We start from the raw sequence: 288,358 nt of genomic DNA, 5'->3' as shown, positions 1-288,358 counted from the left end.
CTTTTCTGTAATCTGTCCATATCCATTGAAGTTTCTTGCTCCATCTAACTCTCATCTTATCTTTAATGCTACAGTCTGTTGTTATGTATGTTGAAAAGCAGAGGGCTGAGTGCAAACTCTCAGGGAAGACTTCCAATCAGAAATGTTCCTTTTATCCCTTTATGCCTGCCAAACAATTTATTTTGGCAAATAGTCTCTGAAATATTTGGTTATCAATCGAGACAATGACTACCATATTCATAGCAGTTCAAACAGACTGATGAACTAGACAGCACCTATCCAACCATGTGATCAGCATTTTTGCATAGATATTAATGTCTAACATTACAAGATTCTTGAGTCATGCAGTCTAATAAATTAAATAAACTTAAGAATCAATGCCAGATATTAGAAAGTAAAGGATTTCTGATAAAATGGCAAAGTGCATAAAATTACTCATCTAGATGACCTCTGCACATTAAAAGCAACCTTGTGTATTTTGTACCTTAAGGAATCTGGCAACCTCTGGGTTAAACATTGGTGTTTTGATATACTGAAGAAAGAGTGTTGATATTCTCTGCCTGAGTCCATCCAGGTAAGTTTCCTTGACTTGTCTCATGAGCAGATCTGCTTCTCGGTCAATCAAATTCACAATTTCCTGTGTTAACTTACAGTCGTGTTCCTGTTAGAAAAGTAATTACAATTCTAAATAATTTTTTAAATGACCAGAAATACAGGAGCTTTTACAGGCATGGAAAATAAATACTTTGTGGTTTTATTTAATCTATGCCATGGGAATCTTTGTTCAAGAAGATGAGAATAAAGCAGAAATACACTTAGAATCAATGAATTGAAACATAATGCATTTTAAACAGCTGTTGAAATGCTGATGAAGTTAGACCACTTTTTTCATGTAAGAAACAGATTCCAATTCTTTGAATTTGCTTGCCTCAAAGAATCAATCTCCATGTTTCCTCCATTACAAAATTGGTGTACATGGCAACATTTTAAAAAGATGTTTTAATGCATCATTTTGGAAGACAAATGATATGACGGCCTTTTTATGGTCATTGAAATTTAGGACACAAGTGGTGGTGTCCTCCTCCATTTACAGATGGCCATGATAAGCTCACATTTGGAAAATGTGCAGGTCGGCTCTTCATCCCCAAGGAACAATAATAACATTTATTTTATATAATAAACTTTTAAATACTTGTGATAGATAAAAGTTTTACCCAAGAGATGCCGAGGATTGCAAAGTTATAACTGGAGTTCTAACTGGGCCAAGACTCTTTATGTTCAAAGAAAAAGATGTGATCTCATTGGAGACCTTGTGGATTTGACAGGGTGGATGTAGAGATGACATTTCTCCTAGATATAATGTCTAAAATCAGGGGTCAGAGTTTCAGAACAAGAAGTCAGCCATTCTGAACAGAGATGAGAAGCAATTTCTTCATCTCAAGACATGAAAGTTTTTAGAAATATATAAACAATATAATTTTGGAGTCTCAACCTTTGAATAGATCCAAAACACAATTTTGATTGATTTCAGATACTAAAGGAATGAAGGGATATGGAGTTACTAAAAGTCTAGTGGTGCTAAGAGACACTTTCTCTGAATACCATTAAGATGATGCTCATTGACTTCAGAAGAAGGGGTAAAGTCGACATCCTGTCCACATTAATGGCACTGAAGCCAAAAGACTAGATAGCTTCACTTTCTGAGGAATAAACATCTCCAATTACCTGTCCTGGGATAAACAGATTGACCCAACGGTCAAGGTTGTGCACGAACACCTCTACTTTCTTCAAAGAAAAATGACCCCTTGACCCTCAACAACTTCTACAGAATCCAACAATGGAAAGCACACTCGCTGGATGCAGCAGAACATGGTATGGCCACTACCCTGCTTGAGATTAAAAGACACTTCCGAAGGTAGTGAATACAGCTCAGAACATAACACCAACTTCCCTCCCATCCATGGACTCCCATTTCTCACTGCACAGGAAAGGCAGTTAACATACTGAAAAACCTACCACACCCCGGACACAGTCTCTTCTTCCTCATCCCATCAAGGTAAAGGCTTTTAAGTGTGTGAATGCACACACCAACTGCCTTAAAGACAGTTTCTTCCCCGCAGCCAGTAGTTTTCTGAAGGAACCCCTTAATAGTGCTGCCCTTGCTTTATGGTAATTGACTCTATTTTTAATTGCAATCCTATACTTTAACTGTGCTCTTCACATTGCTGTAAGTATGTTTGAGGTAACCTGTCTGCTTGCAAAAGAACTAAATATTACTCGGTATTTTGTGACAAATAAACAAACTTGAAACTTAAAGCTGGTTCATGGTCAGCAATTAAGAAGTGCCTAGATGAACCCTTGAATCACTTGGGTATAGAGAACTATAGAGCAAGTACTGGGTGATAGGTTAGTACTGAAGAATGTCCACTGATTGGCATAGACATTTGGGCCTAATATCCTGTTTTCATGCTGTATAATTCAATGATTCTATGAATAGATACACGGCTCTGATTGACACATTCTTGCTCCTATTTCTTTTGTTTTCATCATCATCGATGAACCGCAAGTCATGCGTGATAAAAAATAAGCAACTTCTGAAAAGTTCATGAACTGGATTGATAAAGGAGGTACAAGGTATGTATATTTTTTAAAAAGTCAATAGATAACTCACAAAAATGTCATTATTAAAAATATATACTGCAGTTGTCTGGTCTGAGATCATTTTAAAAAGATGTGTCCCCATGGTCAGCTTTGACCCACTTTTATTTTAATTTATTTAATTTGTATTTGTGTAAAACATCTTTTAATTTGCTTGTGTCAAAAAAGCAGGGAAGATGGCAATCAACAAAAAGACATCAAATATTTTGTGACTCCAATAGTGTACGAAACAACAATGAAAATGCACTTTGGCTGTGCCAGGTAGAATATATTTAGAAGGAAAACCAGTAGAAGAACAGGCAGATTTAAGTATATAAGTTCTTAGAAAATAAATTTATTTGAAAAGTGGATTGTAATATCAATGCTGATCAATTGAAATTAAGGGGATCCTTGGGAAGAATTCCTCTATCATCTGTAGTCCAATTACTGATCATAATTTCCCCCCCCCCCCCCCCCCACCAAAGAACAAGGCAGTAATACAGGTAGGACCTTGGGAGCTATGCAGCCACAGAAACCCAATAGGCAACTGCAAGGCTGAGACTGGGTTGGACAAAACTTGATAGTGTTCCTGTCTGTCCAAAAATTAATTTCTTATAAGCAATAGCTGGCTGGGAAGAAGGGGAAAAGGGTTTTGTTTTTATGGAGCAAATAGGTTTGAAGGAGGCATTAGCAATTTAGGCATTAATGTACCGAGAACTTAAGCATTTCGGTGTGTTTTTACTACAATCACAGCATCTGCAGACTTTTGCATTTCACTTAAACACTTTCATACCTTGACTGTGTGTTTTAATGTTAACAAAGCATCCAGTCTCTCATCTGTGGTCAGGTATTTCATATTAATACTGTTGTAAATATCACGCAGCTCTCTGGCCCGAATAGTATACTGTGTATCCATTTCAGTGACTCTCCCATCGAATGCTTTCCATCTAATGGGGTCTGCACACTACAATAATTAAAATGCAAGTTATTTCCGTTGCTGAAACTCAAAAAAAACCAAAAATATACAAATACACCTATAAATAGAATTTCACCATTGTAAAGAGTCCATTTGGTGACACCCAGTGGTCATTAAAATGCATGCAATTACATTGGAATGAACTGAAGCTTGCCAAGACTTCAGCTGTTACACATGGAACTGCGGCCATCGTTTCATCCATTAGGTAGTGGTGATGATGAAGAGGTCACTGCAGCCCTGTGAGGTACTGAGATCAATGATAGAATTGTGAAGTGGTAGTTCGATATGAGGTGGCGGGGAGGGGGGAGGGTTGCACTCATCATAAGGGAATCACAAAATCGGGTGAGATTTCAGAGAATGATGGTTCAAATAACCATTTTGGCTTCCTTTCAAGACCTGGAAATTTCAGCTGCATCAAAAACTGGGGACTACATTTGTTTGGTGTTCAAAGTTCAAATATAATGTCACATCCAACCATGAGATTCTTTTTCCCGAGGGGCAGGCAGAATTTCTGATTACTGGTAACTGTAAACTGGACTCAAGAAGAAGCAAATGTATACAAACAGAAGTGAAAATACAGAAAATAAATCTTCATTCATTTAAAAGTGAGCAAAGTAAGTCCTTAAATGAGTCTCCGAATTAGTCTATTGCTCAGGAGTCTGATGGTTGAGGGGGTAGCAGCTATTCCTGAATGCAGAGGTACAAGTCTTGATGGCAGCAGTGAGAACAGAGTACGTCCTGGGCAGTGTAGATCCTTGATAATTGCTGCTGCTCTCTGACAGCAGAGTTCTGTGTGTATGTTTATGGTGGTGGGGAGAGTTTTGCCTGTGATGTTCTGGCCTGTGACCACTACCTTTTGCAAGGCTTTCAGGTCAGAGATATTGGTGCCTCCATACCAGGCCATGATGCAGCAGGCCAGCACACTTTTTACTCTACATTGGCAGAAGTCTCCCAAGGTTTCAGGTGACATACAGAACTTTCACAAATGCCTGAGAAAGTAGAGGTCCAAACGTGCTTTCTTCAAGATGGCATTAGTATGATGAGTCCAGGAAGGTCCACTGAGATGGTGTTTCCCAGGAATTTAAATGTGCTCACCCTCTCCATCTCTGATCCCCCAATGACCACTGGGTCATTCACCTCTAGTTTTCCTTTCCCAAAGTCTACAATCAGCTCCTTGTTCTTGGCAAGATTAAGTGTGAAGTTGCATCTCCTTCCTGGATGCTGCCTCGTCGCATCTTTTACACAGCTTACTACAGTAGAATCAACAGCAAATTTGTATATGGTGTTGTTGTCGTATTGAGTCACCCAGTCACAGGTGTAGAGCGAGTAGGACATGGGATAAAGAACACAACCCAGTGGTTCTCCGGTGCTGACGGAAATTATGTTCTTGCTAACTTGCACTAATTAAGGTCTGGAGGTGAAGAAATCCAGGATGTAATTGCACAATGGGGTAATGGAGTTTGCTGAGGAGTTTTGAGGAAATGGATGGCGCTGAATGCCAAACTGTAAACAATAAAGAGCATCCTGATATACTGTATACACCTTTGCTGTCAGGTATTGTAAGGATTTGTGTAGAGCCAGTCAGATGGCATCTGCTATAAATCTATTGCTGTGGTAAACAAAATGGAATGGATCCATAATCGCTGCTCTGACAGGAACAGCTGATGTGCTTCAACACTGACTTCTCAAATCTGTGGATGTGTTACTGTTTGATAGTTATTTTTGGGGCATTGGTACATTTGCAACAGGTGAGTACCCTGCCCTGTCAGAGTGAGATGTTGAAGTTATCTGTGAATACACGGGCCAGTGGTTGGCACAGGTTTTCAGTACTTGGCTGGTACACCATCTGAACTGAATGCTTACCTTGGATTTATTCTCCTGAAGGTAGCCCGCATCGTAGTTGGATGCTGACAGTAGAGAGTCATCAGGGGTCATGGGTGTTAATGTGAAAATAATCCCAGCAATGGGAAGACCAAGTTGTTGCTAGAGTAACAATCATCATTTATTCCAGAGATAGCATGGTCAATATTTGTTTGCAATAATCCAAAAGAAGCATACTAAAAATAATAGTTATTCCTTGCTTCCTTGGCGCAGAACTTTAATCACTCACAAGCATGACTTGCAGCTAGAAATCCTGATATTGATTTTCTAAGCACTCATGTTTAATAAACTGTTGAAACATGGATATTCAGTATTATTTCAATGCAATAATTTTTGCTGGAAAGGGGACTATCTTCTCAACCCCATCTATATGGGGTTAGCTCATAAGAATTTGTGTAATATTTGGCTTGATGTAAAATTATAGAGCTTTATATATCCTTTGACATATTTTGTGAAAATGTGATTGCTTTCAAAATTATTTTGTGTATAAAGATGAAGTAAAATTGTCCTATAACTAGCATCCAATCTTACTTCAAATTGGGAAGAATTGTGCAACTTGTTCAGTAATTTCAAACTAGATAAGATGTGACACTCAAAACCAGAGAATGTGTTGCGGGAAATTTAGAAGTAATTATAGAATAAACAGTGCCTGAAGGTGAAAATGCAGAAAAATTTGCAGGCCCTGTACTGGGAAGCCAATGAGAAAAAAATTGGCCTGCCCCTCCCTGAGAAATGCCAGCAGTTCCATGTCATAAATCTTACATTTCCTGAGAGGTCTTTGGCTTTGTCCTTCCAAATGCTTACATAATAGTCTCCTTGTGGAATGCTGAGGCTAAATAACAGAGCCCTGAAATTTCAGCAGCTACTCTGGGAAATCTATCCATTGAATCAAAAATGATCCATTCTTTTCCATGAAAAAGAATGGCAGTGAAGGGGCAAGGTTACAGATAGTTCACTTTTTTTCTACTTAAAGTTAATTTACCAGGTGTTTTGCGAATTGGTGTTTGTTTTTTAAATGCACATTACTGTATATACATGCTGTTGTTGAAACAACTCCCCCCCCCCCCCCATTTTTGATCCCAGCCACTCACCCACCAGAGCTTCCGATGCCCCGAGGGAGAACTCTCACCTAGACCCTGGCTACCTGCCCATCTGAGCTTCTGACACCCTGAACACGAACTTGCCATCTAATCCCGGCTGCTCACCCACCCATCTGAGCTCTTGACGTTCCAAACATGGACAACACCCAGTCCCGGCCACCCACCCGTGCTCCCAACACCTCGAATGACACAGGCATTTATCACGGTCACAAGTAGTATGCGTGTAATCAACTCCCTAAATTTTACCCTAAAGCTCACAATATTCAACTATTTCATGCAATATATACAGTACTTTATTAAAACTGTGACAGATTATGTTATATTTTATATTATGTATAGATATGCTTTTGGAAGATGAATTGTGGGGTTTGTTTTAGTGTATGTCACAAACAAACACAAACATTTCACAACACAAATCTCATTTAAAATGTCCGTGCTTCCAGTGACTTCGTAAAGACAATGGAAACTGCCTTGCTGAAGGACTTTACAAGTAGGTGTTAATTGGACATGCTGTGGAGTAATGGATTATTGATTTGGAAAGCAACGGATGAATGGACTCAGAAGATTGGGTCTGGTGCCACAATCTGTCTGAAGGCAGTTTGCTTTTCTAGGAAGGCCATGTGGTTTTGCAAGCAGTCTGAGTCAAACAGGTTTTTTTCTCGAAGTGTGACAGAGAGAGAAAGAGAGAGAGAACTGGTTTTTGTGGCATGGCAAGCTGGCAGCTTGTTTGAAACCCCATTTTGAAGATGGGTTCTGAGTTCAACCTGTTCAAAGCCCTTGTGGTCCATACAAGTGGAGATGGCTGGCTGTTCATGTTTCACTTGAGATAAGGGAAACAGAAAAGGAACTCTGTGATGACCTGAAAGAAAGAGATTATCATCTGGAAAAGCCTGATGAGGTGCAAGTTTCTTTGGCAATACACTGAAGTGGCAGATCGGAAGGAATCAGTTTGTGTGCCCAACAAGCAACAAATCTCTCTCTGAAAACCGACAAGAACCTACCTGAGCAGTCACTATTTACCTTTCAAGCACCAAAGCCTGATGAAGATTCATAAATGTTAAATTCTGTGCACAGTATATGAATTGCCTGATACCAGGGAACTTGGAGGAGTGAGAATGGACTGTAAATCAAAGAACTTTTCTGAACTTATGCACACATTACATACATGTGCACTTAGAATGAGAAGGGGGGTTATGTTAATAGTAATAAGTTAAAGTTTGATCCTGTTTTTATGTTTAAAGAAAAGTAACCATTTGTTTTGGTGAAATCTATTGCTGCTGTGTTTTGGGGTCCTCTAGGCCCATGACAAAACAAATAACAGAGAAATGTTTAAAATTTCAAATTGTTTGGTACTTTAAAGAGCTAGGGGAGCCTGGGGCAAGGCTCAACCAGCTATCAATGCATTTCAATGCATTGATGCATTGGACAAAGCCTTATCAACCCATTCAGACTTTGGGGGTTTGTGGTCTAGAAGTTCTGGGTGTATGCTGCCTTGGTGGGTATGAGAGCACCAAGCCTTTCCACAGCCAGAAAATTCCAGGTCAGAGTTTTTTCATTGTTTTGTTGTGAGTTTTAGTAGTATTAGACTCATTAGTGTAATTATTTTGATTCATCAACCTACAATAAACTCTAAATTGAAACTCCTACAAAAATGCACATTCTCAAAGCATCATCCACTGAGTTGACTTTTTAATCCAGTTAGCCAAATTTCTCATATCTCTGCAAATGCAATTTTGCACAATTATTTTAGCACTAAAATATATTATTTCATTGACCTTGTTCAAAAGATTCTGAATCAACTTTGGTCCAGTTTCCTTAGCAGCATCAATTCTGTGCCGACCAATAGATGCAATGAGCTTTGCTTCTTGTTCCAGGAGAGTGTAAAGAGCTGCCTTTCGCTCTGGTCCAGTTAGAGTATGGTTTATGTTGCTCAGCTCCTCCTGCTTCCATTCTAAATATTCATGGTAGGAAGAAAAGATCATTATTTATTTTAATTGAAACTTAGCATGTTTCTCCTACTAGCACCAGGAATTATTGTTCAAATAAAAAAAGTATTGTACTCTGTATTTCAAAATATAGGACAACACTCCGAAACTTTAAAATTTCACCTTAAAAATCGGCATCATCCCATACGTCAGGTCTAAAATCCATGCCACGACAGCAGTCTCAACACCGCCGCCATCTTCCCACCGGCTCTAATACAATCTTGTGCATTCCCTGAGAGTTATTCGACAAGTCTCAGCACTCCTCTGAAGGGTCCGTGACCCCAGTCCGACTGCTGTCAGCTCTGTACAGGCTTTAAACGGCCTGTTACAGGAGCCAACAGTGGTTTATTTTAAAATATTCAAATAAAATTTAAACCTTTAAATGATCATGTTATTAAAATATTGTTATTGGCTTTTAACAGCATTCACTGGTTCCAGATTTGGGTTTGTCTTATACAAAAAGTATTGCTCAAAACTAACATTTTAGGTGGAAATTCTGGGGTCATCCTCTACACACGTCTGCCTATATGATGGCATATACGGTTTTTGATGGCATTCTTGCTTGAAAATAAAATGTCATCAGAACCTTTAACTGAATATGAAGTTCCCACCCAACTGGAGAAAATTCCCATTTTAAGCATTTATTACACAAATACCAGAAGTGAAAAAAATTCAAGGAAAAGCTGCTGTGATACCTTCCAGTGCATGAAAGAGTATGTCAAAATCTTCTTTTATCTTTGGATTCATTCTCCTTTCATATTGTTTACTAATATAATCAGATTTTTCTTTTTTAAATTTCAGTTCTTGCTCTTGCTCCCATTGGAGCCTTTTATTCCTTTGCATTCTCAGTTGTTGAACATAATTCCTAGCAGACCACTGTCTAAAGTAGGTCTGTATCACAATTACCTGAAATATGAAAAACAGATATTGTAGCTAAATGCCAAAACAAAGTCACAAGGCAGCAGTTGTTTTCCATTAATGTTGATATTTTTGCAAAATAAGAATTTGTGAATAGTTGATTTTTTTTGTTCATTGACCTTATCGGTTACCACAATTATGTTATGATAAAATTATAATGTGGCGGCTCACCACTAGGCAGGCGAACCGGCCCCACTTGTAAGCCACGTGGCGGGGCAGCCAGCCAAAATGGTGCCATCAGGTGTTTTCCCTTCCTCCTAGCACAGGGCTCAGAGTGTCGTCAACGCCCTCCAGCATGGTTCTCAGCTAGGTCCCAGCAGCCTGCAATAAACTAGTCTGCTCACTGAGCTCAACCGTCTGGTTGTGTGTGCTATTGCAGGAGCAGAGTAGCTGCCACTACAATAGAATATTTTCACAAAATGAACTTTCTTATGTACACATGATAATAAACAAATTTGATAGATGGACAATTAAAAATTATCTTAAGCTTTACACATTTTAATACAATTCCAAGAAAATTTGATAATTTTGGAGAGAAACATTTTAAGCAATAATTTTTACAATCGATCTAATGTATATTTCAAATTTTACATAATAGCACATAATTTTATTTCTCTTTCAGAACATTCAAATACATATTTACAACAGAATGAACCCCAACCCATTAAAGTGGTGCTTTACAATTAATGTTCTCATTATCCATTGTAAGGGACACAGAAGCTTTTGATAAAGTACTGGCCACAGAACTGAAAGATTACACTCATCGGGAAAGGTTGAATAGGTTGGGACTTCATTTTTCCAAACAGGCGAGGAGGGAGCTTCAAGGATTTTAAAATTATGAATGGGTCAACCCAGGTCAATGTAAAGAGAATGTGTCCTTTTGATGCTTTATAATATTAGAAATGCGGTCTTTAGAAGACCGCAGAGCCCACCTCACTGACAAAAGGCAAAGGAGGAAAAACCCAACACCCAACCCCAACCAACCAATTTTCCCTTGCAACCGCTGCAATCGTGTCTGCCTGTCCCGCATCGGACTGGTCAGCCACAAACGAGCCTGCAGCTGACGTGGACTTTTTACCCCCTCCATAAATCTTCGTCCGCGAAGCCAAGCCAAAGAAAGAAAGAAGAATATTAGAAATAAGATAGATACCAAGAAATCAATTTGAAAGAAGACATTTCTTTACAAAATGAATGGTTTGAATGTGAATAATGGCATCCACAATTAAACCAGCAAGTAAATCAGGAAATAAAAAGGGAGAAAAAAAAAATGACTGGCCAGAGGTGAATCAAGCACAATGGTGATGATTTTACACTGGGACAGAATTAGGGTTATGTTAAACCCAAGATGAACCCTGCTTAAGATGCACTGTGAATATTTCCAAAAGGGCAGCACTCTTTTTTAGATATTATAAAATTAGACATTTTATTCATTCTAAATTTTTGGAATTTTCTGGATCTGAATCTCAGATCAGGGGTGTCAAACTCAAATTCACAGAGGGCCAAAATTAAAAACTTGGACTAAGTCGTGGGCCAAACTAAATATTTATTGAAAATTTTCAACAACATCTGCATGTTTTCTGTTCTTTCAACATATGTAATGTTAAACTTTTTCTTATTAAAATAAATGTTTAATAATAGTTTTGGTTAAACTCTTTCCAGAAGAAGCATTAACAAATGAGAAATAAAATATTCAATAAATAATATTTCTCTATAGCCTTTAAGCTCCTTTTAAATGTTTTTTTTTCACAAGCCAACAAGTCAAAAAATAACAACTTGCTTCAATGACAAACAGGTTTGTCTTTTAAAATGATGAACATTTCGTCTGCCTCCCACCTGTCTTGAAAGGTCCTGTTTTCTGTCTTTCGTTTGGCCATTTTCCGTAAGGGGTTTATTACATGTGAGTTGGGCGACAGGTCGCAGATGCTAATAAAAGTAAAAAGAGGAGGTGGGGGCGATTAACGGGCTGATGGGCCGGCGCCAACGCATTTGCAAAGCGTTGTCACAAGGTGGTTACCACAGAATAGGACAAGAAGGATAATAGAAATAGCAAATAAACATTTTATTTCTGGGATTTGTAGTATTAGCTGGGATTTGTAGTATTAGCTGTGCATGTGCTATACTGGCGTGGCGGCCAGCGGGCCAGCTCTAATACATATTTGATATGATCTTGCGGGCCAAATATAATTATATCAAGGGCCAAATTTGGCCCGCAGGCCTGAGTTTGACATGTGTGTCATAGATGAACTTTATTGAACTACAATTTGTACATAAAAGCTATAATATCTACCTTATAATTATAAAATATTGAATTTTAAAACAGTCGCTTTAATTAGGATCAAAACTGAATGGGAGAATGATCTTAATATGTCTATTTCAAAAGAAGATTGGATTTCAATTTTGGCTCTTATCCATGATCCATCTCTGTGCACTAGGCCCCAGTTTGATTCCATTTAAAGTGGTGCATAGAGTACACTTTTCTAAAGTTAAGCTCGCTTAAATCTACCCAGATATCAACTCATTTTGTGTGAGAGGTGTAAAAGATTTGAAACCGCTTTGATACATGTTTTGGTTTTGTCCCAATTTAGCAGAATATTGGACAGCTATTTTTCAGAACATTTTTGGCCATTTTTGAAAGAGGACTTTCCACCCACCCATAGACAATGGTAAATGGATATTATGTCCTTTCTAAGTTTGGGTAAAAAAAAAATCAGACATAATGTTAAGAAGATTAAGATTTCTTTTAATAAGACTTGGGCTTCATTTATAGCTTACTTTCATAATTGGAATGATCAAGGTGGGGGAAGCAGTAAATGAGCATGTTTGTTGGATTTCCGAAGGCTGTTGCTCGATTTCAAGTCTAGTTGGTGGATGGGATTAGATCTTTATAATCAACCTCTTTCTTTTCTTTTTCCTTTCTTTTTCTTTTTTTATTATTCACTATATGTTTAGATTGGAATATGAGTCCACGTATTATTATTTCTAAATTATATGATACCAATCCAAATGTATATCATATTTATATGGACTTATAATATATCTTTCTTTCTTTGCTCTTTGGCTTGGCTTCGCAGACGAATATTTATGGAGGGGTAAATGTCCACGTCAGCTGCAGGCTCGTTTGTGGCTGACAAGTCCGATGTGGGACAGGCAGACACGGTTGCAGCGGAAAATTGGTTGGTTGGGGTTGGGTGTTGGGTTTTTCCTCCTTTGCCTTTTGTCAGTGAGGTGGGCTCTGCGGTCTTCTTCAAAGGAGGTTGCTGCCCGCTCAACTGTGAGGCGCCAAGATGCACGGTTTGAGGCGATATCAGCCCACTGGCGGTGGTCAATGTGGCAGGCACCAAGAGATTTCTTTAGGCAGTCCTTGTACCTCTTCTTTGGTGCACCTCTGTCACCGTGGCCAGTGGAGAGCTCACCATATAACACGATCTTGGGAAGGCGATGGTCCTCCATTCTGGAGACGTGACCTACCCTGCGCAGTTGGATCTTCAGCATCGTGGATTCGATGCTGTCGGCCTCTGCCATCTCGAGTACTTCGATGTTAGGGATGAAGTCGCTCCAATGAATGTTGAGGATGGAGCGGAGACAACGCTGGTGGAAGAGTTCTAGGAGCCGTAGGTGATGCCGGTAGAGGACCCATGATTCGGAGCCGAACAGGAGTGTGGGTATGACCATGGCTCTGTATACGCTAATCTTTGTGAGGTTTTTCAGTTGGTTGTTTTTCCAGACTCTTTTGTGTAGTCTTCCAAAGGTGCTATTTGCCTTGGCGAGTCTGTTGTCTATCTCGTTGTCAATCCTTTAATCCGATGAAATGGTGCAGCCGAGATAGGTAAACTGATTAACCGTTTTGAGTTTTATGTGCCCGATGGAGATGTGGGGGGGCTGGTAGTTATGGTGGGGAGCTGGCTGATGGAGGACCTCAGTTTTCTTCAGGCTGACTTCCAGGCCAAACATTTTGGGAGTTTCTGCAAAACAGGACGTCAAGCGCTGAAGAGCTGGCTCTGAATGGGCAACTAAAGCGGCATCGTCTGCAAAGAGTAGTTCACGGACAAGTTACTCTTGTGTCTTGGTGTGAGCTTGCAGGCGCCTCAGATTGAAGAGACTGCCAACCGTGCGGTACCGGATGTAAACAGCGTCTTCATTGTTGAGGTCTTTCATGGCTTGGTTCAGATATGATAAAACTCAATAAAAGTAATTTTAAAAGAAACAGAAGGACAGCAGTTTACTGGAAAAGGTGCAAAAACAATTTAACACAATGATACCAGAATTTCACATTGCTATGATTTAAGAAAAATGGAAAGAGCAGCAACCCTTCTTCTAGAAAAATAAAGACAAAGAGGTGAAATAATGGATAGCTTCAAGATAATGAAAGAGGTGGTGTAGACATAAAAAATGATTCTACTCTCAGTGGAACTTGGGTAAAAAATACAAGTCAGAGTTGCTAAACCATAAAATCCTTTTATTATGCAAATATTACAAACAAGTGTATTTTGTACAAATAAATTAAAATGACATTTGACTCAACATCCATAGGACAAGCAAGTCAGAACTACACAGGCATATTACTGGTTTGACAATCATATGTCCTGTTCACAAAGTAATTTAAAGTAAAACCAGTATACTTACCGCATTCAACCTACAAGCATGATATTCTTCAGCAGTGAAATACTGTCCTGGGGTAAGCAACTTATCTGTGATATTGGACACATAACAGCCAATTTTGGTCATCTGTGTTGAGGTGTCACTTGTTGTTTGTTGATACCGATTTTTTTCAGAAATTGTCTACAGAAATATGTGAGTTAATTAAATTTTCCAAAAATGGTAACATTTGTTTAAGTAAAATTTAGTGGAGATGGAACAAACATTAGAAAAACTGTTTTTAATATTTATAATAATTTGTTTTTAATCGTTTACTGTACTTGTAATTGTAGTCCATGGCCTTAAGGGCCATGGTCTGCTAAGAGTGTTAAACATCTAGCCAAAAGAACACCAAATTTGCAGTGCTATTTCCTTTCAGTTCTCCTGCAGGAAGTTGGTTCATTGGCCTTGGATGAAAATAACATTAAAACTGAATATTAAATTACTATGTAATAAGATTACTAACGAGGGAGGTTTGGAGTTGTATTCACCAATAAAGGTGTTGAGCAAACCACATGTGTGGCTCGAGTGACATCTAAATTTAAACCTTAAATTTAGACATTCAGCATGGTAACAGGCCATTTTGGCCCAGGTGTCCATGCTGCCCAATTTACATCCAATTAACACACCAGTGGCACCTGGGAAAACCCACACAGACACAGGGAGAACATACAAACCCCTTACACACAGCGCAGGATTCCAACCCAGGTTCCGATCACTGGCGCTGTAAAGGCCTTGCCCTAACTGCTATGCCAACCGTGCCGCCCATTAGTTATATCTCCTATTTCTAACTCCAGACTAGTAGATATTTCTAACTCCAACTCTAATTTGGTTTACTTTCAAGAAATAAGACAAAATAAAAGCTTCCCACACTTTAAATACTTCTGGTTTGTCAGTTATTAATCAGGGATATGCGTGTTTACTTGTATAGAAATGAATTATTAATTGTCAATTTTATATTTATGTTATATGTTAAACTCAATAAAAATATATTTTTTTAAAAGTTAGTAATCAGGGATGGACAATAAATGTTAGTCATGCCAGATATGCCAAGATGCTGAAAATAAGTTAAAATAATAGAGCACATTATCTTCTTAACATTTTATTAGTTGGAATGTTTCAAATATTACTGCATTATGTCCAGGGAAAGGAAATTTAACAATAATGTCCCGCCATTGGCCAATTTACTGTTTCTGCAACTATTCCTAACAGATGTGGTGAAATTGATAGTGAAAGTGCAATTGCTTAAAATAGTTTGATATAAAGTTGAAATGTTGCAAAATTTTTATATGTACTAATAACATCATACAAGAGAATATCAGTTAAAGATTTATTCATGTATTCTACTCTACCTGTGTCTCACGGCAGAATCTCTCCACACAACTATAACTTCTTTTTGATGGGGTTTGTGTTCCTGCATGATGGAATTCTGTTCCTGTACATTTATGTTTATAGCCGCCCAAATAGGGTTTGTGATATGCAGGTCTCTCAATTTCCACCACCACAGAGCAACAAGTCTTGTCATCTACAAGAAATTAGTGTTTGCTAAAAAATATTTTCAGTTCATTTATTTTTTTGTAGGAGCAAAGATTAGAAATAAAGACAAAAAATACTGGACATTCTAAATAGGTCCATCAGCATCTGTGATGAGATAAACAAAGTTGTTTTTCAGGTTGTTTTAAATTAATCTTTGCATTCATTTGATTTGCCATAATAATTTAATTACATTTGTACATTGTACATATAAATAAAATTATAAATGTCAAGCTAACTATTATAAATGCAATAATAAAGAATGCAATTGTGATCCCAATTAAATTTGTAAAACCCCTTGTAACTCAAGCAGTCTAAGATTTGAGGCAGTAGGTCAATTCAATTTGCTCTCAACTATAATGTACTTCTCAATGAAAATAACTTTAAAGATGCTCACTCTACTATAGGAAATATAATCAAGAAGTTATTCTATTTAAATTTGCATTGTCATCTGACTGTCACACCATCCTCCACTCCACCCCTATATGTGGCACTGTAGCGGGCTGAGTGGGTGCTCAGCGCAGTAATGCGAACCGCCATCGTCAGTGCAGTGCACAGACTTACCTAAGGGCTGGCATGCTAGCGGTACTGAGTGCTGAGAGACAGGACGTTGATCAGCTGGGTCCCCTGCTGAAAGGCACGAGACATTAACAAGTCTCAATTTAAACCTGCTAGTCCCGCAGACCAGCAGCCATCCCTTAACAAGGTCCCACCTTGTCTCGTGGAGCCTGGGACAGGCAGGGAATCAAAGCCGCTTGTAAAGCTTCAATAAACCAGTCCTGAGTTGACTACTCTGGCGTGAGTTTGTATTTCTTTAGTAGCTCTACCTTAGTAGCTGCTACAGCACCATAATATTCAGTATATATTTAATTTCTCTAAAGTAGGTCCAATATTTTGTATCATATCAATTGCAGGTTTGTAATGATTGTGTTTCTCAAAAACATAATGCCCAATATGCTTAAGCAGGAACACGTCGATCATCTGTTAAATGTTGCTTCAGTAATGAATTCTGGTTCATTTTACCCAAAACTAACAAAATTTTTTTAAATGAAAAAAATAAAGAGGAAAAAGGTGTGCTATATGACCTGCAGAGGTTCTCCAGCATTGTGTTTTTATTATAAGATTATTTGTCTTACCTTAAATATACGTCGAATTGCACAGTTCACATTATCACATTTTAAATGAGATGCTCTTAAAAGATCAAAAATAAATTTGTTGAAATGGAAAATATTGATTAGGGTGCAAGTTTTCACTACCTTTCTGAACTTTAACAGTTATCACATCAGATGTGGTGGCTTCCTGCTGTGGTCGGATAGGTTTGATTGGACTCTTTTCAGGATCAGTGGATGCCAGTTCCAGTTGGATAGCACCATGTGGTCTGACTCCTAAATCTACCAATGTTTCAGAATCCTTTGCCATTCTACCTACAATGCAAGAGGAGACTGTTAGCTCATCAGGACTAACATTTTCACTGCAAGTCAAAGGTCCATGTATAATTTTTGATATTACGTTCATTCATTTATTTAATGTAAGTATCATACAGCTAAAACCATAATGCAACTATAAAAAAATCCTAATTTACCTGAACATTAAAAAAAAATAAAAACACTACTTTGGATGCAGGTCCACTTTATTTACAAATAACTTATTGTCAAAATGGTAAAGTTATCCCTGGCAGCACCTGCAGTTTAAAATTGCCATTCTCAGTATTCCCAAGCATACAAACTTCAGCTGAATTCAATTTTTGCATTTTTTAATCAAGCAACAAGAACAGAGTCATGTGTGCTACATCTGGAAGATTCCAATCCCAAAACATCTCTGCCTGGAAGATGGCAGAGCTGAGAGTAGACTTTTATATTCCATCACATCTTTTAACAGCTTCTGTTTTTAATGTTGAGGCATTTATAATGAAAACCAAAGTACGGTAATTACTTTTACAAAAAAGAAAAATAATTAGAAATAAATTAAAAGGTTTGAAATAATTAAAAACATCAAACTAAAGCAAAATTATTTTCAAAATCTTACTGTACCTTTTCTATTGAATCTACAGACCTAGAATCCCCACTGAAGTCAATAGGTTCTTAGATCCTGCACTAGGATGGTATTTGAGAGGTGTTTTCCCAGTGCAATTCATAGGAAACCCAGCAAGAGTAGGGTGTCCTGGAGTAAAGTGGCAACAGATTGACAGCCACTTGATCGCCAACTAGCTCCCCTCCCACATGAAAACCTGTCAGCAAATCTCAGACATGCAGGAATGTAATGGAAGATTCTAACTGTGTTTTTTTTTTAAACTTTGCTTCTACAAGGCTGAGAACCTGTTTGTTTTTTAGAATCAGCAGACATAAGCTAAATTCCACCGAGGGGCCAGAGATGCAGTTATCTGATGAAAGGACATCTGTGTACCAAGAACATTTAATCTTCCTGCTTGTTTTGGTCACAAACTGTCAGAGGCCTAGCCTTGATGCAAAATAAACCATTGTATTCAAAGTGATAAGCTGAAAATTATGTTATTCGATAGAAGCCTAGCATGCTAGCTTGCTCGCTTATATTTCTTGCTGTGCTGGGAATAGGTGCTTGGGTAAGCAGCTTTTGGGTAATATAAGTCATGGTCCCGCTGCTGAAGTTTGAGACTCTCAGAGAGGTGGCAACATCTCTCAGCAAGAAGAAGAACTTCTGGAGTCCAGCCAACGTCCCAGTCAGGGGAGGTGGAGAAGCTGCTACCAGCGCCCTGACAACCTACTACAAGTGTGCAGTCATTGCCTCACTTTGGCAGTTGGGACCAGTCCAGGCGTTGATAAGTATAGTTGGGAAGGGCTTGCATATTGTAGTTTGAAATCAGCTTTTGAATTTGTAATAAACATTTGTATAAACTGAACTGCTCTCGGAGTGTGTGTCTATTTTCTTTCGGTAGCTTAAACACTGTGACCAATCTAAAACGAACAAAATGAGAGGTATAAGTTTACCCAAGACAAGGACATGCACATAATTTTTGAGAATCACTTTACCTGGAGCAGCTGAACCACTAGCAAGATTCAGTTCAAAATTAAGCTCTACAAAGAACTTGATGTTTCCTTGGTATTAAACATTGGGTATTAAGACCGGTGTAGGTGCAGTGCAATTGCTCAGCAAAAGAAGATGTAATGCACTCCTTCCATCCGATAGCCTACAGGTCACCCTTGGGAAAGGTGTAGTACATGTTTAGTCTACTAATCATGGTCACATGAAGCCATGGATTGCAGATGATGGATGGATTTTTTACAAGCAGATTCTACAAATTGGAATTGATGGTTGTAAAACTGAAAACGCTAGGCAAATGAATCTGCTGATCAATGGTCAGGGTTATCCATCCAGTCTGGACACTGCAACTGAAGAAAGCAATGGAAACCACTTCAGTATTTTTCCCTTGTGTAATCATGAACTCAATGTTGACTACAGTCTTAGCTCAAATATGGAGCCATCACCGAAGGAGAATGGGGAAGCAACAACTACAATTTGGAGGGTCAAAAATCATGTCAGATGGAGAGTCATGATCGCCCACGCTATATGGCAAGGCACCTGAATGATGATGATTAAAACAAATATTAATATTTGGAGATGCAAGAGACTGCAGATGCTGGAATTTGGAGCAAAAAACAAACTGCTGGAGAAACTCAGCCAGTCAGACAGTACGTGGATTTGAAGGGATGGGTCAGTAAGTTTGTAGATAACATGAAGGTTAGAAGTACAGTGAAACCCCATTATAATGCAATTGTTGAGGTCCATAAAATCTCATCATAAATCATTCATTTTATAGTTGAAATTAAAACAAAATAATTTTAAGTCAATCAGAAATGGCAATTTCGCTGGCAGGAAAAAAAATAAAGTGTGTGACGCTGAATGTTCTCAGCTTAACTCTGCTTGTTTAAACAAGTTTTGAAATACCAAGAATTACATTAATGGAGAAAACACTTTCAATTCTTCCCCATAGTCGGTCAGAGTAAAAGTGGTAGATTGGTGAACTCAACCCTCGCTAGGTTGAGACACCTCTGTATCGTAATGTTTGGAAGCTCTCTACTATGTGAGGACACACTTACCTGACTCTGCTGGGAGCAGGATGTCAATACTCCTGCCAGGAGCCTGATGCCAGAATCCAATGACTTATCACGTTATATCCGAATTCGTGTTAAATCGGAGCGCATAAAATCAAAGTTTCAGTGAATTGCGGATAGTGTGAAGATTATCATAGGTTATAAGAGGATTAGAGACAGGATGCAGATTTGGGTAGAAAAGTGGTAGGTGGAATTCAATCTGGATAAGTGTGATGCATTGCATTTTGAAAGGTCAAAAGGTGAAATACATGATAAATGGTAGGAACAGAGAGATCTATGGATTCCTAGTCCAAAGATACCTCAAGGTTGCCACAGAGTTGATAGGGTGGTTAAGAATGCACATGTTGTGCTGGCCTTCATTAGTCAGAGGATTAAGCTCATGGTAATATTCCAGTTCTATAAAACTCTGGTTAGACTACATTGGGAGTATTATGTTCAGTTCTGGTTGCCTCATTACGGGGTGAAGAAGTTTTAGAAAGGATACAAAGGAGATTTATCAGGATGTTGCCTGGATTAGAAAACATGTCTTGTAAAGTAAGGTTGGCTGAGGGATGAGAGGTGACTCAATAGAGGAACATCAGATTATGAGAGGCATGGATAGGGTCGACAGTCAGCACCTTCTTCCTAAGACAACAAGAGTAAACCAGAGGGCATCGGTTTAGGAGTAAGTTGAGGTGGACATCAAAAGTAAGTTTTTACACAGAGTATGGTGGGTGCTTGGAATAATGGTGGAGACTGGTACAATAGGGACATTTAAAGGACTCTTCGATTGGCTCAAGGATGTACGAAAAGGGTGTGAGGTAGGGGAAGGATTAGATTGTTGTGCTGTAGATTTATATAGGTCAGCATCACAACATGGGCCGAAGAACATTACAGCACAGTAAAGCTGTCTAAGTTCTATCTGTAGATGGAAAGAGATGGTTGAGACACATATGGGTTGAAGCAGCAAAGACCATCAAGAAACTTATTGCTCAGCCTTCAAGTGACATTGTAATGAGAAAGCATGAATTCAGGGCAATTTAAATAGAGAGGCTATAATTTTTTTAAAAATAGAATCTTATTACAGCAAAGCCCATGAAATTCCTCAACAGATAAGTGCCTGCAAATGATAATTAATAACAGTATTTAGGGACCAGGCAGGAGTAGGATTAGACCAGGTAAGATGATAATAATGCCATCAACAGACAGGCAAAATACATAAAATTCTATGTTATACCACAATTTTATAGTAATTTGGCAAGCAGGCATCATTTTTATGTTATACAAGAGTATGTTATTGATTCAGGCTTACCATCACATGTTATTTGCAACGCCTGTGTGGGTAATTTCAATTGTCGTCCAAATCGTGATTTTAGCTTCCCTACTGTAAGGCAGATGGGGAGTGCCACTGTCATAACATCACCAGAAGGAAGGAGGGCAACTTTAACTGAATTAAAAAGCATTTCAATTAGTTCGTTTTCTCAATTGAATGACAAAATTTTCAATAATGGATATAGTCTTGCACTACTTAAAGGGAAAGACATATCAGCTACTACTTAAAGTTAAACAAAATTAGCATGACTTAAAAGGAAAAAAAATCATCTGGAACTTATCATTAAACAAAATTAGTCCAAGAACACATCTTCCAGAAAAATGCTTTGTGCCAGAATTAAAATAAACTGGAAGGATGTGTTTTGGAATCCAACATTCTTTGTATTTTTAACTACCACAAAAATACCTTGCTGGTGTGTGGAAGAATAGCCAATTTATAAATATCCAGAAGCAATGTGCACATTTCAAACCATGACATATCATACAACTGCCATATATAATGATCAAAATTCTGAAATAAAATTAAAATTCTTCCCATCTCATCAATTAGACCTCACACAATAGCAAAGAATTATTAGAAAATAATTAAATTTTAAAAACTTACCTGTAGCTGTACTACTGGCAATGTCTGGTGATGGGGCCTTTGGTGGAGCCGGATATGACCTTAATACAGATCTCTTTTTTAGGTCTCTATCAGTAGTAATCCCAGGTGCTTGTAAAAACAAACATTCAGCCGCTAAATGGCATGAGGAAGAAAATAAACATGGAGAAAAACATTACATTTCCAATTTACTGATTTCTTTTTGAAAGACATGTTTAGTTGGTTAATTGATCACGAGTGTGAATGGGCAATGGAGGGGCCTATTGCTGTGGTGTATCACTAAATTTAAAAGAATCTTATTAACAAATAACTTCTGATGAGTGATACCTTATCATTAATACTTAGTCATTTACAGAATGAGCAAGATCAGAATCTGTTTCCTATTCTCATCTGTTTCTGAGATGGTACTGGTGAGGTCTATTCTTGAATCATAGCAGTTCTTCCAATGGTGTTGCTGAGTAAGGTATTCCAGGCTTTATATCTGGTGATGTTGGAGGAATGGAAATCTACAGCATTTCCCCATCAAGATGGTGTGTGACTTGTACAGGATCCTGTTGTCACAGATTTAGAAGCTGCTATTAGTCTTGCTCATAATTGCTGAGCATTTTGTAGATTATGTACTCTACAACCACAGTGGGAAGAATGATGAAGGGCTCAAGCCCGAAACACTGGCGATGTATCTTCACCTTTGCTACATAAAGGCACTGTTTGACCTGCTGAGTTTCTCCAGCATTTGTGCATTTTTTCATTTAACCACGGTGTCAACAGCATCCTGGACTTTACCCACTGAGAATTAAATCAGTACTATTAAATTGATTTTTCCATGGCAACTGTGATGAACTGCAGCAGCAGTAAGCAGACACAAACTTGAAGACTGCACAACAGGCTTTATTTGGCTAAAAGTGGGTGTGATGGTGGCTCCCGAGTGACTGGTGATTGACAGCCAGCTGGGTGGAGTTATCCCCCTAGGGGTCGATTCAGATCGGCTGATTGACAGCTGGCCAGGTGTAGTCTGTCCTCCGGTGGTCTTCCTGCAGGTACAGAGATCGCCCCCTGCAGTAGGATAGTGGAATATCACCACAGCACCACATAGGCTGTCTTAAAATAGGGTGTGTTGGAGGCGTGAAAATTAAACAGAAGAAAGTATATTGGGATGGGAAAGGGATCAACTATGCAGTTATGGTATCCACCACTCCTTCCTTCAATGTTATGGAACAACCTGACCAGTCACTACTTCATCAGAACTAAGTCTGGAGCTGAGGGGAAGAATGTTTTAATATGGAGACCTTCCTAAAAGCATGGAACAGGTTAGGCATGCCCTTTGGCAGAGAGGCCCAAGTCATCTTACACAAAGGTAGCACTGGCACCTCACGTCAAACCAAGAAATGTGCAGATGCCTCAATTATGTTCAAGGCTCTGCAAAGACATTTTTTTAAAACATGCTGTCGTGTGGATTGTGGAGGGTCACAATCCACCTGCCAATCAAGATGGGACTCTGCCCAACCATTAATGGACACCTGAGCCTTGACCCCTTTAAATCACTCACTGATGACCATTGGCCCCTTTAAATCACTTACTGATTACCTTGGTCAGACTCTCCAGCATACTGCACTTTAAAAACCTTCCACAAGGCACAGCACAGTCTCCCTGCTCCTTGATCCTTACACACCAGGTTGTGAACTGTGGACATCACTCTACACTTAGAGTGGGACTGTACCATTGTGTGGGAATACTGAGATACTCAATGGTACCGGCTGAAGTCCCTGTCTTGTAAGTGTTAGTAACCATATATTACTGCACGTGTGTAACGATGAGGGAGGGAGAGAGAGCAAGTGAGAGTAGGCGGCCACTGGTATCAGAGATTGCTGTGAATGCCTCTGTAGTTTTTAGTATCATGTTGTTTTGAGTCTTCCCCATTATGATTTTTCCATGTGTACAATAAAGATTACTTCTTGTTCATCGGCTTGTATATGGACTCGCCTCTCTATGAAACCACTGGCTTAAATCTCACATAACATACAAAAGAATTTTTCATGCTTTATGTTCTATTTTCAATGTTTCAGTGATGTCCGCTTAAATCATGTGCTATCACTTAAATCACATGGTTTATCACTTTCACCGTGATTTTGCCTTGAACAACTTGTGCAGTTATAATGTAGGCCATATGCTGTGGCCTTTACACCCAATTTTATTATGTAGGCCATATGCTGTGCCCTTTACACCCAATTTTATAATGTAGGCCATATGCTGTGGCCTTTACACCCAATTTTATTATGTAGGCCATATGCTGTGGCCTTTACACCCAATTTTATTATGTAGGCCATATGCTGTGCCCTTTACACCCAATTTTATAATGTAGGCCATATGCTGTGGCCTTTACACCCAATTTTATTATGTAGGCCATATGCTGTGGCCTTTACACCCAATTTTTGATGATGTGTAATAAAAAGATGGCATGCATATTTATGAAATCAATGATATTATCATATCTACAAAATATAAAGAGGAAGTGACTTTAGAATTAGGATGAATCAGGTCGGAATTACCTGCTTTAATTTCCTGATAGGCAGAAATACTAGAAAATGGGCACAAGCACTTCAAAACTTGCTGAAAAATCACTTCTTTGATTTATAAATTAAACAAAGGTACAAATAGAGCCAATTTCGTGGCACTTTACCTTCGTTAGGGATACTCCCAATCTGGCAAATGATGACTTTTCCATCACTCCTTATATGATCTTTGTATGTGATCAACAGCTTTTGTAAGGTTTGGCAATACGACAGCCACCCTCCATGAGGCTGAAGTAATTGTAATTGATCCAGTCAGATTTCTGGTTAATGATGATGGTAAAGTAGGTAATGAATGTCAAGGGTAGTTATCCTCGAGCTCTGTAGATGTTTAAGTCAAGTCCAGTGTACTGCCATCCCCTCCACAGACTCCATCCACATCTCTTCACTGCCTGGGAAAGGCAGCTAACATTTCCTCAGGAGTTTTCGGAGGAGCTAGTGGAGTTGTTCAAGTGAACCGGTACGGACTTGAAGGGCCGACATGGCCTGTTTCCGTGCTGTAAATGGTTATATTGTTTTATATGGTAGATGGTTAGACATTCGTTTACTGGACATGGTTATTGTCTTGCACTTGTGTAAGTGTTCAGTTAATTATTATGATTGGAATGTACTTATCAGGGTTAATCCCCATTTTTAACCTCACGTTAGGACCATTGATAAAGCAGCTGATAGTATTTAGTCCCAGAAATTATCCTGAAAAGGCCCTGCAGCAAGATTGACAAACAGCAATGATCTTTTGACAAACCTATATTTTGGTCTGGAGCCAAATGACCGGGTGAAACCTAAACCATGCATTAGCAACATGTTTATGGTGAATAAGCACCACTTGATATTATTGCTTATGACCCCTTTCATCAGTCTGTTGATAATTGAGTGCAGATTGATTAGGTAGTAATTGGGTGGATTGGATTTTTCCCATTTTTGTGGCTCGGACATGGCTCTGGATTTTATTTTGCACAGGTGATAATGCTGTAATTGTACTGGAAATGTTTGGCTAGGGGTACAGGTGGTTCTGCAGCACAGCACTCCAACAATATATTGACAATACTTTACAAGAAATAGTACCATCCATGATCTTTTCTTCACCAGATTTGTAATAAAACAATCACTAGAAATCTTTATAGAAGTAGAAACCTTGACCAAGTTTCTCAATCTTTAAAGTTTGTTTCATGGTCAAATTTGAGAGGCCTTGTAATTGGCTGGTTTGCGACAAATGAATTCAGTGACAATATGAACCAAACATGGGTCCACAGATTTGTAAAGATCTATAAACTGATGAAGCATACAAACCTAATTGGACAACCTGAACATTATCAAAATTAACTTCTTTCACAAATGATAAAGCGCAACCAGTTTCTGATAAATGTTTAGATTTACAACAGCTGAATAGATTGCACACTATCACTGTCAGATTTCAAACTAGTTAGTTTGATTTAATTTTAGACTCCAACCCCAATTAAACTGAAGAATTTAAAATATTTTTTAAAAAATAAATTTGAGAGACCATTTCACAGATCACTTTATCCTGATGGCTGTTTGCTACAAGAATAAGTTGTTAAATCTACAATATTTTTCAGAAATTAGGTTCATTAACACCATTAATTTCTTAGTCATAGCCTGAGACTTGAGCACCACTCCAAGACACAAGCCACCATCTGAATTTAATACAGACAAAAGCAGTTCACCTACATTCACTAGAGAACAATAGATTCCATGGATATTCTGAAAATGAATTGATTTATGTCCACTAATTTTGATTGTATCAATAATGTTTTCTAATAGATGGACTGTAAATTCAAACCTTCAGTTGACAACTTTACCTTTTGTTTTGGAAAATGGAGACTCACTCTTTGCTGGTTCAATTTTACTGTCCACTTCCTCTATAGCATACATCTCTGCTTCTAATTTTTCTTTCAATTCCTCACAAGTCATAGAATGTTCAATTATTGGACTTTCTGCATGATAAAGTGGGTGAGAAAATGAATAAAGACAAACTTCATTGTTGTGGTTATTTTGGAATTATGAACAAATGCACTAAACCAAAAACAAAGTGGTTCTGCACTCATACCAACAAATGGATTCATAAATTCAAAGATTAAATTATTCATCATCAGGGTTCATCAAATCTTACCCATTCAGGTATCAGCGCTGCCTCGACAATAAGGATAACCTTGAATGCTATGGTGTTTCCACTTCTGTTTCCGTGAGTTTCCTTCCATGTAGCAGACACAGGCTGGTATGTTAAATAGGAACTGCAAATTACTCCTAGTGTATATGGGTGGCCAAGATAACAAGGTGTTGATGTGCATGTGAGAAAAAATTAGGTTACATGATAATGAATGGGGTAATAAGACTGATTGTAATCCATTGAGTTCCAGAATAAACACAGTAAGTCAAATGGCTTTCCTCCATATCGTATAGAAATATGCCTATGTATAAAACTAGATAAGGTCCATTCTGTCCAGCATTTTAAAAACTTAAAACCATACTTGTACTGATGATGTTCCTCTAAGTAGATCTATTCCTTCAAAGTGCTTTTTCAAACAAATACCAAGATTCAGTCTCATCATATGCTCTATATTTTCTCCAACTCTTCAATTTCCACAAATCATTTGGGTACAGTTATGTTTTTAGCACATATAAAGGGCCAATAATTGAGAACACATCCTGGAAATTTTGTTGAACAATGTGAAAATTATATTCTCACTAAGCCTCTAAAGACCTCTCGTAAAATTTCCAGTGAAAACTTGCATGATAGAACAGAATCTCAGGCAAAATTATATACATTTACCCTCCAAGCAAGATAATTTCTCATTACTATCTTATCTTCAATTACTAAAGCTACCACACCTTCTTTTCCTTTCTGCTTGTCCTTCTAATATGTCAAGTACATCAGAATATTTAATTCTCAGCATTGCTCACCATGCAATCACACCTCTGGAAAGGCTATGAAAATAATGCCATTTATTTTATCTGTGCCATCGATTCAGTTATTTTGCTGAGAATGTTGTGAATGTTCAAAATACATCTTTATTCTTCTTACCATTTTCCCTTACTGTGTGTGACCCTTTTTGCAGCTGTGTTTTTCCTGTCATTTCCTGGTTATCAATGGTCTCTACACTGAGATTTTTATTTTTATTTTAGACATACAGCACAGTAGCAGGGCCTTCTGCCCTCGAGCCCATGCCACCCAAATATGCCTTGTACATTTTTTAAAGAGTGGGAGAAAACCCACACAAACTCAGGAAGAACACACAAACTCCTTAGTCAGTGCTACATTCAAACCTGAGTTGCTAACCACCACACTAACCATGCTTCTGTGTGGTAATGGTATTTTTTTCTTGTGGTGGTGGAGATGAGAAAGAATTATTAGAATCACAGTTTTCAATTCTAGATTTGAAAAACTCAAGTCAAAAAGTAGCAGTCAAAGAAGAAAATAAGTGTGAAAAATATATTTAAGTAACTTTTCTGTTAAATGTGAGGAAAATGTTAAATAATTGCATATTTACAACTCAGATGCTCATGTTTACAACTTTAGTTTACAAACCTCAGCTAATATTTTGAACTACTTTAAAGCATCTGAAAAGTACTTAGCTGATCATTAAAATTATATATTACCTTCTTGTTGCTCATTTAATTGATCAGGGAGAAGTGGAGAAGTATATTTAGTGGAGTCCAAACTTGCAGTACCTTCTTTCACACCATTATTGCTGCTATCTATAATTGTAGGTCCTTCTGCAATCGAGTCATTTGCATTTATCAGTTTGAGAGAATCAAAAGAAAAGTGAAAATGTTTATTTAAAATATTTTAAACAGCTACAATGCTGTTTGAATGGAATGGATATTGAGAGGAAGCTTTTCATATTGAAGTTCACAGATAACTCTGTAACAATGCTGCCAATTGCTTATACATACATTCCTGTGTCTGCTTATTATTTCAACACATACTTCAAGCTCCTACGGCCATTTAAAAACTAAAAACAGAAATATTAAATATTGAACTCAATTGGTGCAGAATAAGAGCTATTATAATGCAGAATGTAGAAACAGCTGAAGCTTTTAACAAATGGCAGTGCTTTGTTTAAATTCACTTTGGAAGACACTACAAGTATAGCATAGTGTGGAGCTTGGGGTATAATGGTTTAGAGCAGGGGTGGTCAACCTCTTAATTTTTAATTTAGATATATAGCATGGTAACAGGCCATTTCAGCTCATGAGTACGTTCCAGGGATGTAGGTTAAATGGTGGCATGGACTCTTGGGTAGAAATAGCCTGTTACTGAGCTGTATGCCTAAATTAAAAATTTAAAGGTTGACCATCCCTAGAGGAATTTAAAATACTTCATGTTATTAAAGATGATGAACTAGACTAAAAACTAAGTAAATATAAAGACTGATCATTTGCAATTTGTTGCTAAAAGATGACTGCTGAGATGGCGAATGCAATAACAAGATGATTTTTTTTTAAATTCACAATTTCCGATATGGTCCCAGAAGAATGAAAGGTAGTAAATCTAACACCACTGCTCTGCAAGATAAAGTAATTATTTATGTCAATGCATTGAGAAGAAATGTAATATGTTCAGACTGAGTTAACAAGGCTTTCTGAAAAGGCAAAAGAGTATGACAAATCTAAATTAATGTTTTGAGCATGGGATTAGCATAGTGGGCAGGGAAAAACAAATGCATGTGTTATTTTGCATTTTCTGGAGGGAGTGTACAAATAATGGTTTGGGGGGGGTTGGGAATAATGCATTGACATTAAAAGAGGATTGATTTAAATAACATAATTTCTTTAATAAACAAGTCATTTTCAGTCCAGCTGGTGGGCATCAATAATACTCTTAATTATATCAAATAATGACAATTACTCTCTTCTATTCATATGGACCCTGAGTGACCCCTAGTCTGGAGTCACGAGTTAACTATATTGCACATGATTAGAACCCTTGCTTAGAAATTATTCTATTTCCAAGCAACCTTATCTTCACATTGCAGCACTGATTCTCTAGATTCAGCCTTGGAAGAGTGGTTTATGGTCAAGAAGAGACTTGTATTCAACAAGGATATTGGGAGAACATTTCTTCTGGCTAGAGAGTCTATTTTGAGAGTAGGCATAACCTTCGGATAAAGAAAATTTTTGATTGATCAATACAAAGAGAAATGTCATTATTCAAAGGATTGTGAATCTGGTCCCCTAACTCAGAGGCCTGAAGTGAAATCCTTAGACATTTGTGCACTCAGAAAATTGCACAAAGTGAATCATCATGAAAAGGCCATTTAGTCCCTCACACTGCTTTCAGATAAAGAAAGAATAGCCAATTCCTGTACTAATCCTGTATCCCTTGATTTCCCCCCAAGTTCAAACATTGTCTCTGACTTGAAAATAATTAGTTACTGAGTCTCCACAGTCCTCAAGGATAGTGAAATATGAAGATTCACTACACTCCAGATGAAGAAATGTTACCTTATCTCAGCTCTAAATGGGCAAATCCAAAAAAAATGAGAATATGGCTCCCAGTTCTAGGTCCTCAACCTGATTCTACCCTTTAAAAAATTACTCATTTAATGACTTTTCATTCTATAAACCCACACTACCTCACCTCTCCTCATGTTTCATCCCCTATCCACTCCGTAAATGGTTATATGGTTAATACGATGACTCTTCCTTGGCCCATTTTACATAATGCTCAAATCCATGAGTGAATATTCCATTTGACTTTCTGATTTCTTGCTTATCCTGCTTAGTAATTTTCAGAGCTTCATGAAGAAAAACGCATCAATCACCTGAAAATCAACATTCTCTTATTATTCAAAAAATATTCTACTTCATTTTTTCTCCCAAAATAATTAACATTATATTTTTCTACTTTATATTCTTTTGTCATTTCTTCGCTCATTCATTCATGTCTATTTCAACCTGTCCCTGCTTCAGTGTCTCTCTGCATTGTTCTTTTAATTCCTATTGCCACTCCAATTTGTATAATTAGCAAACTTGCCCTCATCCAACTCACTGGTATACATTATGAGCACTGAGGCCCCAGTACCAAATGCTGGGTAAATCCCATTTGTCACAGCCTCCCTCTGTGAAACATCACTGGTTCATTAATATTGCTTCCTTTCTATCACCAAACCTTAATCCACACTAGAACATTATCCATAATCATCTGTGCTTTAATTTTATTGAATAACTATCTCTTAGGTACTTTTTTTATTGGCCTTCTGAAAGCCCACCATATCAATATTAAATTCAGTTTAGAGTCTCACCTATTCTAATGCAGATAGATCATGCATTATATCCTTCCATTGATCCATGTTGACTCTGCCTAACCCCTCCATTATTACTTTCTCAATGCCTTGTGACCACTTTTTAAAAAAATTCAGCACTTCCCCCTTAGTGATGTCATATTAACTAATCTGGAATTCCTCATTGTCTAAACCACTCCTGTCTTAAATAGTGCCCTACATTAGGTTCCTCTTGATTTGTGATATTAATTTATGGATATCCTATTCAATTTAATAGGAGGACCCCATACAAGTTTTTGAATGATAGCACATTTGGTTCCAATACTTAAATAACAGGATTGCTTCTAAAAACCAGGTTAATCATCCACAAACCAATCTGCCTCCATTGACAGACAGTTCACTTTGAGAAGAAACAAAACAATCTGGAGATGCTGAAGTGTTATATATAGAGAATTTAGGTTAAAATGGCTTAAGTTAAAATGTGATGATTAATCATAAAAAGGGAAGCCAGAACGGACAGGGAGCTTACTAGCAGCCAAGGACAAAAGGTTCAGCTGGATATGTTTTTTTAAACCTATCTTTCCATGGTCATAGTGAGAGACATGCAGGAGACAAAAGATTGATAAGAAGGGTGAGAAACAGAATTTAGTGTATGTAGAGTTCGCAGCGTACGTAACGAACGTGATAATTAAAAATGCAGTTGTACTTAGAATGCTTTTGCAATACTAACCAATTAAAACAGTATTAATAAGTAGGGGAAGGGCAAACAACAAGGGTATAAAAATCAATGCACTGTATGTATCGGGGCTTAACTGGTGAGAAGCCAGTTGAGTCCAACTCTGCAGACTTGTAAATAAAGCTTGTCGTGTCATCAATTTTAAAGAGACTCATGTGTGAGAAGTTTTATTTCTGACAAATGGGGGCTCGTCCGGGATCTACACTCCGGCCGTGAGGGGAGGCGAGAAGAGGGACATCGGAGGCGGTGCACCCCGCTGACTTCAGCGGCTCCTAGTCCCTTGCTCGTCGCTTCGGGCGGCTTGAGCGAGTGGTATCCGGACAAGGTGACACGACAAGACAGAGAGGAGAAGGGTGACGGTTCAATCCCCGAGAAGACACCGGTAAGTGACGACTTACGATTGTGGTGTGGGGATTGGGTAACAGGTGTAACGGGATACACCTGTTAGGATAAAAAAACCTAACGTAATAGATCAGGTATAGAGCTTTTGTCGTGGCGTGAGGACCCTGTCGTGGGACTCTAGGATAGACCCCAGGGAAACCTCGGCGGTAACCGAAGGAGGGACAGCACCTCCGACGAAGTGCCAAGAAGAGAGGGGTCGACCCCAGGGAAACCTCAGCGGTAACCGAAGGAGGGACAGTACCTCCGACGAGGCGTCTGAGAAGAAGGGAGTAGGGTCCAGAATGAGAGGGTCCTCAGCAACGATAAACAGATCTAGGTGGGAAAATGGGAGGATCAAAATCTAAGAGCTCGTCTGAAAATTCAGGACAATTCCTGGGAGTTCCCCTTGACAGCCCTTTGGGGAGAATGTTTGAAAATTGGGATAGTAAAAGATATCGAGACAAAAACAAGAAAAAGATGGTTCAATATTGTCTCCTTTGGTCGAAACAACCTATTAAAGGTTCCTCGGTCTGGTGGCCGAAATTTGGATCTGATGAGGATTGGGTTAGACAAGCATTAAACATATATGTAAATTCGAGACCAAAGGTGAATCAAGAAGAGTCAGCATATGCATTTTGTTGGGTTCCCTGGCCAGGATCCTTAACAAAATGTTTTAAATTGAGGGTAGCGGGAGAAAAGAAATGGGAACCTCTGGACAACCTTCCCCCTCCTTATATTCCCCCGGTGCCTACTGCGCCCGAGGAAAGCTCATTACCGGAGGGGAAAGGTGATGAATCTGATTGCCCCGAAAGGGGCCGGGAAAAAAAGGATGAATTAAGGGAGTCGGACCCTAAACTTCCACCGGTAAACCGACCCTGGACAAGATCCCAGACTGGTCCAGGACCATCAAAATTTTCAATAAGCCTAAATCCCCTGAGGGAAGTACCTATGGGAGGACCGGGAGGGGGAACGGGATATGTGAATGTTCCCCTAACTAGTACAGAGGTGCGGGGATTTAAGAAAGAAATGAAAAAGTTATTAGAAGATCCTATAGGACTGGCTGAACAGCTTGACCAATTCCTGGGACCAAACACATATACGTGGGAAGAGATGCAGGCAATAATGGGAACATTATTCTCACCCCAGGAGAGGCAGATGATTCGATGGGCTGCCCTCCTCATGTGGGAATATGAACAACCTGGGGACCCCAGACCCCATGAACAAAAATATCCCTTAAATGAACCCAGGTGGGACAAACGAACACCCGAGGGATTGGCAAGTATGAGACAATATAGAGAGTGGACAATTAAAGGGATACGAGAGGCTGTGCCAAAGGGTCACAATTTCACCAAGGCATTTGGGAACCACCAGGGGAAAGACGAGTCCCCTACTGATTTTTTGGAGAGGGTGAGAAAGAATGTCCAACAGTATGCGGGCGTGGACCCTAGTACACCAATGGGTGAACAGCTTATTCGAATTGAATTTGTTTCCAAATCATGGCAGGACATTAGAAAGAAACTAGAAAAGGAGGAGGACTGGAGCGAAAAACCCCTAAGTGACCTGTTAAAAAAGGCGCAAAAAGTATATGTGCAGAGAGAAGAAGAAGATCAAAAGAGGGCGACAAAGGTTATGGTACAGACTATCTGACAGATGAATGCTGAATCCAGAGGGGAAAGAAAACAAAACCTTCCTCTAAACAATCCAAGATATCCAAAAGAGGGAAGACCCCGGAGGTTCGTTAAGTGCTATTACTGCAATGAGGAAGGACATCCTCGAGGGAATGCCCCCGATACAAGAGGGAATTGCGTGCCCTCGAACTTATGGAAGAAGATTAGGGGTGTCAGGGGTTCCAAATGTTAGGGACCAAGTATAAGAGGGAACCCCTGGTAAAACTAAAAATTGGTCCCAAGGGAGAAGAGGTAGTGTTTATGGTGGACACAGGAGCGGAACGAAGTAGTGTAATAACTGTGCCAATCGGAACTGAGCCTGTAAAAAGTAATTTGACAATTTCTGGGATAGAAGGGGCTCCCAGAATGGTATCAATAATTCCCCAAGTAACAGTGAAACTGGAAGAAAGAGAAGGGGTACAAGACCTCTTGTTATTACCGTCGGCTGGATTTAACCTCCTAGGAAGGGACTTACAGGCTCTCCTAGGTTTGGGTGCTCTCCCTGTGGACGGAGAAGTGCGAGTCCACCTCTGCGCTTTAAAGGAAGAGGATGAACGGCAGATTGACGAGAGAGTCTGGTATAAGGAGGGAAATCGAGGAGGTCTGGACATCCCACCTTTACATGTCACATTAATACCAGGTCATCAGCCGGTAAGGAAACGTCAGTATCCTATTTCTTTGGAAGGGAGAAAAGGGCTACAGCCGGTAATTGAGACTCTAATACGAGACGGACTATTAGAAGAATGCATGTCACCTTATAACACCCCTATACTCCCAGTGAAAAAGTCAGATGGATCCTATCGCCTAGTTCAGGATCTAAGAAGTTTGAATGCTATTGTTCAGACCCGCCACCCAGTGGTGCCTAATCCCTATACTATTATGAGTCGGATTCCCCCAGACCATGAGTGGTTTAGTGTTATCGACTTGAAGGATGCCTTCTGGACGTGTCCATTAGAAGAGGAAAGTAGAGATATGTTCGCGTTTGAATGGGAAAATCCATGGACAGGTAGACGGAGACAGCTTCGGTGGACTGTATTGCCCCAAGGGTTCACTGAATCTCCGAACCTGTTTGGACAAATGCTAGAACAAATCCTGGCGGACTATCCACAATCTGATGATTCCCAACTAATGCAGTATGTGGACGATTTACTATTATCAGGACCCAAGGAACAAGAAATGAGGGGAGATACAATTAGACTCTTGAATTATCTGGGGAAAAAGGGTCTACAGGTGTCCAGGAACAAGTTACAGTTTGTTGAGAGAACTGTGGTATATCTGGGACACCAGATAAGTAAAGGACAGAAACGGATTACCCCTGAATGGATTGCGGGAATCACTAGAATGCCGTTACCCCGTAATAAGAAGGAAATAAGACAATTCCTGGGACTCTTAGGTTACTGTAGGTTATGGATAGAGGACTACTCAGCTTTGGTGAAGTTTATGTATGAAAAACTGACAAACGAAAATGAATATCCATTGAAATGGACCCAGGAGGAGGAGGGATGGTTCGAGGACTTGAAGCATCGCCTGACACGAGCCCCAGTACTCACTCTGCCCTCTTTAAAACAGCCCTTCCAGCTATTTGTCACTCATAACCAAGGAACAGCTGTGGGAGTTTTAACACAGGAAAAAGGCGGTCAGCGACACCCAGTGGCTTTCCTTTCCAAAATGATGGACCCAGTGTCTCGCGGATGGCCGACGTGTATCCAGGGAGTAGCGGCTGCTGCTCTGTTGGTAGAGGAAGCACGTAAACTTACTTTTGGAGGAAAGATGACTGTGTACACCTCCCATTCTGTGAGTGTTTTATTAACACAAACTGCCCATCGATGGCTGACTGATTCTCGCATATTAAAGTATGAAACCATTTTAATGGTCGGAGAAGATCTACAGTTTGCAAAGATTAATAGCTGCAACCCAGCTCAGTTTTTATACGGCAGTGAAACAGAGAGAGAGGTGGAGCACGACTGTGTCGAGTTGACAGATCTTCAGACCAAGACCCGAGAAGACCTTTGCGATACTCCACTGGGAGAAGGATATGAATTCTACATTGACGGCTCCGCCAGATGTGTTGACAGAATGAGAAGTGGATATGCTATAATAGAAGGAAATACTTGGAAAGTAGTAGAATCCACGAGACTACCCGGAAGCTGGTCAGCACAATCCTGTGAACTATATGCCTTGCAAAGAGCCCTCAGAATACTGGCAAAGAAAATTGGAACGATTTACACTGATTCCAAATACGCATACGGGGTAGTGCATACCTTTGGAAAGATCTGGAAGGAGCGTGGTCTAATTACATCAAGAGGAAAGGAATTGGCACACGAACAGATGATTACTCTGACTTTAGAAGCCTTGACATTACCCCAGGAAATAGCAGTGGTCTACATACCAAGCCATCAGAGGGGAGATACCCCGACAGCAATTGGAAACAGACTGGCTGATGAAGAAGCCAAAAGGGCAACCATGCAACAAGAAGTCCGTTTGCTGACCTTAATCCCAATAAGACAAGGCATAAAGAAGGCTCCCATTTTCACTGCTAAGGAAGAAAAGGACATGGCTCAGCTGGGCGCAAGCCAGCTGCCTGATGGAACATGGAAGACACCAGATGGAAGAATGGTTCTAAATAAAGAAATAACTCGCAATATTTTAAAACACCTGCATCATCAGAGCCACTGGGGCACCCATGCCTTATGTGACACAGTGCTTCGAGAATATGTGTGTAAGGGAATCTACACCTTGGCCCAACAGGAGGTGCAGAATTGTCACCTATGCACAAAAATTAATAAGAAGGTAATGAGGACAGGGACCATGGGAGGTCAACCATTAGCCATACGCCCTTTTCAATGTATCCAGATCGACTTCACAGAGTTACCTCAAGTCCAAAGATGGAAATATCTGTTGGTGATAATAGATCACTTTACCCAATGGGTGGAAGCCTTCCCAACAGTAAATACTACAGCCTCTACAGTAGCTCGCCTCCTCCTAGAGCAGATAATCCCCAGATATGGTATAATGGATTCTATAGACTCAGACAGGGGTCCACATTTTTCTTCAAAAATCCAGCAATTGATTTGTAATGCATTACAGGTCTCTTGGAAATTACATACCCCTTGGCATCCACAAAGCTCAGGGAGGGTTGAACGTATGAATGGAACCCTAAAAATGCAATTGACAAAATTAATGGTGGAAACTAAAATACCTTGGATAAAGTGTCTGCCCCTGGCTTTATTAAGAATTCGTACTGCCCCACGAAAAGATGTAGGGTTGTCCCCTTATGAAATGATGTTTGGGCTTCCCTTCTGGAGTATAGTTGAGGGGTGTCCCACCTTGGGGGAAGGGGATATATTTGTTAGGAACTATTTACAGGCACTGTCACGCTCTCTTACAGATTTACGAAAGAGAGGACTATTGGCACAAACACCGCCTCTAGACTTTTCTTTACACAAAGTGGAACCACGAGACTGGATTCTCATCAAGACCTGGAAAACTGAAAAACTCCAGCCCCAGTGGGAAGGTCCATACCAAGTTCTCTTAACTACAGAGGCTGCAGCACGAACAAGAGAGAAGGGGTGGACGCACGCATCCAGATTTAAGGGACCTGTAGAGGTGCCTCAGGACCCTGATACGAACTCAGATTGGACTTGTGTTCCTGGAGAAAAACCTCTTACCTTGCGATTTCGCAGAAAGACTTGATTCACAATGTTATTGTTATGTTCTTTGATTTTTCTTAGTTTGCCTATGTCTTTATCAGGTGTGAAATGTAAGAAATGCAGAGACACAGTGGTCCTGTTTCAGGACCACATTTGGGGAAGAAAGGAGGGTAATTTTATTTCCCATACCTCAGTTCCTGAGAAATGCTGGGCAGAAAATACCACCCAACATCCATATACCCCTTGTGTGGAAAAAGAAGGAAATAATATGGGTCATTATATACAGATTCCTAATACCACTCCTTTCCCTCTTAACGGTTGGAAGGGTGACTCTGTTTTGCATACACACATTTTAAAGAGAGAAAGGGGTGGATTGTTATATATAGAGAATTTAGGTTAAAATGGCTTAAGTTAAAATGTGATGATTAATCATAAAAAGGGAAGCCAGAACGGACAGGGAGCTTACTAGCAGCCAAGGACAAAAGGTTCAGCTGGATATGTTTTTTTAAACATATCTTTCCATGGTCATAGTGAGAGACATGCAGGAGACAAAAGATTGATAAGAAGGGTGAGAAACAGAATTTAGTGTATGTAGAGTTCGCAGCGTACGTAACGAACGTGATAATTAAAAATGCAGTTGTACTTAGAATGCTTTTGCAATACTAACCAATTAAAACAGTATTAATAAGTAGGGGAAGGGCAAACAACAAGGGTATAAAAATCAATGCACTGTATGTATCGGGGCTTAACTGGTGAGAAGCCAGTTGAGTCCAACTCTGCAGACTTGTAAATAAAGCTTGTCGTGTCATCAGTTTTAAAGAGACTCATGTGTGAGAAGTTTTATTTCTGACAGAAGGAACTCAGCAAGTCATGTAGGAGGTAAAGTTATGTAACCAACAGGTCGGGCCTGAGCCCTGCTTCAAGGTGTGAGCAAAAAGCAGGCAGGTGCCTGACTAAAAAAGCTGCTGGAATAAAGGGAAGGGGAAGAGCACAAGCCAAAAGGCCATAATTGGACATGGATGGGAGGCCAGGAGAAGAAAACTGACCATTTAACAGGGGAGGGGTGGCTCTGAGAATGCAGAGCTAGACAAAAAGAGACAGAGAGAAAGGGAAGAGGAATAAGAGAAAGGCTTGGATCTTAAGAGCAGCAGAGAGGGAACAGTGAAAGAGATTCTCACAGAACTTCCTTCAAAAACAGGAAGAAAAACCTCATCAGGGTAGGCATCCTACGGAGAGATTTCACAGTGGGGCAACTGAGCGGAATGATGCACAAAAGTCTGCAGATGCTGTGATTGTAGCAAAAACACAAAAATATTGGAGAACTCAGCAGGTCTTGCAGCATCCAGAGGAGGTGAAGGTACTGTATATATCCAACATTTCAGGCCTGAGCTCTTCTTCAAGGTATGAGCAAAAAGCAGACAGGTGCAGGAATAAAAAGGCTGGTGAAGAGGGAAAGGTCTCTGTTTTGAATTTTGAACCCATTTCCACTTTCACCAATGTTTTAGCCATTTTGCATACAGCTGAATGATCAAAAAGCAAAAAACTACAGATGATGAAAATCTGAAATAAAACAATAAACTGTTGGAAACATTTGGCATATGTGTATCTGTTAGCTTGTCATTTTGTTTATTTAGTTTAAGGGAGGAATGCTGGCCAGGTCACTGAAAACTCAATAGGCTTTCAAAGAGCACAATAGTTGAAGAAAAGGATAAGCAGATCATTATTTTAAGAGCTCAATAAATCAATAAATAAATAAATCATAAAGCTCACAATCATATCTTAAATATATCAGCTAGCAATTTGCATGGAGTAAACCCAAACAATTCCAAGTTGACTGAAATGGTTCTGAATCAAGGCAAGTACAAAACATTATTTTCATGTGAAATCTGAAATTCATCTCCACCTAAAATGCCACGTTTGAGTGTAACATGACCAGCAACATTATCATATTGAAAAAAAGTGTACTGTAACTTTTTGATCAAAACACACCATCGTAAGTGGAGACTAAAAGCCTGCCATTGTTTGTTGTTGTTTTACAGCTGATACAGGAATTCTGCTGACACGACTGTGCTGCTTAGTTGCCCTAAACACAATATTCCAAAATCTGAAGCACTTCTGGTCCCATGCATTTCGGATAAGGAGTACTCGACCTGTAATACCTTGAATTTGATTTGATTTTCTGTTGTTCAGCCACTTACTCAGATCATGGATGGCATGTACTTGAACATTTTAAAAATTTCCTTTGTTCCATAATTCTAAACTGAATTTAATTTAAAAAATCTATTAACCTGTCATTTCTGCCACCTACTACATGATTCTACCATCACACATCTTCACCTTTCTGCCTTCCCCAGGGACAGCTCCTCTGTGACTCCTTTGCCCAATCCTCCACTCCCATCAATCAGCCCCTTGGTTTCTAACCCTGTGACCGCAGGAGGTGTTCCACTTGCATCCACACCTCCTCCCTCACCATCATTTGGGGCCCCAAACAGTCCTTCCACGTGAAACAACACTTCACTTGCAGATCTGAAAGAACCATCTACTGCATCTGGTGCAACCAATGCGGTCTTCTCTACATCAGAGAGACTGGACGCAGACTGGGATCACTCCATAAAGCATCTTGGGTCTGACTACCACAATAGTGGGGATCTCACATTGGCCACCCATTTAAATACCTGCCCAATTTCCTTGTGGACATGTCTCGGGCACTGCCAGACTGAGACCCCCCACAAATTGGAGGAACATCTCATATTCCATCTGTGTACCCTGCAACTGATATAATTATCATCGACCTCCAGTTTCCATTAGCCCCCCCATCTATCCCTATGTATCCTCTCCTCTCTCTCTCTTTCCCCTTCCACTTCTCTTTTCCCCCACCTGCACACTCAGAGAGCCAAAATTCGCCACCCTCCCATCAATTCTCACCTTTCTTCTCTCCATTCTTCTCATCCATAACCAATTAACTCCTCTTGTCTGTTGATCCATGCTTCTCCCCTTACCTTTCTTTACTTCTTCCCAGTCTTTTAATTCAGGTGCCTGCCTGTTTTTTTAACTCAAAGGTCTCAGGTCCGAAATGCTACATGTCAAGACCTGCTGTTTCTCCAGCATTTCTGTGTTTCTGCAGACTTTCATGTTCCACTTAATAGAAAATCTCTCTACCTTAACATGCACAATCTCTTGTGAGAGGGAGCTGCAGATTTCCACTATAACATAGCTCTCTGATTTTTCTCCTACCTCATAACTTAAGTTCTAAGCATATGCCTTGTTTCAAATTAGATTGTACTATTGGGCGATTAATATGTGATTTACTTTTATTATTAAATTTGGATGTCAATGAATTGCCCCGCTTGGGTAGAAATGGAATTGCAGTTCTCCAAAAAAAGTCTATGTTGGCAATTTTAGGATTTTTTTACCATTTACATTTTCCAAATTAACACATAATCCATTAATGAGAAATATGGGCTCAATTTTGGAAATTCTTCGGAATTAATGGTTTTTCACAGGCTAGTCCAATTATACATAACCATCTCTATCAACTGTCTTTGTTGGACACTGGTTTCAAGGAACTGTGGCATCGTGAGCAGTGGAAGAAACAGCCACCACGTTGAGGGTCGTTAACGACAGTTTTTATTCAAATTCAGCACGCCCCTATAAGGTCACCTGGTGCATTGTGATGTCATAATCGCTGCCCAGGGTGCGCGCTGGAAGGGATGGTGGAGTCAAAGAGAAACCTCTGATGACGCCATTTCCCCATGGCTGCCCCGCCACGTGGCGATACAAGCGGGGCCGGTTCGCCATGAGGATGTGCGCCATGACAGAAATAGTATAGAATAGGTATTCAAAGTTTTAATGATCTCTATATTCAAGATAATTTTGTCTTTCAAACAATTATCAGCTAAATTTAATTTTTCCAATAGACACTTTTTAAAATATTTACAAATTAGACATTTTGTTCAGTCTAAGCTTTTGGATTTTCTGTGAATTTCCAATACTAATATTCTTGATCAGTTTTTTAATTTAAGGTTTTTGTTTCATGGTGGATTAACATCGTGTATTTATAGTAATTTATTGGATTTAAATTCAGTTTCCATGGCTGTGATCAAAAGTGATTGGGAACGGGGGGCGTGGCCACGTGAAAGACTTAGACAGACGTGTTTTGATCAACCTCTCCGTGAAGAGTATAAAAAAGACAGTTAAAATCTTAAAATTAAGATTTTTCCACTAAAAAATGGACAACATAAGTACTAAGAAACCTAGGCAGCTAAGAACAAGAATTGAGGAACTTTCTACTCAGCCAGGAACATCAACCAAAAGCCCAAAAGGAAGCAGCGTAAGGGTGGCCTCGAGACCAGCAGACCCTGGCAGAGCTGAGGAGTTGGAACAAGAACTAAATATTATCCTGGAGAAAATGGAAAACTTGAGCAATTGATTTGCAGGTGTCGAAACTGTAATGAGACACATGACTGAAAGGATGACTGAAATTAAAGATATCATTGAAGACTTAATGGAAAGAATGAACAAGCAGAAATAGACTTGGTTAAAACACAAGATAAAAGCTTTGGAAAAATGTGAAGAAATGGGAATCAGACAGACAAGGTCTGCTGAACAAGATCGACCACATGGAGAATTTTAGCAGACAAAATAATGCTTGAATTATCAGACTGAAAGAAGGAATCGAGGGAAGAGGTCCAGTGATCTTTTTTGAAAGATGAATCCCATGAGTGCTGCAAGACAAATTTAGAGAAAAATTGCACATTGAAAGGGCTCACCAGACCCTCAGACCCAGGAGAGCCAGTGATCAGTGGCCACGACTGGTCCTGGTAAGATTTTTTAGTTATTGGGAGACAATTCTGAGAGCAGCATATGAATACGCTAAGCAAAATAATGGCCCGTCCGATATTGACCATGAAAAGGGCTTTTTTTTTCAGGATTTTAGTCCTACTTTGATTAAGCAAAGGAAGGAGTTTGACAATGTTAAAAGACAAATATGTTCCAAATATTTGATGATATACCCCGCAACTCTGAAGGTGAAAGTAGCAGAAAGTAATCAACAATTTTTCAAGACTAAGAATGAGGTGGAAGACTTCCTGCGAGGTTTATGAAAATACTAAGGTTGCCAAAGAAAGACTGTGAAGAATGTTTACAATAGGACTAAGTAATTTTTTTAAATAAATGGTCTTGTATTTACTGTTGAAAAGTAAATTTTATTGAAATGTTCATGGAGAGCTCAGAAGAGTGAAAACTTGGGAAAAGTAATATCAGAGTGGAGACTCTGGTCTAAGGGGGAGAATGGCACCCGAAGAGGAGTATCTATAAAAGATGGCGTTAAAGGAAGGGTTCTTCATCCTCAAAGGTTTCCGCGAGATTTTTTTCACAGGCTTTCCTGTTTACATCACCATCAGGGCAGGGACATTGTATGTGTTTTTTTAAAGGGGAAGATCTCTATTATTTAAACAATCAAAAAGGTTTTTATTGTTAGACAACATTTGTTTAAAAATTGACATGGATAGAATGCTAAAATTTATTAATCTTATGTTAATGGGATAAACAGTGAAAAGGAAACACACCTAAAAAAAAATTAAAGGCAGATATAGTCTTTCAATAAGAAACCCATCTTATTAAATCTGAACATGCTAAATTAAAGTGAGGATGGGTGGGACAAGTAATATCATCTTCATTAGGCTCAAAAGCAAGAGGAGTAGCAATTTTAATTAATAAAAATATACCAATAATAATAGAAGAGACATTGACTGACCAAGCTGGAAAATTTGTAATGGCACAGTATAAAATTTATGCAAAACCATGAACTTTTGTGAATATGTATATATAAATAAATAAATAAATAAATAGATAAATAAATTTTTATATATATATATATATATACATACACACACACTAAATTATGATGATGAAGCCTTTATGAAGAATATCATTTTAAAACAGCAGACGGAAGACAAAATACACTGGTTGGAGGAGATTTCAATTTCTGACTAGATCCAATACTGGATAAATCATCCAGAACAGTAACAAGAGCAAAAGCTGCAAAAATGGCACTTTAATTTATGAAGGATTTAAATTTGATTGATATAGGGAGGCATCTTAATCCCATAAAAAAGAGACTATTTGTTCTACTCAAGAGTATATGATTCACATACAAGGATTGATTTTTTTTAATGTATCCCCAGTTAAAAAGTAGAGTTGTAAAAACAGGATATTTGGCGAAACTTTTTATCAAATCATTTGCCATTAACTTTATCGCGATAATGGAAAAGCAAAAAAGTGTGTAGAGGTGACATATCAATGCCATACTGTTGAAAAGTAAGGAATTTTGAAAGTTTATCAAGAGAGAGATAGAATTATTTTATGAAACTAATCTTTCTTCTACTGATAATAGCTTTTTAATATGGGATATATTTAAAGCTTATCTAAGAGGACAAATTATTTCTAATACAAAAAATCTAAAGAGAGAATATGTTACAGAGATGGATGGTTTAGAGAAAGACAATGAAATTAGAAAAAAGAACATTAGAGAACAGGGTTACAAGAAAAATATAAATTATTAGAGAATAAAAAACAAACATTACAAATGTATAGAATGGAAAAAACAATATTAAAAGCCAAACAAAAATATTATGAATTAGGAGAATGGGCATATAAAGTTTTATCTTGGCAGGTAAAGGCAGAGGAGTCACCTAGAATGATTAAAAACAGAGGCCGATATTATAACATATAATAAAAAATAAATAATATTTTAGACAATATTATATGAAACTATGTACATCAGAATTATAAGGAGATAAAATGAGATGGATTAATTTTTAACAAATGTTGAACTTCCAAAATTAGAAGATAGAGCACAAGTTGATTTAGATGCCCCTTTTACAAGAGAAGAAATCAAGAAAGCTTTGGGTACTTTACAAGCTAATGAATCTCCAGGGGGCGGATGGGTTTCCTCCTGAGTTCTATAGACAATTTAAATATTTATTGATGCCTCTTATGAATGCATTGGACTGGGCAGTGGAGACCCAGACCCTCCCAGAATCTTTCTCAACTGCTAATAATTACTGCTACCAAAGAAAAGTAGAGACCCATTAAAAATGTCATCATATAGACCTACATCACCTCTGAATGTTGATTATAAAGTATTAGCAAAGGCATTAGCTAATAGATTGGGACAATATTTACCAAAATTAATACATACAAACCAGGTGGGATTTGTCAAAGGAAGACATTCTTCAAATAGTCTGGGTAGACTATTTAATATAATATATATGGCAAAATCAAAGTTGAATCCAAGTATAACTATCTCCATTGATGTAGAAAAAGCATTTGATTGATTAGAATGGTCTTTCTTATTTAAAAGATTGGAAAATTTTGATTTAGACAGAAAATTTATAAATTGGATAAGTCATAAACCACAAGCTAAAATTATAACTAATAATCAGATGGTTTTTTTTCCTTGAGCAGATCAAGTAGACAGGTGTCCTCTGTCCCTGGTGCTTTTTATCCAAGCTATTGCTTGGGATTAGGCTTTTTGCATCAGTGGCTTGCCAAACATACACTGTAATGAAATTCAGCAAACCAATGTTAATATCAGGGGTCACAATATGATTAGGGGTTTGAACACAGACATCATTACCAAACAGCAAAACAATTCCTGAGGCCAAAGGTTATGAAGGGAATGCAGAGGAAGAGAAAAATAGAAAGACAAATCGCAGTACGACAAAGCAACTACAAGAACTGTAAGAGGGAGAAGCTGTCAGAGTGCAGAGTGCAGGTTTTCAAAATTCATGATAAAGGTAATTCTAAATGGCAGTTTGGGGTGTGAAAAAAAAAGTGTCCCCTCAGTCGTATTTGGTAAAAGTCAATTTTGAACCCATTTCCACTTTCATCAATGTTTTAGCCATTTTGCACACAGCTGAATGATCAAAAAGCAAAAAAACTGCAGATGGTGAAAATCTGAAATAAAACAATAAACTGTTGGAAACATTTGGCATATGTGTATCTGTTCGCTTGTCATTTTGTTTATTTAGTTTAAGGGAGGAATGGGCAACTGTATCACTGCAATTGAAAGCACATCAGATCGACATATGAAGCAGCTCCAAAGGATCTAGACAGAACAGATAGCCACGTTGATAGAGATGTGCATACACAGGGAACTCCAACATCAGGTGCAACATTAGTAACTCCAGCAACAGTGCCTACAACTGCTGCCACACAGAATCAATATACACATTGTCGTCGCAACTCGTTGCGTGTACAGTGACCACATCAGCAGCAGCAATTTTCTCAACAGTAACAAAAACCACAAGTTGCAGCAAGGGACCAGTGAACATTAACACTACCATGACCAGTTACAACATGCATGAGAACCATCAAACCACCAGTGCGATTCAAGGATTTTGTAAAATACTGAGAATTGACATTTTTCAATGGAATTCACTGTCAGACGTTGAACTCATAAAAAACAATAATAACAACTCAACAGCAAAATTATTTGTTTTTACGGACCTGGAGACTTAAAGACTGTTGAAAAAAATAATGATAATACATGCTTATGTATTAGATGCAAGCCAATTAGCAAATCACTTTTAGATTTGAAAATAAAATGAAGGGGGGGGGGGTTTGGGATTAGGCTTTTTGTACAAAGTGGCTTGCCAATACATACACTATAATGAGATGCAGCAGAGACCAGGACTGACCACAGGGGTTACAATATGATAATAAAGGTTTGTCATGGTTACACCGCACAAACAGCTGTTGAGCCATTGGCGGAGATTATAAGGAGAGATCCAGATGTTAAGGGCTTCAAAGTTGGACAGGAAGAACATAAAATTAGCTTATTGCAGATGTGCTATTATATGTCTGACCCAGCTAAATCACTGATAAAATTACAAACAATATTAGAAAATATGGAAGAGTATCAAGTTATAAAATAAATATGGATAAGAGTGAAATAATGCCATTTAAGAATTTTGATTATGAATGATATAAAAAAAGGTAGCAGATTTAAATGGAAGACAGATGGAATCAAATATTTAGGAATAATGAAAGATAATAATTGACAGAACTTATATAAATTTAATTATACTCTTTTAGAAAAAAAAGATTTACAGAAATGGAAACACTTGCCAGTTACTAGTGGGAAGAGTAAATTGTATTAAAATGAATGTGATGCCAAGATTACAGTATCTTTTTCAATTATTGCCTATTACACTAGCTAAAAATTTCTTTAAATTATTAAATAATTACATAAGGAAATTCCTATGGAATAACAAAGTGCTGAGAATTTCATTGGAAAAGCTAACGTGGGACTATAAACTGGGAGGATTTAGACTTCCAGATTTTAAGAATATCAGCACAAGCAAGATTTTTATCATTCTTCTTTGAAGAAGACAGTCCCCCTTCTTGGATCCAAATGGGATTGAATTCAATAAAAGAGACAGCAAAGAATTTGATTTACAAGTGGAATGTTAGGTTAATAACAAAAAAGACTGATAACTCTATATTAATATATATGAATAGAATATGGCAAGAAATAAATGAGTGTATTGGAAGAAAAAGCAGGTCTATCATTAAGAACACATTATGTAAAAATGTGTGGCTACCTATGAAACTGGGTAACAAAACATTGAAGTCATAGTATGACAAATGATATACTGATTATTGTTATGTGAGGGATCTCTCATGTCTTTTGATCAATTAAGAAATAAATACGGAGTAGCTAAATGGGACTTTTGTTCTCTCTAGTTAAGATCATTCCTAAGAGAAAGGCAGGGTCCCACATGAAATTTGGCTGGGGAATTCACCTAAATTTATAACTAAGATGTACAATGCTCTCCAGAATGAAAGAACAAAACCAGGTTTACATAGACCGAAAGAGAGATGGGTGTCAGATTTAGTGTTGCAATTATGGAAAGATGTTGGTCTGATTTGAAGTTCAGACATGTATACCACCTTAAATTATAACAAGCAATGTCTTGTACAAGATGAAGAATCATTAAACAAAATAAGAGTACAATCTTCATCTGAAAGTCTTATGTTCCAATCGCATTCTCAATCGTTCTTAATCCCAGCCATTGTCTAATATTAAATCCAATAAATCGTTATAAGATATTAATCCAGCATGAAAAAAAAAGTTAAAAAATGAATCAAGAATATTAGTATGTGAAGGGAGTCACTTGATGGAGTAGTGGCCGGTCGGGAAAACCAGCCCTCTCCAGAAAAATAGGAAAAAAGTTAGGAAAATACAAAGCACAACAAAAATAAAATATAAGAAATCGAAGATAAAATTACAGAGAAGAGAAAGAAGGTGGCACCCAAGAAGGAGAAAGTAAAAACCTAAAAAAAGTAGAAAAGTCGCCGGAGAAGAAAGAAGAAGGTTTTACCTGCAGGAAGGAACAGGGAGCTGTGGTGGCGAGGAGTGCCTGATCCCCGAGGTTAGTGCCTGCCCTACGGAGTCATGACCTCCCGATCAGTGGACTTCAAAAATGGCTCTTGGAGCCAAGCAAAAGTGCGCAACTGCGCAATCAAAGGAATCAAAGAAAAAAGAGGACACCAACAGGAGGGGGGCTCAGCAGAGGAGCGGGCTGCCACAGCACGAACAGCTGAGGGATGCCTGACACCAGGGCGCTAAGCTGGAGGACAAGAAAGGCGGCAGAGGAGGGAGTGAGGAAATAGACGAGGGAGAAAGACAGAGGGGTGACCGACAAGAGGATCAATGACAGGAGGCCCGACTGATGAGCAGCCCAGGAGGGGAGGATCAACAGCAAGAGGAGGCCCAACAAAGAAATACAAGCAGCTCATCAGGAAAAACAGAAAAGACACAGACATAAAGAAGAGAAGACACAATCACAAGTACAGACACAGAAGAAAAGGAAGAAGACGACCAAGATCATCACAGAGAAACAGAAGGTAAAACAGATGGACAGAATATAGATAAAGTTTTTTTTGAGGAACAAATGAGATCATTAAGAGAATGGTTATCATTAGAATTTAGTGCAATTAAAATGAAAATGAAAAGGGCAGAAGATAAAATGCAAAGGTTAGAACTGGTCATGACAGAAATAGGGAAAAGAGTAGAGAATGTGGAAGAGTGGGAAATGGCTGTAGAAATGGAAGTAAATGATTTGTGAAAAATTAGAAGAAAGTGACAAAAAAATTAAAGCGACACAAGAGTTGTTATCTCAGAAAATTGATATGTTGGAAAATTATAGTAGGTGAAACAACATAAAAATAATGGGCCTGAATGAGGGTGAAGAAGACATAGATATGAAGGAATTTATAAAAGGATGGATCCCGAAGGTCCTGGGAACGACAGAAATGCAGGAAGAAATGGAAATAGAAAGGGCAAACAGAGCATTAGCTCCAAAACCACAGGCACATCAAAAACCAAGATACATCTTAGTGAATTTTTTGAGATATATGACAAGAGAAACTATTCTGGAGCGGGCAAGGAATAAAGTTAGAGAAGATAATAAGCCATTGGAATACAAGGGTCAAAAATATTTTTTACCCAAACATTAGTTTTGAACTTTTAAAGAGAAGGAAGGAGTTTAATACAGCGAAAATGATTTTATGGAAAAAAGGTTACAAATTCATGTTAAGACATCCAGCCCTGTTTAAAATATTTATATCCGGGGTGCAAAACAGACTGTTCTCGGATCCAGAGGAAGTACAAGAATTTGCAGAACGTTTGCAGGACCGAAGAAGAGATGAAAAGATGCAACAAGAATGAAGAATTGCGATAAAGTAAATATAAAGATGTAAAGACGGGGGGGGGGGGGGGGCGTGGCAAGATGGCATAGGGAACAGACATGCCTTCCAGACCTCTCCTGACTCTGATTTATTGTTTTGTCTTTAAGTGTTTATAAGTTTATAAAGTTTATAAATAATAAGGTGTTGGATTAGTGCCTAATGGTTTATATGCAAAAAAAGGTAAAAGAAAATATCAACAGACTGTTAAAAAACTACATTTTCCGAAATTGTCTGAGCCTACTTGTTTACAAGAAGCCAGGTCTCAACGTAGAATGAACGTAGTTCGGCATTGAAGCTTTGTTTTAAGCCGGTGAGGCTCTCTGAAGGTTGCACTCAACAGCTTTCAGAACAAGGGGCTGGACGGGTGCCAGTGTTTCGCACGGTGGCCACTGCAGGTGTTGTTGCTGAGGCTTTGACAGTTGAAACATCTGGGGCGCCACCAGCTGGAGAGTTAAAGAGTTGTCATTCGACTGCTATAGTGGTGGCGCTGCAAAATGCATCTTCAATTACAACGGTTTTTCCAGACATCGATTCAGTGAAGATGATTAAAGAGATTTGGCTTAAAGATAACCCTGATCTTCAGTCTCCTGGCATTGCTGGGGGGACTTTGAGAGGGATTTTTATATGAAGTCAAACTGCTAGAAAAGATACTAAATTAAGGGAAGGGACAGAAGATCCCGTGGTCTCTAAGGAACAGCAAGACCCCATTATGCCTGAATCTACTTCTGTTGAAATGTTTGTTAAGGATCTTGAAGATAAGATATATTCTGTATCGAGTCACTTAGCTAATTTTGTGAACCTGTTTATTTCCAAGATTAATGCGATGGCGGAGTCATTAATGGAGCTTTTAAGCTTGAAACCATTGAAAGATTTGAAATGTGTGATCAAGGTTTAGGTGATGCACAGGATCAACTGCAAGATGAAAATAGAATAATTGAAACATTGCAGATCCAAAATAAAAATTTAGCAAAAAAGGTTGATTATTTGGAGAATCAATCTAGACGGAACAACGTGAAAATTGTTGGTTTGCCAGAAGGCATAGAAGGACCAGATCCAAGAAAATTTTTTACTGAATGGATTCCACGAGTGTTAGGACAGGATAAATTCCCTGAAGGTTGAATACTGGAACGTGCTTATAGAGTTTTAAGAAGAAAATCTTTTTCAGGACAGAATCCAAGATCTGTTTTGATCCGTTGTTTAAACTATTGTGACAGAGAGACAATTTTACGTACGGCTATTAGAAATGCCCAGCAAAATAGATCTCCTTTGATGGTTCAGAATAATCCTGTTTTCTTCTATCAAGATTTGAGTCAAGAAATTATGTTTCAACGACGCGAATTTAATTCTGTGAAAGAACGGTTGTGGAAAAAAAGACATAAGGGAACTTTCTGCAGTACTGAAGATTTTTTAGGATGGAAATTAGCCAAAATTCTTTGACAATCCTAAAGAGGTTATGGACTTTGCTCAGTCTCTACCAATCATGCAGTTTCAGGAACGATGTAGTCCTTCAAGGTCTCCAAAGAGAGTAGAGATGTAAGGTGGGATCCAGTTTTTTTAAAAGAAATGGAAGCAATGGTGACCGAAGTGGTAACGTTGATTTAAAAAAATAAATCTTTTATCTTTTTTTTGAGAAGAGTTTAAATAGTTTAAATAATGATGATAGTTTAATGAAATGGGAGTTGGGAGAGGGAACTGGGTGGGCACTTGTTTCCAGAAGTCATCAGCTACCTGTGAGTTATCTCACACCCAATATTTTGTGGGAGTTACCGCTTTGGGCGGTTTAAACAGGAGGAGGTAGTTGTGACCTCTGACCTGTTTTTTTTTCTTTTTAATTTTTGGGTTAAGAAGTGAAGGTTTTTTTATTATTATTTTTTTTTAAATAAATAATTTTTTTTAACTCTTTTTGTTTTCTGATTGTAATTGAGAGGGAATTAGGAGGTTTTTATTCTCTCCTTTTTTTCGGGGTTTTTTTTCTCTTTTTTTTTCTTTTTTAAGAGGATGATGTCACAGAAGATAATAAGTCAAAAATTGAGGATGTTGAATTAGATGAAGAGGAAGATGAGGGGAAAGGTGATAAGAAGAAAAAGAAGAAAATTAAGTACAAATACATTGAGGGAGAAGAGTTTAATAAAATTAAGTTAATTTCGATAGAGAATTTTGAAGATGTTATAAATGAAGAATATGAAGAATTTGATAAGAGTTTGAACTTTTTTCTTTCTTTTTCTTTTTTTATATAAGGGGAGGGGAAGGGAATAAAAAGTTTATCTGACTGTTTTTCTAAGGGATGTTTTTGTTCTCTCGATGAATTATAAAGGAAACTTGGTATTAATGGAAATTCTGTATTTATGTATTATTAATTATGATTTTTTTTGAATAACAGATATGTGGTTTATATATGATTTTAATATTTGAACTTAGTTTTAAAGTGGATTTCATTTGTTAAATGCATGTATTATGTTTGATTTAAATATATGTTTAAGGGTATTATTTTAGTATTGATATTTTTTTTGTTGTTAGTAATTTTTTTTGTTGTTAAGTTTTATCCTTTTTTTGTAAGTGGGGTTTTTTCTATTTTATTTACAACATTGTTAATTAATTCTTCACTCTTTATTTTGGGGGGGAGGGTTGGACTAATTTTATATTAGATGATTAATGTTGTGTTATAATTATTGGGGGGTTAATTTGTGTAGTTTAATGATGTAGTATTCTAATTTTTATTATCTTATTTTTTATTTCTTTAAATGTAATTTTTATTTTATTCATGTCATAAAATTTTAAATAAAGTTTAAAAAATATATATAAAGATGTAAAAACAATGAATATGTAAAGAACTAAAAAGGGAAAAGAGAAGGGAAGGAAGGAAGTAAGGGGGGGAGAAAGAGAGAGCTTTGTTATATGTGTAAAAAAAAAGTGTTTTTTTGGGAGAGCTGGGGTGGGGGTGATTGGGAATAACCGTCACTGCAAAATCAATTGATGCTTGTGAGCAAGATCGCAATCCAAATGGAAAGGGGAGTTGTGGTTGCCCAGCAAGGGATAGGGGGGGAGCATTTGGGGTTTTGGTATTATTGGGTGTGGGAACTGTTGGGGTATTTTATGTTTTAAATGTGTTGTCGTACATTGATGAAAATGGGGAAAAGGGGAATGGAGGTGGCAAGGAGGTGGAAAATAGGTGTAAGCAAGATATAAGATGGCCACGTTGAACTATATGACAATAAACATTAATGGAATACATAACCAAATTAAAAGGAAGAGGCTACTAAATTTATTGAAGAAGGAAAAAATAGATATAGCATTTATTCAGGAAATGCATCTAACTGAAGTGGACCATAACAAATTAAAGAGAGACTGGGTAGGACACGTAGCGGCAGCATCCTATAATTCAAGAGCTAGAGGTGTAGCCATATTAGTTAACAAAAATGTACCAATCAAAATAGAGGAGGAAATAATAGATCCAGCAGGGAGATATGTAATGATAAAGTGTCAGATATACTCAGAATTTGCTCAATATATATGCGCCTAATGAGAAGGATTAAAAGTTAATGCAGGATAATTTTTTGAAGATTGCAGACACACAAGGAAATATATTGATAGGAGGGGGTTTTAACCTCAATTTGGATCCAATGTTGGATAAAACTGGGCAAAAGATAAGCAAAAAGAATAAAAGCCAAATTTATGGTTAAAACAGTGCAGGAAATGAAACTTATAGATATATGAAGGAGGCAACACGCAAGAGAGAAGGAATATTCATATTATTCGAGTAGGCACAAAACATACTCAAGGATTGATATGTTTTTGTTGTCAGCCCATATTCAAGGGAGAGTTGGGAAAACTGAGTATAAAGCTAGATTACTATCAGATCATTCACCCTGTTATTAGCAATAGAACTGGAGGACATCCCACCAAGAACATATAGATGGAGGTTAAACTCCATGCTACTTAAAAGGCAGGAATTTAGAGAGTTTATTGAATGCCAAATTAAAACATATTTTGAAATAAGCACAGAATCAGTGAAAGACAAATTTATATTATGGGACACAATTAAAGCCTTCATTAAAGGTCAGATACGAAGTTATGTAACTAAAATGAAAAAAGGATTACAATCGAGGAATAGAGCAGTTGGAAAGGGAGATAGTAACTACAGAAAAGGAACAAGTAAAAAGGGATGATATAACGAAAAGGAGAGAATTGGCAGACCAAAAATTAAAATATGAAACATTACAAACATACAAGGTGGAGAAGAACATAATGAAAACAAAGTAAAAGTTATTACGAACTGGGAGAAAAAACATAAAATATTAGCCTGACAACTTAAAATAGAACAAGCTAAAAGAACTGTATTGGCAGCAAGGAAAAAGGACAAGCAAATTACATATAACCCAACAGAGATGAATGAAAACTTTAAGGAATTTTATGAACAATTATACCAAACTGAGAATGAGGGGAAAGATGATAAAATTGAGGAATTTTTAGCTAAAATTGAACTGCCGAAATTGCAAGAAGAGAAACAAAGCAAACTAATAAAACCATTTGAAATAGAAGTAGTACAGGATATATTAAAAAAACTGCCGAACAATAAAACACCAGGAAAGGATGGATTTCCAATAGAATTCTATAAAACATTTAAAGAGTTATTAATTCCTCCTCTCCTGGAAGTAATGAACCAGGTAGAAGAAACACAAAACTTGCGAGATTCATGTAAGACAGCAATAATTACAGTAATACCAAAGATGGGGAAGGATCCATTAACACCAGCATTATATAGACCAATATCTCTACTTAACTCAGATTATAAGATAACAGCGAAATTATTAGCAAACAGATTGGCTGATGGTGTACCAAAAATAGTAAAACAAGATCAAATTGGATTTATTAAGAAAAGACAAACAGCGGATAATGTCTGTAAACTTATTAATCTAATTCATGCAGTTCAAGGAAATAAGAAACCAACAGTGGCTATTGCTTTAGACGCAGAAAAAGCCTTTGACAGAGTAGAGTGGAACTACGTATTTAAAGTATTACAGAAGTTTAATCTACCAGAAAAATATATAAATTGGATTAGAGCATTGTATAATGGACCGTTGGCGAAGGTAGCAGTAAATGGATATGTATCGAATCAGTTTAAATTAAGTAGGTCAACTAGACAAGGATGTCCATTATCCCCCTCATTGTTCGCCTTAGCAATAGAACCTTTGGCAGAACTGATAAGAATAGAAAATAAAATAAAAGGGATAAAAATAAAGGAGGAGTATAAAATCAGCTTATTTGCAGATGACATCATAGTATATCTAACAGAGCCAGAGATATCAATAAAAAAATTACATAAGAAATTGAAGGAATATGGAGAAATATCGGGGTACAAGATCAATGCAAATAAAAGTGAAGTGATACCAATGAGTAACGTGGATTATACAGAATTTAAAAAAGAATCACCATTTAAATGGCAAGCACAAGCAGTATGATACCTCGGTATCAGGTTCGATAATAACTTAAGCCACTTCTACAAACTAAATTATCAGCCACTAATAAAATTGCAGGAAGACTTAGAACATTGGAAAGAATTACCGCTAACGTTGATAAACTGCATTAAAATGAATGTGTTCCCAAGGATACAATACTTATTTCAAACATTACCAATTCCCTTAACAGAAATTTTTTTTAATGAACTAAAGAGAATAATAAGGAAATTCTTGTGGAAAGGGAGGAAACCAAAAGTAGCTTTAGATAAATTAACAGAGATGTATAACCAAGGTGGTTTGCAGTTACCAAACTTTAGAAATTATTATAGAGCTGCACAATTAAGGTATTTATCAGATTTTTACCAGACAAGAGAAAAACCAGACTGGATTAAGGTGGAACTCGATAAAATAGGGGAGAAGATACTGGAACATATACTTTATAAGTGGGATGAAAAGTTGGTGCAATATAAAAGCTCACCAGTACTGCATCATTTACTTAATACATGGAAGAAGATCCACTTAGAAAGGAAAAAAAAACAAATTACCAAATACCAAAATTATTATTGACGGAAAATCCACTAATCCCTTTTACAATAGATAACCTTTCCTTTAGAGAATGGGAGAGAAAAAGAATCAAAAGAATATTGGTTTTTTTGGAAATAATTGATTAACATTTGAACAGTTGAAGCACAAATATGGAATAACTCATGGCACAATATTTGCATATCATTAATTGAAAGCTTATTTAAAGGATAAATTGGGAAACAGATTGAGATTTCATGAAGGAAGCAGCTTTGAATATGTGATTACAGATGCAATGATAATTAAAAGATTTATAACGAATATATACATTAAGCTGCAAGATAAGGAATATGATGAAATAAACTATAAACCTAAACAGAAGTGGGAAAAGGATTTAAACATAAAGATAAAAAATGAAATATCGGAAAAGTTTTGTTCTGGAACTATGAAAAAAACAATAAACATAAGGTTATGCATGATACAGTATAATTGGTTACACAGGGTATACATTACTCCTGAAAAATTAAAAGAATAGGATTCAACATTATCAGATAGATGTTTTCGCTGTAAGAAGGAAATGGGAACAACAGTACATCCAATTTGGGCATGTATGAAAGTGAAAACGTTTTGGGAAGAACTAAAATTACAACTAAATTACAAAAAATAACATACCAAAAAATCCAGAGATCTTTCTTCTAAGTAACATAAGAAGTAAAGAATTAGGCCTCAAATTGGATAAAGTGCAAAAAAAAATCATTATGATAGGTCTAGCAGTAGCAAAAAAATGTATAATGTCAACTTGGAAAATGGAAGAGAGTCTGAGAGTACAGCAATGGTACATGGAAATGAATAAATGTATTCTATTGGGAAAAAAAACACATAATTTAAAAAATAAAGTCACATTGTTTGAACAAATTTGGGAACCATACATGGAACATAAGAGAGAGAGCTTGCCTAGGACCTCCACCCCCTAAAATGAAAATGATAAGAAGACAAAACGACTAGATTCAGTGTGACGCATTTTTCTTGTTTATTTTCCTTTGTGTGAAGATATTGTTTTATGGTTTAACTGTATTGTATATGTTGAATATTTATGGGTTTTGGAGGGGGGTGGGAAGAGGGGAGGGAGGGAAAGGGGGAAAAAAGGGAGAAAATGCCACTGTGTAAATTTAATGAGAAACATTTGTACATATTTTGGTTGATATGGTTAACAGTGTGAAAAATAAAAAAATATTTTAGAAAAGAATATTAGTATTTGAAATTCAAGGACATAAAATGTCTGTTAGCAAGATTAAATTTGGCTGATTATTGTCCAAAAGAGGCAAAGTTATCTTGAATTAAAAGATCGTTATAACTTTGAATACATTCCTTGAAACCTACGTCCAACAGAGACAGATGAAAAAGTATATTATCTATAATTGGACTACCCAGAGAAAAACTATTAAACCCAAAGATTTTTTTTTAATTGAGCCCATATTCTCAGCTTATTTCTCATGAATGGACTATGTATCAATTTAGAAAAGGAAAATGGTAAAAAAATACTAAATTTGCCAACATAGAAGTTTTTATTTTGAAAACTTCAGTTCCATTTCTACCCAAAAGGAGCAATTTATTGGTACTTAAATCTAATTCTAGAATTGTTGCAACAGTATACTGCAATTGTTGTCTCCCATCACTAAATGATTTTAATAACATCATTGTGGTTATTTTTAAACAAGCATATTATCAATGAAAAGTGCAAACAACTAATGTTCATTGTTGTGATTTATGCTCATGAGTTTCTTTGCTTGCTCTGGGGTTCAAACAAAATTAGGAATCTACATCCACAACCAAAAGTGTAATTTTAAAAGCCATGTAATTCAGGTGAGATCCAGATGTGAATGTTAAGTTAAATATTTTTAAATGTCAACATTACCGGTTTTGGTGAAATCAGCTAAAATGGCCTCTTCTGTTGAAACATGCTTTCTTCTCAGTGTTTCATCCATTACAACTTCGCCAGTTGGACCCTCATCCACATCATGGCTTGTGATTACAGAATTTTCTACTCAATGGAGTGAATGAACAAAAATTAGTTTGTAGTAGATGCAGAATAAGTGCCTAGCTTTTGAAAATTATTGCTGAACATAATCTAACTATATAATCTAACCACCAGGATTAATTGTGAAGCTGGTTACTGTCACAGAAACTAACAAATTATATGCAATATGATTGATTGCCATGTTGTTCAGTCCACTGTTAAAAAGTTGAAAGTTTAGATTTTTTTTTTCCAAATGATGTGGCTATAATTTTTTGGTGCTAATTGTCTGATATCAGCAGGACTATTGAAGAAAGACAAATAGATTAAACTTTTCCAAAAACAACAATTGATCTACAGTTGCAATTGTTTTCCTGGCAACTGTGAAAAGGGAGAAAATCCATTTCTTTCCTTTTCATTTGTGAGATGGGTGAATACCCCATGCACCTTCTTCCAAGTCACAACTAATTTGGTTTTCCCTCTAATCTTATTCATCCCTAAACAAAATGACATTTATCTTGGCATGGGTGTAAGGATCAACATCAAAATAAAATAAACTTATTAAACTAAATTTTATATTAAATTTAAATTTATATTTAAATTAAATTTTAGACATACAGCATGGTAACAGGCCACTTCGGCTCTCGTGTTAGTGCTGCCCAATTTACACCCCATTAACCTACACCCCTGGTATGTTTTGAAAGGTGGGAGGAAACCGGAGCCTCCGGAGAAAACCCACACGGACAAGGGGAGAATGTACAAACTCTTTACAGACAGTGCAGGATTAAAACCCCGATCCCAATCACTGGCATTATAAAGGTATTGCGTTAACCACTACGCCAACTGTGCCGCTATTAGTCAATAGGCATAAGCACACCATCTCAATTCTTCAACAGCAATCCTCACTAACCTTCCATATTCTTCATAAGCTTCACATAAATATTGACTCACCAGTAATCAAAAAGCAAAAAAAAACTACAGATATTTAAGATGTTGAAATAATAACAGAAAATTCTGGTAATAATCAGTAAGATTATTTTGGGTAAAAACTCAATGCTGGAGAAACTCAGCAGGTCAAAAGTGTACTTTATTTGGAAAGATAAATACTTTAATTCTCTGTTCCACTTTCAGCCTTTCCAATTAAACCCGATTCAAGCCTGAGAAACCTCATCTTTTATCTGGGATCTAATTGGATTCAATGATTCTGGAACACAACTTTTATTGTTTGTCACAGAACTGGCAATGTGTAACACCAATGCAGTTTTCCTTCTCTTCGGATGCTGCTTGATTGACTGAGTTGTTTCTCTTTCATTTTAGATATTCAATAAATGCTTCATTATTTTTGTTAATATTATTGCATTGTAAGTTTTTTCATCCCTGCTGTTTTTGTTCATCTTCTTTCTCCAGGCAGAACAAGCCGTCACTGCCATCCTTTAGCTGGCATCAGCCTCTCTTAATCTTCATCCTGTCACTGAGAACCTCATTGCTTTCTCCACCATTGACTAGTTACTGCAATGTAAAAAAATGCTTGTTTTTATTTAAAACTTTACCTGGCTCTGATAAAAGATCATTGACCAAAAAGATCAGCACTGTTTCTGTTCCCATGGAGAAAGAAGATGAACAAGAACAGCAGGGATGAAAAAACTTATAATGCAATAATATTAACAAAAATAATAAAGCATTTATTGAAAATCTAAAATGAACGAGAAAAAACTCAGTTAATCAAGCAGCATCCGAAGAGAAGGAAAACTGCATTGGTGTTACACATTGCCAGTTCTGTGACAAACAATAAAAGTTGTGTTCCAGAATCATTGAATTCAATTAGATCCCAGATAGAAGATGAGGTTTCTCAGGCTTGAATCGGGTTTAATTGGAAAGGCTGAAAGTGGAACAGAGAATTAAAGTATTTATCTTTCCAAATAAAGTACACTTTTGATCTGCTGAGTTTCTCCAGCATTGAGTTTTTACCTAAAGTAAAAGGCAATAGGATCCTTTGAGCCTTCCTTATAAACTAAATGGAGGTCTTTTGTAAAGTGTTCACTAGATGCTTTCTACTATTCATGATGCTATATGTACTTCAATAAAACATTATTTTTATTTTTAGATAGGAATCAAGTTACATTAAGTAAAAATATCAACATTACCTGGTTTGGAACCCCCAGGCTGAGTTGATGTTACATGCTTTTCTTGCATTGTTTCCTCTTTTGTGATTTCCTCTTGTGTTGTGACCTCTTCAGTGGTACCATTGTTAACATAGCCTGAACTTTCAAAATTCTCTACTCCACTGCCTTAATTCATACAAGATTAGTTTATAGTAAAAATAGCATAGATATACATTGTTTGAAAGACAGAACCATATATTCTTATCACTCAAAATCAAAATTATTGAATCCATTGCAAGATGTTGTCTACATCAGCACAGAGATAATACCTTCCTATTAAGTTTCTGGACCCAATATGCAAATCTGTATCTTTTCACAATGATTTGCCAATTACCAGTTGAAGAAAAACAAACAACGCTTCCACAAATAGTCTATTTCTGTGCACATTTTACCAGATAATAAAATGGAACAAGTCAACTTAAATTTCATCTTTGCCAATATCTCATAACACAGCTTTTTCACTCCTGACAACTGTGCAATTCTTGCTACCTTACCATTCATGAGATGTCATGTATCCCAATTTCCTATCCTCTGACCCCCCCAACTATCATCTCCTGGTCAAATCAAATTCCTCACTGTTCTGCTTCTATAATTCCTTGTTTGGCATGTGTGAAAGTGAGGGATCCTCTCACCACTGTATATATTTGTATATAGTGATTGGCTGAGAGTCATAGCCACACCTACTGGCTAGGTCATAAAGGGCTGCACCTAACCAGATCCAGGACAGTCTGGACTGGTCATCTTCGATGTACTATGCTCCAGTCTTTTGTTAACAAAAGCCTTAGTTTGAGTCAACAAATCTTTGAGTCATTCGACAGCATGCTACTTATTTTGTGGAGGGTAAACAAGACCATGGTAGAATATGCTGATGTGTAGTAGAGGCAAACAACTGAGGAGGGCATGATTACCAATTCTTACAGATGCCAAAACAGAAAGCAGGAAAACAAAATATTTCCTTCATGTGGTTTGAGTCAAAGAACACAACCTTGAAGTTCATGCTAGAAATATGTACAAGACCAGGCCAACTAGAGTTTCCAGTTTTTAAATCGGCAGAATTTGACTGAATGAGACAAGTTTCAATGGAGAATTATATAAATGCTGTCATAGTGGGAAAACTGAGTTATGAGACCGTGGCTAAGTTAAGATTTACATTAATTTCATTGGAACAGAATCAGTTGAGGGGTGATTTAATCAAACTATATAAAATCAGGTCTAGGGATAATGGTTCCTCTTAGCAGAGGAATCAATAATTAGGGGAAATATGTTATACAACAAGCAGAATGATTAAAAGGAAGGTGATGAAATAAAATACATCCACAGAATAACGTGACATAAAATACATTGCCTGAAAGGATGGGAAAGGTAGAAATCCTCATCATATTTAAACCCTAACAAGTCAGGCTACAAATTAAGAGACAAAAAGATGGGTTTTTTTTGGCTTGCATGAGCTTGTGAGCTTCTGTGGTATAAATTTCTATAATTACTTTGTAATACTAGTAGTTTATTAAATTCTTCTTGATAGGGATTTTTTGAGAAGTCAGTAATTTGGTGCACAAGTAACCTAGAGTTCCTTCCAGTAGGGGAGAATTCTTATTTCAGGTGGATTTAAAATAAGTTTTCATATTATGGGTGAGACTATATTTTCTGCAGTTAGCAATTTTATTCAGCATTTTTCTTCCTAAGTCCTAAAAAGGGCAATATGCAACAACCCAATGTGGCTCTTGTACTGCAATAATGTAAAACTATTATTTTCTTCAGGAAATTATTCATTACAAAGGCTGAAAGAAAGTTGAGAAATTACTTGAAAAAGAGAACTGAAGGTGCATATTTATTTAAGGCAAATCTAAATAAATTGTCAATGCATTATTTATCATTGAGCTACAAATATTTTCAAAATTCTATTATACCAAATGGTTAAAAGATACCACGCAAAATCCTGAAAAAAATCAGACTAAATTTGGACCTGGAATATGTGTGGAAAGGTTGGAAAAACTTGTATATCTTCTGAAGTTTAAAAGAGTGAGGTGCCTTGAATGAAAATAATCTTCAGGCAGATTTGATTCATCTTGTGGGAGAATCTATAACTAGGGAATGCAGTTTAAAAATAAAGTCTCATTCATCTATGAGGTAAAATTCCTTTTCTCTGTCTCAGAAAATTTCCTAAAGGCAATGGAAGCAGAGACTTTGAATAATTTAAGGCCGAATTTGTCATATTCTGATAAGCAATGGGGTGAGAAATTACCTCAGATGGACAGGAATGCCATGTTCTTTAGCTATGATCTCATTGAATGCTTCTGTTTACAGGTGCAACATGGAATCAAGAAGCCAAATGGGATGTGTAGTGTCAATCAACCACATTAGACTGAGAATTGTGATTAATAGGCTTTATTCACCATAAGACATCACCACATTTCACATGTTGCAGGAAATGAGGGAGGAGTTTGGGCATAACAGCCTTTATGGGGATTCTGAGGGGAGGAATCACAGGTGCAGGGGGTGGGCCAGCCCATACAGCACAGTCATACAGGCAGTGCTAATAGCTGCAGTGGTTCCACCACAGGATGTTTGCTTTCATTGCTAGAAGGAATGAATTTAAGAGAGTGTGTGTGTGTGTGTGTGTTTGGGGGGGGGGGGGGGGGGGGGTGGGTGGGTGGGTGGTTCTATTGCAACTCTACAAGGTATAGATGAGGCTGTACCTTGCAGTTCTGGTTTCCTTTCTTGAAAAAGATTATACTGGTTTTGTAAATGATGCAGAGAAGATTCATCAGGTTTATTCTAGATATAAAGGGATGGGGGATAGCTTATGAAAGATAGAGTAGATCATTGAAGACAGTGCTCATTGGAGTTCATAAGTACGACAGGGACTCATATGGAAGAATATAAATTGAAATAATAGATAAAACAGGAGGGAGGTTGTTTCCACCCAAAGACTAGAACTAGGAGATACAAGCTCAAGATCTGAGAGAGAAGATTTAAGACATCGAAGAGGAGGAACTCCTTCTCCCAGATATTGATGGATTTGTGGAATTCTGTGAAGCAGTAGATGCTGCCACATTAAATGCATTTAGGACAGAAAAGTATGTTTCAATAATAGGGGTATTAAAGGTTATGGACAGCAAATAGCTAATTGGAACTAAATCCATGGCCAAATCAGCCACGATCTTCCTGAATGGCCTACCCCTGATCTGGCTTCTTACGTTGTTGCTCTTAACTGACATATTCATATTTTTTTTTGCTCAACATGGAATCAAATTCCTCCTGCCATCTTTGCAGTGGGAAGGCATACATGTATTTATTGAGCATTGATAACAAGGCTATCAAGGAGAAACATGTAAATAATATTCTTCCCCATTAGTCCACCAAAAAAAAAGAAATAGTATCAGAATAGCAAGAGCAAAAGAGACACAAATATGGAAAATTATCTTCAGGTTGAATATTTCAGAAACGAAGGGATAGAAGTAGGCAAGCTTGTTATGTAATTTTCAAATTCCTTCTTTATATTCTTCAAGACATTTTCCACGTAACTATCTCAATTTTATCAAATTAATTAATTTTAAACAATAATAATTTAACATAGAGAAATATAGGTACAAATTTATTCTAATGATAAGTAAAAATAAAACTTTTAAAGGTTGATTCACCTGAAGGAGATTCAGCAGTACTAGAGATTTTTGTTGATGCATCAACCATTCTATGCACTGGTTCTTCAGAGAGGCTCTCTTCTGACACTTCATTGATGTTTATGGGCTGACCAGAAGGGCCTTGCACTTTTTCAGGTTCATCACTTTGTTCTTGTGTTGTGTGGTCTGATGTACCACTTTGCTCCGGAGTTTCCAACATATAATTTTCATTTTCTGCCATTTCTCTGTACAAAATAGAAAGGTAAAGTCCTTCTGACAACTATTCCAAGAAATGAGAGCAGCCCAGTTTCTTAAATCTATGTCCAGCACTTGCAGTAAGTTTGTTCATTCTTGCAATAGTGTATTTTACGGATTTTGGGCTGCTGATCACAAAAATCGCCTTCAAGATTTCCTGGCACACACCATTTTTAGATACAACTTCTTTTCGTGATTTCCTGTCATATTTTAACCATGAAGTGCAACGTCTCACTGAGAATTCATTTTCTGCATTCACACTTGGACTTCTTCCCTGGCTTCACTAAGACATTGCGACCATGAAAAAGCAGTATGAGGGCAAATGGAATCCATCAATGCTGGCACATACTGTTGGACGCTAACATGAGAGAAATTTGATGCTGAGTACAAACGAAAATCAATGGCAAAACATTTTCAGGTCAGTTGAACTAATATAATGTGTCAACATCATTATACGATTAAACCTGCTAAGTTCAATAAAAGTGAATTTAACGTTTTTCCATTGTCCAATATGATACACCAAATCTGAAGCTATCTTTGTGTTCAGCTTGAAGTTGTCTATCCTGATTCCCTTTTTTTCAGGAAACAAATCTGAAAAAATCTGTTCACCAGTGTAATGGGGACAGAGGAGGAATGAGGTGGAGAATTAAAAGAACATGCTATTGAAGCTCAGTATCACCCATGCACACTGAACAGATGTATTCTACAAAACGGTCACCTAATCTCTTCTTACATTTCCCAATATCACGAGCTCATCACGAGTACTAAATCCAGAACACCAAAGTACAAAAATATCTATCACCCTTTAACCTTAGAAAGACAGTTTAAGACCCTGGATACATAGGAAAAGATATATAGGGGCTTTTGCATTTGCACCAGTTGCAAGAGAAAGGATGCTGAAGACCTTCTCTCCCCTCCCTCCCACCTTTTCCTTCCCTCTTCTCTCCTTCCCCTCCCATCTCCCCCCTCATGCCCCTCAGATCCTTGTCCTCTCCCTCCACCTAACATCCTCCTCCTTCCTCCCCTTCCCCCTCCACTACTACCCTCCTTTCCCACTCCACCCCCACATCCCCCTGCCCTTCCCTTCCCCTCTTCTCACACTTACCCCTTGCTCTCCCTTCCTCCTCCCTCCCCAATTTCCTCCCCTTACCCTCCCTACCCCCTCCCCAATTCCACCTCATTAAATCCCCCCCGGCTCTCCTGACCTTTTCATTCACCCTCCTTCCTTCCTTCTGAACCCCTCCCCTCCATCCTCCTACCATATCCCATCCCCCTCACTCTCCCTACCCCTCCCCAATTCCCTGCACCTCACTAACCCCCTCCCCTCACCAGCTCTCCTGCCCTTCTCATTTCCCCCACCCCCTTTTACATTCACCCTCCTTACTTCTCGCCTCCCTTCCATCCCCTTCTCCCTCTCCCTTACCCCTCCCCTCTCCCTCCTCCCCCCAACCCGCCCTCATCATTTCTTTTCCCCTCCCCCCCCCTTCACCTTCCTCCCTCCCCTCCATTCCAACGCTCACCGAAGCAGCTCAAACAATACACAAGCGCTGTGAATTGAGACAAGTTTGCAGAGGCTTTAATAAGCCAGATAATGGGACCATTTCCATCACCGAAATTCATCCCCAGAACCCCCGGCTCGGGCGTTTCTTCACCCCGATAGGCTCGGCTCGGCTCCTACCTGGGGAGCTCGGGGTCCCAAACCTTCAGCGGGGTGTTGTCAGTAGCGTCATGGCAACCGGCAACGCATGGGCATGCGCTGTGTGCACCTGTGTCACGTGGTGCGGAACGGGTTCCGACGAGGACTCGGGGCTTGGTGCGGGGCTGTCGTGTTGGTCAGATTATGAGCAAGGTCTTGATGTTGTTTGTGATTCATCTCTTTTTTTCTCTCTCTCTCCATTCAACTCAAATATTTACTAACGAGATGGATGAAAAAGTACGTGGGTAGTTAGTAAGGAGGCCGAGAAAGAAAAACAATTGCAGATACTGGAATTCCAAGTGTGGCTTACCCACAGTTGTATATAGCTGCAATGGGACTTCCTTTCGCAATAAATGCGCCCCCTTCTTTGAACTCAAGCTGGTCACTTGAGTGGCCACTTTCAATGAGCTATGGACGCAGACCCCTCCACATACCAAAGCTTTTCAGAACCCTACCATTTCAGTGTCTAGTCCTCCTAATGAAACTCCTGCCATTTCTCTGCCACTGACCTGTTAGAAATAGAAGTACCTTTAAAGAAATTGCTCGAGACAAAAATTGAGAACAAAGAACATTTATTTTACAACAATGCAAAGTTGGGTGCTTCCCCTTACCCTGGGAATACACACATACACTGGGGCTCACCCAACTTTTATACAGTTGATTTCAGTATAGGAATAGCCTCCCCCTTACATTCTTCTGCCTCCTGCTGGAGAGGTTTGGCATTAGGCAATCCTTCCTGCCTACGTGCAATTTCAGTATACTTGGAGGACCAGGGGGTATCCTGTCGGTGTCCCTTCATGTTATTGTCCTTATTCACACCTTCCTGATTCTCGGGGCTACAGTCTCTTGGTATGCAGAGTTGGCTCATCCTGTCAAGGGTTGGCTAATTTAATATGTATTAATCTGTGTAAGGTTAGCTAATTAGATATGTAGGACTTGGTACTTCTGTCCAGGGCTAGGAGACCCTTATCCAGACTACCTCAACTTTCTACATTCTATTGTTCCTTACCATTCCTTATCTTAGTCTTTTGGTGGCTCTTGACACAAAGAGTAGAAGATTCTTATGTTAATCGTGCTGACTCTGCTTTCCTGCATCCTAATCCCCAAGCTCATCCTGTTTGTACTGGTTACAGCCATTAACTGATGTATGAATTTTAGTTTCCTTCATGTTCATAATTTTAGATCAGTTTTCCCATCTCTCACAGACCTATATCCTGATATACTCTTTGATATCCATTTCTTCTCTCTCTTTCTTCTTTGGCTTGGCTTCGCGGACGAAGATTTATGGAGGGGGTAAAAGTCCATGTCAGCTGCAGGCTCGTTTGTGGCTAACAAGTCCGATGCGGGACAGGCAGACACGGTTGCAGCGGCTGCAGGGGAAAATTGGTTGGTTGGGGTTGGGTTTTTCCTCCTTTGCCTTTTGTCAGTGAGGTGGGCTCTGCGGTCTTCTTCAAAGGAGGTTGCTGCCCGCCAAACTGTGAGGCGCCAAGATGCACGGTTTGAGGCGCTATCAGCCCACTGGCGGTGGTCAATGTGGCAGGCACCAAGAGATTTCTTTAGGCAGTCCTTGTACCTTTACATCCACCATAACTCCACCAACCTTTGTATCATCTGCAAACTTATTAGCCTACCCTTTATTTCTGGTTTCTCCCCTCTCCTGCCAACCCTGAATCGCCGATATCAGAGTACATCAGGATATAGGTCAGTCGCAGAGAAATGGTAGGAGTTTCATAAAGAGGACTGGACACTGAAATGGTAGGGTTCTGAAAAGCTTTGGTATGTGGAGAGGTCTGGGTCCATAGCTCATTGAAAGTGGCCACTCAAGTAGATAGAGTGACAAAGAAGCCATATGGCATGCTTGACTTCAAAGAAGGGGGAGCATTTATTGCGTAAGGAAGTCCCATTGCAGCTATATACAACTGTGGATAAGCCACACATGGAATACTGTACGCAATTCTCATCACCCTATTGCAGAAAGCATGTGGAGGCTTTGGAAAGGGTACAGAAGAGATTTGCCAGGCTTGTTGCCTGGTTTACAGGGCATGAGCTATGGGGAGAGATTGCACAAACTTGGATAGTTTTCCCTGGAGCAAAGGAGGCTGATTAAGTTTATAAAATCATGAGAAGCATTGATAGGGTGGACAGTCAATCATTACCCCAGAGTAAAGGCATCACCCTCTAGAAGACATGCATTCAAGGAAAGGGGAAGGAAGTTTAAGGGAGATGTGCAGGGCAAATATTTTACACAGATTCCTGGAAAGGCTGTGAGTAATAGTGAAAGCAGATACAATTGTAGCATTTAGGAAACTGCTAGATAGACCTCTTTATAGTCATAATTCTATCAAGGGAAAGCAGCAGTGTTTTAATTTGAATTGAACATAGTGTTTCCCAGTTCCTGTGCTGCACTATTTTGTATTCTAAAAGGAAAATTGCAGTGGGTGTACCCCAAGGATGCATGCTTAGCCCACTGCTCTGCTCATTATACACCCATGACTGTGGCCAGGCACCATTCCAATACCATCTACAAGTTTCCACAGTTGTCAGTAGAATCACAAATGGCAATGAGGAAGGATGTGCTCAATGGCAGCAAAACCAAGATGATCGTGGACTTCAGGAAGAAGTCAGGGGAACATGACCCAGACCTCATCAAGGGCTCAGTAGTGAAGAAAGTCAAATATTTTGAATTCCTGGGCGTCAACCTCTCTGAGGATCTGTCCTGGGGCCTCCATATTTTTTTTTAAATATTTTATTTTTCGCACTATGAACCATACTAACCAAAATACACACAAACATTTCCCTCTTGAATATACACACTGTCATTTTCTCCCCTTTTCCCCCTGCCTTCCCTCCCTCCTTCAACCCCCCCCCCACCCACTCAACATTAAACCTATATGATAAATTAAACCCATTAAACAATGTCATCACACAATGAAAATAAACAAGAAATTTGTGTCTTCTACTTTTACATACTGGGTCAGTTCATTTCGTCTTCTTCTCCTTCTGTGGAGGTCTGCGGTAGGACTTCTCTGTTGTGTTCCATGTAAGGTTCTCAAATTTGTTTGAATACTGTGATGTTATTTCTTAAATTATATGTTATTTTTTCCAATGGAATACATTTATTCATTTCTATGTACCATTGCTGTATTCTCAGGCTATCTTCTAATTTCCAGGTTGACATAATACATTTTTTTTTGCTACAGCTAAGGCTATCATAATAAATCTTTTTTGTGCTCCATCCAAATCGAGTCCAAGTTCTTTACTTCTTATATTACTTAGAAGAAAGATCTCTGGATTTTTTGGTATGCTGGTTTTTGTGATTTTATTTAATACCTGGTAGATCTTCCCAAAACTTTTCCACTTTCTCACATGCCCAAATTGCATGTACCTTTGTTCCCATTTCCTTCTTACAATGAAAATATAAAATATAAAAGTAATATAAAATCAGTCTATTTGCAGATGACATCATAGTATACTTACAGAACCAGAAATATCAATAAAAGAATTACATAAGAAATTGAAGGAATATGGAGAAGTATCAGGGTACAAGATCAAAGCAAATAAAAATGAAGCAATGCCAATGAATAATGCGGATTTCACAAAGTTTAAGAAAGAATCACCATTTAGATGGCAAACAAAAGCAATTCGATACCTAGGTATACAACTAGATAATAATCTAGGCCATCTATACAAACTAAATTATCAGCCATTAATGAAGAAATTACAAGACGACTTAGAACATTGGAAAGACTTACCACTAACACTGATAGGAAGACATTAAAATAAATATCTTCCCAAGGATACAATACCTATTTCAATCGTTACCAATTCACCTAACAGAGAAATTCTTCAAGGAGCTAAAGAAAATGATAAGGAAATTCTTATGAAAAGGGGGAAACCGAGGATAGCGCTAGATAAATTAACAGAATGGTACAAACAAGGGGGCTTACAGCTACCAAACTTTAAGAATTATTATAGAGCAGCACAATTAAGATACCTATCAGATTTTTATCAAACAAGGGAAAAACCATATTGGACCAGATTAGAGCTAGATAAAATAGGGGAGAAGGTACCTGAACATATATTATACAAGTGGGATGAAAAGCTGGTGCAACATAGGAATTCACCAGTGCTGCACCATCTGCTCAACATTTGGAAGAAGATTCACGTAGAGAGGAATAGAACAAATTATCAACTACCAAAATTAATATTGATGCAAAAATCAACTAATCCCTTTCACAATAGATGACCTTTCCTTGAGAGAATGGGAGAGAAAAGGGATCAAAAGAATAGAAAATTGTTTTTCGGGAAATAAATTATTATCTTTTGAACAAATGAAGTACAAATATGGTATAACTCACGGTACAATGTTTGCATACCACCAACTGAAAACCTACTTGAAGCACAAATTGGGAAGCAGACTGAGGTTACCAGAAAGAAGCAATTTTGAATATGTGATTACAGAGACAATGATAATTAAATGATTTATAACAAATATGTACATCAAACTGCAAGAGAAAGAGAACGAGGAAACAAGCTGTAAACCCAAACAAAAATGGGAACAAGATCTAAACATAAAGAATGAAATATGGGAAAAGCTATACTCCGGAACTATGAGAAATACAATAAACACGAGGTTACGCATGATACAATATAATTGGTTACACAGGCTATACACCACGCCCCAAAAGTTAAATAAATGGGACCCAACAGAGCCTCCATGTTGATGCAATCACAAAGAAGGCTCACCAGTGGCTATACTTTGTGAGGTGTCTGAGGAGATTCGGTCTGTCACTGAACACTCTTGTAAATTTCTACAAGTGTACCATGGAGAGCATTCTGGCTGGTTGCATCACTGCCTGGTATGGAGGCAGCAGCTCTCAGGACAAGAATAAACTCCAAAGGGTTGTTAACTTGGCCTACATCACAGGCACCAGAACTTCACTCCATCGAGAACATCTACGAGGCCATCTTAAAAAAAAACCTCTATCCTTAAAGACCCCCACCACTCAGGCCACGCCATCTTCACTCTGCTACCATCGGGAAAAAGGTACAGGAGTCTAAAGACAAGCACAAGGACAGCTTCTTCCCCATTGCCATCAGATTTCTGAATAATCAATGAGCCAAAGACACTGCCTTACTTTTCGCACACTATTATTATTTTATTTTTATAGTAATGCCTTCAGGTGGTTAAATGTACGTTTGCACCATGATACTGTAGCAAACACTGAATTTCATAATTTGTTCCTGACAATAAATCCTGATTCTAACTTTTTTTACATTCTTAGTGGCACATTACCACAAACATTTCATTACTGTACATTTATAATGTTGGCTACTTATATGGCCCTTTAGGGTTACATCTCCTTCAGCTGTTTGAGGGGGTTCCCCTTGATCTTGGACATTCAATTCCCAATAGCAGAAAAACACGAGATGGTGGTCCTTCCTCACAAAGCTCTTGCACTGGCTGCACCAAGCTCCTGTGTGTCCCTCCGCATGCACTTTTGCAGTGTAGAATGTGCCAATGAGCAGCATTCCTTCTGATAGCTCACTGTGCTGGAAGATCAACAAATTTCAGGCAGACCAGAGCCACTTTCAGAGTTGATGATTTTTATATCTCTCTTTGTGAATCCCAGGGAAGATCCAAGTAAATCAAATACTGTGGCTTGGGATGAACTATGACAAGTGCCCTTGCAGCCTTCTCCATACAAATCTAGTGTTCTCAATGTGTGGACCCCTTTACCAGTCATGTGAATTCTTTGGACACACTTTTCAGAGAAGGTGCCTCTCAGAATCCTCAGATGGCCGACTGATTCTGCAGGATGCCACACTTGCTCCTCATATTTACAAGAGTTCCGTTATTGAAAGGTCTAGGATCTGAAACATATACTGTTTCCCTCCACTGCTATTGTCAGTTCTTCTCAGTGTTTCTGGCACTTCCTGTTTCTACCTCACAAAACTGTCCAGTTTCATGCTTCAGTTCATGACTGCCATTTTAGCCCTGTTCACATCAATATCCATCTACTTTTGGAATAGTTCCTTATGTAAAAAAATAACAATTCTCCAAGTTTATTTGCTGATTATTATTAAAAACGTACTCTCTGGTTATTAACCAATAAAAAGTAACAGAAATTATAATCTGAGCAAATTATTAAACAATGTCAGGGTTTCAGGGAACTATTTTAATAACATTTATACAGCACAAAATTAACAAGAAATATTATAATTTACATAACCAAGTTTAAATTGGCCATTTCCATTGGTTGTGAGGGGCATCTTCTATTAATGGCTCCCAAGGTTTCCACTTGGCCATTTTCTTTGCAAGAGAAAGTTCATTCTCAGCCTGTAATTCAAATATAAAAAGTACAGATCACATTTGCATACTAAAAAATGTTATCAATTAAGAATGACTGTGAGCCACTACTTTCTCAGAGTATATCGAGGTAATAATTACTAATGAGTGCCACTAAACTGGGATTAGGTTGGAAATCTTGGCTATCAATCCTTAAACCAAGGTACTAGCACCCTTATCCTTAAAAAAAGTTCAAATTTATTGTCAGAGGGCATATATGACAATATATCACATAAAATACATCACATAAAACTCCAGAATTCTTTTGTCTATTTAGTAATGACTGTAAACTGTACTCAAGAAAAAGATTTTTATACAAAGAGAAATGTAAACAAAAAAAATAAACAAAATGACTGCAATTCAGAGAAAAACATTCAGTATTAAATAATTTGCAAAGAATCCTTAAATGAGTTTGTTGTCCAGGAATCTGATGGTGCAGGGTAGTGACTGTTCCTGAACCTAGTACATCTTGTGGCACCTATACCTCTTTCCTGATGGCAGCAGTGAGAACAAAGCTTGGGTCAGCTAGATGAGCACTATTTAGGAATTTGGCTCAAACTCAAATTGTTCCTTGAATTGGAGGTACAAATTAAATACATACTGTTGTTAAATGTGTTTTATGCAACAAAACATAAGACAAACAGAAATTGATGCAATGAAACATACAAGACAAGGTCAAAAGAAATTACAGCTTTTAAATACTGTACTGAAAGTCTGGAATAAACATAATCAGTGGATATTCCAGTGAAGCTTTATATAGTCCAACAGTGACATACCTGTGAAATAATTTCTTCTATCTGACCACAGTTGATTTTGTCTTCTATTTTTTGAACATCCCGCTCCTGCAATACGTGATACAGGTGAGGAGATTTGAAGTGGTTATGTGTGCAAGGTTTTCCCCACTATCACCAAATCTCAAGGTTCAGATGGAGTGAAACCAGATGCATCTGACACACATTTCAAAATATAACTGAAGAAAATCTTGGTTAAGAAATTCCAGTTGGCTCGACAATTCTTGTAATTTTGTCAATCCTAGGTCATGTTTTTTAAGCAGAGACTTTAGTGAAAATAGTGAAAATACATACATCTTAAAACATAGATTTTAGAGATAAAAATTGCAGAGATCAGTGACAATAGGTAACTCAAGTAAGCAGAATTCAAATACAGTATTACCTAAGCTCAACCCCATGAAGTTTAAAACTTTCTAAAGCAAGAAATAGAGAATTGATAGTCAACTTACAGTTTTGATCATGTTGAATCTTTCATTGATAATCTGCTCAGTGTATTTCCTATATGCTGCTTCCGGAGGGATGGACTCAAGTACAATGAGGAGTCGAGAGTATAATATGTTCAGTTTCTGAAAGGAATCCATAATATTTGAAAAATGAATTGTCGTGATTTATTTCAATCACCCAATATCTCCTAATGCAAATATTTCACAAATATCACTTCCTATCAGTCTCATAATATACTTTAATAACTTAAGCGCATGCAGGGTTCAAAGCCCTTCAAGTTTTCTGCTGCAAAGAAACATTCATCTTCTTCTACCTGGTGTCTCTCAATGGCAGAGTCAATTTGAAATTTCGAAGCAAAAATTACAATGCTTCAGCTTTAAAGAGCACCTATTGCTGATAGTTTAAATATCAACATAAATGGTAGTTTAACAATAAAATATTAAGAGAGGAAATATTTATTTTGACAAAGTCATCAATTTCCAAAATATGTGTCAAATGTGGGAGCTATTTGAAAAAGGAACTGGATAAAATGTTAACAGCTGAACAAATACGGTATTATAAAGTGGGGATGTGATCATTTATAAAAAACTTCTAAATCTCTAACAATCCCAAAAATTTGAAAGTCTTGTTTTTAAATTTACTACCTGGTGGCATCTCTATTTCTCCCAGGGCAGGGAAGAATTGAACTTGCAACTCCATTTTTTTTAAACCTGATGGTGTTTTGCAGCTCTATTAAAATGAATCTATTTACAATGTTACCTGAGTGCTGCTTCAGAAGATTCTTGGTTCAAGTCCAACATTAGTTACAGAAACGTAGCTAATATCCCAGGGCATGGGGTCAATGTTCCTCTGGAATGGTTTTCAGGCAAAACATTTACTTGAAACCCTAAGTGCTCCCCAAATTGGTTGAAAAAAATCATATTTTGAAGAGGAAGGAGTTTCCCTTTGGTAAAAACACAATGCAGGAAAAACTCAGCTGGTCAAACAATGTCCTTTATATAGTAAAGATAAAAATAAATAAGTGATATTTTGGGCTTGAGCCCTTCATCAAGGTATGGAAAAATGTCAGCAGGTATCTGAATAAAAAAGAGAAGGTGGGGAGGGGCGTGGTGTCTACTAAAATGATAACCTGATTTTTATTACATTGAAGCTTATGAAAATTATGGCTGTCTTAAGTTCTTTAATTTTTCTTAAATTTAGACATACAGCACAATAAAAGTTTGGCCCATGTGCCCGTGCCGCCTAATTACACCCAACTAACCTAGACCCCCGTACATTTTGAACGGTGGGAGAAAACTGGAGCTCCTGAGGAAAATTCACACAGACACAGGGAGAAGGCAAAAACTCCTTACAGACAGCACGGTGTTCAAACCCCAGTCCCAAACACTGGCGCTGTAAAGGGATTGCACTAACCACTACACCAACCATGCTGCCCCATATTTTTGCATTTCTAGAATCTGTACTTCACTAGGTTAAACACTTTGAGATATCTTGAACAAATACTACATCAACTCAAGTTTTCATTTCAAGTGCACCAAGAGCTGCTTTGAATTAAATCTCAGTCAGTACTTTAAAATTATACCACCATTGTGATTTGTTTTCTTCATTCTCCAGAGAATTCTCTGCACACACAATTTCCTGTCAAGGAAAATCTGGTCTACAATTTTTGACACCAACATTTTTTGGAGCAGAGAATGGGCCTATACTGCATTCCATTTCTTATAGAGTTATAACTCTTTAAAAAAAAAATTAGAACATACCATTTTGTGAGAATCACAGATATCCAGCTGTTGAGAATCATTAAAGTAATAATAATTTTCTTTAACTGAAAAAGGGCTCTTTTCTGATATTATGTTTAAATAAAACTAAAAATCAGTGCTTGGTTTTAGAAATAAAAAAAATTTACTAAAATATTTCCTCTTGGCTTCTTCAGATGAGTTAAATGGAACAACAGGGATTCTCTCTCACTGCTTCCCATCTGTAACCTCTGCTGCACCTGAGCTCTATGACCACGTACAATCAACTTCCACCCTGATCTCAAACTCACCTGGCCCATCTCCAATAACACTCTCCCCTTCCTGGATCTCTCGGTCTCCATCTTGGGAGACAAGCTTTCCACTGGCATACACTACAAACCTTCCAACTCTCACAACTACCTGGAATAACTTCCTCACACCCTGTCCCCTGCAAGGATTCCATCCCCTTCTCTCAATTTCTCCATCTCCACCACATCTTTTCCTAAGATAAGGTCTTCCAGTCCACATCTTCCAAAACATTTGCCTTCTTCCACAAACATGGCTTCCCCTTCACCACTATCAACTCAGCCCTCACCCACATCTCCTCTATTTCCTGCTCATCTGCCCTGGTCCCCTCTGGCCCTAGATGCAACAAACATAGAATCCCCCTCTTCCTCACCTACCAAGCCACCAGCCTTCACATCAACTGGAATTTCTTACTACAGGATCCCACCACCAGATACATTTTTCATTCTCCTCCCCTCCCTGCCTTCAGCAGGGACAGCTCCCTCTGTGATTCCCTTGAACTCATCCCTCCCCACCCAGCCTTCAGCAGGGACTGCATCCTCCGCGATTCCCTCATGAATTCATCCCTCCCTACCCATCACATCCCTCCAGTTCCTTCCCCTGTGCCTGCAGGAGGTATAACACTTGAGCCCACACCTCCTCCCTCACCATGGTCCAGGGCACCAAACAGGTCTTTCAAGTGAAACAACACTTTCCTTGTACATCCCGAGGACTTATTTACTGCATCTGGTATTCCCTTTGTGGCATTCCCTACATTGGAGAGACCGATCACAGAATGGGAGATCGGTCCGCACAGGATCTCCTCCCTGTTTGCAACTACAGCGGACAACCATTTTAATTCTGAGTCACACTTCCCCACTCACGTGGCTGTCCATAGCCTTGTGCACTATCCCAATTGACTACCCACAAATTGGAGGAACAATGCCTTATTTTCCATCTGGGCACTCTCCAGCCCCATGGCATTAACATGGACTTTACTGCTTTCCATTAAACTTGCTCACCTTTTCTTTCCCCTCCCCTTTTCCTGTCTTTCCAGTTCTTCCATCCCTCCTCCCCCTCTTTGCTGCTGTCCCCTCCCTCCTTTCTCCACCTATCATCCCCTGCCTTTGCCACAACCCCCTACTCTTTATCCAGATGCCTATCGGCATTTTCTCATACTCTGAAGGGCTCAAGCCCGAAACATCGGTCACATATCTTTACCTTTGCTACATTAAGGACATTATTTAACCTGCTGAGCTTCTCCAGGATTTTGTGTTCTCACTTCAGTGTCGACTGATTTTTGAGAAAAAAAGTTTTATTAGAAAATACTGACATTTTGTATCTCAATAAATATTACGATCTCAACAAACACAATAAACAATTACCTCAAGAGGATTCTGGGCCACAGCGAGACCCACCAATCCAGTGGTCTGTTGGAAAGATAGTGGATTAGTACATGCTCTGTTTCTTCAAAAATATTGCACCCACACCTTGTTCCCCATTTTTTGTTCAAATCCTATATTCATTAATTGGGTATCTTCTCCCCATCCCCTTCATGTTTTTTTAAAATATAATTTTCTCTACATCTCAACAGTTCTCCCTGGGTCTTGTTTTCCTTTTCCTCAGCCCCATGCACATTGATCTTCCCACACTGTATTTCTCAGGGACCTCATCTCTCTTTTCCCATTTAATCATCTGCAGGTTTTGCACTCCTTCTCCCTCTGTGTGATCTACCCAAATACCTTTAAAAAGCCCAATCCACTTATGTGCTTCTCCAGCCCTCGGTTTCCTACTCGGCCCCCGGCTCTTACATCCCTGTCACCCATCTTTGCCCTTGTTTCCACGTCCCTGCGTGACTCCTCTCCCCTACTTAACCCTCCATTGACCCCCACCCCACCCCGATTTAACCCTCCATTGACCTCCCCAATTTAACCCTCCATTGACCCCCTCCCCTCCATTGACCCCCTCCCCTCCATTGACCCCCTCCCCTCCATTGACCCCCTCCCCAACCCTATTGATCCCCACCCCTCCATAACCCTCCATTGACTCCCCTCTCCTCCTTAACCCTCCATTGACTCCCCTCTCCTCCTTAACCCTCCATTGACAACCCTCCCCTCCTCACTCCCCCTCCCTTTCCTCCCTTCTCCTCCCTTCCCCTTCCCCTCTTCTCCCCTCTTCTCCCCTCCCCTCCCCTCCCCTCCCCTCCCCTCCCCTCCTCTCCTCTCCTCACCACCCCCCCCCCTCACTCCCTCTGCGTACAATGCCGCTGTTCGGCTCGTCCGTTCACTGGCTCCCTTCACCTCACCGCCTGACCTCCACTCACTTTCTTGAGGACGCCGGCCATGGTCGCAGCGGTGGATTGTGGGATGGGTAGCAGGCGGGTTAAACGAGCGCCGAGCCGCCGCCCGCTAGGGCTCCAGACCAGCCGAGCGGAGCGCCGAGGGGAAGATGCGAGGCGGCGGTGCGTGGACGTGAGCTGGATTCCCGATCTGCCGCAGGCCTGGCGGGCGAGTTGTGGTCCCGGGGGCGGGGGGCGGGGGGCGTGGGGGCGGGGGGCGGGGGGCGGGGGGCGGGGGGCGGGGGGCGGGGGGATGAAAGAAGAGTATCCCCGTGGGAGGGTGACAGCAGTGAAGGCCGTTCGGCCCAACGAGGCAGTGTTGGCTCCCCGAGGAGCCATGTTTCCCCCACAAAAGGCCAGATGACCTCCGTTTCCTCTGCACAGTCCGGCTCCCTGGTGCTTGAACCCTTTGCTGTAGCTTCTCTCAGTTTACCTCGTCTCAGCAGGCTTGATCCCGTATACCTTTATCATGCCTTCCATCAGGACACTGACATGAAATGTTAACTCTTGTTTCCTTCTTCTCAGATGCTGCCTGAGCTGCTCTGGTCATTTTTTTTAAATTTTGAATTGGACTTTTTCTTTGCTGTTGAACTTCAGTTAACTTTCTTTGCTCCACAAGAAACATCCGAGCTACTGTCCAGCTTTGTGGCTGATTGCCCTCACCTTTGGAACCATTCCAGTAAATCTCTTCTGCGCCCTGTGTGGAATCTTCACATTGTCCTGAAAGAGGGGCGACCAGAATTCGGCACAGGACTGGAGTGTGACCTCAGCAGTACCTTGTTCAGGTTCAACGCAAGTTTCTTACCATTTTGATGACTTCAGCTTTATTAACAGCAGTCTCAACATTTGTGTTTGCCTGCATGTATTAACGGACACAAGACAGAGAACAGAAACAATGGGGTTACGTGAAGGTGAAACAACCCATCGAGCTCATTCACCATTCAGATATTTGCCTTCGATGTCCTTGTTACTTTCCATCCCCTTTGATTTCCCCAAAAGCACAAAAATCTATACCACTTTAATTCTTGAATGTGCTCTGTGGCGGACAGGATTCAAGATGCAAGCAATTTCTCCTTCACAGCATTAAGTGGCCAACCCTATTTCCTGAGATGACACACTTCCAGATTCCTTGTGCCTAGCAGAAAAGACGTGTATTGAATGATGAGTGATGTTCAATGGACCCTGAATGCACAAGTTGTTGAAGGGCAACGTGTGAATGCAACAAGTCATTGAGGGCAAATGGTATGTTAGTCTTGGTGATAAGAGAATTGAATACAAGAGTAAAGAATTCTTGCACACAAGACCTTGATGAGACCGTGTACAGTTTTAGGCTCCTTAGAAAGGATATACTTGCCATAGAGAGAGGGCAGCTAGATTTTTTCATTGTTTTCAGATAGGGTGATTTGCCATACAAGGAAAGATGGAGTAGTGGCAATTCTCTTGATTTTAGAGTCATGACGGGATTTTAACTGAAATGCAAAAGTCTCAAAAGGCTTGATAGGCTGGAAGCTGTTTCCACCGGCTGAGAGGACTGGGACCATGGGTTTTGGTTTCAGAAATAAAATGGTGGGCCATTTTGGACTCAAACAAGGAGGAAAAGCTTTAGTCTGGTGGTAAATGTGTGGCATTCAAAGCACCAGAGGCTGCTGAGACTTTGTTTTTGGTTTTCAATCAAAACATAGATCAATAGATTTCTGTACCTGCAGGGATGGCGCTCAGACAAGAGATCGTCCTAATTTTAAATGAAGAATGGACCAGGTGGAAAAGGGCCAGACAGCCTATTCCTGTTCCTGCACCTGTCTTGGGTTCTCATGTTCTTCTGGTTGATCTTTCCACACCTGGTTTATGCAAGGAAATAATTTAATTTGAGTGGCTATTTTCCCTTCCCCTCATAATTCAAGCCATTTTTTCCAATGCGTTGATAATACAACTTACACACATAATGGGCATCCATGTTTCACAGAATATTGTGCCATGTAGGCCATTTGGTCCATATAAAAACAATCACTCCCTTCCTCCTACCCAAAAGCCTTGCACGATATTTTCTTTTTTTAATATGTGTCCAGCTTCCTTTTGAAAACTACAATTGAATATCCTGAGAAACCATTTTTAGACACAAATCATCTCCAGGAATGTATTACTAACACAACTCAATGTATGTTTTAGCAATCTGCTTTCCTCACTATAAACACCACATGTTTTACTTGCAATCATGAACATACATTGTTCAAATATTGAAGCATTGTGCATGTGTGGTGTTTCTATGTTTGAATAAAGCTATAAATGGTCACATGAATGAGCATCTCTCTGTGCATGAACAAAGCTGAAAAATTGTGGGCATGTATTACTATGGGAGAGTTGAGGTCTAATATTGTGGAATCTAAATGTAACTGATCAAGTTATCCTATTCTGGATGAAATTGTTGTCAATTGTAACCTATAAGGATTACTTTAAGATATCTGTAAACTTCAAAATAAACTTATTTTGCCTTCACAAACTGAATGATAATAAAAGCCATGGCTGCTCTCACAAACTCAAGGCATTCAAACTATTCTGTGGTCATTTGGGTACATTTGAATTTGAGAGTAACATACCAATGAACATGGTTTTAGAATACATACTGTCAGAAAGGAAGATAGCTCCTGTGAATAACACAGAACCTGCAGTGGTGAAATATGGATAAACTGTTAATTTAGTATATGATTTACAGTATTGATATTTAGTTGTCCACAAGAATCCTCAGCTGTTAACACTGTTAGCTAGATTCTAATTCAGCCTAAAAATAATCCATATCACATGTACATTCCTTTGTGGTAGGATTTTTTGATGAAGTACTAAATGAGACTGATTTTCCAATTTAATACCAATCTAACCTTCCAATTTGTAAAGTTCCATAAGTGTATTGATATCTAACATTAACAATAATAATAATATGGGAATTAGTTGCAAAATGTGCTTCAGAAATTTTATTTTGCTTTATTAATTATAATGTGGTCTTAAAATAATTTCACCATTAATTAAACTCCAAAGTACCATCCTAGAATTTGAATTTGAATTTTTGACAACCATCTAGTTTTGCTTCCCAGATTTTCTTAACCTACCATCTGTTCTAAATGGTTTGAAAGACCTCAGATGTAGGAGTCAGAGCAAGTGAGATAACATAGGTGTAATATTGGAGGACAATGGTGTAGTAATGCACATCAAAAGGAATATTAATACAATATTACAATCACAGAAGACGACATTTGTGGCATTTTTGGGGATACTGATTGGAGAATTCAATTTGAATGCTGTGTAAAAAGATGGACAATAATTTCAAAAGTGACAACACATTGAGGAACCTTTCATAAATGCTGAAGCAGAAAATAGGAAGGGCTCATGAAAAGTACACTTTAGCCAGGAAGGAGCTTATGGAAGGACTAAGGAAAGCCTGAAGGGGGAAATGAGAAGGCCTTGGCCTTTCCAGGTGTTCTATATGTATGCGAAGAATGATAAGAATGAAGGTGAGGGTGCTAAAAGATAAAGGAGGCAACATGTGCCTGGAGGCAGAGGAGGTTGGGGAGGTCCAAAGTGAATACTTTGCTTTTGAATAAATCTGGATCAGGGTGAGGTCAGAATAGAGCAGGCTTGTGTGCTAGATTATGTTGAGATTGAGGAAGAGGAAGTGTTGGTTCTTAAAAACATCAAGACGTATGTCCCCAGAGCAGATGTGATACAACCCAGGTTGCTGTGGGAAGTGAGGGAAGAGATAGCTGGGGTAGTGATTATGATCTTTGAGTCCTCTTTGACCACAGGGTAGGTATTGGAGAATGGGAAATGTGGTCCCCTTGTTTTAAAAAAAGGTAATAGGGGGAACCCTGGGAATTATAGACCAGTGAATTTTATGTCAGCTCCTGACAAACTGAGTTAGGGAACTGGAGCTGGATGAACTTCGGATCTTAAGGGAGGCAGAGGTAGTGATAGGAGTTTAAGGGAGGCAGTCACATCTAAAAGTCAGGAGACAGATAACTGGGTGACTGTAAGGAGAGGAAAAAGGAAGAGGCAGAAAGAGCAGACACCCCTGCCATTCACCTCAACAGGTATACTGTTTTAGATATTGTTGGGGTTGACGATCTACCAGGGACAAGTTGAGGTGGTTACGTCTCTGACACAGAGGTGCCCCTAGCACCCCCCAGGCTCAGAAGATGAGAAAAGGAGAGCCATTGTAATTGGGGACTCATTGATTAGGAGAGCAGATAGGAGGTTCTGTGAACGAGATTGAGGTTCCCAGAATGTTTTGCCTCCCAGGTGCCAGATGTCGTGATCCATGTGGTGACCAACGACATAGATAGGAGTAGGGATGAGGTCCTGAAGATGGAATGTAGGGAGTTAGGAAAGAAGTTAAAAAAGCAGAACCTCAGGAGTGGTAATTTCAGGATTGCTGCCTGTGCCATGTGCAAGAGAAGGTAGGAACAGGAAGTTGTGGCAGATGAATGTGTGGCTGAATAGTTGGTGCCAAGGCAGGGGTTCAGATTTATGGATAACTGGATCTCTTCTGGGGAAGCTCTTCCCTACACAAAAAGGAATGGCTGCATCTGAACTGGACGGGGAACCAATATCCTAGTTTAAACTAGTTTGGCAAGGGGGTGGGAATTAAAATAGGAGGACAGAAAGTAGGGTAGAAGGAAAAACACATGACACTAGGTGCTATGAATTGGTGAGGAAGGACAGGTAAGGGACAAAACATAGAGGTAGACAGTAAGAGGGTTTGAAATGTGCCTATTTCAACGCTAGGATTATTCGGAATAAAGGGACGCTGGACAAAATGGCGACTCTCCATTTTCCTGATGGTAGACAGTTAAAGGATTTCATATAACATTCTAAATGTAACATTATGTGACAATAATGGAACCTTTACCTTTTCACCTTTACCTTAAATTGAAGCCACATGGTGAGGAAGTGGGTTCATTTAGGAAATACAAGCAGCACCAAATGGATCTTTTGTTAAGATCTTTTACTCCAAATTGCCAATTGCTATGTCATAGACCGCCACTATTTTGTTAAAATAGTGTCACTCAATGATAGTTCATTGTTATCTATGCATGTTAATCATTACTATTTTATGCTCTTCTCATTAGGTTTTTACAGGTTATTTTATCCTCAAGATAATGGATGTCAACGACAACATGGCTAATGACTATCTGTCTGACTATGTGATTCAGCTGAGTTTACAAGAAACAAGTGATCAGTCAACTCAATGTAATGGAAGGTAATTTTAAATGGAATAGAATCTAAATATGCAACTAAAAGATCACTCATATTTCATATATCCATCTAAAATAGAGAAAGCAGAGATGAAAGCCTTTTAAATTGGGGTCAGCAATATTCCACAAGGATTATAAGTGGGATGTGCAATGTTCATAATTTACAGGAACGATATGCATAGGATTGAATAACTAAATATGAAGCTTTGGCGCCATCTCCCTCAACCTCCTAGCGCGTGCTCATTGCACTCATCTACCTGCCTCGCAGCCTCCTCAAACACCCCAGAGCTCCCAACAAACTTCTGTTTAACTTTAGCATTAATAACAAGCAAAATACAATTCTCATTTTTGTCTTATCTTCAATATTTACAACCAGATCATCCTTTATCATTGACTTTTTGCCCAGTGGCTTTCTTCAGGGATCATCCTGGGCAGCAACTGAGGTATTTATATACCTCATTGCCTCCCTCGCCTCTGGAAAAAACATCCCCCATCCCCACCCCCTCTCCTCTGTATAGCATCACTTTCAGGGTCGTTGGATGGAGCAGTATAAAATTAATTCCCTTTGCTTTGGAAGTTTCTTGACTGATTCAAATTCTTTGGACCTTTTTAGTAGCGCTGTACTGATGTCCGGGTGAAAATGGGCTTTACCCCCTTCAAATTCTGCCTGGCCTCCTCTCTCTCTTGCACCCAATGCTGCCATACGATGAATCTATTCCCTATCCCCATACCTCAGGAGTCTGATCAGGACAGAAGGACAGAACAAGGTCTCTGACTCAGACCCAGCTGTGGGAGGAGGGATCGGTGGGCTCTTTCTATTTGGAGTACCGCCCTTTCTTGTGTCTATACCCTTGGGATCCATTCTTTGAAGAACACCACTGGGTCCCTTCTCTCAACTCCCTCCTTTTCCCCTACAATCTTTACATTATTTCTCTGGCTAAAATTTTCCAGTATGTTCAATTGATCCCACATCCTTAAATGTCTGCCTTCTTCCACAAACGTGACTTGCACTCCACCACCATCATCTTAGCCCTCACCCACATCTCCTCCATTTCCTGTTCATCTTCCCTGGCCCCTCTGCCCCTAGATGCAACAAACACAGGATTCCCTTTGTCCTTATCTACCACCCCACCACCCTCTGCACCCAACACATGATCCTCCAGAATTTCCAGCACTTACGACAGGATCCCACTACCAGATGCATCTTCCCCTCTCCTCCCCTCCAGCACCTTTCCCTGTGGCCATAGGAGGTGCAACACTTGCACCCATACCTCCTACCTCACCACAGTCTGGGGACCCAAACAAGCCTTTCAATTAAAGCAACTCTTCACTTGTGTATATGCAGGATTGATTTACTAAATCCAGTGCTCCCTTTGTGGCCTTCTCTACATCAGAGAGACTGGGCGCACAGAGAGACAGATCGCTTTGGTGAGCACCTTCACTTTGTCCATAGCAGTGACAGGGACCTCCCAGTGGCCAACCATTTCAGTTTGACTTTTCTGGTTTCTGCTAACCTGCTCTTCCACCCCCCCCCCCTTTTCCCTTCCCCCTGTCTACTTTCGCTCATCTCTTCACCCCCTTCCATCTCTATTCATCTAGCCATCCCTCCACCCCTAGCTTTCTGCTGTGCCCTCTCTCCCTTCTCCACCTATTACCTCCTGCCTTTACAACCATACTCCTCCCCCATGCCTCCCCCCCAATCTTTTTAGTCAGATGCCTTGCCGATATGTTTCCATACCTTGGTAAAGGGCTCAAGCCTGAAATGTCGGTTATGTATTTTTATCTTTGCTATATAAAAGAAACTGTTTGACCTGCTGAGTTTCTCCAGCATTGTGTTTTTACTTCAACCACAGTGTCTGCAGACTTTCGTATTTTGCTACACATTTAAGGAATTTTATTGATTTTTAAAATTCTATCTGTATTGCGGTGTTTGTTTACACTCATTACCTGTTTATAGTTCTTTATTTGTCTACATGTATAGCCTGTGTGCAGTGTTTTTTTTTGCACGCCCTATCAGTGGTAATTCTGCCTCGCCCGCAGATAAAGAATCCCAGGGTTGTATGTGATGTCATCTATATTCTCTGACAATAAATCTGAATCTGACTATATTATTTAATGCAGAATCAAAGCACCAAAGTTTCTCAGGGTGTGGTATTAAAAGTTCTGAAGTTTAAAATAGTTCATAATAAATTCAGTGGGAAACGTAGAAACTTTATTTTCTCAGACAATATTTAGAAGGTGGAACTCACTTCCACTGGAGGTGGTTGAGGTAGATTTCTATAGTTTCTATACTAAAAGGCTGATTGAAATGAGGAGAATGGAATGAGCAGAGAGGAAGAATATAAACACCAACATAATAGATGGGTGAGAGGACCTGTTTCTGCATTGTTTATTCTATTCAATAATTTTCTATGATTCAGAATATTTCTATTGACCCAGACTTTTGTTCATGCTGTGTTTTTTTTAAATAGCATTTTACCACTCAGCCAAGAAAACAGACAGATTGTGAAAGCAATCAGGCAAGGTAGGTGGACTAACTTGCATGGTTGATGATGCTATATCCCTCAATAAAATCATAATTTTATTTATTTTTTCATTCTAGGAGAAATCATTGAATTACAGCAATTTGTTAAACATAAATTTGCCTTGGATGAAGCAGATGAAAAGGGGTGGTTTCCACTGCATGAAGCTGCTGTTCAGCCTATTCAACAAGTGCTTGAGATTGTACTAGATGGTGAGTAGATAATAAACATTAAGTGATCTGCAGAAATACATTACCAGTGTCTTTATGTTCACAAAACTATAAAACGTCTCTCCCCAGCAACCACAGCATATTCAAATAGCATCTTTAAAGTTGAAATGAAGAAAATTTGACATAAAACACAGAGGGATAAATTACCAAGAACAAAAAGAGATGCAGAGAAATTTAGGAAGGCCATACTTGGTTCTGTGTTCACTGAAAGCTCAGCCAGATGTGAACTGATTAAATATGAGACTGAGCAAGCAGACAATAGGAAATGCTGGCGGAACTCATCCAGTCTTGCAGCGTCCACAGGAGGCAGATATATTTCAGGCCTACCATTTCAATTCCCAGTCCCACTCCCCTGCTGGCGTCTCTGTCCATTCTCTCCAGCACTGCTGGGTTGGGGACGCCTGCTAATTGGAGGTCTGGGGACCCTCCAGCCAGATGATATTGATGTTGACTTTTCTGGGTTCTGTTAAACGCCCCCTACCTATTTTCGTCGCCTTTCCTCTAGTTCTATCTCTCTCTTCACTTTTCCGTCTGTATCCTTTCACAGTCAAAATCAATGATCACCTTCCTTCATCCAATTAACACCTTTTGTTTGTTGGTCAGGACGCCTCCCATTCTTCTACCTTTCTCTCTCAGTATTTATTAAGGTACTGTCTGCTTTTTGTTTGTACCTTAAAAGACCGCTCAGGTCTGAAAGATCGGTAATATATCTTTCCCTTCTATGATATGGATGCTATGAGACTGGCTGAGTTTCTCCGGCATTCACTCTGCGTTTTTACTACAATCACAGCATCTGCAGACTTCCATGTTTCACTCCACTGAATAAATGGAAGAGACCATTATCTCAGCTTTTCTCTCCTACCCTCCTCTCCGTGTCTGCCTATGGCCTCGTGGTTGTTGGCCTGTGCTCCTCTGCCTGCTCCTTCTTCCCTCCCCCCACCCCTTCCTTTTCATTCAGGTGCCTGCCTGCTTTTTGCTCATACCTTGATGAAGGGCTCAGGCCCAAAATGTTGGTTATATTATCCCTGCTTCCAATGGATGCTGCGTGGCCCGCGGAGTTTCTCCAGCACTTCTGCGTATAACACAGCGGCTGCAGACTTTTCTGTTTAACTGTCCACCCATTGACACCCATTTACATCTCAAACAAAGGATTCTAAATAACTCATGTGAAATAAAATCCGGGGTTTTTCCAGGGGAAGCTGAACCTCCTCAGCTACTTTGACAGAGTGAAATTGAAACTTCCCTGCTCAATGGAGCTGAGGGATAATCTTTCATCCCAGGGGAAGAATAATATTTTGATTGAAATACAACATTTCCCAAAAAGATTAGGATAAAATTATTTTTCAGCTGTGAATTAGATATTTTGATCATCATTATCTCAGTAATCTACTATGCATCTGACAAATAGGGTCTGTCTTTGCAGCTGGTGCAGTTAGTTACTGCCAAATCATGGTTGTGCCTGTTCTGTTAATAATCTTTCAATGAAATATTAGTTCCCAGTTTCTCATGGGAGAGTCTATGTTCATTACAATTGTGGAGATGAATGGAAATTAAAGTTAGATAATTTAAAAATGGATAGTTTTATTTTCTAAATTGTTAACTTTAGCATCATACAAAACAATCTGGCAACAAAAGACTGAAGATGGGGAAACTCCACTTACTCTGGCTGCTGCAGCTAGGAGGTTGGGGAATGTGCGGACTCTTCTGGAGAAGCGAACTTGTCCCAATATCACTAACGACAAGGGAGAAACACCACTCCTGATTGGTGAGTAGATTTTATTTCTGTCAGTATTTTCCTTTATACCCATCACTTTCTATCCTGATACAGGTAATATCCCGCTTTACGGAGATAGAGGATTCCTGAGAAACCATTCATAAGCTGAAAATTCGTAAAGTGAAAAGACCCATTGACTAATATTGGAGGCAATTTTCGTAAAAGCCAAAATCCATTATAAACCCATTATAATTTCTTCAGGAAAAAAGTACACGGTTTCTTTGTATAAGCGAATTTTTTATAATTCGAGTACTCGCAAGCGGGGTTCACCTATATTTTGCTTGGAATCAGATCAGTTACTAGAAGACTAGACCTATCATTATTAAACCTGATCATATTCTCAAATAATGCAAGCTCATGCACGCTCCAAGCTGGGTTCTCCAGCTAGTTTTCCTTCTGCATTCACCCCTTTCTTAATCCATGGTGCTGAGAAAACAATTATGATATAGATATTATCTGAGATCTGATTCAACATGGACTAAAAAAAAATCCAACCTCCTATTAGCGAAGTATTCTGGCATATTCTACAATTTATTTTTGCATATTGCCAAAAAATAATGGAACAATTTTTACTTCACCACTAGACAAAAACTGGTTGGTCACAGGTTTAAAATGACAAGTGAATCAGATATGGTGATTTACTGCTGTAGATCTGTTTGTCCTGATTTTCACGTGTACCATCAGAGTCTATATTACAGCAAATTATAGGACCAAATCACAGAATTGTTTCAACTCTTAAAATCACGAACAATGCTTTAGACACATCCAACATTGATACAAGGAACACACAAGAGACTGTTGATGTTGGAATCTAGAGCAAGAAAGAAACTGCTGGAGGAACTCAATGGGAGATGGAGAATAAGGAAAGAAGGGAGCACTTCTTTTTGTCCCACTGATACTGCTTGACCCGGTGAGTCCCTCCAGCACATTCTCCTTGGTCCATACTCTTCTATGCCTAAACAATTCAAGTGCTCATCTGGAGACGCCATGAACGCTGTCAGTGATGCCGCTTCAACCACTCTCTCGGGCAGTGTGAGAAACCCCCACCCCCCCTTACAACCCCTGTGAATCTCTTGCTCCTCATCCTAAACCTAAATTCTCTTATTTTGTCTACCTTTGATATTGTGGTGCGCTGTTAGCCAGAATCAGACACACACACAAAGGTAAAGACTGTACAACAGGCTTTTATCCACAGAGCCAGGCTGGCTGTGCCTGGAGCAACTCTGAGTAAGGCCTCGGGAGGCTGGCGCAGGCTTATAGCCCGGAGGGTGATTGACACCCGACCGGGTGGGGCTTGATCCATTCAGGCCGACTGAATTTCATGTTCCCTCTAATTTCCATGTTTCAATGTTACGATGTGTGTAATCACAAAGCAAAATGAGATGAATTTGCAATCACTTTGAATTTTTAATATTAGAAATAAATTCTGGTGTCAATTTATGCTAAAACCAATGTATGCATAGCCCCAATCATACAGAATTATTAGTCACAGTAAGAACATTTTTCATCTTAAAACATAATAATAATTAATTAATAATTAATTAATAAAAAACATTTTTATTAAATGTTTATTAAATAATTAATTAATAAGAACCATAATAATAATTAATTAACACAAGAGAATTAAAAATAAACTATAGTTTATCATGGATTTATCTGGAAAGCAAATTAATTACTTTCAATACAATTTTGTCGTCTTCCCCTTCTCCCATACCTCTAATTGAGACATATCTAAAATAATACCATTAGCAATTGCACTTCTTAAAATTTGTTCAATCAGCTGTGCCATTTGTAATCCCATAGGATTGAATTGCAGCCGGTAGTCTTTGAATAAAGACCCAATTCTAAAGAAGTACAGTGTTAAGTTATTGCACCTGTCCATGTCAGAAAGAGATGTTGAGCAATACAGAAGAGAAAATGGCAACAGTGAAATAGTATTGCAAAACAATATTAACTGTGAAGACCAGAATTAATACTCTGGACTTTTTCTAAAGCCTGACACAAGTTATAACGAAGAGCTGTTTAAAGTGTTCCCTGACTTGTTTAGATCCTGGTAAAGCCTGTCCTGCAGATTCAAATTCTGTATCTTTGGCATCAGGAAAATGTTTCAGTACAAATTTGCAAATGCTGTACCTGCCAGTGATATTGATTAACTTTTACATGAGATTGTCTTTTATTTTCATATTGCTTTTAAAATAAATTTAATTGAGATGATCAGACAGCATCAGCAATGAAAACTTCAGTGCACACCATTTCTTGAATCAAATGCTATAAATCCCCAATACAACTGACAGAGAAATTCTTCAAGGAGTTAAAGAAAATAATAAGGAAATTTTTATGGAAAGGGGGGAAACCGAGGATAGCACTAGATAAATTAACAGAATGGTATAAACAAGGAGGCTTACAACTGCCAAACTTTAAAAATTATTATAGAGCCGCACAATTAAGATACCTATCAGATTTTTATCAAACAAGGGAAAAGCCAGATTGGACCAGATTAGAATTAGATAAAATAGGGGAAAAGATACTTGAACACATATTATATAAATGGGATGAAAAATTGGTACAATATAGAAGTTCTCCAGTATTACATCATCTACTCAATATTTGGAAGAAGATTCATGTAGAAAGAAATAAAACAAATTATCAATTACCAAAACTAATATTGACGCAAAACAAGTTACTCCCTTTTACAATAGATAACCTTTCCTTTAGAGAATGGGAGAAAAAAGGGATTAAAAGAATAGAAAATTGTTTTTCAGGAAATAGATTATTATCCTTTGAACAAATGAAAGATAAATACAATATAACTCAAGATACAGCGCTGGCATATTACCAATTGAGATCCTACTTGAAGGATAAATTAGGAAGCAGTTTGAGTTTGCCAGAGGGAAGTAACTTTGAATATGTGATTACAGATACAATGATAATCAAAAGATTTATAACAAATATGTATATTAAACTGCAAGAAAAGGAGAATGAGGAAACAAATGGTAAAACTAAACAAAAATGGGAACAAGATTTAAATATAAAGATAAAAAAGGAAACATGGGAGAAGTTATGCTCTGGAACGATGAGAAATACAATAAATACGAGGTTACGTATGATACAATATAACTGGATACACAGGCTATACATTACACCTCAAAAGTTAAATAAATGGGACTCAACAGTATCTGATAGATGTTTTTGAAGTAAAAAAGAAATGGGAACAACAATTCATGCAATCTGGACATGTGAGAAAGTAGAAAAATTTTGGGAAGATCTAAATCAGATATTAAATAAAATAACAGAAAACAATATACCAAAGAATCCAGAGATCTTCCTCCTAAGTAATATAAAAAACATAGAATTTGGAATTGATTTGGAGGATGCACAAAAAAGATTTGTTAAGATAGCTCTAGCCATAGCAAAAAAATGTATTATGTCAACCTGGAAATTGGAAGATAATTTGAAAATACAACAATGGTATATAGAAATGAATAAATGTATTCCATTAGGAAAAATAACATATAATTTAAGAAATAATATTGAAATATTCGAACAAATATGGGAGCCTTACATGAAACACAATAGCGAAAACCTTCCGGGGACAATCACTACCTAAGTTAACGGAAGGAAAAGGAAATGAAAAGAATGGACTCAGTGGAATTTCTGGTGTATTTTTATTGAATGACAACATTGTCTGACTGGTTTAATGTATCCTAGATTTTGTACCTTAAATGGACGGGAGGGGGGAGGTAGGGAGGGTGGGATGGGAGCAGGTGGGGGGGGAGAAAATGGCACTGTATATGCGTGAAAAGGAAAAAGTGTGTATCATGGTTAATGTGATTTATGGTGTGAAAAATAAAAAATTGAAAAAAAAATGCTATAAATCCAAAGATCAATTATCATCCAATACAAAGTTGGACTGCAAAAGAAACCCTCTTTTCTGCTGTTTGCCATCCATTGTCCTTGAAAGCTCCTTTTCTTTGTACATTCTGACCCATGTTACAGGAAAAATATAGGTCCTATGCTACAGAAGGTAACAAACAGGTCATTATATTTGGCCTTGGACAAGGACTTTATATAACTGATCAGGAAACATCAAACAGTATTAGCATTTTTCATCCCTCAAATGTTAAATAAAAATTAATTATTTAGCATTGCATATTTGAGTCCATCTGCATTTCACTGAAATTATGGACCACAGTTTAAAATGATAATATAATCATTTATTAGAACTAAAGTATTCACAATACATGGAAAATTGAAAAATGAATTTGTTTTAATATTTAGACATATGGCATGGTAACAGGCCATTTCAGCCCACGAGTCAGTGCCGCCCAATTTACACCGCATTAACCTTCATCCCCAGTACGTTTCGAATGGCGGGAGGAAACCGACACCCCCATGAAAATTCCACACAGACTCCTTACATACAGCACAGGATTAGAACCATGGTCCCAATCGCTAGCGCTATAAAGGCTTTGCGCTAACCACTACATCAACTGTGCTGCCCAGAATGAATCTCCCAACTGATGGAGTGAGCACCTGAGTGAAAAAAATAATTAATTGTCTTCAACTAATTTGTGTTTAATTTAGATTCTTCAAACTCTTTTATTCAGAATAATTTTTAAAGCCCTGTATTTACAATTAAATCACATTAACCCGTGATAAATTACTGACGGTGAATTTGTAAATTAACCATTAGAGGGCGCCCAGTACTGAATGTCTTTGAGTGTCAGCCAAGGTCTTAGTTTTTGCACACCACCGTTCCAGTAAACAGAAACTGTCATTGCTACATCTAGTAAAGTATTGGGCTATTATAAATTCATGCTGGCCAGACTTTGCGGAAAAAATCCACGTCTTCAGCACTTTGATGGCTTACCAACTTTCACAAATGATAACAATCAACTGTCTGCTTCCAGATGTTGTAGCAAACATTGGCTACCTGGGATATATATTATCCCAGTTGTATATTAATGATTTAGATTGTGGAATGAATGGCTTTGTGGCCAAGTTTGCAGATGATATGAAGGAAGGTAGTGGAGCAAGTAATGTTATGGAAACAGGGAGGCTGCAGAAGGACAGATTAAGAGAATGGGAAAAGAGATGGAAAATAAAATACAATGCCAGAAAGTGTATGGGCTTGCACTCTAGTAGAAAAAAATAAGCAGGCAGACTATTTTCTGAAAATACCCAGATGCAAGGCGATTTGGGAGTCCTCATTCAAGACAGCCTGAAGGTAAACTTGCATGTTGACTTGGCGGTGAAGAAGGCAAATGCAATGCTGACATTTCAAGAGGAATAGAATATCAGAGCAGGGATGTGCTTTATAAGACACTGGTGAGACCTCATTTGGAATATTGTGAGCAGTTTTGGGCTGCTCATTTAAGAAAAGATGTGCTGACATGGGAGAGGGTTCAGAGGAGGCTCACATGGATAATTCCAGGAATGAAAGAGTTATCATAAGGGGATCATTTAACAGTTCTAGGTCTGGACTCGTTGGAATTTAGGAGAATGAAGGGAGATCTTATTGAAACATTTTGAATGTTGGAAGTTGTGGACAGAGTAGATCTAGAAAGGTTTTTTTCCACGATGGGAGAGTCTTGGACAAGAAGGCACGACTTCAGGATCAAAGGGCATCCACTTAGAACAGAGATGTGGAGGAATTTCGACAGCCAGAGGATGGTAAATCTGTGGAATATGTTGGCACATGCAGTCGTGGAGGCCAAGTCATTGAGTGTATTTAAGGCAGAGGTTGATAGGTTCTTGATTAGCCAGAGCATCATAGGGAGAAGACCTGGCATTAGGGCTGAGAGGGGAGGAAAATGGTTAATCTCATAATTAAATGTCAGGCAGACTCGATGGGCTGAATAGCCTTATTTCTGCTCCTATGTCTTATGGTTATGGTCTTATACAAAATGCAGTACCACATTAGGCAGCACAAAACAATGGAGGCTGATATTTTGATGAGTTCATACATAGGTTAAAAGTTCTGGGAATAATTAAAATTGTTCAATTTAACATGTCAAACTCTTTGTTAAAGATGACTAAAACATGGTTAAATGCCTTTGACACTAGACACATTTTAAGAGTATAGTCATTGGTCGGTCACCTCAAAATTAGTGAGCTCATGGGCATGCAATTTGCAAGCACGTGTAAAAGACTGCAATTATAAAGAATAGCAATCTCATAACCATTCGGGTGTGGCACTGCTATTTCTGAGATCATCGCTCTCTTAGCGCATCCTTGTTTGACTTTGTAATGCAAATCCTGCATTAGGAATCCTCTTTCTTCATTCCATTTTGTTTTGCATTTTGAAGTAACTCGTATTTTTTTTAAACAAATCAATTTCTTCTTCTTGTGACCCTTTACTCCAAGCTGTGAGGGGGTATGCCTTTGAGATGGTATCGGTGTTGCTGCAACATGGGGCGCTTATTAACCGGCCCTGTGTCAGACGATGGACAGCGATGCATGAGGCAGCTAAGCAAGGACATGATGACATGGTGGCGCTGTTGCTAAGGAACAATGGGAACATCAATCAGAAGGATGGGTATGGAGTAACTCCTGTTTCTACTGCTGCTGCATTTGGACATTGCAGTGTGCTAGAGTATCTCATCCACAAAGGTACGAGCAAAAACCATCTTTCCCATTTCCAGGACAAAAATGAGCATGGGAAATGGGATTAGGATGGTGCCAAATGACTCCTTAAAGTTTGTTGCCCCATTCAAAATCACGGCAGATCTCGTATCTCTACTCGGCTTTCCTATCTGATTCCTGTATTTACCTTACGTTCTAAATATCTATCAACATGAATATTTAGCATGACTGAACAGCCATAGCCTTCATAGTGAAGAATTCCAAAAATTAATTGCTTCCTGTAGAGAAATTTCTGTTCAACACTCTCAAAGAGCTGTCCACATATCCTGAGAGCCTGAGCTTGTACCTCAACTGAAGGAAACCACCTTGTGCAACCCTCTAAGAATTTTGTAGATTTTTCTAAAGTCCAGAGAAAAAAGCCCCACTCTACTCAATTTCTCCCTTAGAAATGACCCACCCTCATGTCAAGAATTTCTCCCTAGAAGGTGCATAGGATGTTCTCCAATTATTGGGCTATTTTATCCCAGTGTACAACGCCTTGCCCACAGGAGGTGATATTCATGCCCAAGCAGATGATGGTGCTTCCGTGCTCATTGAAGCAGCTGAAGGTGGGAACCCTGATTGTATCACAGTTCTGCTGGAATATGGAGCCAATCCCAATGAACCAGACAATGCAGGTCACCTTCCAATTCACAGGGCAGCACAAGAAGGACATTACTTGTAAGTAACAAAGGAATGCATTTACCCAGGTTATTTTATCTGGTTTTAGCTCATCTACTAACCAGCTTGGATGCATGAAAGTTGAAAATACTATCTGACCGTGCAAAGAGATCTTTAAATGAGATATTAAACTGTTTAGATGACGGTTCAGCTATTTTTGTAGTGTACCTTTAAATATACTTTCAATTGAAGTCTTCCCAAAACTAATCTGATCACCAGATTGTAATTATGACAATGAATTATTTAGCAGAAGGCATCTCTGCAGGTTATAATCCTTTGACTATGGGCACTGTCAACTGACATCAGCCAAGCACCTCAGAAATAGGACTTCTACAGCTCAACATGCATATCCGTTTTTAATCCGGTGTAATACAAATCTACATTGCATAGCATATTGTGCATTATAGATTGAGGATTATGTACAACAGAAAACACAAAGCAATGTAAAAATACCAATACTTTTCCACAATGTCCTCCAATTTCATTGAAAGGACAAGTAGACAAATGTTAGAATCTTCTTTCAGGCTAACATACCCAGGATTGGGGCCCTAATTACAATGGACAACACATTTTTTTCAAAAGATTTGCATCCTGAAAAGTATTTAAGAAAATACTTTTGGAAATCCAAAATCAAGCAGAATGTTGGAAATACTTTGTAAATCAAGCAGCATATGGTACAGAGAGAGAAACTGAGTTAATGTTAGAGATGAAAGGCTCTTCATCAGAACTGAACCAGTTCTTCAAACACAGGTTGTTTAAATTCAATGTTGAGTCCTCAGTGTAGTAATGACACAAGAGATGCTAGTCCTCAAGCTCGTGAGCAGTGTAAGGAGTCAAAGAGAGGTCAGAGTAGCAGAGAATTATCCTTATCTACTGAATGAAGGAGCTCTGCAATGTGATCACCCAATCTGCTTTTAAGTTTCTCCACTGTAGAGGAGACCACATTGTGACTACCAAATACTATATACAAGACATTCAGATGATCTCTGCCTCTTCAAGAAAGAATAATTTATTTCAAATGTCACCTGCATATACCACAGTGAAGAAAACAGGATAACAAACTCAGCCCTTCAATATGAATAAAACTGAATAACTAGATAGAATCAGAAGGGAATAATCTCAAAAGGATTTGAATGATCCAACAATATATCACCAGTCTCCTCATTTTTGATTTTTAAAAATAATCTTCATATTAGTTTTGTATCTTTTTTTAATGGGTTTTGCATCTATTGATAGAGATTTATTTATAGATTACCAAGTTCACTAACAGTGGCATTAGAAAAAAACATGAACTATGTGTGTAATGCTACTGGTGAACATGTTTGTGTTAAAAGATAATAATTCTGTCATTTTAATATCATGGTTAGCAGGGAATTCTATTGATAAAAGAATAGTTATTTATAAATCATTTCTGCATAACTCAACCTCTAATATATTGTTAGATATGTTTGACACTATATTGTTATCCACAGGGCCTTGAAGCTTCTAATTCCAGTCACTCGGAAGTCTGCAATTAAGAGAAGTGGCATAAGTCCATTGCATTTTGCTGCTGACAATGGGAGTACACAATGTCTGGAATTACTGATTGAAAGTGGATTTGACATAAATGCATTGATAAATGAAGCAATAGCTGCAACTTACGACGATAAGCGGAGAACCGCTTTGTTTATCGCTGTATCCAATAATGATATTGCCTGCACTGAACTCCTGCTGAAGGGAGGTGCAATGCAAAACCAAGATCCCCTATCCTGCCTCCTTGTTGCAGTGAGAGCGGGGAATCATGAACTCGTGCGTTTACTTCTACGCCACGGTGCCAATGTCAACAGCTACTTCAGCATGATTAATGATACTGACTTCCCGACTGCCATCCAGTATGCCGTAAAAGACGAAATGATGCTGAGGCTCTTGCTCAATAATGGCTACAATGTAGAAATGTGCTTTGCCTGCATACACACTGATGGCCTTGGAAGGTTTCTGCTCCACCCTGTGATTGAATCAAAGTCATGCCTCACCTCAGTAAGTGACCTACTTCTGTCAGCAGATTTGAATTGATTCTGTAGTATAATGGTCATTGGATTGCAAAGTAATTCATTTATTTTTTTAATCTTTGTCCACTTATGCAAGGCCAACAATGTTTTCCAATCCTTGAAAACCATTATTCAAGTGACTTCAGCCACAACAATGTCTATCATGTATTTGGAAAACCTGGAAACAGTAACTGTCCATCCTAAAGGAAGTTAGTACTAGGATGTTTTTTTAATGATGATCTGGTCATCTTCCAATACCAGTTTTGTACACAAGATTTATTTAATTGGATTTAATTTTTCCAGCTGCAATGAAAGAAATTTGAATCTCTCTATGATTGGCCCACTGACGCAACCACTGTGCCATCAATAATATCTCCAGCTGCATTAACATGCCACATTTCTCTTTTCACTCACCCTCTTGCTGTTCCTCATCATACATGGAGTCTAATTTCCAGAGGAATTCAGAGGCCTGGAAATGAATGTCAGCAATGATAAACTTCACCAGACTCTTAGCATAAACCAATTAAAAAGTAGTATTGAGAAATGGCCTATTACAATCTAATGTACAAATAAATTGTGTCCCTTGAAACAGGAATTTCCTCTCTACTGGGCATGTCTGATTCTAATTAGTCCTGTGCTAATTTTCCATGTGACTTGATTTGTTCAGAATCAGAATACACCGCAGAAAAACAGATAGATTAGGAAAATGAGCAGAGAAGTGGCAAATGAAAAGTGTACAGTGAGGCACTTCGGTCAAAAAAATTAAACAAGCCAACTATTGATTTAAATGTGGAGAAAATTGAAAATACCAGGTGCAAAGGCGCCTGGGAGTCCTCTTGCAAGACAGCCTGAAGGTAAACTTGCATGTTGAGTTGGTGAAGAAAAGGGCAAATGCAATACTGACATTCATTTCAAGAGAAATAGATTTTAAGATCAGGAATGTGATGTGGAGGCTTTATAAGGCATGGTGAGACCTCACTTGAGGTATCGTGAGCAGCTTTGGGCTTCTCATTTAAGAAATGATGTGCTGAGATTGGAAAGGGTTAAAAGGATCACTATGGTGATTCTGGTTATCATATGAAGAGTATTTGACAACTCTTGGCCTGAATTTGTTGGCCTTTAGGAAAATGAGGGGGGATGGGATGAAAGTAATGGACAGGATAGATGTAGAAAGGCTATTACCCATGGTGGGAGTGTCAAGGACAAGAAGGCACAACTTCAGAATTGATGGGGGGGGGGGGGGGGCATAGAACAGAGATGCATAAGAATTTCTTCAGCCAGAGGGTGAAATAGTCGTTGGCACAGGCAGTTGTGGAGGCCAGTTCATTGGGTGAATTTAAGATAGGTTCTTGATTAGCCAGGGCATCAAAGGTTATGGTGAGAAGTCTGGGCAGTGGGTCTGAGTGGGAAAATGGATCCGCTCATGATTAAATGGTGGGGCAGACTCGTTGGACTGAATAGCCCATTTCTGCTCCTATTTGTTATGGTCTTATAGGTGGGGAAGGGTAATGGCAGAATAAATAAGAGGTCCAGACTTTCAGCATCTGTTGTCTGTAAATCATTAAAAATTGTTGGATACACAGGTAGTGCAATTTGAGAAGGCAAGTGGGTTTCAGCACAGCTTCACCTAAAATGTCACTGCTGCTACTGACTGCAGTTAAAGTGATCACTGTATCTTTACTGCATCTATAGCCATGTATTTGTTCCTATCCCTTGTTGATTAGCTACTGCTGCTTCAATATTCTGCCTCCTTTTTTCCAAGAGAGGGGAAAGTGTCAATGAACTTCATCCAAATGTTTGGTTTGTGTTCCTGAATATTGGGGATGGAGTGAGAAATACAAGTTGGACTGCAGCAACAAGACCTTATTCTTACTTTGAACCACCTCCATCAAGGGTTGCAATACAGTGAGGAAACCCTTTCTTCACAGTTGGACCATCTTGAGATGCCCATAGTTTTCTGACCTTGTCAGCATCTTCTGCAGCTGTGACATACCCACTATTGCAAGTGATTTAAGCTAGTTTAAATGGAGAAGCTTGGCTTTAACTCAAACAAGCCCATGTTACAGAATCACTGAGTGGTGAGATGATCAGTGTGGTTAATCCCGGCTCCATGCAGCTGTCTAATCAACAGGCAGGGAACCCAGTGTTGCTATTGCATGCCTCACCCTTCCCTCTTACACTTTTATGTTGGCTCTACACTCTCAGTCCTGATGCATGGCCTCAACTCAAATAATCAGCTACTTATCTGCCTCCACAGATCCTGCTTGACCTGCTGAGTTCCACCAGCAGTTTTTTTTTGTGTTGGCTGAGCTCATCCAAAATCATGTCAGTGTTCTATCTTGCATAGAAGTTTCAGTTGCTCACCTATGGTTTCTCAGTTCACCATCTCCTCATTTTTGATAATGTTTCTCTTGAATTCACATCTCCCCATGTATTCACCCTTTCCCTTCAGCCAGAATCTTCAAAAAACCCTTCACTCAGGGCCCAGTCCCTTTATTCCCCATTGACTGAAATTCTATCTTGGCTTTGTTCAAGCTTTTCCTTCAGGAAACTTTGACACACCTATCCTAACATGTCCAACTATGGCTCAGGGGTCCGTTTTTGTCTTACCAACTTAGAAAAATGCTCTTGAAGTTGACTCTTCTTTGATTTTATTTGTAGTTCTGCGAGTTCATTTCTGTCCCCTGGATGAGTCACTTGGTTGGAAGAGTGGTGCGTGTACTGATAGATTACGTCGATCATGTTTCCTTCTGTGCGAAGTTAAAGCCTGTACTTGAGAAGCAAAAGGAATGGCCTGAAATCTGCCACATCATGGGTAAATCTCCCTTCATTTTCATCCTTTGCTCTGTAACTGAAGTGTAAAGATTAAGGAAAACCAAAGTGACCGGGGCATTGGGACATAACATGCAGAGGACTGACTGCAAAAGAATGTGCCGTGTTAAGGATGAGTGAGGCAGTTCACTGGAAACAGTTTTTTGATTAAATGACCTCACCCAACGTAATATTTATTTGTTACTAGTGGACACAGTTGTCCAGTATTCTCTGTATTAATAAGAAGGCACTGTTAGCACTACCCTGATACAGCATCAGCAGCCCAGGCTCGAATCTGCCACTGTTCATAAAAACCTGTGGGCTTCCTCCCACTCTCCAAAGATGTACAGGGTGTATTTGGGTGGCACAGGGTCAGGGGCAGTGTTGGATTAACTACTACCCAGGCCCCTAGGCCGAGCTTTAATAACCCCCACCCTCCCTCCACCTTGCTCCCTGGGTGATGCCCTTCCCTCGCATATTCTAAATTTATTCATTCGGGGTATGTACGTGCACGCTGTGTTCAGTGATGGCTGAGTGGCAATCGCCCAGTGGAGAAGGGTTCAAAAGGAGGGGAGGAGTTGGGCTGGTGGTGGGGTGCTGGCTGCTGGTGGGGGCCTTATCGCCAGGCTCTGACACAGGGCTGCATTTGGAGCAGTTTGTCCCTGTTCGGCTCTGTTCGCAACACCCCACCACCCCCAACCCCCGCCACCTTGCACCAGCCACAGCCAGGCCAGCTCTCACCCCACACCATGTAAATTGCATACCACTGACTCGCCAGTGTCTACATCAAGAGGGTTTAACATTGATTAGAAGCTGAGGAGTCTTGGTCTTCTGCACAAGAGTCAGAACCTACGAATCATGCAGTGTGTAGCTCACCATCTGACTTGTCGCCATTCAAGAAGATTGACAACATACACGACACATCAGCCTGGTTGGTAGGCACGCAATCCACAGCCATCCATTGACTCCACCACTGATGGACGGCAATAGTAGTTTGTAAATTTGTATCATCTGCAGGCTGCAGAAATACTCCTTGGGCAGGGTCTTTTAACCCATGACGACATTACACAGAAATGGAAGGACAAGGGCAATAAAAGCATGAGGACACCAGCACGTAGACCTTTTATTCCATTGGTGTCCTCTTGGTATGGAAAGCAAGTGACTTGTTGGGGCCCAGTATGCTGGATTAACAAGGAAAAGTTCAGGAGCCCCCCACAAATCCCGGTGAGCACGACACAACCCCACAGCAGGCACCAAACGACCTATTCCCCCATGGAGAGAAAAGGAGTGGTTCAATAAAGGCTCCTGGCCTGAAATATTTACTGACGAGTTCTCTGCGAGAATACTGCCTGACTTTCTGAGTCCTCTAGCTTCTCTTTATTTCCCCATGCTACTGGAGTCGAGCAGCATCTGTGGAGGCAAAGGGGTGGATGACGTTTTTCAGGTCAAGACTGTTAGGAATTAAAGTACCTTTAAAGAAATTGCTCGAGACAAAAATTGAGAACAAAGAACATTTATTACTACAACAATGCAAAGTTGGGTGCTTCCCCTTACCCTGGGAATACACACACATACTGGGGCTCACCCAACTTTTATACAGTCAATTTCAGTATCAGAATGCCCTCCCCCTTACATTCTTCTGCCCCCTGGATGGGTTTGGCATAGGTAATTCTTCCTGCCTACGTGCAGTTTCAGTACACTTGGAGGACCAGGGGGTATCCTGTGGGTGCCCCATCATGTCATTGTCCTTATTCACACCTTCCTGATTCTCTGGGCTACAGTCTCTTAATATGCAGAGTTGACTCATTCTATCTAGGGTTGGCTAATTTCATATGTATAAATCTGTGTATGGTTAGCTAATTAGAAATGTATGACTTGGTACTTCTGTCCAGGGCTAGGAGACCCTTATCTGATCCAGACTACCTCAACTTCCTACATTCTATTGTACCTTACCATTCCTTATCTTAGTCCTATGGTCTTGTCACAAAGGATAGAAGATTCTTATGTTAATCGTGCTGACTCTGCTTTCCTGCATCCTAAGCCCCAAACTTATCCTGTTTGAACTGGTTTCAGCCATTTTACTGATGAACTTTAGTTTCTTCCATGTTCATAATTTTAGGTCAATTTTCCCATCTCTCACAATCCTCACTTTTCTTTTAGATCAGTAATACTGATCTTTCACCATGATCAGTGTTACTGATCTTTGGTTACTAGTGTCAGTGTGACTGATCCCCCCCCCCCTCTCCTCACTTTTCTTTTAGATCAGTAACACTGATCTTTCAAGTGTAAGGTGTAGTTTTACCCAGCTGGTCAATAACCGAATTGTAATGTCTGTGTAAAGTCTTTAGGTAGGGGAGCACCATGAAGGTCAGGGGAGTGAGTCCAGCTGCTTATTAGGGTTTGGAGTATCAGGCTCCAGTTCTCAGTAAAGAGTCTAGTCCATCCCATACGTTGAAATATTGAAGCAGTGTCTTTGAAGCACACGACCTTTGTAAGTGTTGTCCCGACGAAGTCTGTGAGAGGCGCTGCCTTCAGCAGCGAACGAGTAGCAGTCTATGAGAAGCGCTGCCTTCAGCAGCGAACGAGTAGCAGTCTATGAGAAGCGCTGCCTTCAGCAGCGAACGAGTAGCAGTAGTCAGGCGGTTCCGTTTGATTGTGGCTCGTATCTGATGTCCTCTTCAGCCCCGAACCCTAGGGCCAACGATCTCCGAAGGCTGTTTGGAGCCTGATATTAAAGTGTCAAGCAGCTCACGTTGTTGGAAACTGGTGCTCCCTTTCATGGGGTGATGAAAAGTGACCAAGCAGGGGGGGGATTGTTTCTTGTGATTTAACTGTGTGTTGCAGCTTGTCTGCTAACATTAGCATATATATCATTGAACTTGTGAGTTGCAGCCTGTCTGTGTACATTAGCATATGTATTAACTCTCTCTCTCTCTGTTACATGTACAATGCTGACTACCATTCTGTCTGTCTTTGTCCCACCATGTCCTTTGTGCTATCGCTTCAAAACTCCTGTCTTTAATACCTGTGTAGGCTATGATACAAATTAGATGTACTCCACTAAAGCTGTTTAATTCCCCTGGTCCGTATTGGGATCCCTTATATCCCATTATGATTATACATTAAATCTATGCCCTGTCTACATTCTAAAGGAGCTGAATTGTAACCTCTGCTGCCCCTATTCCAGGGGGGCTTAAAACATTAACGAACAATATTCCAAAGAAATTAGTAAACAACAATGAACAATACATGTAAAGCTCATTAAAAACAGCATTAAAATACAATAAGAACTGAATAAAGCACAATAAATGTAAAGCTCATTGAAAACTGCAATAAAATACAATAAGAACTGAATAAAACACAATAAATGTAAAGCTCATTGAAAACTGCAATAAAATACAATAAAAACTGAATAAAACACAATAAATGTAAAGCTCATTGAAAACTGCAATAAAATACAACAATAACTGAATAATCAAAAGACAAGTAAAATACAACAATAACTGAATAAACCATTAAAGAAACGAAAAAAAATGTTAAATTACGGCACTTTGTAACAATCTGACTTTCCCTTGTGTTAGTGTAAAAATTGTAAAATGAAACACAAACCATATTTGCATGGGTTTTGAATATGTTAGACCTTATTAAAATGCAGTTGGAGCTGCTTGTCTGTATGGGGCACAACCCTCCAATTTGTTAGAGTGAGTACATAACAGACATTGCAGCACAAGAGCCCCTGCAAGAGAACTTGAAACATATTCAACCTTTAGTTCTGCCTTAAGTAAAATGCCTTGTGCCACAGCTCACAGGAGCTGGCCTTATTTAAAACAGTCTGTAAAACAGGCACCAAAAAAAAGTTAAAAGATGTTCTTATGAAGATTGCACACACAATAATTTAAGTACAGGCTAGTTTCTATTATATTCCACTTAAAAGTTCTGCTGCATGAATCCTGGAGCTTGTGGAGTCATTATTGAATCAAGAAATATTGGTACCATGCCAATCTCATTCTAACATGCCAATTTCTCCAGTCCTTAAGTCAAGATGTACTGAATAGCATCTGGTACAAGATCTGTGAGTTCTTAATGATATTATTATTCTTATGCACCCAATTGTTCTGAACTATGCCACCAATTTAAATCATATTCCACCTATTGCAGTACTCACACACCACCATAGACCAGTTCGCAGGTTTATTTCTCCATTAAGCTGAATCCAGTTGCGCAGGATTTACCTCCGTGATTATTTACAATGTAACTTCCGCACTACCGGATTTAAATATAAACCTGATGAATGGGGGAAAGTTATCATGAATTAAATAACAGCGGCAATACAGAGAAATTGTGCTGAGGCATTAATTTCACTCCGGAGGAAAATGCACCAGAGAAATGAATGATTAAACTTATAGGAATCCCCATAGGAATCCCCAGAGGTATCTTTATTCTCCAGAGGTGGGTGATCTTTAAACTCACGGACCTTGACTGCTGAATGTGTAGAAGAAATGTATTAAATGTGTTGATAGGGCTCCATACCTCTAACTGCAAGACAAGAGCCTGAAGCCTCAATTTCAAGTGCCACAGTGCACTTAAAGGGACATGCACACTCCCCCTTCAACTGGCTGATCCAGCCACTTTACACATCAGATCCTTTCTTTATCTCACATACACTTAAAGTTAAGATGTATAGAACTCACCCTATTTGCGCAAACATTTCTCCCTGCAAATGTTATAACATCACTATTCTCAGGTAGTCCCTGTGCAAAATCACATTTGAATACAATTTATTTCATAAATTGGAATTAACTGGTAGTTAAATTCGCTAATTCTTCAGTATTGAAAAATGATCCTTTATGACATTTAAATTTTAGCATGAATTTTAATCAATATTGGTCAGTGACTGAAGTGGGAAGTCGTGATTTATGAAATTATCTCTGGTCTCTACTCTCCCACTCCCTGCACTTCTCCCAACATTCAGGAGCTGGCACACAGTCCCTGCCTTTTCCATGTTACTCATCTACTATTACTTTAACTGCTTGCATCAAAATGTTAGCCTTTGCTTTCTGCTTATCCTCAGGTGTCTGGACAAATGCTTTTTGTGTGATCTGTAGAAGCTGGGTTATTCCCTGCTCATGCCAATTTTCTGTCTTTTGTAATTTTCTCTTAATGTCTGGGGCTGAGTTGGTAACAAAACCTGTTAGTACCAATTGTTCCCCTGCTGGGGATTCTATGTCGAGACCCCCATATTGTATATATATTTGGTCCCAAAAATTGGTCTAACTGTTCAGCACATCCCTGGGGATCTTCTATCAGGGAGGTCAGTTCTTTCTTAAAGTTACACACTTCAGTACTGGTCAGGGGCACATTTACAAAACCGAGACCCTCTCCCATGGGAACTTCCCACAGTGGTCTCATCCAATTGGTTTCTAGCTTATTAGGTCTGGGTTCCTGCTCCCTGGGAAATGAATCAAAGGGTTCTGCCCTTTCTTCCTGAAGAGTCTCACGCTGTTCTGAATTAAAGTTACCTCTCTCTCCTGCCAACAGAGGTGGTAATCGAGTGCTTTGTGAGCAAGTTATCATACCACTCCTGCTCTCTTCTCTCTTCTCTAGTGGTGGGGGAGGTGGGGAAGGTGCAGAAGGGTAGGTCATAGGAGGGGAAGGAAAGATAGGAGCCGGCATAGGAGGAACATAGGGTGCAGGGAGGGAATGTAACACATCCCAACCCTGTGATTCAGGGACAAGAGGTTCCTCCTCTCTCTTATCCCTGGATTCTTTCTCATTCAAAACCAGCTGTTCAATGGATCCCTTGAGCCAGCAGGCTGCATATTCCCTGCTCTCAACATTGTCTGGCTGGTTTTGATAGAGCCATAAGTTCAAAGCTTCACACATCCATTCATCCTCGGATCCGAATTTTGGCCAGTACACGGAGCTCCCTTTAACCGGGTATCCCACCCATTCATTACAACAATACCTGACCGTCGTCAGTTTGTCTTTACCGCGGGTCTTTCCTGTGCCCCACTCAGATAACATCATCCCAAGCGGGCTGTACGTAGCTATCTGGTGGTCACGTCCTGTGTCAGGACTCTCATCTCTACTGCCCGCTATTCCCATACTTAGGAACAAGTAAAATACTCTTACCGAGTTCTGGCAGTACTGCTCTAGCGCGCGTCCTTCCGCCGTTTGTTCTCAATGCCTCTTCTCGGATATCACTCGCTTCTTCCACTGACCAGCCACCCGTCGCCCGTGAGTCCAGCTGAATCAGCCGGGGTGCACCTACTCTCGTCGTCGGGGTACTCTGTCAGTGGAGGGAGTGTGATCCCGGACGAGCCCCCATTTGTTAGGAATTAAAGTACCTTTAAAGAAATTGCTCGAGACAAAAATTGAGAACAAAGAACATTTATTACTACAACAATGCAAAGTTGGGTGCTTCCCCTTACCCTGGGAATACACACACATACTGGGGCTCACCCAACTTTTATACAGTCAATTTCAGTATCAGAATGCCCTCCCCCTTACATTCTTCTGCCCCCTGGATGGGTTTGGCATAGGTAATTCTTCCTGCCTACGTGCAGTTTCAGTACACTTGGAGGACCAGGGGGTATCCTGTGGGTGCCCCATCATGTCATTGTCCTTATTCACACCTTCCTGATTCTCTGGGCTACAGTCTCTTAATATGCAGAGTTGACTCATTCTATCTAGGGTTGGCTAATTTCATATGTATAAATCTGTGTATGGTTAGCTAATTAGAAATGTATGACTTGGTACTTCTGTCCAGGGCTAGGAGACCCTTATCTGATCCAGACTACCTCAACTTCCTACATTCTATTGTACCTTACCATTCCTTATCTTAGTCCTATGGTCTTGTCACAAAGGATAGAAGATTCTTATGTTAATCGTGCTGACTCTGCTTTCCTGCATCCTAAGCCCCAAACTTATCCTGTTTGAACTGGTTTCAGCCATTTTACTGATGAACTTTAGTTTCTTCCATGTTCATAATTTTAGGTCAATTTTCCCATCTCTCACAAGACCCTGCATCAGAAACAATTCAGGGTCGGAACTCAAAACATCAACCATACCTTTGCCTCCACTGGTGGTGGCTGACCTGCTGATTTCTTCAACGGCTCGCCTTTTGCTCCAATACTGGTATCTTCAGTTTTTCATATCTCCAAGTTTATTTTCCCCCAGAATTATCATTCAACCATCACATAAATATGAAGATGTTCAGGTGACCATTTGTCAGCTCCATCTGTCTTTTACTTCCCTTTTTGGTGGTTAATTATTTGAAAAGAGCAAATAGGGAACTGGGTTTCTTCACATTAATCCTGCCAATTTATTTCACAGAGGAATTCAAAACAAACAAAAATCACTTTTTTTGGAAGGCCATGTTTTTCTGAGACTTGTTCTTTCCTTAACCACTGACATGTTACATGTTCAGATCCATAATTTTAGATTAATGAGACAAGCTTATGTTAACGTGGTAGCAAGCTTACTGCATAGATTTGTACCAATCTAGTGCCAGATTCATTGACCCAGTGAAATTAATGTCAGAATTAGACAAAATTTTTTTGTACACTTTATTTAAAATTTAAAACCACAAAATAAATGTTTATAATATTTCAAATTCAATCCAAACACACACACATAAACACATAGGAAAAAGAAAGAAAATAAAATAAGATAGATGAAACCTCCTATTACACCACCCCCTCCCCCAACCTGAATTAGACAGATGAAACCTCCTACTACACCACCCCCCTCCCCAACCTGAATTAGACAGTTGAAACCTCCTACTACACCACCCCCCTCCCCGAACCTGAATTAGACAGATGAAACCTCCTACTACACCACCCCCCTCCCCCAATTTGAATTAGAGGGAAATTTGTAGAAAGCATCATATTAAAGCATTCCTCTCTCATTCTTGGTTCTAAACTTCTAAAGGAGAAAATGGCTTTTCTTTCTCACATACATCTCCACAATCCATGCTATCACTTTTATTTCTGATCTTAACTTTACTACTCGATGCAGAAAAAATGAAAATATCAGGGTGTTTCCATTGAAGAACAAAAGTATTTTACCAGATGGCAAAAGCATGAGCTGTCTGTAAAACCAGTGCTCTTTGAAAGAACGGAGTTATTCCCCACCTCCCTGCTGACAATTTATTTATTAAAATGGAGAATTCAAGTCAGAAGCTACTTCATTAAATCGCCTTTCAAATCATTGTCATCAGTGATATTGTTCCCTCAGTTCACTTTCAGTGTACATTTTTAAAAAGTCAATTCTCGATAATATTTGAGAATTAAGTTCAGCTGATCTCTGTGTCCAGACTGAATGCACGCCTACAGCTGGAACAAAGCTCAGGCTTATTACAGTTTTGGTTGATGCATTTTCAGGTTCCTCTCACCTAATTGGGATAATTACCTCTTCCAGGCATGTTGGCGGATTGGCAAAAGTTAGTGGATCTAGAACAAGGAGCCATAGATGTAAAACTAAACACATGGAATTGGGGCAGAGAGCTAGGGAAGCAATCCTCTTTTCTGCATAGAGTGTTAGATTGCAGTGTGCATATCAGAATTAATCGCTGAAGTAGAAACCATTTCAACATTTGATAATGTTCAGTAACAAGTTGAGGGAAATGGGATAAAAGATCTGGTAATGGGAGACCTGGGATTGGGATGATAATTGATGTGAACTAATTGAGCCAGACAGCCAGGTTCTCTTGTGCACTGTTTGTGTCAGCCATAGTTATTTCTATTTGTACAATCAAAACACTGTTTAAATGATTGAAGAGGTTGACCTGCAGACTTAAACATTCCAGCTTGAATAATTCCAGGCACTTTGCCATTTTTCTTTCTCTAAAGGCAACTCCATTCATCCACAGACAGCTGGAACTAAGATGCTAAGGTCTTTGGTTCCCAGCTATTCAGTACCTGGGAAATGAATTCTTAATAGCATGCTAATTTTTGCCTCCTGTGTCTGACCAGGTGACCACGTAAATCTGTATTTGAACTGGAAGCAATTTGGCAATCTTTCTGAAGCTGACTGAAGTTAGCAAAAGCCTCCTTGATTTAGTCATGTGAAAATCTTTGTCCTATTGCTGAAACTCTCTGGTCAACCCATCACAGGGGCCTAAAACAATCAAACTGCACCTCTGTCCTTGCAAAGGGAGCAGGCACTTATGCAAGGATTATCCTGGCATGGCATACTGTCCTGCCCTATCATGTTACATAAGAACAGAAGAACAACAAGCCTGCTGCACCATTCAATAAGATCTTGGCTGATCTCACCATGGACCCAAGTCTAGTTTATTGTCATCTGATTTTACAAGTACAACCCAACAAAACAGCGTTTTCCAGTCCTTGGTACATGTAGTGATATGATTGTATGCGCTGGTTGGCCCTCCCTCCGGGTGTCCTTCTACCTTGGCTCCTCCCTTAGTCTTACCCATGTGACCCCGGGCCATAAAGGTCGAGTCCCCTCTCCTTCCCGCTCATTCTAGCCTTGGACCTGGGCCAGCAATCTCTGGTACAATAACGCCTATCATTCCCCTCAGTCTTTGTCTGAGTCATTATTCGGGCTACTGATAATGCCCAACAGTACAAAACATGCAGACAGACGGGGGGGGGGGGGGGGGGAGCGTGGCAAGATGGCGTAGAGTCTAGACGTGCAATCTCGACCTCTCTGGCCAGACTTTTAAATACCTATTCCTTAACCCTTTGTTTCCAAGTTTAAACTTTTTAAATTTTAGTTTAAAGTATTAAGGAATTATTATGGCCACTAATGGTAAAAAGACTAAATCTCAAGTTCAAAGGAAAATACATTTTCGAAGTGCTGAAGATTTGGGGCCTAGATGACTTGAAACAGCCCCAGGCTCAATTTCTTCATTGCCTAAATCCCAAGGATCGCCTGTGGAGGCTGAAAAGGAAATGCATCAGGCAGCATTACAATCTGAAGAATTCGCTTTTCTTCACGGATATAAGAGGACAAATACGTAGCTAACCATTATCTCCTAAAGAAAAATTTGGTAGTTCTGGAAATGGAAGAAATGGCAGAAATGGGAAAAATGGGAATGGAAAGAGTCCACCTCCTTCTGAAATGGGATCTTCGAGACTGGAGTCTTTTGGATGAAAAGAAGAATTTTCTTATTTTTTCTTTTGTTATTATGATACTTGGATGTTACTGATTGTTTGGCTGGGGAGGGGGAGATTTGCACTAAGTTCTTTACTAGTCATCACCCAATTTTTGTTTAGGGGATTACTACCTATTAGAAGTTTTGTTTTGGGGGGATATTTTTTTATTGTTTTTTTTTCTTAGTTTTTAATTTGTGATTTTTTTTATTGGAGGGCCTATATGCGTTGATTTGAGTTTTTATATAAAGATATTATTGGTATTTAGTAATAATATGTCGAAGTTGAGGTTTGCTACTTTTAATGTTCGAGGAAAACATGCAGACACAACCAGACATACCACACATGCAAACAAACAATACACATGCAGGACAAGTATTTCATCTATACAAATAAATAAATAAATATTGCTTGGTACATTTGAGACCCTTGGATGGTTAGTCTGAACCGCCCCTTTGGTTGTTCAGTATTCTCACTGCCCATGGAAAGATGGCTGGTGGAGCTGGCTCTGATGTATCTCTTCCCCAACAGGAGCGGCTGAAAGATGCTGTGTGCAGGATGTAAGGGGTCCTTAACGATTTTGCACACCCTCTTCAGATGACAATCCCAGTAGATCATGTCATGGGTGGAGGGGGGGGGGGGGGTGAGGGTAACTCCAGTGATCCTCTCTGCCACTCTTATGGTCCTGTGGATTGACCTCTGACCTTTTCCCTTGCAGCAACCGTATCATTCTGTGCAGCTGGCCTGGACGCTCTCGATAGAGCTCCTATAGAAGGTTGACATAATGGTGGCTGATAGCCCTGCCCACTTCAGTCTTCTCCAGAAGTGCAGTCACTTTTGCATCTTCCTGACAAGTGAGGAGATGCTGAGTGTCCGCAATAGGCCACTACCAAAATGAACTCCAAGGAAGTTGGTGCTCTCCACTCTCTCTACTACAAAGTTCCGACTCCACCTATCTAATTTTTATCCATAAACACAATGTTTGAGTTTTATTTTGTGACATCCGAGTCCAGAAATAAAGTTTCGGTCAATTGTCTTCGGATGCTGAGTAATTTCACATTGAAATGGCCGACCATTAACCAGATTATTTAATTGATCTCTCTCACTTAATTATAATTACAACTTTGGTCCAGAAGAAATGAGGTACAAGTGATTGGTACTTTTAGTAAAGTAACATCAAGGTGCCCTCATAGAACGGGTCATGTGACAAAGAGGAAACAATCCATTGGCTGAAGCCATGCCTAAAATGAAAGCTGAATGTGTTAATTGTGAGTAAGTTATCTTAGCCCCATGACCTTGCTGCATTTGACAAAAATTATCCCGGCCAGAAGTGTTGACTTGACCATTTCTACCTACTGATGGTACATGACCCACTGAGTCCCTCCAACATCTCATTGTTTGCTTCAGATGATTTGTTTGTGCTTTTATCACCCCCTACATAGCCAGCATTGACCTCTTATCAGCTTAAGGCATCTGCTTCCATCTACCTTTCTTTTCTTATCTGTTGCTACCTATCACTCATCTTCATCTGTCCCAAACTCCACCACTCCTACATGGCATGGATTCCAGTATCTGTAGTCGCTCGTGTACAGTTCACATTTATTGTCACATACATAATATCACAAACAACCCTGAGATACTTTTTCCTGCAAGCAGAATTTCTAATGATCAGTAACTGTAATCAAAAAGAAAGAAATGTAAACAAAAGAAATAAATGACTGCAAAAACAGAAAAATAAATATTCAGTAATAAATAATGAGAAAAATAAGAGTCCATAAATGTGTCTCTGATTGAATCTATTGTTTAGGAGTTGAGGGGTAGTGTAGATGTAGATTTTTTTGATGGTGAGGCTAGTATTGCCTGTGATATACAGTTCTATGTCCACTAGCTTTTGCAAGGCTTTCCACTCAGAAGTATTGGTATCCCTATACCAGACCATGATGCAGCTGGTCAGCACACCTTCCACTGCACATCTGTAGAAGTTTGTCTCGGTTACCAATGGCTTACTGAACCTCCACTCCTGAGGAAGTAGAGGCGCTGATGGACTTTCTTCACGGTGAATTAGTATGATGAGTCCAGGAAAGTTCCTCCAAGATATTTAAATTTACTCACCCTCTCCACTTCTGATCCCGCAATGATCAGATGACTAGTTGGGTGATGACTAGTAAAGAACTTAGTGCAAATCTCCCCCTCCCCAGCCAAACAATCAGTAACATCCAAATATCAATGATAAAAAGGGGCAATGAGTCAGTATGCAGGAGGGAGATTGAAAACTTGGCCGAATGGTGCACTGTGCGTACTCAAACAATCATGCATTTCTTGCAGAAAACCCTCGTCTTTTGAAGCATTTGTGCCGGCTGAACCTACGGAAAAAGATTGGGCAAAGGCGACTACAAGACTCTACGTGTTTATCGTCCCTTCCGCTCCCTCCAATGCTTGTGGATTATCTTTTGTATAAGGAATATGACCTATATGGAAGAGGTCTTGATCCACTCTTTTAATAGTGATATCTGTAAGCCACTGTGTGTCAGAATTGTAATTCTAGAGCATTATATTTCATATTCAACTTTAGTAAACCATCAGATTACTGACACAGCAAGAAAATCCATGCAGCAAATGACAAATCTGCAGCTTTCAACATTGGAACACTTCTGCTTAAACTATTTTGCAACTACAATATTTGCAAACCATGAAAGTTAAAAATTCAGAGCTTCTCAAATAGAGAACTGAACTAACCAGATGCCCTTTATATTTTTTTTTGCCATACACCATCCCTTCAATTTACGAGTTTTGGTGAAGTTTTTTTTATAAGCGAGTACAGTTTTTAAAGTTAACCTGTTCCATTGAACATGTTGAGAATGAGGGCTACTCATTTTGAACAGGAAATGATCAGTCATCAAAGTGTGAGAAACAGAAGTACCTTCACAGATTTCGCTCCAGACAAAAATTGAGAACAAAGAACATTTATTGTACAACAGTGCAAAGTTGGGTGCTTCCCCTTACCATAGGAATACACACACATACTGGGGCTCACCCAACTTTTATACAGTTCATTTCAGTGTAGAGGTACCCAACCCCCCTTAACATTCTTCTGCCTCCTGGATTGGTTTGGCATTTGGTAATTCTGTCTGCCCATTTCTGTAAACTTGAAAGACCATGGGGTATCCTGTCTGGGTCCCATCATGTCATTGTCCTTATTCATGAATCTGCCTTTGTCCTTATACATACATCTCAACCCCCAGGACTTACTAATTCTGCAGAACTTGCTAATTCTTTCTATCACTCACTATAAGACCCTTATTCTATTATACTTGCGTAACCCTTCCTCGCACTCTTATCGGAATTCATCCCTACTCAGCACTTACTTAACTTCCTCTAATCTAGTCTAGTATTCCTTATTTCATTCATACTAGCTTAACTTCCTATATTCTATTATCTCTCACAAAAGTGATGGAGGACATTATGTTAAATTTGCATCATACTACATAGTGACTTTGTAAATTCAAGACTTTGTCAATCAGTGCAACCAGGCCCTATATTGTTCTCATTGTTAATGCATTTTGCTATGCTTAAAGGCCATTTCCCAAGTTGATGCAGAACATAAATGATAAATGTTTGTCAGCTTCCCTTCCCCCCCACAACTGTAACTGAATCTTACCCTCTGGATGGATGAATTGAAGAGAAATGCACACAGACACTCTACCAGTTTATATATTGGCATGCCAATCTGAAATTATATCTTTTGGCATAATTAAGCTCTTCATTTGATAGGACCTCTAACAGCAGTTTAATTATAGTCCTGTGAGAAACAGAAGTACCTTCACAGAAATTGCTCGAGACAAAAATTGAGAACAAAGAACATTTATTATACAACAATGCAAAGTTGGGTGCTTTCCCCTTACCCTGGGAATACACACATACACTGGGGCTCACCCAACTTTTATACAGTTGATTTCAGTATGGAAGTACCCTCCCCCTTACATTCTTCTGCCTCCTGGATTGGTTTGGCATTTGGCAATCCTGTCTGCCTACGTGCTGTTTCTGTTTCTGTGAACTTGGAGGACCAGGGGGTATCCTGGCGGTGTCCCGTCATGTCATTGTCCTTATTGACAAACCTGCCTTTGTTCTAATTCACACCTTCCCGACTCTCAGGGCTACAACCTTCTTATATGCAGAACTTGCTAATTCTGTCTCTAGAAGACTCTTATCTTATCCAACTTAACTTCCTACATTCTATTATCTTATCCTATTCATACTGGCTTTATTCACAAGACTGCCTAAAGAAATCTCTTGGTGCCTGCCACATTGACCACCGCCAGTGGGCTGATAACGCCTCAAACCGTGCATCTTGGCGCCTCACAGTTTGGCGGGCAGCAACCTCCTTTGAAGAAGACCGCAGAGCCCACCTCACTGACAAAAGGCAAAGGAGGAAAAACCCAACACCCAACCCCAACCCACCAATTTTCCCCTGCAACCGCTGCAACCGTGTCTGCCTGTCCCGCATCGGACTTGTCAGCCACAAACGAGCCTGCAGCTGACGTGGACTTTTTACCCCCTCCATAAATCTTCGTCCGCGAAGCCAAGCCAAAGATATCTATACTAGTTTCCTCATCTTCATATTTTCATACCAGTTACTCATCTCTCACAGTCCAAGACAAATAACTCCTCTGCTCATCATTCTCTGTGAGGCCGAATGGGTTACAGAGATTGGTGACCTCTTCTAGATTCCAGACTCTGGCATTGTTTGATGGAAAGTCTGGGTCAGGGTCAGGGTCATTCACGCAGACATATTTTACGAGTGTTATATTTTTAAACAAAAGCTTTATTTTATTTTAAAATTGCAACCTTTCCCTGTATTTCAAAGTAATTCACATTGCATTAAAGGGAGACTCAAAATAAAATTATTCTATGTACTTAGTATCTTCTCATATCTGATATTTTTCACTTGAATAGAACTGAATATCAGGAGTTAAGTACATGTGGGCTGTTGACACTTTCACGTGAGTTTAGCCTAGCAACCAAATATATCTTTGGGCAAAACTATCTCCCAGCTGTTTCATCATCAGAGAACATAATTACATTTTGAAAGTATTTGCTTGCCTGGTTGATTTATTCCAAATCGATTACAGATTACTTCATGGCTGTGCAAGCAATTGAGATGGTTTCAAAGCTGTTTCTATCATTTTGTACTGTCCCTGTGAAATGATGAGGTATCTGTTTTATTCCACAGAGGCTTTGAAAATATTTGTGTTCATCGTCCGACAGATTGGCTTTAAATATTTCTACAACTTCTGATTTTCTCTGTCCTTCAGCAGTTTTACAAGACCAGGTTCTGCAAAAAATGTGCTTGCTGGGGCTTTATTGCTCTTGTTTGGATGACAAGGGTTCATTGTAACTGACCAAGACTCTCAGCCCTTCTCTGATGTAAACTTTACTGAGCTTTTTTGAATCTGATAGGAAAACATGGCCAAGCTGTTCTCAAAGGCAATTATGGAAGAACCATAAACATTGGCTTTGCCAATGAGGTCCAGCAGTTAGAAGTAATTTTTTTTTAAAATGGCGCAGTCATTTAAAAAAAAATCAGAATTGGAAAATTTTAGACAAAATTGATGGCATCCATCATGATTGTAAGTTGAATGTTACAGCAATTTTTCAGGAAACACTTGGAGTGGGGGTGGGGAGGAAATGTCTGAATATTTATGAGCTACTAAAACTTCCAATTAGAGAGAGATATGGAGTAGACACTTCTATCACAACTCCATACTTTCAGTATATGTTTTTCCCCTGTTTACTTTTTTAAAACTTTCAAAGTGGTGTTGAATTTCATATTCTGTGCTTGAAATGGCTAAAGAAGTGGAAAGAAACAAGAAACTCTGGCTGATCCACAGCCAAACCCAATTTACTGAGGGCTTCTCCGGAGCACTTGAAGAAATCAAAGCATTTATTGCTGCGGAATTTAATCATCTAGAAGATAAACTTTTTGGCACTGGAGAATCGACTTGCACAGGTCTGTCGTTCTACTGAAGAACAGGGTGAGTGTTTAACCTCAGTAAAATCTACTTTAAAGGATTTGAAAGATTAGGTCCGCCACCTGAAAGATAACAACAAAACTTTTTGATCTGGAAAGTCAAGGTAGGCGGCAGACCCTGCGTATTGTAGGCTTGGCCTGAAACTGGTATGCTTACCAAATTTTGTAACGGTGTTTGGGGATGCTATGTTTCTAACATCACTGGTGCACATCGCTCACTACTACTCAAGCCTAAACTGGGGCAAAAACCACTTTTGATGATTATACGCCCACATCACTATCAAACATGAAGCCCGTCAGAAAGATATACTACAATATCAAGGTAATTTAGAATTGTTGAAGATTACTCTCCAGAAATTGTGAAGAAGAAGGCCATCTACAGGGAAGTTATGTCAGAGCTGTACAAGCGTGGGTGTAAGCCTTCAATAGTTCCCACTAGACTTCACGTGTCTCTTCCAAATGTGAGCAAGAAATGGTTTCGTTGGGTGGAGGTAGCTCGGGAGTATAGTCGTAACCTTCCCGCTCCATTTACTTAATGACACTTTTTTTTTCTGTTGACTGGCTGTTTTGAACTGATGATTGAATTTTTAACTTGTTAAAGGTTCATTCATTTGCTTTTGTAAGACTTTCACAGGGAAAGCAATGTTATTGGGAATTGATTGAATTTGGAGTGATTGAAGGAAAAGAATTTGACACACTTTAATTATATTTATGGTAAAGATTATCTTACTAAAACAGGATTAAAAAATCTTATTTTGTACAATTTGTAGCACATTTAAAAGAAAATTTTAAGTAATTTTAATCTCTTTTTTGACATATACTGGGATTTAGATAAAACGTAGCTTATTTTGGTCTGTTATGAGCAGCTGCAGGGGAATTGTTATTATTTTGTTTAAGAGCAGGGTCACCTAACCTCAACTGGAAGATAATGGAGTTTCTAGAATTAATTAGTGCGCTGTTGACCTATTCGACTGCCTTGGGGGTGGTTTGTGGGTGTTCTGCTGGGGTGGTCTGTGGATGTTCTGTGTGGCCATGTTGCTTTATTATTGTTATGATTTTTTTGTTCCATCTTAAGAAGTTGTATTGATTTAATAAGGCCATCTGCAGGCTGGAGTTTGTTGTGCTTGATGCGTGTTGGAATTTTTGATATTAGTTTTATTGTTAGTGTTTACTTTTTATAACTAAGTGATCATGGCTAATCCTATTAAGTTCCTGAGTTGGAATGTGATAGGCCTAAATCATACAGTAAAATGAAGGAAAGTGGCTTCACATTGAAAACAACAAAGCTGCAATTATATTTTTACAGGAGACATATATGCGTGACAGTGATGTTTCAAGCTAAATCTAGAGGTATATCAATTCTCATTAATCAGAATGTTGTTTTGGATTCTAACGGTCATTTTGTTAATGTTTCAGGGAAATTACACAATAAATTGGTGGTTTTCGCAAATGTTGATGTCCCGAGTTTTTTTGAAAATTGTTTTACTTCCTTGCTGGATTTAAATCTATACTCGCTTATTCTTGTCTTGGTGGGGATTTCAGCTGCTGGTTTGTCCCTATCCTGGATCGTTTATCTTCTAAACTGGCTACATTAAACAAATCTGCCTCAATAATAAATTTTTTTATTGGACTATGGCATTTCAGATCTCTGGTGTTTTTTATCCTACTAATCGAGAGCATTCTTTCTTTTCCCAAGTTCATCACCCTTACTCACATATTGATTACTTTTTATTGATAATCATTTAATTCCACTAACTCATTCTTGTGAATACCACAGTATTGTAATATCTGAACATGCCCCTGTAACAATGTCACTGACTCTTCCTAATTTTCATCAAGATAAAAGACACTGGCACATTAATTCAGTCTTATTATCAGATAAGGACTGTTGAAGATATGGAAGTGCCGATGTTTTTCTTCTATGATATTAATCTTTCCTCAGAAACTTCTAGTTTAGTTATATGGGATACTTTCTAGGGTTTTCTTAGATGGCAAATCATTTTGTATACTGATAATAAAAAATAAATACTAATAAAGATCTGAGTTAATTAAATAAATTAAACAATTAGATCAACAACGCGCTCAAACTAAAAACCCAGATTTTTAAAAAGAAACAGATTGAACTTAAAACTAAATTTGATCTCTCTCAACATATCCAGCAGAATGCCATCTTTTGAAATCTCAAAGTCAATTTTACATTCAGGGTGATAAATCTGTTAAGTATTTAACTAACCAATTAAGAGGAATTGGTGCTAAGCGACACAATGCAAGGGTTCATAAAGATAATGGTATTATGACTTCAGATCATTTGGATATAAATTATACATTTAAAAGGTTCTACTCAAAGCTATACTCTTCTAAATGTATGAAGGATGATAATTTGATTAAGAATTTTCCAGACAAATTGAACATCCACAAGAGTTCTTCAGTCAAATTAGACTGGATAAACCTATCTTGCAAGAGAAAATAACAATTTCTATTTTCTCAGTACAATCTTGAAAAGCTGCTGAACCCAATGGGTTTCCTGTGGAATTCTAAAAATTATTTTCTCATTGTTCACACCTCACTTGAATGTGGTTTTTCCCAGATTCACTTAAACAGCGTAAACTTCCAGATTCATTTAATGAGGTTTGATTTTTAATTGTAAAGAAAGGTAAAGACACAACTGAATATTCCTCCTATAATCTGATCTCTTTACTGAATGTTAATGCTAAAATATTAGCCAATAGGATGGAAAACATTTTACTGTCAGTTATTTCTGAAGATCAGACAGGGTTTATTAAAAAACAATATTCCTATTTTAATATACATGCTTAATGAATATTATGAATTTGCCCTCTGGGAAAACTCCTGATGTATTCTATCATTGGATGCAGAAAAAGCTTTTGATCAGATAGAATGGACATATCTGTTTACAACCCTTGAAAAATTCAATTTTTTTCTGATTTTATTACATGGGTTAAATTATTATATACAGAGCCATCTGCTACAATTCTTACCAGCTTGCAACAATCTCAGCCTTTCAATCTGCAATGTGGCACTCGTCAAGGATGCCTGTAAGCCTTTATTATTTGGCGATTGAACCATTGGCAATTGCATTTCATGAGGCAAGGTCATCTTGGGGATATGGAAGAAAAGGATTGATCATAAGGTCTCCCTTTATGCAGATGATTTCAGATCCACTTGCCTCCCTCCCCCATATGATGTTCTTACTTTCACAATTCAGTCAATTTTCAGGATATAAATTGAATGTACACAAATTGAGTTCTCCTGCAGCAATATATGATGGTCCTCCTTTAAAGATTTTTAAAAATCAGCTTACCTATCTCGGTATTACAATTACAAAAAATTATAAACATCTTTTTAATGAGAATTAAACCTTTATGAGAAGGAGTTCAACTTAAAAAACTCATCTACAAAATTGCTAAATTTAACCTGCCCAAATCTTATTTTTTTAGATATTTACAAGTCTGGCATTTTTTTGAATCAAAACTATCTGATTTTTCAAGAGATCTGAATCAAATTTTGTAGATGGGTTTTTTAAGTTGAACTCCTCTCCCCCCCCCCCCCCCACCAGGACATTGTGACATTAGCCCAGTACGATCCTGCACCTTCGTGACCCAGTTCACTTGTGGATCAGTGCAGCCCACTACATGATATATATTATTTACAAGAAATTGTTATGTTTAAATCAGACTTCATTAATTAGAATTAAAAAATGCTTGGGGGACAGGATTAATATTTTACTATATCAGATGTGGATTGGGATACCATTCTTAAGTTGGCTAATACCTCTTCATTATGTGCTTGTCAATGTTTATTACAATTCTAAGTGGTACATAGAGCACACTTATCTAAAGCTAAATTATCTTGTTTCCATTTTGATACAAGTTCTTTTTGTGGCAGGTGTTAGAGGGTAGAAGCATCATTAATTCACTTGTCCTAGTCTAGAAAATTCTGGAAAGAGGCTTTCCATACTTTTTCAAAAATCTTTAACATAGATTTAATACCAAATCCCTTAGTGGCCTTCTTTGGCATAATGAGAGGGAATTATTTTCTCCGTCTCTGGTTCAGAGTCACATCATTTCTTTCGCTTCTCTTTTGGTGAGGCGTGTGATTTTACTTAAGTGGAAGGATGATGCCCCACCTACTCATGATCAGTGGTTGCGTGACCTCATGTCCTATTTGAAAATGGAGAAGATTCTTTATTCAATTAATAATTCAGATATAAGATTTCAGATGCTGTGGGGCTCATTCATGACTCATTTTCTTACTTTATAATTTCACTCAATATAATTAAATTGTCTGACTCATTTTGGCAGGGGTTTTGAGTTTTTCTCCTTTTCTTTTTACTATTTTCTTTTTGCTTTTTTCTTTATTTAATTTGTTCCTTTTTGCTCTCTCTTTTGTTATTAGTTTTTTTTATATATAGGGGAGAGAGAGAGAGAAAGAGAGAGAGAGAGATATCAAGTACTTCGAATACAAATTATGGATATGATTTACAACCTATGTATGTTTTTGTTACACTGAATGTTTTATTAATTTTGTATAATGATCCATATAATTTTATTAGCATATATTATCTGTACGAGTTCTGTATTAAAAATAATTTAAAAAATTAAAAAGAAAGAGCTACTAATAGAAATGCATGTTAATGGAATACTTTTAATGACTGAAGTGTCAGTACAAAGCGCCATGTATACCCACTTATGCTGCAAGAAGTTTGAATCATAGCCAGAATCCAAAAAGACCAGTGTTGACACCATTGTGAAATTGAGTTTGAACTTGTCAGCTAATTTGCACCAGGGATTTAACACCAATTAATTCCATATCTCAAGCTAAAATATTACATTATGAAAGGAGGAGATAAGATAGAAGCCTCTGCCAGGTGAGACGCAAACTAGGGGATGTAACCTCAAGATTTAAGGGAGCAGATGCAAGACAGACGAGTAGGAACTGTTCCTCCCAGAGAGCAATGAATCTGTGGAACTCTATTCAAGCAAGCAGTAGAGGCTGCCTCATTAATGTATTTAAAATACAGCTTAATAGATTTTTGAATAGTTGGAAATTTAAGAATTATAGGGAATAGGTGTATAGGTGGTGTTGAGACCACAGTTAGAAAACCATCGTCTTATTGAATGTTGAAACAGGCTCAACGAGCCAGATGACCCACACCTGCTCCTATTTCTTATGTATTTGTTTGTAGACAGAGTTGTCAAGCTCGCCAAAGAGATTAATAGGAAGTTATACTTGACCAAGAAACAGATGCAGGGTGAAAATGTGTATGCTGGTTAGAATTGTTAAACAAAATGGCGCTGTGCATTTATCAAAATCAGTGTATTCTGGGTCATGTTTCTTGCATTTACAACATGTATTGAGCTCTGGGAAAGAATGCCTTGATCATTGAATTGTTTTATTATCACCTGTACTAAAACATAGTAAAAAAAACCCCTTTGATTTGTGTGCTATCCAGGCAATCCAACTCATGCACAAGTAGTGCAATAATAACAAATAATAATCTTGAGAGTAGTTTTTAACTGTTCTTAAGGATAAAAAATATATATAAATATTTTAAAAGCAATATTGAATTCTTACAGATATAAATTTAAATGTAGAGTACTTAATGTAATTGCCAGTCATTTTTACATATTTTTGGATTAAATGGATTAAAACTCTGTTTAATCCAGCAATTAAATTAGTATTTATTCTTAATGTAACTACCCACCTGAATCCGTCATAAGTTTTCCCCTCCAACACTACAATTTCAAGGCCTTGAAAACATACAAAGCTACTCAGATAAGACTTTTTCTTCAGAATTAAGGCTAAATATATTTTATCTGCAACACCTGTGGCATCCGTCCTGTCTTTAAACAGAAGAAACACAAATAATCTATTTTCATGGATATTTATTTCTTGTTAACAGTACAAATGATCTTGCCTTCTTATTTGCCCTTTGGTGGTTGAATATTGATGACACAATACTGTATATTGTTTTGTTGTCTGGGATACAGTAGACAACAAAATAATCTCAACATTTCCCAGAGCAGTACATTGATCTGACCAATGCAGCAAAAAGATCTGCCCCTCATTTTTGAAATTCCTAACATGGAGTCCATAGCTATTCCCATGATGGTGTATGTTCTGCACAGGCCAGTGCTGCCAAATAGCAAACAAACTAATTTTGTTTCCAGAATCTCTGTTCAATTTTCTTCTGATTTTTTTCTAAGGAGTGAAAATCCATTCTGACGAAAGCAGAGTCATCCAGCCAACATATTTGTCCTGAACTTTAAAGACGGGGAATAGTTCCCAAATGATGACACATGATCACACACACATCTTTCCCACTTAATCCTGCCATAGAAGCTACTATCCCCACAGAGGATTTGCATGGAACATTAGGACTTGTCTAAATTTATCCTTTCATTTTGCATATATTAGTTTGTTTCCTTTTCAGTGCGCAGGAATTCCCGTGAAAATTTCTCTTGTCTGGCACGTAGATACTCAACATTTGAATGAGGAGTCAGCAGGTTAAAAGTAAGACCTTTGTTACCTATCAAAAGAGATAATGGCCAAGAAATGTGTTTGCTTGTAAGAATCATCAGCTTCATAAAAGGGCTTACTTAATGTTGGTTACACAAATGTATTCTGAATGCAGATTTAGTTACTTGCAATGTTTGGAGAGATCTGGTGCAGGTTGTATAATTTGTTCTGCTAGGAGAATATTCCATAAATGATGCATGCTGAGCGGTATACAAACTGTAGTAGCCAAATAACATTATATGCCACTTAAGTATGGAAAAGAAACTCCTCACAAATGCAGTGGGGTTTTTTTGAGGAGCGGATGGGGTATACAGGTGGGCCGTTATTGGCCGTGTCCTCTGGCATGGAACTCCCACTGAGTGGATGCTATACACCCTTACTCCTCACTTAAATGCCTTCTCTTTTCCAGTTCCTTCCCCATTTCTGTCAGAACACAAAGAGAAAGCAGGGAGATTGGGTGATCTCCCCATAAATGAAGCTTGATATCACACTGTGATTATGTGATATCGCCTCAAACCGTGCATCTTGGCGCCTCACAGTTCGGCGGGCAGCAACCTCCTTTGAAGAAGATCGCAGAGCCCACCTCACTGACAAAAGGCAAAGGAGGAAAAACCCAACACCCAACCCCAACCCACCAATTTTCCCCTGCAGCCGCTGCAACCGTGTCTGCCTGTCCTGCATCGGACTTGTCAGCCACAAACGAGCCTGCAGCTGACGTGGACATTTACCCCCTCCATAAATCTTCGTCCGCGAAGCCAAGCCAAAGAAGGATGTCCAACTGCCATTTGTTTATTGCATTTTTCTGTAGAAGTTACCCCTTTCTTCGTTGGAAGAAATCGCTCTGGTTTCTACTTCTTCACAGTATACTTTTTTATTTGAGCACATTGATTTTACTTGCTGCAATTATACAACCTGCACCAGATCTCTCCAAACATTGATTGTTTCCTACTTGTCATTTGTCCCACTCCCTACAACTCAGAGGGCCTGGTGCTGCGTGGTCAGAATCTCAATACTGTAGTTTTCGACTGTGCCCAAAAGCTCATTCATTTTCATGCCAGAGTGTGTTGCAGAAAGGAGGAAGGAAATGTCATTAAATGGACACATGAGAACATTACAAAGCTCTGGATGTTCTATTTTCAGATGTTTACTTCCATCTTCTCCATAGAATAGCCAAAACTTCAATAATTTGGACTTTTTGGGACATTGGTGGTGTTGAACCAGAATATTCACCAAATAATTGAATATTACTCCTAATAATACCACAAACCTCTTTTATTTCACTTTTTTACATGTTGCAGATTATTATGATACATTTTTTACAGTGAACCCAATGAGTTTAAAGGGAACAGGGAACATACAAACTTTCTGGACCCTCTCGATTCCTGATGTTACAGATGGCAAACCTAGCTCCAGCAACACAGCTGCCCCACAGTTCAGTCCTTGGCCCCAGCAGCACTCCCACCTCATTTCTGGCTGCTGAACCCCCAACTCACATACTAGACTAATGTGTGAGCCATATGCCAGATCATCTGGAATTCTTGATTGGATGCAGATTACCAGAGTTTTTGTGTACCTGAGAAACCGAGTGCAATTCCTGTGGAGTTTAATTGGGATGATAATGAGATAGAAAGCAGGGTACTTCATTATCACTTCACGGTGACAATATGCAAAAGAAAGATGTAATGAATTGCTCTGTGTTCTTGAAGTGCATTCAGATGGTGGTTATAAATAATAAACTGTCTTACAATTTGCGTGCAACCCACACTCATCACGTGGCACTTCGTGAATCTGCCAGATTGTAAAAAGTTGGACAAATGATAAAGAGAGACAGGTTTTGTGCTAATGAACCTTTGTCCGATCTTGGTGTCTCTGACCAAAAGCTAATTCATGCCAGAAGAGAAAGTTCTAGATTCTGTGATTAAACAGTTTCCAGAGTTTAATTTTACTAGAAATGAACAGCCCTGAAACATAATGTTTCGCAATATGTAAGTTATACAACAATATGTAAGTTATCCTTCACTGTTTAAATTATTCACTTTTCAGGATCTAGACATCTTTGTCAAGCCAGCATTTATTGTCCATCCCTATCCTGATTGCTTCACAGGAGCTTGGAAGTAAAGTGTTTATATTAAATACTGATTTGTGAAGTCATTATTTGACTTGCTATGTAATTTGTGCTAATTTCATCTCCTTGATAGTTAAAACAGAATCCATTCCATTTACAGGAACTAATATTTTCAGTACAAAACTTACAGACACACAGTAAGAGGACAAAATTACCCATCACCTAAATAGCAACATTCCTCCAAGGACCAAAATTGTAGGTTCGGTGCTTAACATCTTCTTCCTCAGCATTCAGTGTCAGTTTCATTGGAAAGTTGGCAAGTGCTGCTGAGTAAACATGTTAAGCAAAGGAATCTAACACCACATCCTGTCAACAAATTTGACAGCTGTTGACAGGCTTTAACAGTCTAATACCATGTACAAAACAAAGACAAAGTCAAGGTCACAATTAGATCAACTGTCAGGGATACACATGCTGTCAAAACAGTGTGATCATTTCAGATGTACGGCTTGGTGAGTAACTGACATTCAAGTACAAATTGATAATGTATAATTTGCACGGTGATTTGATTGTGTTCTGACAATCACTGAGCGCTTTCTGGATCCTCCATATTTTGCATTACTTCATTGCTGAGATGCAGAATCGAGAATCTATGAGGTAGTTCTCAGGATTCCCATGCTTTCCACAACTGAGTGTTCTGGGATGACCAATCTAAGATGTTATGATAATTAGAGGGTTGGATAGAGGAGAGAAAGATGAACTATAACTGCCATATGGGAAAACAGGTGGAAAGCGCAGTGGAGCAAGCCAATTTGGTGATGTACTGTGACGAGGCAAGCTTTCCAGCAGTTATCACTTCACGGTGACAATATGCAAAAGAAAGATGTAATGAATTGCTCTGTGTTCTTGAAGTGCATTCAGATGGTGGTTATAAATAATAAACTGTCTTACAATTTGCGTGCAACCCACACTCATCACTTACCACTTGAATAAAGTTTGGACTCGCAGCACCTTGTCATGTCTATGACCCTAATGTTCTCTCAGGCATAGGTCTTCAGTCCCCTTGCTGTCATCCTTGGGCCAGACAGTCGCCCAGCCTGCTGTGCTACACCCAGCAGGTCCAGACTCATGATGGACCACCTGTAGCTTGATGCACCCTTCTAACAGGGCTGCTACATCCAGTGGAGGAGCACTGCACAGCCCAGGCAAGGTCACTGCAGTGAAGTGACTTGCTTTCACTCCAGTTCTGTGGCTTCTGAGGTAGTTGATGAGATCAGTGAAGGATTTGTGGATTCCACTGTAGATGGTGTTGGTGGACAGTTGTTGAGTGGTGCACTCTTTCTGCCATCCACACTGGGATTCTGTGTACTCCCACTGAATAGGTTCAAGATTCTCTCTTCCAACCTGAGTAGTCACAGACCAATGACTTCTATGAGCCAGAGGAGATGTCACAGGGGACATGGGAGATATCCTTCAATTCTTAGCTCTGCTTTTCAGGTGATCTCCTGCCATGAAAGAGCTCAGAGTAGATGGCAATAATGCGATGAGAGCCTGTTTTTCCTTCAAGCTTATGGCTCTTTAGGACAGTGGTGGAGCTAACAGAGCTTTCTGCTTGACAGCTGCAGCAACCTGGGCTCAGTCCTGACCTCCAGTCCTGTCTTGTGTGGAGTTTGCATGTTCTCTCTGTGACGGCCCATGTTTCCTTAGGCTCCTCCAGCTTAGACTTAAAGATCTAGTTCAGAATGTTTATTTTGCACTGACCTCTCTTGTGGCAATGATGTGCTGGTTGGTAGACTCATTGGCTGGTGTAAAAGTATTAGTATGTACCGTAGGTGTGTGAGAGAAGCTGTGGAGAGCTGTGCAGAAAATAAAAACAGCATTATTATGATGGTTGGCTGGGCCAGTCTAAATGGCTCTGCAATTCATGATCAGGGGCGGCATGGTTACCATAGCAGTTAGCGTGTGACTATTACAGCGACCTGGGTTCGAATCTGGCACTGACTGTGAGGAGTTTTACATTCTCCTTTGTGGTCCTGGATGCAGCCAATGGATTGAAAATTACTTTTAACATGTTTAAAGTGCTTTTGTCTGAGAATCCAGTGTGGCTGATGTGAAAACTGAATTGATGATCAGTGTGAAAATATCACCTGTCGCTCTGCTGCGCAGATGCTTGAAGCCTTGTATCCAGTACTTTGCACCTTACGGGAATGAGGCAATATCCTGTCCAGCAGACCATGCTGCAAAAATTGCACATGGCCATTAGCTGTCAATTAGAATTGATTGGGCACCCAAATAATGGGGTGGTCGAGCCAAACTTGCTGCGCATACATCTCCCCAATTATTTAATTCATGGCCCCTATTTCATCCAATTTAACTGTTCATCATCGACATCATAAATAAATACTTCTAAAGACCTGCCCTAGACTTTGCATTTCCCTCATGTGGGCTGGATTTGGAGCAACCTTGGATGTAAAAGTATTATATGCTACCTCACACTGATGCTTCCTACTTCTTTCAGAACCAAGTTTCTTTTCCCAAGGAACTCCTATTAACATTGCAGAAATACTGAAATGAGAAATTAAATGTAAAGACATAATTAATCTTATGAATTACCTTTAAGAATTTATGTGTTTCACCACAAGTAAAGGTGGGTGAGCTGGGCGGAGTACATATATTCTATCAAATCATTTGAGATTATTTGATGAGATGGATATTTGAGAGTGGTTATTTGAGAGATGGATATAAAGGAAGATGGTGACAGAATCAGACAGCTATGTCAGGTTTGTTCTCATCTAATCCACACACAGAGAATGGCACAACATGCCATCTCACTGACCAGCAACAGCTATAATTAAGTACAGCGCAGATAAAGAATTTATTTCTGTTTTTGAATACATCACAATTCACTAACAGATAATAACTGGCCAATCACAGGTCAGGGGATGCTTTTGTTTGTCAAAACTGGAACATCAAAGTTTAATCAAGTAATATTATGTACATTTCAAATAATATTGACCTTGGAATAGATTTTCTTGGAAAGGGATGATTTCCTCGTGACATAATATTGTTGAGTGAGTTAACATTGGACAATGTATCTTTTTTTTTCCAAGTTTTTTTATTAATTTTTAAATTTCTTATCCAAAAATACAGATTACAAACAGATACATGTTAAAATTTAAAAAGATACATTACACTTAAATCATTTCATTTCATCCAAGGTACTCTACATTGTAATCAAACAGATTATATTGTATTGATATTTTATTATTTTATTATGGATAAGGATGCCCCCCTCCCCCAATGCCCAGTACACAAGCTGTATAATTGTTTCATAGCACTCTGAAGGGACCCTCATATGGCATCTGTAAGGGTGGTCTGTGTGCACCTCCACGCACAAAAACAAACTCACAGTCCCGGAGTTCCTTTAGGATGAAGGGGGTCGTTGTTCCATGCCTTAATGTTGGAACTGGGGCAAATTTTCCAAGCCGCTCCCACAGTCTGCCTAAGACTTTAGTCGGTGGCATCTCCTGTTCACGTGCTGTGGGCGTGAACTCGCCGGGTACAATGAGCGGGGCTCCATAAACCAACTCTGCCGATGAGATCCTCCTTGGGTGCCAAAGTGCAAAGATAAACTGTGGGCCTCTGTCAGAGGTGGTGTGTGTCAGTAGGCCAAACTGAGATTCCCAGGCAGAAATAAAAGCTCTAGTGCATGAATCGGTCGATGAGTCCATCATAGGAACCCCCTCCAGCCACCTTGTGAATCTGTCCATGACCGTTAACAAGTACCTAGACCCTCGTGACACTGGAGGCAGGCTGACAATGTCGACATGTGCGTGGTCGAATCTGCGCTGCAGTGGCCGGAAAGGATGAAGTGACGCCTTCATGTGCCTTTGCACTTTTGCAGATTGGCAGTGAATGCACGCCTTTGTCCAGCACATGACCTGCTTTTTGAGTCCATGCCATACAAACTTGTTGGCTATCAGGCGGTCCGTTGCTCAAATGGAGGGGTGGGGCAGTCCATGAATGGCATTGAAAATGCAACATCTCCACGCAGCAGGGACGATAGGGCAAAGATGACCTGTGGAAACATCGCACAGGAGACTGGTACTTTGTGGCCCAAAGGCTAAATCCTCAAGGTACAGGCTTGTGACAGCAGTTCTATAAGCCGGGAGTTCGTCGTCTTGGCTCTGAGCTTTGATGAGCACCATGTAGTCTACATCTGGAGAGAGGTCACGTATACTGCTTGAACAAAGGAGCGGGACAGGGCATCAGCCACCATATTACTCTTACCGGAGATATGTTTAATTCTGGTTGAAAACTCAGATAAGATAGAAAGGTTACATTACTGGCGGGCTGACCAGGGATCTGATGCCTTTGTGAAGGTGAATGTTAGCGGTTTGTTGTCAATAAAAGCTGTGAAGTCCCTACCTTCCAAAAAATAGTGAAAGTGTCCGACCACTAGGAACAGCAACAGCAGTTCCCTATCGAATGTGCTGTATTTCATTTCCAGAGGCCAGAGGTGCCTACTAAAAAACACTAGAGGCTTCCATTGTCCATTGGTGTATGTTGCAAGACACCATCTACCGATGTGTCAGATGCAGCTATCGTCAATGCGGTTGGTGCATTCATTTGTGGATGGACCAGCAATGTGGCCTTTACTAGGGCTTCTTTGGTCTGCTGGAATGCTACTGTCATCTCCTTTGCACACTTGAGTTGTTTGGCACCGGTGGACATGAGGTTGAAGAGAGGTTTCATAATATGAGCTGCAGGGGGTAGAAAATGATGATAGAAATTGACCATCCCCACAAATTCCTGGAGCCTTTTGATGGTATAGGGCCTTGCACATTTGAGGATGGCTTCCACCTTGCTCAACAATGGAACACTCCAGCTACTGATCTGAGGTCCCAAGAACTCGATAGAGGATTACCCAAATTTGCACTTGGCAGGGTTCACAGTTAGCCTGAACTCCTGTAGGCAGCAGGTGCTCTTTGTGGGAGTGGCTGGCAATGAATATGTTGTCCAAAAATACAAAAGGAAATCCATGTCACACTGTGACAGTACAGATTCTATCACCAATGTGTATATGTACAGATTGTAGTGTAGGATGACTGTGATTGGCTGAGAGTGTAGCCACACCTACTGGCAGGTCTTAAAGGATTGCTCCAAGCCAGACCAGGTCATTCTGGACTGGTCGACCTACATGTGACATGCTCCAGTCTTTTAGTTAATAAAAGCCTTGGTTTATATCAACAAGTCTTTGGTTCTTTCGACGCGCATTACACACACCCCACTGCGTCCATTAGTCGCTGGAATGTTTGTGCAGCATTTTTGAGTCCAAAAGGCATTCTCAAAAATTTGAAGAGGCCGAATGGTGTTATGATAGCGGTTTTAGGCACACCCTCCAATGTTTACAGCAATTTGGTGGTACACACACACAAAGTCGATATTAGAAAATATCCTGGCCCCATGCAGATTAGCTGTAAAGTCCTGTATATGGGGCACAGGGTAACGGTCTGCAGTGGTAGCATAGTTGAAATGTCTGTAATCTCCGCAAGATCTCCAGCCTCCCGTGGCTTTTGGCACCATATGTAGCGGGGAAGCCCACGGGCTATCAGACCTGTGTATGATTTCAAGTTCTTCCATTTTGTGGAAGCTGCAACTTGTTGGGTGGCAGCTGTCAGGCTTAGGCATGTAGAAGTAGGTCCTTGAGTGAGATTGTGGTGTGTGATGCCATGTTTAGGTGTGGCAGTGGAGAACTGGTGGGTGACAATTTCTGAAAATTCCTCAAGAAGTTTGGCAAATTTGTTGCTCTAGTACTCCACGGCGTTTAGGTGTGGGCAAGGTAGTTTGGCTTTTCCAAGGCAGAAAGTCTGGATCGAAGTGATGTTCACCAACCAGTGCTCTTTTAAGTCCACCATCAGTGAATGGACTCTGAGGAAGTCGACACCCAGCAACAGCCAGGACACAGCAGCAAGAATGAACTTCGTACCAACAACTGGCCATGGCATTCTCCTGGAAAAGTGCAAGGGAGTCAGCAATGGCAAGCTGCAGAACCCCAGTGTTTATGGTAAAAACACCAGGTGGTTGTCATGGAGTCATGCTTGACCGGGGGAATGTGCACCCTCATCACCAGAACTCATAGAGCCTGGGCCTTTAGGTGTGATGCAGCACTAATTTCTGTGGGCCTTGCTGTTTCGCGCGCCACAGAATGTCTGCACAAGTAGCCACTGTTCAAGGGTTATCCAAGTCCTCACCAGCCAACGTGAGGTGGACATCCTCTGGCATATGATCTAAAAGCAATTACTCGAGGAGCAAGCCAGGCCTATAGCCGTCTACCAGTGCCAACCAGTGTTCGTGAACTCCGAAGGGGTGTTGTCATCAATATGGAGGAGCCATGCAGCTCGCTTGAGACCGTAAATCCAGAGAAGGAGGAGTTTTAGGGCTTCGTACTTGCCAAGAGCAGGTGGGTCCCGAAGGAAATCCACTATTCAGCCAGCTGTGTCCTGGTCAAGGGCATTTACCACATGATAGTACTTAGTGGCCTCCACTTTTATCTTGTTGCTTATTGCAGCCAAATCTACCCTCATGTTTCAAAGTGAAACAATGATAAAATTGTCTAGAAATTGGATTTTACTTATATTTAAGTAAAAGGACACAACCAGATACTGTAGGTTGCCCTTTATAAAAGGAGAATAATCAAAATATAACAAGATTGGGAATGCTTACCTTGGTTTGAATGTTTTTTGACCATCTTCAGTGCATTCAATCACAGCCTGAGCAATTGCCAAAAGCCTGCAGAAAGGGCAGTCATTACATTTTGGTGCTAGGGATCATGGGAAGCAAATTTAAGACGGCATGGAATTGCAAGCTCAGTGCAGCAGCATGAGAGATAGCTATGGAAATAAGGAAACATTTGGAGGAAGAGGGAAACCTATCTCTTCAGAACAATCCTGAGCATAGATCAAGAGCAGTCGTGCAATCAGCCCCAAGCCTCTGCCAGCTCCAGGCACATCACTCAGCAGATATCGCTGAGTGTCCTGTTGTTCTGCAAAGCTGCAGAATAAACACTGTGTGACTCATCAAATAGTGTGTGGATTATGCAGAGCATTAAAAGTTCAGAAAAGCTGTGCTGCTCAACACGGAGAAGAAAGGTATGGAGGGACATGCGTCAAGTGCTGGCAAATGGGCCAGCATAGAAGAGTGGGGCAAAGGGCCTGTTTCCATCCTGTATAACTCCATGATAAGGCTTTTAATATCCTAGTGGGGGTTGTTGAATTGAGAACATCTGGGTTGCTGCAGAGTTTGCTCCTTGTTGAATGGGGAGTATAAATGAAGATTACACATATTATTGCTCCAATTTCTGTTGATAAGGTACAGATGAACATCATGAACATTGATCATGTCATTACACATGCGAATGACACAATGTGAAAATATCAATCATGCAAAACTGGATCATAATCACAAATTCCAGTTCCAGGATCGTAATTGGTGGAATTACCTCAGGAAATGGTTGCTGTTGGATGAAAATGTGCTTGAAATAGCATGTGGCAAGTAGTGCGCGTTGAAAAATAAATCACCAAAGTCTTTCCACCACCTAAAAGAAATATCAGGGATGTAATGAAATGCTCACCATTTTATTTTTGGCAGAGTGTGGCTCCAATAACACTAAGAAAGCAATGAATTTGATAGGCCCTCCATCCACCGATCTAAACCTTCACCTCCTCCAACGATGCACATTGTAATATCACTATCTGCCATCAACAAAATCTACTCACCCAACCAATCTCAGGAAAACAGAAACACATGGCACAGATATTCTTTCGATCTCAGTGATCAGCTTTTTCATGGTCAGCAATAACTACCATTTTTTCTGTTTTAATGTGAACCAAATCCAGGCCATTTATCTCGAGTCCTCAGTGCAGGAGTTCCTCAGTGCAATACCTAGGCCTAAACACTTTCATCTGCTTCACAAATGACCTTCCTCAGGTTCCAGCAACCCAGATGTTCTCAATTCAATGTCAAATTCCATTTGCAGCTCCTTGGAAAATGAAAATGAAGCAGCTCATAAATGTTGAATAATATTAGCTCCTGTCTGAACGATGACATGGATCCGTTCCAGCAACAACAGGTGTACAGAAGATCCTATCTAACTGGCTGCACACAGAGCCCTGGAACACCTGGACAGCAAAGACACATACATCAGGCTGCTCTTTTGGCAGTCAACTCTATCATCCTCTCAAAACTGATCAGCAATCTCCAAAAGACGTGGGCCTCAGCACCCCACTGTGGAATTGGATCCTGGATTTCCTCACCTCCAGACCACAATCAGTGAGGATTGGTAAGAACGTCTCCTCCACTATCTCCATCAGTACCGGGGCACCACAGGGCTGCGTTCTTAGCCCCCTAATCTACTTGTTTTACACTCAAGAATGTGTGGCTCAGTATGACAACACCATCGACAAATTTGCTGACAATGCCACGGTAGTGGGTTGTATAAAAATGAGCAATGAGAGAGCACACCAGGAGGGAGATTGAAAACATGGCTGAATGGTGTACTTACAACCTCGCACTCAATGTCACCATAAGCAAGGTGAACTTTAGGAAGGGAAAACCAAAGGTGGGATCAAAGGTGGAGAAAATGAACAAATATAAATTCCTGGGAGTCACTAACATAACCATATAACTGTTTACAGCGTGCAAACAGGCCATGTCGGCTCTTCAAGTCCACTTGAACAACTCCACTAGCTTCCCCCTCCTGCTCTCCGCCCATAACCCTCCAACCCTTCACATCCATGTACACAACCGACCTTCTCTTAAATGACAGAAGGGACCCTGCCGCAACTATCTCTTTTGGAAGATCATTCCATTCTGCCACCACTCTGAGTGAAAAAACATCCTTTAATATTTCACCTAAAGTTTTGCCCCTTTACCCTTAACTTATGCCCTCTTGTTCCAACCTCCCCTGCCCTCGGGGAAAAGAGTCTATTTACGTCTACTCTATCTATTCCCTTCATAATTTTAAATACCTCTATCAAATCTCCTCTCAGCCATCTACATTCCAATGACACTATAATGTTATCATCAAGGAAGCATGTTAATGCCTCTACATGCTCAAGAGTTTGCAGAGGTTTCGTATGACTTTGGAAACCTTGGCAAACTTCTACAGATGTGTGATGGAAAATGTGCTGACTGGCTGCATCGTGGGCACCTATATCTCTGAATGAAAAGCCCTGCAAAAGGTAGTGGACATAGGCCCAGTACATCACAGGCAAAACACTCCCCACCATCGAGAAAGTCAACATGGAATGCTACATCGGAGAGCAGCAGCAAACATCAAACATCTACACCACCCAGGACATAATCTGTTCTTGATGCCAGAATCGGGAAAGAGGTACAGTATAGGTGCCATAAGACTTGTGCCACCAGGTTCAGAAACAGTTGCTACCCCTCCACCATCAAACTCCTCAACAACCGTCAATCAGAGACTCATTTAAGGGCTCTTACTTTGCACATTATTTATTACTGAATATTTATTTTTCTGTACTTGCACAGTCAGTTTGTTTACATTTATTTCTTTTTGACAACAGTTTACAGTTACCGATAATTAGAAATTCTGCCCATAGGAAAAAGAATCTCAGGGTAGTAGGTGATGTCATGTATGCACTCTGACAATAAATCTGAACTTTGAAATGCATGCAGCAGAACGGAGACAACAGGACTTGTAAATAGCAATATTTACTCTACATAAGTGCCATTCTACAGCCATTTCTATTAACACAGAATCTCAGCATTATCCTTGATATTCAATTTACTGAGTACCCCACATCAACAGCATAGGAATCAACACTGTGCAAAGCTCAACTGAATTGAGTATCATAATGTGTCCCAAGACACAGTACAAAATGTCAAGTCAATATATCCTTGAGTATTAGTGCAAAATTAAACAGAAGTGCAGAAAAAATTGTTGGAGGAAAAAATTTCAGTTTAAACAGTGCCATGGCAACCTGATTTCACCGAGAGGTCTGTTTGCAAGTCTGATAACAGTGGGGAAAAACTGCACTTGAGTCTGGAAATGGAACAGCTACATAAATACAGCATTGGTAACTTCTGACTTACTAAAATCCTTTCCAGCACCGACAGGACCAGATCTAGAAGTAATGGAATTCTCCACTTTACAAGGTGAGTGCAGAAAACAGCATTCAGGGAAGGCTGAATGTCATCCAGGTCAAGGCCACTCGCCTGGTTGACACCCTGAAATTTTCAGTTCCTCCACCATCTTCCCGCTGAAACTGCCATGTCCTCACTCCTCCAAAAATCACTGCAACAACTTGCTCAGGCTGCCTAGATAGCAACACCCAGACTTGTAAATTCTTACATCAGGGACAAAATGAGAATAGTGTGACTGGACGCCATCATTTTTCAAAACTTCCTTCCACGTTGCATGCCTTCATTGTCGCTGGGCCATGCACCTAGATAGCTCTTGCTTTGAGAGCTGTGAGAGTACCTTCACCAGAGGATCTGACCTGGTTCAAAGTAATGGCTCATTGTCACCTCATCAAAGACATTTAGGGACTAGTAAATTCATGCCAATGACCTCTAAATCCTCCAAACTTATTTTGTTTGCTCTGTACTCTTCCTGCTCAGTTATGCTTCAGAAAAGACACTTCCCTCCCACCCGCTTGTCCACAGCAGGAGCAGCATTTGGATTTTTTTTTCTCACTGCTCTGCGGTCATTTTGTGCTCGGTGACTTAATGCTCTTGCTGCTTCTCTGCCTCACTCGTCCTGCTTTCTCCTTTTGGTCAGGTTCACTCCCACTCTCACCAACACTCTGTTCGCTCTTTCACTGTTTTGTTTTGTCCTCTTTCACGTTCCCATTTTGTCAGAGATAGAACAAGTTTTTTCTGATGTCAGGGTAAGAAATCCACCAACTGGTCTGCCTGGGATTACAAATTCATTGTACAAAGATGATGCTCATAAATATCATGCAAGTTTGACCCTTATATCGCCACTGATTACCCTCTACCAGATGACATTATTTTGCAAATGCCATGGACGAATGGTTAAGCCCTGTCACTGTTCTTCCTTGCCGCACATAAAATGCGTTGGCCACATTAAGGCAGAATCATGCTTGCCAAGAACTCCATCCATGGTCCAACAGACTGCCTATCCTCTGGGCACTGGTGTTTAGCATGTAGGGAAGGTAACGTGCCTTCCAAAACTATCACACTGTTATTAATCTACAACATCTTTATTTCTGGCATCATAATTACAAAAGAGATTCCATACTTATCAAAAGTCTTTCTACAAACACTAGAAGGGGAAAAAAATTACGTAACAGTATTGAAAGTTTAAACAGCTGAACATTAGTGATGTAATTTCCACTGTTTGCCCCTGAATCATTTCCAAAAATATGTCTCCATTCATCACATGATAATATATGCAAATCATTCTACTTCAATAGAAAATCCATCTGTTTACATATTTACATATAAATAGATTTACTTTCTCATCATTAAATTTTTCATCAAGATGTGCATCCATTGACTACGGCTAATGAAAATCCCCTAAGGGCCACTTCACACATTTGAATACACAGGACTGTGGCGTTGCGAGCCTGAAAGTGCGCACAAGGCTTCAGTGGACATCAGCACTGGAGTCTGTTCAATAATTGCAGCTGTTCCCACATTTTCAGGAGGGAAATTTTCAATATTCCTTCTTGATGAAAAGATAACTTGTTTATTTATCGAAGATATTCTGGAACTTCAACCTGAAAATACAAGCACAATCAATGAATTAGTAGGAATTAAATTGAGCAACAGATAATTCATTATTATGATGTGGTTAACAGAAACGTAGCTTTTAATAACACTGAACTTTGATCAGAGTAGCCACTGGGATTGCTGATATGAAAAACAGAAAAGTCCTGTGGCTGAAGCTGGGACTAAAACATTATTTACATAACCGCTGACTAACAGAAGTGATTGGCAAGTTCATTCCTAATATGTCTCTTGTTCAATGGCAGGACTATTTCTTAAAAACAGATTGGAATTATGCTTATTTCTGAACTATTGGTATACTGACGGAGGACAGACCAAATATGTTTATATGCTAATTTAGCTAAATATGGTTTCTCTTTGTAGTATAAACCTAGTAACCATGTAACATACACACAAACTTTGTTCTGGTCAGCAGACCTAGATGTTAATTTTACACTTAAAATTCATTATTTAAAGCCTGTGGAATTTGTTAAGAATTTAGATCAATAAATGAACACTGGGAAATTAAACTGACGTGATGTTTCAACAAATCATAAATTCTATCTCAGACATTAAATTTATGAATATTTATTTGCATACATTAGAGTCATGAAGTTGTACAGCATAGAAACAGGTCCTTCAGCCCAACTTATCCCCAAGATGCCCATCTACGCTAACCCCATTAGACCTGTATCCCTCTACTCCTTTCCCATCCGTTTGAATGACTTTTGAATGTGGTCATTGCTACTGATTCCATTGGCCACTCATTGCAATGGTTTAAGTCACTTTAAATATTATAGAAATAGATAAAACTTAACATTTCTTGCTGTAATGTGACAAGAATCAGACTGCATTCTACGTTGTTTTGGTAAGGTACCAACTACTTTCCAAATCCTGCCAATAAACACGCCCAAGAGTTTAGTGATATAAATCTGCAAAACGTATTGCCTGTTACTACCGTGACCCATTTTCCTCTTTGTTAACTTACTGGTCTTAGTTGTTTTACACTGCTTGCCCGGATCGCTGACATAAGTTCATCATGTAATGTTGTACATGGGGTGGCTGGTCTTGATCCATCCTCTGATCTTTGGTCTAAAATCGGTTTGAGAGAGTTTTTGAGCTGTTTCAGAATGTTATTTTCTTTGTGTTGTTTCTTCCTGATGCTTTTGCTTTTCTTGGCTTTACCGTTTTGACAGATATGCTTTAATTTCATTTCTTGAAGCTTAATGGCTTCTGCGATATTCCTGCTTGGAGTTGACTGCACTGGCAGCGGAGGAGGGGGCGGTGGGGGAGGAAGTACGAGCTTCTCCGGGAGAGGCGGCGGGGGTGGCGGCGGCACAGCAGGTTTGTGGCAATTAGATTTTTTGGTTACTTTGGGAGATGACCAGGGTGAGCTCTTTGGAGAAGGACGAGGGGAGGATCTCGGCGAATCCCTCTGTAAAGCAACTGTCCGTGGGTTTGTTGGTCCCTCAAAGCCGAGAAGCTTGTCCATTTCCTGTTGCTGCTTTTGCTCCAAGAGACGTTTTTGCCTCTGCTTGTCCAGATTCCTGGTTAGGATACTTGTCATTGTCATCCGTGGCCCAGGCAGTTCAAAATGGTAGCCTAATTTCATAAGTGTGGTGTTTTCTTTCAAAAGATTAGCTATTTCCATTTCAACCTTCCCTCCGCATATATGCCTTTGATTGTGGAATCTAAGTTCTGTTAATATAGCATTGTGCTGTGTGGCCCTTATGATGGCTAAGATTCCCTTGCCTGTGATATAGTTAGAGTCAATATTTAGGTTCGTGATAGTTCTGTTAACCTGCAGCATGTCAGCTAATGCACAAGCCACATGGTCATCAGCGTGCGTGTTTGCCAAGCTCACATTTTTAACAACTGTATTATACTTGAGAGCTTCTGCAATAAGCTTGAAAGTGGCAGTGTTTATGTTCTCAACATTATTCAGATTGATTTCTGTTTTCTCTGAATCATTATTTTTGATACACTCAAGAGCATCCTCAACTATAGTTGTGTTTCCACTTGGTTGGCTGGCAACCACTTTGAGAGTTGAATCATCATCGGTTATTTTTTCTTTTTTGAAGCCATTTGTCATTGGTTGATTGTTTACATGCCCATTACTTCTTTGTGATCCAAGCTGTCCATTGCTGCTAATTGGTCTGGTGTCAGTAATTTCTTTGGCATTCTCAATTCCTTTCTCCTCCTCCTCCTCCTCCTCTTCCTCCTTCTCCTCCTCCTCCTCCTCCTCTTCCTCCTCTTCCTCCTCTTCCTCTTCTTCCTCTTCTTCCTCCTCCTCCTCCTCCTCCTCCTCCTCCTCCGTTACATTTTCATCTTCTTCGCTTGAACATTGGTTGTCTTCATGGTCACCTTCAAATGTTCCTGTGCCAGCTTCGTTGGTTTGCGCCTGAAATTATTATGGAAAAATAAGTGCATCGACTGGATTTTCACTTTGAATTGTTTTATGTGCATGGCAGTTAAAACACCATGCTTGGTTAGACTTATAAAGATTTTAAGAGACAAACCAAACATTTAACCCTGGGTCTGATTTGATATTGGGTAGATTTGGGAAAATGCTAAAAGACTGGATGTGGTCCGTTTGTTCTGCTGGTTAAATGTGATTTTGTCACACAAGGCTGAAAAATTAGTAACATGAAAAATCCTGGGAAATAAATTATCCATATCATTATAGTTAATATAATTAGTTAAAATAAATTCAAAGTAATGAATACAGACTTTTCAAAGTCAAATTAGCGACTTAAATAACTCTTAAGAACTGGGACAAAAAACAGATATGTCCAAAGTCCAATGAAAACTGCTATCAGAGTGAACAGAAGTCTCCGGAGAAGATGATTTGAATCTCGCCATGATACTAAAACCAAGGGGTATTATCAGCTTTATTTATAGTCAGAAGAATAACTTGTTCTCTATAGAGCTCTTAAAGAGTTCTGGATGGATGCCCAGAATAGATTAAATAGCTGATTTGCATCACTCTTCATGACTAGGATATAAATTAATTTATTCCACCTTTGGGATTAAAATTGAAATCATCCAAATGTGTATAACTATAGCCTCAGCTGGAATTCTAAGTATTAACATATAGGGCTGCTTAACCATTATCATTTACCCATGAATGCTTAAGGAAGGGGGTTTTGTACCCTTTAAACCCCTTGTCATTTATTCAAAAGCTCACTGGAGACCCTGATCCTATAAAGGATGTGAGAATGGGTAAGTGGAGAATCTCAATGTGGCTCACTGATTTGTGACTATAATCAAATTCCCAGCTTTTGTACTAATGCACATTGAGTGCAAACTTTTAGAAAGGGAATCTAACGAGATACCAAAAGTGACAAAGGATGTGGAAATGTGCTTCCCAGTCAAACGGGTTTGCTAGAATTTTGCTGATTGATGCTTTCAGAAAAGAATTTCCCTTGTTTTTATTATGGTAGGTGAGTGGAAAGAAAAAGTTTGAAAACTACTGTTTTAATAGTACCTAATTGACTCATTATGTGGACAGTTTCATAACTCCAAAGGAAATGGGCCAATGACAATTGTTCTCAGTATTTCAGAAACAATTGAGTCTAAACCTTATTAATCACAGAGCACCTATGGCATATGGGTTGCTTATGGTGGAATGTGATTTTAGGGGGAGTTTGAAAACCGCTGATTTAGATTCAACTCTGCCATAGATAATTGCAAAAAGTACTATATCCATAAATCAATGGCAGCAAACTAGTGATCCCCTCCTAATTGGATATCAAATCAAAAGCCATGACCAATTTCTGTTCAAAGATTATTTTTGATGCTTTGATGAAAGTCACCTCATTGTCACACAATGAAGACTGATGAAATTATTCCCCTTATATTTATATTTAACATCAGTTGCACACAAGTGTGAGTGAGCAACCCATAGTCTTGGGTTAATATAATTTATTTTAATTAATTATATTAACTATAATGATATGGATAATTTATTTCCCAGAATGTAGAACAATACAGCACGGAAACAGGCCCTTTGGCCCACAATTACCAAGTTAAAAATAAAACTCTGCCTCTTGTACACGCGCAGTTAATCAAATGTAGAACCAGGCTTCCAGTGGAGGACCTCCTGGTTTATTGGAAACTTTTTTTTCCACCCTCCTTACAATCAGTTAGTTTGCAAAGCAAAAGGGCTAGAGAAACTTATCAGGTCATGCAGCATTGATAGGAAGCAAAGGGTAACCAACGTTTCGGGCCTGAGTCCCTCATCAGGGTATATTGCCCATTAATATAACATGCTTTCTGCAATGGTTTCTTTAGAAGGCCGACATTGAATTTTGGAGATAAAACAGAGGTTACTGTAAACAACTAAAGCGGCTTGACAGCATTTGTGGAAAGATGAAACAGTAAATGTTTCATCTGATTCTCCTTCCACAGATTCCATCTGGACTGCTGAGTGTTTCCAGCATTTTCTGTGTTTCCCCCCCAAAATTTCCAATATTCCCACATTATTAGTCTTGCTGTGTCATGGTTTAAATACAAGGGGAGGCATTACTGAGTTAACACACAAGTTAAATGAGGAAGGATGTGTCCTTTTTAAATTCAAACAGAAAGCTGCATGTTTTTCCAAAATGCTAAATTTTGGATTATTTAACTGGCATCCTGGCTCCTTTGATGAGGAGACGGCGCCTTGAATAACGATTGGTGAAAAATTATTTCCAGTGCCAAGTGAGGGGTCAATAACTATGGCCCAATTATTTTAAATTGATGACCTAAGAGCCAGAGGGTGGCGGGGGGAAGGGAGAGGGGAAAAGGAGTTGTCTAGGGCAGTGGATCTCAACCTTTCCCCCCCACCCCCCTCCACTCTACCTGAAGTAATCCCTTACTGATCACAGAGCACCTATGGCATCGAATGCCATGGGCGCTCCTATGGCATCGAATGCCATGGGCGCTCCTATGGCATCGAATGCCATGGGCGCTCCTATGGCATCGAATGCCATGGGCGCTCCTATGGCATCGAATGCCATGGGCGCTCCTATGGCATCGAATGCCATGGGCGCTCCTATGGCATCGAATGCCATGGGCGCTCCTATGGCATCGAATGCCATGGGCGCTCCTATGGCATCGAATGCCATGGGCGCTCCTATGGCATCGAATGCCATGGGCGCTCCTATGGCATCGAATGCCATGGGCGCTCCTATGGCATCGAATGCCATGGGCGCTCCTATGGCATCGAATGCCATGGGCGCTCCTATGGCATCGAATGCCATGGGCGCTCCTATGGCATCGAATGCCATGGGCGCTCCTATGGCATCGAATGCCATGGGCGCTCCTATGGCATCGAATGCCATGGGCGCTCCTATGGCATCGAATGCCATGGGCGCTCCTATGGCATCGAATGCCATGGGCGCTCCTATGGCATCGAATGCCATGGGCGCTCCTATGGCATCGAATGCCATGGGCGCTCCTATGGCATCGAATGCCATGGGCGCTCCTATGGCATCGAATGCCATGGGCGCTCCTATGGCATCGAATGCCATGGGCGCTCCTATGGCATCGAATGCCATGGGCGCTCCTATGGCATCGAATGCCATGGGCGCTCCTATGGCATCGAATGCCATGGGCGCTCCTATGGCATCGAATGCCATGGGCGCTCCTATGGCATCGAATGCCATGGGCGCTCCTATGGCATCGAATGCCATGGGCGCTCCTATGGCATCGAATGCCATGGGCGCTCCTATGGCATCGAATGCCATGGGCGCTCCTATGGCATCGAATGCCATGGGCGCTCCTATGGCATCGAATGCCATGGGCGCTCCTATGGCATCGAATGCCATGGGCGCTCCTATGGCATCGAATGCCATGGGCGCTCCTATGGCATCGAATGCCATGGGCGCTCCTATGGCATCGAATGTCATGGGCGCTCCTATGGCATCGAATGTCATGGGCGCTCCTATGGCATCGAATGTCATGGGCGCTCCTATGGCATCGAATGTCATGGGCGCTCCTATGGCATCGAATGTCATGGGCGCTCCTATGGCATCGAATGTCATGGGCGCTCTGTGGTTAGTAAGGGCTTACTTTAGGTGGTATGTGAGTGAGTGGAGTGGGGGGAAAGGTTGAGAACCACAATGGTTTGTAATATCCCACTGGAGAAGGAGCAGCATTAGATTTAACGTACAGCATTGGACCCAGTCGCAGTTGAACAGTAATTTCCAAATGGAAATGGTGAAAGGCTTGAAAGGAAGCATTTGTAGGGTTATGGCAAGCAAAGAATAGGAGAACTTTCAAAGGGCGAGGACGGGCAAGGGTGGGGGGGAGTAACTTCTCTGTCAGCAGACGGTCATCGTCCGGCTCGAGATTGGAAGTGGAGCTCACTCACCAGTCTTGCTTCGGCACAAAGCCGCTCCCTCGCCAGTAGTTTCTGGGTCTCGTGTTCCCAATGGGCCATCAGGGCTTCTCTGCTGAACACGCCTCGAGGCGTTTTGTCCGTCTGGTCTTTCTGCCTCATCCCAATCGGGACGAAGTGGTCGGGGTCGATATTGTCCAACTCGTTCTCCAGCTCCTTCAGCTCGGCCGACGTCAGCGACGCGAGGATTTCGTCCTCGTCGATGTCCTCGTACTTGGCCAGTTCCCTTCTGTACCCGAACTGCGACATGTCTCCGGTTCCCGCCGAGAGGCAGCTTCGGTCGCGCTCAGAGTCCCGCCAAGCGGCTGAATGGACGTCCCGTTGGCCCGCGGGTCTCTTTTAAAGCAGCCCGGTGGGCTGAGGTCATCACGTGCTCGCCCCTCTGTCACCGTGTTCCGTTTTGAGCCGCACACGTCAGCCGCAACCCCTTCAAGCCGCGCGAATGGACTCGGGCTTGGTTGCACCCTTGCGCGGCCAGATCCAGGGTCCCGGGCTCCGCGGACCTTATAAAGCAAAAAGCGGCTCCTCTGCACGGGCACCCACTGTTCTTCAATGAAACTCTCCGACGGGGTCGGCCACCTTTGAAAGACCCGGTCGAGGAATGAGAAGGGATAACGGGAATAGTTTATTTTTCCTTTTTTAAAGTGAGGATCTGGGGCAAGAGGATGCCCCGAGCCCCTGCCAGCCTTCAAAAGATGCTGTACATCGCAACGCAGACTTATTTGTGGCCATCGTCCAGTCCACGCGCTCATCTATTTTGTAGCAGACTCTATTTATAGATGGTAAGCCCACTTTAATAAAAGCAGATTTAAAAAAAAGTTTGCTCTCAAGCAATGGAAGCATTTCTAAAGGAAGGGGTTGGTAACCCCAGCACCTGGAATGGGATAAGTACCCCAAAGTTGGGAGAAACTGCGCTTTGAACAATTTGCCAATTGATTTTAAAGATTGGAAGCCGCTCTGAGCTGACCCGTGGTGACAAAAGATGCATGGAGCGTGGTCATGGATCACAGGGGCTGCATTTGAAGGTGGCTGGGGCGTGTGTGTGCTGTCCCATCTGATCGGCTGCAGTTTCAAACCATGAGCGAAGTGCTGTGGCATGCGAGGGTTTGAAGCTTGCTGACCAGCACTGAGGGTATGATGGGGTTGAAAGCTGAGCTGTAGTCGATGTTGCTGTTGACGAAGTGATCCAGAGCTCAGTGGAGAGGCAGTGAGATTGCATTTGCGATTGTGACGGGAGGCGAATGGCAGTGGGTCCAGATATTCACTAAGGTATAACTGAATTCTAGTCTTGACCAACCTCTCAAAGCATTTCACCACAGTAGATGTGAGTTCTTCGGGGCAATAGTCATGGGGGCAGCTCATACTACTCTTCGTGGGCCCTTTTTTTTATATATTATTAATTTTTTATTTTTCACACCATAAATCACAATAGCCATGATATACACTTTTTCTTTTCCACACATTTACAGTGACTTTTTCTTCCCCCCCCCCCCCTCCTCCCAAGCCACCCCCCCACCCCCCCCCTCTCATCCATTTTAGGTATACAATCTAGGTTGCATTAATTCAGTCAGACAATGTTGTCATTCAACAAAAATACACCAGAAATTCTACTGAGTCCATTCTTTTCCTTTCTTCTCCTTCCATCAACTTAGGTAATGTTTGTTCCCGGTAGGTTTTCGCTATTGTATTTAATGTAAGGCTCCCATACTTGTTCGAATATTTCAATATTATTTCTTAAACTATATGTTATTTTTTCTAATGGAATACATTTATTCATTTCTATATACCATTGTTGTATTTTCAAATTATCTTCCAATTTCCAGGTTGACATAATACATTTTTTTGCTACGGCTAGGGCTATCTTGACAAATCTTTTTTGTGCATCTTCCAAGTCAATTCCAAATTCTTTATTTTTTATGTTACTTAGGAGAAAGATCTCTGGATTCTTTGGTATATTGTTTTCTGTTATTTTATTTAATATCTGATTGAGATCATCCCAAAATTTTTCTACTCTCTCACATGTCCAGATTGCATGAACGTGGGCCCTTTTTGAAGCAAGAGGGAACCTCTGCAGCAATGAGAGATTGAAGATGTTCATTTATGCTCAGCGAGTTGGATGGCACAGATTTTCAGTACCTTGCCAGGTATGCCATCAGGGCCTGCCACTTTAAGAGGGTTCACCCTTTTGAAGGATGGCCTCAGAACCTGACATCGTGAGCTTCGACAGGGATTCTCATTGGTATCTTTGAGTTCTCCTTTTCAAAGTAAGCATAAAAGGTGTTTGGTTCATCGGGTAGTGAAGCATTATCGCCATTTATGGGGTTCAGCCTCATCTTGTAGGATATAATGGCCTGCAATCCCTGCCACAGCCGTCTCTAACTTCCCTTGGAATTGTGTCTATGGTGTGATAGCCTTCTGAAGGCCATGTCTGGGCTTCCTGTAGAGGTTTGGATCACTGGTCTTAAATGACTTCAATCTCACCCTCAACAGGTTGCAAATCTTGATTCATCCATGGCTTCTGGTTGGTATACTTGGGTGGGCACACACTCATTCTCGATGAAGTCGATGACAGCCGTGGCATATTCATTCAAGTTTGAGGATGTCCTTGAATATGGTCCAGTCCACTGGTTCAAAGCAGTCCTGCAGGCACTCCGCTGCCTCCCTCAACCAGATTTTCACTGACTTCATCACCGGTGCTGTCGTCCTCAGTCTTTGCTTGTGCACCAGGAGTAGAAGTACAGCCAGGTGATCAAACATGTCAAGTGTGGTTGTAGGATGACTCAGTAAGGGTTTCATCATGGTGGTGTCGTAACGGTAGAAATTGCTGGCTCCCCTGGTTGTTCAGGTAATGTGTTTGGTGATAGTTTGTTGGAGACTTCTTCAGGCTGGCCTGGTTGAAGTCCCCTACAGTGATTGGGAAGGCATCAGGGTGCGCAGTCTCATGACTGCTGATCACAGTACTCAGGCCCTCCAGTGCCAGCCTGTGGTCAGAATGTACACAGCGACAAGGATGATGCTAGTGAACCCCCTTGGGAAATAGAATGGGTGACACTTGCTCACCAGATTTTACTATCCACTTTTTGTTTTACAGTTCCATCTTCATTTGGTCACTAAAGATTAATGACACAGAGATCTAGAAAGCTTGACAAGTTATTTCTGCTTGGATTTTCTTTCACAAGTAATCTGAAACATGTGTTCTCATTATGCATGATGTTTAAATCTTTTATAAAAGTGACTTGTTTTCTCTTTTTTCCAAGGAAAGACCAAACTATCCACAGCTCTCACCAAAGTCCAATGGAAGCAAGAACTCATTCACTTCTCCCTCTTTTCGTCAAAGGATAATGTGGACTTTGTTTTCGTATTGCACATTAAACCCAAATAAAAAAGATTCATTGAGATCACTCAGATCCCTTTGTGAACGTCATTTTCTGCTTCCAACCAAATAGTCACACCTCACAGTCTGACTGCACTTTCTCGATGCTTATTTTCTCACTTCTCAATATACTAGATTTCAGATTTATTGTCAGAGTACATAGACTCGGTGTTGGTGCTGCACAATTGGCCAGCAAAAGGAGATGTAAGGTGCTCCTTCTGTCCGATAGCCTTCAGGTCATCCTTGGGCAAGGTGTAATATCTGTTAATCCTCCCAATCAGGGTCATGTGAAGCCATGGATTGCAGATGGTTTTTTTTTTTACAAGCAGATGCTACAAATTGGAATTTATAAATGATAGGCAGATGAATCTGCTGATCAATGGGCAGGATTACTAGTCCAGTATGGACACTGCAACTGAAGAACGCAAAGGGGGAACCACTTCAATATTTTTCCCTTGTATATCATGAATGTTAAAAAGATATTGTCTGTTTAAATCTTATAATTCTATGAAAATCAAAATAAATTAAAAAGGATCCATGAAGAAGGATGGTGCTTATTTCCCATTCTGCATCAATAGTACTGAGGTGAAGATAATAGAGATCATTTAAGCTTTATGGGTAAGGATCTCTAGTAGATTCCATCCACATTGATGCAATGCCAAAAATAAAAACTCATCAGTGCCTTTCGATCCTCAGCAGTCTAAGGAAATTCAGTACATCACCTGCATCCTTTAACTTCTGCAGCTGCATCCTGTCAATGTCCATTACTGTGTGGTTCAGGAACTGCTGCGCCCAAGACCGCAAGAAACTGTGGAGGGTTGAGAACACAGTTCAGGCCATCACACATACTCTCAATCTATAAACTCCCATTCCCCCACACTATCACCCCACTGCCTCCCTCCCCATCCACCCCAAGATACACAAGTACAAGATCACACACTAGGAGAGAGAAAGTCAGCTTCCTTCCCACTGTTATCAGACTCCTGAATGAACCCCAAAATTATACATTAGGTTCCCTTTGTACCATCTGATTCACTCTAACTTTGCTCTTTTCTACTGTGCAACATGTCAATAATGCCCTCCATGATGTTTGGGACAGACACTTTTTTCTCTCCTTTATTTGTCCCTGTGCTCCACAGTTTTTAAATTTGCAATCAAATAATTCCCATGGAACTAAAGTGCACATTTCAGAGTTTAGTCAAGGTTAATTGTATACATTTTGGTTTGACCATGTAGAAACTACAGCACCTTTTAGACATAGTCCCCTCATTCCAGAGCATAATAATGTTTGGGACATTTGGCTTCATGGGTGTTTGTGAGTACTCAGCTATGTTTAATTGTTTCATTGGTGCAGCAATAAGAGAGTTCGGCTTGCTTCTAAACTTTTGATCACTTTTGGAGTCTGTAATTGCCATTTTTTTTCAACACAAGGACCAGAGTTCTGCCAGTGAAAGTTAAAGAAGCCATTATGAGGCTGACAAGCAAGAATAAAACAGTAAGAGCCAATCACCCAAACCTTAGGATTACCAAAATTAACAGTTTGGAACAAAATTAAGAAAAAAAAATCTCAGTAATAATAAAGGGACCAGTAGGCTACTCCTGATGACAGAAAAATCCCCAAATGCCTATCAGAAACACTCTTCAGGAGGTCAATGTCAATGACTACCGTCCACAGAAGACTTCATGAAAAGAATTACAGAGGCTCCACTGAAAGATGAAAACCACTAGCTGGCCACAGAAAGGATGGCTAGATTACAGTTTGTCAATAAGTTTTTAAAAGAGTCTGCAGAATTCTGGAAAAAGGTCTTTTGGACAGATGAGACCAAGACTGCTGCATTAGAGTGATGGCAAGAGCAAAGTGTGGTGGCGTAAAGGAACTGCCCAAGATCCAAAGCAAACCATCTTTGCCATGGTTTGCATCTTGCAGTGTAGCCTCTATTTCTGACCACTTTAATTAGATGGTAATTATTTGATGGCAAATTTAAAACTTTGGAGCACAGGGACAAATAAAGAAAGTGTCTTTGTCCCAAGCATTAAGGAGGGCATGTGATGTGATATTTAATTGTTTGCTTGCAAAACATCACTGCATTTTGGTAGGTGACAATAAACCTGAACTTCAACCACATAGAACTGCATTACTCATGCTTTTAACTATTTGTTAACTAGCAATGGAAACACTCTTATTACATGGCCACCAAGAAATAAAACCCTTCCTTCATTTGTCTGCCTGAAAATATATGATAAAGTCAGATTGGAGCTACAGAATGTGATTGAACACTGGTTGCAAATGACAATGACAACCTGCAAATAATTATTCCAGACATCAAATAGATGGATTCTGCTCTGCAACATGAAAAGACAGAAGCAAATCAGTAACAAATTCTCTCTCTCTTTGGTATAATGAATACATTGTTAATGCAGAACATTAAAAAAAAATGTTGTTACAGCTCAGAAGCCTGGATGTTATTTAAGGCATTGAGTGTCCTAACCTCAGTGTTTTAAGAAAGTGAGGCATAAATAATAAGGAAGATAACCAAGATCATTTCTGAATGTTCTGCTTATGTAAGAGTAATAATGTATCACATAGAATCAAGAGACAAGTACATGGAGTTGCTTTTGTTTCAGAACTGAAATGAAAGCAACTACAATATTTCAGATATGTACAAATAATGGTCAGAAATTGTAAATGAACACTTAGTCAGCAATTCTCCAAATTAGGAGAAAATTATGTCCTCTCCATGCACTACCTAATAGAAAGGAGTCAGAGCAGACGTCACAAAAGAAAAGCCATTGGTTGTGAACAGGCTCAAAATCAACTAGAAAAACATCAGTCATCGTGTGATGCTGCCCTCATGATAAAAGACATTACATTTAGATTCTGGTAATTTAAAATATTTATTTTAAGTATAATTTTCAGTTAAAAGTTCCATTCCATAATTGTAATCTGTATTGAGTTTATTCTTTCATTCTGATGCAAGGTCAGCAAAAGGTCGATGACATGAAGATATTGATGTAAATTTTCATAACGTGATCACTTCCAAATATTCCCAAAATGTAAGTTTAACAAATATTCAGCCTAGCCCTTTTTGAATATTAAACAAATTCCTAATTCGTCTTCACCTTCATAAAACTGAATACCAGATTATTCTCCATTAACCCTTACACTGCTGAATAACCATAGTGTTTTAGAAGTGCTTTTACCTGGCACTTTCTTCCCACAAGAGAGCTCAGAATCCTATTTGAAACATAACCAAATTTCCAGAAAAGCGATTAACATTCACCCAATGTAACAGAGCTGTAAGGGGATTTCAACTGAAAAATTGCTGACAGAACAGTATAGCTGAAAATACTAGAAGACATTTATCAAGGATAGGTTGGTTACATTTTTGTACTGAATCCTTCAAGATAAGGCATTATTCAATAGTAAAACACATACAAGTTGCCAGTAAGCTGTAGATTCTTGTAGTGAAAGGTTGAGGTTCTGCCAGCTTCAACAAGGCATTAAAGAATCAAAATAGAGCTGCTGTATTTTTAAAAAAGTTTATCGTGCTATGCAGTTTTACTAAGTGTTGCTTCTTAGGTACAGAAAATGCAGGGTTTTGAAAAAATACTGTTACTATTCTCGCTTTTAACAAGCATAATTAAAGCTCAATTCAACTCTATTCCATCACCCAATATTTTTTGATGCTGGAATGAACACACATCTGTAGCTATTTATATGTCCCAACACCATCTTGCATAGGGTGTAGCTTTACCCATAATACTTTATCCAATTAATTATTAAATGAGGTATTGCACAGATTATGAAAAAGAGCAAAAGGCAACAAAAATATACAGCAGAATCTGCAAAACATTTACAGGACAATTTGACAGGAAATACAAAGTGTTATAATCTTGCTGGGAAAATCTAATCTTCCCATTCATCTTCATCATCAAAATCTTCCTCTTCATCTTCATCTTCATCCTCATCTGAAAACAGAGTACATCATCAATAACATACTTTTCCTTTTCTGGTAAACTGGCCTTAATTTATGCATTATCTTGAACAGAGACAAAATGTGATGTTTTCTTGAAGGAAAATAATTAGGCATTGGTCAAAAACCCAGTCAAAGATGATTTCCGAAGAGGATATTAGAAGCACAAGGGCTCAACCCTTCTGAAACATGGACCCATGGATCTTTATCTGGAAGCATAGCTGCACATGGCAATAAGGAAGGTGCCAAAAGTTAGAGTCAACAAAATAGATTCCATGGTGAAATTAAATTATGTTGGAGCAATGAAAATGTTCTGGGGGTTGGGACATGCAGCACAGATACAGGCCCCTTCGGCCTTCCTAGTCTGTGCTGAACCATTTTTTTGTGTAGTCCCACTGATCTGCACCTCGTCCATAGCCCTCTATACCTCTGCCACCCTTGCCCCTGTCCAAATTCTTCTTCAATGTTAAAATTGAGCCTGCATTCACCACTTCAGCTACCAGCTCTTTCCACACTCCCACCACTCTGCATGAAGAAGCTCCCACTCACATTTCCCCAAAACCAGTGGTTTTCAAACTGCCCCCCTAAACTCCCTAATCCCTATGCCATTGGTAAGGGATTACTTAAAGTGGTACGTGAGTGGAAAGAGAAAGGTTTGAAAATCACTGTTTTAATCGTACCTAATTGACTTGTTTTCAAGCCAAATATTTTGGTAACAATTGGGTCTAGAGCAGTGGTTCTCCACCTTCCCATTCACATCCCACCTTAAGCAATCCTTTACTAATCACAGAGATTTACGGCATGGGGATCCCCATGCTGTATGACCAAATTTAAAAAAATTTAAATGTAAAAATTCAATTATTAGGACACAAATTAAAATGTGAAATATAAATTGACAGTCTTCCAGAGTGATTCTATTAGCATAGAAATAAAGGTAAATGTCTAAACAAAGTTAAGGTGATTGCAAGTCCATGAAAGACAGAAAGGAATAATAAATTTTGTAATTGAATGAGAGCTAACCAAGACCTGAATAAAAGGTCAATTGGCAGAAGGATTGAGTTGGGCAACATTAGTGCAGTTGAAGTGCTTCTGCAGCAGTGATTTTGGGAACAAAATCAGATGGGCACAAGATATCTAACAAGACTGATAACATTCTGGCTGTACTCCAAGGCAGGGTGAGCTGATTTTTGGAAAAACTTGTGGTAAAAATAAAAGGATAAGCTTTACTTTCCTTTGTGATCAAAAACCGATAGCGGAGCAGCCATGAGAAATGGGCATAATTGTGGAAATCACATTCTTACCTCTGATGGAGGGTCTTCAACCTGAAACTCTACTTCTCTTTCCAGGGATGCTGTCTGATCTGGTGAATGTTTCCAGTATTGTGTTTTTAATTCAGAACGCCATTCCTTGACCACAAAGTTAGTATGAAATTGTTTGACCTTTCACTGGTGGGGCATTTTAGTTCAAGACTTGTATGTGAAATACAAATGAAGGGGCAAGAGAGTTTTCTTATATGGTCCAAATAGAAGAAAAGACAGAGCTATTGTCAAGATTAGTCCCATTAGGTTTGGCGTGCACAAAGAACTCTTCATGCAAGGATCACTGACATAAGCCATACATGCTTATAAAGATATTCAAAAATACTGGCTTCTGGTGCAACAGTCTCATTTTCTAGTTTACAGGTTGGATTGCATATTTCAGCCTGTCGTTGTGAAATATTACTTTATGATTCATAAAATATCAGCTAAGTATTACTGAAACTATGATAAAAGATTTTAGGGCAGCACAGTTGACATAGTAGTTTGCCTTTACAGTTGTCAGCTGTCCGTAATGAATTCGTACGTTCTCCGTGTATCCGTGTGGGTTTTTCCCGGGGCCTTTGGTTTCCTCCCACTGTTTAAATGTACTGGGGTGTAGGTTAATTTGGTGTAAATGGGTGCCACAGACTCGTGGGCTGAAATGGCCTGCTACCATGCTATATGTCTAAATATTTAAAAAAAAAATTTAAACACATTGTATTTGTAGCAATAAAACTTGATTTTTCATTTAAAACATTACCTTAACTTTTATGCAGTGGATGTTTATATTTTTTTTAAAAACAGTATTTAAAAAAAGTCTTTATCACTGGGATTTATGGAGATAACAATCCTGAACGTTAAAACAATCCCACCTGAAGAGTGAATGGCTTTACTCCTTTTCTGCATCACCTCCATCAATGCTCCTACAATTCCTGCTGTAGGTGTTGAAGGAGAGGAAGAATCCTGATCGTTTACCTATAAAAGGAACAGGTGCATTATTTATAATAGCATTTTTGTTTATACAGTGACCTGAGAACTGGAATGACCTGCAATTGAAATCCTAAAAGCAGTTTTGTGAATTGAGTGAATGTTTTATATCAATATTATATTTGCACCTAATGGCAAAAAAAGTTCAAATTTTTATTCTATTTATCATTGTTATCCTTTCCAATTGAGTACTCTCACCAACATCAATTTTACATCATCAAACCACACCCAAGGTTAATGGAACAGAAAAATGCTCAGCCGTGAAAGAGACATTGGAGGGACGCAGCATCCATGGGTCGAAACAGTCAGTCACACTTGGTGTCTGGATCCTTTATCAAAACCCAGTCAATAAAGTGTCCCAACCCAAATGTTGATCATTTCTTTCCATGGGTGTTATCTGAACCACTTGGTCCATCCAGCTTCACTGCTCAAGGTTTTTGAGTTTCTCAGAAAAATGGTAAGCTTTAAAATTCAAATGAACAAACAAGTGACTGTCAAAAGTCCTCAAACTTGATTCACCTATCAAAACATTTTGGCTGCTTTTATGTTCTACCTGCAATGCTTTACAAACATTTCATAACAGAATACTGACTTACAGTTTTGAGTTGTATGCCCTGTCGGATTTGGTCTAACAGTGCATCCCTGCCTGAGCAAGACACTGGTCGATGGCTTTGTTCCACTTTCTTTAGCTGGGTGCCTTCTCTGATTTGATCCAGAAGAGCAGATTTGTTTCCAGTCAATGAAGGAACAGTATCACTCTCGATCATTGCAGGGAGGGGAGGGGGGCCAGGAGGTGGAGGTGGAGGTGGAGGTGGTGGTGGTGGTGGTGGAGGAGGACCAGAAGCTGCTGGACCTCCAGGTCCAGGATGTGGTGGAGGTGGTGGTGGTGGGGGACCTGATGGGACGGGAGGAGGTGGTGGATATAACCTACTGGGAGGTGGTGGTGGTGGTGGAGGAGCCCCTACTCCTGGCCTTGAAGGTGGTGGAGGTGGGGGAGCTGCAGATGGAGCAACTGATGGGGCTCTTGAAGGAGGTGGAGGTGGAGGTGCACCTCTGCCACGAATTGGAGGTGGAGGAGGGGGTCCTGAACTATGTGGAGGAGGGGGTGGTGGTGGTCCTCCTCTGGAAGGCGGAGGTGGAGGTGGAGCTGAAATAAACCAAGAGAACTGTAAATATTTTGTGAATTAAACACTCACACCACAGCACAGTTACAAGCAAGGAAACAAAGCAATGCATATATATTTCATTAACAATATTTAAAACCAATTTAATTACCTCTTGATTTTTTTTCCAATATATATTTTGGGTGAAAAAATATCCCCATCTTCCACTCCATGTTCCAAAATCAATGGATTCTTTTCTATCATTTCCAAATGCTCCATCAGAAACACTTTCCTACTTTTCCTTTTGGGGAATGCAGGGAGACTTATGAACCCTGGTTTACTCATCAGTCACCACTTCATCTTTCGAGAAACTTGTAGCATACAAAGGCTATTTATTCCAACAAATTCATACTGGATAAAAGAGTGGCATTCAAATCTTAACATGGTAGGTTAAAATAAATCAACGCTCCTCAGCCACTTTAAATATATGAAGTGTTTCTTCTTTCACTTCCGTTTCATTATGTCAGGTTAAGGTTTCTTTGCCACTCTTCTAACCCTCTTGAAATAGTTGCATCTTAGTTCATGACCACCAATGCAAAAAAGTTATTCATTATTTTGGCCCATGATAATTTCATGCACATTTATTAAATCTATCCTTAGCCTCCTTGGTTTTGAAGAAATCAATTGATCCTCATAACTAAACCCCTACAGCCCTGCCAACATCCCCGAGGTAATATAACATTCTTCTTGTACAGTAGGGATTACAACTGCATTTAGCATCAGTTTTAGTTTGCTTACGTTATGTTCTAGTCTCAATAAAACATCCATGGCTTTCTTAATCACCATATTCTATTACTCCGCTCCCTTCAAGCAACTAGAGTAATTTAACATCTCACTCACCAACCCCTCCCCCCAGTTTCTTCACAGTTCTAACACTTACTGCTCATTCTCTTGCCTTTTTTTTTTTATTCCACATTACATTCATTTGCTGTTTATTGATTACTTTTACATCTACCCAAGCAACCAGATTTTGTTTTTGTATCATCTGTAAACTTCTTACTCATTGATGCGAACTTCAAAAATCAAGTAAACCACCACTGAACATTGCAGAAGGTTATTGCAGACAATCTTACAGTCACCCACTGCTCATTAGCTTTTGTGTCCTGCTATCATCTCAGTTCTGGATAAAACCTGTCGCTCTCCCTTTAGTGTGAAGGGCTTCCACATTTATAAATACTTGGGTACAAGGGAACTTGACAACACCTTCCTAAACTTCATGTTATTCACATCAAATTCTTTACCTTATTTTTTTTTCAATTCTGCATTTTGTATCTTTTCCGATCTTTACCAATTTTTATTCCCAAATGCTTTTTTATTTACTGGATTTGCTTATCTCTTCTTGCATATGGCAAGGAAAACACCCTCAATTAAATAAAGCTCATCTTCAAAAGACTAAAAAGGAACAGTGGATTGGCATATCCTAATTTTAGATTTTATTGTTGGGTGCTCAGTGTACATAATCTGCTTCATTGCTTACATTTTGATAAATTAATTGACTGTCCTTCTTGGGTAGAAAGGGAATTGAATTTTACTAAAAATACATCTCTCTTGGCAATTTTAGAGTTTTTTTTTAACCCCTTTCTTTTTATCGTTTGAGAATATGGGCACAATTTAAAAAGTTTTTTGGATTTCAATGTTTTTCTTTTCCCAACCCGATTATATCTAACCTTCTTCATTGGACACTATTTTTAACGATTGGCATATATTAGGTATTAAATACTTTAAAGATCTTTTTATTTGAAACAATTTTGTTTCCTTTGAGCAATTAATGGTAACATTTAAATGACCAAACATTCATTTAAAAAAAAAGAGATATTTATAAGTTAGATATTTTGTTCAATGAAAGATCCCTGACTTTCTGCAAATTCCTGAGACAAATATTCCTGATTTACTTTTTGACTTACAGCTCTCTCATATAGGCTCAATATAAACCATTTATAACAAATTGCTGGACAAATAGCCTCACTAGTTAAGACCAAGAATGACTGGGAACAGAATTTGAATGTATCAGTTTTGGATTCTATTTCTAATTTGATTAATACTACCTCCTTTTGCACATGACGTTGTTGCAATTCAAGGTGGTTCACAGAGTACATATATCTAAAGTTAAACGATCACACTTATATTCTGATATAAATCCTTTATTAGACAAATGTAAAATTTTAGAGGCTTCATTGATTCACATGTTTTGGGCTTGTCCTAGTTTAGAAAAAATTTGGAAAAACATCTTTCAAACTGAGACAGTGATTTTTAAGGTCAAAGTAGAACCCTGCCCCTTAATTGCTTTATTTGGATATTCTCACAAAGATTAAGTTTTACTGACTTCAGCTCAAAAGCTAATTTTATCTTTTCACTTCTCTGATAGCTAGATGGGGAATTTTGTTTAAATGGAAAGACTATTCCACCTACACACATACAATGGTTAAGTGATATCATGTCCTATGCAAGTTTGGAAAAAAAAAAATCAGATATGCCATTAAAGATGTAAAGACCAACTTCCATAAAATGTGGGGCCCTTTTATGGATTATTATCATAACGTAAAGAATTAAGGTGTTTGGATGCTCTGGTGATGTGCTGTCTGGTTTCTGGTTGATTTCATTCGATTCCCATGTATCTTATTTTTTTTAAAGATAACCTTGTTTAGAAGTAGGGGTTTTGATTTAAAGGGGTTCTTTTTTTTGATTATATATAAAATTGTTTTTTCAATTGAGAATTGTAAATATTGATTATATTATAACTTCCTTGAAAAGAAATTATAATTTCTTGTGTTTCTTGTCTTTTTTGGGGGTTATTATGTTTTTGATACATTATTAAGAGTGTCGAATTTAGTTCATATTTTGTATAAGCTATTAAAAATCAATAAAAATATTTTTAAAAAGAATAGAAAAAAAACCAAGATAATCACAGGCTTCCTTCAACTTTAAATTGATTAAATTGTACCTTTAAAAGAAAAAAATACAACATATAATGCCCCTCAATTACTTCTAATACATTGCCTGCCACTAACATTATTGATAGATAATTAGTTCAATTCTTCCTTTTGAAACAATGATGATCATCACATTTGCTCATTTCCAGACTAGGGGGATCCATAACTAATGCCAACCATAAATAGAAAATAATGGCCAGAGCATTTAATAGCACAGGGGATATTTTATTCAGGACCCTTTCTGTGTAACTTCAGGAGATGCCACCATTAGCTCCTTTTTGTCTCTCTTCCATTTCTTCAGTACTCCAAATATACTTTCCAAGTGAAACTGAGTTTCAGTGGCATAACTTTATATTTACTTATCATGATATAATCCCCTCTGGTGGGATGAAGACCAAAATACAAGTTGGGTGATTACTTTATGAAACAGATCCATTCAAACACAAGTCTTGGTTGCCTATGCACTTCATTCTCCTTTTCTCTGACAGTTTGGCCGTTGTTCTCGTAAAGCTCAATCCAAGCTTAGAAGAAGAGCACCACATCATTTGATTAAGGACATTGGAGTTTTATAGACTCTACATAATGTTCAACAATTTTAAACGAGTTTGCTGCCCCAAAGCTTACTGTAGCACCATCAACCCTTTTGTCATCAGCATTTCACCCTGGCACAGACCTTTGTTTTTTGCTCTTTATACCTGTACAGTGAAATGTACAACATAACAAAGTCAAAGCAGAGGATGCAGCACATCTTGAATCAAATGAAAATGATCCTCTTCAGAGAGGATCATTTAACACATAACACTTTATTCCATTTAACATTTTATTCTAGAAGAACTAAAAACAGCAATCTTGTGGCCATGCACATTGAAATAAAAAAAATATTAGTAAGGCCATAATCCGCACTGGAATCAACAAATTAGCTTCCAAACAGATACAGCAATTTAGATACAACATCCAATCAAGTAAGTCATGGAAAAGTAAATGAAGATATAGGTATACCCCACTTTACGAATACTCGTTTTACGCAAATTCACTTTTATGACAAAACTTGTGTTCGCTTTTACAAAAGGATTTTCTCTTTTATGAAAAATTAGGTGAAAGCAGTGAGCCATTTAGAGGCTGTGCATGCACCCCGAGCAAGCTCTTCCTCCCTCTCCTACATCCCAGACTTCTGTACCTCCCACACTCCAAAATACTCAGCCTAACTATACTGTACATAGATTTTTTCTACTTTATAGGCTGTGTATTTCACATATCATTCCTGCTTTTAATAAATGTTAGTGTTATTTTACGTTTTATTTTGGTAGGTTAATTTTTTAGGTCTGGGAATGCTCATTTTTGCCAATGGTAATCACTTCTTCACCATATGCCATTTCAGCTTATGAAAGGTTCCATAGGAATGCTCTAATTTTGTAAAGCGGGGTATACCTGTATTTGGATGGCCCGGTTGGCATAACAATTAGTGCAATGCTATTCTGGCACCAGCGACCAGGGTTCGAATCTAGCACTGTCTGTAAGGACTTTGTACATTGTCCCAGTGTCTGTATGGGTTTCCTCCCACCCTTCAAAAGGGTTGTAGGCTAATTGTGTATTTGGGGGGCACAGAATCATGAGCCGGAAGGGCCTGGTATCATGTTGCGTCTAAATTTAAATCAAAGATTTTGGCTGTGCTTCTACTATGTGCATGAGAATGAAACTGAGCACCTGACCAAACGCAAGATATAATTAACTTTACAGAGAACAGGCCTAGTCAGATAAAAATTTGAAAAACAGCATCACCATCTGCCAACAAAAAATGTTTTCTCCAAGTCTCAAACCACTAAAGTAAAATGTAGAAACAAACAAACTGAAAGTATGGATGCAGAATATGACCCTGTAGATCCTTTGTTCAGTAGGAAATATTGTCTTTGGATCTTGACTTTTAAGGCCATAGAGGAAAAAAAGACTGATCATGATCCCCTCAGAATAAAATCAAATAATTCCAATTTTATTTACAGATTATGCTTTTATAGAACTTGTGGCTAGGTTAGAAGGGCAACTGAAAGCTTTGATCTCAAGTTATTCAGATCCTGGCCAAAGCTCATTCTCTACCCAGAGCCTTCTGTAATGTTTTCCTTTGCAAAGGAGGAAGTTGTTCTTATGGGGATATGGTTATAATAAAATCAATTACATCAGCAGATCAGTGAAGGGCAGAATTCAGTTTCAGTTGAGTAGTCTTTAATGTTTTTTAATAGAGCATTCTCAAAGGAATTGCTGCAAAGACTATTTGGCTTCTTGAATGGTGTTACAGTACCTATTTAAATGTTAAAAGTAGATGGTAAACCAAGTTCCTGGGAATGGGAAGAATTAAAACCAAACCATAACTCCATGGAAACTTACAAAAGTCATATCAATTGCATTGGTGTATAAATTACAGGGTATTATTTTGAGGCTAATAGCTAAAATTGTTTTAACATGCTTCCATCAAGACATCAGGAGCCACAACAAAATACAATTTCTAACAGGTATTCATGAAACAAACTCTGAACCAACAGGATGTGTTAAGTACAATGTGTTCAAGGTAGTTATTGCATAAAGGGGAGGAGGAATGGGAAAATTGGCAAAAATTGCAAGTTTTAACAAGTGTTTGAAGTTTGGGAAGCAGGAATCTCTTAACATTAGCTTTAATTGTTCATGCATTCCTTTCACATAGTTATGATTTGATCTATGCAAAGTTTCTGATTAGAAACTGCATGCAAGGACGTATTTTGATTAATCACCTACCATACCACATTGGTAAACCTATAAAATTAAAGGGAAAATATGCAATTTGTTTTGTGCTCAGAGCAACCACTGATGAGCATTCAAGGGAATGTTTCAGTTTTAGGACTAAAAACTATTTGCAGTAAAGAGAAGAAAATTATATAATCGTTCTTCATTACATTTCTCTGAAAATGGAATTACACCAAAGGTATAGATACTCTTGGCAAAAAAAAAAGCAGAAAATTGCAGGCTAAGTTTGGACAATTAATGCACATTCCAGGATCTGTACTGACATATCTTAGTTTCTGTTTATGTACTGCGAATGGATATAAACCCTGAGGTAGCTAATTGATGGTCAAATCACAATGTAAAGATGGCTATTTTAGAATAGTCAACAGAAAGCAGATAAAATTCAATGCATGAAAATACTAGTATTTACAATAGAAGTATACTCCAAAGGAGGTAACTCCAGGGCCATATATTTACTGACCTTTAAAATTGAAGGAGTATGAGCAGACTAAATAGTAAAAAAAAACTTTGAGGATTATAACTGAATTTAAAATACCGTATATTTCAGCGTACAAGTTGATCCCCATTTTTCAGCCTAATTTTTTTATGGTACATCTGGCATAAAAGTCGACCCCCATTTTTCAGGCTGTTCGGGCTTCCCAGGAGCAACCCAAAACACCTCAATCGCAAGTAACAAAGCTGTAACTTAAGAAAAAAAAACCAGAAAGGAGTAGCGATAGACCATGGAACGGCGACATCAAGCTCTCAGGGGGATCAGAAACCTCGGCTTACCAGGCAGTAGCAGGAGCACCAACTTTGTGCTCCTGGTGGAAGCAGGAACCTCAGCCTACCAGGCAGCAGTGGCGACAGTGACCTAAGGGTTCCAAGTAGGAGCTGTTATGCTGGCGCCCAGCAGTGGGGAGTGTCTGGGAGTAGTGGTGCCGGTGGTGGGGAGGTGCTTCCAGCATTGACTTGTACGTCGAATTGACGTCAATCAGGTATTTTTTGGCAAATTTATGGTCTCAAAAGTATATCCGGCATACAAGTCGACCCCCTCTCCCTTTTAAGAATTTTTTTTAAAAGGGTTTCACGACTTGACTTCTACGCCGAAATATACGGTATGAAACATTTTTACATAGCACATTACTCCAATATAAAAACCCTCTTCAAAGAGAGTATGGGACACAGACAGGCTACAATTCCAATTCTCCAACCAATATAGGACTGCTATAACTAGGATGATACAGAACATCTGCACAGAATTTGGACACTGTTGCAAGGATACCACAACTGTGATAAAGCTACAATATTCATTAATACAGTGCAAGTAAAGCTGGGCTTTCACATTGGAACAAAATCGCTAACATTTACACTGGATGGCTGCTCTGTAACCAGTATTACTACCAGCTGCAATTAGTTCCTACCATTAACCACATCTTCCTCTTCCCATCCTTTTCTATCTTCCATAGGACTACATACTGTGACTTTGGTCCACTCATCCTATCTTAATCCTGGCACTTGGCCCTGCAACTGCAGGAGGAGCAACAGCTGTTCTTACATCTCCTCCCTCATCACTATCCAGGGACCTCATCAGGGTTTCCAGGTAAGACAAAGATTTACATGCATCTCCTCCAATCGCTTTTCTGAATCCAAGTGTCCCATTGTGGCTTCTTCTACATTTGTGAGACCAAGCACAGATGAGGTGACCACTACATTTGTGAGACCATGCACAGATGAGGGGACCATTATGCTTTGTGCTCTGCCTGGCTGCATGCCATTTCAACTCTGGTTCCCATTCTCACAGACCTGTCCAGCATCAGCTGTACTTACTGCCAGGCTGAGACCCAATGCAAACTGAAGGAACCACACCTTGTACTTTTTCTGGGTAGCTAGAATCCAATGGTACAAACACTGAATTTCCAGTTTCAGGCAACCCTTATCTCATGCATCCTTCCAATCCAGCTCCAGTCCTCCTATTTTTGTCCTCTTTTCCATATCCTGCCCCAGCTATCCTATCACCATTTTCACCCCTTAACCTGATTCCACCCACCTCTATCCATACACCACCCTCTGGATCTCATCCTCCATGTGGTTGCATCTGTTCTTTGCCTCTCCATTGGTGGCTCCCATTATCACCTTCCCTATCATTCGGCTCTGATGGCCTTGAAGTTCCTTCTTGTTACGTTTCTGCAGCTGTCTCCTCATTCATCCTCCACTCTCCAACTTGGTTTTATCTGTCCTTTCCCCCCCCCCACCCCACCCCCCCCCTTCATCTGCTTCTAACTATCACTCACCTGCCCCTATCTCTCCAATGTACATACCCTGGTTCCATTCTTCAGCCCGAAAAATAGGGAAATTAACTTACCCTGTCTACGCAGTTCATTTTTCACTGCTTCAACTCCACCCTTTTTCTCTATAAAATCATATATAATTTTTGATGTTTCTTTGTCCTTCAGTTGTGACTCAGAAATGCCACACATGTCAAAGAGATGTTTTAATTCAGGGTCCAGATTATTCAGCTGTAAATGAAATTAACATAAATGTAGGCTTCAGTTAAGGATGATCCAATGAAAAATGTATACATAAAATACACCATGTCCCAATGAAGGCTGTATCTGAACGCTTGCTATGCAGGAAAGAAAGATCTGGTCAACCATACTGCACAGTCATCAAAAGACATTTCACTCAGTTAAGAATGGTATTCCAATTCTTAAAATAGGTACTATAATGTTATACCTCTCATCCAAAAACTACAAACATACTAACAGCATTACTGTCCTCATTCTCAACCTTAACCAATGAGCTTGCATTCCTCACCAGTATTAGCATTTAATACAAGTTCCACACCCTAGATCTGGCTACCATCAGCACTAGAAAGATAAAAAAATGGTTTTAGAAAAAGTACAATGCCTTGGCTTTTAAATGCCATTTAAAAGCTATGGCATTGCATTTAAACCGATAAACAAAGCAACATCACTGTGCATCCAGCACGTCAAACAGCTGATGAACATTTGATTCCAGAGAGTTTTATATGGATAGATACTAACTAATGAACTCAATCTAGTTCCAGTTTGCAGACATATTATGGAGATTTTATCCAATCTCGTTTACATTTAGAGCCATGTTGATTACTTGTTGATAAATGGTTTAATTTAAACATTGAAAAGAAATCATCAGATGTAGTTTTATTATTAAATCCTTCATTTTCTGTATAGTTGAGTGGAAATATTTGTACATCACTCTGAAGCTCTTTAATTTATATAAAAAGTCACATACAAGAATCCCCTTTCAACTTTGTGAAAATTCAATTAAACCTCAGCAGAAATGCCAATTACATGCTTTGTGGGGGCGGGGAGAAACACAAAAGGAGGATTCCACTATTCTTCCAGGAGGCAGATAGCAAGAGGCCTAATTTTAAAATAAGACATACATGTAGTGTGGAAACAGCCCCTTTTGACTCTTGAGCCTGTGCCACCCAATTGACCAACAACCACATTTTTGGAGGGTAGGAGGAAACCAAAGCACCTGGAGAAAACCCATGAAAACATGGTGAGAATGTACAAACACCATACAGAGAGTGCCAGTTTGAAACCCTGGTTGCTGGTACTGTAACAGTTTTATACTAACCACTACATTAACCATGGCTCCCTAAAATATTTCCCCCAATTACTCTATCGATGGGGATAAAGACCAGTCACTGCATGTCTATGGTAATAATAAGTCTATTATATATATTATACAATGTACATATGCAATGAAATTCTTACTTGCTGCAGCTGAATAAATCTAAAAGCAAATTTATAAAAGAAATCTGAAAGTATAGTAATATACCAGAGTTATCTAGGTATGTTCACTATGATATCAAAATAGACTTTTACTTACATCAAAACCAGTGTTTGGATCCCAGCCAACATGTCCTATATGCCTACAAATTAAATGTACAGATCTTACCCAACTTTCAATAAAAAGTTATCTTTTAAAAGAGGCCCTTTTAAAACTGCACACATGATGGAAAAAAAGTAGGCCAGGAAATCACTATTAATTAGGATTTAAATGAGCAAACAAAGTATAATTTTTCCATTAACAGCTTGAAAGATGTTACAGGTCAGTAGCACAGATGAAGGCATTGCTCCAGTGGATTTTCTGAAGACTGGAGTCTAAATGAACTGCAGGATGTACATATACACGAACGTGTATCAATTATAAAGAGTGCAGAGAGGATTTACTAGGATGTTGCCTGGACTTCAGAAACTGAGTTACAGGGAAAGGTTAAACAAGTGATAACTTTATTCTCTGAAGCAGAGAAGAATGAGGGGAGATTTGATGGAAGTATTTAAAATTATGAGGGGGATAGACAGAGTAAATGTAGATAGAATTTTTCCGCTGAGGGAAGGTGAGATACAAACCAGATGGACATGGGTTAAGAGTGAAAGGGGAAAAGTTTAGGGGAAACATGAGGGGGAACTTCTTCACACAGAGAGCGGAGGGAGTGTGGAAAGAGAAGCCAGCTAAGGTGGTGAATGTGGGCTCAATTTTAACAATTAACAACATGGATAGGTACATGAATGGGAGAGGTATGGAGGGCTGTGGACTAGGTGTAGGTTAGTTGGACTAGGCAAAAGAAAATGGCTCAGCAAAGACTAGAAGTGTCTAAAGGGTTTGTTTCATTTCTCTAGTGTTCTATGGTTCTATAGTAGGGTAGGATGGATCTGCCAGGAAAATTGGGTTTGTGGATTTTAGGAAGGACATAGAAAGATGCAGTGCAGGGTTGGGAAACAATAAGGCTGGAGGCCACGCTAAGGAAATGACCAGAAATGATGTGTTCAGAGATGGTGCTTAGAGATAATAGAGTGGTTTGTTGCATATTGATGGAGTCCTGTTGAAGGGTAAGAAAGAGGAAGTGACAGAAAGTTGTCATCTGGTTTTGGCCAGATAGAGGTCAGTGCGCCAGACCAAAACAGCATCACTCTTGCCTGCAGGCTTGATGGTGAGGTTGAGATTAGTGCAGAGAGTGTGGAGAGCCAGGCGTTCCAGGAGGGTGAGATTGAAATGAGTGAGGGGAGCAGTGAAGTCTAAGTTGATGGAAATACTAAGGTCCAGATCAGGCAGAAGACCAGAATGAGGTGTCCAGGCAGAGCAAGGTTTAAAGTGGAAGGGGTGTTTAGTGGGTGGTGATATATTGTGGTTATAGAATTAGGCATGGAGACAGAGCTGACAGAAGAAGAGTTCAGCAGCATGGCGCGCACGGAACTCAATGATGTGTGGACAAAGGGGGTTGAAGGTAAGGCCTCTACTGAGGATAGGACATTCATTCTCTAAGAAGGGAAGGTCAAAAGGGATGGTGAAGACAAGACAGGGGTTGGGGGAGGGTCAATTGAGTGGAAGGTGTTGGGGTGAAGAGGAGGATGGGGTAGATCAGAAGGTAGAAGGGTCCAAACGAAGGAGGGAAGGGTTGTGAAAATCAGAGGATGGAGGGGGAATCCCTGTGTTCCCAGGGCCAGGGTGGGAGACTGTGATGGAGGCTCGGTCCTGTAGGTCACAGGGGCCAAGATGGTGACCCACATCTGAATGTGTTCCTGTGGACTGCCAGGTTCAGGGAAAAAGGTCATGCTGGAGCCTGGTCATTGCGATGGAGGCTTGATGCTCTAGGTCACTGAGGCCAAGGTGAAGACCCACGTCAGGAGCTTAGTCACATACAGATAGCCCTGGATTCGAATCCGGGTTGCTGGTGTAGTAATAGTGTTGCACTAATTGCTAAGCTAACTGTGCTGCCCAAATAATTATGCTACCAATTGGCTGTTAGTTCACATTGAAAAAAAGAGATAAACATTCAGAAACCATTTTTTAAAAAGTAATTTGTTTAAACTATTAAGAATGCTTACTGGAAGTTACTTGGTGTCCCAATGTCCGCCTTAGTCAATTTCTTCTTTTTACCTTTTACTTTCTTCTTATCTTTGGCATATACGAAATTGTTAACTTGTGCATTATATCGAACATTGATAATTTCAGGATTTTTAATGTCAACTGTAGCCATAGGAAGAGAAGGCCCTATGAAAGCAAGATAAAAATTACTCATTGACCCATTAATTCATGATTTCCCATGTCCATACTTCTTTCTTCAGCTAAGATTCTATTGTCGGTTTAATTCTACAGTTTGTGTGTCATTCTAATTTTTTGGTGATTTCTTTATACCCTTCAATCTAATATCCCGACCTATCATCTGAAACACTGCTGTGATCTGCATTCCTAGAAAACTGCGTATGGTTCATTCAAAGATGAATTGCTGTTCTTCAAGTTTGTCAAGATTCTATTAAAAGGTGGGACAAGAATTGAAGTAACAGACTGTCACGAGATCAAGATTAAGGATTGATGAAGTGTTCTACCATAATGTTTGAATGTATGTATGTTAAAGTCGTCGTGTTTAGTACTTTGCTGCATATCCCTTGCGTGCAATGAATGTTTGAAGTCTGTTATGCATAGAAATTACCAGGGGCTGAGCATCTTCTCTGGTGATGCTCTGCCAGGCCTCTACTGCAGTCCTCTTCAGCTCTTGCTTGTTTCGGGGGCATGTCCCCTTAAATTTTCACTTCAACATATGGAAGGCATGCTCAATTGGGTGACTGACTTGGCCATTTAAGAATTTTCCAGTTTTTAGCTTTGAAAAACACTTTTGTTGCTTTAGCAGTATGGGATGAAGTGCCATCCAATGGGTTTGGAGGCATTTGCTCAAACTTAAGCAAATGTTTCTATACACCTCAGAATTTATTTTGATACTGCCATCAGCATTTACATTATCACCTGAAGTGTGTCAGGACATACCTAGGCAATAACACCCCACCACGTTTCACAGATGAGGTGGTATGCTTTGTCTACTGGATAGTTCTTTTATACCTCCACACTTTGCTCTTGCCATCACTTTGATACAGGTTAATCTTGGTCTTGTCAGACCAGGTAAGACCATTTTCCAGAATTCTGTAGCCTTTTAAATATTTATTGGCTAACTAATCTGGCCATCCTTTTTCTGTGGCTAACTAGTGGTTTGCATTTTGCAGTGTAGCCTCTGTATTTATGTTCATGAAGTCTTCTGTGGACAGCAGAAATCGACATACCCACATCTGCCTCCTGAAGAGGGTTTCTGATTTGTTGGATAGAGGTTTGGGGATTTTTCTTTATTATGATGAATTTTTCTGTCATCAAGGTTTGGGCAATGTCTCTTACTGTTTTATCCTTGTTTTTCAGCCTCATTACGGCTTCTTTGACTTTCATTGGCACAACTTTGGCCCTCATGTTGAAAAATGGCCACTAGACTCCAAAGGTGATCAAAAGCTTAGCAGCAAACCTAGCTCTCTTATACCTGCACCAATAAACAAATAAAGATACCTGAGTAATTACAAACATCTATGAACCCAAATATCTCAAACATTATGGTAACCTGAAATGTATAAAAAGTGCTGTAATTTCTACATGATCAAACCAAAATGTATGCAAATAACCTTGATAAAATCTGGAATGTGCACTTCAATCATGTGAATTGTTTGATTATAAATTTAAAACTGTGGGGCACAGGGGTAAGAAATGAAACAAAAAAGTGATCGTGCCAAACATGGAGGGCACTGTATATTGTGAGCAAATGTTCCATCCATAAAATAGCTGTTTACTTGGCAATAGTGGAAAAGGGAATTGTAAAAAGATAGCAGTTTCTCGCTCAGGATGGTGTCATGAAGGAGATCAAACAGTACACCCTTCAGAAATTTTTTCCCACTATGATCAACCAACCTGCACGTGAAATTTCTTCACAATTGATGAAAAGCTAAAGAGTCTAAATTACATTGAAAACAATGGATATAAAAAGCATACCTTCTAGCTTAGATCTGTTCTTCTGTACATGAGAGAAGTTGTATTGTAATTCACTCCTGTCCTCAAAGCAATACAAAATGAGTTCTCCCTAATCATTAGGCCCAATGACTTAATTCAGCCGACAAAATAAAAGTCAGTTGTTTCTGGCACAAATTCACGTTGGGTTTTTAGTTGGGCAAGAGAAAATGTGGAACTTATTGATACCAAAATTAAAACACTATTTTGTGGCAACATTTCGCTTGCTTCTAAACTCAATATGACATATTTTCATGTAGGGTTAAAGAATCAGGGAGATGCCACTGATACATGGTCCACATGACTACAAAAGACCATTGTACAATAATTTAGATTATTCTATCTCCAAAATAAGATTTATGGTCCATGTTGTTTAAATTTCAGCATGTAGCAAGGTGAACTTTGAAATATGTAATTAAAAGATGGGATCTTAATTAATAGAATGGGCGTAATAAATAATAACACTACTAGTAATTTCAGTGGTACTACAGGTAAGAAGCTTCAACATGCATTCTTAATAAAAATATTGTTCGTGAAATATAGAAATGTTGGGATTGCAATCCTCAGCCCCAAATATTTTGCTAAAAACTATATTTAAGCATTTGGCCGATTAACAATTCAAAATTATTGCATTGCTTTATGTTGATAATGCCTTTTCCAGGAACAAAACACATCTATATTACATATTTACAATCTTATCCTATTACGTTTGATTATCTAATTCAGTAAAGCTCGTCTTTAAAAAAACTATTCTCTCTATTGACAAGATAATGGCATAAAACCCTGCTTATAATTCCACTAATATACAAGTTCTGAGACACCAAATATAGCTTTGGATCTTTCACATTACTTTCGATATTGTTAAATTTAATAATTTTGTGGTCCATAATCATACACTTAAAGCATAATTACACATTTCTAAAAAGCTGATTTCCCCATTATAATTTGCATTTTCACTTTCAAGAAAAAGATATAAATCAGTATATCTGATATACAGCATACCTGCCAAACCACAAAATATCATAGAACCTCATTTACTTATTGCTTAATAGAACCGACTATTGCAAATAATGTCACAGTTTTCACCTGATGCCAACACTTAGCTCTGTTTCCCCCATGGAAGTCTCAATATCCAGCCTTGGTAACAATATCTTGCCACAAGCAATCAACCAATTGGCTTGCATGATCAAATGCAAACATCCAAGATCTACAAATGCACTTTGGATTAAACCTCACACAAGCACATTCAATGAAAAAAAATTGGATGCTGGGAAAGATTTTTAAAAATTTGTTAATGCTTTTAACAGATATTTAGTGCTTTGCTGTACTTTAATGCTTTAAAAGTACATTTTTTTTTAAAAACAAGTTTTACTTTATAAAAGATCTTAAACTGTGACTGTCCAAGCTGTTCTTAACAGTGTGATAGATCATCTTCATGGAGACAGCCTTCTGTAATCAGCTGTGGAAAATGGGAGCATGGTCTTGTGTGGCAGACTGTGTCAGAGTACAGTACACACTGGAATAAACCTCTCAGCCAGTTTCAGATTAATAGAAGATTTTCCTCAAAATATATGCTGTTTAGCACAGCTAAACCCCCTTGCCACCTTTACTGATGCCTGGCAGGCAACGAGTGTACAAAATAAATGGGGTGTAAACTGGGCGGCACTGATTCGTGGGTCAAAATGGCCTGTTGCTGTGTTGTATGTTTAAATTTGGCATGCTGAGCCTGCACTGTCATTTAATCAGATTATGACTGATCTGGTCATGGACTCAGCTCCACTTACCTGCCTTTCCCCCATAATCCTCAATTCTCCATCTTGCTAAAATCTGGGCTTTAAATCTACTCAATGTGATAGCCTCCACTGCTTCCCTGGGCAAGAGAATTCCATAGATTCACCATTCTCTGGGGAAAAAGCATTCCTCCTCATCTCCATTCAAAACCTACACTCTCAAATCCTGAAGCTATATCTCCTAGTTTTTGTTTCACCTACCAGTGGAAACACCTTCCTGCCTCCATTTCATCCATCTTTTTCAAAAATTTATATGATTCCATAAATCCCCTCTCATTCTTCTGAAGTATTGGTTTGGTCAAAATTAGAATATTGTCCATTCTGGGTGTGCTTTAGGAAATATTTTGCTTAAACACTTAAGAGAAAGTGCAACTTTACTAAAAATGATGCTGAGGATTAGATAGATTGGAGAAGCTGGAGTTACTCATCTTGAAGATAGGTGCTAGAAAATCTGATGAAAGTATTTACAATTGGAAAGGATATGGACCAAGCACATGGAGGAAATTAGCCAAAAGGTCAAGAACTAGAGAACACCAAATGGAGGTGACTGGTAAAAGAATCACAAATGATAAAGGAAAATGTTTATGTAACGATTGGTTAAGGTCTATAATGCATTATCAGGAATAATTGAAAAGGCAGTGGCAATTGCAAAAAAAAAACATATCAGGGAACTATGGAGATGTGGCTAAATGGAAAACAAATGTTGCAGGATCATGGCTAGAGGAACTAGCTGGTTTCCTAGTATGCAATGCCAGTCACTCAGTGGGCCAAGTGGCCTCCTTTAAGGTTGTAGTCAGTTTTTATTATTTACTAATTAAAACATTCTAGAATCTGGGGATTTCAACCTTTCCTTCAGAAAACAGCAAGATACTCTTAGAATTTGTCAGGTGAGGGCATTCCCACATTGTCCTATAGGGAGTTCCAGAAATTTGTCCTTGTGACTATGAGGGGCAGAAAACATATTAGGATGGTGGACGACTTGGAGGAGAACCTACAGGTAGTGATGCTCTTATGCACCTGATGTTCTTGACTTCTTACTCGTGAAAGTTGCAATACTCAGAGATGCTGTCGGATCACACTCAACAAGTAGGTATTTTACATTGGAAGTGCAGTGCATTTTGTATTTTAATATACTGTGGATACCATCTGTCTTTTGATGTCCAAAGGCAAAACACAGCTGATGGTTGAAATATTCTAGTGAGCAGGATGGAAAGGCAAAGTTAATTTGTAAAAGTTGATCTTACAACAGTAGTTGGTGATACAACAGGGCAAAGCAGGGACATCAATGTTTAAGGATGAAAAAATTGTTAATAATGCAAGGCAAAAATAATAATGATGGGAAAAGCAAAAATGGACTTGATGTAGAAACAATTTACTAAGTTGTTGTCTGCAAATAAAGTGAGAGTAGTTGTGACAAATGTTAAATTATTGAACTTAAATGTCAACCTTGAAAATTATAAAGTCACTTATTTTGCAATGCACAAAAATGCTGGAAAACAGACCAAAACATTGACTGCCTTTTACTTCCTATGGATGCTGCATAACCTGCTGAGTTTCTCCAGCACATTTGTCTTTAGTGCACTAGACCCAGCATCCACCAATCTTCTTCTTTACCTCCAAGTGATTTATTTTGCCTGATTTGGTTGTTTCATCCTGAATTCCACCCTTTCACATACTCATCCTTTCTCTATTTTCACCAACAATATATTTCAGTTCTGATAATACATTATTAACCCGAAATGTATACAATCATCTCTCTGCAACATTTTCTTCTTTTAGGTCAGATTTCCAGTTTCTGCATTATTTGCTTTAGCTTAGTTAATTTAATTAACACAAGGGTCAAAGACATACCATTTAAAGGTGGCGGATCTCGTCTTTTCTCTGTTGAAACAAAAAATGTTGAAATCTATAAATAAACCATATTCAAATCCACTTTGAAAACAATTCATTACATTGATGCAAGATTATTTGATCATTTCACTAAAACATGCAAGTTGCTCAGATTAATTTCTCAGTAAACACAAAGAAAAACATGGTAAAATGTACTGAGTGGCAAAATTTACTGTGCTGAATTGAACCTATTGAAGGTCAGTTTAAAAAGCACATTCCATTCCAAGCATACCAGTTCTTCTTTGCCGTCTTCCAATTATGTCATTTACAGCATATCGAAATCTTTTTGCCTCTTCTTCACTTGCATAATTAAGTCCAATTTGGCTTGTCTGAAAAGTGGTAATTACAAAACTCATTAAAAACACAAATACAATCAGACTGTCTCGGTCTCTGTGAACCAAAGGAGACAACCTGTTGTGGGAGTAGTCACCTAGCTATTGGTATGGACAGGGACTGGTTGGCAAATAATTACTTTGTTTCCACGTGAAATGGACAATTTCATATTTTCCCATGTTACATTCTATTTACTGAATCTTTGATGATTTGCTGGATTAAACTATAACTCTTTTGTAGAATCCTGATGTATTTTTCATCACCTACTTTCCACTTGGATATTATAATCAAATTTAACAACCATGTCTACGGCACCTTCACCCAAGCTATTTGTAGAAATTCTTTAGTTATATGGCAAGACCTCATCTGTACTGCTATGTATAGCTGAGTACAGCATTGGTCTCCTTATCGAAAGAAATACTGTATATTAAATTGATTGGAAACAGATTATATTCAAAACTGGAATGAGTAGCTTATCTCATTCGGAAAGAATGGACAAGCTAGGCTTCCTCCCAATAAAGTTCAGAAGAGTGAGAGTGGACTTTCTTGACAAGATCCTGAAAGGTCTTGGTTGTGCAGATATAGAAAGGATGTCTCCTTTTGTAGAGAAAGCTGGTCTTAAAAATACTGTTTAAATATTAAGGAGCTGGCCTCTTGAGACGGAGATGAAGTGAAATTTTCACTTTCTGAAACCAAAGTGCTTTTGGAACTCTTCCTCAAAATGCTGGCAGAAATGGTTTGAATCTTTTTAACAGCAGAGATTGACAGTACATGTACTTGACAAGTAATTGGGTAAAATGCTACCATTGGATTGTGAAGTTGAGTCACATTCCAATTTGACATGATCTTATTAAGTGGAATAGCAACCTTGAAGAATCTCATAACTTACTTCTAGCTCAAATGCTTGACCTGCTGAGCTTCTCCAGCATTTTATGTTATCTCCATCTGGAATAACAGCGACCACCCAGTGGCCAACCATTTCAATTCTGAGTCACACTCCTAGACTCACATATCTGTCCATGGCCTTGTGTACTATCCCACCCTGACCATCCATGGATTGGAGGAACAACACCTTATTTTCCATCTGGGCACTCTCCAGCCAGACGGCATTAACATTGACTTCTCTGCTTTCTGCTCAATTTGCTCACCTTTTCTTTTCCCTCCTCCTTTCCTGTCTTTCCAGTTCTCCCCTCCCTTTCCCACCCAGTCTTCCCTCCTCCCCCTCATTGATGCTGATCTCTCCCTCCCTTCTCCACCTATCATCTCCTGTCTTTGCCAGCCCCCTCCCCCCCCTTTTTTGTTTGGATGCCTGCCAACATTCTCTCATACCTTGATGAAGAGCTCAAGCCTGAAACATCAATTATATATTTTTACCTTTGCTACATAAAGGACAGTGTTTGACCTGCTGAGGTTTTCCAGCCTTTTACGTTTTTACTCATATGGTTGACCCTTATCTTCAGTTTCCAAAAAAAATAAAATGGCAGCACCATTTACATGGCTTAAGGAATGACCTTGTACAATTTTCTTGCTTTATTTTTTTGGGGAGAACATCATTCTGGACCACCTACATAGTACTCTGCCAAGAAAACTAGGCATCATTATTCTGATGAGCCCTTTATGACTGGGTAAGGAATGTTAGACAATGCTCCTGGTTTAACAACTGAACTGATCTAGTTTTTTTCAGCTTAATTTCACAGAAAACCTCCATTTATTCCCAATTCTAATGGTTTACTATTTTTTCAATTTTATTTTTCATTTATTATGTATACATAGTAAAATCTTCAATATCACAATACATTAAACTTTTTCATACAAGAAATACCAAGAAAACCACTACCCCGGCCTACAAAATATAAATCCACACACTGTCAAAGCTTACATTTATACTATCCATAAAGGAAGTCACATCTGTTTATATTGTAACAGCATGTTATTATCATTATTATAATAATTGGACCCCTATATAATCCAAATATGGCTGCCATATCTTGATAAAATGTCATACTTGTTTTTTTTAGATTGTATGACATTTTCTCCATAGGTATACAACTATTCATCTCTGCAATCTATCATGCGCTGAGTAAGGGAGAGTCAGACTTCCAAGTAATTGCAATTCACTTCTTAGCCACTGTTAAAGCTACTTTGACAAACAAAATTTGGAATTTAGCTAACGTTATTTATTTCAATAAAATTACCCAAAAGATAAAGCTCTGGATCGTCTGCGAAGGCCACTCCTGTTATCTTCGTTAACATTTCTGCAATATCCTGCCAAAAAATCCTCACCTTCACACGTGACCATGTATAAAAACATTCCTGTTTCAATCCCACATCTAAAACACATCTCTAATATTTCAGATTTTGACCTATGTAGCTTCTGTGGCACAAGATATAATTGGAGTTGGAAGCTGAACCTGTCCTTACTATCCAAACACCAATCAAACCAACATCTTTCTGATGTTACATCAAGTCCAACTCCCATGTTTCTTTCGACTTCTGTAAACCTGGTTTTGCACTTTCACTCTGGAGAGCATAGTACATTTTTGTTATAAATTTGGGTGTATTCCCCAGCCAGATCATTCACTCCTTTTCATTAACTTCAAGTGGGACCAACGTTGGCCCTCATCTTTCTCTCAATAATGACCCTAGCTGGAGAAAACAGAAAAAAAGTTCCATTAGCTACTCCATATCTTTGTTTTAGTTGATCAAAACACAGTGCATAGCTGTCTTCAATGTATTTTATTCCTCTGTCATATCAGGAGTCTTGAAAGAATAACAACTTTCCTCCATCGATCTCAAGCGGGCCTTTGTGTTGCTTGAAGTAATCAAATACTACTCCCAAAACCATTTCCCATTCCCACTAACTCAAAAGTCTTACCAGGACTGGTTGTTGCTCATCAGATCTTCTGGGTCCGAGGGTCCAATGAGCCCTTTCTATTTGTAGTTTTCCATTCAATTTATTTTCTCCCAACACTCATCCAAGTTTCAAAGCAGCTCACCAGATCTATCCCTTTAAAAAATTAATCCGGTCATTATTGCAATGGCTGAAATTCTCCATGTGATCGATCTTATCCAGCATAGCTTGTTTATTCAAGTCCCACTTCTTCATGTCCTCTTCCAAAGCTTTCAGCTTTTCTTGCATTTTAACAAGTCAACGTTCACTTGGTTTATTTGTTCATTTAAATCATCCATTGTCTCTTTAAATCCAGTCATCTTCTCTGACATATCTCTCATTGCGGTTTCAACGCCAATGAAACAATTGCATAAAGTCTCCATCCTATCTAGGATTATATTCAGGACTTGCACCAATCCCCCAAGCACTTCTGGGCTCAGTTGGTCTGAAGACTGCTCTTGTGCCACTTTCTTTCGGGCTTTCACTCATTGTTCCTGGCTGAGTTGGTGTCTCTTCCAATTTTGTTTTTTGCTGTTTTGGCTTCTTGGTAATCATTTTGTTCATCCACAGTGAAAAAAAATTTTTTAAACCATCTTTTTAAAACTCTTCATTAAGAGCTCATCCAAGACACATTTATCTAGCTCCTTCACATGGCCACACCCCTAATGGTTTACTAAATTGAGAGAACAGTCAAATGTCACTGGATCAGGAACCCCTTATCTTATTTCTCTGCTGAACAGTAGTAAATTAGATGGATTTTTACAACATTCCAGTAATTTCATGGTCACCATTATTAATTATAACTTTTTCATTATCCAGCATAATTTAACTGAATTTAAAATGTCCAGGTTAACATGATAACATCTAACTTGTTAGCAGATGTCTCTGATCAGTGTAGTCATTTGACCGTCATGTTACTTCAACACTGATTGGCTGTTTAGACAGTTTGGTGAGATTGGAAACTGCACATCATGGTCTCCATTAGAATGAATGAATTCTGAAACAATTGTGTCAGAAAACCCTAAGCCCTCACAGACCCTTGTCAGGTGCTTTTTTATTAAGATCAATGAAGTAATTGTGCCACATCTAACTGTACATTCTAGTTCATACATAATGTCAAATCAAGGGGATATAATGTTAATATAAACCATCAAGTGGAAAAGAGGCAACATTGGAAGGTGAAAATAATTTTAAATCACTACGATAAGGAGTCAAATTTCATTCCACGTGAGGGTAACCAACAAATAGAAATATCAGATGAGGATTAATGGTATATGCCCATTGAGTCAGAAGATTGCTGCTTAACACCTAGAAGTGGGGAGGGGGGGGGGGGGGTTGTAAAACACAGGATTCTGTTGACACCATGGTTAAGTGGAAAAACACACAAATGCTGGAGAAACTTAGCAGGTCAAACAGTTCCTATATGTAGCAAAGGTAAAGATACATCACCAACATTTTGGGCTTGAGCCCTTCATCAAGGTGTTTATTAACTATTTTTTTTTAAGAAAATAGCACAACACTAGACTGAAAATAATTTTAATAACTTACATCACCAATAAACGTATGAAAGTATGATCGAGGCTGATTGTAAACAAAATTGTTGTAAATTTCTTGTTCCCACATTAGTCTCCCATCCTATAGCAAAAAAAATACATGTTAGGAAAATAAAAATGTTCAGAGCAAGTAAACTCCTACCACATGGATATTTAAAACACTCAAATATGATGCTCTAATTTTTTCACTAAATTAGAATTCAAATCATAGGTTGTGGATGTTGAAATGTAGAACATAGAGGATACTGCAGATCAGGCAGCAACTGTGAAGAGAGAAACAGAGTTAATGAGTGATTAACTGTGAAGAGAAATGGTAACTTCCTCACCAGTGACATTGCCGAGCTACTCTGGTTGGTGCCATATTGCATATTTAACATCCATCTCAAAATGTTCAAAACATACCCGGGGTGTAGGTTAATTGGGTGTAAATTGGGGAGCATGGACTCGTGGGCTGAAATGGCCTGTTACCATGCTGTACGCCTGTTGCCTTTCCTTCTTTCCTCTTTTAGTGGAAGAGGTATGGTACTAATTAGCAACGTGTTTTTATCCTTATTTAAAAATGTTAATTGGTAGATACAAGTCAAGTCACCTTTTATTTATCATTCATACCATACTCGCACGGTAAAGAGGAGATAGCGATTCTCCAGGATCACAGAGCATATTTACATAAATACAAGTTAGAAGTTAAACACATTAAAAATTAAAATATTAAGATGTACACAGTAAAAGTCCATGGTACCCTATCCACACATGTTCTGGGAATTCAGGAGCCTAATGGCTTGGGGGCGGGAGGGGGGGGGGGGAAAAAAACTGTTGCCCAATCTGGACGCAAAGACCCAAGTGCTGCAGTACCTCCTACTAGATGGCAGAAAGGAGAAGTTTACACGAGGGGTGTGTGGAGTCCCTTCACAATGTTTATTGCCTTTCGCCTCCATTGAGTGTTCTAGGAAGAGAGCCTCCAATGACCTTTTCCATTGATTTCACTGTCCTCTGCAGGGTCTTGCAGTCCAGCTTCTAAACCAGGCGGCGATGCAGTTGCACAGGATATTCTTAATATATCCTCTGTAGAACGTAGTGAGGATGGAGGGTGGGAGGTGAACTTTCCTCAGCTGCTGGGCTTTGTTGGTTGGGACCAGGTGAACTTATCTGCAAAGTGCACTCCGAGGAATTGATACTCTTAATGACCTTAACAGTGGAGCCGTCAATGGTCAGTGATCCCTCAAGGTTGACAAGGGACGACAACTCCATAGAGAGAGCATTATAAATGATGACCGTTTTGTTGCCAAAAATATATGGTCAGAAAGCTTTTGGATAAAAGAAGATGGGTACAAAGCATAGCCCACAACAAAGTGCAAGTTATTAATTAACAGAAAAATAAAGATACAAAGCAATGTAGCACAAGAGTGAGAGTCGATCCAAATTATCGATGAATATTTTTAAGGGAGGCACGGTTAGTGAAGCAGTTAGCACAATGCAATGACAGTGGAGCAACCTGGGTTCAAATCCAGTACTATCTGTAAGGAGTTGGTTTTGTTCTCTGTTTTTGTGTGGGTTTCCTCTGGGTGCTCCTGCCATCCTCCAAGAACGTACAGGATTTGCAAATTAATTGGTAGAATTGGGCAGCATGAGCTCAGGCCAGAAGGAAGGGCCTGTTACTGTGCTGTATCTCTAAATTTAAATTTAAAAAATTCTGATCCTTTCTCTATTATCTATATGTTAAATTCCCAGGTTGATTGATAAAATAGGATCAAAAGCTATAGACAGGTTGAAGGACAAAAACAATTTCAAAATGAAAGGAAAAATTGCAGTTGCTTAAGGGCCAAGATTGTACAAATTGTTTGAAAAGGGTGATGTAAAGAGTTGTGAAACAAAGTTCTGAAAATATTGCTAACAAATGTCAGATAACATGAGAGTCAAGAAAGCAAGTTAGGTGAAAATAACATGAGAGAGAAAAGGATCAAGTTCTACCAATAAAAAAAAATAAAGATACCAACTTTTATACCATTAAATTAAGTGAAAAATCATTAGATAGAAGACAGATTTCTACCTTACCCTTATATCATATATTCGAATAAAGTAAGACCTTTGCGGGTTGTCTTTGATAAGGCAGGCAACTCCACAGCATTTTTTGGTCCAGTGAGAACTGCGCTCTGCTGCAAATACTTGAACTACAGCCGATGAGAGAGTCTGGAAAGAATAAAATATAAAATCACTACTTGACAAGGCTAGCAGGTAATCTTGAAATGACTTAAATGATATAACTTATCAAATTGATGCAAGTTGGATGGCATCTAATTGAAGTTCATTAAACTTTAGAGGCACAACATTTCCTGTCATGGTCAATTTACTCCTCTCTAGTTGAGGGATATTGTTCGGATCTCAATCAAGATTAGCAACTGAGTTTGCAGTTTCCGTTTCCTACATGAGCAAAAATAAGATAAGATCAAAAACTGCTTTGAGGTGAAACAAAGAAATCTGCAGATGCCTTGATTGTAGAAAAATCACATAAGTGCTGAAGTAACTCAGCAGATCTTGCAGCGTCCATAGGAGGTAGAGGTTTTTTTTAAAAAAAGACTTTATTTACAAAAGGAAAACTTCAAAGTCTTTTCCCACTCCTAGTTTTGTATCCATACATTTCCATCTCTGTAGATAGTTCCATTCATTTCTACTTACATCATTACCATCACTGTGACATCTTGTTACTCCCACCTCAGTTGTTTGAGGGGTTTCCGCTCCTGATGCAGCCACACACGAAGTTGGTCATCAGGCCATGTTGGGTACACCCTTTCCTCCGTTGTCTAGTGGCTTATGCATGGCATTCCTTCAAACCCTTTCTGTCTTAGATCCCCATATGAAGACTGATCTAGTGACTGAAAGGGTGGAGGTGTGGGGGGGGGGGGGGAATGAGCCATAAACAGCAGTACCAAGAGCAACTCACTTCTGATGACCAGGTTCCTCTGTTATTGAGAGGGAGTGCCACACCCACAGACCCAAATTTCTGGTGGACCTTTGTGATACACTCTGACCAATTTTTGTAGCAAAGCAGGGCATCGAGGGACTTAATATCCACCATGAGGAAACACCCTCCCTCTTAACCTCAGTGATTGCAAAGTTTCCTCCTGCAGCAAGATAGCCAGTCCAAATGCGCGACAATTGCTCCACCATCGACCTTACAGACAGCCCATGAGGGCACCATTATGACAACCTCCGATAGTTCCTGAGGTGTGGCAGCCCACACTTCTCGAAGTGGCATTATCTCTACTGTTAAGGACACTTCCCTTGGATATAACTGTATGCACCTATTGTCTTTCATTATTGTACCATGAGTTTCTGCTAATAAAAGCCATGATTATTGTTTGACCACATCGTCTTTGTCTACTTCATCAACTGGCACTTCAATTTTATTAGCAGAAATGGATGCGGCACTCAAGCCACAGCGGCTGATAATCAACCAGTCTGTCCTGAGGCCCAGAGAAATTTTCAACCACTGGATTGCTTGTTTTGATTACTACATAGCTCAAAACAACGTGGTCGATGAGGCGATACAGCGGGGCCACCTGAACTCTCTGCTGGGTGAGGACCCTTTCGTCGTAACGCAAGGAGCTACCACTCTGGCTATAGCCCGGGAATGTCTGACTGCCACGGAATGTGGTGCTTGCTTGACATCAGTTGCTGACTAGACACCAGAAACCCGGGGAAAGTGATGCTGTCTATGCACTGGCCCTCGAGTCACTGGCAAATGAATGTGATGTCAGGGCAGTCAATATGCAACAACACCGCAAGGCCTTGAAGCTGGATGTTTTTGTCAACGGGATTGACTCCAGTTACATTCGACAGAGGCTGCTGGAGACAGAGCCCTTAACCTACGACCGGGCAGTCACTCTAGCCAAAACACTGAGAAGTGCCATGCGGTCCAGTGAAATGCAAGAAACCGAAAAGGAAACATTCAGGAGTGCTGGAACTCCGAAGGAAAGAAAAGGGCGAACTCCTGAAAAATGCTACTTCTGTGATGAGAGCTGGCACCCCAGACAGAAGTGCCCGGCTCGATTTGCTACCTGCAGCTATTGTGAGAAACTCGGCTAAAGCGTGTAAGGCGAAAAGTACTCCCACTGATAAAAAGAGAAGCACCAAGAAAATGTGTCCTGGAGCTGCAAGAATGGAAGACAACTGTGAAAAAGGGGAATCTTCAGACAAGCAGGCTGAATCAACTTCAAGTGACGGCGAGGTGAGATCCACTGTGATAGCTCAATTGACTGTAAAGCTTGGGGGATGTTACTGACTGGAACGGTCAACTATGAAGGGGGAGGTGAAACTCTTGATTGTCTAATAGATTCGGGGAGTACTAACAGCTACATCCATGAGAAAGTTGCCAGAGCCTTAAATTTGCAGAGATATCCAGCGAACCAAAAGACGATGGCTTGTAGTGAACTTACAAAAACTGTACGGGACAAGTGTAAAGTTACTTTAAGGAGGGACATTTCCTTGCTGATGTGTGGCTCTTTATTATGCCGGACCTCTGCGCCCCTGTGTTACTGGGGTTAGATATTCAATCTCAGATGAACAGTGTAGTGTTAAATTTTGATGGGCCACTACCCATACTTACCATCTCCCGTGGTAGTTACTGCGGTCTGTCCGCATTAAAGATCAAAGTTCCTTCCCTTTTCAGTGATTTATCCCCCGAGTGTCGGCAGATTGCCACTAAGAGCCATTCTTACAGCAAAGAGGATCATGAGTTTATCAAAGTGGAGACCCAGAGACAGCTTAAAGAGGGAGTAATTGAACCCAGTAAGAGTCCGTGGCGGTCCCAAGTGGTAGTCGTGAAAAATCACTCTAAGAGACGACTGGCTATTGACTACAGCCAGGCAATCAACTGTTACACTAACCTGGATGCCTACCCCTTGCCACGCATCGATGAAATGATTAATCAGATAGCACAATATAAAGTGTACTCCACTACTGACCTCAAAGCAGCTAATCACCAAATCCCCATTAAGAAAAGGAAACGGCCCTATACGGCTTTTGAGGCTGATGGGGGGGGTTATACCAGTTTAAAAGGGTACCTTCTGGGGTCACTAATGTTGTGTCCGTGTTTCAATGGGAAATGGATAAGATTGTTAGGACGTATGAGTTACAGGGTACGTTTCCCTATGTGGATAATGTCACTATCTCTGGGAAAACACAGGCTGAGCACAACAACTTAAAAATTTTTTTAGTAACAGCTAAAGAACTCAACCTTACATTTAACAAGGGCAAATGTGTGTTCAGTGCGACAAAGCTACCCATTCTGGGCTACATTGTCCGCAAGGGCGAAATCCGCCCTGACCTGGAAAGAATGGCCCCCCTTAAGAAGTTACCACCCCCAGACTCAGCAAAAGCCCTTAAAAGGTGTATGGGATTCTTTTCCTACTTCTGCAAATGGGCTCGGGACTACGACATGAAGGCATGCCCTCTGTTTGACACTAAATCTTTTCCTCTCTCTCCAATGGCCTTGAAGGCTTTCGAGAGAATTAAAGCTGATATTGCCAAAGCTGCACTCTCGTCCATTGACAAGGATGTCCTATTCCAAGTGGAAACTGATGCCTCACATCATGCCTTGGCAGGAACACTTAATCAAAAGGGCAGACCTGTGGGATTCTTCTCCCGCACGTTACGCGGACCTGAACTTAAACATCCTGCTATTGACAAAGAAGCCCAGGCTATTATTGAAGCTATTCGCTAATGGAGACACTTTCTAGCCGGCAGAAAATTTACTCTTGTCACCGTAGCCTACATGTTCAGTACTAAACACAAAAGTAAAATCAAGAACAATAAGATGGCACGCTGGCGAATAGAACTCTCAACTTATAATAATGAGATCCAGTACAGACCGGGCAAGTTAAATGATCCCTCTGACGCATTATCACGATCTGCTGCTGGTGCTTAGCTGGAGGGGCTAAAAGAGATCCATTGCAGACTGTGCCACCCAGGAGTCACAAGGTTCTTCCACTACATAAGGGCTAACAACCTTCCTTACTCTCTGGAAGAAGTCAGGAAACTGACTAAAAACTGTCCTGTTTACGCAGAATGCAAACCGCAATACTTCAAAGCTCTGGAGGCCACTCTCATCAAGGCAACCCAACCTTTTGAGAGGATTAGTTCAGATTTTAAAGGACCATTACCTTCCAACAACAAAAATGTATATTTCCTTACTGTAATTGACGAATATTCCAGGTTTCCTTTTGCGATACCCTGCCCTGACATCTTGTCAGTGTCTGTCATTAAGTCACTTGACAGAATTTTCAGCATTTTTGGTTTTCCCAATTTCCCAATCAGCATTCTTGAGCGCTGAACTGCGGCGAGCCCTGCTACGGAAGAGGATTGCCACCAGCCACACCACGAGCTACAACCCGTAGGGCAATGGGCAGGTCGAAAGGGCTAATGCTACAGTCTGGAAGACTGTTAATCTTGCTTTAAAAATGGATGGTTACCCTGTTACCCGGGTGGTAGGAGGTGCTGCCTGAGGTGCTACATTCTATTCAGTCATTATTGTGTACTGCAACAAATCAAACACCTCATGAACGTATGTTTGCCTTTCCTAGGAAATCAGGAACTGTGATGGACTGGCCAGCCTGTTTATCTGAGCCTGGAACCGTGCTGCTGAAGAGCCATGCTCGGGCGGGTAAAACAGATCCCCTAGTCCAGCTACTGCATACCAACCCCAAATATGCTCATGTTAAATTCCCAGACAGGAGTACTGACACTGTACCCCTAAGAGATCTGGCCTCGCCTGGTTCGCCCCTTCCTCACACCGCTACTCAGAGTGAGCCTGAGAGATTAGGCTCACCCACCCGCCCCCATATCAAGCCTGAGATCCCTAGTAAGCTTTCAGATGGCCATGCTGAGGCTCCACTGCCTCACGCTGGCGATTCTGGAGTGGGTCCAGAAGTCAGTCGTTCCCACACAAAAGACCCAGGAACTACCAGTTCCCAAGGTTGCAAAGGAGTCACCCGTTTTGAGAAGAAGCACCAGAATTCGTAAACAACCTGATAGGCTGACATATTCATAAAACATCTAATTATATTTCGATTGCTTGCTAGATACTGGCGTATTTTGGATGTTGGAGTATTCTCAATGCCAAACATGGTATCCATATATCCCTTGCTTCAGTCTTTCCTAGCAGCTGTCTTTTTGATTTTAACCCTTCTTCTGCCGGGGGGAGACTGTGGTGAATGTCTGCCAAGCTGCCTGTCTCCCCTCTGGCGAGCCTTGCTGTACATGGCTGTGCATTATCTCTACTGTTAAGGACACTCCCCTTGGGTATAATTGTGTATGCACCTATTGTCTTTCATTATTGTACCATGAGTTTCTGCTAATAAAAGCCATGATTATTGTTTGACCACATCGTCTTTGTCTACTTCATCAACTGGCACTTCAAAGCTACTTGTTTCTGATTGTTGTTTCTTGACCCTTGTTTGCAGTGTCAGTTGCCAGTTTCTTCTGTTGGGCTCTTTGGGCTTTCTTTTTTTTCTTCACCATCTACTATTTTTCCTCCTCAGGAGGGGCCTCTGGCCTCGTGGTTGGGGTTTAAGGGTTGGAAGTGAATGTACTTGGGGTCTCCTCACTTCTTCTGTCCTCTGTCTCTACTGGGGTCTCTGTCACAGCCGAAGTTGGGTGGGTATTGATCTTGCTGGTGTGGTGATGATGGTTGTTTCTCCTCTTATTGCCCATGCATTACAGAGGTGCACAGTTCTTGGTCTGGTGGCCTTCATGCTTGTAGTTCTTGCAGATTACTGAGCCTCATTTACTGCCACATGCCAAGGTTTATTGCAGATCCTGTCCAGAATGCGCCAAGGAGCCATGGTTCCCTTCAATGGCAAACACCAAGAGGGGTGGATGATGGCCCCTTTGCTGACCTCTCTCAGCTTCACCTTCACTTAGCATTTGCTGGTCCAGATTCAAAATGCGTTTTTGATGTCCATGTAGGTCCCTGTCCCCTTGACACAGCAGCCCAGGAAGGTGAGCATGTCCCCAACAGAATGTGTGGGTTGAACATGTGCATCTTTGTCAGGAGATATATAACCAATGTTTCATGCCTTAGCCCAAAATGCAGGCAGGTGTCTAAATAAAAAAGTTGGGGGAGGAGGTATAAAAGGGCAGGAGGAGAATCAGACGCCAATGGCAGAAGGGTATAGCTGGATACAGATAGGAGTACAGGAGAGGAAAGGTGACAATTCATCAAGGGAAGGGCATGACTCTGTGAATACAGAGCTGGAGGGAAGGAGGCAGAAGGAAAGAGAGAGAGAGCAAGAGCTAGAGGACAGAGGGAAAGGGAAAGAGATAGAAGCAGAGATAGAGGAAATAAGACATAGGTATAGGGAAAAGGGAGAGAACGGGAGAGGGAGGTGTTCATGGAAATCAGAGAAGTTGACATTAATGTCATCTGGTTGGAGGGTGTCCAAATGGAATATTTCAATTTATGGGTGATCTTAGTTTGGCACTGCATGAGACCATGGCATGGGGAATTGAAATGGATTATCGCTGGGAGATCTCATCTATTACAGTGGACTAGCGAAGATGCTCAATGAAGTGATCTCCTAGTCTGCATTCAGACCCTCTGATGTCAACCACAATAGAAACACTGGATGCAGTAGGCCAACCCTACAAATTCACAAGTGTTGCTTCACACAGAAGGACTGTTTGGGGTCCAAATGGTGATGAGGGTGTGTGTTGCATCTAGGGCTCTTTAACAACAGACTCAACCAGTCTCGTTCTACTGCCATCCTTCCCCAGCTGGCAGAACTTGTTCTCACCCTCAGTAACTTCTTCTTTGACTCATCCCACTTTCTCCACATGGGCCCAGGTGATACCTGCCACAAGCCCACTTTGCTGCTAACTTTCACCCTGACCTCAAATTCACTTGATCCATCTCTGGCAATATCTGCCCCTTTCTCAATCTCTGTCTCCATCTCAGGAGACAAACTCTCGCTTGAGATTTTCTACAAACCCACCAACTTCCACAGTTACCTCGACTACATCTCTTCTCATCCTGTCTCATGCAAAGATTCTATTATTTTCTGGTCATTCCTCTGTTTTAGTCTCATCTGCTCCCAGCATGAGGATTTCCAAGATATCCTCCTTCCAAAAAAACATGACTTTCCCTTTCCTACCCTAAACTCTGCACTCACCCGCATATGCTCCATAACTCACACATCTACTTGGGACCCTCTCTGCCCCCATGCACAACAAGGGCAGGATTCCCCTTGTCCTCCCCTACTACCCAACCAGCGTTCAACATATCATCCTCCATCATTTCCGCCAACTATTGCATGATCCCACCACCAGACACATCTTTCCCTCTCCGCATTCCGCAGGAAGTGCTTCTTCCATGACCCCTTGCCACCAATTGCCCTCTTGGCACCTACATCTGTGATCGGGACCAGACCTGGTTTCGATTCCCATGCTTTGTAAGGAGTTTGTATGTTCTCCCCATGTCTGCGTGTGTTTTCTCTGGGGGCTCCGGTTTCCTCCCACCCATCAAAAACATACTGGGGTGTAGGTTAATGGGGTGTAAAATTGTTGGCACGAACTGATAGGGCCGAAATGGCCTGTTACAGTGCTATGTCTAATTTAAAATACAACTCTTGCACCCACATCTCCTCCTTCACCACTATTTGGGACCTCAATAGTCCTTCCAAGTGAAGCAGCACCTCGTTTGTGAATCTTCAGAGATCACCTACTGTATCCAGTGCCCTGTTGTCATCTCTTCTACATCAGAGAGACTGGACGCAGACTGGGAGATCGCTCTGTTGAACACCTTTGCTCGGTCCACTGTGCTAGTGGGGATTTTTCAGTGGTCACCAATTTCAATTCCCCGCCCCATTTCCATGCCGACATATCTGTCCATGGTCTCGTGTACTGCCAGACTAAAATAACCCACAAATTGAAGATGTTCTGGGCACCATCTAACCAGTTGGCAGCAACATTGACTTCTCTGATTTTCATCAATCCGTCTTCCATCTCTCTCTCTCTTTTCCTATCTCCATCTTTCCAGCTCTGCATTCATGCAGCCACCCCTCTTCCTGGATCAATTCTCACCTTTCCTCTCCTGTCTTTTTATCCATACCCAATTATTGCCTTTTGCCTATGTTCCTCCCCTGCCCTTTCTTCCCTTCTCACCCAGCCATTTTATGCAAGCGACTACCTGCTTTTTGCTCTTGCCTTAAAGAAGGTCTCAGGTCCCAAGTGTTGGTTATACATCTTCACTGAGAGCTGCAGGGTTCTTCTTGCACTTTTGTTTTACTCAAAAACTGCTTTATAATCTATTGAAATGTTATTGTCATCAAAGTGTATCCCCAAGTAAATATTTAATCAGTTAAAACACATATTACAATACAGGGTCAAGTATCCTGTATCCAAAACACTTGGCATCAGAAGTTTTCCAGTTTTTGGAACAAAGCAACATAGTAGCATTAGCAAAATATCTTTACCAGCAGATAAACAGCAACAACAAACAACAGTCGGCTTTTTGAGCATTAACATGACACCACAAGTTAAAAATTCACATGTAATAATGTTTAGTACTTACCAAAGAAAACTTGATTTCAGCTCACAAAAGACAAATGCAGGACCAAACACTAGAAATTCTCCACGATGCTTTTTCATATGTTTACTCCAGTGTCATCTGCCTCATTAACAATGTTTTTTTGTCTTTTGCTGCTGCTGGTCCCAGACACCTCCCCATCGCTGCCGCTGGTCCACGACTACAGTCCCAGCTTCTGCCCGAGAGCCAGAGGTCCCCGCTCCTGCCCAGGAGCCCGAGGCTACTTCTTCGATGCGGACGGCACCACACCTAATGTTGAGAATGGAGTTGCCATCGCAGACTTGGACCCAGCTCCATTTGGCATCTTTCCGCCAGAAGCAAAGATTTCATTTTGTATCACAGAGCTCTGTTGTTACCAAACTGGCACCAAAGTGTCATGGACAAGTCAGGTGATGATTTTTTTCCAAACTTGTGATGTCACGTTGGCGCTAAAAAAAATTTGGTTTTTGGATCTTTTTAGTTTTTGGGTATGGGGTACTCGATCTGTACTACAATTCTGAAACTAACCTCATAGCTGCAAATATACATTTTAGTTGAAAACTATGTTACAAATCAAAATGAACCCTTTGTATTTCAGACCTTTGAAAAGGTCTTGATGTAGGGCTCAGAGTCAAAACATTTTACTTCCTATAGATGTTGTATGACATGCTGAGTTTCTCCAGCACTTGTGTATAGCACTTGAACCCCAGAATCTTCAGAATTTCCTGTTTAATCATTTTATAAGATGGCTGTTACAGAGATAGGCATACCGTCTTCACAGAAAATATCTAATGAAAAGGACATAATCATATGTGGTGCCAGGGTCATAGATCTCAGATCACATTCATGGCATTCTCAGGAGGGAAGATGAGTAGCCAGATGTTGTGGTCCATGTAGGAAGCAATGTTGTGGGTAGGAAGAGTGATTAGGACCTGCAAAAAGAGAGTTTGTGTGTGGGGGGGGAGGAAGGGGGTGGGTGGTTAGGTGCTAAGTTAAAGGATAGCACCTTCAGGGTTGTGATCTCAGGATTGCTACCCATACCACGTGCTAATTAGGTTAGAAATAGGATAATGTAGCTTATCACATGGCTAAAGAGATGATGCAGGAGAGAGGGATTCAGGTTTCTGGATCACTGGGCCAACTTCCAGAAAAGGTGGGACCTGTTCTGATAGGATGGTTTACATCTGAATAGGAGGAGGATTAATATCCTTGCAGGAAGGTTTGCAAATGCTGCTCTGGGAGGTTTAAACTAGATTTGCAGGAGGATGTAAACCAAGAGTGCCAGAACAGGTAGTGGAGGAAGATAAAGATGATATGAAAAATGCATGTAAAGTCAGAAATGAAAGGGTTGTACGTGGTGGAAATGTTCTCACGAGCACTTATTTCAATACAAGGAGTATTGTAGGAAAGACAGACTAGCTTAGAGTGTGGATTGGCATGTGGAATTATGAATTGTGGCTATTAATGAAACTTGGTTGCAGGACGGACAGGACTGGCAGTTCAATGTTCTGGGATTCCTTTGTTTCAGACACAATAGAGCAGGAAGGATGAAAGGAGAAGGAGTGGCATTGCTTGTCAGGGAAAATAACATAGCTGTGCTCAGACAGGACAGACCAGAGGGCTCGTCTACTGAGGCTATATGGCTGAAGCTGAGAAACGAGAGGAGCAACTCTATAAAGAGATAACAGACAGATGTAGGACACACAAGGTTGTGATAGTAGGAGATTTTAAACTTTCCATATATTGACTGGGACTCCCAGACTGAAAAAGGGTTGGATGGTTGGGAGTTTGTCAAATGTACTCAAGAAGAAATTTTTCTAAATCAATATACACTATCGATGTATCAACTTGAGAGAGTGCAATACTGGATCTCCAAAAAGACAGAACAGCTGACAGAAATGTGCGTAGGGGAACATTTTGGGTCCAGTGATCATAATGCCATTTATTTCAAGTTAATTATAGATAAGGAAAGTTCTGGTCCTCAGTTTGAGATTCTAAATTGGAGAAGGCCAATTTTGAGGAAATGATCTAGAAAGCATGGATGCAATAAGTTGTTTTCTGGGAAGGTTGCATTCAGTCAGTGGAAGTCCTCCAAAGGCAAACTTTTGAGAGAACAGAATTTGCATGTTCCGGTCAGGATTAAAGGCAAAGCTAACATGCATAGAAAACCTTGATTTTCAAGGAACATTGGGGATCTGGTTAAGAAAAGAGGTATACAGCAGTTATTGCCAATAAGGAGCAAATCAGGTACTTGAAGAGTATAAAAAATGCAAGAAAAAAACTTAAGGAAATCAGGAAGGCTAAAAGATGACATGAGATTGCTTTGGCAGACAATGTGAAGAAAAGTCTTCAGTGTTTCTACAGGTACATTAAGAGCAAAAGGATTGCAAGGGACAAAATTGATCCCCTTGAAGATCAGAGTGGTTGGTTATGCATGGAGCCGTGAGATGGGAGAGATATTTTTTTTGCATTATTATTTACTCAGGAAACTGGCAGAGTCTAGCAAAGTAAGGAAAACAAGCAGTGAGGTCATAGAACCTAGACAGATTAAAGAGGAGGAAGTGCTTGCTGTCTTAAAGCAAATTGGGGTGGATAAATCCCCAGGGCCTGACAAGATATACCTTTGAACCTTGAGGAAGGGTATAGGGCAGAAAATATTTAAAAAGTTCTTCGCCACGGGCGAGGTGATGAAGGATTGCAAGGTTGCTCATGTTGTTCTGTTGTTTTAAAGTGCTCCAAAAGTAACCCAGGATATTATAGGGCAGTGAGCTTGACCTCTTGGAAGGTGTTCCAAGAGGTCAGATGTACAAATATTTGGATAGCCAGCGACTGATTACAGATAGTCAATGTGGCTTTGTGCATAGTAGGTCGTGTTTAAACCAATCTTATAGTTTTTCAAGGTTACTAGTAAAGTTGATGAAGACCGTGTATGTTGTCCACAGGGACTTTAGTAACACCTTTGACAATTTCTCATATGGGAAATTAGTCAGATGTTTGGCATTCATAGTAAGGAGGTAAACAGAATTCAACGTTGGCTATACAGGAAAAGCCAGAGAATGATAATGGTCTATTGCTTCTCAGACTGGAGGTCTGGGACTAGTGGTGTGCCTCAGGGATCAGTGCTGGGACCATTGCTGTTTAACCTCCAGATCATTGATACAGATGACTATGTGGTAAATTGGATCAGCAAGTTTGCAGATGACAAAGATGGGAGGCATTGTGGACAACGAGGAAGGCTTTCAAAGCTTGCAGAAGAATCTATACCAGCTGGAAAAATGGGATGAAAAATAGCAGATGGAATTTAATGCAGAAAAGTGTGAGTTGTTGCATTTTGGAAGGACAAACCAATGTAGGACATACACAGTAAATGGTAGAGCAATGAGGAGCGCTGTAGAACAGAGGGATCTGGGAATACAGATATATAACTCCCTGAAAGTGGTGTCACAGGTAGATAGGGTAAAGAGAGCTTTTGGCATATTGGCCTTCAAAAATCAAAGTATTGGGTATTGGACTTGGGATGTTATAGTAAAGTTGAATAAGACATTGGTGAGGCCAAATTTGGAGGACGGTGAGCAGTTTTGGTCACCTAACTACAGAAAAGATACAAGATAGAAAGAGAGCAGAGAAGATTGCCTAGGGACTTCTTCACATTGAGAGTAGTGGGTGCATGGAACGAGCTGCCAGTTGAAGTGGTGAATACTGGCTCAATTTTAACATTTAAGAAAAATTTGAACCGGTAGTTGGATGGGAGGGGTATGGAGGGCTTGGACTGGGTACAGGTCAGTAGAACTAGGCAAAGTAATAGTTTGGCACAGACTAGAAGGGCCAACAGACATGTTTTCTGTGCTGTAATGTTCTATGCATCCATCTTCATAAGTTACATGACAAAAATGTTCTTAATCCTATAACTTTAAAAATCTGTGCAAATTTCAGAATATTTATCACAAAATATGTTCTCTTTAAGATGTTCGGCACAGACTAGAAGGGGCAATTTCTGTGCTGTATATAATATTGCATCTCTCCAATAACAGTGTGACATTAAAGAAACTCTGTTGAAGGATTCCCATTTTTTTTCATTTTCACGGGAACCTGAATCTGAAACTAACAATTTAAAAGGTACAAACCAAATGTTTTTAAAATTGTATGATTTTATTCATTGTAATTGTTTCTTTTTTGATAAATTTTCATTTTCACTACCTGCAGGCAAGACTATTGATCAGTAAAGTAATGGGAAGAATCTACTGTGGTACCGTTAACAAATTTTAAATGGCATTGCTGTTGTACTGATCCACGCAGTCATAAGCGTAAAGCAAGTAGAGCTGGAGGTTAAGTATGCAGGCCTGTAGTGCTTTGTTGCTGATGGAGATTGCGGAGATGTTCTTGTCAATTTGCACTGCTTGGACAAATCAAGGTAGGACATACACAGTATGTCTGGAGGTGAATTAATTCAGGATCCAATTACATAGTGGGGTATTGAGCCCCAGGTCTTGTAGTTTGCCGATCAGTTTTGAGAGGATGATGGTCAATAAGGAACATCCTGATGTACGCATCTTTATTGTCCCTGTGTTCTAAGATTGTGTGTAGACCAGTGAGATGGCATCTGCCATAGACCTGCTGCCGTATCACTGTTCAAACAGGAGCTGGTTTGCTTCAACACCAGCATCACTGTGGATGTCATTGGTTCAGTAGTCACTTGTCAAATTCTGCCAATTTCACAGTTCAACTATTCTGGCACATGTTCTGGAATCCCTTTTCACAAACAAAAATGGACAAATCGCAGAGAAGTAGGACATAAATTCAATAAAGTCAAAACCAAAAACCTAATCCCTACTTTATACAGACTTCAGTACATTTCCTTGATTTTTTTTAAGCATTGTTTTCATAGCAAAAGCATGGTTAGTGGAGTTTAGTATGCTGGGTCTACTTAAAAAATACATGATTACTAAAAACAAAGGGCTTCAAAGAATGGTCTCTTCAGTTTTCAAGTGGTCAAGTATGGACATTAAATTCCACTTATGAGCTGAAAAAGACAAAGAGCTTTTCCACCATCAGTAACCTATCTCATACTAATAAGTAGAACATGGCTTTCAAAGGCAGTTTCATCTCAATATGACACACGACACAGATCTATGAATCAGCCTTTAATCTGGTATTGAAAGTTTGGTTGTGAGCTGTAGAGAATACTAATTGATTGACCGACAGGTAGCCAAAGAGCTCAACATTATGGTCAGAAATTTGCTTAGTATTTTGCCCTGCATCCACAAGTATTTTTAACTTTATAATGATAAAAAGTCCAAGGTTGTAACATACAAGTAGTTGTTCTGCATGCTGTAATCTCAAGGGGAATCTATTTCACATGCTGGGAAAATGAGATTAAAAACATTCATAGTTCATGAGAAGATCAAACAGGAGCAGGAAAATTCACTCCTCAAGCCTTCATCCACATTTGTACCTTAAGCAACATTCTTTTGCCTATCCCCAGAAATTCAGAGATGCAGAGAGGGGTTGTGCAAGCTTCAAGGATGGCATGCTGGAAGTTGAATTTTATGGTGGGGAAAGTAGAGATGGGGAAAGGGAATGTCTGACAGACAATTGTTTGCACAACCTTAGTACTGTGGAATCTGGGTCAGCCAGCTCGATGGATGAATGATTGCAGGCCCATGGCTCACTGATGTGTTGCCCTGGACTGTTCTGCCTCCCTAACCATTTTGCAACTAGCATTTTTCTCTCTCACTCTACTGCCCCATCGGATAATGAAAGCAAGTTTTTGCCATACACTGTAAAGCCCCTGGTATATGCTGGATCAATGAATTTTCTTTGCTTGAGATTGCATGATTGGTGAACCAATGGCAAGCTCCAATTTTAAACCTGTATTTTTTTTACCTATTTATTTTCTGCTTTTTCCCGGTTGCATGAGTCAACCAGTTGCTTGAATTCTGGGTACCAGGGGTTTTACTGTGTTCGTACAATGTACATATGTACCAAAACTCTTCTTTGCTGCAGCCAAACATGTACTTTGTAAAAGAAAACTACACCTAATTCAATGAAATAAAAACCATAGAAATGTCAAGAGAGGCCGCCATTCCACAATTCTTTTTGGTAAGAATATGCATCATTGAGGATGGGCTGAGAATATTCACAGGATATCATTGTTGGTATTTATAATTCCACAGGATTACAGGGGTTTACCTGAAGGATGGACACAAGTAGATTGGAACAGGTTTTGCTGTAGGAAATGGGTAAATTTCTTGATGCATGACTGCAGAAAAATAGGTGCAGAACAATATCCATGAGATTAATAGAAAATTTGGCTCTATTTTTAATTAGAGCTTTCAGAAATTGCCTTATAGTTCTTTCCTCTCGTTGAATCTAACTACAAGTATCCAATTAGTTTGACTTGTAGTTATAGCTGTCAGCCATCTATGCATCCTCTTGAACCCAACCCACATTCAATTTGACAATAAATTGATCTTTATCTCCTTTAGATCCAGCACCGACAACCTCCTTTAAATCTGTAAACCTTAATTTCCTTCACCAGTCAAATCTAGCAGACAGTTTCAAAATTCTTTTGGAAAAGAGTTCCAATTTTCCATTAGCTTTTGTGATTCATTTGGATTCAATATTTAATTTGAGCAAAGTAGTAAAGAGGAAACGGAGATAAATTAGTTTTCTCATTGCAGTTTTAAAAATCCCTTGATTCACTCAAAAGGGTTTTTTTTTTAAAAATCAGCCAGTATCTCCAAGTTTAATTTAGTACAACTTTATCAGCAGTTTGCAAGCTAAGAGGAGAAAAGTTACTTTTGAACATGGCAATTAACATGTTCAGTTGCAAATGACCACTATTTCAAATATATTACATTTAGTAGTCAGGCAGCATCCTCTGTGGAGAGAGAAACAGAATATTACACGTTGAATGGGTTAATGACCTGAATGATTAATTTTCTTTCTCCAAAACACTGCTGCGAGTCATGCTGGGTATTCAAGGAATTCTGTTTACATTCCCCTCTCCCCCACGCCTGTAAAAAAAAAACCCCTGGAGAATGTTCAATAAACTGCAGCTATTTGATTCAGTGTTTTAGTTTTATTTGACCAGAATAACTCCTACAGTAATAACAGAAGGAAGAAAACATTGGAAAATTAAAACTTAATTCAACAACCTGGACTTCACTAACTTCTCCTAAAGGGAATTTTAATTACTGGTATATTACTGACACTATCACAAATTCTGCAATAAATTCACTCACAGAGATCCAGGGCACTCTGAATTATCAACTGTGGTCAAGGAAGTCATTAGGTTCAACAATTAGACATATTTGTGACCGTGAGAGAATGAGAAAGCTATCTGGACAATCAACAAATAGTCAATCCTGTTCAACTTCCAGTCTCCCAGGTTTTGAAATCAACATAGAATTACTGAACAGACTGAAGACTCTGCTAAAGAGAGTAGTTTATAAATTAAAATCTGATTCAGCGATGTGACAAGGAATATAGAAGTTTGCTAGTTCTAAGAGCTTGGTGGGATTTCATATTATCTAGTTCCCTCCTGGATTTTCCCCCCTCTAAATTGTTTTTCTTCATAAATAAAAATGGAAAACACTTGGGCGGGGGTGGGGGGGAGAAATCAGCAGATTAGAATCTATGAAGAAAATAACAAAATTGCAAATGAGGGTATAGCGACTTTGATCCAATAAATAGTTGCTTGAAGACTAAGAGAGAGATTTTATTTGTGACACACCTCAATTATATCCAAATCCAGATGTATTTAAATCCTTTAACACAAACTTGAAATTATCTTCTTTAACATTAAAATGCCCATAAATAACATCCTTATAAACGTTTAATGACATCTGTATTGATCTCCGTGAAAACATGAATATTGAGAACATGGTCAATTAAAATTATATGCGTTTCACTCACCCTTCTCTATGTTGTCATGTTTTTATATATTCCAAAACTCCCAATTTGCGTCATCTATTAGCGTGCAGGCTCCAACTGGCACTCCAATATACGAGCGCACTGGCATGCTCCAACCAGCACACTAATATACTAACACTCATGGTCCTGGAACTCACACATGGGCGCAATAAAGATGGCCACGGAAAACTAAACAAGACCCAGGATGCCTCCGACGCTTGTGGGAACTAGCGAGACTTTGACCTAACAAGTAAACAAATTACACATTTTGGCTCCTACAACACCAGCTCCTAATTATAATTATACACAGTCTTAAATAATAATTACACATTCAATTACAAATAACATGCAAAATTCAAACTTTATACAGATCTTCTTTCTTCATAAGGCTGAGGTTACCAGCACATAGCCTTGAAAAAGAGTGATTTTACCACCACTCTGGATCAACAAAGTCTGTAACCTGTGTAGTATTAAAAAAATAACAAAATAAAGTGAGTTTATAGTTAAAGTTCCTTTGTCTCCAGAATCTTTGGAGTTAAAAAATCTTCCTCAGCATGTCTTTTGGCTTTCTTTAGGATTCTGTTTCTCATAGGAAGAATTTGAACACTTAGAACCAAATTTTGAAAATTATTTGATTCTCTCAATTTCAATAAATGAGTCTCTAACCTTCTCTGCAACAGATTTGCCTATCTTCTTCTTTTCTGTAGTTGGTTATAAATAAGGCAAGATTCAAACGATATTATTTCTTCATCTTTATTTTCAAATTGTTGAAATGAAATTTCTCTTTGTTAGTTACTGATCCTTCAAGTTACATTCTTGTTTTCTGTAGACAAATGTTTTGCATTATTAACTGATGACTTGTTCTCTTTCAAAAGATTAATCTCTTCCTCCAACCTTTTCCATTTTGATAATGCTGAATCTCTTTACTCAATAACTATTCATTTCTTCAGCAGTTATTCTTTTCTTCTGTTTTCTGACTTGGTGAATTTTATTTACAATTAAGTCTTTATTCTTGTCAACCATTCTCTGGATCTTGCCCTTTGTCACTTTCAAAAATGAAGAATTATTGGATTCATTCTAATCCTTATGAAAGGCAGTTTTGTTTTCAAGTACAAAGTTAAAATCTTTCTGTTCATTGTTTTCGTGATTATCTAATATTTCCAAGCCCTTTTTCAATATTTTGTTCTCTGATTGTAATTGCACCAAATGTCACATGTTCCTTTATTCCATCAGTGCAATTTTCTGCTATTGCCAGCTTTACACCATGTTGCGATATTTCTTAATTGATCTTACTGCTGTAATCTGAGCTACAAAAGTTTCTTTCAAATTTGTTGTCTTTTGTTTTAGTCCTGCCTCTGATTCAATTACACAGGAATAATCACCAGCAGTATTTGCAACATCTTCTAATACCTCAGGACGTCAAGCGCTGAAGAGCTGGCTCTGAATGGGCTTTGCGGAAACTGCCAAAATGTTTGGCCTGGAAGTCAGCCTGAAGAAAACTGAGGTCCTCCATCAGCCAGCTCCCCACCATGACTACCAGCCCCCCCACATCTCCATCGGGCACACAAAACTCAAAACGGTCAACCAGTTTACCTATCTCGGCTGCACCATTTCATCAGATGCAAGGATCGACAATGAGATAGACAACAGACTGGCCAAGGCAAATAGCGCCTTTGGAAGACTACACAAAAGAGTCTGGAAAAACAACCAACTGAAAAACCTCACAAAGATAAGCGTATACAGAGCCGTTGTCATACCCACACTCCTGTTTGGCTCCGAATCATGGGTCCTCTACCGGCACCACCTACGGCTCCTAGAACGCTTCCACCAGCGTTGTCTCCGCTCCATCCTCAACATCCATTGGAGCGCTCACACCCCTAACGTCGAGGTACTCGAGATGGCAGAGGTCGACAGCATCGAGTCCACGCTGCTGAAGATCCAGCTGCGCTGGATGGGTCACGTCTCCAGAATGGAGGACCATCGCCTTCCCAAGATCGTATTATATGGCGAGCTCTCCACTGGCCACCGTGACAGAGGTGCACCAAAGAAAAGGTACAAGGACTGCCTAAAGAAATCTCTTGGTGCCTGCCACATTGACCACCGCCAGTGGGCTGATAACGCCTCAAACCGTGCATCTTGGCGCCTCACAGTTTGGCGGGCAGCAGCCTCCTTTGAAGAAGACCGCAGAGCCCACCTCACTGACAAAAGGCAAAGGAGGAAAAACCCAACACCCAACCCCAACCAACCAATTTTCCCTTGCAACCGCTGCAATCGTGTCTGCCTGTCCCGCATCGGACTGGTCAGCCACAAACGAGCCTGCAGCTGACGTGGACTTTTTTACCCCCTCCATAAATCTTCGTCCGCGAAGCCAAGCCAAAGAAAAGAATACCTCATTTTCATCCATTTCTTCAATTCTTTCAATATTGTTTGAGATGCTTTTGATTTATTTTCACATTGATCTGTTTTATTTTCTTCAGAAGTGAATTTCTTATTTAGTCTTTTTCTGTTCCCACAACTCAAATTTCACAACTGAAATCCTGTTGACACATGTCACTAACTGCTCCTGAGCAATATTATTTCCTCCTAAAGGTCCATTAATTGTCCATCCAATTCTAGTTTTAACAGCTTAAGGTTAATCTCCCCTATTTCATATTACATCTAAACCATTCAGCATCTCTACCTCAGAATTACCTTCCACAGATAAGACAACTGATGGATATCATTTTGATGTAGTGTAGCAGCTGCTAACTGGGACGCGACCCAGTACACAAGATAGCCAACAAATGTGGCGACTGTGCAGATCCCGCGGGGGCCAATGACCTCAATATCAGGTGATCACCTACATGGCAGGAAACAACAAGCAACGGCAAGAACGCCAACCAATCTGAGGCCGGTGCTGCTGTGACGTCACTCCTGTTGTCAGCAGCAGGGAGAGAATATAAGCAGAACTGCTAGTGCAGGTGTGTATCATTCTTTCCACACTTCACGGTAGTGCACACGCTATGGTAGGATGTTTCCTTCATGCACAGGCATAATCTTCTAAATGTATAAAATTGGAAGATCACATAAATCTTTGTCATGCAATCCAGCAACCTCCAACCCTGAAACAATGGTGGTTTCAATAACCTTTTCTTGTCCTTTGGTTTTCAACAATCTTCGACTTTCTTCCTTGAAGATTAAGTTTGTTCATTAGTTCCACCACGCAAAAAGATGCAGTACTGCCTGGATCAAGAAATGCTTAATTGCATATTATTGCATTTCCATTCTTGCCTTGACTTCTACAGGCACTATTGAGAGTTTGCAGTTATCTACACTTGCCTCAGTAAGGTCACAACACTGTTTTCTGACATTTCTTTTGTTTCTGTTCACTCCTTTTCCAATTCCTTGTTCCCTTGATGGATATGCTGTGTGCTAGGATGCTTAAAATTGCATGTTACAATTAAGTCACTTCTTGCAGTTTTCACTGATGTGCTCTTTACGCAGACAACCAAAACATATTCCATTTTCCGTAAACACGGCCACCTTTACAGAACAAACTCTACTGTTATGGAGTCCAGGGGACCCCAAAAACCAGCAGCAATAGATATGCATCACAACAGGTTTCTTAAACAAAAGTAGTTTTTAAATATAATTGAACAAGAAAACAGAATTAAACTTTAACTTATTTAACCTAACTAACCTACTTAATCCCCCCTCTAATACTAAGTGCAGGTGTGTGTAATGTATATTTAAGATTAGAAAAGTTCTTTGGATCACAGTCCAATCTCACTGGTTGCAGGCCATTCTTGTTCTGTGCACAGAAGTTAGCATGAACAAAGTTCACCAGTTTTTGGTGCTTATCAAGCAAATGGTTACCACTCAAAAGGGTTCTTTCTGGTTTTCAGAGAGATTCCTTTGCCAGGACATCCACAACTGATTCCTTTCCAATCAGCCTTGCTGACGAAACTTGCCCCCTTTAGGGTTCTCCAGATGATCCTCTTTCCTTCAGGTCACCTTTCAGACAGTCAGCCTTCTCCTTTGACCAGACAGTCTTTCAGAGTTTCTGGAACTGGATGCTCTCCCAGGTAAGCTGAATGCCTATACTTTGATGACTCTTGCAAAAAATACTCTGCAAATATTCTGTGTTTTAAAATGTGTATGCAAGCTGCTCTAACAATTCCTCCCAAACCACCTCTAGAATCTCTGTCACACTACTCAGTAGTATTATGAGCCCAGGAGATTCCAAAAATCCGCAGCAGTTGAAATTCACCAAGACAATGGTTACTTAAACAAAAAATTTCTTCATACATAATAATATCAAGATTTAACTTATTACTATTAACTTGACCTCCTTCTAATTCTAAGTGCACATGTATGCAATGTGTATGTGTTCAGGGAAATTCTTTGTTTCACTGTCCAATCATTCACTTTTCACTTCTCCAAGTTTATTGGTATCAGGCAATTTTCTATACTGTGCAAAGAATGTAACATTTATAATCTTCACTGAACTCTGGTGCTTTAACTTAAATTGTTACCACTCAGGAAGGTATTTGTTGCTTTCAGAGAGATATTAACTGTTCATTGGACACACACAAACTGATCTCCTTCAATAAGCTACTTCAATGTCTTGCGAAAGAAACTTGCAGGTGGGTTTTTCTAAAAGATAATCTTTTCTTCCAGGTTACCACAAAGAGTTCTTCCACCCCCCCCCTCCCCCATTTCAGAAGAAACGTAATGACCAGCCAAAGTCTCTGCAATTGACTACAGAGATTTATAATAGGCTGAACTCAGAACTCAAAGCCAATCTTGAAATGACGTCTTGCAGCAGGTCTGCAAGCTTGCAGTCTTCAACATCAACTGCTGCTGTAAACTGACTGTGTGTTTGTGCATGTGTGTGTCTCTCTCCCCTCCCCCAACCCACCAAAGAATGGCATGTTTTTTTCCCCCTATGTTTGCAAAACCACATGACCTCTCAACCAGAAATTTGGATCCCTGGCACCAGTTTAGCAATAAAAGATTAATCAGTTTCTGAGCCTTGATATCTGTTCAAACATATTGTTCCTTTAAAGACAATAGTCCATTTTAATTGTACAGCATCAGTCCAATTAACATCTACTTGTGAAGTCTTCACAGGAACTCTTCATGGTTTCTGTATAAAGTCAATGGCAGACATGGAGTCTAAATTTAGGCATAGCTCTTGCATTTTAAATGAGATGTCTTTTATGAAATGTTAATGTCTCTTGTCTTCTTCTTTGGCTTGGCTTCGCGGACGAAGATTTATGGAGGGGGTAAAAGTCCACGTCAGCTGCAGGCTCATTTGTGGCTGACAAGTCCGATGCGGGACAGGCAGACACGGTTGCAGCGGCTGCAGGGGAAAAATGGTTGGTTGGGGTTGGGTGTTGGGTTTTTCCTCCTTTGCCTTTTGTCAGTGAGGTGGGCTCTGCGGTCTTCTTCAAAGGAGGTTGCTGCCCGCCAAACTGTGAGGCGCCAAGATGCACGGTTTTAGGCGATATCAGCCCACTGGCGGTGGTCAATGTGGCAGGCACCAAGAGATTTCTTTAGGCAGTCCTTGTACCTTTTCTTTGGTGCACCTCTTGTAGAATGTAAATTAATACCGAAACCCCACAATCTAACCTTCCCCTTAAGATGTATTTTATTCCATAATTGTATTAACATATTCCATAACAGTAGGTAAACTCTCCTTTTTCTTTGTTACTTTATCTTTTTCTTTATTTATAATTGACACAGTAGTAGCAAAAGTACTGGTACTCCTTTTCAATTTCTGACTAGACTGTGAGTTAGACCTCCTTAAATCTTTGTTCCCCATTTTGAAGTGTGTCTGGTCAATTTCCCTGTATTGTATACTTGCCCTTCAAGAAAATCCTTCAAGAAAATACCTTTAAGGTAGCTCTTTGATCAAATGTCTCCATTTATCCCACATCTGGTAGGGTAATTTATCCAAGATGATTCGCACATTACCAGGCACGCCAAGCTCACTAATGTAGAGCCTTTACATCATCTGATTTTATTGATGACCATTTGAGCTTTATCCATAAAAGCTAAAACAATTTGACGCTTGTTGCCAAAATACCACTCTAGTCGAATCCTCTATCCGAGGACATATGTTGACAACTTTTTACAAGTTCATTTGGTTGTCCTGTGAAAATTTCCAAATAATAAAGACAATCTCCAGGGTATTGGCACTTGTTTTTAATATCACATTTAAAAGATCTCATGAATGTTTGGTACTGAAGTGGGTCTCCATCAAAAGCTTGAATCTCCCTCTTGGGCAAGGAAGAGAGAAACTGTAGCTGTATCAATGATGCAACGATTTCATTCCTTCGTCTTATGGATGATAGTTTGTTGCTCTGTTCACTTCCTCGTCGCAGGTAATGTATATGAAAAACTCATGTGTAGGTTCACCCATATTTCTGTTGCTTGACGAATGCCAAAGGATCTACAGCGTTTGACTGAACCCAAGCCGCAGCTGTCTTCAGATGTTACCATTGGTACATGTGGTTTTATAAAACCATGCTCTGGGATGTATATGCATGTTTTGTACCTATGGTATGAAGATATGTCTTAATAATTGATTTTGTTTCCTTTGGCTCTTTCTTAAAACATGATCCCATTCCATCATACATTTTAGATAATCTACTTTGAGCACCAGATACCTCTGAACCTTCTGGTGCATACAACCAGGAATCAATAACAACTCTTTTTCTCAATTCCAATTGCTCCTTTTGTCTCCTTAACTGTTTACTTAGCTTCTCCTCTTTCTTCCTTAGCTGCTCGCATTTTAACTCGTCTTTTCATAGATAATACTTTTCTGCTCCTTGTCATAGCTGCTTCTCCTGCGCTTCCTCTAGTTCTTCAAAGGCATATTTATCCTTAAGCCATTCTTGTTCTGCATCAATAGTGGCCTTTTCTGCTCTTTCTTTTAAATGTGTTGATGTTATACTGGAAACCTTGGAGCTTGAACCAGAAGAGCTTTCTTTGTTTCCTTCTCTTCCTTTCAACATTTGACGCACTGTCTCTTGATTTTATTTTGTCCTGCAGGTCATATGTTGTCTTCTTACTTACCCCTTTCTCCAATTTGAATTGTACATCTGTTGTATCTTCAGCCTCTTGTTCATCATCTTTTGGTGACATATCTTCAGCCATTTCCACGTTGCTGTCTCCTATTTAGTTGTTGTCTTCTGCAATGTCTTCATTCCTATCAACCAAAGTCATGATTTCTCTTGCCAGCTTCAGTCTTTCAATCAGTACACCTTTATTTCCACTTATATCTAGTTTCTGTTGACTCAGTTCTTCTCTAAGATTCCACAACCTTCATGTCTTTAATACGTTGCTCCTCAACGGCAAAATCAGCAGCTGCTGCAGCTATTTTCACTTGTCTTGTTCCACTGTCCTTCTAGCACACACACAATGCAAGTCAAATCCACTGCGGCGACAAACAGTGCTCAAACCTTCCACAAATACACAGCAGTCCACAAACTTAAGCCTCCCACTTCTAATGACTGCAATATGTTGCTATTAACAAACTAGTTTCCACTGCAGCGAATGTCAATAATATTGCTGATTTTCAATAAATTATTTTGCCAATGTGATTATAAGACACTTTGCTATTAGATTAGAAATTTAAAAACCCTCACTGGCTGATATTCATGGCAGATGGATGTGGATTACAAACGGCCCCCAACTCATTTCCAAGATGGCCACCATATAACTTTCAATATCAATCCAAAGCAGAGTTTCTTCTCTAACTTCTATCCTTCAATTTTCCTGTTCCAAACAATGAATTTTTGTTGATTAAAATATAGTGACTTTGATTCAATAAATAGTGGCTTGAAGGTTAAGTGAAACACTTTATTTGTGACACGTTTCAATTATATCTAATGCGAGTACAGATGTATTTACATCCTTTATTTTAACACAAACTTGAAATTATCTTCTTTAATTTTGAATAAATAACATCCTTATAAACATTTAATAACATTTGTATTAATCTCCGAGAAAACGTGAATACTGAGAATGCGGTCAACACAAACTATGAGCGTTTCACTCACACTTCTCTATGTCACCATGTTTTTATAATATATTCTAAAGCTCCCGATTTGCATCATAGATTACTGCACAGGCTCTAACTGGCACTCCAATACACGAACACACCAGGAATGCTCCAGCCAGCACTCAAATATACTCCTGGAGCTCGCGGATGCGCACAACAAAGATGGCTGCGGAAAACTAAGCAAAACCCGGGACGCCTCTTACACTCACGGGACCAACGAGACACTGACCTAACAAGGTAAGTAAACAAATTACACATTTTGGGTCCTACACAGGGTATTAAATACAGGAACTGGGATGTTAGTGAGACCATACTTTTAGTATTGTGTGCAGTTTTGGTCATTCAGTTCTCAGAAAATATTCATGTTACAGTGACTGGAGGACTAGAATTTGAAGGAGCAGGCTGACTTTGCAGGAACTTCTCCTCTGGAGAAAATACGGCCGAGGGGTAATCCTAACAGATATAATAATAAAATCATTGGGGTCATAGTCCTTTTCGTTATTCTGTTAGAACGATACTTGTTCAATCCAAACCTTTAATTTACATAATACAAACACATCATTATGAGCTTTGGTGCACATTTTTCATGAGTAGTTTGGTATCGTGTTTTTTGACATCACTTTCTAAATTGTTTAACTCTGCAGTCAGAGTTTTGCAGCTACTTAAAATAATAGAACAGTCTCACAAAAGCCATTTTTAAACTGAAAACCCTCTTTACTGCTGTAAACACGACCCATCTCTGGAAGCCAGCTTGCTTGTTCACACAGAACTGAAAAAAGCTGGCACCATGAATCCAATATGCTCCACCGCTAAGTCTACCTACCTTAGTGGATCAAAGCCAGTACCTGGCTCTCAAGCGATATGTAAAAAAGGCTAAAGTGAATCACAAATTCAGACATAGACAATTTATGCTTTGGCCATGAGTGGCAGCCTGTTCTGAAGTTAATCTCTAGAAATTTATTTTCTCCATGGACTTTTGAATATAGGTCCCACGTTTAAATAGAAGGGGAGGTAACATTCAATTATAATCTTAAAATCTCAAATATGCCATATAGTGGCTGAGTGATAAATCCTCAACTTCCTTTTTCAAAACCACAGAGTATAACACATTTGACTGCATTGAGACACAATTACACTCTCCAAGAAGTAGCAATGAGAAGTACATCAAATAGTTTCAATGTTATATATCTATGGTAAGGAAAGCAGGAACTGAAACATGTTGAAATACAATTAGCGACCACATGAAACCTAGTTCTTTAGACCAGATATAAGAGTGAAATAGAGCCTGGGTCGTACAACACAAAATATTTTCTTCAGCCCACAAGATAACCTCTGTGTTTATCTATATTAGCTTTATTTACTTATATGTGTCCACATCCTTCTACTGCTTGGTGATTCAAGTGCTTCAAGAGGCTGCTAAATCTTTAACTGCTTTCAATGTTGCAAATGTTAATTAATTCCCATGTACAGATGTTATCAAGTACAGTACAGGTACACAATCCTTTATCCTGAACCCTCGGGGAAAAGTGTGTTCAGAATTTTGGATTTTTACAGATTTTGGAAAGCCAGATTTAAGTCCACCTGAATTGTACACCCACTTCCAGTCGCACTCCCATCTCCACCCTTCACCTGTCCGACTCGCGCTGCCGGTCTCTCGCCCACCTGACTTGCACTGTCATTTTTCTCCCCACTTGCCGGATTTTGGAGCTTTCCGGATAAAGGAAAATAAATCAAACGGTTTATTGCCAACAATACATTTTGAATATAAAATTACTTAAAGTTGTTCACTCAAATTGAAGTTATTCAAATCAAGGTCGCTGTAGTTTCTTCAGATGCTTCAAAATATTTTCTCACCAAACTTTTTAACCAACAAGAATAAACTATATTAGAAAACCACCAGCAAACTCTCCTCTCATTCACACCTAACACAGGGCTGTGGAAGGTCAAAGAACTACATGCCAGGAAAATTCAATGCTTTTAATAAAGAGATACAGCTCAAAGGAGAAGGCTGCACTCTCTTCCTACCACCATATTCAAAATAAAATAGCACATTCAAATTTTAGCTTCAAACAAAAATCATTGGGAAACCAATGTAATAAACCGTATGCAAACTTTTGAAATAAGTTTTTGATAGAATAAAAAAGTTGATAATCAAGGTCTATAATACCATAGGGTAAACGTACCCAAATTTTGCAGTGGGGTTGAGAGGAAACAGATGACTAAGATTATTCTCTAATGCAAGCCAAAAGCAATCAAAAGTGCATCAAAAGTGAATGACTGAAAGTTTTGTATCTTGTCTATTTTACATTTAATTCAAAGAAATTTATTCAGCTTAACAACATTCTCGGCAGAGAATGAGATTCCTACTGATTGATAAAAGTTTGTTAGAAACGGCTATGACAGCCCAACCGCCAAACATTGATGGAGACTGAATGTTGCAATAACATTACAAAGTCCTTCAAGTTTAGCCCTAGATATCTCAGACTCTCTAATGCATGAAAGGTCCTTCTTTTAATTCCAATGTGCAACATTATGTACACCAATACTTAAAATACAATAGTACAACCTTCAAAATACTTGACAAGATTTGGCAACCTGTGAACAATATTAGCTAGTTGTTACTTTTACAGTTTTGTGTTGAAATGTCATGAGAAAGCCAATGCAGACAATGACCTTGATAAAGATATGAGGTCTGTGAAAATAGTGCAAGCATAAGACAATCCCCTTAATTACAATGAAGGACTATTTCTTAATTTAATCAAAAGTAGAACATGCATTTTAGATTTAAAAGGGCAAGCAACACGTCCCATCTCCCCAAAGCCTTTTCACAATCTCTATGTCAGGCTATGTTGACATACTCTCCACTGGCCTCATGAGTTTGACTCCAAACCTCAAGGATATTGACATAAATCAGGCAAAACAAGTTTCCATAATTTGCATTTAATCTCCACCTCAATCATATAATCCTTCCCAACACAACTGCATTGTAGCTATGGTACAGAGAGCAGCAATTTCTAATCTTGAAGACTCATGGAAACACCATCATCTGCAAGTTTGTCTTACAAGTGAAATGTATCACTATTCCTGATAATCACCGGGTCTATTTCCCTTAAATGTACTCTTTTGGTGGTTCCTTTGAGCCAGTTATTTCTACATGAGTATTTTAGCAGGGAAGTCAGAGATCTGAACTTACATTGTTGCTAGATTTACTAGGTTCTGAGCAAATGTACTGCTTTTTATTCCAACTATGACCAACATATGAAGAGTGACCCAATTCATTTAAATGAAGTAGCTAATTGATTGAAAAAGCTAATTGTGGATAGTTTTTTTAAAAAAAAATTATGCTATTTGCAATAGAAAGTGCATTAGATACTTTTAATTTTACTTCAAATTCAGCTTTGTCTGTACTCAGTGCTGTTAAAAGATTAGCTACCCTACTGTTCAGTTTCCAGCTATAACTGTTGCTAGCTTCTGAAGAATCTTTTCTTGTTCCAATGATTTCCATCATTTATGGTTTCTGGTGGATCCCCTTAAAGTTAAACTTAAGGAACACCTTTCCCAAATTATTTGTGCTCTATTACCCATCTCCTTTGATTTCAAAGCTTTTCATAAGATTCCCTATAAAAATGTCTTTAGTCTTCCATATTACCCATATCCATTGTGCAATACAATATCCACCATCTCTCATTCTTACTAAAAGTCTTTAATCAACAATATATTAGTTGAAACTGATTCAAATGTTGCAATTAACTTTTGGTTGGTAAAAGATTGCAAGAAACTTGACACCAGAGGACAGTGCAGCCTGCCTGATTGTTCACCATCCTCAAGATTTATTCCCTACAAAACCAATGCATAGGGGTTACAGTGTGTATTATTAAAAACTGGATGTGGGAGGGCTCAAATCCAAACATCAGTTATGTACCTCGCTCCTGTTCGGCTCCGAATCATGGGTCCTCTACCGGCATCACCTACGGCTCCTAGAACGCTTCCATCAGCGCTGTTTCCACTCCATCCTCAACATTCATTGGAATGACTTCATCACCAACATTGAAGTACTCGAGCTGGCAGAGTCCGCAAGCATCGAATCCACGCTGCTGAAGACCCAACTGCGCTGGGTGAGTCACGTCTCCAGAATGGAGGTCCATCGCCTTCCCAAGATCGTGTTATATGGCGAGCTCTCCACTGGCCACCGAGATAGAGGTACACCAAAGAAGAGGTACAAGGAAAGCTTAAAGAAATCTCTATGCCTGCCCCATTGACTACCGCCAGTGGGCTGATCTCACCTCCAACCGTGCATCTTGGTGCCTCACAGTTCGGCGGGCAGCAACCTTCTTTGAAGAAGACCGCAAAGCCCACCTCACTGACAAAAGACAAAGGAGGAAAAACCCAACACCCAACCCCAACCAACTTATTTTCACTTGCAACCGTTGCAACCGTGCCTGCCTGTCCCGCATCGGACTTGTCAGTCACCAACGAGCCTGCAGCAGACGTGGACATACCCCTCCATAAATCTTCGTCCGCGAAGCCAAGCCAAAGAAGACAGTATAAAGTATACTGTTTGACCTGCTGAGTTTCTCCAGCATTGTGTTTTTCCCAAACCTGCAGTCTACAATCAAGGAAGACAAGGGCAATAAGGGAAAATCTGCACTTGCTTCATTGGGTATTGAAAATGCATTATTCAGCCTTCAACATTGCCAAATCTCAAAACTCCTAAACCAACAGCATTGTGGGTGTACTTTCACCAGAAAGATTCCAGCCATTTCAAACAGCAACTCACGACCACTTTCTCAAGGGCAAATGACAAATAATAAATACTGTGCTTGTCATTTTGCTTGTTTTCTTAAAAGTGCAAAAGCTTAAAAAAAATGAGTAGCTCAAAAATGTTACTAATCCCATTGAACAAATTTCAAACAAAAGCATATTCAGTACATTCCATTTTGTAGTATCAAAATAACGCAATTTATTTTGGCAACTAGGATTTTTTAAAAAGTTATACAGACGACAGAAGGGCTGGCACAACATCACAACAGTGTATCACACAATTCCTTGGCAGTTGATGCAACCATTCTATTCCAAATCCTGCTTCATCTTTCTTAGACGTTAATAGAATTTTCATGGCTGTGGAGAAATGGTAGGCAAAACACAGGTATGCTGCAGTACGTACAATGCCCTAGAAAGAAGTAGCACAAGAGTGGGCAGCAGAATTAGTACAAGCCACCACAAGTATAGATGAACAAGAAAAAGTAACATAGAAACATTACAATCATTGCATTGGAACAAAATAATGAAGTAAACCTCAAATAGCTGTGCAGAAAAAAATGATAACGAAACCAAGAATGGAAAATGGATATGAAGGCACTAAAAGGGATTTAAACAGAGAGAAAGATTGAGACATACAACTGGTGTCTGGTAAAATAAATACTGGCTGCGTATATTAGCAACTACAGTAATACCTTTAAGTGATGAAATAGTCAATTCTTTTTTAAACTATAGGCAAAACAAAGGTTAATAAGAAATTATTCACATTGCTTCTCACCTAAAGATGGTCAAACATTCTCTCATAAGTAAATGTGTGGTCATTTCTTTTTGCGATAAGTAAATTTCCCTCATCAACGTTACGAACAGCATCTTAGAATCTGTATTTAAAAAAATTCTACTCCAAAGATATCAATACCTACCTAACAACTGTCAATTTCAAAAAGTCTAAACCAGCGTATGTTTGGGGAGAGGCCCATCAACCCTACATAAACATTACAAGAGATCCGAGACTAGATGAAAATAATGATGTCCCTCAATAATCTGGTCCATGTTTAAATTTAAGGAAGCATTATAAAACCCATTATTCTGCCAAGTTCACTCCATCTGTGGGCCTTGGATGAGAAAAAACACTGAATGTATCTCAATTCTGCCAACTAATTTCTGCACATGCCTGTTCCCCAATCTTTTCACCTTAGCTGATTTCCCTGCATACTCTTTATAACCCAGCTCTTACACCTCTCATCCTATCTGACAGAACTGTTTATAATCTAGTGACTTCTTCTATAATTCTCGTCCAATTACTGCACTTGATCTTGATTTCATGATCAATTTGGTATTTATAAGATAGATGGTACAATGTAGAAATTCCAATGATTGCAGAATGTCTTGGTTTTAAATTGTGAAATACTTATTGTAATGTTAACTGTATAATACTATCAAGCTCGGATAACTAATACTAAAACACAAATATTAGCATCCTGAATTTTGTAACAATAGATGGGAGCCTGATACGAGCCGTGCTGGGTGGAGAAATCAAAGGGATGAGTGAAAATAATCCAAGAACAGTGGGAAGCCTATATGAGAGTGCTGACATGGGTCATTTGGCTCCAAACACAAGTTTTAAAATGTGCTTCAAGTGAATAGATGGGAAAAAAAAGCATCTTGAAGGCAGAGAAATCATAGGGGAATAAGAATTGCTTCAAAATAAGATTACAACAGATGGGTTTTGGACAAGACAGAATGTTAAAGAAACTCGGGATGAGGAAGGTAAGTGCAGGAGTTTTGGAGTCAGAAAAACAGGCTCTTCAGTCCATCACATCCATCCTGACCTTTTTGCCCATCCACACTTTTCCCATTCGCCCACTTCAGGCATGTATCCTCCTATGCTTTGCTTATTCAGATAATGGTTTAAAAAAATCAGCAAAGAAAGATTTGTTGTGATTAACCAACTCAGACAGCATCTGTGGAAACAGTGCAAATGTTAATCAAAGTTTAAGAAAGAAATTTCTGAGTAAGCTATCCTCATCCAAACTATTTTCATTTGTTTCAACTAAATTCTATGTTCAAGTCAATTGCTGGGCTCACCCTGATCCAGAGAAAAAAGCAACCACCCAAGCTTGGACCAAAAATAGGATATCACATTTTGTGCAGTTGAGCAATAACCATCGCAAACAAATAACAGATGAGAAATCTCCTAATGACCTTCAAAATGAACTACCATTGCTGAGTCGACATTATTAATACGCTGTGGTGGAGGTGGCCATCATTTAAAAATTTTAAAGCTACTCATCCTTTTGTTGGCAAAGTTAAGCAAAGCCAGAAGTGCTTGCCATCAGTCCTTTCAAACTTTTATCCATAGAACTTAGTGGGTAGTACAGGCAACTTGTATTAGATTGTTCCAGTATTGAAAATTTCACTCCCCAGAATTCACAAATCACTACCTCCAAAAATGTGAAATTTGGAATAAAATTCACTCTAATGGGACTAATGTGTAAAACCAAATAAATGCATTTTTTTTCCCAAACACGTGGTTCTTGACATGCAGTTTTGGGCTACAGAAAAATGCAATATGGAGTTTCCGAGGAATGCATACTCACTCTTGCCCCATAACGCAAGTGCTGGTACACTAAAACATACACCATTGAAGAGGTAACAATAACTGAATTGTAACAATAGCTACAGCTCAACATTAAAGTTTCTTTTTTTTTTAAAATCCACGTTCTCGACACTGTAGAATCCACTACTCCAACTCATTGAAGTCGCTTCAATAACATCTATGAATTCAACAAGAGGATAAGCGTGAAAATGTTATGAAACCACAATCTACATCAAGTTCTACTCCAGTAAATACATTATCCTCACTTGGATAGGGATCAAAATTCTGTAGTGTGCCAAGTACCATCATAGCTGTTCAATCACCACAACCTTTTAGGAAACCATCCAGTTCCATTATTTCCAAACAACCTGGGATATTTAATGAATGCAGGCAACACCCAAAAATCAAATAACAATCTACTTTATATTTGGATTCTGGAGATATTTTGCTGGATTTCCATTATTTGCTTTTTTTTGTTTTAATGGCTTCTGGGGCATCAAAACTGCAAAATAATCTACATTTTTGCATTTTGAATCCCATCTATAGCCTCACCTGACACAACTTTAGCAACCTCCTTCAGCATTGGAAGGCAGCATCCACTCACTGTTCCCATAATTCCAAGCAACCCATTGTCACAGGCCCACTTTTTAGCAATTCTTCCCATCTATCTTCCCCCTTTAAAAACTGATCTTTTGACATCCTTCCAGCTAAGCTTTAGGATCTACATCAATCTGCGAGCACCCACGTTTTTTTCCCCCCTTTTCATCATTTCTTTACTATCCATCAATTTTCCCCCTGCCTCTTCACTCTATCACACTTGAAAACCACAAACATAAAACATGATCAAATCAAAGTGGGGGAAAAGAAAAACCAGATATAACACCCCATGTCAGATAAAAGAATCAAATATCTTATTTGGTGGTGGAGTTGCTGCTAGGGACCTGAAGTTGATCCTAACACTAGCGTTTGCAATTTCTCCTTCCCTATCCTAAAGATGTGCTGTTCTGTGAGTTAATAAGCTAATATCAGTTGCCCCTTAGATGGGCAAGCGGTAAGAGAATCTGAGGGAACTGTTGGAATAATAGGTTACAGAGAAATAAGTGCAGTAATGGAAATGTTATTCAGACTGTCCAAACTCAATGACGCAAAGCCACCTTCTATGAAAAATAAAGAAAACTTGGGACCTATAATTTTAAAAATGCCAGAAATATACTAGAATTCAAGAGGCTGGAGATTGTGGCTACTCGGGGAAATGTTTAGTTGAATGAACAAGTGCATGATGATAGCGAAAAAATGGCAAGAGGGAAATTCATTAGGGGAATACAAGTGTCATGAGAGAACTTGGCAAAGGTGATCCAGGAAGGATAGAGACACCCAACACCTGTGACATGATGACATCCTGCAATTCAAGCCAATTGCAGCTCACCAATTCACTGACAGAACCACACCAACACGAACTTATTAGATCATTAGACATGGAAATAATTATGTGTGGGGAACAAGAGAATTTCCCTTCCTGCTTTGCAGCATTTTGTTGCAGAATCAATAGGATAGTCCTTCCTGTTGATGCAAACACAAGACAGCACCCCAGTAATCCTCCACGACAGCGACTAGTTCATTTTTAAAGGTAAAGGTTGCATTATTGCCACATTTAGAATGTAACATCCATGAAATTCTCTGAGAGTCGCCACTTTGTCCTGCGCTCCTCACCGACAGCAACTTTCCCCAGATTTAATTTTGGACCCGTGATGTTCAGCGAACATCAGCGATAGCCCAATAGAAGGACCCGGCTTTATACCATGGGGGCTGCAAGAAAGCAGAACCTATAAGGGGAATGTTACGATTCTTGTCCCCCCCCCCCCCCCCCAACCCCCGGCCGATAAGAGCAGAAAGTTAATCCTGGAGCTGGCACAAGCTGGAAATTATCCGCTGGAGAAAGGTTTGCTTGAGCGAGACTCCTTATTGCGCAGTACAATAAAGAGAGCAAGAGGCTTCGGTCCAACCGGCCCAGGAGCCTTCAGTCGGCTGGCAGCACGGGGCAAGATGGGCGGGAGCAGCAGGACTGCCCCCCGAACCCTCTCCGCACCCCCATGCCGAACACCGGTCTGCACCCGGCTCTGCTCGGGCCCAGGGATCCGGGGCCCGGCTTGGGTTTTCCTCGGGAATCGCCAGGCTCAGGCCAGACGCCGTGTGGGGGCCCAGGCCGCGCTCGCTCTCTTTTATTTCTTGCCCCCCCCCCCCGTCCCGTCCCGTCGCGTCCCGTCGCGTCGCTCCATGGGTCACACTCACCAGGCACTTCCTGCCCAGGCAGTTGAAGAGGCACTCATTCTCCTGTTGGGTCAGGACAATCGAGCCGACGTTCATGGCCCGCGGGCGGCCGCCGCCTTGTTGATTGGAAATCATTCGGTCAAACGGGCGCACTCGGCAGGCGAGCACGCAGCCGGGCCTCCGCGCGCCTCTTCAACGACGGCCACCGACCCCGTCCATCGCGGCAGGCGCGAGCCCAGTGACAGCGGCCGCGCGCGCGCGGGCGCGCCGCCGCCGCCCTCCGGCCGCGAGCTCAGCGCGCGCCAGGTTCGAACTTGGTCAACGTGCCATCCCCTGCCCGGCAAGAGGGTGGTCGCTGGCGCCCTGGCGTTAACGTTGCCCAAAATAAAACAACCATCTGGTCCCCTTTGGTAAGATTGGGATTACAGCAGTGCTCTCCCCCAACAGAAGTGCCCTCTCCCCCCCGGCAGTGCCCCCTCTCCCCCCCGGCAGTGCCCCCTCTCCCCCCCGGCAGTGCCCCCTCTCCCCCCCGGCAGTGCCCCCTCTCCCCCCCCGGCAGTGCCCCCTCTCCCCCCCGGCAGTGCCCCCTCTCCCCCCCGGCAGTGCCCCCTCTCCCCCCCGGCAGTGCCCCCTCTCCCCCCCGGCAGTGCCCCCTCTCCCCCCCGGCAGTGCCCCCTCTCCCCCCCGGCAGTGCCCCCTCTCCCCCCCGGCAGTGCCCCCTCTCCCCCCCGGCAGTGCCCCCTCTCCCCCCCGGCAGTGCCCCCTCTCCCCCCCGGCAGTGCCCCCTCTCCCCCCCGGCAGTGCCCCCTCTCCCCCCCGGCACTGCCCTCTCTCCCCCCCACGGCACTGCCCTCTCTCCTCCCCCCCGGCAGTGCCCTGTCTCCCCCCCCCCGACAGTGCCCTGTCTCCCCCCCCCCGACAGTGCCCTGTCTCCCCCCCCCCGGCAGTGCCCTGTCTCCCCCCCCCCCGGCAGTGCCCTCTCTCCCCCCCCCCCGGCAGTGCCCTCTCTCCCCCCCCCGGCAGTGCCCTCTCCCCCCCCGGCAGTGCCCTCTCCCCCCCCGGCAGTGCCCCCTCTCCCCCCCGGCAGTGCCCCCTCTCCCCCCCGGCAGTGCCCCCTCTCCCCCCCGGCAGTGCCCCCTCTCCCCCCCGGCAGTGCCCCCTCCCCCCCCGGCAGTGCCCTTTCCCCCCCCCGGCAGTGCCCCCTCTCCCCCCCGGCAGTGCCCCCTCTCCCCCCCGGCAGTGCCCCCTCTCCCCCCCGGCAGTGCCCCCTCTCCCCCCCGGCAGTGCCCCCTCTCCCCCCCGGCAGTGCCCCCTCTCCCCCCCGGCAGTGCCCCCTCTCCCCCCCGGCAGTGCCCCCTCTCCCCCCCGGCAGTGCCCCCTCTCCCCCCCGGCAGTGCCCCCTCTCCCCCCCGGCAGTGCCCCCTCTCCCCCCCGGCAGTGCCCCCTCTCCCCCCCGGCAGTGCCCCCTCTCCCCCCCGGCAGTGCCCCCTCTCCCCCCCGGCAGTGCCCCCTCTCCCCCCCGGCAGTGCCCCCTCTCCCCCCCGGCAGTGCCCCCTCTCCCCCCCGGCAGTGCCCCCTCTCCCCCCCGGCAGTGCCCCCTCTCCCCCCCCGGCAGTGCCCCCTCTCCCTCCCGGCAGTGCCCCCTCTCCCTCCCGGCAGTGCCCCCTCTCCCCCCCGGCAGTGCCCCCTCTCCCCCCCGGCAGTGCCCTCTCTCCCCCCCGGCAGTGCCCTCTCTCCCCCCCGGCAGTGCCCTCTCTCCCCCCCGGCAGTGCCCTCTCTCCCCCCCGGCAGTGCCCTCTCTCCCCCCCGGCAGTGCCCTCTCTCCCCCCCGGCAGTGCCCTCTCTCCCCCCCGGCAGTGCCCTCTCTCCCCCCCGGCCGTGCCCTCTCCCCCCCCCGGCCGTGCCCTCTCTCCCCCCCGGCCGTGCCCTCTCTCCCCCCCGGCCGTGCCCTCTCTCCCCCCCGGCCGTGCCCTCTCTCCCCCCCGGCCGTGCCCTCTCTCCCCCCCGGCCGTGCCCTCTCTCCCCCCCCCGGCCGTGCCCTCTCTCCCCCCCGGCCGTGCCCTCTCTCTACCCCCCCCCGGCCGTGCCCTCTCTCTACCCCCCCCCCCGGCAGTGCCCTCTCTCTCTCCCCCCCGGCAGTGCCCTCTCTCTCTCCCCCCCGGCAGTGCCCTCTCTCTCTCCCCCCCGGCAGTGCCCTCTCTCTCTCCCCCCCGGCAGTGCCCTCTCTCTCTCCCCCCCGGCAGTGCCCTCTCTCTCTCCCCCCCGGCAGTGCCCTCTCTCTCTCCCCCCCGGCAGTGCCCTCTCTCTCTCCCCCCCGGCAGTGCCCTCTCTCTCTCCCCCCCGGCAGTGCCCACTCTCTCCCCCCCCCGGCAGTGCCCTCTCTCCCCCCCACCGGCAGTGCCCTCTCTCCCCCCCCCCCCCGGCAGTGCCCTCTCTCCTCCCCCCCGGCAGTGCCCTCTCTCCTCCCCCCCGGCAGTGCCCTCTCTCCCCCCCCCCCGGCAGTGCCCTCTCTCCCCCCCCCCCGACAGTGCCCTCTCTCCCCCCCCCGGCAGTGCCCTCTCCCCCCCCGGCAGTGCCCTCTCTCTCCCCCCCCGGCAGTGCCCTCTCTCTCCCCCCCCGGCAGTGCCCTCTCTCTCCCCCCCCGGCAGTGCCCTCTCTCTCCCCCCCCGGCAGTGCCCTCTCTCCCCCCCCGGCAGATCCCTCTCTCCCCCCCCAGCAGATCCCTCTCTCCCCCCCCGGCAGTGCCCTCTCTCCCCCCCCGGCAGTGCCCTCGCTCCCCCCCCGGCAGTGCCCTCTCTCCCCCCCCGGCAGTGCCCTCTCTCCCCCCCCGGCAGTGCCCTCTCTCCCCCCCCGGCAGTGCCCTCTCTCCCCCCCCGGCAGTGCCCTCTCTCCCCCCCCGGCAGTGCCCTCTCTCCCCCCCCGGCAGTGCCCTCTCTCCCCCCCCGGCAGTGCCCTCTCTCCCCCCCGGCAGTGCCCTTTCCCCCCCCGGCACTGCCCCCTCTCCCCCCCGGCAGTGCCCCCTCTCCCCCCCGGCAGTGCCCCCTCTCCCCCCCGGCAGTGCCCCCTCTCCCCCCCGGCAGTGCCCCCTCTCCCCCCCGGCAGTGCCCCCTCTCCCCCCCGGCAGTGCCCCCTCTCCCCCCCGGCAGTGCCCCCTCTCCCCCCCTGCAGTGCCCCCTCTCTCCCCCCCGGCAGTGCCCTCTCTCCCCCCCGGCCGTGCCCTCTCTCTACCCCCCCCCGGCAGTGCCCTCTCTCTCTCCCCCCCGGCAGTGCCCTCTCTCTCTCCCCCCCGGCAGTGCCCTCTCTCTCTCCCCCCCGGCAGTGCCCTCTCTCTCCCCCCCCCGGCAGTGCCCTCCCCCCCCGGCAGTGCCCTCTCTCCCCCCCCCCCCGGCAGTGCCCTCTCTCCCCCCCCCGGCAGTGCCCTCTCTCCCCCCCCCGGCAGTGCCCTCTCTCCTCCCCCCCGGCAGTGCCCTCTCTCCTCCCCCCCGGCAGTGCCCTCTCTCCTCCCCCCCGGCAGTGCCCTCTCTCCCCCCCCCCCGGCAGTGCCCTCTCTCCCCCCCCCCGACAGTGCCCTCTCTCCCCCCCCCCGCGGCAGTGCCCTCTCTCCCCCCCCCCCCGGCAGTGCCCTCTCTCTCCCCCCCAGGCAGTGCCCTCTCTCTCCCCCCCCGGCAGTGCCCTCTCTCTCCCCCCCCGGCAGTGCCCTCTCTCTCCCCCCCGGCAGTGCCCTCTCTCTCCCCCCCCGGCAGTGCCCTCTCTCTCCCCCCCCGGCAGTGCCCTCTCTCCCCCCCCGGCAGTGCCCTCTCTCCCCCCCCCGGCAGTGCCCTCTCTCCCCCCCCGGCAGTGCCCTCTCTCCCCCCCCGGCAGTGCCCTCTCTCCCCCCCCGGCAGTGCCCTCTCTCCCCCCCCGGCAGTGCCCTCTCTCCCCCCCCGGCAGTGCCCTCTCTCCCCCCCCGGCAGTGCCCTCTCTCCCCCCCCGGCAGTGCCCTCTCTCCCCCCCCGGCAGTGCCCTCTCTCCCCCCCCGGCAGTGCCCTCTCTCCCCCCCCGGCAGTGCCCTCTCTCCCCCCCCGGCAGTGCCCTCTCTCCCCCCCCGGCAGTGCCCATTCTCCCCCCCCAGCAGTGCTCTCTCCCCTTCCCCTTTACTGTCTTTCCATTACCTCCATGCACCCAGTCATCCCTCCTCCCCCTCATTGGTGCCGACCCCTCCCTCCTTTCTCCACCTATCATCTCCTGCCTTTGCTGACCCCCCCCCCCATCCCCACTCTTTTGTTTGGACGCTTGCCTGCATTTTCTCATAAAATGATGAAGGGCTCGAGCCTGAAACATCGGTTACGTATCTTTGCTTTACCTTTGTTACATAAAGGACCTAGATGGAGTCAAGTCTGGTGCCTATGATGTCACAGGCAGATGTAAGAACCCTTTGGAATTTTTTCTTTTCCCGGTGGGGGGGGGGGGGGGGGGGGAGTTGGCATCTCCATACCAGGGCAGTGATGCAACCAGCCAGAATGCTCTCCACGGTACACTTGTAGAAGTTTTCAAGAGTCCTCGGTGACATACTGAATCTCCTCAAGCACATCACAAAGTATAGCACTGGCAAGACTTAAAGCAAAGATACTGTGGTGATATGTTTCCTCCATTGTATATAGTTATCATTGTCGGTTGTATATATGGAGCTGGCCCACCCACAGATGACTCACACCCTATGACTCCTCCCTCATGGTCCTAGGCCATAAAGGTTGAGCCACCTTTCCCTTGCTGCTATCCCTATCCTGGGATCAAGGTTCTTCTGTGTATTAAAGCCTGTTGTTTCCTCAGCTTGTCTCTATGGTTACAGATGCATAACCAATTTTTCGGGCTAAGGCCCTTCATCACTATTAAAGGTCTCAAGCCCAAAATGTTGGTTATAATCTTTATCTTTGGTATGCAAAAATCATGAAGGGGTCATGGTAGGATGGGTGAAGAATGGGGCAGACAGAGGGACTGGGGAGTGGAGGAAGTAAAAGGGAGCAATGGGTGGATGGGGTTGGGCAGGAGTAGAAGGGGGTGAGACTGATGGAGGGAGGGGGTGAGACTAATGGAAGGAGGAGCTGGACTGTTTTTGGGAGGGATAGCGGGAGGAGCTGGGGTGTTTTGGGATGGGCAGAGGGAGGAGCTGGGGTATTTTGGGATGGGCAGAGGGAGGAGCTGGGGTGTTTTGGGATGGGCTGAAGGAGGAGCTTGAGTGTTTTGGGACAAGCAGAGGGTGGAGCTGGGGAGTTTTGGGAGGGGCAGAGGGAAGAGCTGGTGTGTTTTTGTTAGGGTGGTTCGAGGAGCTGGGAAGTTTTGGGTATGGCATTTCAAAGAGCTGGGGTGTTTTGGGTAGGGGGTTTGAGGAGTTGGGGCGGTTTGAGTAGGGTGGATCGAGGAGCTGGGGAGTTTTGGATAGGGCAGAGGGAGGATCTGGGGAAAGTTGGGTAGGGAGAGTGTGGAGGGAAGAGCTGGGGATTTTTGGGTAGGGAAGATTTGGGTAGGGTTGAGGGAGGAGCAGGGGTATTTTGGGATGGGTGGAGGAGAAACTTGAGCGCTCTGGATAGGGTGGAGGGAATTGTGGAGATTTTTGGTAAGGCAGAAGGATTGGCAGAAGCTTGGGCTGGGCAGTTGTGGGAGTAAGGCTGAAGGAATTGCTGGGGAGTTTGATGTCTTTTGAATGAATGGGTGGACTGATAAGAGGGAGCTGAGAAAGAGGTTGTGGAAGGGAGGACATTTGGGAATAAGGGAAGGTGATGGATAAGTAGAAAATGGGAGATTGAGAAAAGGGAGATGGGTGGAGAGAGATGGGATTAGAAATTAACTTCAGTAGGACTTTGTGTGAGGGACGGAAAGATGGTTTGGGGAGATGATGAAATATTGGGGGAGGAGAAGAGAGAATGTGGAAGGAGGAAGGGTAGGGAAGAGAATTCCAAGGGAAGCAAAGGGGAAGACTGGCGAGGAGAGATGAGTAGGATGGATGAAGAATGGATTGAGAAAGGGATCTGAAGAACCAAGTGTGATAGGGGATTGAAAAAGAACTGAGAAAAGGGAGAACATTTCAAAGAAAAGTTAAGTTTAGAGTGGAACTAGAGAGAATTTTTGCTTGAAATTTTAAAGCAAAATGTGAAAGATTTTAGCTGACGTGTAAAATTTGGGTTGGTCTGAGCCAGAGCTGAAGTTGGGAGTGGAAAGCAAAGGAGTGGGAGAAGTTTTTGAAACAATAGAAGGGGGATAAAAAGATCAGCAGATACCTATCATTCAACATCATCGTATTTTGTCATGACCGTGAAAACTTAGATGTGATTTGCACATCAAACAGTATCTGTGGAAAGAAAAAAGGTCAGAATGCAACATGGAAGTCTGCTGCTGTGATTATAGTAAAAGCACACAGTAAATGCTGGAGGAACTCAGCTAGTCTCACAGCGTCATGGGAGCTAAAGATGTATTGCCAATGTTTTGGGCTTGAGCCCTTCAAGGTATAAGTAAAAAGCAGGCAGGCATCTGGGAGAGAAAGGGGAAGAATGGGAGGGGGAGTAATACAGACCAACAAACAAAAGATGTTAATTGGCTATGATAAGAGGAAAGGTGAGAATTGATTTTGGCTCTGTGAAAGGAGACAGAGAAAGAGAGAACTAGATAAAAGGAGATAGGTTTAAGATTGGGTGGGGGGAAGGGTGTTAATGGAAACTGAAGTTGATGTTAATGCCATCCGGTGTGATGATGCCCAGATGGAAGATGAGGTGTTGTTTCTCCAATTTGCGGATGGTCTCTGTCCGGCAGTGCATGAGACCATGGATAGACATGTCAGCAAGGGAATGGGATGGAGAATTGAAATGGGTGTCACTGGGGGATCCACACTATTGCAATGGACAGAGCCAAGGTGCTCAACAAAGCAATCTCCCAGTCTGCGTCCATTCTCTCCGATGTAGAGGAAACCACAGTGGGAGCACCAGATGCAGCAGATGACCCCTGCTGATTTTTGAAGTGTTGCTTCATTTGGAAGGACTGCTTGGGGCCCTGAATTGTAGTGAGAAAGGAGGTGTGAGTGCAAGTGGATCATCTCCTATGATCATAGGTAGGTGCCAAGGGGATAGTTGGTGGGGAAGGGGGAATGGATGAGGGAGTCACAGAGGGAGCAGTCCCTTTGGAAGGCAGGGAGGGGATGGAATCTGTCTAATGGTGGGATCATGTGGCAGGTGGTGGAAATGCCGGAGAAGGATACCTACATGGAGGTAGATGGGGTGGTAGGTGAGGGCAAGGGGAATCCTGTCTTTTTTGGGCATGGGGTAGAGGAGACCAGGCAAATGTGTGGGTAATTAAGGATATGCGGGTGAGGGCCAAGTTAATAGTGGTAGAGGGAAAACCACGTTGTATGATCACCTGGCATGGAAGTCTTCGTCCTGGGAATAGATGTAACGGAGCCCGAGGAATTGAGAGAAAGGATTGGAATCCTTACAAGGGACAGGGTATGAAGAGGTGTAGTTGATGTAACAATGTGATCTGGTGGGTTTGCAGAAGATGTTTGTCGATCGTGTGTCTCCTGAGATGGAGACAGAGAGATTGAGAAAAGGTAGAGGTAGAGATAGAGAATTTGAGCTTAGGGTGGAAGTTGGCAGCAAAGTGGATAAAGTTGATGAACTGTTAATGGGTCCATGAGTCAGCATCAAAATAGTCATCGATTTAGAGGAGGAAGTTTTGAGGGGTCTTGTCTATGTAGCCAATAAAAAGGCAAGCAGAGCCTTTTTGAGATGGAGAAAATTGAATGAGTCAAAGGAGAAGTTATTGAGGGTTTGGACAAGTTCTGCCTGCCAGAGTCCAATAGCTTATTAACAAATTAAATTATGTTGATTTGACACAACTAACGAATGAGCTTTGCCACATCCAAATGTGTGATCTTGAGCATCTGGCTAACTGACGGTAGACTCCTCAGGCATGGTGATCGGTGGTGTTCTGGAGCAGCAGATCGAAGTGAGCTGGCGACCACTGGATTTCTTCAGCAAGCATCTGTGGCCTCTGGAATTGAAGTACAGTGCTTTCAACAGAGAGCTACTGGAACTGTACTTAGCCATCTGCCATTTCCAATACTTCCTCTAAGGCAGGACATTCACAGCCTTCACCGACCACAAGCCCTCAACCTTCACCCTGGCCAAAATCTCAGACCCCTTGTCAGCTCGCCAACAGCATAATCTTTCATACATCTCTGAGTGCGACACATCTCGGGCAAGGAGATCGTGGTGGTGGACGCCTTATCCAGACTGAACATCCATGTGCTGTCAAAGGGAGTGGACCTCATGACGCTGGCGAAGGTGCAATAAATGACATGGAGTTGCCCCTGAACAGGATGGCCATCTCAGGACTGCAACTACAGGACACAGGTAACTCCACTCTCCTGTGCGACATGGCCACCAGACAAGTCAGACTTATTGTTCCAATGGTTTGGAGACGACAGGTTTTCAATTTCATCCATGGGCTGGCTCACCCATCCATCCAGGCCATGGTCCAACTGTTGGGCAGCAAATATGTGTGACATGGTCTCTGGAAACAGGTCAGCAGATGGGCAAAGGCATGCATGCAGTGCCAAACAGCCAAGGTGCAGCAGCATACCAGAGTCCCACCACAGCACTTTGAGCCTGCGGAGCGAAGGTTTGACCATATCCATGTGGAGATCGTGGGACCCCTAGCAATATCCCAGGGATTCCGCTATCTGTTTACAATGGTTGATCGTTTCACCAGGTGACCAGAAGCAGTCCCAATGGCGGAAACTTCCACAACCTCATGCACCAGAGCCCTCATCCCCTCCTGGATGGCACAGATTGGCATACCCTCCCACATTACATCAGATAGAGAGGCCCAATTCACCTCCAGCTTATGATCCGACCTCATCAGTCTGGTGCTCAGCTACACCATACCACAGACTATCAAACAGTCAAACAATGAAACAGGCTGGTGGAGCGTTTCCACAGGCACCTCAAGTCTGAACTCATAGCTAGACTACAAGGACCCAACTTGATAGACAAGCTACCATGGGCACTGCTAGGAATCCGCATGGCACCCAAAGAGGACCTCAACACCTCCTCCCCCGAGCTCGTCTAAGAAACCACATTGGTGATCCCTGGGGAATTCGCACCACCCTAGGACAAGCAACCAGACGAAACAGCAGCACTCCTTTGCCATCTATGGGAATAAGTCGGCAGCCTGGCCCCGATTCCACTGATCAGGCACGGACAAGTGAGGACCAACATACCTAAAGACCTGAAGCACTGTGAGTATGTTTTCATTCGCAGGGGTCCACACCGCCCACCACTACAGAGGCAATATGAGGGTTCATTCCGGGTTATACGCAACAGTGCCACATTTGAAATGGAGGTCAGAGACAAGATGGAGGTCTTCAGTATGGACAAGTTAAAGCCGGCACACCTGGACCCGTGTCGCCCAGTTGAGACACCAGCACCACACAGGAGAGGCAGACCACCAAAGCCCCCAGAGACATTGCCTTTGGGCACCCAAAACAATACCACCAGTTCTGGGGGGTGGGGGGGGGGGTGTCATATAGCGGCATGCCACTGCAGCAATCAGGCCGGTGCTCCAGATGGTGAGTGCAACCAGAGGCCAGCAGACCGCGCAGCAGCACTGGCCCCAGCAAGCGAACCGGCTGTCGGGGGGCTAAGGCAGCCTGGGGCCAGCATCCCCAATATGGTGCTGGCCCTGCTGCATAGCCAACAGTGAGGGACAAGTGTGCGGTGAAGAAGGCATTGTCATGTGAAAATGTACCCGCATGCAGGAGACCCGTTATTGTTATGCGAGCGGTGACATTAGCAAATGGGCAAACGGTGGGAACATGAATGATACAAAAGTCAGGCTTTCAGCCCCAATAAAGTAGAGCTATACCTGACTACACTCGTGTGTGTGTGTGTGTGTGTGTGTGTGTGTGTGTGTGTGTTTTTTTACTTTGAGTAGCGTGTGTAATGTGCGTCGAAAGAATCAAAGACTTGTTGATCCAAACCAAGGCTTTTATTAACTAAAAGACTGGAGCATATCACAAGTAGGTCAACCAGTCCAGAATGACCTGGTCTGGCTTGGAGAAATCCTTTAAGACCTGCCAGTAGGTGTGGCTACACTCTCAGCCAATCACAGTCATCGTACACTACCCTCTGTACATCTGTACATATACACAATGGTGATAGAATCTGTACTATCACAGCGTGCGGGTACACAGATTTTTTTTGGACTTTCTTTTGCTTCTTTTTTATAATTTAGTTTTCTCTAATGTTTCCAATTCTGATGAAAAGTTATCAACTTGAAATGGTACTTCTATTTTGCTCTATAGATTTGCTGGGAGCATAGGTAATTTTCAATATGTTCTGTTTTATTCAAGACAAAGCAAAAGAAAGGTTAATGTCTTCATTTCAAGTTAAAGTCAATGTGAAAGCAATATTATTAATATTTATTATTATTGCTTTCATATATATTAAGGCATGCTTTGTGGCAATTAATCATCCAGATTTTCTGCTTCAGACTTTAAAGTTGTTCAGGATTAGGAAACCTTGGAGAAAAATTGGTATCTGATGCAAAAATCTGACATTAAATATATAAAGTGATTTTGAAAGATTATTCATCTTAAAAGAGCTACCAGAGTTTTTATTTGCTTATCAAGACTAATGCTGGTGAAAATAAAGTTTTATTGATGACATTGAGTAAGAGAAGTAAGAAAACTTGTATGGTATGCACAAATGTTCGAAATCTTGTTAAAGATGGGAATGAAGTCACGTAAAATAAAAAGATTAGTAACTCAGCAGAAAAGATGTATTGAATGGAACAATGATCAGAATAATCAAAATCAATGAATCTCATGGATTGACGCTTTCTGTTGTTGGAATGGAATATTAGCTAACTAGTATGCTTGCCAAGGTTATTAAAAATCACTCCACACTAAACTGCACATAAATGCTGCAAAAGTTTCGTTGAAGATGTGGATGAAGCAACAAGTACGCTGATTAGTGAGTGTGTAGATTCAACTCTACTGCTAAAACATAAGAATTAGGATAAAATTGAGTAAAAAGATAAAAAGAAGAGGAATAACACAGGCACCTGATAATTCACGTGCACAAAGCTTTGAAAATGGCTGGACAATTTAATTTTTCAGTTTAAAACCTGTATAAAAGATTCTTAACTTCAAAAACAGAGGCATAGTGAATAACAGTAGGTAAATGCCATTAACCTTTACAAAGCACAGGTGTGGCCTTAAATGGGTTAAAGGATATCCAAGGTCCTAGAGAGCAGAAGAGACTAGCTAGAATTATCTCAGGGTTGGAGAAAGAGAAGAAAGTCAGGTTATTCTTCTTGGGACAGAGAAATATAACTAGGGAATTAATACATCAACAAATAAAAAGAAGCTACCAGTCTTTAGATTCAGACATCACTGGACAACAAAGATTTTGCTTTCTGAATACTTTGGGGTATATTTTATGGATTTTCAGCTGCTGATCATAAGAATCATCTTTAAATTTTCCTATCACATACTGATTTTTTAAATATAACCTATTTTTGTGATTTCCAGTCATATTTTTAACATGCTTCAAGCATGCAAAATCATGAAGTACAACATTGAAAGTTGATTTTCTTTATTTGTCTAGGACTTCTTCCTTTCTGATCTTGGTGCAGCCCGTGACGAACATGGTGAAAGGTTTCACCAGGACGTTGCGTCCATGGAAAAGCAGTACCAGGACAACTGGAATCCATCGAGGCTTACTGACTATTGCTTAACATTGACACAAGAGGCATCAGATGCTGTTGGGCCTATTTGCCTCAGAAGCAAATACAATCATAGGGATCACTCCTACCTGGTGGACCATGAGTATGGTTTTAACCTCCTTTTCTGACAATGAAGGTGATGGTAAATTTTAACATCAGTGTCTGACCGTGTCAAGAGGTGGCTCCTGATGAGATTTCATGATCATGAGTTACCTCCCAACTGCTAGGGTCAACTGAGTGGTTGAAGAACATTCTCAAGGGGGAGGGTGAACAGCCAGAATTGTTATGCACATTGGTACAAACAACATAATTGGAGTAAGGTCCTGCATAATCGGTATAGGCATTTAGGTAAGTGGTCCGAGAAACAGGACCTCAAGTGTATTGATCTCTGCATTACTGTTGGTGCCATGTGCAAATGAGCAGAATGGATAAATTCCTGACTGAAGTGCTAGTGCAGAGGGCAGAATTTCAGGTTTTTGGATCATTGGGTGTTCAAGAGGAAAGTGTTTCACTTGATTCAGAGCCAGAGCAGCTGGACAAAGGAAAGACCCACATCCTGAAAGGTAGGTTTGCTAGTGCTGCATGAGTGGGCTTAAAGTTGGTATGGAGAGTGATTAGAGAAAATTTAAAGGCTAGAAGAAAATCAATGAGAAAGGAAGGACTGTTGGTTTAAATTGCCTCTATTTGCATGCTGGAGGTTTATCAGGAAAGGAATTTGAACTTAGGGCATGGATAAATGCATGTCTGGGTCATGGAAAACATTATGAAATCTGATTCAGAGAGGGGAAAGGCTGGCATATCCACATTCCAGGTTACAGTTGTTTCAGAGGGGACAGAGGTGAGGGTAAAAGAAGAAGGGGCCTTGCGTTATTGGTTATGGAAGATGTCATGGCAATGGTTAGAGGTGACATGAGTGGAGCTGAGGAAGAAGAAAGGCATGATCACCTTGTAGGGAGTACACTACAGACCCCAAATAGTCAACTGGTATTAGAGGAGCAAATACGACAGGAGATTGCTGTCAACTATAGGTCAAATATGGTGGTCATAGTGGGGCCTTTTCACTTTCCAAGCATTGACTGGGTAAGTCAAAAAGTTTAGACGAGGTGGAATTTATCAAAAATGTTCAAGAAAGTTTCCTCTGAGCGTCCTACTTGGATGAAGACAATGCTTGATCTCATCTTGGAAAATTGGGAAGGGAAAGTGGATAAGCCTTTGGGGATGAGCTACCATTGTTCTATTTGGTTTAAGGTAGTTACAGAAATAGGATGGGACCATGAGTTAAAATTCAGAATTGAAGTAAGGCCAACTTTGAAGGTTTGCTCAAGTTAATTGGAGCAAGTTTTATTTTAAAGAAAAGGAATGTTAAGAAAATAGGATGTTTTTAAAAGTGGGTTGACAAGAGTCCAGGATGTACAGATTCTTGTTAGAGTGAAGGGTCAGACATACAAGAGTAGGGAAGCATGGATAATAAGGAAAATTCAGACTCTGATGGGGACAGGTATAAGCAGCTGGGATCAATTGTATAGCTAGAGGAGTTTCAGGAATTAAAGAGCAGACGTAACAAAATCAGGGGGACATTAGGAATAATCTCAAGACTTTATAAGTACATAAAGGGAGAAAGGGTAATCATAGAAAAATGGGATTACTCACAAATGAATGTGGTCAACTCTGTGTGAACAATGTCCTCAATGAGTACTTCTCGATTTTAATTGTGGAAAAAGACGAGGACTGCGGAACTTGGGGCAATCAATGGTAATGTCCTGAGAACAATCAGTATTACGGTTAATGAGGTGCCGAAGGCATGAAGAAAGATGGTTGCCAAAAATTGGTTCAGGTGGCAGATGAATGGTTGATGGAGTTTAATACAGAGAAAAGTGAGATGTTGCTTTTTGTGAAGTCTAACATTGGTAGGAGCTACAGAGTAAATGGTAGGAATTTGGTGAATATAGGTACATTTTACCTTGAAAGTGTCATCAATGGAAGATAGGGTGTCAAAAATGTTTTCGGCACATTGCCCTTCATTGGTTAGAGTATTTCATACAGAAGTTGGGAGGACACATTGCAGTTGTATAATATGTTAGTGAGGCCCCATTTGGAGAACAGTATTATGTTCAGTTTTGGTCACCGTTTCACAAGAAAGAGTCAAGGTGGAGGAAGTACAGAGAAGATTTATTAGGATGTTGCTAGGATTTTGGGAGTTGAGCTATAGAGAGGGGTTGAGCAGACTAGGGCTTTAGTCAAGACAAGTCAAGTTTATTGTCATCTGATTGTACAAGTACAAACCGACGAAACAACATTCTCCAGTCCTCGGTGCAAAAACATGCAGAAACGCAACCAGACTGTAATGGACATGCAGCATCCACCACCTGGTGGCGCTGCTGCATTCCTGTTCGGAGGGCACACTACCTGCCAATCAAGGTCAAAGACTCACCCCAAGCCATCAAGGTGACCCTTGTGATTGGTCCACCTAAATCACCAGGTGCTGCAGTCCAGACAGCTTGCCCAGACTCAGCCCTGACCTTCACCCAATCGGCCCAGCTGAATTACCTCAGCTGTCCCCTGCTGAGCCCCTGCACTTGGCTTCGAGCCATTGGCCACAGCAGCCAACAGGGCCCAGCCTGCCCCGAATGATTGGCCTTCCCGGTGTTGCCTGCAGAACTATAACGGACCATGTGCCCCTTTGTTCTGGCTCTTTGGACTCCTCGTGGCATGTAAGTAGCATCTTTCACACTGGGTTGGGGTGAGTCCCAAGGTTAGGTAGCAAGAGCCATGTCTATACCGGTCAAAGGGTGGGGGCACGAGGTATCACCTTGATCCTGACTGTTGAATGTGTATGTTCATGTAATTTCCCGCAGTCTTCTGTCAGTTCCTCCCTCGTTATCTGAAGTGTATATTCACCCCTTGCGTATTGTGTGTGTATGTGTGTATAGGTTTGCCCAGCATATTGACCCTGTTGTCCCGTTTGCATCCCCAAAATAAACATATACTTTGTACCTCATCTTTGGTCTGGTTCTTAACCTGTGGGACCCACACGAACCTGAACAACACAGACATAACGCACATACAGACAAATAATACCTAAGCAGGTCAAGTATTATATCTATTAAAATAAATAAATACATATTGCTTTATACAAATGAGAGTCTTAAATGTTCAGTGTGAGCAGTTCCTTTGGTCTTTCAGCATTCTCAAAGCCCATGGGAAGAAGTTGTTCCTCAACCTGGTGGTACTGGCTCTGATACACCTATATATCTTCCCCGACACAGCAGCTATATGCAGGGTGGAAGGGGTCCCCAGTGATTTTGCGCACCCTCTTCAGATAGCTATCCTGGTTAATGGGGGGAGGGGGGAACTCCAATGATCCTCTCTGCCATTCTTATGGTTCTGTGAATTGACTTTCAATCCATTTCTATGCAGTAACCATATCACACTGTGATGTAGCTGGCCAGGATGCTCTCAATAGAGCTTCTAATAGAAGGTTGACATAATGGTGGCTGGTAGGCTTCCCTGCTTTAGTCTTCTCAGGAAGTGTAGTCACTTTTGTGCCCTCCTGAAAAGGGAGAAGATATTGAGTGTCCATGATGGGTCACTTATGAAGTGAACTCCAAGGAACTTTGCGCTCCACTCTCTCTACTACTGAGTTGTTAATGTGTGGTGGAGATTGGTCATTCCTGATCCTCCTGAAGTCATCTTCTTCATCTTGTCCACTTTGAGACTCAGGTGGTTTCTCTCACATCATTTCATAAGAATTTCACTTGATATAATGAGCTTGATTGGAAAGGGTGCACACAATTTGTACTATACATGATCAAAGCTTTATTTCAAATGTACAAAATATCTGTTTTTTCTTATATTCCAGCTTATGTATTGGATTTATATGTGTTTTTTTAAATAAACTCAATAAAAATATTTTAAAAAGAAAGAAAGGAAGCAAGAGAAGTTGCAGAGGCCCTGAAAGGGATATTTGGATCATCCTTAGCCATTGTCGAGGCACGTGGAGGGTGGGTAATGTTGTGCCTTTATTTAAAAATGGCTGTAAGGACAATTCAGGGAACGTGCAGGCTAGTGAGCAGAAACTCAGGATTGCAGTCCAAAATATTCCTTTTCTCCCATTCAGTTCCTCCAGCAGATTGTTTGAGCTTCAGATTCCAGCATCTGTAGTCTCCTGTGTGTTTTTGAGAAAGTTACTGGATTGGATTCTAAGGAACATTATCTATCAGCGTGGTCTGATGCAGAAAAGTCAGCATGACTTTGTGCATGGGAAATCACATCTCACAAATTCAACTTTTTAAAGAGATGATAAAGAGGATTGACAAGGGCAAGGCAATAGATTTTGTCAACATAGATTTCGGCACATAGTAGATCAGTCCAGGAGATCAGATTGCATGGAATCTAGGGTGATGTGGCAAATTGGATGTAGAATTATTTTGATGGTTGGAGTTAGAGAGTGGTAGTGGAAAATCGTTATTCAGATTGGAACCAGTGATGTGCCGCAAGAATTGGTGCTCAATTCCCTGTTGTTTGTCATCTATATTAATGACTTAGATGACAAAGAGTTAGCATAGTTAATGTTTGTGTACGTCTCCAGAATGGAGGACCATCGCCTTCCCAAGATTGTGTTATATGGCGAGCTCTCCACTGGCCACCGTGACAGAGGTGCACCAAAGAAAAGGTACAAGGACTGCCTAAAGAAATCTCTTGGTGCCTGCCACATTGACCACCGCCAGTGGGCTGATAACGCCTCAAACCGTGCATCTTGGCGCCTCACAGTTTGGCGGGCAGCAACCTCCTTTGAAGAAGACCGCAGAGCCCACCTCACTGACAAAAGGCAAAGGAGGAAAAACCCAACACCCAACCCCAACCAACCAATTTTCCCCTGCAACCGCTGCAATCGTGTCTGCCTGTCCCGCATCGGACTTGTCAGCCACAAACGAGCCTGCAGCTGACGTGGACTTTTTACCCCCTCCATAAATCTTCGTCCGCGAAGCCAAGCCAAAGAAAGAACAAGAAGAAAGGTTATCTGGGATATAAGCCAACTGGGAAAGTGTTTCAAACTATAGCAGATGGAACTTAACTCAGAATAGTGCAAGGTGTTACATTTTGGCAAGTTAAACCAGGTCAGGGCTTGCAGAATGAAAGTGACTAGGACACAGTACAGGTACATAATTTCTTGAAAGTGGCAGCACAGGCAGTGTAGTGAGGAAGGTGTTTAACGTGCTTCCTTACATCAATCAGGGCAATCATGAAACATTGTGATACAATTGTGCAAGTCACTTGTACTGGTTAAAAAAATCTGGTGACCTGAGATGTTGGAAAGATGTCACTGTGCTGGAAAGGGTGCAATGTCTTTGGATGAGAGTCCTTGAGTTACAGAGATTGGATAGACTAGGACTTTAATCCCTGAAGCACAGAAGGCTGAAGGATGACCTCATAGATGCTTATAAAATCATGAGAGGTATAGATAATGTAAATAGTAATTGTCTTATTACCAGGTTAGGAGAATATAATATCAGATATAATACAAAGATTTTAGGTGAGGGGGGAATGATTTAAAAGTGAGCTGAAGGGCAAGGGGCATTCTGTCTTTTGCATGTACTTGCCTCTACTATTTCCTCAGCAGCTCATTCCAAAGACATAGCAACCTCCTCTCTAATGATGATGATGAGTTCTCATTGGAGTGAGCTCATTGGTAACAATTGTAGTAAACCACTGTGTCTGTGTCTGGGCACACCCATTGGCCGACTGTACCTATGGCTCCTCCCACAGACACCCTTAATCAAGTGGGCAGTCCCGTTGTTTTCTTTCCCTGCACCCTCGAGAGCCCCGAAATTCTGTCGAGAAGAACTCCCAAGCCATTGTCGAGGCGATATGGCACTGGAGACACTACCTGGCCGGGAAACAATTTACTTTGCTAACTGACCAACGTGCAGTTGCTTTCATGTTCAATAACCAGCAGCGAGGTAAAATCAAGAACAACAAGATATTGAGGTAGAGAATTGAACTTTCCACCTACAATTACGATATCTTGTACCCCAGGAAATTCAATGAGCCCCCAGATGACCTATTCCACGGAACCTGTGCCAGTGCACAAATCGACTGCTTACAAGCCCTTTGCAATATCTCTGCTACTCTGGAGTCACCAGATTCTTCTACTTCATCAAAGCCCGCAACCTGCCTTACTTCATCGAAGAGATCTGGTCGATGACCAAACACTGCCAGGTCTGCGTGGAGTGCCAACCACACTTCTACCGGCCATACAGAGCGCAGTTGATAAAGGCTACCCACCCCTTTGAACACCTGAGTGTTGATTTCAAAGGACTCCTCCCTTCCTCGGACTGCTATGTGTACTTCCTTAATGTCATTGACGTGTACTTGCGTCTTCCGTTTGGCATCCCCTGCCCAGACATGACAGCTGTCACAATCATCAAGGCTGTACGCAGTCTTTTCACTCTATTTGGCTTCACCAGGTATATTCAGAGCAACTGAGGGGCCTCGTTTATGAGTGATGAACTAAGCCAGTTACTGCTGGCCAGAGGCATTGCCATGAGGAGGACCACCAGCTACAATCACTGGGAGCGGGCAGGTGGAAAGGGAGAATGCTACGTTCTGGAGTGCGGTTCTTCTAGCCCTTCATTCTAGGGCCTTCCAGTCTCCTGCTGGCAAGGTCCTTCCTAAAGCGCTCCACTCTATCAGGTCCCTTCTATGTATGGCCACATCACATGAATGTATGTTTTCCTTTCCAAGGAAATTGGCAACAGAGACCACACTGTCGGCATGACTGATGTGTCCAGGGCCGGTCACGTCTGATTCACTGATCGAAAGGGTCTACCTCCTCCATGCCAACCCTCAATAAGCCTATGTGGTGTACCCTGATGGGCATGAGGACACTATCTCCATTAGGGACCTGCTGCTCTCAAGGATTCTGGAGACCACCTCTGATCATCCCCCCCACACACACACACCCCCCCCCCCCCCACCCCTCACCACTCATGATGCACCAGGGCCAAGGCACATTACCTTAGCCCCCAAAAAATGACACACCAGACATCACCACAAACCCACCAGCTCAACACCGATGACTGCATACAGGCACCCCAGGACCCCATTGCTGAACCACAGTCATGGCGGAAAACCAAACCGCCTGAAAGACTTGATTTGTAATCGTGTCATCAATACTTCATCCCGCTGGACTCTAAAAACAAGGGGTGAATGTGGTAAACTACTCTATGTATATATTTATCTGTCTGGGCACACCCATTTGCCAACCATACCTGTGGCTCCTCCCACAGACTTCTGAATAAAGGTGACTGTTCCTCAGCGATCCCCTTCAGATCGGGACAGTCAACCACCATGCATGTACCTTCATTCTATTGCAAATAAAAGCCTATCAGTTTTGCTCAACTTCGGTCTTTTGAGTCATTAATGGTGCATCAACATTGATGAATTGGCTTACAGAGAGAAGGTTGATAGGCATATACCATGGTGCAGAGCAGCAACCTAAGTCTCAACAGAGACAAGACAAAGGAGCTGACTGTCGACTCCAGAAGGATGAAGGACCACTCCCTACTACTTATCAATCGCTCTGTCATAGGGAGAGTAAGGAGAATAAAGTTCCTTGGTGTCCATTTTAAGGATGACCTGCCCCGGACCCACAACACCTGCTCATTAGTCAGGAAGGCACAACAGCACATACACTTCCTAAGGAGTTTGAGGCAGGCAAGGCTACTGGCCACCATCCTAAAAAATGTTCTTCAGGACCACAATAGAGAGGCTGGCTGCATCACAACGTGTTATGGTAGTTGCAAAGCATTAGATCAGAGGTCAGTATGGAGAGTGATTAAAACTGATGAGATCACTGGGGTCTCCCTTCCCTCTGTCAACAACATCTACAGGGAGCAGTGCTTAAAGAGGGCTCAGAAAATCACAGAGGACCCACACCATTCAGCCTGCAGTATCTTTGAGATACTACCTTCAAGGAAAGGGTACAGGAGCATAAAAAATCAGGACTGCCAGACTGGAAACAACTTCTTCCTGCAGAAACTGTTGAACAATTCCAGAAACCTATAAATTATTTTTATATATTTATTTTGGATCACTATGCATATATTGTAGTTGCACTAAGCGCACAGTGAGTGAAAGAACCACATAGAGCCGAAAGTGAGTTGAACCAACTGAATTTAGAAGAACGCTCACACACATTTAAAATCCTTCGGAACCTTTATGACATCAGTCGCGAGGCTTGGTTTGCAACCGGAGCTCTCACAGTCAGATCTGCAACAGACTTGCCCGAGACTCTGTGAGCTGGTTCGCCTGTAGCGTGGGTGAGCCGCCACAATATGTCATTTGTGTGTAGAGTCTACTGTGTGTCTGTGTGTGTGCACTATGGTCCAGAGATATGCTATTTTGACAGGATATATTTGTATATTTACTGTATATGTACAATCAGATGGTAATAGACTTGAACTTGAAAATGTTTGGTAAGCTTTGCTATGAGCTTCCTCTTTTCAATTTTTCACTTTTCCTGTTTTACTGGATTTTCTGGATTATTTAAAGTATATTTTAGTTCCAAATTATGCCCATCTCCACCCAATTTTATAATTAACCTGCACATTTTAAGATGCAGATTTTGTAAAGGAAGGTTAAATTTGAACTAAATTAATGCACTTTTAATATTTTAAGAACAGGGAAGTAATTTGATCCAAATATGATTAAATGTGGTGTTTTTAAAAGTTGACAACATTGTTATCATTTCACCAGTTTAGTTAAAAAAAATCCTTCATTTTAGCAGTAGAACCATAAGATTTCTTTTCTGACTGATTTTAATGCCTGTTCCGGGAGAAAACAAATATTTTTTTTATTTCCTTCCATCCAATGAATAATTATATTGATAATCCAATACTGAATGTTCATGATGCACCTTATTACATTTGTAAATAGTTGATTCTCATATTCCATTTAGTCATTCTCTGTTTGAGGCTTGGAGATTTGCAGGATCACTACCTCATTACAGCTTTATTTCTAGACCCATGAATTTGTGTCGCAAGTTTTTCTAAGCAAGTGCCAAGGATGTCAAGACTTTTACACAACCTTACCGATGATGGGTATTCTCATTTTATCTGACTAAGGTTATACTTTTACAGGTCAAATGAAGAAGTTGTCCTTAACTGCTTTGCCAACATCTTTCCTTTGTTCCTGTGCAATGTTCTTTGAAGATTTTTAGAGGTCCATCTCTGAGTCTGACTTTCCTGCATTTTCCTAGCTGTTTTGTACTTTCCAGTTTCAGGTCACCTTTTCCAGAAAGTGATCAATCATAAATCTTGCACCTAAACCCGACTTCTGTTCTCCCATTTTTCTTCTTAAAATCTACTTTTTCATTCAAGCTTCTTATCAAATATCCAAGTTCCTCTCTTTGGGCTTAGAGTACATTTTTAACATTTCTTTCATTTTGTGAAGCTTAAAGATACATTATACATCAAACTTATTTTATTCATGAACTGATTTAGTTAAACTTTTAAATCCTAAACAACGTATGACAGTCACAACAGGCCAGCAATCAATCAAAAACAGTTTCAAAACACACTAAAGTTCTTTGATATTTCCATTTTGATAGAAACATGAACAATATACATAGAAAATGTTATGCTGTAATGGTCTGTATATGTTTTTTCCCTAAATGTCTCTCATATAAAATAATCCCTCTACTTGTAATCATGTTTTCATCTGCCAAGGCCTAGGTACTCATTCTCCCTTAAAGCCTATTTCTTTGACCAAGGTTTTAGTCTTCTGTTCAGGTACAAGTAGTCAATGTTGCTCTTTGTTCAAGAGTGAAAATTATAGACTGGTGAGCCTCACATCAGTGGTAGGGAAGCTATTAGAGAGAATAGTCGGAAGTTGGTTTCGCAATCATTTGGAAAGGCATGGTCGGATTAAGGACAACAGCATAGCTTCAGATGGGCCAAGCCCTATCTTGCAAATTTGAGTTTTTTAAGTAGGTGACAAAACTGATTGATGAGGGTAGGGCAGTAGATGTTGTTTACATATTTGACAATGTCTTTCATGACAGGCTGATCCAGAAAATAAATATGTCTGAGGGGTGAGACGATCAAGGCAGGCCACGGCAGGTCTGGTTCCACCTCCTCCAGTTCATGAGGCAGTTCATGGACCTTAGTGTCAGTCAATGCTCTTAGTTGGTCAATGTGTTGCTTCCACAATCTGCCCTCCACTAGAACAGAATATGAGCAGGGGCTCAATTTTTGTAAGATTACTCTTATCACCCATGGGTATTTATATTGTCTATAATCTTGTACCAGAACACTCTCGCCCACTTCCAATGTTCCAGGTGAGGTCTGTGGCAATGCTGTTTTTTGCAATCAGAGACCCAGATCTGGATGAACTGTGGACAGCCTGGTCCACAGGTTGCGGCCAAACATTAATTCTACTTAGGTGCGTTTTGTGGTAGAACGCGGCGTGTTTCTTTATGCCAATAGGAAATCTGTGATTTTGTGTGTCCAGGAGGCATTTAGAAGTTTCATGGTTTTCATCACTTTTTTGAATGTTTGTACAAAACATTCTGCCTCCCCATTAGTACTTGGGTGATAGGGTGAAAACAAAATATGCCTGATATTGTTTTCACGCATAACTTTTAAAAAATGTTCTGATGTAAATTGAGGCCCATTGTAACTAATTCATGAGGCAATCCGTAAGTGGAAGATAGCTCATAGACAATTGTGGGAGCTGCTTTGGTATTTTTCAGCTGTGAAACTACTGGCCATTTGGAGTGTGCATCTACAGATATTAGGAAAGTCTCACCCATGAATGGTCCAGTGAAGTCAACATGAATCCGATGCCAGGGTTTGGATGGTCATTTCCATGGGTTAGCTTCAGCTTGCAGCATTTTTGGCTGCATTAACTGACATACTTTGCATTTTACTCTTTTACTGTTGTTTCAATGTCTCTGTCAATGGAGGGCCACCAGATATGCATCCGGGCCAGTGCCTTCATTCATACCATTCTCGGATGTTTGTGGTGTAGTTCTGACAACATGGTAGTTTGCCATTTGGTTGGAATAATTGTAAACATCCTTCTTCGACTGATAGTTCATGGCAGTGTATGCGGTAAGGTTTTAGATCTTCTGGAATGACTTTAGATTTGGGCCACCCATTAAGGGTTAAGTATAGGATCTTGCTTAATGTTACCTCTTTTTGTGTTTCCTTTGCAATCATCTGTGCTGTAATGGACAGTTGTTGAAGTTGTTCTTGGTTGATGGCTACTGCCTCTGCTGTCCATTTAATAATTTCTTCTCGTTGTTCTGTCTTGTGTAGCGGCATGTGTGATAGGGCATCTGCATGGCCGTTGAGTGTTCCTGGTTTATGTTTTATATCATAGTTATACGCTGCTATTTCTGGCCTCAGCTAATACAGGTCTACCTTTGGGTGGCCCCAGGATTAAACTAAGAGGCTTGTTGTCTGTGATCACGGGGAATTTTTTTCCATAAAGATAATGGTAGAATTTTTTTACACCAAAGTTATTGCCAATCCTTCTTTTTCTAGTTGGGCATAATTGTGTTCACTTGTTGTTAATGTTTGTGAAGCATACATGCTGGTTGCTCACCTTTTTCTGTGATTTGGGCTAGCACCACTCCTAGTCCCACTGGTGAAGCATCCACGGCTGGTGTAACTTCTTTACTAGGGTCGTAGTGGATCAGCACCTTATTTGTTGACGTTATTATTTCCTTTAGTTAATCGACTGTGTTTTTAGTTTCTGTGTTCCAATACCGTGTTTGATCTTTCTTGAGTAATTGGTTCAGTGGGCTGGATAGTGTAGAAATATTAGTGATATGTTTTCGGTAGAGATTAACAAGTCCTAGGAAGGACTGTAATTCCGATTTGTTGGTTGGGTATGGGGCCTTGCAAACAGCTTCTGTTCCTGCTGGATTAATTCGCACCCTTTGGGTTGTCAATTATAAACCCAAGGTATGTTACTGAGGGGCACATGAAGACACGTTTGTCCTTTTGTAATCGTACATTAGCCTGTTGTAGTCTGGTTAAAACCTTTTCAAGGTTTTGTAAGTGTTCACTGTCATTTTGGCCCGTGATGATGATATCATCTAGGTAACACCCAACTGAGAGTCCATGTAATAATTTGTCCATTGTTTTTTGAAAAAATTGCAGATGGTGCTAAAATTCTGTAAGGCACGTGTATAGGTGACTCGTCCCAGATGGGGATTGATTGTCACATATTCCTTTGATTTTTTTTGTTCAATTCTATCTGTTGATATGCTGTGACAAATCTAGTTTTGTGAATTTTTGCCCTCTGTTTAGTGCTTGGAATAATTTTTCTGCCTTGGGCATTGGGTGTTCAGGTATTTTGTGCGATTGATTGATGGTGATTTTGTAATTGCTGTAAATGTGAATTTCACCTTTTGCTTTTTATACGGGTAGGATGGGCATTGCCCAATCGCTGAATTGTATTGGTTCTAATATGCCTTCATGTTTTAGTCTGTTTAATTCAGCCTCAATTTTCCCTTTCATGGCAAATTGGACTGTTCTGGCTTTGAATAATTTTGGTTCTGTATTATCTTTTAATTGCAGTTTGGCTTGAACACCTTTGATTTTCCCCAATTCTTGTTGGAAAACCACTGCGTAGTTGATGAGGATTTGGTCAAGTTCTGTCTGGGAGGTGTCCATGTGGTTTACATTTAGTATTGAACCAATTTCCAGCCAGTCTAGGGGAATGTGTTGTAGCCAGTTTCGTCCAAAGAGTGCTGGTCCCTGGGTATCTACGATGCAGACAGCCCTGTATACAATCTGTAATGTAATGCCTTCATCCATTGCTAATAATTTTTGTGTTGCATGGTGATTTGCCAGCCCCATCACTAATCTGTCTCGCAGAGCCTGATTTAGAAACTGCTAGAAATGACAGTGCTCTGTCAGTTTGCACAACAATGCCAGGTATTCACTTATTGTTTCTCCTGGTCATTGTCTCCTTTCATAGAATGGTTGCCTTTCTGCCATAACTGGTAGTTTGCGGCTTAAATGGTTCCTTGGAGCTGTGCATAATTCATTGAATGTCTTGGTCCCTGGATCCTCCATGGACAGCAAGATCTTAAGGAGGTCAAATGTTTTGCTGCCCATTATACTGAGGAAGAGGGCACATTTGCGGTTTACTGGACCTTCCACAATATTATGGGCTACGCAGTAGTAGTTAAACCGTTCTACATAGTTATCCCAACTTCTTTTTACTTCATTGAATTCCCTGAACTTTCCCTCTGCCATCTTTGCATGCTTTCACCTTGATCTTTTGGCAGATATTTGTTGGGGTTGTTAAGTAGTCATTTCCTACCTTCTGTTGTTTTCCTTCTCACGGTTGGTGCATGTTGTATGTGTAGGGTTTGTTTAATTCCTTGTCGCCACTGTTCTATATTATATGCACTCACACAATTAAGACTCAGAGACATGATACTTACTCATCCTTTACTTCTATTAGACTAACATAGCTACTGAAACACAGGGTTATTTATATAGAAGAGTGATATCATGACATGAGCGTCATGATGTCCAGCAGAGGGCGAGCTTATACCCATCAGTGATCATAATATGATTGAGTTGAATTTGAGATTTAACAAAGAGAAACTAAAGTCAGATGTGCTGGTATTTCAGTGGAGTAAATGGAATTACAGTGGAGATGAACTGGCCAAAGTAGATTGGAAATGAGCACTAATAGGGAAGACAACAGAGCAGCAATGGATGGAATTTCTGCAAGAAATATGTAAGGTGCGGGATAAATATACATCAGAAAGGTGGAAATATTGAAAAGGAAAAATGTCGCAAATGTGGTTGTCAAGAGAAGTCAAAGCCAACGTAAAAGCAAAAAGAGGGAGGGAATGTAAGGGAGCAAAAATTGGTGGGAAGCTAGAGGATTGGAAAGTTATCTAGCAAATAATACCACAGAGGGCTGGATGGTTGGAGTTTGTCAGATGTGTTCACAAAAGTTTTTGGAATCAATATATCGAGATCTGGCTAGAGAGAATGCAAGACTGGATCTCCTATTAGGGAGTAAGAAAGGACGGGTGACGGAAATATGTGCGGGGAAACACTTCAGGTCCAGTAATCTTAATACCCATAGTTTCAAGATAGTCATAGATAAAGATACGTCTGGTCCTTGGGTTGAGATTTTAAATTAGAGAAAGGCCAAGTTTGAGGAAAGCGTGAATAGGGCAAGTATGTGCTCAGTAAATGGAAGGCTTTCAGAGGTGAAATTTTAAGAGTACACAGTTTGTGTGTTTCTGTCAGGATTAAGGGCAACATTAACAGACATAAGGTACCTTGGTTTTTGAGGAACATTTGGGATCTGGTGCGGAAGAAGTGAGGTGTATAGTTGGTATAGGCAGCAAGGAGCAAATGAGATATTTGAGGAGTCTAAAAATGCCAGAAAAAAACTTGAGAGAGAAATCAGGAAGGCTAAAAGAAGACATGAGGTTGTTTTGATAGACAAAGTGAAGAAAATCAGAAGGGCTTCCACAGATATGTTAAGAGCAAAAAGATAGTAAGGGAAAAAATTGCTCCTCTTGGAGATCATAAGGGTCAGTTACATACGAGCCAAAAGAGATGGGGGAGATCTTAAATAGATTTTTGTATCTGTATTTACTCAACAAACTGTTACAGAGTCAATAGAAGTGAGGCAAACAAGCAGCCAGGTCATGGAAGCAGTGCAGATCAGAGGAGGAGGTGCTTGCTGTCTTAATGCAAATAAAAATGGATAAATCCCAAGAGCCTGACAAGATATTCCCTTGGGCTTAGAGGGAAGCTAGTGCAGAATTACAGGGGCCTTGACAGATCTATTTAAAATGTCCTTCAAGCTATCCTTCAATCTTTTGGTGAGGTGTCAGAAGATTGGAGGATAACTTATGTTGTTCCATTGTTTAAATGAGGCTTCAAAAATAAATCAGGAAATTATAGGTGGTGAGCCTTATATCAGTCCTAGGTAAGTTATTAGAAAGTGTTCTAAGCAATCGGATATTGTAGAGCTCGTCGAAAGAATCAAAGACTTGTTGATCCAAACCAAGGCTTTTATTAGCAAAAGACAGGAGCTCTTCACAGGTGGCCGACCAATCCGGAATGATCCGACCTGGCTAGGGACACAACCCTTTAAGGCCCAGACAGTAGGCGTGGCAAAGCCCTCAGCCAATTGCTGTAAGCACAGTCTAGATACTGTAACTATATACACTATATACATTGGTGATAGATCTGTACTATCACAGATATACAAGCATTTTGATAAACAACATGGCTTTGTGCATGGTAGGTCACGTTTAACCAATCTTAGTTTTTCTAGGAGATTAGCAGGAGAGTTGATGAAGGAAAGTCTGTGGATGTTAGCTGCAGTAAGGCATTTGACAAGGTCCCACATGAAAAGTTAGTCAGAAAGATTCAGTTGCTCCATATTCATGGTGAAGTAGTAACCGAATTCGATAATGGCTTTATGGGAGAATCCAGAGAGGGGTAAAGTTAGGGTTAGGGGTGGTGGATAATTGCCTCTCTGACTGGAGGTATGTGACTAGTGGTGTGCTTCAAGGATTGGAGCTGGGTCACCATTGTTACTTTTTATCAATGATCAAGATGATAATGTGGTAAAGTGGATCAGCAAGTTTGCAGATAATACAAAGATTGGAGGTGTAGTGAACAGTGAAGAAGGCATTCAAATCTTGCAAAGGGATCTGGACCAGCTGGAAAAATGGGCTGCAAAATAGGAGATTGGATTTTATGCAGTCAAGTGTAAGGTATTGCATTTTGGAAGGTCAAACCAAGGTAGGACATACTTGGTAAATGGTCAGGTACTGAGGACTGTAAAAGAACAGAGAGATCTGGGAGTACAGATACATAATTCCCTGAAAGTGGCATTATGGGTAGATTGGGTTGTAAAGAGAGGGGCTGGCATATTGCCCTTTATAAATCAAAATATTGAGTATAGAAGTTGGGATGTTATGGTAATATTGCACAAGACATTGGTGAGGCCAAATTTGGAGTATTGTGTGCAGTTTTGGTCATCTAACTACAGGAAAGATATCAATAAGATTTTTTTTTAAATGCAGAGAAGCTATACTAGGATATTGCCAGAACTTCATGAACTGAGCTACAGATTAAGATTTTATTCCATGGAGCGTAGAAGAATGAAGGGAGGTTTGATTGAGGTATATAAAATTATGATGGGTAGAGATAGAGTAAATGGATGTAGGATTTTTCCATTGAGGTTAGATGAGATACCAACCAGAGGACATGGGTTAAGGATGAAAGGGGAGAAGTTTAGAGGGTATGTCTTTGCTCAGAGAGTGGTGGAAGTATGGAATGAGCTGCCAGCTGAAGTGGTGAATGCGAGCTTAATTATAACATACAAGACAAATTTGGACAGGTGCATGAATGGGAGGATATGGAGGGATTGTGGAATGAGTGCAGATCAGTGGGACAAGGCAGAATAATAGTCTATCACAGACTAGAAGTGCTGAAGAGCTGTTTTCTGTTCTTAATGTTCTATGGTTCTAGGTTACAAAAAGGTTCTTCAGGTACATGAAGAGTAAAAGAGAGGTGAGATTAGATATTGGACCACAAGAAAATGATGCTGGAGAAATAATAATGGGAGACAAAATGGCAGAGGGATGAAATAAGTATCTAACATCATTCTTCACTGTGGAAGACTTTAGCTGTGTGCCATATATCAAAGGGTATCAGGAAAGGGAAGCAAGTGCAGTCACAATTTCAAGGTGCTAAGGGTAGATAAGTCTCATGGAACAGATAGATTACACTCTTGGGTATGGAAAGTAGCACCAGAAGAGACTGAAGGCATTGAAAAAGATCTCTCAGGAATCAGTAGATTCTGGTATGGTACCGGAGGATTGGAAAATCGCAAATGTCATCCCAAAATTCAAGAAGGGAGGAGGCAGCAGAGGAAAATTATAGACTATTTATCCTGACATCAGTGGTTGGGAAGATGTTGGAGTCAATTGTCAAGGATGAGATTACAGAGTACTTAAAGCCACATGACAATTAGGCCAAAACAGCATGGTTTCCATAAGGGAAATCTTGCTTGATATTCAGGAGATACAGTGGATGTTATGTACACAATTTGGATTTTCAGAAGGCCTTTGACAAGATGTCTCACATAAGTCTACTTAACAAAATAAGAGCCCAGGGTGTAACAGGAAACACTAGCTTGGGTAGAGCATTAACTGATTGGCAGGAAGCTGAGAGTTGGAATACAGGGATCATATTCTTATTGGCTGCCAATTGCTAGTGCTTTTCCACAGGGATCAGTGTTTGGGCCACTTCTTTTATGTTGTATATTAATGATTTAGATTACTGAATCCCAATCTTCTACCTTTTGGTCAAGTTTGCAGATACATGAAAGCAGGTAGAGGAAATGGGGAGGCTATAAAAGGACTTAGATTAGGAGAATGAGCAAAAAGTGTCAAATGAAAAATAATGTTGGAAAGTGTATAGTTATGCACTTTGGAAGAAAAAAATAAACAGGCAGACTTTTCTAAATGGAGAAAACATTGAAAATATACAGATGCAAGGAGAGTTGGGAATCCTCGTATAGGATATCCTGAAGGTAAACCTGCAGGTTGAGTCAGAGGCGAAGAAGGTGAAGTATTCATTGGAAAAAAAATTAGTCAAAACATTGTTTAATTTGGTCATTTTCAGTTTACCGTACTGATTTTTCAAACACATGAACAAATAGCTTTGGAGAAAATTTTGTTGTTTTTTTATTGTGACATTTTGAAATATGTCAATCCTTCTAAGATTATGCATTGCTATTATGTATTGCAGAGTTACTTCACAGTATTTCAGCCTTGATTGAGTTTGGAACATTTTTTTTCTTCTTATACTGGAGTGAAGTTATTAGCCACCAGTTGGTGCTATTGCACTTTGAAAACCAGTTTATGACCCCGTTTACTCCAAACACAGGATTCTATGGCAAAAGTAAAACACGAAAATCTGCAGGCACTATGGTTGAAGTAAAAACACAATGCTCGAGAAACTCAGCTGGTCAATCAGTGACCAAATATTGGCAGACGCCTGAACAAAATGGTAGGGGGAGGGGCATGGGGAGGACCACATTCCCTATTGCAGAAGGAAATAGGTGGATAAGGGAGGGAGAGCTCACCAGCAAGCGGGGGAGAAGAAATGGCTCTGTGAATAGAGAGGGAAGGGGATGGAGAGCTGGAAGAAAGAAGGGAAAGGGAAAGGGAAAGGGAAGGGAGGTAAAATGGAATTCGATGTTAATGCTATCCAGTTGGATAGTGCCCAGATGGAATATTCGTTGTTGCTCCTCCAATTTACAGATAGTCTTGGTAGAATAGTACGAGACAATGGACAGACATGTGAGCATGGGAATGGGGCACAGAATTAAAAAGTTGTTGGCCACTGGGAGATTCCTGTTACTGATGCTCAGCGAAGCGATTTCCCAATCTAAACCAGTCTCTCCAATGTAGAGAAGACCACAAAGGGACCACTGGATGAAGCAGATAACTCCTGCGGATACACAAGTTAAGCGTTGCTTCACTTGAAAGGACTGTTCAGGGCCATGAATGGTGGTGAGGGAGGAAGTGTGGATGCAAGAGTAACATTTCCTGCAGCCCTAGGGAGGGTTCTGGAGTTGGGGGAATTAGTGGGGAGGGATGAGTGGACAAGGGAATAATGGAGGGAGTGGTCCCTATGGAGGGCAGAGAAGGGAAGATGTGTCTAGTGGTGGGACCCTGTTGTAGGAGGTGGAAATTACAGAGATGTAGAGGCTAGTGGGGTGGTAGCTAAGGACAAGGGGAATCCTGTGTTTGTTACATCTGGGAGCTAGGGGGCCAGAGCAGATGAATGATAAATGGAGGAGACGTGGGTAAGAGTTGAGTTGATGGTGGTGGAGAGCTAACAGGGGGAAGGGAAGTTGTGGGGGGGGGGAGGGGAAAGAGGAGAGCAGGTTAGCAGAAACCGGAAAAGTCAATCTTGATGTGATCTGGCTGGAGAGTACCCAGATGGGAAAGGATTCTATTCCCTTCTCTCAATTTCTTCGTAAAACAAGATACATAAGCCCAACCGTCCAGGTAGACTCATTGTTCCCACTTGCTCTTGCCCCACTGATCTAATTTTGTCTTGTTGACCCTATCTTTTCTCTCCTAGTCCAATCCCTCCCCACCTACGTCTGTGAGCCCTCACATACCCTCTTCAATTACTTCAAATTCCCCAAACTGGGGAATTTCTTCACAATGGATGTCAAATCCTTTTATAACTCCATCCTCCACTTCATTCAGCAAGCCTACACAGGCAAAGCCCCTCAACTCTTCCTCCATTATATTAATGACTAAATCAGGGTTGCCTCATGCACCCATGATGAGCTCTTCAACTTCATTCACTTCCAGCTTCCTCCCGATCTCACACTCACCTAGTCCATCTCCAACAATACACTCCCCTTTCTGGATATCTCAGTTTCTCTCTTGGAAGACAAGGTTTACACTGACATATATTACAAACCCACTAGCTCCCACAAGTACCTTGACTACACTTCCTCATACCCTGTCTCCTGCAAGGATTCTATACCCTTCTCTCAATTTTTCCATTTCTGCCCCATCTGTTCCCAAGGTGAGGTCTTCCAATCCAGATCTTCTGAAATGTCTTCCTTTTCCATTAATGTGGCTTCCTCCTCACCACCATCAGCTCAGCCCTTACCCGCATCCTTCACATTATTTTCCAGACTTTCCAGCACTTACAACAGGATCCCATTACCAGACACATCTTCCCCTCTCCTACCCTCTCTGCTTTCCTTAGAGACCACTCCCCCTGACTCCTTCGTGCACTCCTCCCTCGTACTAATTGCCCCCCAGCAACTTCACCTGTGGCTGCAGGAGGTGCCATGCTTGCGCCCACACCTCCTCTCTCACCACAGTCTGGGGCTCAAAATAAGCCTTTCAAATGAAACAATACTTCACTTGTTATCTGCAGGATTGATTTACTGCATCTGATGCTCCCTTTGTGGCTTCTCTACATCGGAGAGATGGGCGCAGACTGAGAGATCGCTTTGTTGAGCACCTGCGCTCTATCTGCACTAGTAACAGAGACTTCCCAGTGGCCATTTCAGTTCTGCATCAGACTCTCATACTCACTAGTATGTCCATGGCTTCATGTTGTATCCCACCAAGACCACCCATAAATTGGAGGAACACATTTTCTATCTGGATGCTCTCCAGCCGGATGGCATTAACTTCAACTTTTCCAGTTTCTGCTAACCTGGTCTCCTTCCTTCCCTTGCCCCTGTCAGCTCTCCACCCACTTCTCTCTCTATTCACCTAGCCATCATTCCTCCCCTTGCTTGCTGCTGTGCCCAGCCTCACTTTTCCACCTATTACCTCTTGCCTTTGCGACCACACCTTCCCCCTTTACTCTTTTATTCTGAGGCCTGCCGACATTTTTCTATATCTTGTTGAAGGGCTCAAACCCAAAACGTTGGTTATATATTTTTTATCTTTGAATTATAAAGGACACTGAGCTGCTGAGTTTCTCCAGAAATGTGTTTTTACAGCATCCTAAAGTACGTATCTTTGCTTTTCAGGTGTTCCAGAGTTTTCTGTAGAGCCAATGAAATGGCATCTTCTGTAGGCCTGTTGCTATTGTAGGCAAATTGGAACCATGTTATCACTCAGACAGGAACTGATATGCTTCATCACCAGCCTCTTGAGACACTTCACACTGTGGATGTGAGTGCTACTGATTGGTATCATTTCGGCAGGTTACCACAATCTTCTTAAGCACCAATATGACTGAGGCCTGTTTGAAATGGGTGGTTATCATATCCTATGTGGTTCCGACATCCTATGTGGTTCCGCTAAATAGACTGTGCAAACATGGGCTGCCCACAAATGTACAGGTACCGAGGAGAGAAGTTGATGAGCTTGTGAGGGTTGAGTGTCAGAAGGGCAATAGTGTGGGAACAGGGTAGTCAGTTGTTGCTCCCCCCACCCACACATACCTTTCTTGGTCAGTGAGGGGAAAAAATGAAAGAGGGGCTTAACAGAATTTCCTGTTGCACCGTGAGATGACAAGGTCATTCAATCATAAGTCCCACATTCACAGCTGCAAAAGGTAGCCATGTCATCAAGGGGATATATGGGTAAGAGTTTTGTGGCAGTTTTATTGATATTTCTGACAATCATTCAGTTGCACTTGTACCCCCAGCCCATAAGATATTTTTAAAGCTGTCACAACTTCCAAGGAGTTAATGTGGGGTTTGGCTGTGTCCTCATACACTGAAGTAGGTGATTGGGTATGCCACTTCATGCTTTCTTTAGAGACTCCTATCAAATGGAAAAGGTGAACAAAGTAAAGGTCGGTAGAGACCAGTTAGTAAAGCTCATTGACTGCAAACTGTGAGAGGTTACCTGGGAGCTGCCAACAAAACAGCACGGGTGAACAAGCTGGCTTTTCAGTAGACAATCAGGATTAGTTTATGTTCTGCAGCAGCGTTGCAGGTGTAAAATTGCTATAAATTACAATGTTTTAAAAAATAAATAAATTAGTGCAAGAGAAGTGAAAGTGAGGTAATGCTGTGATTCATTGTCCATTCAAAAATCCGATGGCAGAGGGGAAGAAGCTGTTTTTCTACCACCTGGTGTTTGCCTTCAGGATCCTGTACATCCTTCAGCAGTGGGAAGAGGGCATGGCCTGAGTGGTGAAGGTCCTTAAGCATAGAGGCTGATTTCTTGAGACACTGCTTTTTGTAGATGTCCTTAATAGAGTGTAATGGAGTAAAGACTGATGTCCATGATGGCATTGGCTGAATTCACAACTCTGTTGTCTTTGCTTGTCCTGTGTATTTAGCATCTCCAGTGATCCAATCAGTCAGAAATTCTCAAGAGTCAGGTGACATACCAAATTTTCTCAAACACCTCACAAAGTCTAGCTGTTGGCAAAACCTGCTTCATGATTGCATTGACATGGAGAACCCAGGACAATCCTTAGAGATAATAACACCCAAGAACTTGAAGTCTTAATCTTTTTCACAGCTGACCTCTTGATGAAGACTGGTTTGTGTTCTCTTGATTTCCCCATCCTTACTTTTTCTAACATTGAGTGAAAGGCTGTTATTGTGACACTACTCAAATGACTGATTTATAAACCCCCCTGACGCTTCCTTATTGCCATCTTTGATTTTGCCGATGACCGTGGTGTCTTTGGCAAATTTGTAGATGGCATTTGAATTGTGCCTAGCCACTTAGTCATGGGTGTTTAGTGAATAGAGCAGTGGGCTAAGCACGTATCTTTGAGGTGCACCTGTGTTGATTGTCATTGAGGAGGAGACGTTTCTGATTTGTACTGACTGTGGTTTTCTGATGAGGAAGTCAACGATTAAGTTGTAGAGGGAGGTACAGAGGCCCAAGTTTTGAATCTTGCTGACCAATACCAAGGGTATCTACTAAGCTGGTGTAGATAAAATGTAGTCTGAAGTATATGTTTCTGTAAACCTGCAAGTTGATATATACCACTATGTGGGGTAACTCCAGAAACATCCCTTAGGTTGTGCAGTAAACAGGGGCTCCCAACTTTCACAAATTCTGCCTACCTAACAAGCGGATGGATGTTGTTTGGGATATAATGAAGGAGTATTTTGGCACTGAAAGCTTCCTAATCATTTAGGAGGTTTGGATCTGGAGCTTGGGTTGCCAAAGGATGGAATGAGGGTCTGTGCAGCTGCAGAGGCTCTAGGAGGTGCTGGAGGGGAATCCAAGGACACTGAATGACTCTGAAGGGACTCTCTTTTACTCCTCTTTCTCTTACTGTAGGGGACGCCGGGCAATACTTAGGGCTATTCTTTGTCTGTCTTATGCAGACTGAAATAAATTTCATGTAAAATTACATTTTCTGTTCTATTACATGACAATAATAAGAATCTTCAATCTTGAGACCTGAGACATGACTCCCATTAAATTAACAGAAACAGGAACAGATAATGGCCCGACCATAGGAATGCTGGCAACACCAATTGTACTATCATTAATGTGATTAGGTGTGAGCTCCACAGCAAGGGGTACAGAAGACATAGGAGAGCAGCTATCAACTAAAGCTGATATTATATTATCCTCAATTTGAATCTGAACAAAGGGATTCTCTTTCATCTTGCTGGACAATTGAATCCTTGTGCTAACCCCTCCATCCCCCACACCATGCCATCGGATTGGGATTGCTAAAGGAAAAGGGGTCCAGCAGCGGAGGAGGCAATGCCTCGGGTTGTGTTTGGGTTTGAGGTGCAGCTCTCCAACAATCTCATGTCCAATGCCCTCTATGACCACATCAGTGACATTCATCTTGTGATCAATCATGGGCTGGCAATTCCCACCTATTCAGAAACTGTAGATGCCCCAAGCCTTGTTTCCACCCTCTACCTCAAATTCCATAGTTGGTCCCTTGGTAGAAATAGCCTGTGTTCTTACCCTTTTTGTCACGAAAGGGGAAAAGTTTATCCCTATCATATTAACCAATGTAGTAGTAACCTCAGCCCAATTTTTATTTTGCTAATCAGTGTTTCTCATTTTAAAAGTTTGGGCTTATCTTGGCAACATGCAATTTTGCAAATTCTAGATAGCCAGCTGTTGATTATCTGCAAAGGGACCAACACATTCATCCCATTTGCTCTTACACTTTGCCAGAAAATTCACAATTTTCTCTTCTGGTAGGAACTCCAAAGATTGAGTCTCCCCTCAAATATCCCCAGCATTTCAGGCAGCTTGCATAATAAACTGTCATTCTCTGTTTGTCAGGCAGTGGACCATAGATTAATTTCCCTTTCCCACCAATACATCATTATCTCACCAATGCCCATCTTCTCCTGGGGGAATGAAAACCCCTTCCTGCAACATGGGCCATGGGGCTTTGTGGACGAACCTGAACATGGTTATATCCTCCAGTAAGGGATATTGCAAATTTGGGTCAGCCAATTATGGAAGGCATTAGATGTTTTCAAGGGATTTGAGGCTTCTGCTATCATGATCCTAACCTCCATGGAGGACCAAGGCTTAAGGACTGGCTGTCTATCATCATTTTGGAATACGCAGAGGAATTTGGTTTCTGTGCAGCATGTGATGAGTCATACATAATCAGCAAGTATTGCAACCTTCTATTTACTTTCTGAGCTGGTCTGTCACCCTTCTAGCAGGGGAGCACTGGGCTGGGCAGTATTGGATGCATTCCCATCAGCTGTGGCAAGAACATTGTTTACATTGGGAGGTTGGGGTTGGTATGGAGGAGGATTCTGGCGAGTGGCACCAACAGAGATAAGGAGATGGTTTAGCGCTTAGGATTCTCTATTGTCCGTTACAGAGAGTATTTTTGGGTACTGAGAGGTTCCCTTTTTAGTTTTGGGAGGTTGATGTTACTTAGCCACATTCCACAATACCTGAAAACAACCTAACATATAATCTAGATCCTATGATGGGTCTCCGTCACTCTCTCATGTTTTATATCACCAAGTATGAATCTTGGTTAGGTTAAAAAAAAATCCCCCTTTACAGTATGTACACTGACCCTGAGGCCACCCATACAAATTGCTACTAAAGGATACTGCCCACTCACCAATTTCTGCAATTATCATATGAGCTGAATCAATAGCATCTTCTAACTCCTGTTGATGTTTTATCAATCGTTTTGCCTTATGACAGGCAAAGACCATTTGGGATTGGTTTATCTTTTCCTTGGTTCTGATTTTAGAACTTATATACGTATGCAATATTTGACAACTTACAAGAGATCTCACCATCCACGAAACAAACCTAGAGCAGCTCCGATTTCATCTTTTATTTTATTCTGTCTTAAATCTCTTCAAAACCTCATACTTCTTGCATCAGTCTATTGGCATCTCGGCTCAGTGTGAATCTCTGGCCAGTTGTGTGGGACTCTAAATTAATCTCCCAAGAATTTTTCTTTTAAGTTAGTTTGGATCCTGTTCCAATAGGGGATCCTGCCAACTATGCCAATTTCTGTCAATGAAATTAACCTCTCTGAGACCTTGAATATAGTTTCACGGACTTCATTTCATGTGATATATCAAGGAGAACAGGCACTGCTTACTGAGTCTAAAATATTCCTCTACAGAGAGACAAATAAACTTTTACAGAAATTAGGATTATATCATGGAATAAAACAAAAGAAAACTATACCTAAACCTTGATTGAGCTCCACTTGCCGCCACACCTCTTTTCTCACCACCATTCGGAGCCCCAAATAATCCTTCCAAGTGAAGCAACTACTGAATCCATTGCTCTCATTAGGGTCTCCTCTATATCAGAGAGATTGACTGCAAACTGGGAGATTACTTCTTTGAGTAGTTCTGTCCGTGGCAATTGTGTAGATCTCCCATTTCAGTTCCCCACCCCATTCCCCTGCTGACATGTCTGTCTCATGCACTGCCACAAATTGGAGGATCAATGCTTCATCTTACATCTAGGCCCCCTCCAACCAGATGACATTAACATCAACTTCTCTCATTTCCATTAGAATCCTCCCCCATCAACTTCTTCCCCCTGTGTCCTTTCTTCTCTAGGCCCTTTTAAAGTGAAAATTAGTGATTTGTAAAGAAAGGTTTCTTCTGCCTTTGAGACACTCCACTTACCTGCATAAAAGGTATAAATGTGGATTGGCATGTCCAATGCAATCTCTGTTCCCTCCATCAAGGGTGGTAGTGTCAGAGGTGGAGCAAAGTCACTCTACCTCCTGCGTAAAAGGATTGCCGCTGAAAGCCCCATCACCCTGCTGCGCTATCACAGAGCAGCCGTGGAGCTGTCAGGCTGCACTCACTCACTCCATCGTGCTCCTCTTTCTGCCCACTCCCTCACTCCTCACCGCTTCCTCAAGCTGCCCGGTTCCCTCACACCACACTGCTCCCTCAAGCCATCTGCTCCCTCACGCCACTCTGCTCACTCAAGTCACTCTCCTACCCTGCTCTCTCACGCTGCCTGCTCCTGATGGGTCTCTCATGCAGTGGGGCAGCTGGCCTGTCAGGCGGCAGGGCAGTGGGATCGGTGTTGGGCTGATCGGGGGTAGATGGGACAAGAGGAAGGGGGAATGGAAGAGAGAGGGAAAGGGTGGGGAGGGAGGGGAATGGAGGAGGAAGGGAATGGGGTGGTAGGGCTGTCAGACAGCAGGGAAGAGGTCTGTCAGGCAGCAAGGAGGCGGGGCTCAGGCAATGGGGCAGGGGGGACTGTCAGCCAGTGGGGTGGTAGGGATGTCAAGTAGCAGGGCAGTGGGGCTGTTGCAGGATGGCCACTGCTGTGCTACATATCCTGCCCCCTTTTGCCCTGGGATGCAGCTGTGCTGCTCTGGGCTACATAAAAGGACTGCACAATCCACCTTTTCCGTCCTCTGAATAAAAGGTAAACTTGCCTTTTTTTTTGAAAGGTGAGCAGGCTTTTGTGCATAAAAACCCCTTCTTTCTTCCCCTTTTCCTTTTCTCCTTTCACAGAGCCAGAATCAATTCTCACCTTTCCTCTTATCCAATTAACACCTTTTGTTCCCCTCTCATTCTTCCTTCTTTCTTTCCCTAGCCTTTAATTCAGATGCCTATTTTTTCACTCTACCTTGAGGAAGGGCTCAGGCTTGAAATGTCAGTAATATACCTTTATCTCCTACAGATTCTGTGAGACCGGCTGAGTTTCTCCAGCATTTCTGTGTTTTGGCTACAATTTTTATTAAAACCTTAGTTTTGTTTAAGTGAAAAACAGATAGGTCATTGACTAGCAATCCTGAATCTATATCCTGTTGTGACCTATGACAATCTCTATACAATCCACAACACCTCCAACTTTCATGTCATCTGCACACTTACTGACCCATCCCTCCACTTCTTCATCCAGGTTATTTATAAAAATCACAAAGAACAGGGGTCCCAGAACAGATCCCAGTGGTCTTCCATGAATCACAGACCTCCCAGCAGAATACATTCCATCAACTACTATCCTCTGCATTCTGCAGGCAACCTAATTCTGAATCCACACAGCTAATGTTCCATGAATCCCGTACCTCATGACTTTTTGAATGGGGACATTGTCGAGTGCCCTTTCTAAAATCCATATTCACCACATCTACTACCCTACCTTTTTAATTTCTTTTGTTAACTATATCCATATAACCATTAACGGAGAGGAAACAGGCCATGTTGGCCTTTCGAGTCCGCACCGGTTCACTGATTGCCACTGATTTTTGTTTTGTACTCTACATCTGATGCCTCTCGTGTCAGTGTCCAACAATAGTCGGCCAGCATTGATGCATTCCAATTGCCTTGATACTGCTTTTCCATGGTCGCAACCTCCTGGTGAAACCTTTCACAATCTTCCTCAAAATCTCATCTAAGCTTGTAAGGCATGATTTACTCCTCACAAAGCCATGGTGACTATCCCTGAGAAGACTATACTTCTCTCAATGATCATCAATCCTATCCCTAAGAATCCTCTCCAATAGTTTGTCCACCACTAATGTGAGACTCCCTGGTCTATAATTCCCAGGATTTTCCATGTTACCTTTTGTAAACAAGGGGAAGTCAATTGCCATTTTCCAATTATCCGGATCCTCCCATGTGGCCAGGAAAAATGCAAAGATCAATGCCAAAGCCCCAGCAATTTCTTCCCTAACTTCCTTATCTTGGGCGTACCTCATCCAGTCTGGGGATTTATCAATCCTAATGCTTTTAAAAGATCCAGCACTTCCTTTCTTAATCACAACAGGCTGCAGGCACATATGCCTATTCTGTTCTGATCTCACGTTAATCAAGGTCCCTCTCACTGGTGAACACTGAAGCAAAGTTTTCATTTAAGACCTAGCCCACCTTCTCTGCCTCCATGCACAGGTTGCTTCCCTTATCCTTAAGCAGCTTAAATGAGTCCTTCACTCTCGACATCCTTCTGCTCTGCATGTTTGCATAGAACGCTTAAAGGTTTTCTTTAAACCTAATTGCCAAGGCCATCTCATGCCCCCTTTGAGCTCACTCAAGTACTTTCTTAAGTTCCTTCCTGGCTACCATATAATTTTCATGAGTCCTTCCTATCTTTTGCTTGCTAAACATTCTGTATGCTTCTTTCTTTCTCTTACCTATCTGTCTCATCAACCATGGTTCTCTTATCTCAGAGGGTCAAAACTATCTAATCCCCGGACATCCTCCATATTACTTTTGTGCTTTTCCGCAAGAATATATGTTCCTAACTTACTCTCGCCAGTTCCTGCCTAATCTCATCATGATAAGCCCTTCCCTAAGTAAATGCTTTACCTTTTGGTCTACTCCAATCCTTGCCCATAGCTATGATAAAGGTCAGGGAGTTGTGATCACTTTCACCTAAATGGTCCCCTATTAGATCCAGTATGGCTTCTCGTCTAGTCGGTTTGTCCACATACTGTGTCTGGAATCCATCTTGGACCCATCTGACAAACTCTGCCCCATCTTTCTCTCTTGCAGTAAGGAGGGGCCAGTCAATATTTGTGAAATTGAAATCTCTCATAAAAACAATCCTGTTATTTCTGCACTCCAAAATCTGCCTACTGATCTGTTCCTCAATGTCCCGAGGGCTATTTGGGTGCCTATATATTATTTCCAGTGCAGTAATCCTGTTTCTCCCTTCCTGTTTCTGATTCCACCCACAATGACTCAGTGGACAATCAATCCACAACGTTCCTTTTTACTGCAGCTGTGATACTATCCCTGATTAGTAATGTTATTCCTTCTCTCTTTTACCCCCATCTTATCTCTTTTAAAACATTGAAACCCCTGTACCTGCATCAGCCAATCATGTTCTTGCACCTGCCAAATTTCTGTAAGAGCCACAGCATTGTAATTCCACGTACTCTGTTCATCTCCCTTTTTCCCAATACTTCTTGCATTGAAATAAACAGATTTCAAACCCTCTAACTGACTATATTTTTGCTCCCTCCACTGTCTATCCTTCCACACAATCTCACTACACATTGCTTCAACCTTTCCAAGCTGTATTCTCTACCTTCTCCTTCTGGTTCCGATCCCCCTGCCAAACTAGTTTAAATCTCCCAGAACAGCACTAAATTTGGATATACAGCATGGTAACAAGCCATTTCGGCCCACAAGCCTGTGCCACTCAATTAACCTACAACTGCCAGTACATTTCCAACGGTGGGAGGAAACCTGGGGAAAACCCACAGAGTCATGGGGAGAATGTACAAACTCCTTACAGACAGCGCAGGATTCACCCTCCCTCTTGAGAATGACATGAACTTGATCTGAGATATCCTGGACTCTGGAACCTGGGAGGCAACATACTTTTTGGAAGATATAGAGGTTAAAATCAAGAATGTTTCAGAGGTCAAAAATAGAGATTTTATAGGTTATGGGGTAAGAACAGATGAGATAAGAAGAAATGGAACCATAGAATATGTTTAAGTCAGAGCTTTAAAAATAAGGCATTGTGTAATCTGTATTAAAAACACAGAAATGTTGGAAGAACTCAGATGGTCTCACAGCCTTCATAGGTGGTAAGGATATATAAATGATGTTTCGGGCCTGAACCCTTCTTCAAGGTGTGAGTAAAAACCAGGCAATTGTCTGAAATAAAAGGCTGGGGAGAAGGAAAGAAAGAGCAGACATTGGTGAAGCCAAATTTAGAATATTGTGTGCAGTTTTGGTCACCTAACTACAGGAAAAGTAGTTTCTGTAAAGATTAAAAGAGTGTAAAGAAAATTTACTAGGATGTTTCCTGAACTTCAGGAACTGAATTACAGAGAAAGGTTAAACAGGTCATGACTTTATTCCTTGGGGCGCAGAAGAATGAGGAAGATTTGATAGAGATATTTCAGATTATGAGGGGATAGACAGAATAAATGTAGAAAGGCTTTTTCTACTGAGGGAAGGTGAGATATAAATCAGAGGATATGGGTTAAGAGTGAAAGGGGAAAAGTTTAGGGGGAACATGAGGGGGATCTTCTTCACACAGAGAGTGGTGGGAGTGTAAACGAGCTTCCAGCTAAGGTGGTGAATGTGGGCTCAATCTTAACATTTACGAAGAATTTGGACAGGTACGTGGATGCGAGAGGTATGGAGTACAATGGACTGGGAGCAGGTCACTGGGACTAGGCAAAAAATGGTTTGGCACAGACTAGAATGCCCAAAGGAGCCTGTTTCTGTGCTGTAGTATTCTATGAGTCTGTGGTTCTATCTGTGGGTGGGAAAAGGAAGGTCAGTGTTTTGGATCAATTGTGCATCAGGACTGAGAGTGGAGAGGGATGATAGGGGAAGGGACTGAATATCCAGCAGATAGTAGGTGGACTAAGAAGGGGTGAAGGATGATAGACAGATTGAGCCAGGTGTGGAGGTGGAAGAGTGGCACTGAGAGACAAAGGTGACAAAGACAAAAAAGAGGCAGATGGAGCTGGGAGGAGAGGAGGATGAAGTTGGAGACAACTGCTCGAGGATGATATGGGTGATAATGTGACTGGAATCTAATAAGTAGGGAAAGTGACAATGGGAACCTTCATGGGATAAGTGAAGCACAAATGAAACCAGGTGGAGAAAGGATCCAGTTGGTGAAATGTATGGCTGATAAGGGTGGATGGAGCCAGAAGGGGGGGATTGATAAACTATGTGGTGGAGGTTGGAAGTGGGTTGAGAAAGGGGACAAAAATAGGTGGGCTGAAAGTGGATTGGAAAGAGAGAGAGAGAGAGAGAGAGAGAGGAACATAGAAGGTAGGAATGATCTAATATTTAAAAAATTCCATGTTGATACCATTGATTAATAGAGTACCTAGGCAGAATATGACGTGTTTTTCTTTGGTTTCCACCTACTCTCCCTTCTCACACCTTAGCCTCTCCTTTGTATTGGCTCTCTTCCCTGGGTATTTATGAATGGGCAGGTTATGTGTATATTTATGAATGTGTTGGATGTCTTAGGATTTATAAATAGCTTGGGCATAAGGCTTAATGGTAATGCTATTCAACATCATCTAGGGTTTCACTGGTGTGAAGACTAGGTGATGATCACAGCTGCCAATACTCTCATGAGCAGATAACTCTTCAATAGTTAGGTGAATGAGATCAAAATCAAGATTAGGTGGGTGAACCTAACCTCAGTAGTGGAAAAGTTAATGGAGGGGTTCTGAGAGACAGAATCTGCCTACATTTGGAAAGACAATGGTTTATTCTGGATAGTCAATGTGGCTTTGTGCATGGGAAATCATGTCTCAACGTCTACTTCAGGAGGGCAGAAACAACTACCCTCCACTACACATCAACAACTCTGTAGTAGAGAGTGGAAAGCACCAAGTTCCTTGGAGTTCACTTAACTAGTGACCTATTGTGGACACCCAACATCTCTTCACTTGTCAGGAAGGCACCACAGCGACTGCACAACCTGAGAAGACTGAGGTGGGAAAGGCCTCTACAACAGTCATCCTTCTACAACAGCTTAATCAAGAGTGCCCTGGCCAGCTGCATTGCAGTGTGGTATTGTTACTGCAGAAAAATGGCACAGAGGTCAATCCATAGGACCAGAAGATCTCTTGAGTCTCCCTCCTCACTATCGATGTGTGCTATTGAGTCTGTTATTTGAAGAGGGCACACAAAATCATTGAGGACCCCTTCCACCTCACACACATTATCTTGCTGCTGTCCCATCTGGAAAGAGATACAGGAGTATCAGAGCCAGCACCATCAGGCTGAGGAACAACTTTTTCTCACAGACAGTGAAAATGCTCAAAGACCAACAGAACTGCTCACACGAACCGTCCGAGACTCTTATATTCATGAAACAAAATTTATTTATTTATTTGTATAGATGAAGTTAATGCCCTGAATGTTCACTTTTTGTCTGCATGTTTTTCGCCGAGGACCAGGGAACACTGTTACATCAGGTTGTTAAATCAGATGATAATAAACTTGACTTGTTCCATTATCTTTCTTGAGAGAATATTCAAACATGAGCAATTTATCTGTTTTAACATTTTTAATATATGCCTATTTTTATTCTTTTCAAATTCTTGTTCCAGGTTTTCATGAGAGTTTATGAAACATCTTGTAACAATTGCTTTCTTCACTTCTGCCAATTCTTATTTCTAAAACCAGTCTGGGCAAGTTCTATCCTTGAAATCTACATTCTGTTTTTGTCCAAACAAAAGTATTTTTTTCTAACTTAGTGAGCTATTTCTCAAGTGATTATAGTGGGCATGGACTCCTTGTGGCAAAATGTTTTACTGGAAGACTTCAGTATTATTGATGGTTAAAAAAAAACACAATTATTGTTATTCTCCCAGTCTTCATTTTTTAAAAATCTGATGTGAGTCTTTTAGCTAAGGGTTTGGGCCTGTTTTATGGCTCACTCCCACTTTCTTCCCTCTCTCTAATTTAATAGTTAGTTACATTTGGGGTCTTCATTAAAATTCATTTACTTAGTGCATAAATGATAATGTTTTTCATTTACTTAAGAATAGTATGAATCATTTTTGAAAATCACAATATCTACCAAATTAAATGAAAATCAAATCACGTTTTACTTTCAGATAATGGTTTAAAGTCTGTATTTCTCAAATCTGATACTATTTCTGGAGATTCAAACAATGGAAAGAAAGAGAAATATAAAGAAATATGAGAAGATCTTGGAAATCTAGAATAAGAATAAGCTTAACAAAATAGCAGGTGAGCACTTGTCTGGTAAAGAATATACAGCTAATATAATTTCCTCTACAGATGCTGACTGAACTATGATTGTCCACTGTATAGCAATATATGCTTTTGATAATGGTCTGCTTGGCTTTGAGTACAGAGTACCTATGGATAGATGTTAAAATTCTCAAAGATACACTACACTTAAAATCACCAATGCCTGAAGAGGGCGCACAAAATCAGTGAACCGGTGCGGACTTGAAAGGCCAACATGGCCTGTTTCCGCTCCGTAAATGGTTAGATGGTTATATCTTAATGTGATTACATAGGAAGAAAAAAAGTTTATCTCACTGTTGGGTATAACTGAATTACCTATAAACATTTAAAAAAATCAAGATATGTTTTTTTCATTTTGTCATATTGTATATTTTACTTTGGTGTCAATGCTATTTTGAAATAAATCTATTCAGGACAGAAGAAAGCCACTTGGCCCATCAAAGCCTGTTTGATCCCATACAAGAAAAATCACAGCAACTTCATTTGTCAACCTTTTCCCAAGGGACTTGCAAGTTTTTTCTCAAAATTATTTTCCCTTTTGAAAGGCTTGATTGAGTCAGCTCCCATCACAGTTTCAGGCAGAAAATTCCACTGAATTACTGTGCGAAAAAATTCCTTATGTCATCCCTCTGGTTTTCTTAATTTCAGCCAAGTCATAAGAGTTTTTTTTTTCATCAAACTGTATGGATCCTTCATGATTTTGAACATCAAACCTCTTAAAAACTTGTTTCTTTTTTCAGTGTGAACAATCATGGCTTCTCAAGAGTATCCAAGGTTTAATGTTCATTCTATTGTCAGGTAATAATACATAATACTTCAAAGTTTGTCTGCCATAATGGAAACAAGGAGCCACCAGAAGCAAGGCCCATCTCTCATAACAATGAGAAAGAAAATCAAAAAAGAGTCTCTTCAGACACACTGTGTTCATGGAGTTGCCTCCAGTGCTCCTGCTGCCTTTGCAATGGTTCAAACCATTGGCAGCCGAGCTCCAGGGCCAAACCTCCAATATGATCAGAAAGCCTTCAGCGCCTGAGGCTCTTCAGGAGCCCTTCTTTCCCTCAGCAACATCTCAAATTGAATCGAGTCGGGAGGCCTGTGTTGGCCGCAGGCTGTTAGTAACAGGCTCATGGGAACCAGGTATCAGAGCCTGGATTTGAGAGGATGCTGAGGGTATGCTGGGCTCCCAAAGGCCCTCAGACACTGAAGGCTTCATAAATCTATCGAAGGGTTTGGACTGGAGCTCGGATTGCCGATGATTTGAAGAGGGGTCTAAACTGTGGGAACAGTGGAGGCAAAATCACAAATATTCAGTGACTTTGATGGACACTGCTTCTCTTTCTTACTGTAAGAGGCGCTCGGCGACATTGATCAGAACACTTTGCCTTACAGCTGGCAGAAGGCAACTTTGTGTAATATGCTCTGTTCTGTTCCAATTCTTGGTTCTTGTGACCCAGTTGCCAGCAGCTGGCAGCCTGTGTGGTCCTTCAACTGCAGGTCACCTACCAGCAGCCGCATAATTAGTCCCTCAACCCAAGGATCATTCCGCTTTATTTGAAAGATGTAAGCCTCATGATATTAAATATGTCTGTTCTTGTATTTTAACTTTGCCATTTAGTTCTATTTCCCAGATGATCATGTTGTATTCAGCCTGTACATGCTTGTAAATTTTTCTTGAGTTAAAGTTATTAACTCCCAGCTTTCTGTCCTATATCCCTGCAGGCAGTGCTCTTCTACATTTCCATTGGCAAGACACATTTATATACTGGATATATTTCACAATCCCAAATTGATGCAAATAACACGAAGGCCTTATCATAAATTTAAAGATGTGTCATAACCTGATTATGATCTTTATGTTAAATTCAAACACTTAAAATCATTTTAATTATGCTTAGTTTAACATTGAATGTATACATTAATCTAAATTTGTTAATAATTGTGCCATTCTGAAACTTATTTTGCATTCTTTAAATGTGGATTTCATTGACTGTAATGAAATGCTGTTAAACAGCTTTAAAACTATGCAGGATGCAGTCAGTACACTGAAAATCATATGAGAAATTACACTGCCATTACTTCATTTTGTTACTTATGTTTGCTTGATAATTAAACTTCCCAATGGAAAGACCACCATCTGTCCAGGTCAGGAGCTGAATGTCGAGCCCGTCATGGTGCTCAGGGCTGTGTGCTCAGTCCATTCTTACTCACACTACTGACCCACAACTGCAATGTCAGATCCAGCTCCAATGGAGTCATCAAGCTTGTAGATGACACCACAGAAGTTGGCCTCATCAGCAATAACAATCTGTCGTACTACAGAGAAGAGGTGGAAAATCTCTTGATATGGTGCAAGAATAACAACCTGAGTCTTGATGTGGACTAGACAAATGAAATGATTGTGGACTTCGCAGGACAAAGAATGACCACCCTCCACTACACATTAATAACTCAGTGGTGGAGAAAGTAAAGAGGACCAAGTTCCTCAGAAGTCCACTTAAGAAGTGGCCTGTATTGGACACACAACAACTTCTCACTTATTGGAAGGCACAACAGTAGGCCCTTTCAAATTGTCTTGTAAAATGGGGTTAACCAGGCAATTTACTCGAAGACCCAGGTAGAGGTTTATTTGAAAGGAAGTGGTCAGGGGACCCAGTAAATCTTACCTGGGCATCCTCCTCTGCCGATTTGAAAGGGGAAATGGGTCACCCGGTTACGCTGGTGACATCAACACTTGCACGTGTGCATCGCAGGGAAACCCCTGGCTGGCTCAATGCAGGATGCTGTGGCGGTGCTGCCTCAACATGCTGCTGCAGCGAACGGGGGGTGGGGATAGGGCAGCCGCGACGTTTCGCTCTGGTTCACAGTGATGGCTCAATGCGGGAGTGCAGGAGCAATGGCTGTCTTCCTTCACATCGCTGGAACTGCACTGGTGCTGGCACTGAACTTCCTGTGAAGACTGAGTCGGGCAAGGCTACCAGCCACCATGAGAGGATCACTGGGGTCTCCCCCCCCCCCAATTGATGTGCTGTACTAGAATTGTTCTTGGAAGAGGGCTTGCAAAATCGTTATGTACTCCTGCCATCCAGCATACAGCATGTTTCAACTACTCCCATTGGGAAAGAGATAGAGGAGTATAAGAGCCAGAACCACTAGGCTGAGAGATAGCTTCTACCCATGGGCTGTGAGAACGCTGAACAACTGAATCAACTGCTCATACAAACCCTCCAATACTCGACTATTTATTCAACAATATTTATTTATATATATTTCTCTCTCTCTCTCACACACACATATATGTGTGTGTATATACTGCACATGTATCATTTGTCTGGTTGGTGTGTTTGTATGTTTTTGCACCAGGGATCAGAGAATGTTGTTTCATTGTACAAACAGATGATAATAAACCTGAACTTGAAAACCATCTTTTTGATCTCAAGAGAAATGTAAAATCCTGCAGATGCTGAAATGGAAATGTAAAATGCTGGAAATGTTGCATCGTCAGTCTGCATCAGTATAAACAGAAGCAGTATTAAAATGACCATTCAATACAAAAATACCAGTAGAGGTGAGAACTCCTGAAGTGGAGTCCTATTGCCTATTGTTTCCTCTTATGTCTGGATATGTATAATATGTCATGACAATGCCTTATGTGCTTCCTCCTTACATTTCCACTTCTGAGATGGGCAATGAGATGCTCTGAAATTATTGCTTGCTGCAGGAAAACAGACCAACAACAATGGTGTACATGAAATACTTTTGCCAAGAGAGAGAAATAATGAATCTAAAAAGAGAGACAGATAAATAGACACAATTGCAGTTAGTGCTAGAAAAAAAGTGACATTTCAATAGGGTTTCAGACAAGTTTATAGTTAGAGTTAGGGGAGTATGGGGAGATTCAAGCGTCTGATAGCTATTGGAGAAAATTTATTCTTGAACCTAAAGATAGCAATGAGAAGAGGTTGAGACCAGGTTGATGGGTGTACTGTATGTTGTTGGCTGCCTTCAAAGCCAAAGTTCAAGTTTATGTTCAAGAACCTGTGATTCTTTTTCCTGCAGGCCAGGCAGAATTTCATCTGATCAACAAACAGTTGGCGTAGTAGCCTTCACAGCACCAGCAATTGGGACCAAGGTTCGAATTCCGCACTATCTGTAAGGAGTTTGTACGTTCTCCCCGTGTTTGCGTGGGTTTTCCCTGGGGACTCTGGTTTCCTCCCACTTTTCAAAATGTACCAGGGGTGTAGGTTAATGGGGTGAAAATTGAGTGGCACAGACTTGTGGACCAAAATGACCTGTTTCCATGCTGTATGTCTGTGATAGTACAGATCTATCACCAATGTATATAGTGTATATAGTTACAGTATCTAGACTGTGCTGACAGCGATTGGCTGAGAGCTTAGCCACGCCTACTGTCTGGGCCTTAAAGGGTTGTGTCCCTAGCCAGGTCGGATCATTCCGGACTGGTCGGCCACCTGTGAAGAGCTCCTGTCTTTTGCTAATAAAAGCCTTGGTTTGGATCAACAAGTCTTTAATTCTTTCGACGAGCTCTACAATGTCTACATTTAATCAATAACTGTAAACTGAAGATGAACTCAAAAAGAAAGATATGTAAGCAAAGAAAGAAATGCAAACAAATTGTGTAAATACAGAAAAAAAAATATTTAGTAATATGCGAAGAAGAGTCTTTAAATGACTCTCTGATTGAGTCTGCGGTTTAGGAGTCTGATGGTTGAGGGTAGCAACTGTTCCTGAACCAGGTGGTATGGCATCTATACTTCATTCCTGATGGCAACAGCAAGAAAAGGACATGTCCTGGGTGATGGTAGATCCTTGATGGTTGCTGCTCTATGCCAGCAGCATTCCATTTAGATGTTCTCAATGGTGGGGAGAGTTTTGCCTGTGATGTCCTGGGCAGTGTACATTACCTTTTGCAGGGCTTTGTCCTCAGAGATATTGGTTCTCCCATGCCAGGCAGTGGTGCAGCCAGTCAGCACATTTTCCACCACACATCTATAGAAGTTTGCCAAGGTTTCTGATGTCATACCAGTCCTCTGTAAATTCCTGAGGAAGTAGAGGCACTGGCGATGACAATAGTATGTTGGGTCTAGGAAATGTCCTCCGAGATAGTGACTCTCAGGTATTTACATTTGCTCACCCTCTCCACTTCTGATCTCCCACTGATCAGAGTCAGCCTCTCACATAGATGTCTTCAAAGGATGGAAGGCTGTGGCTGTGATGGACCTGGTAGGATATATTCACTTTCTGCAGTCTTCTGTGTGCCCGGGGACTCAAGTCACCACACCACACCAGACTGATGAAACAGTCAACATACTTTTCACAGTGATACAGATGATGAGGCATGGCATAAAATGACCTAATCTTACTTAAAAATGTTCTTCTTACTTTCCCTTCATCTTATTTGCCATTGCAGAATCTGAATCTGTATAGCTGGTACCAAATCATTCTGATTTACTGCATCCAGTACTCTCTTTGAGGCCTTCTCTACATAGCAGAAACTGGGTGCAGATTGGGAGATCATTTTACTGAGGACCTTCGCTCCGTCAGCATCAGTGACAGATATCTCCTAGTAGCCAATCATTTCAAGACTCACATGTCTGCCCATGGACTTATGTTCTTGTTCTTTCTTTGGCTTAGCTTCGCGGACGAAGATTTATGGAGGGGTATGTCCATGTCTGCTGCAGGCTCGTTGGTGACTGACAAGTCCGACGCAGAACAGGCAGGCACGGTTGCAGCGGTTGCAAGGGAAAATTTGTGGGTTGGGGTTGGGTGTTGGGTTTTTCCTCCTTTGTCTTTTGTCAGTGAGGTGGGCTCTGCGGTCTTCTTCAAAGGAGGTTGCTGCCCGCCGAACTGTGAGGCGCCAAGATGCACGGTTGGAGGCGATATCAGCCCACTGGCGGTGGTCAATGTGGCAGGCACCAAGAGATTTCTTTAAGCAGTCCTTGTACCTCTTTGGTGCACCTCTGTCTTGGTGGCCAGTGGAGAGCTCGCCATATAACACGATCTTGGGAAGGCGATGGTCCTCCATTCTGGAGATGTGACCCACCCAGCGCAGTTGGGTCTTCAGCAGCATGGATTCGATATTTGCGGACTCTGCCAGCTGTACTGTCCCACCAAAATCTCCCGCAAATTGGAGGAACAACACCTGATTTTCAGTATAGGCACTCTCCAGCCAGCTGGCATTAACATTGACTTTTCCGGTTTCTGCTAACCTGCTCTGCTCTTCCCTCCTCCCCTCTTCTCTTCCCCTCTCCAGTTCTCCTTCCTCCCTTCCCCCTCCCTTAAACTAGCCATCCCTCCTCCCCTTGATCGCTGCTGTCCTCTCCTTCCCTTCTCCACTTATCACCTCCTGCCTTTGCAACCACCCCTCTCCCCCTACTCTTTTGTTTGGATGCCTGCGGTCATTTTTCCATATATTGAAGAAGGACTCAAGCCCGACACGTTAGTTATGTATTTTTACCTTTGCTATATAAAGGACGTTGAATTGCTGAGTATCCCCAACTTTGTATTTTTACTTCAACCATGCTGCCTGCTGATTTTCATGTTTTGCATCTCACCAAATTATTCTTGTTTTTTTTTTGTGCTGCGTAAAATACTACCCCGTTAGGCAGAAATTAAATATGACAAAGGAAGAAAGATTCCTGATCATCCTCACTGAATGCTTCCTGAATAATCTCAGCACATTCTTTCCCCCTTTGATATGTAATATACCTGTAGACCAGAGTTGTATGATTTGTCCTTTTACAGACTGGGAGAAGGGAAAAGTTGAACTGCTCGGCTTCTACAAATTCAAAGCGTAAAATGTGACTTCATTTGTGAATCTGCAGGAGTCATTGCATCCATTTCTCCCACTGTGGCCACCTTTACATCAGATAAACTGGGCACAGACTGGGAGATTGCTTCATTGAGCACCAATGACAGGGATCTACCAGTGGCCAACCATTTCAATTCTGTGCCCCTGTCCCCTGCTGACATATCTGTCCTTGGCCTCGTGTAGGGTCAGCGCCAAAGGGGGACATTCACAGGCATGCCCCCCCGCAAATGAGATGCTGTGACCCCCCCAACCATGGCATGGTGTGTGCCCCCCCCAACAATGTATGGCATATGCTCCCCTCACAACGTGCTGCTGCACCCACCCGCAAAATGGACAAAACAGTTTTCATTAAAATATATATTAATTAAAATCTCTGACTCTAAAAAATTTATAAAAATATACGAACAAAAATAGGAACAGAAAATTTATACTTATGCTTGTGATGTCCGAAGGGATGCTGCATTTAATGAGTGGAACATACAATGTGACATCATGCCATGGTGCCACGTTTAAACCTGAAGAAAGGAAAGTGTGTTTTAGGCTTACCTTACAGTTCTTCTCCTCTCTTGCAAATTGTGTGTTTAACATACAGAACAGAAATCAAGTGAAATGGATATAAGAAGATGGCTGGATGTATCTGCTTCTTCATCTTCAAAATCAAGGCCACCTACAGCTCCACCAGCTCCCAGCACGGCCATCTCTACAAAGCCAGAGGCTTTTAGTTCCACCAGCACCCAGCACGGCCATCTCTACAAAGCCAGAGACTCTTAGTTCCACCAGCGCCCAGCACAGCCATCTCTACAAAGCCAGAGGCTCTTAGTTCCACCAGCGCCCAGCACGGCCATCTCTACAAAGCCAGAAGATCTTAGTTCTTCTGCAAGCAGCAACCATGATGCTGAAGTAAGTGCTAGCTGTGAAAGACATCCCCTTAGACATGGGTGACCTCAGGACTGACCATCCCAACCAGATCGTCTTACTGAATTACCCTGCCAGCATGTTCAGAAGTAGGAAGCATTCATTTGTTTCTGCTTGGTATCGCATCTTGCTTGAATACAGTGTCAAAGCCAACGCACCATTTTGTTTTTGCTGTTGCCTCTCGGAAGTCAGATGCCTTTGAGAGTACGTGCTTTTATAACTGGAAAAATGCTGCAGAGAGAAATGAGGCATTTCATAAACATGCAACCTCAAAGGAGCATATCTCTTGCTATACAAGTGGGAGGAGCGGGAGTTGCATGTCACAACTGGAAAGGAGATTTCAATACTTGCCAACACAGAAATGCAAAAGAATAGATATTATGTTTCTTCCGTCATTGATGTTCTTGGATTTTTGGTGGAAAACCAGTTTCCTTTATAATGGAAGATAGAGGCTTTTGATAGCATGTTGGAGGCACAGAGTGGACTTTTCCTCTCCTTACTGGACTATACGGTTAAAAAGGACCCTGAATTGGCTGAGGTTGTGAAAATGATCCCTCGCAATGCTACGTACACCTGTCACGACATGCATAATGAACTGATAAGCACACTCAACAGAGGCTATAGTGGAGGAAGTAGGTGACTCCAATTACACTTTGAAAGTAGATGGAACCCGTGACACCATTGGATGTGAAAATATATCGATTGTCATTTGCTACTAAATGAGTCATATGAGGTCACATCTGTTAACCATGGCAACAGTTGGCAAAAGTGACACATTGTGGCAGTGCTAAAGGAGGTTGGACTGGATACTGTGACAGATTATGTTGTGTTTGTATTGTATATAGATGTTTTTGGGAGATAAATGGGGGCAGGTTTTTTAGTGTAGGTCACATACAAATACTTCAAAACAGATCTCATTTAAAATACTGGAGCTCTACTCAAGCCAGACAGGGTGGCTCCTGGGGGCCTTTGCAAAAACTTTAGGGAGTGCCCAAGAGACTTCACTAATGGATTGTTGTTTTTAAAAGCAACAGATGAAAGAGATTGGAGGAGTAGTTCGGAGCCGCAGGCTGTCTGGGAGTGCAGCTTGCTGTTCTAAGAAGGTAATTTGGTCGCTTTTTCTCTGGGAGAGAAAGAGAGAGACAGAGATCAGTTCTGGAGTGCTACAGTCAGTAGCAGCAGCTGGGACTGGAACAGGACAAGCTGGAAGCTTGCGGAAAACCCCCATTTGGAAGACAGGTTGTGAGTGCTTAGTTCAGCATGGTCAAAGCCCTTGTGGTTCATGCAAGAGGAGAGGACTGGCTGTCTAATGTTTCACTTGGGAATAAGAGAAACAAAAATACACTCTGTGTGACCTGAAAGAAAGAGGTTATCATCTGGAGAACCCTGAAGGGGCAAGTTTCTTCAGCAAGACACTAACGTGGCTGATTAAAAGGGATCAGTTTGTGTCCAGCGAACAACAAATCTCTCTCTGAAAACTGACAAGAATGTTCCTGAGCGGTAACCATTTACCTTTCAAGCACCAAAGCCTGGCGAACTTCATAGATGTTAAATTCTGTGCACAGTCTAAGAATTGCCTGCAACCAGTGAACTTGGAGGAATGATAAGTGAGATTGGACTGTGAATCAAAGAACTTTTCTGAACTTAATTACACATTACATACACGTGTGCTTAGAATTAGAAGGGGGCTAAGTTAGGTTAGTTACGTTAATAGTGATATGTTAAAGTTTGATCCCGTTTTCATGTTTAAAGATAATTAAAAGCAACTTGTTTATGTAACCATTTGTCTTGGTGAATATCTATTGCTGCTGGGTTTTGGGGTCCTCTGGGCTCGTAACACTACTCAAAGATTCTAAGCCAGGAATTTGATGAAGCTGTTCTGATGCCTGGGAAGCATGGTGGCATCCAAAAGCTACTGCAAGAGAAACTAGGTCATGAGATACCTTATGTGCACCACCAGCTCCACTTAGTAGTAATACATGCAATGTTAGCAGATATAGCTGTTGTGGACTTCTTTAATATGTGTGTGATTCCCTCTACAAATCCCTCAGGAAGCCCACCATTGTTGTGCACTATAAGGGTGTGCAACTTAAACGCCTTCTAGAACAGAGATGGACAGGACATCTTGCCACTGTGTCAGTTATTCTAAACTCCTTCGATGACATAGCATCTCTTTTTGATTTGTGGGACTAACTCTTTCCTGGTCTATAGCGCAGATGCGCGAATGGAGGTTATGGGCCTGCTGCGTGAGATGACCCAGGTCAGCTTCTCATTCATTGCCAAGTTAGTGCACACAGTTCTTGCTCTGTTGGACCAATTTCTATAGAAAGAGGATATTGAGTTGATTACAGGTTTAAATATTGTGGGAAGTAACAGCTTGAGTATGGAGACTCCGTTGTGATGAGGAGTTTAATAAGGTGTGGAACATGGCCACGGCTGCCAGTGCATTACTGAGACCCACAATCAAACAGAGATCCAAGCGAACACAACTGTGGATGATTATGTCGTTACGGGTAATACAGGACAGAGGAATTATCACGATAAAACAGAAATCCGGAGAGTGTACGACAACACCATTGATTCACTGCTTGGAGAGTTAAATCACAGATTCAGTGAGCACAACTCACAGTTCACTAGTGCACTTGTTGTACTGAATCTGGAAAGTGATATGTTTCTTGATGTAAAGGCTGTGAAGCATATGGACCTGTCATGATCGCCTGTAATTGAGACAGAGTTTGAAGTTGCTAAACAACTTTTCAGGTTGCAAAAACAATCGCAGCCAATTGAGGGGGATTGGTTTATACAGCACATCCTCTCAAAGAACCAGACACATCTGAGTGGTATACCCAGTGTAATGACTGCTTTCAAACATGCTGTAATGTTTGATGTCTCCACAGCAATGTGCGAGAATTCATTCTCCACTCTTAAGAGATGTTTTTTTCAGACCACCAACACGCAATGCTCCACAAACAAAGGCCCATGTGGTTCAGCTAACATTTGAGAGGGACCTAACCCGAAAATGCACAAATGACTGGAAGGACAATGTTCAACTGACAAGAACCTTCCTGAGCAGAAACCATTTACCTTTCAAGCACCAAAGCCTGGTGAACTTAATAAATGTTTAATTCTGTGCACAGTATAAGAATTGCCTGCAACCAGTGAACTTGGAGGAACAAGAAGTGAGATTGGACAGTGAACCAAATAACCTTTCTGAACTTACACACACATTACATACATGTGAATTTAGAATTAGAAGGGGGTTAAATTAGGTTAGTTAAGATAAGTTAAAGTTTGATTCTATTTTCATGTTTAAAGAAAATTAAAAGCAACTTTTGTTTAAGTAACCATTTGTCTTTGTGAATATCTATTGCTGCTGGGTTTATGGGTCCTCTAGGCACGTAACATTCTCCATTCACAGGGCTATGCCCCCCCCCCCCCCACATTTGCTGTTGTGCCCTCCCTCACTTATACACCTATTACATCCTGCCTGTGGGCCTGTTCTCTTCCCCCTGCCCCTCCTCTCCACCATTTTGTTTGGGTGTCTGCTGACATTTTGCTCGTAGGGCTCAAGCCTGAAACATTAGTTATATATCATTATCTTTGCTATATAAAGTGAACTGTCTAATAAGTTTCTCCAGCATTGTGTTTTTACTTCAAATTGCTGTGTCTGTAAACTTACATATTCTACTCATGATACAGATGAAGTTGATGACTTCAACAATATTTGAAATGTATACAACAATGTTTTCTCTTGTCTAGTTGTTACCATTGAAATGATAGAGCAAATCATGTGCAATCACTTGTGATTTGAAAAAACACAGTTAATGAGGGATTTTTTTTCTGTTTTTCTTATTGCGTGTATCTGAAGCAACTGGAAAATACTCTATCCTAATTCAGAAAAATTATGCAAAACATTCAAATTCTATTGTTAAAACATTTACTAATGTCAAGTTAACTGTCTATGTGGTTTAAATTACATTTGTTTGAGCTATTTACATTTTCTATTACAGATTTATCTTCAATTATTATTGTAGGGCACTCGTCCCCGAGTTGTAGTCTAAAGCCTGCCGATCTCATGGACATGGAGTAGAATTTCGTGCAATACACAAATATGTTGGAGAATCTCAGCAGGTCATGCAACGTCCATAGCAAATAAAGGTTAACCACTGTTTTGGGCCTGGGCCATATATACCCAGCATATTCTCCAGCATGTTTGTCTCTTGCACTTGACCCCAGCCTCTGCAGACTTTCTTGCTTAACTCCATGGAATAGTATCTTTTTTCCCTTCAGGGTGTTTTGTTTCTACTTTGTTCCTGTAGAGAACTGGGATTCACTAGAAGTGACCTATACTGACGACTGGCCCCAACTCCCGGCTCCTCCCTCGGGGTCCCGTATATAACCCTGGTTTCCTGCCTAAACCCTGAACCCCTCTGAAGCCTGTTCATGAACCCTACCTATGTTGTAAGCTAATAAAAGCATTAGTTCTCCCTCCAGTCGAGTGTGAGCTTTTATCTACGCTACAATTTTATTAGCTTACAAACAATGATGGAGATGCTGCTGATGGACCCCCAGTCCCCCGACGCGGCTGAGGAGTTCACATATTGGCTAGACTGCTTCCAGGCCTACCTGAACGCGACTAGGGAAGTCTTCCATAGAGACAAGCTCCAGAGGTTGGCACTCATCTCAAGGGTAGAGATGAAGGGGTATGCGGTCATCCGAGACTGCCCGACGTACGAGGCCGCCATCGGGCGCTGAAGCCCTACTACATGAAGGCCCTGAATGAGGTGCTAGCGAGGCACCGGCTCGCCCTACACTGCCAACAGCCCGGAGAGTCGATTGACAACTACCTGCTGGATCTGCAGACGTTGGCTAAGACGTGCAGGTATGAGACCGCTTCGGGTCACGTCCAGGAAGATGAACAGATCTGGGACACCTTGGTCGCAGGGATCCGCTTAAGGTACGTGAGGCAGTGACTGCTCGAGTCAAGAAGGAAGGACCTCACTAGCCACATCAAGCTGGCCAAATCACTGGAACAGGCCAGTCTCGAGAACGATGACCTGGAGGCCAGCAAACTTGCGCTCTCGGGTGAGCACCTCCAAGGACCGGCTGCTCCCGCTACAGTGGTCCCCACTCTTAACGGCTGCCACTTCCCAGGCCAGAGAGTGGTTTTTCTGAGGCAAGGGACAGCACCCACCTGGCCAAAGATTCAGCATGCTCCAGCTGCGGGAAGAAGGGGCATTAGGTAAGGGTCTGCTGTGTGAAGGAAGGTCCGAGAAAGTCCATGGCCTGTACCGCTCCTGGATCCGATTCCATCCCCAAGTCGTCTGCACTGGATTCACTCAAGATTGCCTGCTGTGCAACCTGCCACCTATGGAAATGGCGAGAAAAGGCTCGGCGGGCATCATGCAGTTGCCGGATTTTGAATTCAGTGCCATCATCGTTGTCAGAGCAGGAAGGAGGGCGGCCATCTTGCTGCGCCACGAGGTCGGTGCCATCTTACCTAAACAGGCTGACTCAGGAAAGAGGGGGCCACTCAAGGAAAGAACGCAGCATCTCTGGCGACCTGGCATCGCTGGTCCTCGACCAGAATAGACCTCACCAGCTCAGCAACTAGATGGACACGGTGAAGGTAAATGGACATTTGACCAAGTGCCTGATGACACAGGGTCCACGGAAAGTTTCATAGACTCATGGATTATGCATAAATCTAACTTAAAAATGTATCCCTCTAATTTCCGAATCTTCCTAGCATCCCAGTCCCATTCGGCACAAGTACAGAAACATTGTATAGTTCATCTGTCATTTGAAAGGGTGGGGGGTATTTTGGAAATTTCGCATGTACATTTTAGCTGAATTGTGTGCTCCAGTATTGTTGGTTCTGTACTTCCAGTGTCACCTTAAAAGTATGGCCTTGGAGTTTTCTGGTCCCCTTCCCCCGGTATCAGTTCGGAATGGAAGGTCCTCAAAATCAGAACCCATTTGTAGCCTCTCTAAGCTAAATATCGCCCCCACCCCACCTCTGTTCCAAAACCTGTCTACTGACTATAAGCCCATCGCCACCAAGAGCAGAAGGTTCAGTGTGGCAGACAGGAAGTTCATAAAGATGGAAGCCCAGCACCTGCTGGAGGAGGGGATCATCCAACCCAGCACCAGTCCATGGAGAGCACAAGTGGTGGTAGTAAAGGGGGAAAACAAGTCCAGATTAGTGATTGATTATCGCCAAACAATTAACAGATACACACTCCTGGACACATACCCCCTCCCTCGCATTTCGGATATGGTGAACAATATCGCGCAGTATTGGGTGTATTCAACCATCGACCTGAAAGCTGCCTATCACCAGCCGCCAATCCATTCTGAGGACCACCCATACACAGCATTTGAGGCTAACAGTCAACTCTATCAGGTCCACAGCATCCTTTTTGGTATTACCAAAGGGGTCTCTATTTTCCAGCGGCAGATGGACAGGATGGTGGATGTACGGGTTGTAGGCTATCTTTCCCTTCCTCGACAATGTCACCATCTGCAGCCACACTGTGGAAGACCATGATGCCAATCTCCAGAGTTTTCTCCATGTAGCGAAAGCCCTGAATCTCACCTACAATTCTGATAAATGTGTATTTAGTACTACATGACTGGCTATCCTTGGCTATGTGGTGGAGAATAGCATCATTGGCCCCAACCCCAATAGGATGTTCCCCCTGTTAGAGCTTCCCCTCCCCAGAACCACAAAGGATCTGACGAGATGCCTGGGGTTTTTCTCATATTACACCCAGTGAGTATACGCCCACAAGGTTCGTCCCCTCTTAAAGGCCACCACCACCCTTTTGGCCAAAGCCCAGATGGCTTTTAATTACCTCCAAAGTTACATTGTGAAAGCCGCCATACACGTGGTAGACGAGAATGTACCTTTTCAAGTGGAAAGTGATGTTTCGGACGTAGCCCTGGCCGGGCAGGCTGGTTGCCTTTTTCTCATCGATGCTTCAAGGCCACGAGCTCCAGAACCCATCTGTGGAAAAGGAGGCTCAGGCCATTGTAGAAGCCATAAGGCACTGGAGGCACCACCTAGCTGGTAGAAGATTTACAGTCCTCATGGACCAGCACTCTGTCGTGTTCATGTTCAGTAACACTAAGAGGGAAAAAATCAAGAATTACAAAATTGCTCGTTGGAGGATTGAACTCTCCACCTATAGCTTTGACATCACCTAGCGACCAGTGGCCCTTAATTGCCCTCCAGATGCCTTGTCCAAGGGATGCTGTGCCTCACCACACACCAGTCAACTGCAGACCAGAGGTCACCCACATGGCTCATATTGTCAAGTCCCGCAATTTGCCCTATTCAATAGAAAATGTCAAGGAAATGACCAGGTATGCCAGGTCTACACTGAGTCCAAGCCGCACTTTTTTCATCCCGCAAAAGCACACCTGATTAAATCATCCATGCCCTTTGAATGGCTCAGTACCGATTTTAAGGGACCTCTTCCCTCCACGAACAGGAACACTTATTTTCTCTCAGTCATCAATGAGTACTTCCACTCTCTATTCGCCATCCTGTGCCCAGACACGTTGGCCTTATCCGTTATGAAGCCCCGAGACTCCATTTTAACCCTGTTTGGGTATCCCGGCTATATTCATAGCGACCGGGGCTCATCTTTCATGAGTGACGAGCTGTGTCAGTACCTGCTGATGAGGGGCATGACATCTAGCAGGACTACCATTACAAACCCTGGGGAAATGGACAGGTTAAAAAAGAGAATGCCGCGATCTGGAAGACTGTCAAACTTGCCCTGAAGCAAAGAGACCTTCTAGACTAACGCTGGCAGGAAGTCCTCCCCATCACGCTCCACTCAGTTTGGACGCTACTCTACACTGTGACCAATGCTACTCCTCGTGAGCTCATGTTTACATTTAATAGAAGGTCAGCATCAGGGACTACATTCCCAGCCTGGCTCACTAGTCCTGGTCCAGTCCTTCTCAAGAACCACGTGAGGAGAAGCAAGACTGACCCCCTGGTGGGAAGGGTGAAATTGCTCCATGCCAACTCCATGTACGCCTACATAGAGTACCCGGACGCCAGGGAGGACACCATATCTATCAGGGATCCTGCACCCGCCGGAACCAAGGATCCGTTGCTTCAGGTGCCCCATGACCTACCGAGCTCTTTTTCCCCACTCCTGCCCAGGGCCTCAGGGGACTTGGTTCAGGAGGAGAGTGAACCCCCTCTATCGTCAAACTGGAGCCCAGCCCACTGTCCTTCTATTACAGGTGAACCAGGAGGCTCAATGACCCCAAGGCCACCTGGTGCTAAGGCCCTCCACCAGGATCTCCAGACCCCAGGAGTGCCTGAATCTGTAAATAGTATTGTAAATATTCCTTTTTTTGTGTCTATTTCTGATCCTTGTTCTCTTCATCCATAGAGCCTTAATTCTGAAGGAAGGGTAAATGTAGTGAACTGGGATTCACTAGAAGTGTCCTGTACCGACGACTGGTCCCGCCTCCCAGCTTCTCCCCTGGGGGCCTGTATATAACCCTGGTTTCCTGCCTAAACCCTGAACCCCTCTGAAGCCTGTTTATGAACCCTACTTGTCTTGTAAGTTAATAAAAGCATTAGTTCTCCCTTCAGACGAGTGTGAGCTTTTATCTACACTACAGTTCCCTTCCTCCAAAGAGCATCAATTATAAATCCAAATCTTTTATTTCCCAGTGTTTGGATTTTCCAGTTGACAAAACCACAAAATCATTTATGTTATGAACCTTTGGGGTATGCAATTGTGCTATCATTAGTGCGTCAATGACTCAGTATTACTTAACATAAGTACTCCCATAAGGTGGAGCATAACAATATATAAAACAACCCTCTGAGAACTGTAAAAACAGTTTTTCTTTCCCCAGATAAGCCCAAGACTGTTGCTTGTTTTGAAGTAAAGGTAAGACCTGAAAAGTTTAAGAACTGTTTGCATTTAGGCTACCATACTTGGATTTGGATGCTTGTTGTCAATAGGACTTAAAGAATAGTTGCACTGCATATTTTTTATTGCTGTAGATTTATTTTTTTCATTGTGTTGCAAAATATTCAATGTAAGTTTCAAACTAATTCTCATGATAAAGGCTGTTGAAGAACTACATACACAAAATATAATGCAATAAAATACTCAGTTCCCTATTTTGTTTTTGCATTCACATACACTACTCCTTTTAGAATCAATTAGAATCAAGTTGGATTTTTAAAAAATTCCTTGTAGAATGTAAAATACAAATATTGTGAGTCATTTAGTTTGAAGCATTGTAAGATATAAAAAATACACCTTCAGTGTTTTAGGAACAGTCCTTTCAAGGAAGAATCTTTGAATGTTAGCTAACTGAAACTCGATGTAAGACCTGAAAATCACTGAACTGCTTTTAGATACATAACAGTTTAAATAGAATTGGAATTCCTATATTTAGTTTTCATTTCCACACACTCCAAAGCAGTTTTATTTCCATAGTAATACACTTCATTCATTTTAATTGTAGTTCAATTGATAGGCAGTTAAAATTTGGTTCTGTGGCAGATTTAATAGGATTGGGTTGTCTTAGATCACTGTATTAGCTGCTGGATAAATGAAAATAATGTAAAGCCAGTCTTGATGTTGATAATGATAAAAGTGAAGCCAGAAGACAATCTGTCACTGATGTTCATTAAAATTATTTGGATAACAATTGGAAGTTCCTTCAGCATGAAGATAAAAGTGCATAGATAAAAGGCTTTGCTTTTCCCCCATTCAATACTAAGAAAGAAATAAAGGCGAGTTGTTGGAACTTATTGGCGTTACTTCTGATTAATGAGATTAATTACAGAGATGAAAAAGTTGTACAGTAATTTACATATTTATTTAAATTTTAAGTCTTATTCAATTATAATTATTTTTATATAACATCATGCAATTGTTTGGCCATGCAGTGCAGCAGGCAAACTCATGTCAGAAAGACCGTTATTTTCCAGAATGTGTTCAGGATAGCTTTCTACAAAAAAATGTTCCAGTCCAAACAAGGGAGCATGTCATAATAGATTTAAAAATGAGCAATGAGCCCAGTTAAAGCTATCAGTTACGTGAACACCAATTTATCAGGAATCATAAAGGGATTAAGTACAATGTAATATTTGAAATGAGGAAACATTAATTAAGATTCTAGATTTGGGTGAAGCAAATACCTCCTAAAACCTTGATCTGAGACGATCATTGATAACGGCAACACTCATCTCTTGGAGGATGCTAGAATGTCTGGGCACATAAATCAAAGTCAAAGCGGCTAACTGATAAATGTAAGATTTTATTGTAATAACATCTTTCCTTTCCATATTTCTAATATAACTTTTGATTCAGATAACCACACGCCTGTCCGTGCACATAAAATATGAATGAGCATTCCAGTGAATAAATATGCACGCAATTCAGAATTTTAAATCGAACCAATTTTAGACAATTTTTTAGATGTTCTAACATGTGTTAACAAAGTATGTGTAGGAAACACTTGACATGCTTGCACATGTATTCATAAATCAAATCAGTAATCCTTAATGAAAATTATTTTATTTCTATCTGAAATATTTGCCGGAGGGAGTGGTAGAAAGTTTAAGATATTCAAACAACTGTTTGGCTAGGAAAGGCATAGAGGGATTAGAGCTCATTGAAGGCAAATGGGATTAGTCAGATCGACATCACAGTCAGTATAAAGAAGATGGGGCAGAAAGTCTGGTTTCTGTGCTGTATGATTCAATCATTAACCTGTATATCAATGTTGTAGCTGAGCATTGGTAATTTTCTGATTTTAGATTGTTATGTGTAAATTACACCATCCCTCCATTTTGACCTATATTAAAATCTCAATGAATAACATTTGGAAAACATTAATACTGACAAGTTAAGGCTAGTTGTAGTAAACTCATATTGCTACCAAGACTTTAGAGACTTCTGGTTAATCTTTCCAATCTGTTTGGGATTGCCGTTAATGAAGAAACTCAGTGAACTATGCAAAATTATCCTTATCATGGTCTTTCCCTAATTGTAAAACGACAGGCATTTGAAAAATATATTAATTTTGTTGAGAAAAATATGTAAAAGTCTTGAAATAAACAATAATGGTGAGGAAGGAAGATTGCTTACATATAATAATGGGGGGGGGGGGGGCTATTGAAATCAAAACCAAATGTTCAGTTTCCTTCACATGGCCTTTCGTTTTATCTCCACAAATTGTATGTAAGAGATATTCTTAATATTATATCTACCCCTTATCAATGCTGGAAGTTATGCCCATGTCTTGCATCTAGATTTAATTTACTCATAAAACACCTGAGCCAGCCTCCCATCATCCATATACAATAAAGACAATCCATAAATGCAACTAAGTTTATGTTATGTATTTGCTGTGCTGTATTTTCCAAAAACAAGATGACATCAAGACCCTTGCCTCCTAGTGCTGTATATTTTCCATTCATTGTTGCAGAAGTATTAAATTATGGACAATATGGCTAGAATTGCCTTTTTTGGCAAGGGGTCCATCAGCTACTACTTGGCAATCAGATTCAGTTAATGTCTGCCATAGGGTTGGCAGGAGCTCGATGTCTGAGTCATGGGCAGGAATATTTGCACCATTTAGAGAAAAATCATTTCTGGAAAGATGATTGAATAAGACAATGAAAGTTCAACAAGAGCAAAGGACAATATTTCTTATATTCACGTTGCACCTGTCATTTCCATTTTTCTATTTCCTTTTCATGATTTTTGTTTTAATTTCTATTTGCACAAATTAAAAGAATGGCTATCTTTTCAAATATTTAGTTTATTTTTGACATATTTTCAATGTTTAAGTAAATCAGGAAGCTGATTTGTTTTTTTTCTCAATGGTGTATTCCAACTAATAAATTCAGGGTAGGTGAGGTTCAACCAGGTGGCATTGGTTTAAGACGAGAGGGGAAAGATTTAAGGGACCCGAGGAGAAAAGTTTGACATAGAGTGGAATGAGTTGCCGGAGAAACCAGTGCTCACCTTCATTTATTCCAGATCATAAATAAGTTGACATATGATGAACAGTTGAAGACATTCTTCCTATATAGAATGAAGACTGATCATTGATCTTTTTTTGAAACATGAACTGGGGCTGATGGGGACTTTTATCCTCAGAGGAATATATAAATAACATGATCATTTCAAAATAAGTAGTTTGCCTGCTAAGGCAGAAATGAGGAAGAATTTATTCTTTCCAAAGATTCTGAATCATCGAAACTCTAGAGATTGAGGCAATTTCAAAATTTTGAGTTCCGAAGAATCAACGGTTTCAGCAAACAGCAGAATTGTGGATATGATCAGATTACATAGAGTGGGAGTTGCTTCTTAGATTAGGAATATAGGTTTTTTTTCTCTTTTACTCTTTTCAATTTAATGATGTGGCTTCATGTACCTTGTTCATTGTTATTTGATACTTCTAACTTGATAATAATTTACTTTTTTATTATTATTACTATATGTACCTATGTATTTTGCGTATGTTAAAGCCAATAAAAAGATTGTAAAAGAAAGGATCAGATTAGCCACAATCATGTTCAATGGCAGAATTTACTTTGGTATTGCAGCACTTACTCAATGTAGGATAAGCGTCTAGGTTTTGTATTGCAGACTGAACTGAGATCTGTACCACAAGTAAAAGCAATGCTGGAGAATAAAGGTACTTAGCTTAACACCCACATTTTGATCATTCCTTGTCCAAAACATGGTTATGTATCTTTATCTTTGCTATATAAAACACACTAACCTGCTGAGTTTCTCCACCATTGTATTTTTACTTCAATCTTGGAATCTGCAGACTTCCGTGTTTTACATCTGAACCCAGAATCTGATTCAGAGATATATGTGTCCCAAATGAGTTATGCTTAACAAAAAATACTAATGATGGATTGGTGTTAATTCAGGAAAGTTATTCTAAAAGGTAGATACTCCCTATTTTGGATAAACCTGTATTTTTCAGAAAAGATTAGAGATGTTCAGAATTTAGGTTTACTGCTGAAATGTTTGATTGCTTTTAATGTCCCAGGTCCCTGATTATAAACAACAGAACAGAGTTTGTAGAGTTCTATGCCATGGATACAGGCCCTTTATCCATGCTGAACAATGTGCCTGCATTTAGCACACATTCATCTCAATGTTTCCTATTTGTCTCAATGACATGTAAACATTGCCATTATACCCATTGCTCCATTTCCTCCAGCAGCTTATTCCAAACATGCACCACCCTCTGTGTGGGAAAATGTTGCTTCTCAGGTACCCTCTTGATCATTCCCCTCTCACTTTAATCTGTGCTCTCAGGCTTTAGACTCTTCTACCATAGTTTTTTAAAAAAGACTGTGACCTTATCTGTGCTCCTCATCATTTAAAAAACCTTTATAAAGTAACTTCTTATCATCCTTTACTTCAGGGAAAATGGTCCAAGCCGATTCAGCCTTCAATATAACTCAAGCCTTCCAATCCAGCCAACATCTTTGTGAAACACAAGAATTGCAGATGCTAGAACATTACTCAAGCAATGAGAAGCTGGAGGGACTCAGCTCCCCATCCTTAAGACATTGTTGAGAACCTTCTCTGTAGCCTTTCTGTCTTAATCACATCCTTCCTGCGGCATGTGACCAGAATGCACACGAAGCTCCAAGTGTAGTCTCATCAATGATTGTACAGCTGTAACCTAGCATTCCAATTTAGGCACACAGTGCTTTGACCAATGAAGGCAAATGTGCCATTTGGCTTCTTCACCACCCTGTCTGCCTGTGTTTCCAATTTCAGGAAATTATGTATGTGTATCTTTAGGTCTCTCTGTTCTACAATATCTCCAGAACCCTGCCATTCACTATGTATGACTTGTTCCATTTAAATACTCAAAATGTGCATTTTTTTTGAACATGTCTGAGTTAAATTCCACCTGCCAACCCTTGGACCACCTTTCCAATTGACCTGCTTTAACCTTAGACAATCTTCTTCGCTGCCCACATTCAAGTTTGGTGCCATCTACAAATTTACTAATCATGCCACCTAGATATTCATTCAAATCTTTGATATATATGATAAATAACAGATGATTCAAATTGGATCGCTGTAGCACACCACTGATCATGGGCCTGAAATCTGAATAATGTTAGGTAAAAACATCATGAGCTGGGAATGTAGAGGGAGTCTCCCAGTGCTGGGCCGTAACAAGATGCAGTTGTGACCTTGTACTCTCAAGATAAGAGTGGGGATGACAAATTGATGTGCAGGAGGCTAGCAGAGAGGGACAGCAACAGTTTATTCATTGGACAATGTCATGGTATGATAATTTACTAAGTATGTATCCTAAGGTATATAAAAAACACCATTTTCTGATAACAGCAGAATGCGCCTTCTCCAACTAACACTGTTAGTTGCAAGTGTTACAATCCGGCAATAAAGAACAAAGAACCTTAATTTTGACTCAGTCTGGTGTTTGACTCACTCATTCATGAACAAAGTAGACCTAACAATAACTACCTCTGCATCCACATTCTGACTCCTGTGACCAGGTTAATTTTGTTTCCAACTGGCAAGCTCACCTGCATCCCATGTCACTGAACCTCTAGTCCAGCTTACCACGTGAGATGTTGTCAAATGTCTTGCTAGAGCCTATTTTGAATACATTAAAAAACTCAATTAAATTTACTTGGCACATTCCCACACACAAATCTTTCCTGATTGTTCCAAAACAGTAACCTTCTCATCACTGATGAACGTCTCCTCTTCACTGATTATCAACGCAGGCGCACCCAAGGATGCATGCTTACCCCACTGCTCTACTCATTATACACCCATAACTGCATGGCCAGGCACAATTCAAATGCTATCTACAAGTTTGCCAATGACGCCACATTTGTTGGCAGAATCCAAATTGGTGATGAGGAGTTTACAGGAGGGAGATAGATCAGCTCATTGAACATCAGCAAAATCAAGAAAATGATTGTGGACTTCAGAAGGAAGTCAGGGGAACATGACCCAGTTCTCATCAAGGGCTCAGTAGTGGAGAGAGTCAAGAACTTCAAATTCCTGGGTGTTAACATCTCTGAGGATCTGTTCTTTTTTTTAACTATTTTATTTATAATAAAAACAACCACGATTATAGATAATTCAGTAATACAATATATCATGTCTCAAACATGGTTTATATAATAAAAAACTAAGGGACTACTAAAAAAAAACAACTCCCCCCTCCCTCCCTATAACTACACCCTCCCTCCAATCATCCCCCTAACCCACTAACTACCAAAAAGAGAAAAGAAAAAAAAAGAAAAAGAGCAGAATACTAAACACAAATCCCTTATTGTGGCAATTATGTTATCTTCTCCAACGGAATTCATGACCTTAATTCCAAATGCCATATTTGTAAATTAAGTTCCATCTGATCTTTCCATGAAATAGCTATACATTTCCGCGCCACTGCCATCACCAATCTCAAAAAAATTATCCAATTTATAAAACAAACCCAATTTACTAATATCTCCAATTAAAAAAATTTGGACCTAAAGAAAGTTTTATTTTGAAAATAATTTGTTAATAATCTCTTTCCCAAGACCAAAAAGCTCTAACCTTATCACAAGACAGTACTGAATGCAAAAACATACCTTTCACTCCCTTACTTCGAAAACACAAATCAGAAATACTCAAATTATATCTTTTCAAAGGCTCTAGAGTCAAATACAATTGATATATAAAATTATAAGTTACAAGCCTATACCTAGCATTTATAATTTTTGTCATATTATCATTGCAAATATTTTTGAAGCAATCCTCATCAAAATTAACTCCCAAATCTTTCTTCCTTTTAATCCTTGATTTATGCAAATCAATTTTAGGCATTTTCTGTTGTAATAATTTATACATTTCTGATATAAATCCTTTCTTCCCTCCATCATGAACCAACATTTCAAATTTTGACTCTTTAGGAAAACCAAATGCTTCCCAAAATAATCACGTAACATTGATTTAATTTGATAGTAACAAAAAAAATGTATGTCGGTATTTGATATTTTTCCTTCAATCTTTAAAATGATAAAAAATGACTCAATTCATAACAATCATTTATCATCTTAATCTCATTCTGGTCCCAAATATTAATAAGATAACTATTAACCATAAAAGGAAAACATTTATTCTGATACAAAGGTGTATATCTAGATAATTTACTTTGAGTACCAATTTCTTTATTTATCCCTTTCCAAATACCTATCTAATGAGTTAAAATAGGCAATTAATAAGAACTTAATAATTTAACATTTCATTTTAAACAAAATAATCTCTTTTAACTTCACCAAGTCTATTTAATTCTATATCTGCCCAAGTCAAAGGACTAGCAAAATCAAACATTCTATTAATAATTTTCAATTGAGCAGCCTTATAATAATTTAAAAATTCAGAAGTTCCAAACCACGTAATTCATATTTCCATACTAATTTATGCATAGAAACTCTTGCTAATTTTCACCTCCATAAAAATTTCCTAACTATTGTATTCATATCTTTAAAAAACTTTTTAGGAATATCACAAGAAATATTTTGGAAAAAAAATACTGAAATCTAGGAAATATATTCATTTTTATACAATTCACCCTGCCCACCAAAGTTAATGGTAAATGCTTCCATTTATTTAAATCATCTTTAATTACAGAAATTAACAACAAATAATTCAAATCATATAACTGATCTATATATCTACTTACTTTAATACCCAAATTCTTAATTTGACTTGCCCACTTAAAATGTACTACTCCTTTACAAACAGAGTTATCAGCTTCAGAGAAAGACTTAAGTTCATTTTTATTCCAATTCACCTTATAACTCGATAATTCTCCATACTGTATTAACTTTTCCTGTTGCAACTTTAAGTTCTCCAATGGTTCAGTTAAATAAATTAATACATCATCTGCAAATAAACTAATCTTATATTTATCCAATCCTGATTTAATACCTTTTATATCCTTTTCCTATCTTATTAATTGAGCTAAAGGTTCAATCTCCAATGCAAATAATGCTGGTGATAAAGGGCAACCCTGTCTAGTAGATCTCTCTAAATTAAAAGAATCAGACAAGACCCCATTTGTCATAACTCTAGGTTTTGGTTGTTTATATATTGCCTTAATCCAACATAAACATTGATCCAAACTGAAATTTCTCCAAAACTTTAAATTAAAAAAAACCATTCCATCCTATAAAATGCCTTCTTGGCATCCAATGATAAGACCATCGGTAAGTTGGATTCCTCCTGAGAAATATTTATTAAACTAATTAATTTAAATACATTATCCGCAGACTATCTCCCCTTAATAAAACCCGTCTGATCAACATGAATCAATTTTGGTAAACATTGCGCCAATCTATTAGCCAAAACCTTAGTCAAAAGCTTATAGTCAACATTTAATAATGAAATTGGTCTATAAGATCCAGGATTCAAAGGATCTTTATCTTTTTTAAGAATCACTGTGAATAGCTTGTGAAAAATATTCCAGCATAGACTGTGTATCCAGAATTTTCTATAAAACTTCACCAAACACCAGAAGCAGCAACTTTTGAAATTTCTTATAAAATTCCACAGTAAAACCATCCTCTCCTGGAGATTTACCATTTGGCAATGAATTCAAAACCAAGATAATTTCTTTCAAATCAAATGGCTTCTTCAGTTGTTCCCTAGTCCAATAATTCAATATAGGTAACTGCAACCTATTTAAAAAGCCATCTTTTTTTATCATCATCCTGTTGCACTTCAGAAGTATATAATTTTTCATAAAATTACTTAAACTGTTCATTAATATCTTGAGATCTATAAGAAATTTTTGAATTTTCCCTAACTGCCTTAATCATTGATTCAGATTTCAATTGCCACACCAAAATTTATGCACCTCTTCCCCTAACTCATAATATTTGTTTAGATCTTTGCAATAAATGTTCAACTCTATAAGTTTGTAATGTATTATATTTCAATTTCATAGAATCTAAATAAGCTTTTTTTTTCCTTTTTAATGTATTTTTCTGTACATCTTTTTCCAAAACACATATCTTTTTCCAACTTATCAACTTCCACTAAATATTGTTTTTTAAGTTTAACTGTACAACTAATAATTTGACCCCTTAAAAAGGCTTTTAAACTATCCCATAATATAATCTTACTATTCACAGAATCCTTATTTATATCTGTTGAATTTTCTTATTAATATACTTACAAAATTAATCATTTTTCAACAACAAAGAATTAAACCTCCAATGATAAGAAGTAGCCATCTTATCCATTCCAGCATATGTTAATAAAACCAATGGACGATCTGACAAAATACTAGATTCATATTTAGCCAATACTACATTATCCAATAATTGAACTGACAATAAAACAAAATCAATCCTAGAATAAGTATCATACTGAGCCAAATAATATGAATAATCTCTCTCTTTTGGATTTAATTTCCTCCATACATCAATTAAATTAAATTCCTTCATAAAAAATAATTTTTTAACCGTCTTAGTTGTGGGTGTCACTTTACCTGATTTATCAACTAAAGGATCCAAATAACAAAGTCACTCCCTATCATAATTTGATCATTATAGTATGATAAATTAAACAAAAATCTTGAAAGAACATCCACATAAATATTCACCAAAGTCCAAGATTCTGAATAAATTTTACAATTAACTATCAAAACCCTTCCCATTGAATCATATACTGCATCCAAAACAAAAGGTAAATTTTTATGAATTAAAATTGCTACCCCTCTGGCTTTAGAATTAAAAGAAGAATACAAAACCTGTCCTACCCAATCTCTTTTCAACTTTTGATGTTCAATTTCCGTCAAATGAGTTTCTTGCAAAAACACAATATCAATTTTGAATTTCTTAATATGAGATAACACCCTTAAGCCCATTCACATTAAATGTAGCAAATTTTAAATTCATTATCTACAATATGGCAACCATAATCCCTGCTGCTGGGTCACCATCCACATAAAAAAAAATTATAAACACTTCTCCTCAAAGAATAGAAAGGATAAAAGAAACAAAAACATACATAATCTAAAAAATACAAAAAAAAACTCAAACCACCTACGCCCCTCTCCTTTTAAGTACTAAGTACTACTCCCCCTAAAACATGGATAGCAGCCTAAGCCGCTAAATGAGTGACAGTGTCAGCTGAGCTACAATGAGACATTGTTTCTCCCCCATACAGATTAACCACACTATATATAGTCCATAACTTCACGTACGGTAAGCTTCTTCCAAATCTTTATTCACTTGATCATCATCAATCAGAATCTCTTCAGAATCACTTGAATTTCTTCCACCCAATCTCCCTGCACTTTCTTCTTCTTTTCCTTCTGAACTCCATTACCCTTACCATTCTTTTTAACAGCTCCATTCGATTTTTGCACTTGAGAAGGTGAAAACCAACCTTTTTTAAGATCCGGCAAAGAATTAGCAAAAATCAATGCACCTCCATCATCATCAAAAAATTGAGACTCATATTCCCCATAAAAGACTTTTAAAACAGCTGGAAATCGAAAGGCAAATTTATATCCTTTCTGCCAAAGAACAGTTTTTGCCGAATTAAATTCTTTTCGACTTTTAATAATATTTTGACTAAGATCTGCATAAAAAAACCTCTTCTATTCTGAACCATCAAAGGACCTCCATGCTGTCTTGCATTTTGACTGCCAATCTTAAAATTAATTCTCTACCTTGATCTCTCAAATACCTAATCAAAACAGATCAATATGGTTGGCCAGGCATCTGTTTCTTTCTCAAAGCTCTATGCGCTCTGTCCAGTTCCAAACCATTCAGAAACATTTCCACACCTAACACATCCAGTATCCATTTTTGAAAAAAATTAACTGGCTCCGATCCTTCAAAACCTTCTGGTAATCCCACTACCTTCACATTATTTCTACAACTCTGATTCTCCAATGAATCAATTTTCTTCAATAAATCAGTTTTCTCAATCATCCATCCCATAAAAGAATCATCAAAAGTATCCAGCTTTTGTTGACGATCAATATCACAAACACAGCCTTCCAACTTATCTTCCTTCTTAACTTTTTCTTGAACTTTATCCACCACTTTTGCATATTTTGCAACATCAGCATTAACAGTTCAAATATATTCCATTACATTTGCAAGCTTACTATTAACAGATGTAAAGCCCAAAGAAATTTGCTGTGACATTGCCTGGAACTGTGTTTCAAAATAGTTTTTATATTTAGAAAAATGCCTACCCTGGGCTGCAACTGTCTTCTCTTGTATTCTTTCCTGTTCACTAAACAATTCTTCTTCTGTACTGGTTTCTTGATATTCCTCCTCTCTTGCTGCACCAGCTCTTTTATCTCCCCCCACTACAACAGTAACTTTTTTACCTCTCCCCCCTTTGGGTCTGGGGCCTGTCCTCTGCCAATCCTGACTCACTAGATTGACGAGCAGTCCCCCCCACCCCAGGGTGGAAGAAACTCGGAATAATGTGCATGCGCAAAACCTCTTCAGCTTTAACGGAAGAACATCGGGCACCATCTTGACTGGGGCTCTGTAACCCAGGCACCGGTGTCACCTTCAAAGTCGCAGGCTGACATCATTGAATGTGAGGAGGAAGAATACACGATGTACCTGGTTCCAGCTCCGAGGTAGGCCAAACTTCTTCCAAGCTTACCAATTGCTTTAAAATCGGGTTTTTCATTGTTTGAGGTCTCATTTTTTTCATTCTTATTTTTAATTACTTCTAAAATCAATCTATAAACTTCATATATTTAGAGGGCACTTAAAAACGGATTTTCAAATCTGCAAGGAGAGATGTCTACCCATGTCTCTCCCCGATGCCATCACACCATGCCCCCCCTGACTCTCGTAAACTTCTACAGGTCTACCGTGGAGAGCATTCTGGTTGGTTGCATCACTGCCTGGTATGGAGGTGCCAACGCTCAGGACAAGAATAACTCGGCCTGCGACATCACATCTACATGAGGACGTGTTTTAAAAAAGCAGCCTCTATCCTCAAAGACCCCCATTAACCAAGCCATACCCTCTTCTCTCTGCTACCATCAGGGAAAAGGTATAGGAGCCTAAAAATGAGCACTCAATGGCACAAGGACATCTTCTTCCCTACTACCATCAGATTCCTGAATCATCGTTGAATCAAAGACACTGCCTTTCTTTTCATGCACTATATTTTTATTTTTTATAGTAATTTGTAAGATGGTTATAATATGAATGTTTGCACTGTGACGCTGCCGCAAAACACTGAATTTCAAGACTTGTTCATGACAATAATTTTTTATTCTGATTCTGAAAGACTCAGTGACCTGTAGTTCCTGACGTGTCTCCGCCACCCATCTTAAATAAAGACACAGCACTGGCTGCTCTCCAGTCATCCAATATCTCAGCCCTGGCTATGATACACAAATCTCTGCCAGGTTTCCAGCAATTTCTTCCTTTGTTTCCCACAATGTCCAAAGATGTATTTGGTCAGGCCCCAAAGTTTCATGTGGCTCAAGACTGCCAACATCTCTTTTGTAATGTTGATATGAGCCAGAACATCACTGTTCTCTTGCCTTAATTCCCTTGCTTCCATGACCATTCCCAGCTGTAGCTCCACACAAAATCAGAGACTATTACTCTAACCTCATGGAAGTTCTTAGTAGATCATTCTTTAGTAGGTCAGCTTACAATTACTTTTCATTAACATTGTGGATAATTGAAAGTACTCCTGGTGCAGATATTGCTTCCAAAGAAGCCCATCAGAAAATTGCCCAAGAAATAGGTAGCAAAACACTGACTGGAATTTGAAGACTTATAAATGCAAATTGTAAATCAGTTAATGCTAACAGAAATATTTTGGGTAAGCACAATGGAGCATAGGAATGGAACAGTTTCTAAAAAGTAGCTGATGCACCTCTCCAGTGTAAAATACTTAGTTCCCAAGCATAATGCCAAAATAAAACACTTGCTGACATGGCAATCGTATAACTCAAATAATAAGACCATTAATATTAGAAGGTCTAATTTTAATTTTTGGTATAGATACAGGAGAGATGATCCTGTCCCTTCCTATTTGTTTGCTCTTGGGTTCAATAGCAAAGATAAACACTTTACTGATTTAGACTTTTAAAATATCCTTCATAGACCATCAATATCACCACACACCCAAAAGTGGCACATGTGCATCTTATGTTGTCACCTTAGAATTCAAGGGGCTAGCTGTTGAACCAATGGGAACAATTGTCTTGCTGAACTGTTGTTCTGCATCCGTAACATCTGGTTCAATTTAAAGAAGTACCCTCACTACCCTCTCGGAAATAAAAATCCAGAACACAAGCTATTTCGTCTTTTCCCCTGGGAAATAAATATATATGAGGTTAATAAGGGAGTTATTTTTTATTGATTCACAACATCAAAAATATTGGTGTAAACTTTTTAAAAGAACCCTTTCCCAAAAGTGCAATGTTTAAGGGAGCCACAGGGCAAAGCATTAATAATAAAGCAGCGCATTTTGGATCAGAGAGCCCGAGCCTCAGGCAACTTTAGTTCCTTCTGTTTAGGTGCATTGGCTCTGTACCACTTGCAATTACATTGAAACTATTTTCCCACAGCTACTTTTGGGTTTTTGCTCAGTGACTTGCCTTGTCTTCAATGAATCCTTTTGTTCTTATATGGTAAAATTTAATTAAATAAATTTTTTTTAATTTACACATACAGGATGGTAACAGGCCTTTCAGGCCATGAACCCATGCCGCCCAATTACACCCAATTGACTTCTAACTCCAGTACATTTTGAAGGGTGGGAGGAAGCCAAAGCAACTGGAGGAAACCCACACAAACAAGGGGAGATTGTACAAACTCCTTACAGACAACGCCGGATTTGAACCCCTTTTGCTGGGGTTCTGTAATAGTGCTATGCTAACTGTTCCACTCTTATATTCACAGATTCTTTCAAAAATTATCAACAAGGAAGAAGACTCTTTCCTTTTACACTCAATGGAATTAATAGCATTAAAATCTACTGCATGCACCTTTTTAAGATGTAGTGTCATTACATTTTTACATCAAAGTTCAGTGCAATGTTGACCTGCTCACCAGTGTTGTGTCAAGAACAAGTTTTGTACTGAAGCTGCAGACTTAATGCAACAATGAATGAAATTTTTTTTTAAAAACAGATGCTGGAAAACTAAAGTTAAAAAAAATACTGGAAACACATGACAGATCAAGCCTCATTTGTGGAAAGAGAAGAAAATTTAACATTTCAGGTCAAAGTCCTTTTGTTAGAACATTGAATAAGTACCTTTCATCTGAAACACTAACCCTGCTTTTCTTTCCAAAGATGCTGCCTGACTTTCTGTTTCCAATATATTCTGTTTTTCCAAGTGTTTTTGAGTTGCCCTATGTGCATTTTGACCTACCACCTCATTTGTTCTTTGATTATCTTGCTATAAACAAGAAGGCAAGAGATATAGATAATAATGTAAGTACAAGGTAAAGTTAGGTGCAAGTATAATTTAGAATGAGCAGATGGCAAATAAATCAGGATATTTATGGAGCATGAAGATATCGGACTAGAATTGACTCAGTTAATCAAGCAGACCTAGGAGTTCTTCTAGCCCAAATATTTTAGCTACACCATCAATGACTCTTTCTATCTGAAATCAGAAGTTGAAATATTTGATGATAATGCACAATATCAAGTTCAAGTTTATAAGTATAACCTGACAAAACAGCATGCTCCATCTCTAGCTACACACCATGCAAGCACAAAACCAAACATAACACACATACGTACAGATAAACGATACATATGCAGTGCAGTTTGTATATACAGTGCTCTCCATAACGTTTGGGACAGACACTCTTTTCCTTTATTTGTCCGTTTTAAATTTGTAATCAACTAATTCACATAATTAAAGTGCAAATTCAAGAGTTTATTCAAAGTTATTTGTATACATTTTGGTTTGACCATATAGAAATTACAGCACTTTTTATACATTGTCCCCTCATTTTAGGGCACCATAATATTTGGGCCATTTGGCTTCACAGGTGTTTGTGAGTACTCGGGCAAGTTTAATTGTTTCATTGGTGCAGGTTTCAGAGAGTTAGGCCTGCTTTTAAGCTTTTGATCACCTTTGGAGCCTGTAGTTGCCACTTTTCAACATGAGGACCAGTGTTGTGCCGATGAAAGTCAAAGAAGCCATTATGAGGCTGATAAACAAGAATAAAACAGTAAGAGACATCACCCAGACGTTAGGATTACCAAAATCAACTATTTGGAACATCATTAAGAAGAAAGAGCGTACCGGTGAGCTCAGTAATCACAAAGGGAGTGGAATTTCAAGGAAGACCCCCCACTTCTGATAACAGATGATTTCTCATCGTTATGAAGAAAAAGAAAATCCCCAAACGTACATCCAACAGATCAGAAATACTCTTCAGGAGGCAGGTGTGGACACGTCAATGACTATTGTCCACAGGAGGCTTCATGAACAGAAATACAAAGGCTACACTGCAAGATACAAAACATGACAAAAGTGGTAGGCTTTGATCTTGCGCAGTCCCTTTACATCTCCACCCTCTACTCTTGTCTGATTAATCGGATACAGGTTAATCTTGGTCTCATCTGTCCACAAGATCCTTTTCCAGAATTCTGCGGCAATTCTTGGCAAACTGTAATCTGGTCATCCTGTCTGGCTATCTAATGATTTGCATCTTGCTGTGTAGTTGAGTTATTCTTGTCCTGAGAGTTGGCACCTCCATACCAGGAGTGGTAGGGGTCCTCAATTATTTTGTGAGGCATTTTCAAACAACAATCCTGGTAGGCCACATTGATGGGTGGGTTGTGTGGTGGGATGAGGACCCCTGCACTTATGGTCCTGTGGATTGACCTCTGATCCAATTCTATTCAGCAACTGTGCCACCCTGTAATGCAGATGGCCAGGATGCTCTGATAGAACTCCTATAGAAAGTTGATAGGAGATGGCGGCCATTAGCCTTGCCCGCCTCAGTCTTCTCGGGAAATGCCGTCGCTATTGTGCTTTCCTGACAAGTGGGGAGATGTGCAACCACGATAGGCCACTTCTTATGTGGACTCGAAGAAACTTGGTGCACTCTACTCTCTCCACTATTAAAGTGGAGTGGAGGGTGCTCATCCCTGGTCCTCTTGAAGCCCACGATCATCTTCTTTGCCTTGTCCACTTTGAGACTCAGGTTGTTATTCTCACACCGTATCACAAGATTTTCCTTCTCTGTAGAGCAACTCATCATTGTTGCAATGAGGCCAACTATTGTTGTATCATCTGCAAACTCCAATAAGAAAAAGTTGAACCATCTAAACCATCCACTGCTTATAAATTAGAAGAAATAGGGGGCTGAGAAATATTGCCTTAGGAGAATAAGGATTAGATGTAAGAAATTGATCATCTTCAATGGTTTTAGCTTTACCATTGACTGTGGAATTAGCATTAGAGTACTTTCTACCTGTTTGCATTCCATTTACCTAGTATGTGAGTGACCTGCCTTGAATATCTGGATTGAGTGATAGATTGGCATTGTATGTTAGATAAAACTAAGAAATGTTTGTGGATTCATGTGACTTCACTAAATATGATAATCCCTACGATGGACTACAAAGATAAACTAATTCCTTTACAGTGGTTATATCAGTTAGTCTTCCTTTTATGGTGTTAATGGAACTGTTCTGGAGGTGCACCAAGAAAAGATCCTAGTTTGCCTGGTACATCACTTACTCTTTTCAACATGTATCCTAAAGGTTGTGGGAATGAACAAAATTCACAAAAACCAAAGAATGCCATATTCTTGCTGCCAACAGTAAACTGCAATAATTTGCGTTCAGTAGGGGTTTGGGAATTCTGTTTATGGGAAACAAGCTGAACAAATATATGATTGTATTTTTTTAGTTTATGAACTCAGCAAGAATTATTTAAAATAAAATGACAAATTAAGATTAACTTTTAAAAACATATTATGTTAACATTGATTTATGTCAATCGACATTTTATAGGAATAACTACTGTTTAT

The 288,358-nt window shown here is 40.6% G+C and overlaps 5 protein-coding genes and 4 long non-coding RNA genes across 25 annotated transcripts in view; 5 read left to right on the top strand and 4 right to left on the bottom strand.

Annotated features, from left to right (window-relative positions):
- iqub (IQ motif and ubiquitin domain containing) overlaps positions 1–64,508 on the bottom strand; it is a 70,308-nt gene extending 5,800 nt beyond the window's left edge. The window contains exons 1-15 of one of the 6 annotated variants that reach the window (XM_069903382.1): positions 64,376–64,508; positions 62,464–62,687; positions 58,805–58,948; positions 56,562–56,687; positions 27,851–27,967; positions 26,053–26,187; positions 21,669–21,800; positions 21,045–21,179; positions 16,922–17,089; positions 15,485–15,657; positions 14,121–14,276; positions 9,275–9,485; positions 8,370–8,545; positions 3,431–3,601; positions 485–661 (exon numbers count right to left, since the gene is read on the bottom strand). In XM_069903382.1, the coding sequence (XP_069759483.1) occupies positions 485–661; positions 3,431–3,601; positions 8,370–8,545; positions 9,275–9,485; positions 14,121–14,276; positions 15,485–15,657; positions 16,922–17,089; positions 21,045–21,179; positions 21,669–21,800; positions 26,053–26,187; positions 27,851–27,967; positions 56,562–56,687; positions 58,805–58,948; positions 62,464–62,683 (2,241 nt within the window). In that variant the 5' untranslated portion in view covers positions 62,684–62,687; positions 64,376–64,508. Of the gene's footprint in view, positions 1–484; positions 662–3,430; positions 3,602–8,369; positions 8,546–9,274; positions 9,486–14,120; positions 14,277–15,484; positions 15,658–16,921; positions 17,090–21,044; positions 21,180–21,668; positions 21,801–26,052; positions 26,188–27,850; positions 27,968–29,834; positions 29,962–56,561; positions 56,688–58,804; positions 58,949–59,316; positions 59,457–62,463; positions 63,056–64,217; positions 64,302–64,375 lie in introns of those variants that run through there. The other 5 variants (XM_069903379.1, XM_069903377.1, XM_069903380.1 and 2 more) reach the window with 5 other exon arrangements.
- Positions 64,509–70,557: 6,049 nt separating this feature from the next.
- On the bottom strand, positions 70,558–76,430 carry ndufa5 (NADH:ubiquinone oxidoreductase subunit A5). Of its 2 annotated transcripts, XM_069903375.1 has the most exons (5): positions 76,322–76,406; positions 75,384–75,428; positions 71,983–72,099; positions 71,519–71,584; positions 70,558–70,733 (listed from the first exon to the last, which is right to left on the bottom strand). In XM_069903375.1, exons 1-5 carry the CDS (start codon positions 76,340–76,342, stop codon positions 70,632–70,634), a joined length of 351 nt encoding a protein of 116 aa, XP_069759476.1. In that variant the 5' UTR covers positions 76,343–76,406; the 3' UTR covers positions 70,558–70,631. The 2 variants fall into 2 exon arrangements, with proteins under 2 accessions (XP_069759476.1, XP_069759477.1); XM_069903376.1 differs by lacking the exon at positions 71,519–71,584 and having other exon boundaries at positions 76,322–76,430.
- asb15a (ankyrin repeat and SOCS box containing 15a) lies at positions 76,267–113,267 on the top strand. Of its 6 annotated transcripts, none has more exons than XM_069903372.1 (11): positions 76,267–76,505; positions 76,862–77,121; positions 81,454–81,584; positions 84,051–84,103; positions 84,182–84,313; positions 85,938–86,096; positions 92,472–92,717; positions 93,239–93,410; positions 94,883–95,426; positions 98,099–98,252; positions 110,692–113,267. In XM_069903372.1, exons 3-11 carry the CDS (start codon positions 81,484–81,486, stop codon positions 110,865–110,867), a joined length of 1,737 nt encoding a protein of 578 aa, XP_069759473.1. In that variant the 5' UTR covers positions 76,267–76,505; positions 76,862–77,121; positions 81,454–81,483; the 3' UTR covers positions 110,868–113,267. The 6 variants fall into 6 exon arrangements, with proteins under 6 accessions (XP_069759473.1, XP_069759472.1, XP_069759471.1 ...); XM_069903371.1 differs by having other exon boundaries at positions 76,276–76,459; positions 76,862–77,578; XM_069903370.1 differs by having other exon boundaries at positions 76,276–76,469; positions 76,862–77,578.
- A 19,247-nt stretch (positions 113,268–132,514) lies between these two features.
- Positions 132,515–141,574, bottom strand: LOC138745895 (leiomodin-2-like). The gene is made up of 3 exons (XM_069903367.1): positions 141,115–141,574; positions 135,748–137,160; positions 132,515–134,770 (listed from the first exon to the last, which is right to left on the bottom strand). The coding sequence occupies exons 1-3, from the start codon at positions 141,388–141,390 to the stop codon at positions 134,744–134,746; spliced, it is 1,716 nt and encodes a 571-aa protein (XP_069759468.1). The 5' UTR covers positions 141,391–141,574; the 3' UTR covers positions 132,515–134,743.
- LOC138745896 (uncharacterized) lies at positions 141,138–144,562 on the top strand. The gene is made up of 3 exons (XR_011346573.1): positions 141,138–141,923; positions 143,169–143,285; positions 144,399–144,562. It is a non-coding gene; the product is annotated as an uncharacterized lncRNA (long non-coding RNA).
- Positions 144,563–147,390: 2,828 nt separating this feature from the next.
- On the bottom strand, positions 147,391–210,333 carry LOC138745891 (actin nucleation-promoting factor WASL-like). Of its 3 annotated transcripts, none has more exons than XM_069903363.1 (12): positions 210,111–210,333; positions 175,998–176,132; positions 173,941–174,027; positions 169,402–169,498; positions 169,131–169,160; positions 163,500–163,665; positions 161,500–161,542; positions 159,983–160,136; positions 157,630–157,647; positions 151,370–151,920; positions 150,659–150,761; positions 147,391–148,483 (listed from the first exon to the last, which is right to left on the bottom strand). In XM_069903363.1, the coding sequence occupies exons 1-12, from the start codon at positions 210,222–210,224 to the stop codon at positions 148,422–148,424; spliced, it is 1,560 nt and encodes a 519-aa protein (XP_069759464.1). In that variant the 5' UTR covers positions 210,225–210,333; the 3' UTR covers positions 147,391–148,421. The 3 variants fall into 3 exon arrangements, with proteins under 3 accessions (XP_069759464.1, XP_069759467.1, XP_069759466.1); XM_069903366.1 differs by having other exon boundaries at positions 176,029–176,132; positions 210,111–210,200; XM_069903365.1 differs by lacking the exon at positions 157,630–157,647.
- On the top strand, positions 159,064–165,139 carry LOC138745893 (uncharacterized). The gene is made up of 4 exons (XR_011346571.1): positions 159,064–159,220; positions 163,868–164,014; positions 164,670–164,770; positions 164,857–165,139. It is a non-coding gene; the product is annotated as an uncharacterized lncRNA (long non-coding RNA).
- On the top strand, positions 177,860–184,908 carry LOC138745894 (uncharacterized). The gene is made up of 3 exons (XR_011346572.1): positions 177,860–178,170; positions 180,524–180,603; positions 184,654–184,908. It is a non-coding gene; the product is annotated as an uncharacterized lncRNA (long non-coding RNA).
- LOC138745892 (uncharacterized) lies at positions 209,369–276,738 on the top strand. Of its 4 annotated transcripts, XR_011346569.1 has the most exons (8): positions 210,412–210,499; positions 214,447–214,492; positions 221,726–221,979; positions 254,378–254,513; positions 255,278–255,335; positions 258,594–258,686; positions 271,174–271,208; positions 275,731–276,738. It is a non-coding gene; the product is annotated as an uncharacterized lncRNA (long non-coding RNA). The 4 variants fall into 4 exon arrangements; XR_011346567.1 differs by lacking the exon at positions 255,278–255,335; XR_011346568.1 differs by lacking the exons at positions 210,412–210,499; positions 214,447–214,492; positions 255,278–255,335 and adding an exon at positions 209,369–209,448.
- The last annotated feature ends 11,620 nt before the right edge of the window (positions 276,739–288,358 follow it).

This window comes from Narcine bancroftii, chromosome 11, assembly GCF_036971445.1.
Source record: "Narcine bancroftii isolate sNarBan1 chromosome 11, sNarBan1.hap1, whole genome shotgun sequence".
In the NCBI taxonomy this organism is placed as follows: Eukaryota; Metazoa; Chordata; class Chondrichthyes; order Torpediniformes; family Narcinidae; genus Narcine; species Narcine bancroftii.
The sequence above is the reverse complement of the archived record's forward strand: the minus strand, read 5'-3'. Positions and strand labels throughout refer to the sequence as shown.

What these genes read in the sequence shown, in the direction of transcription:
- ndufa5 (XM_069903375.1), bottom strand. Translation starts at nt 76,342, where the DNA reads ATGGCCGGCGTCCTCAAGAAA. An exon ending in TGGCCGGCGTCCTCAAGAAA is followed by an intron (nt 75,429 to 76,321) that starts GTGAGTGGAGGT and finishes TCTTTCCAACAG; the next exon opens with ACCACTGGATTGGTGGGTCT. An exon ending in TAGAAGAAATTATTTCACAG is followed by an intron (nt 70,734 to 71,518) that starts GTATGTCACTGT and finishes TTTGAATTACAG; the next exon opens with GCTGAGAATGAACTTTCTCT.
- asb15a (XM_069903371.1), top strand. An exon ending in TGTGAAAGCAATCAGGCAAG is followed by an intron (nt 84,104 to 84,181) that starts GTAGGTGGACTA and finishes TTTTCATTCTAG; the next exon opens with GAGAAATCATTGAATTACAG. An exon ending in GCTTGAGATTGTACTAGATG is followed by an intron (nt 84,314 to 85,937) that starts GTGAGTAGATAA and finishes TGTTAACTTTAG; the next exon opens with CATCATACAAAACAATCTGG.
- LOC138745895 (XM_069903367.1), bottom strand. Translation starts at nt 141,390, where the DNA reads ATGTCGCAGTTCGGGTACAGAAGGGAACTGGCCAAGTACGAGGACATC. An exon ending in TTTGTGCCGAAGCAAGACTG is followed by an intron (nt 137,161 to 141,114) that starts GTGAGTGAGCTC and finishes TAATAATTTCAG; the next exon opens with GCGCAAACCAACGAAGCTGG. An exon ending in GTGTAAAACAACTAAGACCA is followed by an intron (nt 134,771 to 135,747) that starts GTAAGTTAACAA and finishes TTGTATTTTCAG; the next exon opens with GTTGAAGTTCCAGAATATCT.
- LOC138745891 (XM_069903363.1), bottom strand. Translation starts at nt 210,224, where the DNA reads ATGATTTCCAATCAACAAGGCGGCGGCCGCCCGCGGGCCATGAACGTC. An exon ending in AGATCCGCCACCTTTAAATG is followed by an intron (nt 163,666 to 169,130) that starts GTATGTCTTTGA and finishes TTGCTTTCATAG; the next exon opens with GGCCTTCTCTTCCTATGGCT. An exon ending in ATCCAAACACTGGTTTTGAT is followed by an intron (nt 160,137 to 161,499) that starts GTAAGTAAAAGT and finishes TTTCATTTACAG; the next exon opens with CTGAATAATCTGGACCCTGA.